The sequence below is a fragment of the Hyperolius riggenbachi genome, chromosome 2, assembly GCF_040937935.1.
Source record: "Hyperolius riggenbachi isolate aHypRig1 chromosome 2, aHypRig1.pri, whole genome shotgun sequence".
NCBI classification, from domain to species: Eukaryota; Metazoa; Chordata; class Amphibia; order Anura; family Hyperoliidae; genus Hyperolius; species Hyperolius riggenbachi.
Window position 1 is genome coordinate 106,481,007 of NC_090647.1, and position 288,358 is coordinate 106,769,364.

Sequence of the window (288,358 nt, forward strand, 5' to 3'; positions counted from 1 at the left end):
AAGTTAAAGTCACTATTACTTTTCTTGTTGATAAATTATTATTCCCCAGTTTACATGACTCTTATTTGGTACACAAAACAGAGGTTGCAGGGCATGCTGGGTTGTCTTTTTTTGCTTCTCTACTTCCCCTCAGACTTAACTAATGCAGCCTGATTGGCTGAAGCCTCTTTCCCTCCTGTTTTCCCTCCCACACCTCTGTTCCTCTCTGAATGGCCAAAATTTCTCAGGCTGAAACAATGCACTTTCTATAGTGAAGGGCGGGCAAATCAGGCGGAGGAGACTAAGGGCGGATATTACATCACAACTGGCTTCAAAATAGCCACAGTAAATATGGAAACTGTCTAGAATAGGATTCTCTACTTTTCCTTTATAGAATTCACAGGAATCATAACGCATTGTCCACGTTATGATTCCTGTGAATTTTATAAAGGAAAAGTAGAGAATCCTATTCTAGACAGTTTCCATATTTACTGTGGCTATTTTGAACAAATATATACGTAGATAAATACTTTCTCTACTTACATAACATATGTATTACACATACATGTTATGTAAGTAGTGCAAGTATTTATCTACGTACTGTATATATTTGTTTTTTTTTCCTGAGATAGTATGGCTGACAGGTCCTCTTTAAGGTTGTTTTGAATGCAAAAAAGGGGGTCCAACCTGCAAGTAGCAAGGTTTATCACTTCCATGTAGTATGAGGGCCAAGTGTTTAAAGTATTTAAAAGCTGTTGGCTTTTAGGCTACATGGAAGTGGTAAAAATTAGGTAATCAAGATTGGATGCTCACCTGAAGATTCATTTTGAGAACACATTAAACGTATACCGTTCACATGGGTTGGATTAAGGCATGTGTAGATGTGAATATAGTCCATCTGAGCAGCCTTACTACACCCAGATTGCCCCACCCTCTGCTGCTATAAATTGTGAGTAGGCTGCTCCATGTGCCCCCCCCCCCCCGTCCCTCAAGGTGCGTACACACGCACTACTATAGAGAACGACGGGTCCGTCAGGCCCTCCCACTGGGCGGGCGTTCTCCCAACAGTAGTGCGTGTGTACAGTCTGTCTGCAGACTGATAAGGCTGTTTCTCAAACGGTCGCTGAGCAGATCGTTCAGAAACAGCCTTATCAGTCTGTCTGACAGACTGTACACACCACGCACTACTGTCGGGAGAATGCGCGCCCAGCGGGAGGGTCTGCCGGACTCGTCGTTCTCTATAGTAGTGCATGTGTACAGTCTGTCTGCAGAATGATAAGGCTGTTTCTGAACGATCCGCTCAGCGGGAGGGTGTGACGGACCCGTCGTTCGCTATAGTAGTGCGCGTGTATGCACCTTAAAAAGAGCTATTTTCCAGGCTCGCTTATTTGATTTATGCAGTTTATCCAATTTATCCAATCAAGATTAGATGCCCACCTGAAGATAACTATTTTGAGAATACATTAAACTGATACCATTCACATGGGTTGGATTACCACATCCAGATTGCCACCCTCTGCTGCTCTAAGTTGTGAGTAGGCTGCTCCATGCCCCCCATACCCAGCTCGTCCCCTGTGTGTGCACCATCATGGCATAGCTAACCATTCAGGCTTGTTATCTGTTCATACCTAGAAGGGTGGAGAAGGGAGTAAAACAGGAAACCACCCATCACTGTTATTATATAGTGGTCTGTTGGGAAAAGCCAATACAATGCTAAAGCTGCATACTATACAGCCTCCCCCACTCACCAGTGCTCTCTGCTGTTACTATTCAAACTCCAAGGAGAATGTCTGGTGTCATTAAAGTGGAACTCCTGCACAGGACAGACGGAAAACATAGAGAAATGCACCCTGTATTTACTTTGAGAGTTTAGCCTGTTTAATTCCCCCTCATTTGTGTCTAATCACAAGTTGTTGTGCTAATCACAAGTTGTTGTGCTAATCACAAGTTGTTGTGCTAATCACAAGTTGTTGTGCTAATCACAAGTTGTTGTGCTAATCACAAGTTGATTGTGATTGTAATTTGACCTCTCCCCTGTGTCACATGACTGCCACGGCAAATAAGGCAGATAAGCTCATTTAAAAGTACAGGATGTTACCAATATGTCTGCGTCCATGAATCAGGAAGTAGAAACAGTGCAGATATATTTTAGGATTTGTATCAGCTGTCACAAAGAAATGTTTTTTGTTTAACGGTTATTATGCTGTTGTGTATCTTTAAAGGTGGCCATACACTGGTCGCCATCAGATTCGACCAACAGACAGATCCCTATCTGATCGAATCTGATCAGAGAGGGATCGTATGGCTGCCTTTACTGCAAACAGATTGTGAATCGATTTCAGCATGAAACCGATCATAATCTGTGGTGGTGTTGCCGCTCCGCCGGCGCGTGTCCCCCGGTCTCCGCTGTCTCTTCTCCGCTGGGTTCTGGACCGGCAGGCTTCACTTCTTTCTGTCCGGGGAAGTTTAAACAGTAGAGGGCGCTCTACTGTTTAAACTTCCTGCCAGGACAGGAAGTTCAGTGAAGCTGCAGCCCTGGAGCCCAGCGGAGAAGAGACAGCGGTGACCGGGAGGACTCGCACCGGCTGAAGCAGGTAATGTATTGCCGCTGTATTGCGTCGGCCGTCGGGCATTCGAACGCCGCTATTGACGCACTCTTGACCCGCCGGCGATCGAGCAAAATCTTCCGCAAGGACGGCTCGATGAGAATATATGGGAATTATTGATTTCGGATGGAAATCAATCGTTTCGTAACGAATTCACAGCAGATTCGATCACAGTGATCGAATCTGCTGTATATCGGCAAGAAAATCGTTAGGTGTATGGGCCTCTTGAGAGCAGAGAGGACACTCTGAATTAGGCTCACCTAATCCCACACCAACCAGCAGCAGAGTCATGAGTGCCCTAAGCTCACCGATGCATGATGAGCCTGACTGGGCTGATACCACTGAAAAGTTACTTACTGTAGCAACCCTTTCCAGACGTGTTGCATTGCAGCACACAGGAACACACAATGTACTGTAAATAGTAAAATGAAGGTTAAAGTGTACCTGAGACGGGGGTGGGGGGAAAATTCATACATACCTGGGGCTTTCTTCCACTCTCTTCAGACCTTTGGCTCCCTCGCCATCTTCCTGGGCCGCCTTGATGTGCTGCCAGGGTCCTCTGAAATTTCTCCAGTATGGGGTAAGTCGGCGCATGTGCAGTTTGGCTGCGTGTTTGCTGCCATCGCGCTCCTATCGCCAGGAGCATTCGGCAGAGGTGCAGTAGTACTGCACAGAAGCAGTACGCTCACAGTCACAGCGAGGGGAGAGTGATGAAGCACGGTGCAGTATGACCAAACCAAAGAAATTCCAGAGGACCCTAGCGGAGGATCGAGGTGGCCCGGGAGGACGGCGAGAGAGCAAAAGGTCTGAAGGGGGCTGAAGGAAGCCCCAGGTATGTATGAATTCCTCCCCCCCCCCACCCCGCCTCATGTTTCCTCTAAGGAACTTTCCTGTTTCTATCCATTTTGCACACTTTGGCCTCAATTCACTAAGATCATGCTGGAGATAATAAGGCAAGAGAAAACTTACCTCCACACAGTGAGAGAGTTATCTTAGCTCTTCTTCCTTACGTTACCTCTTCTGTAGTTAATTTACCTCCTCTGTAGTTAAGTTACCTCTTCTGTAGTTATTTTCACACGCAGTTAATGAACAGCCTGTCTTTAACTCTGGAGTTATTTTAAGGATTAAAGAGTTAACTTAAAGACAGAAGAGTTAACTTTAGGTTTGCCTGAGGTAAAATGTTTCCTGAATACTACATGCCTTATCACCATGGTAACAACTCTAGAAGAGTTATTAAAGACAGGAGATAAGCTTAGTGAATTGAGGCCTTTGTGGTGTATCAGAACTGTGCATGCACCATGCATGGTGTGAACGAGCCCTAAAAATGGAGTCAGAACACATAGGCTTCAATTCACAAAGCATTACCACATGCAGTAACGCAGAAAACAACTGATTTTACCACTTTGTGAAATGCCAATTCACTCCGGGTGTTACCGCGTGGAAAACTGAAATTACTGACTAGTGAGAGAAATTACCAGGTTGTGAAGTAAATACTTCATAAATGTCAATTCACAAAGAGATCACGTGGTAAAACAAAGTGAGATGATGGGTATTTATCTCCAGGCTGGGGCTGTCTGTAACTAACAGCCACTTGGAAGGTTATAGAAAAGGTAGTAAAGAATGAGATAGCAGAGAAAAGGTGAAAACGAATAAAACTATTTAGGAAAATAAAGTTAATATATGTTTTCCCTAATTTCACAATATTATGTAATAATTAAAAATGGTCAATGACATACTTATGACCAGACACCTATGCCAGAATCCTCTCTGTGGATTTCAGCTTTGCCTTCAACACCATTTGCATTTACATCCTGCACATCAACCTGACTAAACTCGATGTAGACCCCCCCCCCCCCCCCCTTCCCAAGGGTGTGTACTGTCTGTCCCTGAGCCTGTCCCTGTTTGCAAACTGTACCTTACCTGACAACTCTGTCACAGATTTTACCACCAATTACACAGATGATACCACCATCCTTGGCCTTATGTACAAAAAAATGGGGAGTATGGGTACTGCTACAAGGCAACAAGCTTGTCCTAAACGCAGCTAAAACTGTAGCATAAACTGTGGACTTCAAAAGAAACTGGCCCACACTCATCCCAGTCACCACTGACGGCACAGAAGTCAGTAGGATACCAAACATTTGGTTTGTAGGCACCACCATTATCAAGGATCTAAAGTGGGTTGAGAACACCACCAAAACACCGAAAAAGGTACAGTAAAAGTTGTTCTTCCTGGAACAACTGAAAAAGTTTGGAATGCCGCAGGAGCTACTGAACAGTTTCTACTTTGAATCAATCCTTTGCTCATGTGTCATCATCTGGTATGCTAAAGGTATAAACTCCAAAGGCTCATCAGTGCTGCAGAGAGGATCTTCGGGACACCCCTGCCACCACTGGACCTCTTCAACACAACTCGACTGAGATTCAGGGCCAACTGGATAACAAACGACAACTTCCACGTTGGCAGTCGCTACTTCAACCATCCAGGATTAAGATGAAATGGGGCCCTAGGCAAGTTAGCAGTTTTTGCCCACTGCTGATGATCACCTGGCATTTTTTTTGTAAGATTTGGTGGGGGGGAGCATCCACCAGGCCCCTAGACTCTCTCCAGGCCCTAGGCAACTGCCTAGGTTTGCCTTGTGGATGATCCAGCTCTGCCCATCAGGCCACCATCACTGCAAATCCATCCCCACTAAAACTTCCAGGCACAGGAACACCTTCTTTCCCCAAGCTGTCCTTCTGAATTTAAAGCAGGCCTGAACTCAGAATGTCCTCTCTGCTCTAAAAGATATGCAACAGCTTAATAACCTTTAAGCAAAAACATTTCTTTGGTACAGCTGATACAAATGCTAAAATAAATCTGCATTAGTTCTACTTCCTGATTCATGGAAGCAGACATATTGTTAACATCCTGTACTTTCAAATGGGCTTATCTGCTTATCTGACATAGGCAGTCAGGTGACACAGGGGAGAGATCAGATTACAACTTGTTATCAGACACAAATGAGGTCTGATAAATACATACAGGGTACATTACTCTATGTTTTCCTTCTGTCCGGTGCAAGAGTTCAGGTCCACTTTACGCCCTCCCCCCCCATCCAAACTCCCCCCCCCATCCAAATCCCCCCCCCCCCCCCAGCCTCCCAAATCCATGTTACCTGTATACCTTGCATCACTGTACTGATGCTCATGGCCTTGATCCAGCGCTTTGAGTCCCCAGGGAGAAAAGCGCTATATAAATATTATTGTTATTGTTATTGTCTGTGATAACTTTTCCAGTTCGTTAAATTACCGAATTCGAAGTTTATCGATTTCTAGTTGTATTCATCAAGGTTTTTCCGCATCCGGTGTGACTTCGATAAAATATCGATAACAATGCGGTTACCATTCGGTAACATGCCGATATTTCCATTTTACATTGGTAATTTAACACAAGGCCATAAAATTCCCATGGAATTATGGATAAAAAGGCAGTCCTTTGAACACCACGTAGCAACATTCCAAATAGGTCTTAAATGATACCACAAGACTATAGGACATACTGCACATGCGCAGCGCAGTATGTCCGGGTGAAGGGTCAGGAGAGTCGGCCTGGCAGCTGTAGGAGACAAGAGGGGACTGGCAGCAGGGAACGAGGGAAGCGGTAAGTATGCCCTTTTCTTTCCCTATGCATTGCAGCATGTATTTTACCACAGCCTTTGGGCTGTGGTATCCTTTAACACCTTGACCAGGATTCTGGAAGTTGCTTGGGACAATCCCACAATTTCGCCAGCTACAGCTTGATAGGAGCCTTTTCTGAAAAAATGTAGTGCAGCTAGCAATTTATTTTACCCTGGCACTGCCATTGGTTCTCTTACAAGATGATTCAAGAGAAATGCCCATGTCCTGGTATAGCAAATAAATCCATTCTCTTGGAAATTGATATAGTTCTAGACCTTATTCTTGCCCTTCTGCGCCTTTATATCACTTTCACTCTTCTCTGTCAGCAATGATCTGACAGGAATAACGACAGAGCAGTGAAGGAGATAACTAATCCTAAATGTAACGCTAAACCACGCCCACTTTCATTTTCATGAATTGCACTTTCTTCCGTTTTATCGCATCATTACCGAATGATTGCCGAATGCTCGCTAACAGCTGTAGATAACTTTTATGAATCCTGAAATCAACGTATCGAGTTCTATATTTTACCGAACTGTCGGTAATTGATTCGATAAGTCTTAAAGAATCGAGGCCTATGTCTGTTAACTCTCTTGCTATGTCTGTTAAATTGCACCACTGACTGTGTGTACGAAAAACAATTCCAGGTGCGACCCCTGTGGTACTTGGTGAATAAAGCTAATTCTGATTAATATTTATTTATTTATTGTATTTATAAAGAGCCAACATATTACGCAGCGCTGGACATTAGTTTAGGTGACAGACAATATTTAGGGGTGACATACAGCAAAATGACAACACAGGAATACAAGAAAACCAGATCATGCAGCACAGTATGAGTACAAGGTAATGCTTAGTCAGTCACTGGATGGAGCATGGAGATTAGGCAAGTTAGGTTCACTCAAATGCATAGCATGGGTTCACAGTAATGGAGGTGCATGATCAGGTAGGACATAAAAGGAGGAGGACCCTGCCCAAAGGCTTACAATCTAGAGGGAGAGGTAGGGACACGAAAGGTGTTCAGCTGTGGGTTTAGAGCACTTGTAAGGGGTGGAAGGCCAGAGTGAAAAGGTGAGTTTTGAGTGCCTTCTTGAAGATGTTGAAGGAGGGGGCTGCCCTAATAGGTGGAGGTAGGGAGTTCCATAGTGTTGGAGCAGCTCTTGAGAAGTCCTGGAGGCGTGCATGGGACTGGGTGATGCGGGGGGCAGTCAGGCGAAGTCCATTGGAGGAGCGGAGTGAGTGGCTAGGTGTGTACCTATGAGTAAGATCAGAAAAGTAGGTTGGACAGGTTTTGTGGACAGATTTGTAGGTCAGACACAGTATCTTGAATCTGATTCTGGACTGGATAGGAAGCCAGTGGAGGGATTCACGGAGGTGGAGCGATGGGAGCAGTGGATAATTCTGGCTGCTGCATTCATGATGGACTGCAGTGGGGCTATTCGGGTCATAGGGAGAGCAGACAGAAGGGCATTGCAGTAGTCAAGGTGGGAAATTATAAGGGCATGAATGTGGAGTTTGGTGGTGGCAGAGGTCAGGAAAGGGTGAATCTTACAGATGTTACGAAGGTAGAAGTTGCAGAACTTTGTGAGGTTTTGGATGTGGGGAGTGAAGGAGAGTGCGGAGTCCAGGGTGACACCCAGACAGCGGGCTTGAGAGGTAGGGGGAATGGTAGTGTGGTTAACAGTGACATGCACATCTGAGAGGATCAGGGATGGTCAGGGTGGGAAGATCATAAATTCCGTTTTGTCTAGATTTTGTTTCAGGAACCTAGCGGACATCCAAGAGGAGATGGCTGATAGGCAGGAGGAGACCTTGTCCATGGTAGTGGTGGATATGTCAGGGGTGTGGAGGTAGATCTGGGTGTCATCTGCATACAGATGATAGTTAAAACCCATGGAGGAGATAACCTTGCCAATGGAGGATTTGTATAGGGAGAACAGTAGGGGGCCAAGGACCGAGCCTTGGGGGATACCCAAGAAGTGGTTAGGGGTGGACGAGGACTCATTGAAGGAGGTTGTGAAGGAGCGGTTGGAGAGGTAGGATGAAAGCCAGGACAGGGCGAGATTGTGAATACCCATGGACTAGACAGGGCCGGCGCTACCATAGAGGCAGAGGAGGCAGCTGCCCCAGGGCCCCAGAGCTTGTAGGGGCCCCCAGTGGCTACAAGAGGAAAACATTTTTTTCAAATCGGCCTTATAGTTTTTGAGAAAATCAATTTTAAAGTTTCAAAGGAAAAAAAATACACATTTAAAAACCTGCCGACTTTAATGGTTGATAGCAAATCCACCTTAAATGCTAGAAACCCTAAATTTGCAGGATATGTTAAAGAGACACTGAAGCGAAAAAAAATATATGATATAATGAATTGGTTGTGTACTATGAATAATTACTAGAAGATTAGCAGCAAAGAAAATATTCTCATATTTTTATTTTCAGGTATATAGTGTTTTTTCTAACATTGCATCACTCTATAATATGTGCAGATTACACAACACTCAGCATTCAAAATGAGTCTTTCAGAGCAGTCTGTGAAGTAATGAACTCTCCTCTAGCAGAGGAAAAGTAAACAGTTCAATTACAGTTGAGATAATAAAAGTCAGATAACAGCCCTCTCCACGACTAAGTTAGTCGGAGAGCTTAATAGCTTTTTTGCATAGAGATAACAACTGGAGTTTCTCAACTCTACCTGTACTGGAAATAATTAGACTGATGTGTCTGATCTTAATGTTTTTTTTCTTAGCTGTACTACACATACAAATCATAATATCATCATTTTTTTTTCGCTTCAGTGTCTCTTTAAGGAGATCATTAGGAATAAGAGGAAAAAACAATTTTTCAAAAAGACCTTATAGTTTTTGAGAAAATCGATTTTAAAGTTTCGAAGGAAAAAAGTATACTTTTAAATGCGGTAAATGTCACTTTTGGTAGCAAACCTAATGGTAGTGTAATTTTACATGCATCAAACGAAAGCGCAATAAATTTCCTGACAGGGTTTCCAGGGGGTCCATACGCAGCCGCAGCACTTTGGCCAGGGATCACTATACAGCCGCAATATGGCTGTATGAAGATCCCTGGCATTTTTTTTCTATTTTCCCAAATTTGTTTTTATGTTTAGAGTGTGGGAATTTTTTTTTTTTTTTTTTTTTTTTTTTAAATTATGTGGGGTCCCCCCTCCTGAAACTTTTTAACCCCTTGTCCCCCATGCAGGTTGGGATAGCCAGAATGTGGAGCTACGACTGATTGGGACTTCACACCCTGACTATACCAGCTGCAAAAAAGGTCCCCTAATGCCGATTTTTGTTGCAGGGTATATGTTGGGTGGCCCCCCAGGTTTATTTTGCCCTGGGGCCCCATTGTTGCTTAAACCGGCCCTGGGACTAGAGGGACTGGAGGAGTAGGGGATGACCAACTGTGTCAAAAGCTGCTGAAAGGTCAAGGAGGAGAATGGAGTACTTACCTTCAGCTTTAGCTAAGGCAAGGTCATTGACCACTTTGGTGAGAGCTGTTTCGGTTGAGTGGGCAGGCCGAAATCCAGATTACCAAATGAAATGCCGTAGGAGGTAAACATCTTTGTGAATTGTCATGCAGTTTTTCACTAAATTGCCAAACTATTATTGCATGTGTGAAAATCTTACTGAATACTCAAAAAATGTTTTTACCGCATGAGGTAAATTACCGACCATTACATTTTATCCAAACAGGTCCTAGTGAGTTGAAGCCGTAGTGTGGCTGCTGCATATGAGGCTGTGTAGCTGCACACCAGAGTGCACATGCTGCCCCCTGTCCATGGCTGAAAGTAGTTCACAGGAAGAAGGGGGAATGGATTGAGAAATCATATTTTCTTTCTCTACAGGTTCCCCTGATCTCACTATGATTGGGCATCTGTGGCATGTGCTGAAAGAACAAGTCAGATTAATGGGGCCGTCTCAGACAAGAATCTAGCATGAGCACTGGTGTCCCTGAGGTGGAGATCCGACACACTGGATCGTTAACGGGATAGCGATGGCAAATCATGCTGTTTCTTCTTACCCTCTCCACCGGAAGCTGCTCCATTGTGTGCTGCAACTAGGGATGAGCGAAATTGCCATTGGCAGATTGGGAAGATTTGACTAAAACGTCTGATAAGTTTACGAGAATCTTTTGGGCAAATCAGTTTTTGGTTATTATCATCATAAAGGACATTCAATCAAACAAAATGTCTGATCAATTATAAATCAGAGTTTTTAAACACTGCGTTAGTTAATTCATGTCTTTTGATTGATACGAAGTGTTAAAATCGATCCATTTTTTTTTTTTGTCAACGGTAAAATAATCAGGCTAACATCGGTAAGCTGGCAGTTCACAATAGATATTATTTGGATTGACTACCTTACTATAGTTTACATGGAAGTTTACAAGGCGAATTTGACTGCTGGGTTTATGAGATGCTGATTTGCTGTAAGACTAAACTCGTTCACTCCTACCGGTAGCTGCAAACTCGGCCCTCCTCCTTGCCCATAGCAACAGTACATGTTGCTCTGGTATACCAAAATCAGCTTCATTCGCCAAGCGCGACAATTGTTACACCCAGAATTATTTACACACAGCACTGGTAATAATGAGGTTTACAAACAGTGATTAACGAACATTGAAATCAGACATATAGATTTTAAGGCATAAAGGGGCCCATACATTGGTCGAATTCAGCCATCTTTCGACCAATCGATTCCATAGACTCAATCGGTCGATTGCAAATCGATTCTTTTAAATCAGCCGATTGATCGCTTTGCAGCTGATTTCGATCGATTAGCTTGATCGGTCCGGGTGGAAAATCTGGGTCAATCGGCTACTGGCAGCCAATCGATAGCCCATAGGGTTGCATTGGATCAAATGGTGCAACACTGCATTTCGATCAAATTTCAATAGATTTCATTCTGAAATCTATTGAAATTCGATTCCTACTGTGTGGCACACATCAGATACATTCCTGTCAGATTCGACCTGATAGGCATCTGACAGAAATCTATCTGATGGTCGAATCTATAAGTGTATGGCCACCTTAAGTTCAGTAAAGCAAAAGATACCAGAGGTGGGAGTGTGGGTGGCTAGGAGCATTTGCTGGGGTGGGGACTTGAGTTCAGGAAGAGGTGGGGAGCACCTTGGCTACCTACTGGGGGTGGTTACCTATACTGGGGGGACACCTTGGCTCCCTAGAATTGGGGAGTGGGGGGGGGGGGGGTTTGGAGGAAACCACCTTGACTCCCTTTATTGGGGGGGACCTTGGCTACCTATACTGGGGGGAGGACCTTAGCTACCTAGACTGGGGCACATCTTTGGTTACCTACATATACTGGAGGTCTACCTTTTTTGAGGGGGAGACGACAACACACCATTGGCTACCTATTCTTTTGGGAGAAGGGGCCCCAACTGGGGATTTAGGGAGGGCCACATAATATATGCTTCCACAAACAACAGCACCCCTGATGAAGAATGAGTGTATATTGTAAAGGTCTGAACTAGATCCTTCTGAGATGTTACAATATAAAGCATACAAATCAGTAAAACATATTTTCTTCTATTAAATTGTGAGTGGACGAACCTCAAGGCAAATGTCAGAACCCAAATGCTAAACGGGAAGATGGAGGCCATTTCTCCTATACATGAACGCTGTAATTTCGTAGCTTGTGTAGTAGCACCACCTAGCGGTGGAAAAGTATATCACTTATAAAGCATGCCTGGCTTCTGAGCGCCTTCCACCAGGAATAGAAGATATCCCACAGGAGGTTCTTTTCAACCCATCGACCCATCGATCTCAACTTCCACACTTCAGAGATATTTATTATTATTTTCTGTTCATAACTACACATCACGTACATGACACGCGTTCTCTTGCATTTTAGCAGCGTGTTGTGGGTATCCAGAATGCATTGTAACTACATCAGACTGTGTATTGTAACAGACCCAGGTAAGCTGTATATCCTCCTGGGCTGGATGTGGAGGCAGAGTACATTGCCACTGCCAGGGCTCCAGGATCCACCCAGACCTCTCCACTCTCCTGCCCAGAATGCTTTTCCTGGCCCTTATACTGATATTAGCTGGTGAACATTGCAGCCATGTCATAGCTGCCTGGATATGTTACAGCACAAATCTAAGGATATTTACTTTTTTAACATTTGATAACGTGTAAAGGGTTTATAACCGCTGCTAGGTTTTTATTCCTGTCAATATCCACATCTGCTAGAATTCCCTTCAGTTCCTGTCCTGACAGGAAATAGGTCAGAAACAGACTTACAGCAGTCTCATTTGGAGAGGGAAAGAATTACAAACCCTATGAAGTTTTTATAACTGTCCCTCATTTCCAGTTCCCAGGACCACTTCAGTACATACCAAATCCATGGGACACAGACAGTATTAAAATCATGAAAAACACTTTTTTACACCATGCAAAACTAAAATAAGTAGTTTTTCTTTTTCTTCAGTGGGGCTTTGGAACCTCTCCCATAGCCTGCCCGTCATACTGAGAGCCTGGAAATCTTTGAAACGTTTTCTCAAAACACTACCCTCTAAATTGTAAGCTTGCAAGGGCAGAGACATCCTCCTAGTGTTTCTTGTTCTGCGGTAAGGCACCAGTATTGGCGAGGTCTCAAACCACTCATCAACAATGTCTGTATTTGTATTTCTGGATGTAATGTCCTAATTATCTATCTATCTATCTATCTATCTATCTATCTATCTATCTATCTATCTATCTATCTATCTGTCTGTCTGTCTGTCTGTCTGTCTGTCTGTCTGTCTGTCTGTCTGTCTGTCTGTGTCTGTCTGTGTCTGTCTGTGTCTGTCTATCTATCAATCATATAGTATACACTATGTATCTGCCATCTATCTATCTATCTATCTATCTATCTATCTATCTATCTATCTATCTATCTATCTATCTATCTATCCATGTAATTATACATGTATATATCATAATGGCTCCAGTAACATCCATTGTGACAATAGTTACATTACAGATACTCCCCTATTTACAAATGACTTGCGTAACAAATGTCTCATACATACAAATGTATCCTCATGTACAAAAATGTACTGTACTGGGATTTGCTATCACATATACATATTTATGTTGTTACATTACAGTGCTGTATACAATGTTTCAAGTTGCTAAGGGCTCTTTCACATTAGGGCAGATTTTCTGCGTTTCAACGCAAAGGGTAAAGTTTGCGTTACCCAAGGTGAAATGAAAGTCCATAGACTTTCATTTTAGCTTTCACATATAACACAGCCTTTTTGTGCGTTGCGTTACACTGCACCCAGGCGCAGTTTTTCAGCCAACGCTAGCTTTATGCGTTACAATGTTAGTCAATGTAAAACGCACACTATGCGCGTTTTCAATCCGTTAACGCAGGCAATCAGTCCCAGAATGCAACAGAGGAACAATGTAGAAAGTTGAAAACTAAAAGAAAAAAAAATTACCTGCGTTTTTCTATGTGCAGTAACGGATTGAAAACGGATTAAAAACGCACACTCACTGCAGTGCAACGCATATCAAAACGCAGTAAAAGGCATACAACAAAACGTATGCTTTGAGCGTTCTCCAACGCAAGCTCTGATGTGAAAGAGCCCTTATCCAGTGTTGTCTGAAAGTAAACCATTTATCCACATTTCCCAGCATGTATAATACATGACTTCCAAACAACCCCCTGAAACAGAGCCTGATGTTTGTAAGTAAAGAACAATATTAATTAGAAAGCAAGCTCTATTGGATACCTTTCCTCCAGTCATATTTTCTGATTGTTTAATGCAAGGTAGTAATCTACTTGCCTTATGTAATGCCTGAATAATATATTAGTTATTTTCTTGTATGTATGTGGCATACAGCTGTATGTATTGCAACTGCATAGTCATATTTATATATTTGTGTGTTGGGTAATACTCACGCTTATTTCATTCTCACACTTATATTGCACTTCTTTTGGCACATCTCCCTTAGTAAATCGCCACCACAGGGTGGGCAGGACCACTAGAACCTGGCACAGATTTATTATATTAAGTCCCCATAACAATTCAATTACACATATTCACTCTGTGGTCAGAAACCAAGTCAGCGTAGAGGACTCACTTGTATTCTTTACTACATTGTTATATCCCTATTTTGTGTATCATTGCCTAACTCTATAATGTCCCTATGTAACATTGTTTAATGCTGTGATGTCTCCCCTAGCGATGCCTAATATGTTAGCACTGCGTAATATGTTTGCATTTTATAAATAAAGTTTATTATTATTATTAATAATAATAATAATAATAGCAATACTAAACTAAGATACTAAGATAGATAGATAGATAGATAGATAGATAGAGAGAGAGAGAGAGAGAGAGAGAGAGAGAGAGAGATAGATAGATAGATAGATAGATAGATAGATAGATAGATAGATAGATAGATAGATAGAATATGTACAGTTACAATTGTTTTTATGGTCTGTTTATAGTTCATGTACATTTATTGACATTTTCTTTGAGGCTGCAAAAAAAAAAAAAAAGAAATAACAAATCTCTCTTCCCCTGTAGTGACACTGGGAATATGTCCACAGTACATCACTAATATGTAGAATTACTATTTATCATCCATAGTGCTGTGATAAGGAGGCATCATCCTTTTCTCATGGATTGATTACAGTCCATCTTCTGATTACAACCAGTCTGAGTCACAGCAACGAGCAAAAGCATTTTTCTGTATAAATTATCAACATAAATTATGTTTGTTTTTTGTGCATTACCGTAATTCTAAAAAAAGGAGAGGGAGAGAGAGAGTTCAGCATAAAATACAAGATTACCTTTATTTATTAGGAAACATGTTTGCAGTAAAAAATAATTTCCAAAAAGATAAGGGAACTACTTTAAGGGTATCTGTAAAGAGGAAAACAAAAAACTCAGATTAGCTGTTTATATTATAATTATTTATTTGGAAGAAAAAGAAGTGATCTATTAAAGGAAATATGTGTAAAATGCAAACATCCAATAAGGCATTTCTATTTTTTTCCCCTCCACTGCACATCCTCATTGATAAGTTACCCCAAAACCATACATCAGATATTAGTAAAATATTAAGCATAATTGTATCATTTTTGAATGCATTTGTTTGTGATTTAAAACTATATCTCTGCTAACGATACATATATTTTAAACATGGCTGGATGTGATTTACATTTTATTAAATTTCTTTCATTTAGGGATGTGCAGAAATTATAAATCACCTGTACAAGTATAAAAAAACAATTGTTAGGATTTGTTTGATTGAAAAAAGTGCTACATATACAATATATAGATTTATAGAAACCTGCATGACCTATTTTTTATAATTGACTTAATTTCTGGAAAATATTTATTCATTTATTTCTCTGATCACTAAATCATTTTATTTAAACATGTTCTATGTCTCAATGTCTATGTTGTTATCTCTTGACATTTGTAACTATTAAATCTATTTATTGTTACATGTTGGTACTTATTAGAGACATTAACAGATTTTATGATGTCTGATTTTATTACAAATATACAAAGGTGTGTGTTGCTTTAGAAATGTATTATTACTCCTACTGAAAATGTTTAGCATTTTATAGCCTCGTGGTCTGTCATTTAGTGGGCTATAAAGCAGTGTGGATGGCAAAAGGAACTGATTAAAATGGGTGAAATATTGATTAAATGCTATAATTAGGTTTTGGACAAAATAGGTAATCAATACCTTAGCTAATTAGGTAAGAATTATACAAAAAAATGCCAGTAATGGTTTTCAGCAGTCAAACCTTTCTTTCAGCTGAAAGGTTCCTATTTCGGCCACAAGGTGGAGCAGTGTTGAAGTGTTTTAGCAGCACACATTGCAGAGTATAAGGGCAGCTTTGTAGTTCTATATCCCCGGTGAGACGCAGCTCTGTAACTGGAAGAGCTGGGATCTAACCTGCTGTATACAGAGCAGTCTAGGGTTTCTGTTTATGGCAAGAGAGGTCTGCAGAAAACCGCCTGTTTATCCCTCACATGTTTATGTGGCATAGGTATAAAATAAATTGTCTTCCTGTACGACTCCCAGGTGTTCATTTTCATAACACCTGTCATCACCAATTCTGTATTTTGTATTCTGTATGTTGTATCATTTTTTTGTATTTTGTCACTAATTATGTATCTTGTATATTTGGTGTACACCATTGTCTGTATTATTATGTACTCCATGTTTGTTTCTTACTTTGTACAGTGCCACGGAATATGTTGGAGCTTTATAACTAAATAATAATAATAATAATAACATAAATATTTCTTGCTTTACCCTGTGTTCACAAGAATAAATGGACATTAAGGGTAACCTGAGGTAAGAAGGATGTGGAAGCTGCCATATTCATTTCCTTGTAAACATTCTGGCAAAAATAGTGTCTTGCTATGGCTAATCCAGTAAAACCTAATGGCTCATACACACGGGGCACAACTGTCGCCACAAACACGTGGCATGCGCATGTTGCGGCGACAGTTGCCCCGTGTGTATGAGGCGCACACCCCGAACTGTCGCCGGAGACAGCAGTTGCCGTGCAATTGAAAAGTTAAATCGCCGGCAACTTCTGTCTCCGCAACTGTTGCTAGTCCACCACGCATACTGCGTGTGTATGTGCGGACTAGTGACAGCTACCCACAGCCAGAAGGGAGCTTCCGGCGGGGGGAGGAAACTTTCGGCGACAGCTTCTGCCGCATCTCTGTCCCTCTGTACAACGTATGTACAGCTGCAGCACAGAGGGACCTGGCGACGAACTGTCGCTGCTTTTTTTTTTTTTGTCTCTTGTCTCCAGCATTTGTGCCTCGTGTGTGTGAGGCTTAAGTCAGCTGAGTCACAGTACCTTATCTGCTGCATATTTGTTCAGGGTCTATGGCCTAGGCCCATACACACAGGCTACAACTGTTGCTGGAAACACATGGCGCGCGCAGCAGAGACGCGGCGGAAGCTGTTTGTGAATGGAGCATCCCCCCGGCCGGATGCTCCATTCACTTGCGTAGGTCTCCTGTCGCTAGCCCGCGTACTCACGCGGGACTAGCGACAGTTCCGGCGAAGTCGCGGCGACAGCTGTAGCCGGCGATTGAACATGTCAATCGCCTGGTGACAGCTCCGACGGGCGACGGTTCGGGGCGCGTGCGTTATACACACGGGCGACCTGTCGCCGCAACATGCGCGTGCCACGTGGCTGCGGCGACGGCCCGTACCCCGTGTGTATGGGCCTTTAGAGACACGGGATCAGGAGGACAGCCAGGCAACAGGTATGTTTAAATGGAAATAAATATTGCAGCCTCCATATCACTCTCACCTCGGGTTCCCTTTCAGGGCCCCTTTCCACTAACTTTGATCTGTTGCAAAAATCAGATCGCTAGCGTTTTTGCGGATTGCAAAAGCACCGTTATTAACACGTAAGTGCTGGTTTTGCACTAGTGCGGTTATTTTTTTCCCCAATCGCAATCGATGGCATACTGCACTTTTTTTGGCATTAGCACGAAAGTTGCATAGTATCGCTGCACTATGCGATTTCCCTGCAAGGAGTTTTTTCCACCAATCCGCATCTGACAGATTGCGCCAAAATCACAGTAGTGGAATAAGCAAGAAATTCGGAGCGACTGCAACTGCAATCATGTTTCATATTGGAAAAGGATCCTTAGAGCCGCCAAACGCAATTTCCTGTACGTTGGAACACTTTTTTGTGTAATCATTTTTATGTATGGTGTGATTGTGATTTTTGGGAGATGAGAGAGCATAGCGGCACACCGCATAGGTGAAGCACACGAAAAATCGCATAGTACCTACTACATAGTACGTGATTTTTTGCAATCGCATAGACTACTACCTAAACGCAATAGCAGGAAAACAGCAGCAAGCAGTGTGATTGCGCTTAAGGAGGAGCTGTCAGCCATACTATCAGAGAGGAACAGAGGTGTGGGAGGGGAAAACAGGAGGGAAAGAGGCTTCAGCCAATCAGGCTGCATTAGTTAAGTCTGAGGGGAAGTAGAGAAGCAAAAAAAGACAACCCAGCATGCACTGCAACTTCTTTGTTGTAATAGTGATTTTAACTTTTGGATTGCCTGGTTAGCATCCATATTACTTGTTTACCAGATAAAAATAAAGAATTGATTTTTGATTTTATGCCCGACAGTTACTCTTTAAGTAAAAATTGTACTATGTCCCATTGCCACAGTGAGAAAGGAGCACTGCAATTAAAATTATATTCACAGTGCCCTGCCATTACCTGAACAACGCAAAATCGCCTACAATCTGATTTTTGGATCAGAACGCGCTCAGTGGATTTTTACTTGCGATTGCTCTTCAACGTTAAAAGATAAATGCATAATTGCAATTGCATAAACAACATTGATGAAAAATCGCAATAGCTTGGGTTTGTGCTTGCATTAAGTGATTGCTAGTGGAAAAGAGCCCTTTATGTGTTAAAATAATTAAAAAACAAACAAACTGATGTATACTAATTAGTAATTACCTTATTCTGGGGGTGGGGAGGAAAATCATTGGAAAACCGGTCACACACTCAGCTTAAGCTGCAGTCTTTCCAATATGAAACTGGGAGCCGGACCAAACCCAGAGATTCAGGTCCTGCGAGATACACAGAGGGAGAAGCATATTGTCATTTACATCTGCAAAGCCTAAAATGTCACATGTTTATTCAACAGCTCAGTCTGAGGCGAGGTGCACACATAGCAGAAACGCTAGGGTTGCGGAAAACGCTGCGTTTTTGCTGCTAATGGAAGTCTATGGGCCACAGGAAAAACGCATAAAAAACGCCCATAATGAAAGTCCATGGGAACTCAATGGTATGTTTTTGATGCATTTTTATATGCGTTTTTCCCCCAAAATTGTCTTCTGATGTATTTCCACTTCCTGTTGGTCTTCCTAGTGATTTGCATAAATGGAAATATAAAAACGCATGAAAAACGCATACAAAACGCATATGCGTTTTGTATATGAGAACCGAAAACACATTAAAATGTACGCAGAATGCTTAAAAAAACGGTTAAAAAAACACAAACGCACCAAAAACATGCACAACATTAACATAAAACATGACATAAAACGCAGCCTTTCACGCTATGTTATGTGTGCCGCTAGCCTAAAGCATTAAGGCAATGTTAAAGGAAACTTGAACTGAATGGAGTATGGAACAATCTATCATTAATCCCTTCTTAAAAAAGAATTGTGCAATGCCTGGCTGTCCTGCTGATCACTTGATTTTAGTAGCTTCAGAATCTCCCACCACCAACCAGCACGTGGAATCTAAAGCCTGGTACACACTTTCAATTATGATTGGCCAATAACTGACCAATTTTATCACTTCCATGCAGGGACGGATCTAGACCAAGTTGCGCCTGGGGCAAGGTCAGGTTTTGGCGCCTAAACTGCCATTCCCCATCCAGTTTTGGTGCTTAATGGTCAGGTTTTGGTGCCTAAAGATCAGGTTTTGGCGCTTAAACTGCCATTCCCCATCCAAATTTTGCCGCCTTTTTAAGAATTCAACAAACTGCGCCTGGGGCAAGAGACCCGTCTGCCCCCCCTAGATCCGTCCCTGCTTTCATGTAGTATGGGGGTTTAACTACTTAATCTGCTCATAATATATAATATCTGTTGCCCTCATACTAGATGGAGGTGGAAAAATTGGTCAGTGATTGGCCAATCATAATTAACACCAGCTATACCAGCTTACCAGTACCAGCTTTACCAGCTTACCAGTATCAGCTTCAAAGGAACACTTAAAGAGAGTCTGAAGCGAGAATAAATCTCGCTTCAGACCTCCTAGATAGCAGGGGCATGTGTGCCCCTGCTAAACCGCCGCTATCCCGCGGCTTAACGGGGGTCCCTTCACCCCCAAATCCCCTCCGTAAAGCGGGGGAGCGCTTCCGCATTGGGGCAGGGCTAACTGCCTCAGCCCTGCCCCACGCGCGTCTGTCAGACGCGTATCTCCGCCTCTCCCCCGCCCCTCTCAGTCTTCCTTCACTAAGAGGGGCGGGGGAGAGGCGGCGATGCGCGTCTGATAGACGCGACTGGAGGCAGGGCTGCAGCCGTTAGCCCTGCCGCCAGGAAGAAAAAATTTACGACCAAGACTATGACCAAGTCTTGCGGGGGTGGGTTTGGGGGTGAAGAGACCCCCGTTTAGCGGCGCGATAGTGGCGTTTTAGCAGGGGCACACATGCCCCTGCTAAGTATGAGCTCTGAAGCGAGATTTATTCTCGCTTCAGTCTCTTTAAGTAAAAAACAAACAAACTGATTTTAACTTAACTGGGGGGTTGCTACTGCTGGCCGGAGGTCGTGGTCACAGGACAAGTCCAGGGCACTGCAAGAAGTCCCAGGTAAGTTAAAATGTTTTTTTTTTACCTAAAGTTAACCTTAAGTCAAAAAAAAAAAAGAGTTTTACTCACTTGGGGCTTCCCTCAGCCCCCTGCAGCTGTCTGGTGCCCTCGCAGCCTCGCTCCGATCCTCCTGTCTCCGCCGGCGGCTACTTCTGGTTTCGGCAACAGGCGCCGACAGGCTGGGAACGTGAGTGATTCTTCGCGTTCCTGGCTGCAATAGCACCCTCTATACTGCTGTTGCGGCAAGGAAGGCCTTTTAAACCAAAGGGTCTAGGCTGGCCATACACTGGGCGATGTGGCCAGAACATAGATCCCTCTCAGATCATAATATGATCAGAGAGGGATCTATCTGTTTGAATCCCTCCACCATCTCAGTAATCTGTTTAAAATCTAACTGCAGCATTGAATTGTTCAATGTAGTGCAATGCTATGAGCCAACGATCTGCCACTGCTATCAACCAATCGATCAATTTCTTTGACCTATTTGATTGGCTGAACATCGGTCAATTAGTCGAATGGGCTGGCATGTTGGATCATTAATTTTTAGCAGATCAAATCGGCCAGAAATCAACTGTAAAACTGACTTGTGTATGACCAGCTTAACTCTATTTACCCACATATACAGACAATGTATTTCTTTTTGCTCCGAGTGGAATGCTACCATCTCTCCAGGAAGTGAGGTCAGATGTTCCTAGGAGGACAAAGACAACCATTCCTCAATACATATCTGAAACAAATGAAAACATTTTGGTTACAGATACACTTTAAAAATGTAACTGTACCTGTACTTTTCAAGTTAAATTAGCCATACACAGGTCAGTAAGGACTGGGACCAACTAGAAACTGTTGCAGCGCTTTTAAATCTTGCAAGCGATGTGTACTTCGATTACCAGGCTGATTGCAATCATGTTTCAGTCTGATTTGAAGCGCTATACAGTGCTTCCAATCTTTTTTTTTTTTTTTTAAATAAAACTTTATTATACTTGCTACCGTAGTTGTCCTGATGTCTGGCTTCTGTCTGTAGCACTGCCCCTTAATAGAAGAGGTCATAGGCGCTTCTCTAGGACCAATCAGAGAAGCTCCTGTGACCTCTTCTGCTAGAGGCAGGGCTATGGGCGGTAGACGGACATCGGGACATTTGATAAATATAAATAACGTTATTTAAAGGATACATCCGAGCAACCTAAAAATAAAAAAATCACTTACTTGGGGCTTCCTCCAGCTCCTACCAGCCATTCTGTGCCCTCGCCGCAGCTCAGCTCCATCCTGGTGGTCTGGGGTCCCCTCTGGCGCAAGATGTCCACTCTGCCTGCGCGAGCGGCTCTCACAGTTGCGCTGACGTCATCCGAACTGTAGTGCGCAGGCGCCTGTGTGGTACTGCCCGGATGACATCAGTGTGACTCAGTGAGCCGCACGCTGAAGCGCAGGGGAGCGTCAGGTCGGCATCTGCACCAGAGGGGACCAGGAGCCACCGGAGCTGAGGAGAGGGCACAGAACGGCTTCCAGGAGCTGGAGGATACCCGAGGTAAGTGGATTTTTTATCTTTAGGTTGTTTGGACCTTCCCTTAAATTTCCAAATGCTCAGCCCCCAAACGCTCTCAAAATGTGGTTCAAGGGGAGGCCAGACAGTAGGGCATTACAATAGTCAAGGCGGGAGATGATGAGGGCATGGATGGGAAGCTTAGTAATGTTCGGGATCAGGAAGGGGCGGATCTTGGAGATGTAGCAAAAGAGAAAATTGGAGGCTCTGGTAACATTTTGGATGTTGGGGCTGAAGGAGAAAGTCCAGGGTGATGCCTAGGCAGCAGGCCTGGAAGGTAAGGTGCATGGTCGTGCTGTTGATTATAACATGAATATCTAGATAAATAGATAAAACCCACACATTTAATTTGCCCATGTGTCATTACAACATTTAAAATATGTACCTAGTACAATGTATGGTGACAATATTTTATGTGAAAAAAAGGTGTGTTTCTTTATACTATATCAAAAATTACAAGCCCTTATTTGTAAAATAACAGTATTATACCCTCTTCTATATATATAAAATCGGATGTACTGTATGTGTGTGTGTGTGTATGTACGGATGTACTGTATGTGCCGCGATCACTCGAAAACAGCTTGACCGATTTGAACGAAACTTGGTATACAGATCTCTTACTACCTGGGATGATATGTCCTGGGGGTCTCGCGTCCCCCCTTTTTACCTGGGCGGAGCTACAAACAGCAAATCAGATTTAACCCATTCATTTCAATGGAAAAAAATGGAAAAGGCTGCCATTCTCACAGTAATCAATCCAGAATCCCCATACTTGGCACAGTTGGTCACTTGGTGTACGAAGTTACAAATCCAGGAAGAGTGCGTGGAGCATAAAACAGCCAATCAAATTTCAGCCATTCATTTTTAATGGGAAAATGTAAACTGCAGCCATTATTAGACTGTTAATCGCAGGGTTCTCAAACTTGGCACACTTGGTCACTGGGTGAATGAAATTAAGGTTCAGGAAAGTGGGTGGAGCCTACAACAGCAAATTAAATTTCACCTATTGATTTTTAAGGGGAATATTTAAACTGCTGCCATTCTTACACTGTTAATGGCAGAGCCACTTGGGCCATAGGGAATCATAGACATTACCTTGCATATTCAGTTGTAACTGACAGCAGCTGATAAATAACTGTCAGCAACTGGTGTATTTCAGTTCTGACAAAATATTGTCAGAACTGGACGGGATCACTGTAAGAAGAAAATGGTGAGCTTCTGAGAGGAACTGACAGTGAGGTAAGTATGTAATATTTATTTGCAGCCACATCATGCGTTTATTTTAAATAATTTTACTCAGTTCAGGTTCCCTTAAGTGTTTTATTTTGGTACCTATGGGGGAGGGGGTAGAAGGGTTTAATAACTATAAGAGATTTATTTTTGTATGTATTTTAATGTATTTTTGATTTAATTTTGCTTTTTGTCCACTAGATGTCCCCACACTTTATCCTGTGTACTTATAACAGTACACAGGAAGTGAGTGTGTGTTTCCACTTACAGTACTTGGACAGGTTCCCAGAGTGTTCCCATCCCTGTTTCCAAAACCCCATCCCAAATCAGTGTTATGCAGCCTTAGCAAAATTCAGGAAAAAACAACAATATGGGAGGGTCCTCAATCTAAATGGTCAATGAAATGCAAATAGATCTGACTTGCTGTATGGTGCTCCATTGTGCGCTGTCATCATTCTCTCCACTCCCCCATAACAACAGAGCATGTCACATGGTAGTAAGGTGGGGAGGGGGCTAATTTTGCTTACTGTAGATAAATATGACCCTATATTTAATAAAACAAACAAAAAAAAGCTCATCTCTAGTGAAAAAAATGGATGGAGGCCTCACCTCCCAATTCACAGAGGATTTATTGCTAACATTTAGGTGCCAAATACCACAGAACACCTTCAGAGGTCTTGTTGACTCTGTGCCTCATGCTGAGCATAATGTGAAGCCATACTTTATGGATTCCTTAGCTGGACGCCATTGCAGTTCAGAAACACTTTTTTTTGTTTGAAAAAGTGAAAGGGCAGAGATACTGATAGCCGCCAACTCATAGCAGCCTAGATAATGGAATCATGGAATATGGTTGCTGTATGTCACTGACTTCTGCACATTGCAGTCACCCCTGTTGTATGAGGCAGCCTGTATGCAGTGCAGTGCAGGGGATGTAGAGATTGGCACTGCATTCCAATACAGTCAATTGCAGCATAAAGCAGTCCCGGGGCAGAAAGGTTACATGGCAGTGATGCTTTTGCACTGGGGTCGCTCCAATAAAACGAACACTATTTTCCTTTAAGAAATGGATGAGAGCAGATGCTGGTAGTCTCTGAAGCATGCAAGGTTGGGTTTACAGCACACTCCGCAGATCATGGCTCATAAAATCCCTCTGCCTTTACAGATGTCTTCATAACATTTTATGGGGCCATGCTGTGTTTCCCATAATTCAGCTGGGGCAGACAGAGCACTGGCAACAGGGACTTTATAATGCCATTCCTAGTGATGCAGATTACAATGACATGCTATTCCCGCATCTCACCAGCAGAGGGCCTGAGCCGTGATCACATTCAATCTATCAGCAGGTTGTGAATCTCTCCCAGCCCTGTGACATTGATATGATTTTCTCAGAGGGCTGTGAAACTGATCCGGCTCATTTTCTCTGCCCCTCATCTTCAGGGGTCAGCGGCGCTGCTCCATCCAAGTGTTACAAGTGTGACTCACAGCTCTCTGCCAGGCGGCAGCAGCAGCAGCGGCACAGGGTGGCAGTTTCACTTCATTACTCAAGGATAGTTTTGTGATTTTTTTTTTTTAAACTTGGTGTGGGCTAGTTTATTACAGGAGGTGTTCTGCAATAAAACAGCTTTCACATTTTATCACTGGAGTGAATAAGTGGGCCTTCCGAATCAGAAGCATGATGTGGAACTCATTTCATGACTCCTAACTTTTCAAAACGGAAACCTGCCAGTCTTTAAAGAGGCCCTGTAGTGACGTACGGTAGAACGCAATCAATTATTCAGGATACTCACTCTTACAGTAATTTTCCTGGTTTCAGCATCAGAAACACTTCCTATACCTATATACAGTAGAGTCCTGGTTATCTGGAACCAATGATGGGCTCATGAGTAGTCATGCGTCCCTAAGGACTCAAGTCGAATTTGTGATTTAAATGAGGCTTAATTGCCTCAGCGGATAGGAAAGCGAAGAAGCAGACGCGTGGCCAGGCCTGTCTGGCCTGTTGTCGAAAACGAAAGTAGCTGCCGGCGGGAGACAGGAGGATTCGATCGAGACTACGAGGGCACAGGATGGCTGCAGGGGGCTGGTAGGAGCCCCAGGTAAGTAAAACTCATTTTTTTCTGCCTTAAAGAAACTCTGAAGTCTCCAAAAAAATCATGTTTTTACTTTAAAAACCTATTTAACATAATTGCCCCTCTAAAATGCAGCATCCCCGTGGCTTAAAACTCCATAAATCACCCCAAACTCCCTGGGGCACATCGTGGGGCTCCTGCCGCATAGAGGCAGAGCTTTGGGCTGCAGCTCTGCCTCTACCTGTGTCCATCAGTGCGGATCGCCGCCTCTCCTTGCAGTCTTCATTCACTGAGAGGGGCGGGTAGAGGCGGCGATCAGTGCTGATTGACGCGCATGGAGGCAGAGCTACAGCCCAAAGCTCTGCCACCTTAGGGCAGCAAAATCCACGACCAAGAAAGTTGTGGATTTTGCCTGGGGTGATTAACTGAGTTTTCAGCCAAAGGGGATGCAGCGTTTTAGGAGAGGCAATTATGTTAAAGAGGTTTTAAAGTAAAAACCTCATTTTTTGGAGTCTTCCGAGTCTCTTTAAGCATAGCCGGCCTTTGACCTGTGCGACCAGAGCGGTCGCTCAGGGCGCTGGCTTCCAAGGGGGGCCTATAGCTGGCTACCTTTACTGAGGGCACCAACACATGGCTACCTATACTGGAGGCACCAATACCTGGCTACCTATACTGGAGGCACCAACACATGGCTACCTATACTGGAGGCACCAATACCTGGCTACCTATGGGGGCGATGGAGACCTTCAACTGACTTCCTATACTGGGGGCACCTACGCTTGGCAACCTATATTGAGGGCACCTACACATGAGATCTTATACTGGGGGCACCAATACTGAGTCTGAGGGTGGTTTTTTTTTTGGGGGGGGGGGGGCGCACTGCGGCTATAACGCATGGTGCAAATTGTCATTGCTGTGCTATCATTCTAAATGGGGAGGGGGCTAACTGTCCCACTGATTGTTTTTATTAATATTCCTAAAAGGTCCTAGCCTTAATTTTTAAGTATATTCAGGATAATGCACTCTTTCTATCCATTCGTAGTTATTAAAAGTATCTTTTCTATTATACATATGTGACGTGTCACAGAGATCTGAGCGTTTGGTTTGATGTGTCACGACATCAAAAAGGTTGGGAACCACTGTCCTAGGAGATATCTCAGGAGAAAAGGTGAATTGCATATGGGCCTATGTGTATGTGTGTGCGCGCACGCCTGGAAGAGGATGAAATTGGGGGGGGGGGCACAAAAATCAGGTTTCGCTCAGGGCGCTGTGAAACCTAAGGCCGGCCTTGTCTTTAACCACTTGAGGACCGCCCCCAGCCGATGGGCGGCAGCAAAGTCCGGGCCCAAACGACCGCAATACGCCCATCGGCGGGGGCGGCTGCGGGAGTGGCTATGCGGCGATCGCGTCATTCGTGACGCGATCAGCCGCCGGGGACTGGCTCCGCCCACCGCTCGTAGTAACCCGCCGGCCGTTCGGAAGCGCCGGCGGGTTACTACCACCCGGATCGCCGCTGCACATATGTATAATAGGCTTTGTAATGTATACAAAGCCTATTATACTGGCTGCCTCCTGCCCTGGTGGTCCCAGTGTCCGAGGGACCACCAGGGCAGGCTGCAGCCACCCTAGTCTGCACCCAAGCACACTGATTTCCCCCCCCCCTGCCCCCTGATCGCCCACAGCACCCCTCAGACCCCCCCCTGCCCACCCCCCAGACCACTGTTTGCACCCAGTCACCCCCCTAATCACCCATCAATCACTCCCTGTCACTATCTGTCAACGCTATTTTTTTTTTATCCCCCCCCCCTGCCCACTGCCCCCTCCTGATCACCCCCCACCCCTCAGATTCTCCCCAGACCCCCCCCCAGACCCCCCCCCCGTGTACTATATGCATCTATCCCCCCTGATCACCTGTCAATCACCTGTCAATCACCTGTCAATCACCTGTCAATCACCCGTCAATCACCCCCTGTCACTGCCACCCATCAATCAGCCCCTAACCTGCCCCTTGCGGGCAATCTGATCACCCCCCCACACCAATAGATCGCCCGCAGATCCGACATCAGATCACCTCCCAAATCCATTGTTTACATCTATTCTCTCCTCTAAACACCCACTAATTACCCATCAATCACCCATCAATCACCCCCTATCACCACCTGTCACTGTTACCCATCAGATTAGACCCTAATCTACCCCTTGCGGGCACCCAATCACCCGCCCACACGCTCAGATTGCCCTCAGACCCCCCCTTATCAATTCGCCAGTGCAATATTTACATCTGTTATTCCCTGTAATAACCCACTGATCACCTGTCAATCACCTATCAATCACCCCCTGTCACTGCCACCCATCAATCACCCCCTGTCACTGCCACCCATCAATCAGCCCCTAACCTGCCCCTTGCGGGCAATCTGATCACCCACCCACACCAATAGATCGCCCGCAGATCCGACATCAGATCACCTCCCAAGTGCAGTGTATACATCTCTTCTCTCCTCTAAACACCCACTAATTACCCATCAATCACCCCCTATCACCACCTGTCACTGTTACCCATCAGATTAGACCCTAATCTGCCCCTTGCGGGCACCCAATCACCCGCCCACACGCTCAGATTGCCCTCAGACCCCCCCTTATCAATTCGCCAGTGCAATATTTACATCTGTTATTCCCTGTAATAACCCACTGATCACCTGTCAATCACCTATCAATCACCCCCTGTCACTGCCACCCATCAATCACCCCCTGTCACTGCCACCCATCAATCACCCCCTGTCACTGCCACCCATCAATCAGCCCCTAACCTGCCCCTTGCGGGCAATCTGATCACCCACCCACACCAATAGATCGCCCGCAGATCCGACATCAGATCACCTCCCAAGTGCAGTGTTTACATCTCTTCTCTCCTCTAAACACCCACTAATTACCCATCAATCACCCCCTATCACCACCTGTCACGGTTACCCATCAGATTAGACCCTAATCTGCCCCTTGCGGGCACCCAATCACCCGCCCACACCTCAGAACGTCCTCAGACCCCAGCCCTGATCACCTCGCTAGTGCATTGCTTGCATCTATTTCCCCCCTCTAATCACACCTTGAGAAACCCATCAATCACCTCCTGTCACCCCCTAGCACACCTACCCATCAGATCAGGCCCTAATTTGCCCTGTGTGGGCTCCTGATCACTCGGCCAAACCCTCAGATCCCCCTCAGACCCCCTTCCGATCACCTCCCCAGTGCATTGATTGCATCTATTTTCCCCTCTAACCGCCCCCTGAGACACCCATCAATCACCTCCTGTCACCCCCCTAGCACTCCTATCCATCAGATCAGGCCCAAAACATCCTGTCATCTAAGAGGCCACCCTGCTTATGAAAGGTTCCACAAAATTTGCCCCCTCATAGACCACCTGTCATCAAAATTTGCAGATGCTTATACCCCTGAACAGTCATTTTGAGAAATTTGGTTTCCAGACTACTCACAGTTTTGGGCCCGTAAAATGCCAGGGCAGTATAGGAACCCCACAAGTGACCCCATTTTAGAAAGAAGACACCCCAAGGTATTCTGTTAGGTGTATGATGAGTTCATAGAAGATTTTATTTTTTGTCAAAAGTTAGCGGAAATTGGATTTTTATTGTTTTTTTCACAAAGTGTCATTTTTCACTAACTTGTGACAAAAAATAAAATCTTCTATGAACTCACCATACCCCTAACGGAATACCTTGGGGTGTCTTCTTTCTAAAATGGGGTCACTTGTGGGGTTCCTATACTGCCCTGGCATTTTAGGGGCCCTAAACCGTGAGGAGTAGTCTAGAAAACAAATGCCTCAAAATGACCTGTGAATAGGACGTTGGGCCCCTTAGCGCACCTAGGCTGCAAAAAAGTGTCACACATGTGGTATCGCCATACTCAGGAGAAGTAGTATAATGTGTTTTGTGGTGTATTTTTACACATATCCATGCTGGGTGGGAGAAATCTCTCTGTAAATGGACAATTGTGTGTAAAAAAAATCAAAAATGTGTCATTTACAGAGATATTTCTCCCACCCAGCATGGTTATATGTAAAAATACACCACAAAACACATTATACTACTTCTTCTGAGTACGGCGATACCACATGTGTGACACTTTTTTGCAGCCTAACTGTGCTAAGGGGCCCAAAGTCCAATGAGTACCTTTAGGATTTCACAGGTCATTTTGAGACATTTGGGTTCAAGACTACTCCTCACGGTTTAGGGCCCCTAAAATGCCAGGGCAGTATAGGAACCCCACAAGTGACCCCATTTTAGAAAGAAGACACCCAAGGTATTCTGTTAGGTGTATGATAAGTTCATAGAAGATTTTATTTTTTGTCACAAGTTAGCGGAAATTGATATGTATTGTTTTTTTTTTTCACAAAGTGTCATTTTCCGCTAACTTGTGACAAAAAAAAAAATCTTCTATGAACTCACCATACTCCTAACAGAATACCTTGGGGTGTCTTCTTTCTAAAATGGGGTCACTTGTGGGGTTCCTATACTGCCCTGGCATTTTAGGGGCCCTAAACCGTGAGCAGTAGTCTAGAATCCAAATGCCTCAAAATGACCTGTGAATAGGACGTTAGGCCCCTTAGCGCACCTAGGTTGCAAAAAAGTGTCACACATGTGGTATCGCCGTACTCAGAAGAAGTAGTATATTGTGTTTTGGGGTGTATTTTTACACATACCCATGCTGGGTGGGAGAAATCTCTCTGTAAATGGACAATTGTGTGTAAAAAAAAATCAAACAATTGTCATTTACAGAGATATTTCTCCCACCCAGCATGGGTATGTGTAAAAATACACCCCAAAACACATTATACTACTTCTCCTGAGTACGGCGGTACCACATGTGTGGCACTTTTTTGCACCCTAAGTGCGCTAAGAGGCCCAAAGTCCAATGAGTACCTTTAGGATTTCACAGGTCATTTTGCGACATTTGGTTTCAAGACTACTCCTCACGGTTTAGGGCCCCTAAAATGCCAGGGCAGTATAGGAACCCCACAAATGACCCCATTTTAGAAAGAAGACACCCCAAGGTATTCCGTTAGGAGTATGGTGAGTTCATAGAAGATTTTATTTTTTGTCACAAGTTAGCGGAAAATGACACTTTGTGAAAAAAAACAATTAAAATCAATTTCCGCTAACTTGTGACAAAAAAAAAAAATCTTCTATGAACTCACCATCCTCCTAACGGAATACCTTGGGGTGTCTTCTTTCTAAAATGGGGTAATTTGTGGGGTTCCTATACTGTCCTGGCATTTTAGGGGCCCTAAACCGTGAGGAGTAGTCTTGAAACGAAATTTCTCAAAATGACCTGTGAAATCCTAAAGGTACTCATTGAACTTTGGGCCCCTTAGCGCAGTTAGGGTGCAAAAAAGTGCCACACATGTGGTATCGCCGTACTCAGGAGAAGTAGTATAATGTGTTTTGGGGTGTATTTTTACACATACCCATGCTGAGTGGGAGAAATATCTCTATAAATAGACAATTGTGTGTAAAAAAAATTAAACAATTGTCATTTACGGAGATATTTCTCCCACCCAGCATGGGTATGTGTAAAAATACACCCCAAAACACATTATACTACTTCTCCTGAGTATGGCAATACCACATGTGTGGCACTTTTTTACAGCCTAACTGCGCTAAGGGGCCAAAAGTCCAATGAGCATCTTTAGGCTTTACAGGGGTGCTTACAATTAGGCACCCCCCAAAATGCCAGGACAGTGAACACACCCCACAAATGACCCCATTTTGGAAAGTAGACACTTCAAGGTATTCAGAGAGGAGCATAGTGAGTCTGTGGCAGATTTCATTTTTTTTTGTCGCAAGTTAGAAGAAATGGAAACTTTTTTTTTTTCTTTTTTTTGTCAGAAAGTGTCATTTTCCGCTAACTTGTGACAAAAAATAAAATCTTCTATGAACTCACCATGCCTCTCACTGAATACTTTGGGATGTCTTCTTTCCAAAATGGGGTCATTTGGGGGGTATTTGTACTATCCTGGAATTTTAGCCCCTCATGAAACCTGACAGGTGCGCAGAAAAGTCAGAGATGCTTGAAAATGGGAAAATTCACTTTTGGCACCATAGTTTGTAAACGCTATAACTTTTACCCAATCCAATAAATATACACTGAATGGTTTTTTTTTTATCAAAGACATGTAGCAGAATAACTTTCGCGCTCAAATGTATAGGAAATTTTACTTTATTTGAAAAATGTCAGCACAGCAAGTTAAAAAAGTCATTTTTTTGCCAAAATTCATGTCTTTTTTGATGAATATAATAAAAACTAAAACTCGCAGCAGCAAACAAATAGCAGCAAAAGAAAGCTGTATTAGTGACAAGAAAAGGAGGTAAAATTCATTTAGGTGGTAGGTTGTATGACCGAGCAATAAACCGTGAAAGCTGCAGTGGTCTGAATGGAGAAAAAGGCTCTGGTCCTTAAGGGGCGAAAAGACTGTGGTCCTGAAGTGGTTAAGTATCCCTTTAAGGTAAGAAAAGTAATTTTAAATTGAAGTTAGTCAGGAACAACTTACTTTGAGTGGTTATTTTGCTTGTAAATGTGCTAAAAGGTTATTTTTATCAATCAGGTGATAAATAAATAATTTATGAAAAGCTTTTTGAATAAAGCCCAGTGTCAGAGGGTGGAGAAACACAAAAAAGTTAATGGTGAATACATTAAGTACCACCTGGGCCTACTCTCCTCCAGGGCGCCATAGCAACTCCTATGGCTATTGCTATGCCCCTGGCAGTGGCGTAGCTTTGGAGCTGGGGGCCCCGATGCAAGTTTTACATTGGGGCCCCCCAAGCACTCTATACATAACAATTAATACGACGCACCAAAACCTGCCAATGGCAACTACAGTGTCAGAGGTGCAAGAAGGGGATGGGGAACAGTGTGTTAATGATTACCACTATTCAAAGTATCTATAGAAGTGATTATTATGAGCACAGGACCAATAAAGAGCTAATACTGCATTTGAGGGAGGGCCCTTTGGGGCCCCTCTGGCCCAAGGGCCCCGATGCGGTCGCTACCGCTGCAACCCCTATTGCTAGGCCCCTGGCCCCTGGTTTGTGGTATGTATATAGGGTGGGGTACAGTGCTGTATTAACTAGGCCTATGTTTAACATTGAATACATAATAATCGAAATCCCTTATTTACTTATAAGCTTTAACAGTAATCTCTGTAATCCATTTCCTGTCTGTGCATAGATCAGTCCTGAAATTGAAATGCAGGTAGTAAATCATAAGTATGGAATTCAGATTACAGGTAGGAAAGGAATCTCTAGAATCCAGTACGGGGTCATTTGAATAAGGAAGTGGGAAGTAGTTACAGCATTACTTATTACACAGTGTACAGACTGCTGGTAATCAGGAAGTGTTTGTAAATATTTGGCAGCTAGTGGGCACTTATACCTCTGCATTTTGGGAATAAATAAAGAATTATAATTACAATATTGGTGAGAGGCAGTTTGGAGTTTAGCTAGCATCATTATTCAGACTAGCTCTGTTCTGTTGATCTATTCTAGTAGCAAGATGAATGGCTGTCACAGGATGATCCAATAGGGAATGCCATTTATGCAAGAAATATGTTACTATTATTGTTTTTATTATTTTGTGTGATCTGATTACCATATGTTTACGAGGAAAAGAGAATAAACGTTAAAATGCTCTCCATGGCAACCAATCCAAATTCTTGGTCTATTTTCTGTAAAGACAAAACCTGGTTGGTTGTTTTTTGGTTGCTAAGATAACTTCTTACCTTTTCTTGTCTCAGCTCTAAAATGGGAAAAGTTTGAATGAACTGGAAGATCTGTGTCTCCAGTACCGGGTTTTGTAGCTTCGGCCAGTCGACGCAAGCGCAGTGTGCTCCCTCCGTACTGCACAGGCGCATGTGTAAGGCAGGCGCTGGAGAGATGGAGGGAGTCACTGCGCATGCGTCAACTGGCCCTGACTGGCCGAAGCAACGAGACCCGGTACCGGCGATAGAGAAGGCTGAGGACGGCGGCGTGGGAGCAATCCATGCGGATGGGGCTGGAGGAAGCCCCAGGTATGTATAAATCTATTATATTTACTCGTCTCTGAGTCTCTTTAAGGCCTGAAACCCACTACAAATTGCAACTCTTTTAATTAGTGTTTTGTAAGCGATTTCATGAGAGTTTTCCGGTGATTTTGGTAGCGATTTTATGTAAGCTTTAAGTACACTTAAGTGTAAGCGATTGTGGTAGCGATTTGCGATTAGAGTTTATGTAAGCTTTAAGTACACTTAAGTATAAGCGATTGTGATAGCGATTTGCGATTAGAGTTTTCAATTCTGATTGGTCCTTTCTAATTATTTAAATTTTTGTTACAGTTTGCAGTAATTTAAAATCACACAATTCGCTATGTGTAGTGAATCGTGGGCGATTTGCCAGCGCCTGTGATGTCCTGCGATTGCGATTTCGCTAATCGCAATTGCTATTGTGGAATCTGTTACATCTATTTACATTGGCAGAGCGTTTAGGGGAATAACTAGTGATTTAAAGCGCTCCCTAAACGGTCAAAAAAGCGCTCTAGTGAGTTCCAGCCCTAAGGCCTCTTGCACATTGCAAGCAATTCAGATTCAGATTCCGCTTTTTAATCTGTTTTTACTTCCGATTCAGATTCAGATTTGCAGTTTGCTCCTTGCACACTGCAAATCTGAATCTGAATCGGAGGTAAAAACTGATTAAAAAGCGGAATCTGAATCGGACTCGCTTGCAGTGTGCAAGAAGCCTAACTGTGATCAGTTCGGGAGATTTACAATAGCCTCTCCCTACCTGCTTCTATGGCTGTGAGACCAGGATCTGCTGCTGCCACATCTCAATGGGAACTTCTCGTCACAGGCAAGAACTTTACAGCCGCATGTAATAAAAAGTATAGTTTCTTCTTTTCCTAGAGACAAATCATAAATAATAATTAATACCCAAACCTGTTATACGTTTAGCAGAAACTCACCAGAAACTCATGAACTAATGGCTTGCTGTCCATATCACACTGCAGTGCGATTTTGGACGTCATGCTGCAGTTTTCTGCAGCATGCACCCCAATCCCTATAGCCATGCATGCCATGGCTAAGGGATTTGGGCTTCGGTTTTGCAGCAGTACGGGAGCTGTGGCTGAATAGGAAACGGCTGTGACTCCTAACGGTAGTAGAGCTAGACCCTTAAAGTGAAAATAAACCTATGATATAATGAATTGTGTGTGTAGTACAGCTAAGAAATAGAACATCAGTAGCAAAGACAAGGGTCTTATATAATTTTCCAGTACAGGAAGAGTTAAGAAACTTCAGTTGTTACCTAGGCAAAAGAGCTTCTTTGAGCTCTTCCACCAAACCTGGGTAGGAGACCTATTTTCTGAAGCATTTATACATCAAAGAAACAGTGATAGGCAGCTTCAGATAACGTTTTACTGGGGAGTTCAAAGGGTCATTGGCCCTGCTCTGTTTCATAGTTTAAAATACAGTGTGTGGTTTGTAAACTGCAAATGTGACAGGATGATGTAATGTTAAAAAAAAATCTATATAACTGAAAGTAAAAATATGAGACTCTTTTCTTTGCTAATAATGTTCTATTAATTATCCGTCCTACACATACCATTCATGATATAAGGTTTTTTTCCCACTTCAGTGTCACTTTAAAACCAGTTTTTACTGCAGACTATATAATACGATTTGTGGATCGTGCGTGGTGAAAGAATTGCTATTGGCCTGTGTTGCTGTTCCCACTGGTGGGGTGAGATTCTTGTTGAATCTTAAAAACAGCTCACTGCCTTTTTTTTGTGGGACTGCTCTTCTGCCTCGTGTGATGCAACCATCCCTGTGCGCCTTGCCTTTTGTAGTGGAAACTCTCCCTTAAGCTGATTCCAGGCATGATGCACAATCTGACCACCCCATGGGGCTTTACATTTTAGCTACCGGTCCCCAGAGAGGTGAAATATTGCTGAGAGTTACACAGAACGCAATCAATTATTTCAAGGTGTGGGCATGAAGCCTTTGAACCTGACGTACCTCCACTCTGCCAGGGATTGTGTTTCTTCATACAAAGCACCAGCTTGGATTCATGATACAGTACAGAGCTTAACCTTTCCATGTGCCAAATCTCTCCAAGCAAATATTTCAAGTAGGGCTTCATTAGATTACTTATAATGTTACTACAATAATAGCCATGACTGATATGTGCTGCCACCATGGAGCTGCGGTGAGCTGAGTTCTTTCTTCTGTAGTTTATGCTGGCAATTGAAACCTTCCAAGGAACATTATTAATAAGTGATCCAACTGGGTTAGAAATATATGTGGTCCAAGGCTGTTATATTTGTTTCAGAACATACCAATCCAGATATCTAAAGCATACCTAGCCGACCTGCACAAAGCCATCACTAGTTTCTTGTGGGGAAGCTAAAGACCTAGGCTAAAATATGAAGTCTTGTCCTTGCCTAAAACTAAAGGAGGAATGGGTCTCCCAGACCTTTCCAGATATTATGCGGCTGCCCACCTGGCCAGGATCATAAACTGGTTAGACAGCACTACTTTCAGGGAATTGGTTAATATCGAAAATTACGACACTCTTCTCCAAAGCCTACCTCGGTGTACACCCGCCTAAGCACTTAAAGTTACCAAAGACCACCTTATCATCACTCCAACGATTAAAACTTCTATAAAAATACACGAAAAAGGAAAGTTTCAGAACATGGTAGTCTGCTAACCCCTCTGAAACACAAACCAAAACTTTGTACCAGGCCTTGAAAAAACATTCTAAAATGGTGGACAACAAACACAACTCTCAGGATAAGAGACCTTATACAAAAAGACACCATCCTCAATTACTCACAAAGTAAGATACTCTCTGGCCTATCTAAGCTACTAAAATGGCAATACTTACAAATCAGACACTATATCACATCACTCAAAACAAACCATAAGCTAAAAAGAGAAAGAACTGTCTGAGGACAAATTCATTTTCACACAACCCAAGAAACACCTCTTAGCGTGGACATACAAATTACTTTCAAAAAATCTAAGTATTACGCTAGTGTATGAAACCCATCTCTAACCGGCAGTGGGACAACATTTTCTTCAACACCCACAAATCCAAAAGAAACTCTTGGGCTCAGGAGCAAAACTTCAAGGTGCAAACACCGTGGTATAAAACACCAGAATCAATACACAAATTTGATAACAAAACATGTCAAATGCTGGAGATATAATATTGACGAGGGTTCACTTCTTCACTTGATGTGGTCCTGCCCATTAATTAGGCCATATTGGTCGGAGATCCACAACATAATACAAAAAGCCATGAACTTTAGGATCCCCCTCGAACTATATGCCTTCCTGCTACACATTGCGGCATACAGTCACAGAGAATATAAGAAAATGGCTCTACCTCTCTTGTTAAAGAGTAACTGTCAGGCTGCAAAAACTAATTTAAACCTATATTCTCCTGTGTTAAACAGTTTAGAAGGAAGCCAAAAAGGCAATACTGAAGTTAAAAATATCTCTTACTTTTGATGTGTGCTGAAAAGCAAGGCTGTTATTCCCAAGCTCTTAAAAGGACGAGAGGCCGCATAACATACTGCAAAGCATTCTGGGGCTGATTCTTCCCACCTTGGGTCCTCCCCTTGGCTGCTAGTGAGAAGTTACAGGCTCATGTTACAGCAGCTTGCAATGCAGTCCAGCTCACAGCACTGAAAAATCACAGGGCAGAGTACACTGCAGGAGTCCGCTATTGTTCCTAGCCACATGGCTAATTAATATTCACTGCACAGTAGTGTTGTCCATTACGATCTTTTTTGTGAGTGGAATCATCAGGAAGCAGGGAGGACATGACGACACAATTGGCTTCATAGGAGACAGACAAACATGGAACCTGCCATGAACTGTCAGGAGCATCATTCTCTGCAAATTCTATATAAAAATTCTGTGAAATCCAAACGTGGACAGTGAAATGCATATGTAAAGTGAGTACAGCCAATATTTACCTACTGATATATGTGTTTTTTTTCTCTGAGACCTTATACCTAACAGCTCCTCTTTAAATGTGGCAAGAGCCCAGATTTCTGTCCTCTGGAAAACTACCACTACCCCGACTATCAAAAGGTGGTTAGCTAAAGTAAAAAAAAAAAAAACAAGAAATGGAAGAATTAATCCAACACAGTACACAGCTTCCGACAGATATAGCAGACGTGGAAAATATACACAACGTCACCAGAATACCAATCTATCATGTCTTAGAGAGTAGAAAAGTTACCTTAAATGGAATATCAGAGGAAAAAAAAACAAGTTCTATTTAACAGGGAGTTCCTCCAGCCCCTGGCAGCCGATATGTCCCTCACGGCAGCTCTGGATGCCACTTGCAATCATGCTCACATGGCCTGGAGCATTCTGCGCGCGCTCATGCAGGTGCAGAAGATGCCAATCTGGTGAGGTTGGCATCTACAACAAAGGGGACCCTGGAGCTGCTGGGAGAGACAGATAGGCTGACAGGGGCTGGAGGAAGCCCCAGGTAAGTAGATCTTTTTTTAATCATCAGATGTTTCCTTTAAGCATACTACATGCACAACAAGGAGGAATAGCTGAGTCTTTATTGAAGGTCAACTGGACAAAGGTGGGTTCCTATAAATACATAACCTAGCTTGAGAAACCTCCCCTCTTTCTCTGCTGTACTTACAGCCGTTTATCCTGTTGTACTTTAAATATGAAAATGCCATTACAAGTACAACTAGACCAACTCACTGTGTCATGTTAATGTTAACCCTATAAAACTGTTATATTTTTGAAGACAAACATAATGTGTTAATACCTAGGAAAATGTCTAACTGCTCTGAATACCAAGCTTTCTGTTATGATTCATAGTAGAAAATAATCTTATTTCTCAGCATCAACATGGGTTTACTAAAGACAGGTCCTGTTTGACTAACATGCACAGCTTTTATGAGGTAGTGAATGCTAATATGGATATTGGGAATGCTGTAGATGTGATATACTTGGACTTTGCAAAGGCCTTCGACACTGTTCCCCACAAAAGTCTGGTGCAAAAGTTGAGGATGCAAGGACTGGGGAAGAGTCTGTGTTCATGGATAGGGAACTGGCTAATAGACAGAAAACAAAGAGTTGTGGTCAATGGATCGTACTCAAAATGGGAGACTGTTAGCAGTGGGGTCCCACAGGGGTCTGTTCTGGGTCCAGTGCTCTTCAATTTATTTGTTAATGACCTAGTAGATGCAGTAGTGAGCAATGTTGCTATTTTTGCAGATGATACAAAATTGTGCAGAATCATCAACTCTCAGGAAGATAGTGTCATATTGCAACAGGATCTGGATAGGATGGCTATATGGGCACATACATGGCAGATGAAATTCAATGTTGACAAATGTAAAGTCATGCATTTTGGACGTACTAATGGTCTAGCACCATACAAAATAAATGGGATACAGTTGGGGACATCAAACTTGGAGAAGGACTTAGGAGTACTCATTGACAACAAGTTAAATAATCATACTCAATGCCAAGCAGCTGCAGCTAAAGCTAACAAAATTTTGGGATGCATTAAAAGGGAAATAAAAACTCGAGATGCTAGCATAATATTGCCCCTGTTTAACTCTCTAGTAAGGCCACATCTGGAATATGGAATTCAGTTCTGGGCACCACATTACAAAAAAGATATTGCAGTTTTAGAGCAGGTGCAGAGACGACTCGAGCAACAAAATTGATACGTGGGATGGAAGGTCTCACTTATCAAGAAAGGTTAGATAAACTGGGTTTATTTAGTCTAGAGAAAAGACGCCTTAGAGGGGATCTAATTAACATGTATAAATATATCAGAGGGCAATATAATAGCTTGGCGGATGAGCTTTTTGTCCCTAGGCCTTCTCAAAGGACTAGAGGACATGATCTGCGCATGGAGGAAAAACTGTTTTAGCCATTTATTTAGGAAAGGGTTCTTTACAGTAAGAGTGATTAAGATGTGGAATGCATTGCCACAGGAAGTCGTTATGGCAAACTCTATACCTGCATTTAAAGCGGGCCTAGATGCTTTCCTTGCGTTGAAAGACATCCATGGCTACAATTACTAGGTAATGCCTAATGATGTTGATCCAGGGATTTTATCTGATTGCCATCTGGAGTCGGGAAGGAATTTTTCCCTTTAGGGGCTAATTGGACCATGCCTTGTAAGGGTTTTTTCGCCTTCCTCTGGATCAACAGGGATATGTGAGGGAGCAGGCTGGTGTTTTACTTTATACTGGTTGAACTCGATGGACGTATGTCTTTTTTCAACCAAAATAACTATGTAACTATATGTAACTATGTAACTATTGCTCTGAATACCAAGCTTTCTGGCAGTCTGTAGCTGTAATTTGTTGTGTACTGTCCTCTGAAGAAACAGGGAGACCCATGAAATGAATGTTAGCAATGATTGCTCTGAATACCAAGCTTTCTGGCAGTCTGTAGCTGTAATTTGTGTACTGTCCTCTGAAGAAGCAGGGAGACCCATGAAATGAATGTTAGCAATGATTGCTCTGAATACCAAGCTTTCTGGCAGTCTGTAGCTGTAATTTGTGTACTGTCCTCTGAAGAAGCAGGGAGACCCATGAAATGAATGTTAGCAATGATTGCTCTGAATACCAAGCTTTCTGGCAGTCTGTAGCTGTAATTTGTGTACTGTCCTCTGACGAAGCAGGGAGACTTATGAAAGGAATGCTGGCAATGATTGCTCTGAATACCAAGCTTTCTGGCACTTTGTAGCTGTAATTTGTGCATTGTCCTCTGAAGAAGCAGGGAGACCCATGAAATGGATGTTACCAATGATTGCTCTGAATACCAAACTTTCTGGCACTCTGTAGCTGTAATTTGTGTACTGTTCTCTGAAGAAGCACGGAGACCCATGAAACGGATGTCAGGCTGATCTTTCATCAATGCATGTTTCTGGTTTTGTGAAAATCTACAATAAAATCTTTGCAAATTTGGAACCAGTGCCCAGCTTTATCCCTCTGCTATTATTGTGTACGTCTGTACACAATAGCTGCTGTGCATCGTTCAGGATTGAATGGTCCTTTAAGTGTATGGTTGTCAGGAGTATAGAGTGCCAGCCAATTGGATCCTCTTTGCCTTATTGTAATTTGGTATTATATAAAAAGGAATTGCCATATACTGGAGTTCAGTTATTTTTAGTTTGAATTTTTTTTATTGAGAAAACAGTTATTTTTGAAAGTAAAAAATAAAACAATAAACATGTATTGAAAGGAAAAATAATCAGCAGAAACCCAAATGCAGAAGTCCAATGATAGAAGTTCTAATCAGGCCCTGAGAGCTACCCTGTGCACTTATCTTATTATACATATCGAAAACATCATAAGATGTTTTTAATATATACATTGTATATGTTTTTATATATAAATTATAATAATTTATAATATAATTATACATTATTTTATAATTCCATTATCAATATTGATTCATTGCTAAACAAAATAATGTTCAAAATAATTATTTTTTTGAAGTTACTGATATTAAAGCGAAACGTTAACCAAGGATTGCTCTTCGTCCCAATCAGTAGCTGATACCCCCTTTCCCATGAGAAATCTTTGCCTTTTCTCCAATAGATCATCAGATGGGTCTGTATGGCTGATATTGTAGTGAAACCCCTCCCACAGAGTTATGTCATGACCATGGTCCTGACAGTTTCCGTTCTGTGAACCTCGTTGCATTGTAGGAAATAACAGCTGTTTCCAACTGCCAAGCATGTAGTATTTTGCTCTGTGCATATGTATAGCTGTAAAAAAAAAAACTTTTAGCCTATCACATTTTTAGGGGGTGGGGTTATAGATAATGGTGCTGTCTGTTTTTTTTTCCATGTCTGCCAGGGGTAAATATGATTACATGCAGGCTGACTGTGGGTCACACAACATGAACAAATTATACAAGTATCGATCATTTCTTGATCTCCTGTCTGTTTTTTAACTTCTCACTTAGCAGTGTATTGATTTATATTTCTCCCCTTTCTGCTAAAGTTCCTCTTTAATTGTTTAGATAAAAACATATGAACCCTATTCCTTTATTCTATTCTTACATACCAACAAGGCAAGGAACAGCAGTCAGATAAATGACACGCTATGCCTGCCTACATCCAGCAGAGTGTGATCAGGGTGGTTGGCTGGACTGTGTATAGGTGATAAGTTCTGGCTCCCTATAGGACCAGTGTGAGCAGTCCCTGCTATGCACACAAGCTGCTCTGTGTAGCGGGGAGTGAGGGGGGAGGGAGGCATTGTCTTCCCACAGACAGGTGCACACAGCATGAGGCTTCAGTCTTTTGAATTTTTATTAGACTCCATCTCCTCGCTCACTCCCTCGGCCTCAGTCCGCTCCCTTCTCCTTGTTATTTTATAATGACCCTCTCCCACTCTGTCAATATCAGCGTATTTCCAATAATGATCTTTTCCTATACTGTACCTGTTTTTACTACTCTTTCTTCTTCTGGCTTTGTTCTCTCTCTCATTTTCTCGGTTATAATGTTCCCTTCGATTTGGCCTGCAAAGCACCAATGATTTTAATGTTATTTAATTCTCCATATCCTGAATGACTGCCAGAAGTTGTACTCACCTAGCGAGGGCGGGTGAGAAATACTGAGACGCTCGCAGCCTGCACTTCCTGCGCAAACGTTTCAAGACAAAAGGCTTTATTCTTTAATAGAAAAATGTGTAGGGGTGGGAAGGGTGTAATCCTCAGCCACATGGCCCAAATGGCCCAATTGGTAAAGAATCTCTAGGGCAGGAGAGCACTGGAGAACAGAGTTAATCCCAGGGCCGTTTCTAGGCATAGGCATGTATGTTCGTGTCGATTTTCTTTATGCCTTCTGGTATTCTCCCATATCCCAATAACACGTAGATTCATTCAAAAAAGGAAAAACGGGCGGCTGAGGCACCCTAGTAAGATGGGAACCGCCATGGGCGGTAATTATATAAACAGCGATTAGAGGCAATAGATGAAAATTTGCGTGCGCGGATTTTATTGGGTGACTCCGGGCGCCAAAATATCCATCTATTGCTGCTGTTTATCAGCCACCCCAGGCACCCAAATTTTTGTGTATTGCCACTAATCGTGGCTTTGCGGTGGGGGTCTTTAGTGTTAGGACTGGGGGGTCCTAAGGGTTTTTTTAGGCGTCACCAGGAGGGAATATTAGGGTTAGGCATCGGTAAAGCAAAGGTCCTATGTGAGAGGAGGGTTAGGTTAGGTCATAGTAAAATATCAGTAATAAATATGTGCGTGCTATGTACATACAAGATAATTATAAGCAACCTAGGCATTTACTTAGGGCACTATCTGCTGGAGGGGGTACCAAAAAACATGCTAAATATACTGTGCTTTATGGTATACACTAATGCTGGCTATATCATGAAAGAAATGTGATGGAACTTTGGAGTCAAAACCCTCCGGGTATCCTCAAGCCTGCGCAAATCTTGCCCTTCTCCGTTGCCTGATGTCACCACAAGCCCCTGTACCACATGACACCAATACATTTAGTGACATCGCTACATGTGCCGGTGTCATGTGTTAGGGCCGGTTCACACGGACGCTTGGCGGCGTCTACCGTCAAGCGTTCGGGACCCATCGGCTAAACTCTCCCATTCAAGTGAATAGGAGCGTTTAGCATTGCGCGGTTACCGTCGATTGCATAAACGCGGCGTTCTGATCCCGATTTAACGCATCGTTTCGGCCGTCCCTAGAAGCCGCATGCAACATCCAGGGACGGCTAGCCGGCGCGGCTTCATGTCCCCCTGCGAGGACGAGATACACCGATCGCGACGATCTCTGTACCGCCGCCACCGAACGGGACGTCACAGGATGACGCTACTTCCTGGCCGCCCCAACGCCGCCTGCCGTCCGCAAGCCTTACAGGTGCTTGCAGTGACGCCAGACACTGGAGGTTGCCAGGATTTGCCCCGCCGTGACAGGTGAGCTTTCACCACTGCATTTACCAGCATTCCTGATAGATACTATCAACTGTTTCTGGAGGGAAATCAATTGAAAGATTGATTGAGTGGCCACATATCGATTCTCCTAATCAGATAAAATTACCAGATCAAGGTTGATCCGCCTGCAAAATCGAGTGATGTATGGGCACCACCCTGACTGTGGCTAGTTTTCCTAGCTGTTTGGAACACGTTCCTACAAGACCTATGTCCAGGTGTATCTCGGAGAATTTATGCTGTTCTGAAGGAAAAGGGTGATCACACCAGATATAGATTTGATGTAAGGTGTTACTATTTTCTGTTTATGCACCGTGTAAGTTGTTATTGGCTATTCATTGCATTATTTTTGAAAGCATTTTTACATCATGGCATTTTTCACAAGTGGCTGTATAGCGCTGTATGTTTACATATCTATTTAGTGCTAAATAAACAACCCTATTTAAAGGGGCACATACAAACACATACAAATAAGAAGTACGTTTTTTTCCAGAGTAAAATGAGCCATAAATTACTTTTCTCCTATGTTGCTGTCACTTACAGTAGGTAGTAGAAATCTGACAGAAGCGACAGGTTTTGGACTAATCCATCTCTTCATGAGGGATTCTCAGGTATTTATTTTCAAAAGCCCTTAGTGAATGGCAGTTGCTCTGTCCAACAGCCAAAAAACTGTGTAGCGAGCAGGGAAAGCTGGGCAGCATCCTTGTTTAAATCTTTTTTAGGGTATATCTTTATAAAGCATTAAAGCCTTGCTGAGAATCCCCTATGAAGAGATGGACTAGTCCAAAACCTGTCGCTTCTGTTAGATTTCAACTACCTACTATAAGTTACAGCAACATTGGAGAAAAGTCATTTATGGCACATTTTACTCTGGAAAAAACGTACTTCTTATTTGTCTATGTTTGCACATATTTTACATTTTAAAATTTTTCGCCATAGTGCCCCTTTAAATAGGGCTGGTCTCTGCATCCAGGCATCATTATGTATCAACGTACTGCGCTTGCGCAGTCTGTAATGGTTAAGGGCTCTGCCTCTGACACAGGCGACCTGGGTTCAAATCTTGCCTCTTCCTGTTCAGTTAGCCAGCAGCACCTGTTCAGTAAGGATTCCTTGGGCAAGACTCCCTAACACCGCTTACTGCCTACCGAGTGCGCACTGGTGGCTGCAGCTTAAGCTTTGAGTCCGACAGAAAATGTTTTTTGTCTTGTCTAAAAAGGGAGTGAGCGGCAGGGAGGCACAACCTAGCACCCGTTAATTTGAAACAGGTCTAATGGCTAGTACAATAAATAATGAAAAATGTAAACTTTAAAATACATATACTTACCGAAATGGTTCCCGTAATGTTCTGTAACAATTATAGGTAATGTCTACAAACTTTATTAGCAGAAGTTGGCGCTAAGGAGACTAGAGCACCTAAGCTGCAAGTTCCAAAGAGGGAATCCCAAGACCCTCAAAAATCAACTATAAACAGTTTATAAATAAGGAACACGCGCTAATGATAATGATTTAATCTATAAAATTCTCATGTACATAGATAAAATGGTAAAAAAACCACACCTATAACAAAACACTCGTGCCTTTCATACTATTCACAATCATACCATGAATTCATCAGGTGTATCAAAAACCTCTTCCTAACAACCTGAGCTAATTAAGATCTACACCTAGACTCTTGATTGCTTATTGGCAGTCCTTAATAGCATAGGATTCCTGGAGCATAGAAAAAAGGCTTTTTTCTTTTCTTTCTTTCCAGCAACTATTCCAAAAATAATCGTATATTAAGATCCTATTCATGAGAAGAGTTGATCAATTTTGTGCAATAAACAGGTATCAGTTCCAACAGTGCATCACTCAGCCTCAGTGAATTCAGCCCGTTTGATATGTGCTGTCAGTTTTTCACACAGGCATCTTTTAAGACTTTATAAGTCACACTGCATAGATTAGCCTCAGTGGATTCAGCCCGTTTCATATGTGCTAACAGTCTCGTTTACAAGCGCTTTTTCAAGCGTGACTTTACAGCAAACGATGTTCAATCAGAGTACCTCTATGTCTTAGAAGCTCCTCTCCCCGATCTTCAGGTAATGATTGGTATTTGCTGCAAAGAATCAAAATTGCTCATAATGAAGCAAACACTTGGCAAGTTGCAGTTTCTTCTTTCTGGCTTTAGTTAATCAACTAATTCTTCAGCATGTAACGGCTTAATTACATTAATTACAGTAGTCCCAAAGCCCTGCATGATACAGAAAAACAGCCACGCAGTCTGCGCTAGGAACTTTGTATACTTTAATCACATTATTTCACAAATAGGAACAATACAATGTGTAATGTTATCTGGTACCTTTTTAGTTACAGGGAGGCAGGAGCTTCTGTGCAAACTAGAAAAGGCCCTGAAGTTGTCCTTTGCCTGTGATAGGGATTAGATTGTCAGTGACATGATGACTATATACACTGTGAAGTGCTGTGCAAGATGTCAATGCTAAATAATACAAAGTTACAGATTACCCAGCAAGCTAGGAGTGTGTAAGAGGCTAAAAGGTTAAGCAAAACAAAAGTTGAAGAGAAATCGAGAGCCCAATATGGTGTATATACTCGCATACAAGCCGAATTTTTGACCCCCAAAAAGGCAGCAGCCCGCCGCGCTGCTGTGATACACTGACACTCGGTGAGAAAGAAGAGGAACGCGGATTAGGAAGCGGCCGCTGTCTAAGAAGGTAAAATAGCAGCGGCGGCCGCGGGGGGAGCGGGGGGGGAGGGAGCACTACCCACTACCCACTACCCACCTATGCTGGGCACTATACTAGGTAAACTGGGCACTATACTAGCTAAACTGGGCACTATACTAGCTAAACTGGGCACTATACTGGCTAAACTGGGCACTATACTAGCTAAACTGGGCACTATACTAGCTAAACTGGGCACTATACTGGCTAAACTGGGCACTATACTAGCTAAACTGGGCACTATACTGGCTAAACTGGGCACTTTACTAGCCATACTGGGGCACTATACTGGCTAAACTGGGCACTATACTGGCTAAACTGGGCACTATACTGGCTAAACTGGGCACTTTACTAGCCATACTGGGGCACTATACTGGCTAAACTGGGCACTATACTGGCTAAACTGGGCACTATACTGGCTAAACTGGGCACTTTACTAGCCATACTGGGGCACTATACTAGCTAAACTGGGCACTATACTGGCTAAACTGGGCACTAAACTGGGCACTTTACTAGCTAAACTGGGGCACTATACTAGCTAAACTGGGCACTATACTGGCTAAACTGGGCACTATACTGGCTAAACTGGGCACTATACTAGCTAAACTGGGCACTATACTGGCTAAACTGGGCACTATACTAACTAAACTGGGCACTTTACTAGCCATACTGGGGCACTATACTAGCTAAACTGGGCACTATACTAGCTAAACTGAGGCACTACCTACCTATACTGGGCACTATACTGGCTATACTGGGCACTTTACTAGCTATACTGGGCACTTTACTAGCTATACTGGGCACTATACTAGCTATACTGGACACTACCTACCTATACTGGGCACTATACTAGCTATATTGGGACACACTGGGGGGCTGCACCAATCCAGCATTTCCTACCCCTGGCTTATATGGGGGTCAATCATTTTTCCCTGTTTTTTCAGGGAAAAGTTGGGGGGTCGGCTTATATGCGGGTCGGCTTATATGCGAGTATATACGGTATGTCAAAATTGATTGGATAAATGAAACAGTGAGATGGTAATACTCACAAACACGGGTTACCACCTAGGTAACCACTCATTAGGCAGGTGAGGAGATTAGACCTGTCCTCACTCAGGATTAAGAAGTCGCTCTCTGTAGATAGGAAGAAAGGGGGTAGATCACCCTTCCTCCTGGGGTGGACTCAAATATATTGGTAGGTGAACAGAGGCGCCAGAAGGATAAAAGTACATAAAATTTTAAAAAAATTGCTGGGAGGAAGTGGTGGACTCGCCTCCGTTAAAGCAGACACCAAGGACTGTAAATATATAGATATACACATTTATTGAAAATACCCCAAAGATGCAACACGTTTCGCGGGCACAGCCCACTTCTTTAGGCAATAAGCAGGGGATAAACAACAGCAATTCAGTTATAGCAAGCAGAGCACCAACAATCAATCACAGAGGTGCTCTGCTTGCTACAACTGAATTGCTGTTGTTTATCCCCTGCTTATTGCCTGAAGAAGTGGGCTGTGCCCGCGAAACGCGTTGCATCTTTGGGGTATTTTCAAGCAAAGCAAAAGTTTGCCTTTTTAAAGAGAACCCGAGGTGGATTTTTAAAATCTTAATAGGACATAGAGGCAAAATGACATGCCTCTGTGTCCTTCTATTGCCACTGCTAGTCCCACCCCGCCCCTCCCCCCGGGCTCTGCTGTCCCCCCTGATAAATAGCGCCAGGCTAGAAACAATCTGCTGGTTTACCTGAGGCTTGTCAATCAGTTTCTCTGCATTGCCTCCCCCGCCTCCTCCACTACAAGCCGCTCCCCGCCTCCGCTAGCTTCCTCCAATCGGAAGCTATGCCACGACCAGGGAGTACTTCCTGTTTAGCACTACAGGCCTGTACTGTATATCCCCAAACATTCAGGCAGGGTTCACACATAAGGAAATCCACAGCATTTTGGCACATATAAAAACAACGCATGCAGAATCGCATGTAATGATAGTCTATGGTGACGCATAGTGTTCAAAAAAGATACAACCTGCACTACTTTCCCGCATAACCCATGTGGTTTTTATTTTTATAGAGATTAATGTCTACTGAAAAAAGGCAAGTTAACGTGCTCTGCAAACCCACAATTGTATGACAATACTTGCGCCGATGCAGGTGTCATCCCCCTTCAGTGGATTTACTAAGAACATTGTGGGCCCAATTCTGACAATGCTTTCACCAAAAGTAGTACTCCAACAAGCTAAAGTAGAGTAGTGGCAAAATATATGTATTCCTACTACATGCATTTATTTATTTATTTTATAAATCAGTAATTGGGGAGCACATCTACAGGAGCACTGCGACTCCTGTCTAGTCCTCAATGCAGTAAACACATCTTGTGTTCATAAATATGTAATTTAAAAAAAAAACATGATTTCACTGTATTAAAAATGACCTTTCTTACTTCAGTCTGCATCCAGTGAAGAAAAAAATGTTTTTTTTTTTCCTCGTAGCTATGGTAACAACCTTCAGTGTGACTACCCAGCCAGAATCCTTGTGTCTCAGGTCCTGCAAATGAGAAAATATTACATGAAGCTTTCTTATTAGTATTTTTTTTAACAATTTCCATCACACAATGCTGACATTTATGCACGCCTCCCAACTTTTTGAGATAAGAAAGAGGGACACTTATGCCCCCGCCCCTGTCACACCCCTGATCATGTTATCACAATCGCCTTAGGAATCGATGCACAGAGTGCTGGTGGGACTTAAAAGCGCTACAGTGATTTCTAGTGAGTTCCAGCCCTTAACTGGTGAGTTCCAGCGCCTTAATTACAATCTGGATTCCCGAGCAATGTTACGTTTTTTGTACTGGACGTTTCATCCCAGTAATGAGATACTTATTAGAAGGTCTATGTTTGAAGAAAAGGTTTAGTAGTTTTTTTTATAATCATAATTGTTTGATTCATTTAATTGTATAATTATAAATGTGTTAACAAAGGTGTTTATTTTTTACTGGACTTGTATGAAATTTGATAAAATATTACTTTTGTTGAGAGCGCCACCTGCTGGATTGTATTATGACATTTTCTTGAGCATAAAATAGTCTCACTTTAATGCTGCAGCAAATAAATAGTCATCTTTACTGAACTAGCTGGCCATGTATGTATTTTTTCTCAACAACTTTTACCCACAACTTATCTGATTGATTCGTTTTTGATCGAGTTTTGGACAGTTTTTGGTCAGATATGCAAATCATCCCTTTTCGCCCTTGGTAAGCCAAGCAAGCATCCAGAACCGCTGGTGTATAGCAAGCTTATAGCTTTAAGTTTTACACAGACTTAAAGCTATAGGCTTGCTATACACCAGCGGTTCTGGATGCTTGCTTGGCTTACCAAGGGCGAAAAGGGATGATTTGCATATTCAGTAGAGCATTGTGGGTAACCACAAATGTTCACTTATAACTGAATTATTGCAAATTTCCTTCTGTTTTAACAAGGCAAATTACACCAAGCTTTGCTTTTTTAGTAGGAGGGCTTTTTGGTTCCTTTTATCCCCCTATACATTCCTAGTAGTTTGGATCACCCTAAGCTGCTTGGTTACTCTGTTGGTCAGATATGTTGGCTATTTTCTGTGAGAGGGGGAAGGGGAGTCGATGGCCACATAGTGTTGCACTGCATTGAGCAGTAAAATGCTTGTAGTTTAATCAAAGCACAAAAGGACCAATAAGCCCCATATCATCATACTTGTGCGGGTGAAGCAATGCCGCGCTTCTGCATGTACAGGAGCGTGGACCAAGTACTTCCAGAGGCTTCCGGGCAGCAGCCAGTAACTTCTCTCTTTTTTAGGTAAGTGTTTTTTATTCTACTCCACCTTGGGTTCTCTTTAAATTATACGGAGTAGTACTTATCTTTCAAGCTACACGTGAGGTCCAAGTTATCTTAAAGAGGAACTTTAACCAATCTTTATTCCAATTAGTAGCTGATACCCCCTTTCCCATCTGAAATCTTTACCTTCTTGAACAGATCATAAGAAAAGTATATATGGCTGATATTGTGGTGAAACTCCTCCCAAAGCGTGATGTCATGACCATGGTCCTGACTGTTTGCTGTCTGTGAATCTTGCTTCATTGTGGGAAATAAGGGCTATTTTGAACTGCCAAGCAAAAATATCTCCCTCTGTGCACAGTAACGAACATTCTGAACAGATCACCCGGCAGGACTAAAGATGTCACCACCAGTGATACATTTCATAATGTAAGTCAGGGAGAGGAGAGAATTTACAATGGGTAAATACTGACTAAATCTCACTAATATTATAAATGTGAGAGTTTGGATGTTTGTTACTCGATCACGCAACAACGGCTGAACGGATTTGAATGACATTTGGCACACAGATAGTACCTTACCTGGAATAACATATAGTATACTTTTTATCCCCATATCCAAAAAGTGGGTGGAGACAAATACAAATTTCACTGGGAAAATATAAACTGCAGTCATTCTTACACTGGTAATGGCAGGGTTCTCAAACTTTGCACAGTTGGTCACTGGGTGACTGGGATTAATATTCAGAAAAGTGGGTGGAGCCTACAAAAGCCAATCGAAATTCACCTATTGATTTTCAATAGGAATATTTAATTGGTGCCATTCTTGCACTGTTAATGGCACACGCCTCAAACCTGGTACAGTTGGTCATTGGGTGACGGAGTTTCAAATTCAGAAAAGGGGGTGGAGTCACAGCCAATTAGATTTGTCTCATTTCAATGCAAATTATTGATGCCGAAGACCGCAAAGCTCACACACTAGGTCATTGAGTAATTGTGTGGTGTTAGGCTTAGAAAAAGTGGGGGGAGCCAACACCAGCCAAATGGGCTGGGCCATCAGGTAGTACACTATAAATGAAAATTGTAAAAATAAGCAATTTTATTCATTATGTTATTTTCACTACAGTTCCTCTTTAAAGAGACTCCGTAACAAAAATTGCATTCCGGTTTTTTATCATCCTACAAGTTCCAAAAGCTATTCTAATGTGTTCTGGCTTACTGCAGCACGTTCTACTATCACCATCTCTGTAATAAATCAACTTATCTCTCTCTTGTCAGACTTGTCAGGCCTGTGTCTGGAAGGCTGCCAAGTTCTTCAGTGTTGTGGTTCTGTGATGCATCTCCCCCCTCCAGGACCCTCTCTGCACACTGCTGTGTGTTATTTAGATTAGTGCAGCTTCTCTCTGCTCTATTATCTTTTACAAGCTGGATAAATCCTCCTCTGTGCTGGCTGGGCTTTCACATACTGAGGAATTACATACAGGCAGAGCTGTCTGCACTCTGCAGGAAGAAACAGCCTGACACTTCAGTGGAAGATAGCTGCAGGGGGAAAGAAACACACAAATGATCTCTTGAGATTCAAAAGGAAGGGTGTATACAGCCTGCTTGTGTATGGATGTATTTTCTATGTGTGGACATACTGTTCATCAACCTACTTCCTGTTTTGGTGGCCATTTTGTTTGTTTATAAACAAACTTTTTAAAACGGGTTTTAACCACTTTTAATGCGGCAAGGAGCGGCGAAATTGTGACAGAGGGTAATAGGAGATGTCCCCTAACGCACTGGTATGTTTACTTTTGTGCGATTTTAACAATACAGATTCTCTTTAAGCTATGTATCCACGAGAAGACGGCAGAAGATGATCAGTGAACTACCGGCGACCTGCGATCTGCCGAACGATTGTACCCCTATCCATCTTCTGCAGTGGGTATGCACAATGGCACATGACGGGGGCGACGTGATTGTGGCATGGGTGCCATACGATCGGAATGATCATCAGCGATTGCGACAGTCCTGATGGTCGTGATCACCGCACGCAGCTAAACACTGTTTACTTAATTTAGGTTAACTGATGTTACAAGATGTTGCTTCATAAAGCGGAAAACGGTCCTTTGTCAGGAAACGTTGCCGGGAATATCACATGGTGGGTACCTGCCTGAACAGGTGCCCATCGCTGCTCTAAAGAGAGACACGAATCTGTTGTCAGTTGTCATTGCATCACGCTGCCATTATGGAGGTGTATGCTCTTGGGGCCAGTAATGAAGAGAGCTATCATGCTTGTAACATTCGCTGTAAAGTGCTGAATACTATATATTATTTCTATAGACTAATGGAGACTCAATGGCTTATAGGCAGAGATCACTCACCAACACACTAGAATCAAAAGGTAGCGATGGCTGAGTTATGGAAGTTCCTGACGTTGAAGTGGGAGTCACGGTGATTATTAACTGCTCCCAAGAAGCATAATGGGGAGCTATAATTCAGCCTCTTTCTGCTTTATCATTACATCTCAGCTGACATTCCCAATTAATTTCCATGACCTCATCCACGGTTATGGGATGCAATATGCATTTTCGGAATCAGAGTAGAGCTGCCAAGTTTCGTACGTAGCTGGATGCCTTGTCCAAAGTTCTGAGAATCCCTTTTAACTATGAAGACCCTGCGAGTATTCCGCCCCCTTACCTCCCTGGTCTACGGTCTATGGGCTAGAGGGGCTGAACACACGGGCAAGGGTGGTGTCACCGGATTTCAAGAAGATCGCCCTTCAAACAAGCCACTACATTAACAAGATGACTTCTCTGCTCACTAGGAACCCTTTTTTTTTTCTTGCAAAGCATTCTGTTCCTTCATTTATTGACACACTCACTCAAATCTGCTTCTCATCCCTTTGTCTCTGTCCTCTCCCCTGCTGCAGTCCGGGAAGTAGGAGATATATCTTCTCGGGGACAGTAACTGCTGGTGGTGTCACCCTTCTATAAATCTCCAGGTGATTGCTGGGAGTCTGGGATGGAAGGGAAACAGGAGACACAACAGCGCAGACAGTGGCCTTCTAACCATTATGTATAAATATATACATTACCTTCATTCAGAAACTGGAGAGCAGACCTGTCTGGTAATATACAGCCAACCTGAGTCATGCTAAGTTCCTGTCTGCAGCACATCTACTTCCATGGCTATTGCTGTGTCTCTCTGTCTCTGCAGGGTCAGCCCTACCTTTAAAGGGAACCTGAAGATAGTAAAAATAAAAAAAAATAGTGGCTTCTACCAGCCCCTGGCAGCCACCTTGTGCCTGTGCTTGTCCTCAACGCTCCACGTCGGTCCTCAACGATCAACGCTACCCCACCGTGGCGCAGTTTCGGTATCGCTGGCTCTGCCACTAATTCTATAAGTCACTGGCCCAGAATCAGCATGAAGATCAAATGCTTTGACTCTGGTCTGACTCCACTGGCTGCATGCTTGTTGTAGGTGTGTGACTAAAAAATAACTAAAGCCAAAAGCTCAGCATGACAGCCAGGTAACTGGCATTGTTTATAAGTGAATGAAGATGGCTCCCTCTGTATTCTTTTCACTCCAGGATGCCTTGAAAGAACCACTATCGCAAAAAGACAAAACAATTTCAGACTCATTTGTGCCAGAGTAGAATGCACTATACATTTCTTTTTTTTACAGACATTGTTGCTACTGGTAGGTAGTAAAAAATCTGAAATGTTTCGGACTAGTCCGTCTGCTCATGGAGATTCTCAGGGTTTTCTTTATTTTCAAAAATCACTTACTGACCCCTTCAGTTATTCAGTTCAACTACTAAAATAGCGTGGAGGTTGGCTGGTATATTTGTACAGATTATTTCCAGGAAGTGCCTATGTAGGGAGTCAAGGAAATAATATGAGGAGATGGACAAGTCCAAAACCTGACAGATCTGTCAGATTTGTATTACCTGCTGTAAGTGACAGCAACATAGGAATAAAATCATTCACAATACATTTTACTCTGGGAAAAATGTATGTCTTATATGTATGTGTATATATGTATCTTATTTTTTTTTTTTTCATGATTGTGCTCCTTTAACCACTTCACAACTGAGGGGTTTTACCCCCTGACCACCAGAGCAATTTTCTCCTTTCAGCGCTCCATCCATTCATTCGCCTATAACTTTATCATTACTTATCACAATGAAATGAACTATATCTTGTTTTTTTCACCACCAATTAGGCTTTCTTTAGGTGGGACATTATGCCATTTTTTATTTTATTCTAAATGTGTTTTAATGGGAAAATAGGAAAACATTTGGAAGAAAAAACATTATTTTTCAGTTTTCCGCCATTATAGTTTTTAAATAATGCATGCTACTATAATTAAAATCCATGTAACTTATATGCCCATTTGTCCCAGTTATTACACCATTTAAATTATGTCCCTATCACAATGTTTGGCGCCAATATTTTATTTGCAAATAAAGGTGCATTTTTTTCAGTTTTGCATCTATCCCTAATTACAAGCCCATAATTTATAAAGTAACAGTGTTATACCCTCTTGATATAAATATTTAAAGATTTCAATCCCTAAGGTAACTATTTAAGTTTTTTTTAATTGTAATTTTTTAAAATTTATTTCAAAAAATAAATAAATATTGATAACAATTGGGGAGTGTGGGAGTTAATTAGTTAAAATTAATAGTACAAATAATTTATTTGTATGTGAAAAAAATGTTTGGGTGTAGTATTACTTTTTTTTTTTTTAGGCGTCCTGCAAGCGTCGGAAGGACGCTTGCAGGAAGGGAGGCTGGGAAACTGAGTTTTTTTACAATGATCACGCTGCTTCTCGTAGAAGCATGCCGATCATTGCGGGGGCAGAGATCAACGAACGGGAATGGATTTTCCCGTTCATTGATCTCCGGGCTAGCGGGCAGCGGCGTGCACGATCCCGGGAGTGTGAGTGGGAGCGCGGACAGCGGCGGCAGCGGCGGGGGGTGCGTATATCTACGCTCCGGGCGGGGAAGTGAAGTCCAAAGGAGCGAAGATATACTGTACCCTGGCGGCGAAGTGGTTAAAGTGGTCTAAAATTCTGACATATCATTCAATAAAAATATGTCTTCCTACTTTTTTTTTACCATTACGGTTTTCATATTTGCTTTTGTGCACAAGTAATATTTTCTGTTTACAAATTACAAATTCTCAAAGTACAATTCATCTGCTCTGAAAGCTGCCATTGCATTTTATTGCATAGCTGCTGTATTTATATATTAAAATCTATCTACTGATCACTTCTCAGCTGCACACATACTAGAAGCAAAGAGAGCACAGTTTCAGCACTTTGCTAATGTTTACTAAATGTACCTGACAAAGGAATGTAAACAAAAGATAATGTTATCACCTCTTCAGATGCAGCCAGAAGCTTTCCACTGAAGCAAGGAGCTTTCCACTGAACAACAAAGTTCTGTGTTTATCTGTTTGAACGCTGTTCTGCTACAATTTTTTTTGTGGTAGTAGATTTTATGCTGTAAATACCCTTTCAGAACAAAGAGGAAATGCTGAGTTTTATATCAATTTAAACTGCATGCAGACATCAGATATCATTCCCCAGTTTGATAGATCACAATGTAATTGGGCAGCAAGTTGAAGTTTCTGTAGGCGTCCCCTGACCCCACTGTTCAGAAAGGAAAAGCAATTTACTGGATTGAATTGGAGGCCTGAAATCCACTAGAGCGCTTTTTTGAGCATTTAAGGAGCACTTTAAATTGCTAGCGATTTCCCTAAATGCTTTGCCAATGTAAATAAATGTAACCAATTCCACAGTAGCGATTGCGTTTAGCAAAATCGCAATCACAGGACATGCAGCATTTTGGGAGTGTTTGCGCTTCAATGTAAAGTAGTAAAGCGCTGGCAAATTGCTCATGAATCGCTACACATAGCGATTTGTGAAAACTGTAAAAAAAAATTTATAATAATTTAAGAGGACCAATCAGAATTAAAGCATGCTCAGTAGGCAGTAGCAATGTTAGGGAGTCTTGCCCAAGAACTCCTACTAAATAAGTGCTGGCTTACTGAACAGGAAGATGCAGAGACTTGAACCCAGGTCTCCTTCGTCAGAGGTACAGCCCTTGACCAGTACACTATCCAGCCACTAAATAATATAAATTCATGTCCAGCTGCTTATGGAAATCTGCAGGTAAATAACAGTTCTAAAGAAAAAAACTTTCTTACCATGGTTATCGGGATGTCCGAGGGGTCACCAGGATAGCACATGAGAGCTGCCAAACGAACACCAAAGATCTATATCTACGCTGGCCGCATCTTCTTCCTAAAGCCAGAGTTACATGTTAGAAACTAAAAATCACTGAAAATGTTACACAGTTTCACTAACAATCGGCATCAGTATTTTCCATTCCCGTACCCAGGGCCGGTGATACCATAGAGGGAAAGGGGGCAATTGCCCCAGGGCCCCAGAGCCTGTAGGGGCCCCCAAGTTGTCCCCCTCATACTTAATTGTTGTTCCCTGTGGGTCCCTGCAGAGTCTTCAGCAGAGTAGCATCTCACCTGGCCTGGCTCAGGGGCCCTGGGGGGAAATTTGGCTGCAACAAAGGGCCTCTACTGCGGCTTTTTGGTTGGGGGGTGTCTATTGAGGGGCCCTTGGGTTAATATTGCCTGGGGGCCCCATTGTTACTACAATTGGCCCTGCCCGTACCACCAATAGTGCAAGCCTTGCTTATATATGTGGTAACCAATGGTGATGCTAGGGCCTAGCATGTGGGGCATGTGCTCTATCCAGGTGCCCTGGGTCTCCAACTACCACATTTGTTATTACTGTTATAGCTTTGTGTGAGGCAGAAAGCAAGAATTGTTTTATGTGCAAGAGTATGCCCTGCGGTAGCAGCCTGGGAACTGAAGAAAGTGCCTACTGTGTCTACTAGTGCTATAGTCTGGTTAGATGAGGCTCTGAAAGTCACACCCTACCAGGTTTCTTCTCCTTCCCTTAAAAGCAGGGCTGGACTTCAGGAAAGGCCACAAAGGCCCAGGTCTTGCATGGCTGCTACCTGAAGGGGCAGCCGTGCAGGGTAAAGGGGCTGCTAATATGGAAAAGAAGCCTGCAAACGGGGAGCAACATATGGAAGAGGAGAGATGTTGGCTCAAGGGAGATGTAGATGACAGAGAGGGACTGCTGTACATGGATGATACACACAGAAGAGGCGGGGCTGAACATGGAATGGGAGGGGCACTGTTGTACATGGATAGGGAACAACTAGAAGGTTGGCTTAGGGGCCAAAAAGGTAGACATCTCACTACTATTTGTCTCCTTGCCAGAAAGTGGAAAGGTAGTTTTCCGTGTATTTGACAGGGTTAAATGATCTAAATACCTCCAGAATTTGGTTTCACCCTCGGATCCACTTTGTTGTAGATGCGTTAAATTTCTAATTGTATTTCAGACCAAAGAATCTCTGGGCAATCCCAAACTACATGGAAGAGTTCAGCTGCGTTCTTCCAATTGAGAGAATCGCACAGCTGTCAGGAGTGGTTGCTGGTGCAGGTCAGGATCCCAATGGCAACAATATCAAGGAAATCAAAGGAGGGGTCCGCACACAGGCTTGATCCAGGAACTATGAAAAACGTTATTGTTCTCACACACACGGTGTGACATCGGACCATCACAGCCTACTATAGTTTCGGAGCCACTAAGGTCCCCCTTGTCAAGGCCTAGGCCGACTAACATGTACATGTGTGCGGACCCCTCCATTTACTTCCTTCAGATGCGTTTTGGCTGCCCCTGTGGCATTTGTTGCTTAGTCTAATTTATGCATTTTAGCTGGAGTAACAGCTTCTAAATTGAAATGTAAAGGCCTTATCTTATCGTTTGCATCCAATCAGGTCCTAATGTAATAACCCAAAATAATATTCAATATTTCGGTATCCAGAGACGATTGTCAGCAAGCCAAGACATAAAAATTTGAGTCTGGTATCACCTTTCAATGGAAGCAGCTAATAAATCACAGATATAATCAATTTTGGCTAACTCTCTTTCAATGATAAGTAGCTGAAGTACACATGAATCCCCAGCAGAGAAGAACTAACTAAGGCCCGGTTCACATCTGCGTTTGTGAGCCAAACTGATCCGGTGAGCGGATCCAGTCTCCGCTTCACCGGATCCGGATGGCTCTGTGCACACTGCCAAATGGAAATTGAAAACGGATATGATCAACTATCGATCTGATCAGTTTTCACTCAGTTGGCCGGCAAATACTGTACATACCTAATGCTCTTTTGCAGCCGGCGTTAGAGGCTTCATCTTCTTCCGATGTGACTACACAGCGCGTCATGTTACTAGTCACATGACGCGTCATGTAGTCACATGACGCGGAAGAAGACGGAAGCCTCTACCGCCGGCTTCAAAAGAACATTAGGTGTGTATTTTACCCTCCCTCAACCACCAGCCCGGCTGCTGCACCCTCCCTCACCCTCTCGCTGCTCAGGTTCGCGTCACCACATCACCGGTGGGGACTAGTGTGAAGAAACGTTCCGTTTTCCATTGCCCCAATGCTGCAGCAATTTTTGTCTGGTTCCGTTCCGCTGGGCAGAACGGTCCGGAAAATTAGGGCCTGCAGCCCGGTTCACATTAGCGTTTTTTAAGAGTCTCAAGAGGAAATGTCCCAATGTCAGGAGGAAGTCAATTGTTTTTGACTTTAAAAAAACAAAACAAAACCCTTAATATTGGTCTTGTAATAGTCACTTCACTAGTCTAATGGAGATTTCCACTTTACTCTCCATTGCCCAAACTGTACAACTATTGTGGCTTTAGGGGTGTATATATATATTTCTGAGGAAATGATGCTATTTTTCATTTCACATTATTTATAAAAGTGGAGATAAACTTAAAATGATCGCCACTTTTATAAGGGATCATCATTGTGGCAATCGCCAAATAATAGTGATGATTGCCATATTTATCAAAAGGAGACCAGCTGATTGTCTGTTTATAGATTGGCAGATAGTGTTCATCACTTTCATAGCACCCATAGGCTACAATAGAGGATACTGATGTTTCACTCAGGGCCGGTGTACACCTAAAATTGCCGGCATAATCGCAAACGCTAAGCGCTTTTAAAAGTGATTTTTCTAAGTGTTTTTAGGCATGTGCCTAGCGATTTTTGGAGCGTTTTGGTTTAGCAAGTTTTTATTTTTTGTACAGCAGAGCTGGAAGTGTACAGCTTTTGTAAAAAAAAAAAGGCTTGTAAAATAACTCTGTTCTAACATTTTGTTTGAGCGATTTTCCTATACTTAACATTGAGGCTGAATCGCCTCAGAAATGCTACAGGACCCGCGTTTGCGTTTGGGGAAAAAATCACATCACTCTGATCAGGGCCGGGCCGAGGCATAGGCTGGAGAGGCTCCAGCCTTAGGGCGCAGTGTAGGAGGGGGCGCACAATTCAGTCAGCTGTCATTCCTAATTGTGTTTGAAGCAGAAAGAAGTAAGAAAGGGGATACATAGCAGTGACTGCAAGCCAGATAACTAGATATTAAGGTGTTGGGGAGGTTGTGGGCTCTGTGGCCCTCTTAGTCTAATAGCAACCAGTGTGTGACAGCTAGGGTGGCAGGGATGGAGGGGCGCACTTTGCTGTCTCAGCCTTGGGTGCTGGAGGACCTTGTCCCTTCTCTGACTCTGATGTGATCCATCCAATAGAGAAACATTAACCTGTTTGTCACTTTTGCTGCAGATCTGCACTTTAAAGCAAACCAGTAAATTTAACCTTTTGAGGACCGCCTCTCATATGACAGCTGACATGTCCCCTCAGTGATCAGAAGCCATCGCGTATGGCTTCTGATCACTGTGGCAGCTGTGGAGGTAGGGGGGGAAGAAGAGGATCCACTCACCTCCCTGACATTCCCACTACGATCGGCACTCCCCTCCGCTCTGGCCGGCATCCCCGCTCGATCTAACGTCAGTGCCGGGTCCCAGCTTGATGACATCATCAAGCCGCGACCCGGAACTGAGAGTCAGTACGAGCGGGGTTTCCGGCTGGAGGAGAGGGGTCTACTGTGGCTCATCGCTGGAGCCTGGGAGGTGAGTAAAGGCTGCCCGCTACAGGGAGGACACCTGGCCACACAGCCCAGCAAGCCCCAAGAGGGATGCAGCTGCCTGACCCCCCCCCCCCCCCCCCATGCAAAAACGCCTGGTCCTTAAGAGGGGTTAGGCGGCCAGTCCCCAAAGGGTTAAAAGGAGAGAAAATGAGATACTTACTTCGGTAGAAGCTTCCTACACCCTCCTCTAGACCAGGGCTTTTCAACCTGTGGTACGCGTACCACCAGTGGTACTTTGCTATTGGCCAGGTGGTACACACCAGGTTTGCCTGCCACTTGTCCTGGTCCCATCTTGCATCCACAAAGTTCAGCTCCCCTTCGCTCACTCCTCGCTGTGCTGCCCTATGGCATACTTTAGACCTCAGATCAGTGGTGAAAAGACAGCCAGGGAAACGGTGCACAGTGACATCACTGCTCACTTCCTGTATTTGAATCATACATGCTGTCACTGTGTATCTTTCGCCTGGCTGTCTCTTCACTGTGGTCAGGTTACCACTGATCTGAGGTCTGAACTGTTCTGCAGGGAAAAACAGCGAGGACCTCAGGGGGGATGTCTAAATGCTAAAGAGGCTTCCCCATTCCTCCTCAGTAGAGGGGATCCAGTGATAGGACCCCCTGAAGATCTCCTTGTCTGCATGCCTGCATGAGCAGTAGTGGCTCTCCGCACGGATTTCGGTGGAAACAGACGAGCCCGATCGGGTCCACTCTACTGCGCAGGTGCACGGGTGGTACTTGAACATTTTCAGGTGATTAAAGTGGTACAATTAGTGAAAAGATTGAAAAGCCCTGCTCTAGACCACCGCTGGGTCTCGGGAACCTCTGGAAGTTAACTGCTCCACCCTCATCCACGAAAGAGTGCAGCAGCATGCATTGTTGCCTTGTGTAGGTGCAGGATGCTTCGTGCCTCTGCAGTAGCATGGAGCTACTTGGGCCCGAGCAGCTCTGTGCTATTGTGCAGGTGCAAGATGCCTGCACAGTGCCGTCACACTCATTCACAGATGGGAGTGCAGACGCGCTCACTCTTCAACTAGCCCTTGTCCAGGAGGCAAAGGGGGTCCCAGCGCTGGATTGGTGGAGGCAAGGGGGACAGGAGAAGTCTGTGTATCATCCAAAGGCTTCTATTTTTTGGCATTTTTTCCCCCTTCAGGTTTCCTTTAAAGGACAGCAAATGAGAATATGGAGGCTGCCATATTTATTTCCTGTTGAACAATACCAGTTGCCTGGCAGTCCTGCTGATCTATTTGGCTGCAGTGGTGTCTGAATCACACACTTGAAACAAGCAAGCAGCTAATCTTGTCAGATCTGACAATAATGTCAGAAACACCTGATGCTTGTTCAGGGGCTGTGGCTAAAAGTATTAGAGGCAGAGGATCAGCAGGATAGCCAGGCAACTGGTATTGATTAAAAGGCAATAGATATGTAAGTATCCATATCACTCTCACTTCACTTATTCTAGTAATGGCATGCAGCTGCTATACAAGTCAATGTACTGCTCCCTCTTGTGGCGAAAAGTAGCAATAACGGTTGGCGATCCACTACTTAGTCCAGATGAATGGGGTTACAGACCACCACTTTTTAATCACTGTTCAGTGATTAAAAAGTGGCGTGCAGCATGTGTACAGATCAGGCGTTGCATGCTTGTTCCGGGGCAGTGGTTCCATACCTTAGCCAGGCCATCAGCCTGTGGCAGGAGGAAGTGATGACAGCCACCATAGCATCAGCGATAGATTAAAGGACAACCGAAGTAAGAGTTATATGGAGGCTAATATATTTATTTCCTTGTAAGCAATACCAGTTACCTGGCTATCCTACCGATCCTCTGCCTCTAATACTTTCAGCCACAGACCCTGAACAAGCATACAACAGATCAGGTGTTTCTGACATTATTATCAGATCTGACAAGATTAGACACATGCTTGTTTCTGGTGTTATTCAGACACTACTGCAGCCAAATAGATCAGCAGAGCTGCCAGGCAACTGGTATTGCTTAAAAGGAAATAAATATGGCAGCCTCTATATATATCTCACTTCAGTTGTCCTTTAAGATGTAATGCGGCCCTAGACAAGGTAGTATATTTCGGGGTCCGCTTGTGGTCCTTTTGGAAAGTTAAAGTGGTGAGAGGTCACAGAAGGTTGCAGGTGAGCCCCTTGATACTCACTAGGCCCCAAGCACCTGCCTAAGTTGCCTGGTGAATGATCCCGCTCTGCATAGCAGTCTAATGACAGGTGTATACTAAAGCAGATGGCTTCGCACAGCTTTACCTCCGCACGGCAATGCTTTAATTTTTCCATCGGAAATAAGTCTGCATTAAGAAACAAAGGGGCATGGATTTTCTGTGGGCATAAATTATGGCAGAAGCATTTATTATCACCATATGTCTGACAGCACGCCTGGCAAAACAATTAGTTTACACTCCTTTGTCAGATAACAAAAAATCCAATTAAATATTTATATCATAAAGTTCCTTTTTGCGCGCACAGACTTGTATATTTCTTTTTTTTTTCTTCTGTATTAGTGTGGATTTTAGAGCATGCGTAGCCCCCCTGAATTATGCCACTGTCACCGTGCTACTACATATCCAAACACAGCTGTTCCCTCCGCCTTCACTATTCATCGACAATATTTTATCCCGTTTAGGCGTAATAATGCGCAAAATACACAAACGACGCCAATAAAAATATTCCAATGTAAAGGAAAGTGAGTATTTTGTATTGCTATTGTCATTCTAAATGTTTACTGTTATTCTTTAGATGAATAATATACGTTCAGAAATACATAGGTAGATGGGCTAGGGGCCAAAGATATGGAGGACATAACAACAAGACAGATATAAATAAAAGTCAAAGTACATTTATAGAAGGTCTGACAAAAAAATGAACCAGTCTAAATAAGGTTGTAGGTATTGGTAGGTATATTTATCCATCACTATAATGCTTTGTATACATTCCTAAAACACACATTGCAAAGCTTATACTTGACTAAATCATTCATGCAACTATAACCTACAAATAGAATTTTTACTGTCAGGCAAAATGGCATTTATTCCTGAAACTTGCTCAGTTTTCCTTTTATAAAATGTGAATGCAAATATTACAGTATCTGCAGTACCAACTACAAACACCAGAGGGCACATAGCGTCTTCCTCAAACAGTTTGAAAATGACAAAGACGGTTTCTAATTGTTCTTTAGCTGTGATGCATACAAACAAAGGCCAAGCCTGCAAATGGCTAGCTAGACGGATGCTGCTACACCCTGTATTAAACATTGCACCAATCGGGCCATTGCTACCATTAAATTATATTCTACATTTTAGTTTTCTAGTTAGTAGCTAATTCTGTAAAAAGAGTCTTTTTTTTGTAAATGAATACAAAACCAGACATTTGTGGCTGTATAAATGTCAATATTCAATATTAAAGGGGCCCATACACTCAGCCGATTTTCTGGCCGACCGATCGATCCCGATCGATCGATCGATTGATCGTTTGCAAATCGGTTGGCCAATCGACCGATCGATGGCCGATTTCGAATCTCGATGGATTTCCGTCGACCAGGCAGGATGGAAAATTTAGGTCGATCTGATGAGATTGCTTATCAGTTTGCATTGGCCTTAATGGAAATCTGATGGCAAAAAAATGCCATCAGATCGAATTTCAATAGATTTCAAACTGAAATCTATTGGAATTCTATCCTGGTAAAAAATGTTCTAAAAACGCATCAGATAGATCATCAGATGCATTTCTTATCTATCTGCTGCCAATCTGACGAGTGTATGGGCACCTTAACAATGTGTTGCATGGAAGGCTGCTCCCAAAACCAAGCAAGCACGTTCCCGCTGATTTTCATCACGGTTGCGTTGCGATCCTACTATTTTCCTGGATGTGCAACCCAGTGCCTATTGTGCCTCGTGTGAGGGCTAGTGCACACCAAAATCGCTATGGCAATCGCTAGCGCTTAGAGATTTGCAAAAGCGATTTTGTGAAGCGATTTTCAGAGCGATTTTTGAATGAATGAGCGTTTTTTCTCATACCTTCAAGCTGGATCGCTCCAAAAAAATGCTACATGCAGCGCGTTTGCGATTTTAGAAAAATCACAACGCTGCTATGGGAACACCCTCACAGGGTAACATAAGGGCTGATACACACTGGGCGCTTGCCCGCCGCTTCCCAGCAATCGCATTCGGGTCCATGATCGCCATTTGGCAACAAAACATCGCAATCGCCCCAAAGACGCTGTTTGTGATCGCAAATACAATACAATACATTACATCATTGTTTGTGATCGTGATACATTAGTAGAAAAAGCTGGAGGCGCTGAAAAAGCACCCAGTGTGAACCATCCCTAAGCCAAGCACTTTTCAAAGTTTTTGAGATCTGAGGGCTGGAACCCACTAAAGTGATTTTTTGAGCGTTTATGGAGCAATTCAAAATGCCAGCGATTTCCCTAAATGCTCAGCTAATGTTAATGGATGGGCCAAATTCCACTGGAGCGATTGTGAATAGTAAAATCGCAAACGCAGGATATGCAGCATTTTGGTGGCGTTAGCGTTTCTGCAATGTAAAGTATATAACCGCTGGCGTAATCGCTCATAAATCGCTACACATAGCATTTTGAGTGCGATTTTAAATTAATGCAAGCTGTAAATAAAATTATGATACATTGAAAGGACCAATCAGAATTAAAATCGCTAATCGCAAATCGCTACACAATCACTGGCAAAAAAACTTACACTTTTAAAAAACGCTCAAGAAATCGCTTACAAAACGCTCATTAAAAACGCTAGCAATTGCAATAGCGATTTGCAAATTTTTAGTGGGTTCCAGGCCTGAAAAGCGCTCAGAAGTGCTCTTGGTGTGCACCAGCCCTGATTGAACAACAACAAAAAACCACTGAAGTTGCAGGATAATCAAGACAACCTGGCAAGTAGCATTCCTTACTAGGAGATCAGCAGTCACAGCTCCCTTGCTGTCATGCTTATCCACTTCTTAGAGCATCACTGATCCAGAACAAGCACACAGGCCAGGTGCACACCAAAACCCGCTAGCAGATCCGCAAAATGCTAGCAGATTTTGAAACGCTTTTTCTTATTTTTCTGTAGCGTTTCAGCTAGCGTTTTGCGGTTTTGTCTAGCGGTTTTGGTGTAGTAGATTTCATATATTGTTACAGTAAAGCTGTTACTGAACAGCTTCTGTAACAAAAACGCCGCAAAACCGCTCTGAACAGGCGTTTTTCAGAGCGGTTTGCGTTTTTCCTATACTTAACATTGAGGCAGAAACGCATCCGAAATCCAAAAAATGCCTCACCCCGGGAGGATTCGTTTCTGCAAAACGCCTCCCGCTCTGGTGTGCACCACCCCATTGAGATACATTGACCAAGCGGATCCGCAGCCGCAAGCGGCTGCAGAAACACTGAAAAAGCCGCTCGGTGTGCACCAGCCCACAGTCCATGAAGCTACATGCCCCAACCTTCACAACAGTGGTGTAGCTAAGGAGCTTGGGGCCCCCAGTGCAAGTTTTACATGGGGCTCCAAGCACTCTATTGATATGGAGCCTTAAAACCTACCAAGAACAGCTGCAGTGTCAGAGAGGTGTATTTAGAGTAAGGAAACAGTTGTTAAAGAGGAACTCCAGTGAAAATAATGTAATAAAAAAAGTGCTTCATTTTTACAATAATTATGTATACATGATTTAGTCAGTGTTTGCTCATTGTAAAATCTTTCCTCTCCCAGATTCACATTCTGACTTGTATTACATGGTGACATTGTTACTGTGGGCAGATTATGGAGCTGTTTCTAGCTGGTCTGGCTTTAACAGACAGCTATTTCCTGTCTGAACATTGTTACATTGTGACAGTTTGCCCAGAGTACCGTACGGTACCAGAGCCTCTTGTGGGAGGGGTTTCAGCACAAAATCAGTCATACAGCGCCCCCTGATGGTCTGTTTGTGAAAATCATTATTTTTCTCATGTAAAAGTGGGTATCAGCTACTGATTGGGATAAAGTTCAATTCTTGGTCGGAGTTTCTCTTTAAGGATTACCACTATTTAATGCACATGTAGAGGTGTTCATTCCCAGCATAACACCAATGAAAAGCTAATACGATGAATGAAGGCGGGCCCCTAGTGGGTGCCTTTGGATCAAGGGCCCCAGTGCGGTCGCAACCTCTGCATCCCCATTGCTACGCCACTGCTTTACACTTTTTTGGGGGGCGAAATACTAACTAGCAAATCCATTGGACGAGCTACATTAATAGCAATTATATTATATTTTGAGCTCAGGATTCATAGTAAAAAAAAACAAAAACCCAAAATAAAAAACACGTTGCTTACATGTTTTATAGAAAATAAACCAACCAGTCCTGCTTCATCTTGCCATAGCTCCTTTCCTTTATTATAAATGTATCCCTTTGCAGTGGGAGATTACTTGTCCCTGCAAAACTCAACATCAGGGCCAGATTTACCATAAGGCACTGTAGGCACGTGCCTTCAGGTGGCTGATGATGGAAAGGCGGCTGATGATGGAAAGGCGGCTCACTCCTCTCCCCGAGTGCCTCCGTCCCTTCTTCCCTATGTAGAGTCCTGATGAGAGTGTAAATGAGAGGTTAATCACTCGGGACTCCTCTCTGATGAGATCTCCCTTTTTTCGAAGGCACCTCTAGCAACTTAATACGTAAGGTACCTCTGGCTATCTAATACTAAGGGGCACCTATAGCTATCTGTGACGCACTTTTCCCCTCTATGATATGACTTTTCCCCTCAGTTGCGATCCTGTTTTTTCAGCACACAATGCAACTCTCCAGTGTGAAAGTAGCCTTCCCAACACTCACATCTCCTTTTCTTCGTGACCCCTATATATTCAGAGTGCTCTATTCTGGGGGTCACATAACAAGTGTGGCTACCATGCATCCCTCAGGCATTACACATGTTTCACTAATTGGTTCGCATGTGCTCCAAACTAATTCAATCACTAATATAGCCATAGAACATGAGGCCATTATGGTCCACTTTTCCAGTCCATCTGGGATCACTGAGAAAGTTCCAAACTAGGATTCAAATAATAGGCAATGGCCTCAATTCACTAAGATTATCTCCTGTCTTTAATAACTCTTCTAGAGTTGTTACCATGGTGATAAGGCATGTAGTATTCAGGAAACATTTTACCTCAGGCAAACCTAAAGTTAACTCTTCTGCCTTTAAGCTAACTCTTCAATCCTTAAAATAACTCCAGAGTTAAAGACAGGCTGTTAATTAACTGCATGTGAAAATAACTACAGAGGAGGTAAATTAACTACAGAGGAGGTAAATTAACTACAGAGGAGGTAAATTAACTACAGAGGAGGTAACTTAAAGAGACTCCGTAACAAAAATTGCATCCTGTTTTTTATCTTCCTACAAGTTCCAAAAGCTATTCTAATGTGTTCTGGCTCACTGCAACACTTTATACTATCATTGTCTCTGTAATAAATTAATGTATCTTTCCCCTGTCAGACTTGTCGGCCTGTGTCTGGAAGGCTGCCAAGTTCTTCAGTGTTGTGGTTCTGCTATGAACTCACCCTTCTAGGCCCCTCTCTGCACACTGCCTGTGTGTTATTTAGGATTAGAGCAGCTTCTCTCTTCTCTCTTATCTTTTACAAGCAGGATAAATCGTCCTCTGAGCTGGCTGGGCTTTCACATACTGAAGAATTACAAACAAGGGCAAAGCTGTTTGCAGGAAGAAAAGAGCAGCCTGAAACTTCAGTGCATGGGGGAAAGAAACACACAAATGATCTCTTGAGATTCAAAAGGAATGCTGTATACAGCCTGCTTGTGTATGGATGTATTTTCTATGTGTGGACATACTGTACATCAACCTACTTCCTGTTTTGGTGGCCATTTTGTTTGTTTACAAACAAACTTTGTAAAACTGTTTTTAACCACTTTTAATGCGGCGAGGAGCGGTGAAATTGTGACAGAGGGTAATAGGAGATGTCCCCTAACGCACTGGTATGTTTACTTTTGAGCGATTTTAACAATACAGATTCTCTTTAAGGAACTCTCTTGCCTTATTATCTCCAGCATGATCTTAGTGAATTGAGGCCAATGTCCTTCAGCGCTGCTCCAGTGGGTAACTAGAGATGCATCAAAAAGGAGGGTACCCAGAAATGGTAAGATTGGTTGAAAAAGATTGGATCATTAGTGGCCACCATTATATATTCATCTCTGTGTTGTTACCTCTCTCTCCGTCACTGTTGGACTGGTTTACTTTCAAATAAGGGTTGTCTCTCTTTTGGCACATACATACTTTCCACACACGTGCAGTGTGCTCATACATACTTTCCACACACATGCAGTGTGCTCATTTATATTTTCCACACATGTTCAGTGTGCTCATACATACTTTCCACACACACGTGCAGTGTGCTCATACATACTTTCCACACACGTGCAGTGTGCTCATACATACTTTCCACACACGTGCAGTGTGCTCATACATACTTTCCACACACGTGCAGTGTGCTCATACATACTTTCCACACACGTGCAGTGTGCTCATACATACTTTCCACACACGTGCAGTGTGCTCATACATACTTTCCACACACGTGCAGTGTGCTCATACATACTTTCCACACACGTGCAGTGTGCTCATACATACTTTCCACACATGTGCAGTGTGCTCATACATACTTTCCACACCTGTGCAGTGTGCACATACATACTTTCCACACACACGTGCAGTGTGCTCATACATACTTTCCACACACATGTGCAGTGTTCTCATACATACTTTCCACACCTGTGCAGTGTGCTCATACATACTTTCCACACACGTGCAGTGTGCTCATACATACTTTCCACACACGTGCAGTGTGCACATACATACTTTCCACACCTGTGCAGTGTGCTCATACATACTTTCCACACCTGTGCAGTGTGCTCATACATACTTTCCACACACATGTGCAGTGTGCTCATACATACTTTCCACACACACGTGCAGTGTGCTCATACATACTTTCCACACACATGTGCAGTGTGCTCATACAAGGTACCTATGCACATACATGCATGCACACTTCTGCTTAGGTTATTTTCTTTATTTTGGTTAGGGAAAGTGTTCCAATGAAATACCCAGATGTTGATTTACTATATAATTGCTAATTACAGTCCTCAATACACTCAGCAATTGCTATGAAATAATAGTATTGTAATATTTACTAAGTAATACGTTACAGAATGCTATCATTCATTAACTGTGAAGGAAATAAATAAAGTTATGAGAAAAGGACTATAAAGAGAACATCCAGCGCTGATGTATGACAAATAAGGGGTCTTTAGAGTTTGGTTACCCTGCAGAAGGGTCTCAGTGACATCACTTAATACCACTTCAAACCCTGGAGATCTCACTTGAAGCTGCTTGATTACACAGCACAGATGTTGGGGAAATGGTTTGATTTATGTGAGTTTGGCAGCAGTCACTGGGACGCTCTCCTGTATGTTGACATGACATGGGCTGTCGTCTTCCCTCCTGCCTCCTGCCAGAGTCTCGCTCCATCATGCTGCAGACTGAATAGAGACTCCCCTCCTCTCCAGCAACATGTGAGGGTTCTGCCCTGCCCCGGGCTCTGCAGAACAAATGGGTTTTGGAAGGAGAACATGAGCCTGGAGGGGAGAACACCAGCATTGCAGGTGTGTACATAATGGGAGAGGGCAGGTACAGGAGGAGCGGACGGAAACATGGGAAGATTACTGAGAACGGGATAACAAATGACTGTCTCTCTATAGATACTTGTATATGCATCGCACTAATGTTATCTAGCTGAATCTTGCCCCGCAGCAGTCACTAAATTACTGTCAGACCCACCACACAAGCATACAGTCTGTTGCTGCAAGATAAATCATAACCACCAACGTGATATCCTATCTGAACATTCGCCTGTTACCACTGAGCTGATGACCTGGTGTGATATAGAGTAGGTGGTGCAGAATGGGTAACTACTCCAGGGCCCACGGGGTCAGGTGACCCAACCATGGCCAGCACTTCCTGTCTGTAGCTTCTGTCTGCTCACCTGCTGATGTGTGTAGCTAGAATCAGATGAATGCGTATCACGGATCTGAGGTCTGCACCATCGGTTTGCTTTGACCCTCCTCTACTAAATGGCTCTTCCAAATAATAATTATTATTGTTATTCATTTCTATAATACCATCAATGTAAGTCGCACTGAACAAATTACAGAAGTAACCCTCGGAAGTCTGGTAAATAGAGCAGGATCATCCACCAGGCAACCTAGGCAGGTGCCTGAGACGCATACATGAAAAAAGGCGCCTGGAAAAAAGGGCACAGGGGATTGCCACTAGTAGAATATCGCTACAATTAGTGACATTCTACTGCTGAATTCTGATGCTATGGCTAAAACTAACCCGTTAATTTGCATATATTCAGCAGTGGTGCTCTGGGAGACATCTCGAGCTCACTCCAACCTGAATTATCGCAAATTCTTTCTGTTTTAGGAAAGCAATTTTTTTTGTTTTTCTTAACATCTTAGTAAGGGGGCTTTTAGGACCATTGTAGTCCCTTACACACTCCAATGAGTTCTGGGTCACCATGAGCTTGCTGGTTAGTCTGTACTCTCATAAAGAACCCTCCCCTGTGGTAGCTAATTCTAAGACGCCCCAGTGGTACCTAACCCTAAAAACCCCCCTGGTGGTGCCTAACCGTAAGACCTCCCTTCCTCCCATGCTTAACCTCTGTGGCGTCTAACTCTACCCCCTAAACCTTAATTAACCCTCTGCCGCAACAGCGGCAATATGAGGCTAGGGAGATACATTTCGTTGTCGGGAGACATAGTAAAGGAGCTTGCACAAATTCAAATTACGGCATGCACTGCGGGCGCTCTGCTCAGGAGATGGCTGAGGCCACCTTCACAGTCGTGCGGTAGAACAGCTGCTTTGTAACACGGCTTACAGAACTGCAATGCACCATGCAGTATGCTGCGGCACAACAGGCTGTGGTATGGGATTGCACTGCAGGCATGCAGTGCATTACTGCTAAACATGTGCATTAACAGAGAAAGTGGAGCATACTTGTCAGTGACTTAATGCTTCATTGCAGGGCCGAGGCAGAGGTGAGAGAGGCTCCAGCCTCAGGGCGCAGTGTAGAAGGGGGCGTACAACTTGCTGAGCTATCATTCCCCTATTGTGTTTGAAGCAGAGAGAAATATGAAAATACATACATGGCAGTGACTGCAAGCCAGATAACTAGAGATGAAGGTGTTGGGGGGTCCTAAGGCACCACTTACTGATAGCAATCAGTGTGTGACGGCTGGGGTGGGAGGGATGAAGGGGCGCACTTTGGTGTCTCAGCCTTGGGTGCTGGAGGACCTTGTTCCTGCTCTGCTTCATTGTACCTGAAGCAATGTGGGGGTAACGTGCGGCACCACTTTCCTGTTCCGTTGAATTGGATTCCTGCTGTCACAGGAAACACAATGGTCACTGTGAACATGGTGGTAGTAAATCACATCCCTATGCTTGCCTTGTGTGCACATCAGAAGTAATGGCATACCAGCCAAATACAGAGAAAGAAAGAGCGCCACCATGTGGCCTTAATTGAAGTGAGAGATTCTCTTAGCTTTAGTTGCTAGGATGATCTGAAGCACAAACTCCAGTAACCCATAGCAAGAAATATAGTTCCACTGATATGACAAAAGTACGCTGAAATCAATTTATTATCTGAAAATTGCTGCGCTGTGTGCCCCCAGAATCTTTTAACGCGGCTTGAATTTAGCAAACTTTAACCCCATCAGTAAGACCAGTCGAACCCCCTTCTCAGTTCTGAGCTAGGATCTGCATTTAGTGGCATGACTCCTTGTCATAGCAGTATATTGTTCACTTGCCATAGCTGACCTATCTATCAGGCAGGGATCACACTTGAGAAAATCTGCAGTGTTTTGTCGCGAAAACGCATGTAATGATTTTCTATGAGGCCGCTGCATATTCAGGAGGCATCTGCGATTCTGTATATAATAAAAATACTAATAAGGTGCTATGAGTGAGAAATGACAGCGTATCTCCCAACTGTCCCTCTTTTGAACGGACAGTCCCTTTTTGGGAACCCAGTCCCTCTTTCTCCCCTATTTGTCCCTCTTTCAAGACTGATGTACAGATCTTTGTAAATATATTTATTTTATCTACTGAAAAATGTGTTTGACTCTAAACTTTATTCCCACCCTTTACATTGATATATTTCTTATTTTTGTATGTTAATATGAAGGAAAATTATAGGATATCATAGGACCAGTGTTGTTTGAATTATAAAACAACATATTTTTTTAATGAAATCTTTATGGTACGTGTGACTAGGGGTGTGCTGGGGACGTGATTAGAGATGTGGCAGGGGCGTGGCTTAAAGGGGTTCTGTGGGGGGTTCTGAAAATAAAAACGGACACTTACCTGGGGCTTCTACCGGTCCCCTGCAGCTGTCATGTCCCACGCAGTCCTTCTACGATCCTCGGTTCCTGGTCTGATATTAGTCTGACAAGACGAATAGTGCTTGCCTACGCACACGTCATCGGGAGCTTACTGCGCAGGCGCAGTACGAAGCTTTATTGTACTGTGCCCGCGCAGTAAGCTCCCGATTACGCTCGCGGGAGCAAGCACACTCCCGCCGCACAGCCGCAGTCTAGTTAGACGCGCAATTAGACTGGGATTGGCGGCGGGGAACCGAGGAGCGTAAGAGGACAGCATGGGACATTACAGCTGCAGGGGGCCGGTAGAAGCCCCAGGTAAGTGTCCGTTTTTATTTTCAACCCCCCCCCCCCCCCCCCCCTTCAGAACCCCTTTAAGTGTCACTCTTCCAGATCTCAAAAAGTTGGGAGGTATGTGACAGTTCTCTACCATATTAAAACTATACTCATCCCTCTGCTGACATCAGCTACAAGGATTCAGAATTGTCAGAATAGTGGTAGAGACAGCCACTGCTAAGGGACATGGGAAGTGTAGTCACACAAACAGTTTGTACAGGAGGTAGCATCAATGACCATGTTGCTGGGCTTGGAATGATGATGTCATCAGGATGTGCAATATAATTTAAAGGAATAGAACGGCTACTTTTTTTTTCAATTTAACTTAATCATAGAAGGGTAAGAAATGAATAGTGGGATTTTCTGCAGCCCCATAATGCAATGCTATCCGAGAGTGTTTCCTACAAAACACAATTGAATTGCACTATAATGTATGTAAATGTATAGCAGTATATTCTTCAGGGATTTTGTGATAACTGGGATATATATCCTGGATTAAATCTTTTTATATTTTAGGACCATTTACATGACTATTGCCTGCTTCGTATTTACATTCTGCAGTATAATTAATATTAATTAGAAGGATCGATCCACCTAAAGGGAGGAATAGTTCTACCAATGCTTATAAAATATTTACTGGGTCGTTACTAATTTGGAATGTTTTACATACATTTCACAACTATCACTGAGGGTAGAATATTAATATTGTGTGTTTTAATTAATTTTAATGTGGTGGCCCCATGTAAATCTATGGTGTCAGATGTTGATTTGTAGTGTTTACATTAACTTGTAGTGATTAATATTACATGATAAAAGGGAGATCATTTTCTTTTCAATTAGCAACTTGGGATGTATAGAGCTTGCTTGTTCATATTAAACAAATGAATGAAACTTACCGGATCCCTTCGACCATCAGGATAATAATATTGTGATTTAATGCTTATCTCAAGAAACACATACGTGGCTTATCGCAAACACTCTATATGTAGCTTATTGCAAACACTTTATATGTGGATTATGCAAACACTACATACGTGGCTTATTGCAAACACTACATACGTGGCTTATTGCAAACGCTACATACGTGGCTTATTGCAAACACTACATACGTGGCTTATGCAAACACTACATACGTGGCTTATGCAAACACTACATACGTGGTTTATAGCAAAAACTTTTTTACGTGGCTTATGCAAACACTACATACGTGGCTTATGCAAACACTACATACATGGTTTATCGCAAACACTTTATACGTGGCTTATGCAAACACTACATACGTGGCTTATTGCAAACACTACATACATAGTTATTCGCAAACGCTACATATGTAGAGAGGATATGGAGGCTGACATATTTATTTGCTTACATAATACCAGTTGCCTGGCAGTCCACCTTTGGCTGCAGTAGTGTATGAATCACACCAGAAACAAGCATGCAGCTAATGTCAGAAACACCTGATCTGCTGCATGCTTGTTCTGGGTCTATGGATGAAATCATTAGAGGCTGAGGATCAGCAGGACAGCCAGGCAACTGGTATTTCTTAAAATGAAATACATTTGGCAGCCTCCATATCTCTCTCACTTCAATTCTCCTTTAGGCCTCTTTCACAGTGGGACGTTGCGTTTGATGCGACGTTAAAGTCGCACAACGTGCCCCAAATGCAGCGCATGTAGGTTATGAAATTGGACGTTATTTTGTACTACGTTATGTGTCTCTTGGTGCACCGTTTTCGTCGCATACTGATGAAAGGAAAACGGCGCATGCGTTACTTTAAAAAAAAAAAAAAACATTACTGAGCATGTGAGCATGTGCAACACACACAACGCAGCAAATGTATTGCTAAACGCACAGCATGCAGCACTTTCTAAGTATTGCTACACGTTACACACAACACACTGTGTGCACTGTGAATGTCACACAGACGCTGTATTGCTGTGTGTTAGTCTGCGTTATCATTTTTTATAACATGCGACTTTAACGTCCCACTGTGAAAGAGGCCTTAAAGCATAAAAATTAACTCATCAGCCATATAAATGCAAGAAATATGTGTGATAAATAATAATAATAGAGGGCAATAAACATAGAAACACAAAGCATTTTCAATAATATGTAAATATAGTTGAACAGAAAAGATTCAGTATAAAATAGTCTCCTCTCTTTATTAAGATACTTAAGTGTATCACAGTGAATATTGATTAAATTTTTTAGTGGCTTTCCATATCAGGATTGGATTTTACCCAAAATAGCAGCAGCTATTTATTGGGCAGCCTCCAGGCTATTTTATTAACGCATACCTGAAGTGACATGTGACATTATGAGATAAACAGATATACATATAGTACTAGCCCTAGTAAGAAATTATATGAAGTCCCTTTCTTCAGTCCGGTTTCCTGAAAAGTAAATAGCAGCTAAAGGGCTGAAAGCTGTCAGGAAGAAGGGAGAAATAGGTATGTATTTGTGCCACACACCATGCCTGTATATTACTCTGCATAATTGTTGTTGTCTTCATCTTAATAATCAGAGACAGTCAATTAGGTGTAAATATTTTCTGCTTGCATGCAAATTGTATGCAGCTTCAAATTGAATTAAATTAACTTCCTGTTAAATACTGATTGGTCTGATTTCAAGCTGAAAACAATTTGAATAAAATCTGCATGCAACTACAATATATTTCTATCTCATTGATCATCTGTATTCATCTTCACTGGAGCTGCTTGGCATTGGGGCAGCCTCCACCTTTGTATAGATCTTTTACTAGGAGTGCTTTTGCAAAAAATTAATGAAATACTGAGAATCCCCCACGAAGAGATAGACTAGTCCAAAACCTGTCATTTCTATCAGATTTCTACTAACTACAGTAAGTGACAGCAACATAGGAAAAAGTAATTTATAGCACATTTTACGCTGGAAAAAAACACACATATTTTTTGTATGTGTGTATGTGCATGTATTTTAAATTTTACAATTTTTAGTGATAGTAGTCCTTTAAAGCAGTAGGATTAGCCATACTATGCCAGGGAAAAAAATATAAGTATATAAACTTGATCTACTTATATTACACATGTATTGTATTGTCCATTTTTTGATTTCAGTGAATGTTATATAGTAAATGAAGATAATTCTGTTCCTGGTGCGGGCTGTGTCTTTTGCCCACAGTTTAGGCTAAATACTGATGTCATTCTGCCCTTTCCTTTTTTGCCCTTTCCTTTTTTCTTTTCTCCTCCAATCGCAGAGTCACCTCAGCCTTGCTTGTAAACAAGTGAGCAGGGGATCGTGTTTCAGATAAGCAGCTAGGCAGGGAAATAAATGGAAGAGGATGAATATATTATAAAAAGAACCCCCAGCATGCAACTGTTTAACACTGACTACTAAAGGGCCAGTGCTCCTTAAGTATGTGATAACTCCAAATCAAAACAGCTGAACATTTTTTGAACGTTTTGAATGCAGGATTAGCATCTTTATCACTTAATACACTCAGACCAGTTGCTGTTGAAATTTGATTTTTATGGTGACACTCCCGCTTTGAGTATTAGCACAGACACAGCAATTTTACTAGAGCACCCCCGTGAACCCATTAGTGCCCCACAAGTTGCTATAGCAATGCATGGAGCAATTTACTCCATGGGCAGTGCAACTCCTGCATTAGTACTGGTAAAATTGCAGTGCGCTGCCTGTGCACTGCAACTTTATCGCCATTTAGTGCTTCAGGGCGAGCGTTTCCCAATACATCGTGAAGGTTCTTAATGATTCAATCCACCATGACGGTCGTAATTATAGCGCATTGTAAAACGTTAGTTTAATCGGGCACCGGTATCCACGCTGCGAAATCGTGGAAACGATTGCACTAAAACGGTTGTGCTAAACATTGCCATTCGTGGGTACGTGCCTCAAGTCTACAAAGACAGAGTCACAGCTGCAGCGCGCACGGCTACACAAAGGGTTTTTCAAACTAAAAAGTTCATTTTTGAGGGCATCACTTTACACTTATCAATGTGATCGCCTTCAGAATTTGCTTAGTTAACTTTTGGGTTTTTCTGGATTTTAAGTGATCCTTTGAAAAGCGAAGGAAACAGTGTCTGGACCTGAATGGCAGTGACTGATATAACTTGGGGACACTTATTTAATGCTTCGAGGCATTCCTCTTTAAGGCAAGATGGAAGAGATTTCACTTACTGAAAGCGAAGCATCCCTTCAGTTCTGTGCTTATTTACCAGGAAGTAGAAAGCACATAAAATTTAATGATCTGAGGGATATGAATCCGCATTTTATAGACATCATTTTAAGGTGTATTTAAACGAAAATATTACACCTAATTTTAATGTTAGTGTGTGTAAAATGGGAAATCAATTCACCTAAGCACCCATCACTACTGATATGTGAACTTAACACATTTGATGAGGGAAGTATGAGGAGATCAATGTTAGAAGTAAATTATCACACTGGATCAATCATTTGCTTATTGAAGAGGCTTCATCCTAGAACTCTCTCGCTATTCCCTAGGAAGACCACAGCTGCACCCTCATGCGTTCCGCTCACATCTGCTACATCAGGGGACACCGCAGGACACGGACAAGAGTTCACCTTCCTGTCATACTGTATGGCTCTGTACACATTGCTCTGCTAGAGAGGCCGGTAGGGTGAACTTTTGTCTAGACACAGGTCATCCAGGTATGAGGCAACCCTGAGGGCTCCAATAGATCATAAAATGGACAAACTTCCACTGTAACTTCTTGAAAACCACCTGAAGCGTTGTACAGCTGTATCTAAAGGCTCGTACCCATGTCGCGAATTTGTGCATGATTCTTCCAACGACAGGCGATTTTTTTGAGGCATGAATAATCTTTTCCGCAATCTCACGGCATGGGTCTGAGTGCGCTAACGACTGTCACAGCAGAACAGATCTTTAAGTTCCCCAACGACTCCTGCGCAAAGTGCCGTGATTGGTTGAACTTTTGTTTGTGCCCATTGTGTGCCGTCTCATGCTCCTGCGGGCAGAAAGACGTCGCTGTGATCCATCTTCCTGCGTCGTTAAGGTGAGTATTCAGCTTAAGGGGCGGTTCACATGGGCGACTGCCGGTGGCGCATTTATGGCCCATACTCACGGGCTACAATTGTCGCCGCAACACGCGGCGCGCGCGTGTTGCGGCGACAGGTCGCCCGTTGCACGGGCGCGCACCCCGAACTGTCGCCCCGTTGCTGATGTCGCCAGGCGATTGAACTGCTCAATGACAGTCGCCGCCGCAACTCCGCCGCAACTGGCGCGGACTAGCTACAGCAACCTCCATTGAAGTATACGGAGGTTCCGGCGGGGGGAGGAGGAACGTCGGCGACAGCTTCCATCGCGCCGCTGGTCCCTCTTCCGCGTGTGTACGCGGAGGGACCTGGCGAGGAGCTGTCGCCGGCCTGTCGCCCACACGCTCACGTGTGCTGGCGACAGGCCCTAGAAGTTGCCCGTGAGAATGGGCCATTAGCCTAAAAGCTTTTCTGCAACCTAGGTATAGTTTCCCATCTTTCCATTGTCGTAAGCACTTAGGGCCTGGATGCTGCACGCAGTGTCTTGGGAATTTTGATCGACACAGTCACCAGTCCTTACTGGTGTTTTGTGTACAATGCTCCTAGGCCATGTCTCTAAGCATCAGATTCATTTTAGCCATACATATATAGGGACAAATTAGATTGGTAGTGATAAGATGATTACTAGAAAACTGTAGTTATTTCTGCAGACACTGCAGCAATTTTGAGGCAGTCAGCCAATTGCCTTATTTATTAGAGTAACGATAAGCTTTACCATTTCAGCCCGCTGCTTGTTTTCACCTTATGGATGAGAGAAATTTTCACATTTCAGCACTCCTCCCTTTCGTTCCCCAATAACTTTATCACTACTTATCACAACGAAATGATCTATACCTTGTTTTTTTTCGCCACCAATTAGGCTTTCTTTGGGTGGTACATTATGCTCAGTAATATTTTATTCTAAATGCATTTTAATGGGAATAATTTTCCCATTTTCCGGCATTATAGTTTTAAAATAATACACGTTACCATAATTAAAACCCACAAATTGTATATACCCATTTGTCCCAGTTATTAAAATGTCTAAAATATTTCCCTAGTTCAATTTCAATGTATGGTGACAATATTTTAATTGGAAATAAAGGTGAATTTTTTTAGGTTTACATCCATCACTCATTTTAAGCAAATTATTTAATAATAATATACCCTTTTTTTGACATGCATATTAAACATTTTTTTAGTTCCTAATGTATGTAGGTGTAATTTTACTATTTGGCCACAAGATGTCCTCGCGCATTATATCCTATTCGTGTACAATAAGTACACTAAATAGGAAGTAATGCCTGGTTGTTACACTTCGGAAGTGACGCAGGCATCTCATTGATGCCTGCAGTCACGTGGACCGGAGGGGAGATCAATAAATGGGAACAAAGTTCCCATTCATTAATCTAACAATCAGCGGCGGGAGCAGCAGAAACAAGTGAGCGGGAGGCAGCACGGCAGCACCATTTGAGAATGATCAGTGTTTTTGAACAAAAACAGTGATCATTCTCGACGGACATGCATGGATTGGCTCAAGGGATCTCGTTCCCCTGACACCAATCCCCCTTGTCACTGACACTGCCCGCACATTGCGCACAGCCCCGCAGACTGCACGGACGTGAGCTTTTTACAAGAAGAGAGCCCAGTGAGCTGTTGTGATGTGTAACCTGTCATCCTTAACAACCAATCAGAAGTCACTTCTTAGGCTAGTTTCTTCTTAGGCTAGGTGAAGGTGATGTCCAGGTGTCAACTGACGGCTGCCTGGGTCTTGCTGTTTGAATCACTGTTATGTGCTTTCATGTTTACATTGATTTAGGTTGATGCGGTGATGTCAGCAAAACTGAAAATAAATTGGCATGTTGTGTAACGTGAGTATGATCTGTTCAGTAAAATCAAATGACTTCAGATGATTGTAGTTCTGCAGGGCTTTATAGAGTACATTGTCCTGTCATTGACTGTCTCCCAGACGTGCTCACAATGTAATGCCAACTACAGTCATATGTCCATTACAGTGTTAAGGTGACCCACAAACAATTCAACCAAATCGATAGATATTCCCTTAAAAAAATAAAAAAAATATCGATTATATAGAAAAATTAAAAAAAAAAAATTAATTGAGAATAAATGTCTGATTTTTTAATTCTTTTTATAAATATCTGATGGGATTTGAAAATTCAGATAAAAAAAATACTAAATGTGAAAAATCAGATAGAAAAATACGAAACCTTTTTTTAACCTTTCTTTGATATCTTCAGAGTGATTGAATCAAGCAAAAAATTGATTGGACTTCTCTGGTCGAACCCCCACTCCCCCCCCCCCCCCAAAAAAAAAAAAAATTAGTGTGTGCGACCATCTTAAGGCTTAATTTGGGGAGAAGCCAACTAACTTATCTTTATGTTTTTGAAGAAAATAAAAATAAATTTTATATACCGGTATATATATATATATATATATATATATATATATATATATAGTGACTATATTGGGTTTATACCATTTATGTATCCCATGTTTGTTTCTTACTCTGCACAGCACCACGGAACATGCTGGCACTCCATAACGCAATAATAATAATAAATGTTTGATTACATTAATATATCCATTTGATTTGTTTTTTTTTTTTTGCAGTCCGCTTCCTTTATAACCAATGTGCAGCAAGATAAAAGAGCAGCCTGCCAGATCCCTGCACTAGAATCAGTTGCCAGGCCCAGAGCACTACTGTGTAGCAGGATGTCATATCCAGCTAAACCTCTACATGGAAAATGTTTGAATCGGTCTAATTTAGACTGACTGATATTACATGGCTATTTTATACCTCTGTTCCTATAAATATATGTACCGATATATCAGGATATATCAGTATGTACTTAGGTGTTGCATGCCTGTGCTTTTCCAGCATTTTCTGAATGTCTTATAACCTATGATAAATTCATGGGCATTCATGGACTCTACATGAAGAATGAATCCCTATGGATGAGAGCTTTTTGGAATTAGCAGCTAAAAAAGACAGAAAAATAGCGAAATATTCAACATGTTATTTATTTTTATTCTTTGCACCAGCAAAGCAATCTTCCCTCCAAAAGCCAGAAGGACAAATGAGCAATAAGATACTATTTGTTCCAACTTGAGACAAATTTTGCTACAATTTGGATGCAAAAAAATCATTCAAGAAAAAGGGAAGGTCTGATCAGTGTAAACTCCACCCCCACACTTAAACCCTAGAAAAACCAAAGATGAGGTTACAGGATTGTAATGTGAACATATGCTAAAGCTATGCTAAAGCTTTTGTAACTATAGCAATATATTATAAAGTATAACAAACAACATTCATCACAGCAGACATTTGAAAAGTATGAAAAATGACAACAATATCCTAAAAACAGAGAACAAATAACAGCTTGTAGTCACTGTATAGACATATTTGCCTGATACAGGTTTCACAGTTCACAAACCTCTTCATGTGTACAATGATCATCTGTTCAAGTACAATGATATAACATGCTGTGCTAATACAAACATCAACAATTCAATCCATAGGAAGCCATACATGATACAGTAAAATTGAACAATTTTCTAGTTTGTATGTTAAAAATGAACAATTGTATAAGAAATCGAAGATTTTTTTTTTCTAAGGAGAACAAATTACTGATTTTTCAATTAGTTTTTATAAAAATCTGATCTAATAAGTTGGAAAAATCAGATCGAAACATATAAAAACTACCGTAAATGTAACCTCTGGGTTCTTTTTTAATTTTTGGAAAAATGCATCATAAGTGTATGGTAAATTGGTGTGGTTTTTCAAATGATCAGAAAAAAAGATCCGATTTATCAGGTAAAAAAACCAAAACAAAAATTAATGTAGTCATTGCTTAATATACAGTATAGAATAATAATAATAATAATAATAATAATAATAATAATAATAATAATAATATCAATAACAATAATAATAATAATAATAATATGTTTTGAATGAATAAAAAATAATATGTTTTCATACTATATGAATTAATAAAATTATTTTTTTTATATTATAGCAAAATACCAAAACAATTCAAAAACCATATCTCGCAATAGAAACCATGTACAGTACATATTTCTACTAGTTATATTGGGGATGAACGCATAATTCATATCATTTTACTATAAAAACTACAAGCTAAGTTTTAGCATATGGTCACACTGCATTTTGTATACTGGAATCACGACAATCCAAATCAGTAAGATTCTACGTTGCATAAAAATTGCAACAAAATTTGTATGAAGTCAGAAAAAACTGTATACCTCTAGCCGTAAAAAAAATAAATAAAAAAGAATAGAAGTACAAAACAACCATCCCCCACCTGCTACATGGTATCTTTAGTCACACAGACACTGGGCATTCCTGTGTGGCAGATGGCTATGACAAGGAAACTTGTGTTTATACATGACCTCTGCAGAGCTGTACAGAGTGCAGTGCAGACAGTGAGCCTAAACTTAAGCCTTGTAGTGTCTGCAGTTACTGTAACTGCAGTATTATTACAGCTTTAGGGCCCATTTCCACTAGCGATAGGATGCGATCATCGGTTTACTTCCGGAAGTCGGATGCGGCCGTTACTACGGGAATCGGATGCGTGCTGCGAGAATCTGCAGCATGCATCTGAATCTTTTTCCCGGGTCGCACCACAAAACTCGCAAGCAATGGAAACGGCTCCAACGACTTGCATTGGTTCCTTTTGGAAGCGATGATCGCACCGCACCGCGGTTAGTGGCTTATACCCAGGTCGCGACTTTTGCACAATTGTTCCATCAACCGTTGGGTTTTTTTTGTTCGACAATCGTTTCTGTGATCTCGAAACTCAGGTACGTGCGCGGGATCAAGCGAACAACGTTTTTCGATGTGCTGCGATGACAATCATGGTGCATCGGCTCTTTAAGATCCCCAACTACTCCCGCGCGAAGTGCCATGATCGTTTGACCTCCCATTTGCGCCCGTCGCTTACTGTCGCATGTTTGCACAGATAGGAAGATGGATCAGGGAATGCTGGATTGTCGGGAGGCGTCGCTGTGAGGTTCCGCGATCCATCTTCAGGTGAGTATTCAGCTTACGTCTTGTATACAGACAAGATGGTTCTTGGTTGGCCAACTGGCGCCACTTCTGCTGATAATCTAGTGTGTTGATGAGAGATCCAGCCTGCCAGATCATCTCTTCTGAGCGTTGACTGAGTCCACTGTTCTCTCTCATTACCCTTCCCGTACTGCTCCGCTCCATTGTGTGCCACACATTGTCCCTAGCAATGCGTCTGTACAGAGCTTGGCCCTAGCTATTGCCCACAACTAAGTCCTGATCATTGTTGTAAAATGTGTGCATGTGTATGCCCCTTCAGGCAGGGAACACACTTGACTGTTTTCGTGTGCATTTTCTGCACAGAAAAACTGAGAACTCATGTTAATCAATGGGGTAGTTCACACATTTAAGGTAGCCATACACTGGTCGATTTGCCATTAGATTCGACCAACAGATAGATCCCTCTCTGATCGAATCTGATCAGAGAGAGATCATATGGCTGCCTTTACTGCAAACAGATTGTGTACCGATTTCAGCCTGAAACCGTTCACAATCTGTGGTGGTGGTGGTGGTGGTGCTGCCGCCGCCGCCCCCCCCCCCCCGCATACATTACCTGCTCCGCCGGGGCGAGTCCCCAGGTCTCCGCTGTCTTCTCCGCTCTGGTCTGGTCTCCGGGTCCGGCATGCTTCACTTCACCCTGTCTGGGGGAAGTTTAAACAGTAGAGCGCCCTCTACTGTTTAAACTTCCTGCCGGGACAGGAAGAAGTGAAGCCTGCTGGATCCGGAGCCCGGCGCGGAGACGGAGCAGCGGTGACCGGTGGATACGCTCCAGCGGGAAAAGGTAATGTATGCAGCTGTATTGCGTCGGTCGTCGGGCACTCGAATGCCGCTAGCAACGCGCTCCCTATCCGCGGGCGATGGACGGTAATTTCTCGCACGGAGCGATCGACGGGATCGATCTATTTCGGGACGAAATAGATCAAAATTTAGCGTGTAGCGTGAATGATGTGACAGCAGATTTGATCACAGTGATCGAATCTGCTGTTGATCGGCGGGGAATCAGCCTAGTGTATGGCCAGCTTTAAAGTTTTTTTTGTGTGCAGAAAAAAAACTGATATTCTGCAACATAATTCTGCACATTTTGTCAGTTTTCTCTATCGATTACATTAGCTGCTGTGAAAAAAAAACGCACACATTTTCCTGCATAGAAACACACTTGGTGTGAGGGCTCGTTCCCACTATCGCGAATCCGCATGCGTCCAATGCATGCGGATTCGCACATGTAATGCAAGTGGATGGGCCTGTTTCCACTGTAGCGTTGCTGAGGTGCGTTTTTTTCAGCGGTAAAAAAACGCACAAAAGAGCCAACGAATTCGCCTGCGAGTGGAATGCATGCGAATCGCCGCTAATGTATTTAATAGTAAAAACGCATGCGTTTGTTACATGCGTTTTTACCCGCGATTTCGCGTGCGATTTCGCACCTTTTTCAATTTTATTTTGCCCTGGCAGTGTCATGGTTAAATCGCGGGTAAAAACGCATGTGGAAACGCATCCGCATGCGTTTTTACAAGCGTCGGAATGCTGGCGAAATCGCGTCGCAACAGTGGAAACAAGCCCTGAAGAAAATGTATGCAGAAAAACACATGTGGAAAACTGAAAGACAAGTGTGTTCCCTGCCTCATACTGACAAAATAAATTTTCAAAGGAAAGTGAAAAATGTAGTGGCCAGTTACTGGTACTTAGCTGGGGCTTTTTCCAGCCCCCTGAAGTCCCTTGCCGTCATTCCACACTCCACCATACCCCCAGTATTTCCCTCCGGATGCTGGGCGACGCTGAAAATCGCTGGCCACTGTGCATGCGCGGCGGGTGCGGCCCTTCTTGATTGCTCTTCCGTAGCCGGGAGCATTCTGCTCATAGGCGGTACTAAGTTTTACTTACTGCGCAAACGCAGAATGCTCCTGGCTACAGGGGTGCAATGGAGGAAGCGCGCAGCACAAGGCTGCACATGCAGCATTCCAAGTGTGAAGCGCCAACAGACAAGTCTCATCACTGCCTTGTGATAGGGCAAACATCCCATAAGCTACACAAGCTTCCCCTAACACTGCAAGGCAAGGTTCACCATGGTGCTTTGTGGTGCAGTGTAACAGCTACTTTATAATGCGGCTTTCCGCACTGCACTTCACCACCTATGCGACATTCACAGTGGTAGGTGCAGTGTAACAAGTGCTGCATCCCAACGCACTGCATACAGTGCGCAACTGCAAAACAAGCGTGTTAACAGTCACAGTGAAGCATACTTTTCATTGACTGTAAGCATCACTGTATTATTATTGATTTATAAAGCTGTATGTGTTGCAACGCAAGGATAACACACGATGCAACTTTTCCATTCAGTTGCATTCCTGCTGTAAAGGCTCCCACCGACACGCTAATTCTTGTATAATGCCTGGAATACACGAGTCGATCCGGCGGGTCGATTAGCCGCCGGATCACCTCCCGCTGCATCCCCGCTCGTCCCTGCCGCCGTCCGGATCGATTCCCGCTCGTCCCCGCGGGCACTCCCTTATCTTCCGCTCGATTCCCCGCTATTGTCCGCCCACGGGGATCGAGCGGGGGAATCGATCCGGCGGGTCATCGGACCTGTCGGAAATTATCAATCGAGCCATCAGCGGCTCGATTGATAAGGGCGCATCGACCTGTGTATGCCCAGCATTAGTCTTCTGACAACTGGTCGATTTTTTGCGCAATGTGCGATCGTTTCCATGATCTGGTGACCTGGGTACACAAATGACATTTGGCGGTGCGCAGCGATTATGACTGTCATGATAGAACGGGTCTTTAAGATCCCCGACAACTCCAGCGCAAAGTACCGCGATCGTCCGTCGTGTGTTCCCGCAGGTCGGAAGATGGATCGTGGGAATGCTATTCGACGGATGGCGTCACTGTGAGGCTCCCCCATCCATCTTCAGGTGTGTATTGTGCTTTACAGGGAATGCAATGCGATGCCCGCTTTGAACCCAGCCAAAAAGGGTGAGCCCTGAGATAGCACGAGGACCCACAAAGCTAATAACTTTCCCCTTCTAAATTCAATTACACAAGCCACCAAAAGGGCCACAAGCAGGGAACAATGCCTGCAATAGCCAAGCATGCCAACAGATTTATAGGCAATATTTAAAAAAAATAATGTCATTTTTAAAGGTAGGGATTTAAACATTGTCACTACTATGACATTGTTATATGATGAGCTGTTTCTTTATATGACTTTACTTTTGATTTAATGCAAATCCCAAACTATTTTCATTTAATTAATTTTTACCTGAAGCATGTTGGCCCCAGCAGTAAATTAGGAAACTGAAGGACACCCACAGTTAAAAATATTAAGTATGGCATTGTTGCTAATTTGATCCTATTATGTGGCACTTGATGGACACACGCCATTATGTTTAACAAAGACAGCTAGGTGATTATGCTGTATATGTAGGGGCCGCTATAAGATACTGTAAAGACTTATACACACATTAGATTATTATTATTATTATTTATATAGCGCCAACATCTTCTGCAGCACTGTACAGAGAGTACATTTTCTTGTCACTTAACTGTCCCTCAGAGGGGCTCACAATCTAATCCCTACCATAGTCATGTATCTATCCATGTATCGTGTATGTATCATAGTCTAGGGCCACCTTTAGGGGGAAGCCAATTAAAGGGACCCCCAGCAGTAGGTACTTACCTGGGGCTTCCTCCAGCCCACCGTAAGCCGTGATGACGCCTAGCGGCCAGCGTGATGACGCGGAGCACCACCATCCGGGAAGTGTTGGGCTGACACTCTGCCCGGGTGTCGCCAGTAATGAAGTCACCAGCGGGACCGGGAGAGGAGCCAGGAGGACCCCAGGGGACCACGCGGCATATGGTGGGCTGGAGTTAGCCCCCCGTAAGTACCAATTTCATTTTTATCTACCGCTCAGGGTGACTTTAAATTATATGTATGTTTTTTGGATGTGGGAGGAAACTGGATTGCCCAGAGGAAACCCACACAGACATGGGTAGAACATGTAAACTCTGTGCAGATAGTGCCCTGGCTGGGATTCAGACCGGGGACCCAGCACTGCAAGGCAAGATAGCTAACAGCTACGCCACCGTGCTGCCCATCAATAAAAGTAATTTGCAACGTCTGACAAACAACAGATATCACTGCATCAGATGACAATAGTTGTAAAAAATTTAACCAAACGTCATTAAACATCTAAAATGTTGTTCAAACGACGTTGTTCTAGAGCATGCGTGCATGTTGTGTGAATTGTTGCTCCCACTTGTGCACACAGTATTTAAAGGGGCACTACAGCGAAAAACTAAAATTTAAAATATGTGCAAACATATACAAATAAGAAGTACATTTTTTCCACAGTAAAATGAGCCATATATTACTTTTCTCCTATGTTGCTGTCACTTACAGTAGGTAGTAGAAATCTGACAGAAGTGACAGGCTTTGGACTAGTCCATCTCTTTATAGGGGATTCTCAGGGATATATTTATTTTCAAAAGCACTTAGTGAATGGCATTGGCTCTGTCCAACTGCCAAAAAACAGTGTAGGAAGCAGGGAAGCTGGCCAGCATCATTGTTTAAATCCTTTTTAGGGACTATCTTTATAAAGAATAAAAGCCTTGCTGAGAATCCCCTATGAAGAGATGGACTAGTCCAAAACCTGTCACTTCTGTCAGATTTCTACTACCTACTGTGAGTGACAGCATTATAGGAAAAAAAGTAATTTATGGCTCATTTTACTCTGGAAAAAAATGTACTTCTTACTTGTACATGTTTGCAAATATTTAAAATTTTACAGTTTTTCGCTGTAGTGCCTCTTTAAACATCAAAGTCGTTTGGAATATTGGTGTGTGTGGACAACTTCATTTCTTTTTGCTGGGTAATGTTGTGTGAGTGACATTGCTTGTTTGTGTGCGCCAGCTTTTATCTACTGTGTGTACAGACCTTAAAGCTTTGTGCACGCGGGGAGGAAAAATCTTTGAAAATGAATGATGATCGATTTATCGCATATTATTATTATTATTGTTTTACAAAGCACCAACGAACATGGGGTTACAGAATAATCCAGACAATGTTGTACATTAAATATAGACACTGGTACAAAATACAGAATTACAGTGACGAATGTAACATAATGAATAAAACGTATGGCAAATTGCAAGATACAAAATAAATAACAAATTCCAAGAAACAAAAGGGTGAGAGAGCCCTGCCCTTGCGAGCTTACAATCGTAAGGATCGAACAGATGTCATAGGAAAATGTAAAGCGCAAATGACGGCTTAAATGAACGATAAATGAACAATCCACAATGGTGCTTGGACATTTTGAACGACCAACATTACTAATCACTTTGACAGATGATCGTTCATAGTCAGCAGTGTGTACAGAGCTACGAACGATTTTTAAACAATGGCACTTCGCCTAGATCCAGCATCATTTCACAATCCCATACAGCCATATCAATCCCTGCCATGTACTAATGAGGACCAAAAGCCTGAAACAGGCTGTCTACATGTGGGGTTGATGTGACTGTGTAATATTTAAAGCTATAGGCTTGCTATACACCAGCGGTTCTGGATGCTTGCCTGGCTTACAGGGGCATAAAGAGATAATTTGCATATTCAGTAGTGGTGCATTGTGGGTAACCACAAATGTTCACTTATAGTTGAATTATTGCAAGTTTCCTTCTGTTTTTAAATTTTACCAAACAATCCTACTGGTTAACTCATTGCGTACCATCAGACTCTGGCCCCTTAAGAACCGCCGCATACTGACGAATCGCCACACATACTCACCGCTCCCGCTGGTCACACCGCTCTCCCATCGCCGCAGGTCCCTCTCTGCTGTCAGCCGGTCAGGAGCTGCTTTCATTGGCTCCTGACCCTGTCCATCAATGTAAGCCAGTGGGATTGGCTTACGGTGGTCATGCGGTCAGGAGCGAATGAAAGCGGCTCCTGATCTGCTCACACAGCTCTGCCGTCATATAGATGGCAGGGCGAGCGAATTGCAGCGGGGAGAAAGCAACGCGATCGGCTTAGCGGCTGGGATCAAAACAATCAGTAAAATCTACAACCTGTCAAGAGCCGCAGCACCACCTGCAGGATGTAGATTCGTACTGCTTCGGCCCAGAAGCAGTTAAAAATTAAAAATACAAGATTTCAGAAATGAAATCTATTTTCTAAATTATAATAATAAATAGCAGCCTTTTTTCAGCTGCATGATTACAAATATAAAATATTTTACATTTATTGGAGGAACCCCTCCCTTCCTTTCAAATTGCCGGGACAAAATCCGGCAAACTTGTGGATTAGATGGTGTCCGGCAAAGGAGGAATTGCTAATGGCTGCCCCCAGTATAACCCTAGTTATGCAAAGAGGAGGGTGAAAAGCATGCACTGAAATGCTCATAGGCTTGAAGGAGTGTTTATTTATTTTTGTATGTGTCAGAGTGGTGCAACTAAATATTTTTAATTAAAAAAAATGTTTGGTTTGGGTGCGCTTTAGGGATCACTTGGCATTTTGATGGTAGTCTTCTGCGGTCATTTACATCACATTGCTTAATATCTTTTGTAATTGATCTTGGAATGATCACTCTTCTTCGGTCGTTTCCCATGATTTTGTCTGGCAGTGTGTACCGATCTTTAGCAACAATATGTTGTGCAAAAATAGACACGTCACACCTGATATGCACAGTACTCCTTTGCTAGGCTTACCAGTCAACCAACAATGGCTTTGATTACAGTATATTGTCTGGTCTCCTTTGTTATGTGATCCTGGATAGTGTTGGGCGAACAGTGTTCGCCACTGTTCGGGTTCTGCAGAACATCACCCTGTTCGGGTGATGTTCGAGTTCGGCCGAACACCTGACGGTGCTCGGCCAAACCGTTCGGCCATATGGCCGAACTAAGAGCGCATGGCCGAACGTTCCCCGAACGTTCGGCTAGCGCTGTGATTGGCCGAACGGGTCACGTGGTTCGGACCCGAACGCGCTCTGATTGGCCGAACGGTCACGTGGTTCGGGTAAATAAATACCCGAACCACGTCATATCTCCGCCATTTGTCTGTGGGTTTAGCTTTGGGTAGGCAGGCAGGGTAGTTCGCGCTCCAGCCACGCTAGCCAGGGTCCCCCCTGTCATTGTGTCACTGCTGGGAACAGTAGTACACCGCTTGCTCAGCCACACTATATAGCATTCTGTTTACTGCCACTCTGTGTACCTCGCTCAGCCACACTATATAGCATTCTGTTTACTGCCACTCTGTGTCTGCTGGGAATAGTAGTACACCGCTTGCTCAGCCACACTATATAGCATTCTGTTTACTGCCACTCTGTGTACCTCGCTCAGCCACACTATATAGCATTCTGTTTACTGCCACTCTGTGTCTGCTGGGAATAGTGGTACACCGCTCGCTCAGCCACACTATATAGCATTCTGTTCACTGTTCTGTGTCTGCTTGGAATAGTGGTACACCGCTCGCTCAGCCACACTATATAGCATTCTGTTTACTGTTCTGTGTCTGCTGGGAATAGTGGTACACCGCTCGCTCAGCCACACTATATAGCATTCTGTTTACTGTTCTGTGTCTGCTGGGAATAGTGGTACACCGCTCGCTCAGCCACACTATATAGCATTCTGTGCACTGTTCTGTGTCTGCTGGGAATAGTGGTACACCGCTCGCTCAGCCACACTATATAGCATTCTGTTCACTGTTCTGTGTCTGCTGGGAATAGTGGTACACCGCTCGCTCAGCCACACTATATAGCATTCTGTTTACTGTTCTGTGTCTGCTGGGAATAGTGGTACACCGCTCGCTCATCCACACTATATAGCATTCTGTTCACTGTTCTGTGTCTGCTGGGAATAGTGGTACACCGCCCGCTCAGCCACACTATATAGCATTCTGTTCACTGTTCTGTGTCTGCTGGGAATAGTGGTACACCGCTCGCTCAGCCACACTATATAGCATTCTGTTCACTGTTCTGTGTCTGCTGGGAACAGTAGTACACCGCTCGCTCAGCCAGAGTATATAGCATTGTGTTTACTGCCACTCTGTGTACACCGCTCAGCCAGACTATATACCATTGTTTACTGACACTCTGTGTACACCGCTCAGCCAGACTATATACCATTGTTTACTGACACTCTGTGTACACCGCTCAGCCAGACTATATACCATTGTTTACTGCCACTCTGATTCTGCTGGGAACAGTAGTACACCGCTCGCTCAGCCAGACTATATAGCATTGTGTTTACTGCCACTCTGTGTACACCGCTCAGCCACACTATATAGCATTGCGTACTCTGCCAGTCAGTGTGTATATTGCTGGGATCAGTAATACTCCACTCACCGTCAACCACTATATGAGCTCAACATGAGTTCCCCAGAGACCTCCGCTGTGAGCAGCACTCCCAACAACAGCAACAGCCAACGCCCCACGCAAGCTATAACATCCACCCCAGCAGCCAGTGGTCAGCAGCAGCCCTCCCCGGAGGAGAACGTTGTGTCCATCAGTCCGTCGCCAGAGCGATTAATGAGGGCTGCCATTGAGGAGATGATGGGGCCTGATGTGGAGGAGGAGGTCTGGCTCAGGCCAGCATCCCAAGTTAATGTTGAGGACGATGAGGGGTCTGTGTCTGGGGATGTTGGGGTGGCAGAGGTGGTGGGTGGGTCAGACTCAGGAGAAGAGTTGTATGATGAGGATGATGATCGGGACCATCTGTATGTGCCTCAGAGTCCGACCCCGGAAAACATGTTGTATCGTGTGTTTAGGTACTAAAATCTGCGTTCCCTCCCAGTAGTGTTGGGCGAACAGTGTTTGCCACTGTTCGGGTTCTGCAGAACATCACCCTGTTCGGGGTGACTATATAGCAGACTATATAGCATTGTGTTTAATGCCACTCTGTGTACACGGCTCAGCCACACTATATAGCATTGTGTTTACTTCCACTCTGTGTCTGCTGGGAACAGTAGTACACCGCTCACCCGCCACTGTATAGCATTGTGCTCTGTGTCACTGCTGACAATAGTGGTACACCGCTCACCCACCACTGTATAGCATTTCTGTACTGCCACTGTACTGCTGCCAGTCAGCGTGTACTTTAAGGATAAGTGAAATGAGGAAGAAATCCGGTGAAAGAGGGAGGGGCAAGGGAAGAGGTGTTTCCCCTGACGGTTCACGTACAGGCCACAGGGGAGCACCCAAGAAAACCCACTCAATACTGCCCATGTTGTCCAGGACAACAACCCTCACAGATCCAAAAGAACAGGACCAGATAATTACTTGGATGACCTCTCAAGCGTCCAGCAGTGGGTTAAGCAGCACCAGCACATCACGCACGAGGTCCGAGTCCTCAGCCAGTTAAAGTCTGGGCTTTCTTTGAAGACTGCACTGAGGATGTTACCATGGCGATTTGCAAGGTGTGCAAGACCCGCCTGAGCAGGGGGAAAAGTATTAACAACCTCTCCACCACCAGCATGAGCCGCCACATTCTATCCAAACATCCCACTCTGTGGGCAAACGCGGCAGGACAGGGTACCACCAGCAACACTGCCTCCCTTGGGTTCACCAGACTCACCACCAGACCCGCCTCAGCAGCAGCAGTAGCCCAGCCATTGCGTGGTTCACAACATTCACAAACATCAGACGATGCTGACACTGTCACTTTCCGGACTAGTGCTCTTGAGGTCTCCCAGTGTTCATCAAACACAACAACCAACAGCCCTTCGGTGTGCAGCGCTACGGTTGAGTTGTCTGTCTCTGAGATGTTTGAGCACAAGAGGAAATTGCCAGCAAATGACCCCCGGGCCGTGGCAGTAACAGCCAGCCAGCATAGCCAAGCTTCTGGCCTGCGAAATGCTGCCATATCGAGTGGTGGAGACAAACAGCTTCAAGGGCATGATGTCAGTGGCCATCCCACGTTACGTTGTTCCCAGCCGCTACCACTTTGCGCGCTCTGCAGTGCCTGAGTTGCATGAGCACGTGGTCAGCTAAATAACCCGAAGCTTGAAGAATGCCGTTGCCTGCAAGGTTCACCTCACCACTGACACCTGGACGAGTGCGTTCGGCCAGGGTCGATACATCTCCCTTACCGCGCACTGGGTGAACCTTGTGGAGCCTGGCAGCGATTCCTCACCTGCTACGGCGCGGGTGTTGCCCACGCCGCAAACAGCTGGATAACAACAGCAGCACCTACCTCTCTGACTCCTTCTCCTCCAACGCATCTCAAAGCTGTACCTCATCCGGAAATGCTAACCCAGCACCAGCAGCAGTAGGATCGTGGAAGCAGTGCAGCACAGCTGTTGGCATGCGTCAGCAAGCGTTGCTGAAGCTGATCTGCCTTGGGGATAAGCAGCACACAGGGGAGGAAATTTGGAGGGGAATAAAGGAACAGACGGATTTGTGGCTGGCACCGCTGGACCTGAAACCGGGCATGAAGCTAGACACCTGGCACGAACTGGCAATGTACGCAATAGAGGTGCTGGCTTGCCCGGCAGCCAGCGTTATGTCGGAACGCTGTTTCAGTGCTGCCGGAGGCATCATCACAGATCGGCGTATCCGCCTCTCCACAGAAAATGCAGACCGTCTGACTCAAATTAAAATGAATCAATCCTGGATTGGAAACGACTACGCAACACTCCTGGACCCCAACCAAGTAACATGACCGATGAACATCTGGGATGGTTTAGCGTTTCCGGTCCCTGTTTATTGAACCTCTCATCTGTATTACATTTATGACTGCATGGCGGCAAAAAGCATTGCTGCTATATCCGCACGCTTTTTGTCCTCATGCAAGGCCTGGGTTGTTGTGTCTCACAAAGCGTGGCCTTCTCCTCCTGCGCCTCCTCCTGTTCCATCACGTGTGCTGCTGCTGCTGCTGCTGCTGCTGCTGCTGGGTTACCGTTGCCGGTCCCTGTTTATGGAACCTCTTATCTTTATTACATTTATGACTACATGGCGGTACAAAGCATGCTATCCGCACGCTTTTTGTCCTCATGCAAGGCCTGGGTTGTTGTGTCTCACAAAGCGTGGCCTTCTCCTCCTGCGCCTCCTCCTGTTCCATCACGTGTGCTGCTGCTGCTGCTGCTGCTGGGTTAGCGTTGCCGCGTGGTCCCTGTTTATTGAACCTCTTATCTTTATTACATTTATGACTACATGGCGGTACAAAGCATGCTATCCGCACGCTTTTTGTCCTCATGCAAGGCCTGGGTTGTTGTGTCTCACAAAGCGTGGCCTTCTCCTCCTGCGCCTCCTCCTGTTCCATCACGTGTGCTGCTGCTGGGTTAGCGTTGCCGCGTGGTCCCTGTTTATTGAACCACTTATCTTTATTACATTTATGACTGCATGGTGGTACAAAGCATGCTATCCGCACGCTTCTTGTCCTCATGCAAGGCCTGGGTTGTTGTGTCTCAAAGCGTGGCCTTCTCCTCCTGCGCCACCCTCCTCCTGTTCCATCACGTGTGCTGCTGCTGGGTTAGCATTACCGGTCCCTTTTCCTGGAACCTCTTATATGTATTACATTTATGACTGCATGCCGACAAAAAGCATGTTACCTGTGCAAAGAAAACAGACATTTCCCGCATTTAAAAGACAGTTTTCCCTTTGAAACTTTAAAATCGATTTTCTCAAAAACTATAAGCTCTTTTTGCTAAATTTTTTTTTCCTCTTGTACCCACTCCCAAGGTGCACATACCCTGTAAATTTGGGGTATGTAGCATGTAAGGAGGCTTTACAAACCACAAAAGTTCGGGTCCCCATTGACTTCCATTATGTTCGGAGTTCGGGTCGAACACCCGAACATCGCGGCCATGTTCGGCCTGTTCGGCCCGAACCCGAACATCTAGATGTTCGCCCAACACTAATCCTGGAACATGGAACATAACATATCCTGTATGGGAGCGCAGTTGAATAGTTTGCTAATCCAATCTGTGCATGAAACAGCAGAGCACATTTCTCTGGGGGGGCTGCAGGACAAGGGAGGGACAGATCCCGGCTGGGGGAATACACTGGGGCCAGGATGGGGTTAACAGTGCTGGAATGTCTCTAATGCTGACCCTTGACTCCTGCAATTACACCTGCAAAACTAGCAGGATTTATGGCCGTCTGAGGACAAGGGCACTGCAGAAAACCCATGCACAAATAAACAGACCCATAGGGAGAGACACAGACATGCAGACACACAGACAGATACATATACAGACACACAAAGATCCATACATCACTTTCCCAGACTGCCCGCATCTGCAACACTAAAACAGTCAATAGGTTATTTTCTAAAGTTCCAATTTCCAGCGCAGTAAAACACGCGCTGATGACAGTCGCTAAAGAGTATTTCACTTATTAGGCCTGCGCCGCACTGTACAGCTAATGTGCAGCAGTGTAAAATTCACAGTTTGCTAATGCTGCTTCTCATAAAACACTGGCTGTGACACAGAGGAGGAACGCATCAAAGGCTCAGCAGTGTGGAAAGTAAAAGTGCCTCCTCATAAACACACGGCCCTATAAACCTACACATGTAAATAATGCATTAACTATATGGGATCATTCCTCAGCTGCCATTGCAGTTTATCACTTCTCATCCATATTTAGAGCGCTGGCATAAAGCATTATTACATTAAACTAATGTGGTGGGTTGACTAGACACAATTAGGCGGTTAACTGATTATCACTTTGCCTCGCAGCACTGAGTTCCTGGGGTTACATCCTGCAGGGGACACCATGTAGGAATTTTTAAAGGGTAAAACGCCCCTTTTCAGACAAACATGGTTTAAAGGGGACCTGAACTCAGAACTTCCTCTCTGCCCTAAAAATATAAGCAACATCATAATAACCTTGAGGCTAGGTGCACACTTAGCAGAAATGCTAACGTTGCGGAAAACACTGTGTTTTTGCCGCTAATGGAAGTCTATGGGCTGCAGGAAAAAACACATATAAAAAACGCATATGCGTTCTCTATGCATTTTCAAACATACTTTTTAATTATGCAGGTTTTATTGCATAATATTAAAAACCGCATAGAAAACGCACATAATGAAAGTCAATGGAAACGTATGCGTTTTTATATGCGTTTTTTTTATTTGTTTTGTGATGTATTTCCGTTTCCTGTTGTCTTCCTAGTTATTTGCATAAAACGCAATTGAAAAATGCATGAAAAATGCATACAAAAACGCATATGCATTTTGAATATGCGAAACGTAAACGCATTAAAACGCACGCAAAACGCTTGAAAAATGCATCTGCAGTAAAAAAAAACACTAACACGAACGCAGTAAAAACACAGCAAAAACGCACACCAAAAAAACCGCACATGACATAAAATGCGACCTTTCACGTTATGTTATGTGTGCACCCAGCCTTAAAGGAAAACATTTCTTTGTTACAATAACGCTTCCAAATACAGGCTGCACCCGAGTTGACCAGCTGTATAGATGTGCAGAGCCCAAAACATGACCAGTTTACACAACTTGCAGACTTGCACAGTTTGCTCGCAGATTGTTAAGTACTAGACTCTTCCACGATGATGACGAGCTCTCACTGAAGAAACCTAACCACTAGCTAACCGTTAAACCATAGTATGGACCTGAGGCTGCTAGTCATAAATGGTCTACACATTACCTAAATAACAGGAAAAAATTGCCAGCGCTCCTAATTAGGCTGCAACTGAAATGAAACCACAAATACACACCTTGAATATGAATCAGATGCAAAACCATGCACTAAACCCTAATCTAAATAAATTAAATGAAAACTGATACACATTGATGCAGCTAGCCATAAGTAGACCCACAACAGGAGATATTGGCAGCACTTCCAAATGCAAGCTGCATCCGTGTTGACCAGCTGCATAGATGTGCAGAGCCCAAAACCTGGGCAGATTACACAGCTTGCATTCAAAACAGGTGCAGCAAATAATAATAATTCTTTTTTTTGTATAGCGCTTTTCTCCTGTTGGACTCAAAGCGCCTGCGAGGCAGCCACTAGAGCGCACTCAGTAGGCAGTAGCAGTGCTATGGAGGACGTTAGCTTCCAAAACAATTTGCACGCGGATTGCTAAGTACTAGACTCTTCCACGATGATGACGTAGCCTCATGGAAGAGACCTAACCACTAACTAACAGTTAAAACTGATCATGAACCTGAGGCCGCTAGCCATAAATGGTCTACACATTTTCTAAAGAACAGGGAAAAATAGACAGCACTCCTAATCAGGCTGCAACTGATTTTTTCCTGTTTCCTATTTCTTTGTTACAGCTGATACAAATCCTGCAATAAACAGCAGTGTTCTTCCTGCTTTCATGGAAGCAGACATATTGTTAACATCCTGTGTTTACCAATTACCTCTCTGCCGAGGCAGCCAGATGACACAGCTGAGAGATTAGATTACAGTTGTGGTGATATTCACAGATGATGCGGAATTAGACAGGCTAAACTCCCTAAATACATACAAGGTGGATTTCTATATGTTTTCCTTCTGTCATGTGCAAAAGTTCAGGTCCACTTTAAGACCAATACTTCTTCCCCAAAGATAATACAAAAAGTAAAAGTGCAGCTGATGTGAAAAAAACAAAAACTTATGAGATAATTAATTCTATATTTAGTACAGATGATAAATAGAACATCAGTAATTAGTAATTTTTATTTTCAGTGTAAAGCAAACCCGAGGCAGAAAAAAACACCTTATGATATAATGAATAGTATGTGTAGTATGGATAATAAATAGAACAGTAGTAGCAAAGAAAAGAGTGTCATTTTTATTTTCAATTTTATAGCTTTTTTTTTTTATAGCATTGCATCACACCGTCACAGATGCAGTGTTAAAACCACACTCTGGCCCATATGCAATTAACTTTTTCACCCAAGTTTTCTCTGAAGAGATAACTTTTCCTCTTCTATTTAAAATAACTTTCCAGCACTTTTCAACTGAATACGCAGCAAAAACTAGGTGTAAAGGTACCATCAAAATTATTATGAGTATTTTCTTGCTTTCTGGTGGCTTAAAAGGCATCTTATTGACAAGTTTAAAAATATCACCGAGGGAGAAAACTCAGGCGAAAAAGTTAACTGCATGTGAGCTCCTGTCTTTTAAGCTATAAAACAAAGCAGAAATAATGACCCGTTGAACTTTCCTGCAGTAAAACCTTATCTCAAGCTGTCTCACTGTTTCTTGGCTGTTTAAGTTTTTTAGAAAATAGAACTGTATTCGACCCAGTGTCAAATAGCTCAGAAGATCTTTTACATAGATTGCAGTTGAAGTTTTTTAACTTAGTTTTTTTACTTTTTACATTTTTTTGTTTTAGTGAGGCAGCAATTGGTGGTGTGAAAAGGGTGTTGTGGTGCTTAAAGTGAACATCCGGACTAAAAATCTACTCAGCAGAACTGAAAAGGCCTGGTGTTTCTTTAACAGTTTGACAGCATCAGAACTTTGTTTTTCTTACCAAAGCATCATGTTTAGCTGCATTTTTAGCTAAGCTCCGCACCATCAAAGAAATCTGCCCAGGCGGGTTTTCCCTGATGATGGGATTTCCTATGTTGTTATTCACGTTGCCTAGCAACTGGGAGGGGTGATCAGCACACAGGACAGTTGGAACTGTGTCTCATGCTCCCTGTCCCCTCCTTTCAACCAAAAAGATGGCTGCCATCATGAAATCAAACAATTGCCTGTTCATTTAAAACAGGGTGGGTAAGAGATTATATTACCTATCTATTTTAATTATTATAACAAATGTAACTTAACGACAGTATGTTTGTTTAGGCTGGAGTTCCTCTTTAAAGAGACTCCGTAACAAAAATTGCATCCTGTTTTTTATCATCCTACAAGTTCCAAAAGCTATTCTAATGTGTTCTGGCTTACTGCAGCGCGTTCTACTATCACCATCTCTGTAATAAATCAACTTATCTCTCTCTTGTCAGACTTGTCAGCCTGTGTCTGGAAGGCTGCCAAGTTTTTCAGTGTTGTGGTTCTGTGATGCATCTCCCCCCTCCAGCCCCTCTCTGCACACTGCCTGTGTATTATTTAGATTAGGGCAGCTTCTCTCTTCTCTCTTATCTTTTACAAGCTGGATAAATCCTCCTCTGAGCTGGCTGGGCTTTCACATACTGAGGAATTACATACAGGCACAGCTGTCTGCACTCTGCAGGAAGAAACAGCCTGACACTTCAGTGGAAGATAGCTGCAGGGGGAAAGAAACACACAAATGATCTCTTGAGATTCAAAAGGAAGGGTGTATACAGCCTGCTTGTGTATGAATGTATTTTCTATGTGTGGACATACTGTACATCAACCTACTTCCTGTTTTGGTGGCCATTTTGTTTGTTTATAAACAAACTTTTTAAAACTGTTTTTAACCACTTTTAATGCGGCGAGGAGCGGCGAAATTGTGACAGAGGGTAATAGGAGATGTCCCCTAACGCACTGGTATGTTTACTTTTGTGCGATTTTAACAATACAGATTCTCTTTAAGGTTAGCCATCAGGTACGGTGGGGAAGCTTAGGGCTAGGTGTCAGGAAGGGTGTTTGTGCTGGGGTGGTTAGGATTAGGCGACAGGAAGGTTGTCTGTGTGGGGGGATGGACAGATTTAGGCCCCTTTTACACTTAATCAATTGGTATGCATTAGTGTGCGTTAGTATGCGTTAGTACGCGTTGGTATGCATTCTTTCCATAGCAGTGCATTGGGAAGAAGATTTCAGTTAAAACGCGTTAAGTGTGAAAGGTGCCATAGGAAAACATGGGACTTACTTTGAAAATCAGTTTTCTTTCCGTTTTAACTGAGAGCAACTGATTAAGTGTAAAAGAACCCTTAGGCTTCGGGGGGGGGGGGGGGGGGGGTGTTCTGTGTGAGAGAGTAGGGTTAGGTTTAGCAAAAGTAAAATATTGGTATTTCGGTAAATTTACCAATATTCTACTATCGGCTTTGCTGGGAACCCAAATTTCCAGGCGCTGTTTTATTACATACAGTTTTTTCCTCCCTACAGGTGAACTTTAAGTGAGACACTTTCCTGTTCACAAAAAAACTACAAATTACACCAACAACAGTTACTCCAAAAATTTAACTATTATGTTAAATGTGTCATATGTTTCTAATAAAAACAAACAATAATATCTAAAAGATTGATTTTAGTATTATAACAATAAATAAATAAAACAAATATGCCCCCCAAAAACCCTACAACCTACCATACATCGCTTTAAATGGTATTTTCCCTCAATTCCCACCTGACATGCATGTGATGGAAATATATCTTCCTGTGTGACTAGGCAGAAGATCACCTCACATGAGGAGCCAGTGGGACGAGTGCATTAGACATGCTGGTACCACAGAGTATGGAGTCTCCTGCTTTGCTCAGCTAGACTTTCTCTGGATGCAGTAAATGTGGCACTATCACAGAATCACAACAGAGTTAGCATAATTACAGGGCAAATATGGCTGTCCCCGTTTACATCCATAATTACAAATTATACTTAGATGCACCATTTTCCATTCTCTTATGAGCAACATGTACTGTCCTGTGGAGAGGCGCATTGCTGCTGCCAATACAATAGCAGTTGGCTGAGTAAATCCAGCATGGCTGATTGCAGAAGAGGCAGACGAGAGGGATGCCTGTATAGACATTAGACTATTACCAAACATTATCGCAAACTATCCTATTCAGTAACAGAAGTCTAATGTCTGTACAAGCTGCAGCCTTAAGCTGTAAACCAACAGTAAACTAATGTCACCCAGAATGTGAATGTGTGATCATTCTGAGTGACAGCCTGCTGGCTGTACAGGCATCCACTAACCAAGGCCATGGCCTCTTTAGCTGTAAGCCATTTTATGCATACTCACTGATTGATACTTTAGACCAAATTCACTAATCATCGTTAAGATTTCCGTGTGCTGGCAGAGCCAGGCAGTTACTTATGCCTACTATTGCACAATTAGCGCAAACTGTGTTACTTTTGCAATGCGAGTGTTACTGTAATGGATTGCGGAGATACCGCCACGCGGTCTGACAGTGAAGCGGCAGTTTCCGCGTTCAGACCGGCGGTTTCTCCGCAGCAGCATGCATCTGGTTTGTCTGATCCTAGTAGTGCACACAGATGGAGAGCCACGCGCGCGCGCGCGCGCGCTGCAAGACAGGCTCTTTATGCCAATAGGAGAGGGATCAGCTGATCCCAGCGTGGCAGGGGATTGGCTGAAGGGAACTGGGTGGCGCTGAGGAGCGCTTTGCTATATATACTCCTTGTCTGTCAGTTGCTAGTTGTCTGGCGTTGCGAATGCTTATGTGTTAGCACTCAGACCTTAGTCAGATCTTTCAGTGTGGTTGAACCAGGAGGACCTGGGAATCCACACTTAGCCAGATTACTGTGTTACTATTGTGTTATTCTTCATACTAGTTCCAGGGTGTTGAGACCACGGACCTCACACCCAAGACTAGGGATACTGTGTTACTATTGTGTTATTCTTCAGACTAGTTCCAGGGTGTTGAGACCACGGACCTCACACCGAAGACTAGGGATACTGTGTTACTATTGTGTTATACTTCAGACTAGTTCTAGGGTGTTGAGACCACGGACCTCACACCCAAGACTAGGCCTTGTTGATATCTGTTATGACCTATTGCTTTCCTGACCCTTCTTCTGCTTTCTGATTCGGTACCTACGCATATCTGATTACTTAGCTATACTTGTATTATCGGTGATTCTGCAGATCACCAATAATCAGGTATATATCTGTATTGTTGGTGATACTGCAGATCACCAATAATCAGATTCTCTCTGTGTGCTGACACCGATCGTTACAGAACGCCAGACCCAAAAAAACAAATGGACGCACTTAACAGTCGTCTTGATACACTCACCACCTCGGTGGAAAATCTCATCAGAGTGATGGACGGTCAGCAGACCCAGATCTCTGCTTTATCTGGGTCTCTACAGGTCCTTCAGACGACTGTAAATTCAGTGCGATCTCCTACAGTTACAGACCTGCGGATGTCTGTACCCGAAAGGTTTTCTGGTCATAGATCTGACTTTCAGAATTTTAAGAATCGTGTAATGTCATATTTTGAACTGAGGCCTAACTTGTCAGGAACAGAGGCACAGAGGATTACATTTATTAAGACCCTACTCTCAGGAGATGCTCAAACCTGGGCATATAGCCTGCAGACAGGGCACGAAGCACTAACATCAGTAGAGGAATTTTTTAAGTCCATGGCTATAATTTATGATGATCCGGACATTGCCTCTACTGCTGAGCGGAAGTTAACCACTTCCCGACCGCCCACTACACAGGGGCGGCGGGGAAGTGGAGCCCTTCAGGACGGCCTCACCCACAGAGGCGGCGGTCCATTTAAGGGCATGGGCGGAGCGATCGCGTCATCCGTGACGCGATCCTCCGCCGGCGCCTGTCACCGCTCGCTCGCCGCAACATCCCGCCGGCTATACGGAAGCGCCGGCGGGATGTTAACCCCGCGATCGCCGCATACAAAGTGTATAATACACTTTGTATTGTTTACAAAGTGTATTATACAGGCTGCCTCCTGCCCTGGTGGTCCCAGTGTCCGAGGGACCACCAGGGCAGGCTGCAGCCACCCTAGTCTGCACCCAAGCACACTGATTTCTCCCCCCCCTGCCCCAGATCGCCCACAGCACCCATCAGACCCCCCCCTGCCCACCCCCCAGACCCCTGTTTGCACCCAATCACCCCCCTAATCACCCATCAATCACTCCCTGTCACTATCTGTCAACGCTATTTTTTTTTTATCCCCCCCCCTGCTCCCTGCCCCCTCCTGATCACCCCCCACCCCTCAGATTCTCCCCAGACCCCCCCCCCCCAGACCACCCCCCCCCCCTGTTTACTGTATGCATCTATCCCCCTGATCACCTGTCAATCACCTGTCAATCAACCGTCAATCCCCATCAATCACCCGTCAATCACCCCCTGTCACTGCCACCCATCAATCAGCCCCTAACCTGCCCCTTGCGGGCAATCTGATCACCCCCCCACACCAATAGATCGCCCACAGATCCGACATCAGATCACCTCCCAAATCCATTGTTTACATCTATTCTCTCCTCTAAACACCCACTAATTACCCATCAATCACCCATCAATCACCCCCTATCACCACCTGTCACTTTTACCTATCAGATCAGACCCTAATCTGTCCCTTGCGGGCACCCAATCACCCGCCCACACGCTCAGATTGCCCTCTGACCCCCCCTTATCAATTCACCAGTGCATTAATTACATCTGTTCTTCCCTGTAATAACTCACTGATCACCTGTCAATCACCTGCCAATCACCTATCACCCATCAATCACCCCCTGTCACTGCCACCCATCAATCAGCCCCTAACCTGCCCCTTGCGGGCAATCTGATCACCCACCCACACCATTAGATTGCCCGCAAACCCGCCGTCAGATTACCTCCCAAATGTATCGTTTACATCTGTTATCTTCTCTAAACACCCACTAATTACCCATCATCACCCATCAATCACTCCCTATCACCACCTGTCACTGTTACCTATCAGATCAGACCCTAATCTTCCCCTTGCGGGCACCCAATCGCCCGCCTACACGCTCAGATTGCCCTCAGACCCCCCCTTATCAATTCGCCAGTGCAATATTTACATCTGTTCTCCCCTGTAATAACCCACTGATTACCTGTCAATCACCTATCAATCACCCATCAATCACCCCCTGTCACTGCCACCCATCAATCACCCCCTGTCACTGCCACCCATCAATCACCCGCTGTCACTGCCACCCATCAATCAGCCCCTAACCTGCCCCTTGCGGGCAAACTGATCACCCACCCACACCAATAGATCGCCCGCAGATCCGACATCAGATCACCACCCAAGCGCAGTGTTTCCATCTATTCTCTACCCTAAACACCCACTAATTACCCATCAATCACCCCCTGTCACTGCTACCTATCAGATTAGACCCCTATCTGCCCCTAGGGCACTCAATCACCCGCCCACACCCTCAGAATGCCCTCAGACCCCAGCCCTGATCACCTCGCCAGTGCATTGCTTGCATCTATTCCCCCCTCTAATCACACCTTGAGACACCCATCAATCACCTCCTGTCACCCCCTAGCACACCTACCCATCAGATCAGGCCCCAATTTGCCCCGTGTGGGCTCCTGATCACTCGGCCAAACCCTCAGACCCCCTTCCGATCACCTCCCCAGTGCATGGATTGCATCTATTTTCCCCTCTAACCACCCCCTGAGACACCCATCAATCACCTCCTGTCACCCCCCTAGCACTCCTATCCATCAGATCAGGCCCAATACAACCTGTCATCTAAAAGGCCACCCTGCTTATGACCGGTTCCACAAAATTCGCCCCCTCATAGACCACCTGTCATCAAAATTTGCAGATGCTTATACCCCTGAACAGTCATTTTGAGACATTTGGTTTCCAGACTACTCACGGTTTTGGGCCTGTAAAATGCCAGGGCGGTATAGGAACCCCACAAGTGACCCCATTTTAGAAAAAAAAGACACCCCAAGGTATTATGTTAGGTGTATGACGAGTTCATAGAAGATTTTATTTTTTGTCAAAAGTTAGCGGAAATTAATTTTTATTGTTTTTTTTTCACAAAGTGTCATTTTTCACTAACTTGTGACAAAAAATAAAATCTTCTATGAACTCGCCATATACCTAACGGAATACCTTGGGGTGTCTTCTTTCTAAAATGGGGTCACTTGTGGGGTTCCTATACTGCCCTGGCATTTTAGGGGCCCTAAACCGCGAGGAGTAGTCTAGAAAACAAATGCTTCAAAATGACCTGTGAATAGGACGTTGGGCCCCTTAGCGCACCTAGGCTGCAAAAAAGTGTCACACATGTGGTACCGCCGTACTCAGGAAAAGTAGTATAATGTGTTTTGGGGTGTATTTTTACACATACCCATGCTGGGTGGGAGAAATTTCTATGTAAATGGACAATTGTGTGTAAAAAAATCAAACAATTGTCATTTACAGAGATATTTCTCCCACTTAGCATGGGTATGTGTAAAAATACACCCCAAAACGCATTATACTACTTCTCCTGAGTACAGCGGTACCACATGTGTGGCACTTTTTTACACCCTAAGTACGCTAAGGGGCCCAAAGTCCAATGAGTACCTTTAGGATTTCACAGGTCATTTTGCGACATTTGGTTTCAAGACTACTCCTCACGGTTTAGGGCCCCTAAAATGCCAGGGCAGTATAGGAACCCCACAAATGACCCCATTCTAGAAAGAAGACACCCAAAGGTATTCCGTACGGAGTATGGTGAGTTCATAGAAGATTTTATTTTTTGTCACAAGTTAGCGGAAAATGACACTTTGTGAAAAAAAACTATTAAAATCAATTTCCGCTAACTTGTGACAAAAAAATAAAAACTTCTATGAACTCACCATACTCCTAACGGAATACCTTGGGGTGTCTTCTTTCTAAAATGGGGTCATTAGTGGGGTTCCTATACTGCCCTGGCATTTTAGGGGCCCTAAACCGTGAGGAGTAGTCTTGAAACAAAAATGACCTGTGAAATCCTAAAGGTACTCATTGGACTTTGGGCCCCTTAGTGCAGTTAGGGTGCAAAAAAGTGCCACACATGTGGTATCGCCGTACTCGGGAGAAGTAGTACAATGTGTTTTGGGGTGTATTTTTACACATACCCATGCTGGGTGGGAGAAATACCTCTGTAAATGACAATCTTTTGATTTTTTTTACACACAATTGTCCATTTACAGAGGTATTTCTCCCACCCAGCATGGGTATGTGTAAAAATACACCCCAAAACACATTGTACTACTTCTCCCGAGTATGGCGATACCACATGTGTGGCACTTTTTTGCACCCTAACTGCGCTAAAGGGCCCAAAGTCCAATGAGTACCTTTAGGATTTCACAGGTCATTTTGAGAAATTTCGTTTCAAGACTACTCCTCACGGTTTAGGGCCCCTAAAATGCCAGGGCAGTATAGGAACCCCACAAATGACCCCATTTTAGAAAGAAGACACCCCAAGGTATTCCGTTAGGAGTATGGTGAGTTCATAGAAGATTTTATTTTTTGTCAAAAGTTAGCGGAAATTGATTTTAATTGTGTTTTTTCACAAAGTGTCATTTTCCGCTAACTTGTGACAAAAAATAAAATCTTCTATGAACTCGCCATACTCCTAACGGAATACCTTGGGGTGTCTTCTTTCTAAAATGGGGTCATTTGTGGGGTTCCTATACTGCCCTGGCATTTTAGGGGCCCTAAACCGTGAGGAGTAGTCTTGAAACGAAATTTCTCAAAATGACCTGTGAAATCCTAAAGGTACTCATTGGACTTTGGGCCCTTTAGCGCAGTTAGGGTGCAAAAAAGTGCCACACATGTGGTATCGCCGTACTCAGGAGAAGTAGTATAATGTGTTTTGTGGTGTATTTTTACACATACCCATGCTGAGTGGGAGAAATATCTCTGTAAATGGACAATTGTGTGTAAAAAAAATTAACAAATTGTCATTTACAGAGATATTTCTCCCACCCAGCATGGGTATGTGTAAAAATACACCCCAAAACACATTACACTACTTCTCCTGAGTACGGCAATACCACATGTGTGGCACTTTTTTGCAGCCTAACTGCGCTAAGGGGTCCAAAGTCCAATGAGCACCTTTAGGCTTTACAGGGGTGCTTACAATTTAGCACCCCCCAAAATGTCAGGACAGTAAACACACCCCACAAATGACCCCATTTTGGAAAGTAGACCCTTCAAGGTATTCAGAGAGGGGTATGGTGAGTCTGTGGCAGATTTCATTTTTTTTTGGTGCAAGTTAGAAGAAATGGAAACTTTTTTTTTTTTTTTTTTTTCTCACAAAGTGTCATTTTCCGCTTACTTGTGACAAAAAATAATATCTTCTATGAACTCACTATGCCTCTCAGTGAATACTTTGGGATGTCTTCTTTCCAAAATGGGGTCATTTGGGGGGTATTTATACTATCCTGGAATTCTAGCCCCTCATGAAACATGACAGGGGGTCAGAAAAGTCATAGATGCTTGAAAATGGGAAAATTCACTTTTTGCACCATAGTTTGTAAACGCTATAACTTTTACCCAAACCAATAAATATACGCTGAATGGGTTTTTTTTTATCAAAAACATGTTTGTCCACATTTTTCGCGCTGCATGTATACAGAAATTTTACTTTATTTGAAAACTGTCAGCACAGAAAGTTAAAAAAATCATTTTTTTGCCAAAATTCATGTCTTTTTTGCTGAATATAATAAAAAGTAAAAATCGCAGGAGCAATTAAATAGCACCAAAAGAAAGCTTTATTAGTGACAAGAAAAGGAGCCAAAATTCATTTAGGTGGTAGGTTGTATGAGCGAGCAATAAACCGTGAAAGCTGCAGTGGTCTGAATGGAAAAAAAGTGGCCGGTCCTTAAGGGGTAGAAAGCCCTAGGTCCTCAAGTGGTTAAAGACCTTGCGTCAAGGCAAGGATCCAGTAGAAGTCTATGCAGCTGAATTCAGAAAGTGGTCAGTGTCAGCTAGGTGGGGGGCTTTTGCATTGCTAGATTGTTTTTTATCAGGGCTGTCAGACACAGTTTCAGAATTGATGTTGGGACACCCCGAACCAAAAACCATTGATGAGGCAATCTCTTTAGCAGTACGGGTTGATCGCCGGTTGCGGTATCAAAAGCAAACCCGTGGTAGGAACATGGTCAGATATGTCTCTTATACCTCTCCTCCACCCGCCTCGCCTCCGCCAGAACAAATGCAAATTGGTCAGTCCAAGTTGACGCGGTTAGAGAGGAATCGCAGGAAAACAGAACAGCTCTGTTTATACTGTGCAGAGGAGAGCCATAGAGTGCAGAATTGCCCCAAGAAGTCGGGAAACGCTGCCGCCTAGGTGTAGTCAGAGGTAATACCCTAGGCGCGCAGTCTTTACCTCTAGATAACAATTGTCTGCTCCTCCCCTGTTCTGTCACATGGGAGGGTCAGACTGTTACCACTGAAGCTTTCATTGACTCTGGTTCAGCGGCTAATTTTTATAGATTACGAGTTTGCAAAGAGATTGGGAATTCCCATACTCCCATTGGATCAACCGATTCTGGTCACTGCTGTAGATGACTCTCCTCTGCAGAGTAGACATCCCTTGTCCCGCACTCCAAATTTGAGATTCAGTGTTGGGGTACTGCATGGGGAGGATCTGCAATTTCTGGTCTTGCATATGGCAACCTCTACCATCATTTTTGGCATGCCCTGGTTACAACTCCACTCCCCTCAGATAGACTGGGTTTCAGGTCAGCTAACGAGCTGGTCATCCCATTGTTATCATCATTGTTTGGCGAGGGTAACCTTGGGTCATACCAACATTCAGGTTGAAGGGGTGCCAAGACAATACGCAGAATTTGCTGACGTTTTCTGTCCCAAGTCCCTTCGATTGTCCCATCGATTTGAGATCTGGTTGTATGCCACCCAGGGGTCACCTCTATAACCTGTCTGGGCCTGAGAAGCTAGCTATGCAGGAATACATCAGAGAAAACTTGGCTAAAGGGTTCATCCGTCCCTCCCGTTCACCAGCAGGGGCAGGATTCTTTTTTGTAAAGAAAAAAGACGGAGGCCTTCGTCCTTGCATTTATTATCGAGGCCTAAATAATATCACAGTGAAAAATCGTTACCCTTTACCCTTGATTGACGATTTGTTCACACAGGTGACCAACGCCAAGATTTTCTCAAAGCTAGATCTAAGAGGTGCATACAACCTAGTTCGTATTAGGGATGGTGACGAATGGAAGACGGCCTTCAACACGCCCGACGGGCATTACAAATACCTGGTGATGCCCTTCGGGTTGTGTAATGCTCCGGCTGTCTTCCAGGAGTTAATTAACGAGGTGTTCAGGGAAGTGTTGGGGAAGTTTGTCCTGGTCTATTTGGACGATATACTGATCTTTTCGTCCAATCTCACCGAACATCGCAGGCATGTCAGGTTTGTGCTAGAAAAGCTGAGACAGAATAAGCTTTATGCCAAACTAGAGAAATGCCTCTTCAAAGTAACCTCGGTTGCCTTCTTGGGGTACATCATCTCCACCTCTGGTCTTTCAATGGACCCAGGGAAAGTTTCTGCTGTCCTGGAGTGGCCTCAGCCTGTTGGACTGAAGGCACTCCAGAGATTTCTGGGGTTTGCCAATTATTACAGAAGGTTCATTAAGGGGTACTCTACCATCATCTCTCCCCTCACCAGTCTCACCAAAAAAGGGGCTGACACTCATCACTGGTCAGCAGAGGCTCATGCAGCCTTTTCCACCCTAAAGAAACTGTTTTGTTCCGCACCTATACTGAGACATGTTGACGTCACCTTTCCCTTCATTGTAGAAGTTGATGCTTCAGAGGTGGAGGTGGGAGCTGTATTGTCTCAGAGATCAGGCCTGCAGGGCAAGCTCCACCCATGTGCCTACTTTTCCCGTAGATTTTCACCCGCAGAGAAAAACTACGACATAGGCAATCGGGAGCTCTTAGCCATTAAGTTAGCTTTTGAGGAATGGCGACACTGGCTAGAGGGTGCAGAACACACTATCACAGTTTATACAGATCTTAAGAATTTGGAGTATATAGAGGGTGCTAAGAGACTTAGCCCTCGCCAGGCCTGGTGGTCCTTGTTCTTTGCAAGATTTAGATTTATAATTACATATACTCCTGGTAGTAAGAACATCAAGGCCCTTGTTCTTTGCAAGATTTAGATTTATAATTACATATACTCCTGGTAGTAAGAACATCAAGGCCGATGCCTTATCCAGGTGTTTCGAACCTGAGACAGTGCAGCCTGCAGCCCCTGAGACCATCCTACCTCAGAAGGTAGTTCTGGCAGCCACTGAGACCTGGAAGGATTGGACAGTCACTTTGAGTCCTTACCAACAAGATATCCCAGAGGGGAAGCCTGATGGGGTCATGTTTGTGCCACTACCTTTCCGTTTGCAACTCCTACAACTGTTCCATTCACACAAAAATGCTGGTCATCCTGGGGCCACCAGAACTCAGGATCTACTGGCTAGATGTGCCTGGTGGCCTACATTGGCAACAGATTGTAAGGAGTTTGTAAGAGAGTTTTCCGTGTGTGCAAGGAGTAAACCCTCTCGTCAGGCCCCTGTTGGCACTTTACAGTCCTTGCCAGTTCCCAGTGAACCATGGACCCATATCTCCATGGATTTCGTGGGTGAGCTCCCTCGGTCTGAGGGCAAGTCAGTCATTTGGGTGGTAGTGGACAGATTCAGTAAGATGGCTCATTTTGTCCCTCTGAAAGGACTCCCCTCGGCCCAGGAATTGGCTGACCTCTTCATCCAGCACATTTTCCGGCTGCATGGCATTCCGGAGAATGTAGTGTCAGATCGGGGAGTCCAATTTGTTTCAAAGTTTTGGAGGGCCTTCTGCCATCAATTAGACATGGATCTCACATTTTCATCAGGCTACCACCCACAGACCAACGGCCAGACCGAGAGAGTTAACCAATCCCTGGAACAGTTCCTCAGGTGTTATGTTGCAGATGCGCAATCCGAATGGGTAACATTTTTGCCGTTTGCAGAGTTTGCGCACAACAACCTAAAAAGCTCCTCTTCTGGGTTTTCCCCATTTCAGGTGGTGTCGGGAAGATCACCCAAGTTTGCTCCCTTGCCGGTCGCATCTACACCCTTTCCGGCTCTGGAGGATTGGCAAAGGGCCCTGAGGGAGATTTGGGGAATGGTTAAGAGGAACCTGGGGAAAGCCTTTCAACCCCAGAAAAGACAGGCAGATAAAAGACGGTCTGTAGAGTGGGAATTCTCTCCAGGAGATTAGGTGTGGGTGTCCACTCGTCATTTGGCCCTAAAGCAACTGTCACCCAAGCTGGGCCCCAGATTTATAGGACCTTTTCCAGTGGCCAAGAAAATCAATAATGTCACTTATGCGATTGATCTCCCAGCCAGTATGAGAGGTGTGAGAGCATTCCATGTGTCTCTTTTACAACCAGCAGTACACGTGGATTCCTCGCCCCCCCCACCCCCCACCCCTCTGGGTTGGTGGATGACCAACCAGAGTATGAGATTGAAAAGATCCCGGATTCTCGTCTGGTGCAGAATTCTGTGCAATACCTGGTCCACTGGAAGGGATATGGCATAGAGGAGAGATCTTGGGTGCCAGATTGTCGCATGCATGCGGAGGAATTAAAGAAGGAGTTTCATGACTTACATCCTGGGAAGCCTGGTGGAAAGTGTCCGGAGGCCACTTCTCGGGGGGGGGGGGGGGGGGGGGGGGTACTGTAATGGGTTGTGGAGATACCGCCGCGCGGTCTGACAGTGAGGCGGCGGTTTCCGCGTTCAGACCGGCGGTTTCTCCGCAGCAGCATGCGCCTGGTTTGTCTGAACCTAGTAGTGCACACAGGTGGAGAGCTACGCGCGCGCACGCTGCAAGACAGGCTCTTTATGCCAATAGGAGAGGGGTCAGGTGACCGGGACGATCAGCTGATCCCAGCGTGGCAGGGGATTGGCTGAAGGGAACTGGGCGGCGCTGAGGAGCGCTTTGCTATATATACTCCTTGTCTGTCAGTTGCTAGTTGTCTGGCGTTGCGAATGCTTATGTGTTAGCACTCAGACCTTAGTCAGATCTTTCAGTGTGGTTGAACCAGGAGGACCTGGGAATCCACACTTAGCCAGATTACTGTGTTACTATTGTGTTATTCTTCAGACTAGTTCCAGGGTGTTGAGACCACAGACCTCACACCCAAGACTAGGGATACTGTGTTACTATTGTGTTATTCTTCAGACTAGTTCCAGGGTGTTGAGACCACGGACCTCACACCCAAGACTAGGCCTTGTTGATATCTGTTATGACCTATTGCTTTCCTGACCCTTCTTCTGCTTTCTGATTCGGTACCTACGCATATCTGATTACCTGTTGCCAACCCTGCCTGTCCCTGGTTACCTTATCAGCCTTCTGTCTCTGTACCTTATCTGCTTGTGTGTTGCCAACCCGATCTGACCGACCCTTCTGGCTGTCACCCGCCCCCTGGGTGTTCAGTCCATCTGCAGGGACCCCCTGTCTCTCAGAGGGACCTCTCTGCAAACCAATCAGGGACTCATTCTCTAGGAGTCCTTTGACTACAGTAGAGTCTGACTCTCCTTGGTTAGAGTCACCTGCTCCTCAGGTGATTCTACTCATTACTGTTGCACCAAACACTTACACGTTTCTAGGTGTCCAGAGGTTAGCTATACTTGTATTATCAGTGATTCTGCAGATCACCAATAATCAGGTATATATCTGTATTGTTGGTGATACTGCAGATCACCAATAATAAGATTCTTTCTGTGTTCTGACACCGATCGTTAAGCTGGCCATACACTAGGCCAATTCACGCCAGATCGACAGCAGATTCGATCACTGGGATCGAATCTGCTGTCACATCGTTCCCACAACACGCCGAATTTCGATCCATTTCGTCCGATCCCGTCGATCGCTCCGTGCGGAAAATTACTGTCGATCGCCCGCGGGTAGGGAGCGCGTCGCTAGCGGCGTTCGAGTACCCGACGACCGACGCAATAGAGCCCACATACATTACCTGCTCCGCCGGCATGACTGCCCCCGGTCACCGCTGCTCCAGGCTGGCTCATGCACCATTGTTTTTAATTATTGTAGTATCCCATGCAGTTTAGTTAGGAGGGGGGCAGATGAGAGGGAATATCCTGCACGCTGGTGCCCCCTGCTGGTCATATAGCCATTGTCTATATGCAACTGAAGCCCTCTCCTACTAATTGGCTGACTTGCTCAGCTTTTGCTTGATTATCACTGCAGGCTAGGTGTATTATGTGTGCATTTCTCATTGGCTTATAAGCAGCCTGCAGGCTTTATAAAGCAGCAGAGAACTGTTTGGGAGTGAGGTTCTCCAATTGTGTGTTTGGTAGGTCACCGCTGCTCCGTCTCCGCTCTGGTCTCCAGGTCCGGCATGCTTCACTTCTTCTAGCCCGGCAGGAAGTTTAAACAGTAGAGGGCGCACGCCTGATTTATTCAAATGACGGGTCATCAGAATTCTAGCTACAGTTTCCCTGTGTGTACAGTCTGTCAGCAGGCTGATAAGGCTGGTTTTGACGGATCCGCTCAGCAGTGAATAAATCAGGTGTGTACGCGCCTTAGAAGTGAATGGAAATTGATAAGAAAAGATAAGTAAATCTATCAAAAATAAGATCGGACAGTAAATCGACTGAAAAATCTCATCATGTATTCCCAGCATTAGGTAGAGCGTAGGCTTGTCGAAAAAAAAAGTGAGTTTTGAGGATAAAGATATCAAAGGTTTTTAAAGATATCAAAGGGTGGAGAGACCACAAAGATAAATCTCTACTATCTTTTAAAGCATGTTAAGGTATTCTCCTAAGTTATTGCCACAATTTTATAGTTTACCTATAACTGTGCATACCTGCAGAAAATGCATTTATTTATGCATGCAGTTATGCATAGCCTATAAAAGGAATGTCATTAGACTGCTTGGCTGTTACAGTGTTCACATTGCTTCTATGGTCTTGTTCTGGTCATTTTCCTACCACAAGATGGCGATCTGTGTTAGGACTCTCTTTATTGACTGCAAGAAACTGCATTCTTGACTTCCTCTTGAATTGTATTTTTATTAATTTTACATGTATAATATTGCTTTTTATAGCAATGTTACATTTATCTTTTCAGATTACCATAATTATATTTGAAAATAAATAAATAAAGCCTTTAAAAACTGCAAAGGCAGACAGTCACATGGCAACCAGTTGAATATATTTTTGGCATGGTTGTGTTTTCTGTACATTGCCATGGAAGATGTCAGCGCTACATAAATATACAATAATTTTCACTTACATATTAGGCAAAGTTTTAAGGGTGCTAAGTGAAAACAATGAAAGGCAAGATCATTAAATCTTAAAGATGGTCTTTACTGAATGAATACAATTGCTTATTGTTTACAAAATTACTTAGTCAGTTTTTGCCCATTAGAAAATCTTTCCTCAGCCTGATTTACATTCGAATGCCTAGTACACACCATACAATTTTCTGTAAGATTTTCTGTTAGATTTAAGGTGCGTACACACGGACTACCGCCGGACCCTCCCGCTGGGCGGACGTTCAGCCGACAGTTGTGCGCGTGTACGCACTGTCGGCGGACTGATAGGGCTGTTTCTGAACGATCCGCTGAGCATACACACGCGCTACTGTTGGCTGAACGTCCACCCAGCGGGAGGGTCTGACGGACCGGTTGTTGCCAGATGTAGTGCGTGTGTACGCACCTTTACCTGCCAGATGAGATAGATAATTTCCAACATGCTGGAAATTATCTATCTAACCATCTATCTGCCTAGCAATTAGGCATTGTTCTACTCAGCAGGAGATAACCAGAAGACAATGCACCAGAGATAATGATCAGTCCCTACCAGTACTTTACAGAAAATAATCTAATTACAGAAAATCTTACAGAAAATCTAACAGAAAATTGTATGGTGTGTACTAGGCATAAAATTCATCACAGATGGCGACAGCTTAAAGGCTGCCATACACTTGTCGATTGCCACCAGATCGACCAGCAGATAGATCCCTCTGTGATCGAATCTGATCAAAGAGGGATCTATTGGCTGCCTACACTGCAAACAGATTTTGAATCGATTTCACTGTGAAACTGATTCACAATCTGTGGAGCTGCCGCTGCCGCCGCTCCCCCCTGCATACATTACCTGATCCGGCCTGCGCGAGTCCCCGGTCTCCGCTGTCTCTTCTCCACTCTGGGCTCCAGCTTCATTTTACTTCCTGTCGGGGGAAGTTTAAACAGTAGAGGGCACTCTACTGTTTAAACTTCCTGTCGGGACAGGAAGTAAGTGAAGCCAGCCGGAGCCCAGAGCGGAGAAGGGACAGCGGGGACACGCGCCAGCGGAACAGATAATGTATTGCTGCTAGCGTCGGTCGTCGGGCATTCGAACGCCGCTATCGATGCACTCCCGACCCGGCGGCGATCAAGTGAAATCTTCCGCGTGGACAAAACAACGGGAACAATCGATATCGGACGGAAATCGTCATTTGGTCAGCCTTTCCGCAACGATTTTACAGCAGATTCGATCACAGTGATCGAATCTGCTGTATATCGGTGGGAAATCGTGTAAGTGTATGGGCCCCTTTAGTGCTGGCAGGTGCATCACTGCGGAATTATTATTATTCATACAGCGCTGATATCTTCCACAGTGCCTTTACAGAGTATATATTCTGGTCAGTAACTGTCACCAAGAGGAGCTGACAATCCAATCCTACTATTGGAACTATAGTCATATGTCAATCACAGTCTAGGGACAATTTTAGAGGGAAGTCAATTTACTTATTTGTATATTTTTGTTAATGTAGGAGGAAGTCTAGAGTGCTATCAACTAAGCCAGCAATGTTTATTTATTGTGTGTTCCAAAGTCAGGAAAAATAACACCTGTGCCTATATGCAATTCAATTTTTTACCTGAGTTTTCTCCGAGGTGATATTTTCACAACTTTTAAATACAATGAGCTTGACTCACTAAGACAAATAGCATGCCTTATCAGAGATAACACGCCTTATCAAAGTTAACATGCCTTATCAAAGTAGCATAGCGAACTTATGCCTGCTAATTGGCAATAGCACTTGTCCTGCCCTGAGCCCCTGCAGGTTCGTAGTGCTCACTATTCTACTCTGATAAGGCTTGTTAACTTTGATAAGGCGTGCTATTCGTCTTAGTGAATCAGTATCTTTTAAATCACCAGCCAGCTAGAAAATACTCAAAATAATTTTGACAGGACTTTTTTTTACCTACTTTTTGGTACGTTTTCCATTGCAAAATGCTAAGAAGTTATATGAACCATTTCTGCCACCCGGACGTGATCCTCACATCCAGGCGGCTGCTCTGCTGCGTTGCTGCGCTTCGGTGTGCTCCCGCGTGCGTTCACGGGCGCGCCCCCGTGCTGTCCCCCGGTAGCCCTGGGATCAGTGAACGGGAACATGGTTCCCTATCATCAATCCGTGTCCCCAGCAGAAAAACCGAAGAACTCTTACTAGAGGCTTCAGTCTTTCTGCAAAAAAAAAAAAAAATGTCCCTGTCAAAATTACCCAATCAAAATGTTTAACCTCTTGACGACCAGCTAACGCCGATCGGCGTAAACTGGTCCATGTCAGCTCACGGAGGGTGTCTCCGTGAACAGCCGGAGAGCCGCCGATCGCGGCTCTCCGGCAAAATGTAAACACGCGGGGAAGAAATCCCCGCTGTTTACATCATACGGCGCTGCTGCGCAGCAGCGCCGTAAGGCAGATCGGCGATCCCCGGCCTCTGATTGGCCAGGGATCGGTTGCATCTGATAGGCGGAAGCCTATACTTCAATGCGCAGGACGGAACTCCGTCCTGCGCATTACGGAGAGAGGGAGGGAGGGAGGTAAGGAGGCAGAGGGTGGAAATGGCTGCGGAGGGGGGCTTTGAGGAGCCCCCCCCCCCCGCAAAACGCAGATGGCCGGCGGCGATCAGACCCCCCCGGCAGGACATCCCCGTAGTGGGGAAAAAAGAGGGGGAAGTCTGATCGCCCTGGCATAATACTGATCTGTGCTGCGGGCTGGAGAGCCCACGCAGCACAGATCAGCCAATACAGCCCTGGTCGGCAAGTGGTTAATGGGAAAGAAAAAATACAATAAAAAAAAAGCATAAATAGTTACCTAAGGGTCTGAACTTTTTAAATATGCATTTGAAGGGAGTATACTACGAACATTTTTAAAATTGTAAGCTTGTAATGCACCTTTAGTTCGAAAATAAAATATTGGCGTCATACATTGTGATAGGGACAATGCATTTAATGCTTTTAATGCATTTATAAAAAAAATTATTTCTTAGCAAAATGTACCACCCAAAGAAAGCCTAATTAGTGTCGGAAAAAACAAGATATAGATCAATAAATTGTGTTAAGTAGTGATAAAGTTATTAGCGAATGAATGGGAGGTGAAAATTGCTCTGATGCATAAGGTGAAAAATCCCCGCGGGCTGAAATGGTTAAATTGAAGATTAAAAATGATCTCCTAGGAGAAAACTCAGGGGAAAAAGTGAATTGCATATGGCCCCTGCACCTATATGCAATTCACTTTTTCTCCTGTGTTTTCTTGTGGGGGGATAATTTTTCATCCTCTGTTTACAACTTTTCAGCACTTTGTAAATGAAAAAAGTACCAGAAGGTAGGTGGAAAAGTGCCATCAAAACTATTTTTAGCTGGTGATTTAAAAGGCATTTTATTGACTAGTTTGAAAATATCACTTAGGAGAAAACCTGGGAGAAAAACTTTATTGCATGTGGGCCCTGGTCTCCCAGAGTGCACCGGGAGAATAATTCTACATAATAAACAGCCTAAACTGTGACATCACTGGGATTACAGGCTGGATTACATACCAGTATATAGATATAGGAAGTGTTGCTGATCCTGAAACTAGAATAATTAACATAAAAATAGGTATCCTGAGTAATGGACTACATTCTACTATATGTCACAGGAGTTTCTATGTGCTCTTTGGAAACGTGAAATGTGTCAGTCTGAATGCACAGTCTGCAAATAAATGCCAAAAAATATGTTAATACTGAACAATACCACTGTGCAGTACACTGGTGTGTGTATTAAAAGTGTACATACCGTGTACTCTTCCCATAACACAAGATATGTATTTTAACATATATAGTCAGATATTCCGGTAAGGAGCATATCTATAGCTCTAGGCCTATGTGTTATACATTCGAAGAAGTAAATACATTTTTTTTCGTGGATCACCACAGGAAGTTCACACCATCAGGGGAAACAATTGCTTGAAAATTATGATTTACAAACTATGACAAAGAGAATGGTTGTTATAATTTTCAATTAACCACCAGTTAAAGGGATACTGTAGGGAGGTCGGGGGAAAATGAGCTGAACTTACCCGGGGCTTCTAATGGTCCCCCGCAGACACTCACTGATGCTCTGCCCCCGCCTCCAGTTCACTTCTGGAATTTCAGACTTTAAAGTCTGAAAACCACTGCGCCTGCATTGCCGTGTCCTCGCTCCCGCTGATGTCACCAGGAGCGTACTGCGCAGGCCCAGTATGGTCTGCGACTGCGCAGTACTCTCTTGGTGACATCAGCGGGTAACTTCAACTCATTTTCCCTCGACCCCCCTACAGTATCCCTTTAAGGAGCTAAAATATTTTATGCTATATAAAACCTGTCTCCTAAGAAAACCTTCAGGCTAGGTGCACACTTAGCAGAAACACTAGTGTTGCGGAAAACGCATATGCGTTTTATATGCGTGCGTTTTCAAAAACGCTGGTTTTGTTGCATAATATGCAAAAACGTATCAAAAACACACATAATGAAAGTCAATGGAAATGCAATGGTATGCGTTTTCCATGCGTTTTTGTAAAAAATTTGTTTGTGATATATTTCCTCTTCCTGTTGTTTTCCTATTAATTAGCATAAAACGCAATTGTAAAACGCATGAAAAACGCATTTTGTATATGCGAACCACAAACACCTGCAAAACATTTGAAAAACGCACCTGCGGTAAAACAACGTAAACGCACCAAAAATGCAGTAAAAACGCACAAAAAACGTACACAAAAAATATGCAGATGACATAAAACGCAGTCTTTCATGTTATGTTATGTATGCACCCAGCCTGAGGGTCTCTGAGTAGTCATATTCCACTGATAAGCAAGCTTGATTTTCTTGTACCTGATAGCATTTTTCTAGCACTGTTTGTTAATAAAGTTTTTTGCGCCTTTAAAGAGATTCTGTAACAAATGTTTCAGCCTTAGTTCTTCTATCCTATAAGTTCCTATGCCTGTTCTAATCTGCTCTGGCTTACTGCAGTCTTTCCTAACTGCACTGTCTCTGTAATAAATCAATGTATCTTTCCTCTGTCCTGTTTGTCGGGCTAAGGCTTGATTGTGTGGAATGTGCAGGGCTGCTTGTGATTGGTAGAAGCGATACACACCCTCTGCAGGCCCCCTGCACACTCTGAATGACTCACACACTATGCTTAGCTGAGCCTATTAGAAGCTGGTTAGTTTGTTTGTAAACACTGCCTAAAACTGTTAATTACAAGCCAGGATTGCAGCAGAGAGTGGCAGAAACAGCACAGAGGGGCACAGGAGAAAATAATGAATAGAATGGTATGCTTTTTATTGTAAGAATATTAGAGTACAGATTCTCTTTAAGACTGTTTTGGCATACTATGCTAATTACACAGAATTCTTTTTAACATATTGAGAAAATAATAGTACTAGTCATTGGCGTTAAAATTGTGACCTGACTACATAAGCTTTAAAAAATCACCACCCAAAACATTGAAAATGTGCCGTTTCTTTGTATGTGGTTTTTAAGTGTAAATGCATGTTTTTCTGCATGGCAAGATGCACCTTTTTACGCACATCCTGCTTTGGTCATTTAGGGGAGCAATAACGCTGAGGAAAGTGTCCTAGCTAGAATTGTGCCATAGATGCTGCCTGTTGATAAATGGGTACGCTTCACTTGTCTACAAGCCAAACCAGTGTTCTTCCACTGGCAGCTGAAAACAAGCTGGTCACATACTATGGCACATGGGTGTTTCCCTGCTCAGTAACACGCACTTGACTTGCAAGGCTCCACCCACTTTTATGATGTGAAGCATTATTGGTGCTCCATTTTAGAGGTGGGAACTTAATTTCCTATGTGGCCTTAAATGGTACAGCTATATTTAAAAATTGATTGCAACTTTAAATGGAGCTTTGACACACCCCTCTGTTCCCTCCTGATCCAATGCCATGCCTCTCTATTGGTTGATGAGACACTTCATTGGTTAGTGGCATGGTGGGATGTGCTATCGGAAGTCTGATGTTAAAGTTGAGGTCAGCTGGGGTTTGTTCAGCCAAAACCTTTTATTGTAGTTTTTTTGATAGAGAGAGGAAGTCTTGAAGCCTCTGTCAAGTTTTTGTTGCTCCTCGCTTCCTGAACTGAGAAACATTTTAACCTCACAAATGTTCAAAACCCTTTCTCACATGGGTACATTGGATTCTGGCAGCTGGTTCTCTGCACACAGAGGCCCCAAAAGAATAAAAACAACTTAAACTAAAAATTGTAAAACAGAAGACACAGTTATGTCGGTTTCAGTTCAATAATAAAAAAAAACTTGAATTGACTACTCCACGAGAATGCGTTTCATAGGTGCAATCCTGCTTTATCAGGTAATTAATGAGCAAATAGATTTGGTCCTCAGTTAGCCAATCGCCTCTGTTCTAGTTTACAGTATTACTATCGTTCACCCTTGGTGGTGGGGTGTTTCTCCCCTCTCCTATCTACTGAGACTTACTTATTATACCTGAGAGGGGTCAGGTCATAGCTCCCCATCTGCTTTACCAGTGGTTGCCTTAGCGGTAACCCTTGTTTGTGAGTATAATAATTCAACCAATTACTGATTGAGAATTTATTTGTAACACATTACACCATCAGGGGCTCTCGTTTTCCCCTTTCTTTTTTTCAGTGCCCATAAGTGCAGTTGCAGTATACCCATGTCCTTGTGCCTACAGAGCCGCCAGAAGGCACATAGATATACTGTAGCTGAGGCAAAAAGTGGTTTTAGGCACAGGCACTATTCTATGTGGGTGCCAGATATTAGGTTCTGTGGCTAGAAAGAATTTTATGGCATGACAGAAGAATTTTTATGCTATGACGGGCTCCTTTCAAGGGCATGAAGAAAATTTGCCTTGACCTTCAGCCAGCTTTAAATGACTTGAAGCGATAAAACAGACAACGTGCAGCAGAGCAGAAACTATGTGGGACGGTTTGTTCACCCCGACTACAGGGGCTGATCCACAAAATGTGTTTCTTCTTATCTGTTTTATTCTAATTCTCACATTATAACTATGTAAAACCATTCAAGTGCCCAACAAGCACAATGCAAATAAAATAAGTCATGACAAGTAACATTGATGTTTGGTTAATTAGGATCTACTGTAATTATTTTGAGTGATTTTTGTTTGGACGGCGGTTGCGACGGGTATGTGCGGCGATTCGTCGTTATCCGTTGGGATTCTACCTTTTCTGTACCAGCAGTCTCTGTTCCTAAGGGGGCAGAAACCGCTGGTACTTAAAGGGACACTTAAGTCAAACAAAAAAAATGAGTTTTACTCACCTGGGGCTTCCAATAGCCCCCTGCAGCTGTCCAGTGCCCTCGCCGTCTCCCTCCGATCCTCCTGGCCCCGCTGGCAGCCACTTCCTGTTTCGGTGACAGGAGCTGACAGGCTGGGGACGCGAGTGATTCTTCGCGTTCCCAGACACATTAGCACCCTCTATGCTGCTATATGGTATATGATGTATGCTATAGCAGCATAGATGGCGCTATTGTGGCCAGGAACGCGAAGAATCACTCGCGTCCCCAGCCTGTCAGCTCCTGTCACCGAAACAGGAAGTGGCTGCCGGCGGGGTCAGGAGGATCGGAGGGAGACGGCGAGGGCATCGGACAGCTGCAGGGGGCTATTGGAAGCCCTAGGTGAGTAAAACTCATTTTTTTTTGTTTGACTGAAGTGTCCCTTTAAGTGGTTAATAGGTAATAAATATATCAGCCTCTATTTGCCTTTCACTTCAGATTCCCTATAATGCTGGGAACACACCATGGTTTTTGGGGCAGATAGATGGCTCGATAGATGATTTCCAACAGATCTGATCTGGTTTCGATTGTTTGATCAATTTTGTCATGAAAGTAAATGGAAATAAATCAGAAAATACGATCGGAAAATTGATCAGCCATTAAATCTGCCGAAAAACTCATTGTGTATTTCCAGCATTAGGGGTACATGGCCAGTGCCGTCATTTATAAAGAGGTACCTGCTATATTAATGTTGAGAAACAATGTCACCAATCTGGTCCAATGTCTGTAATTTGCAGTATGTCTCTTGGGAGTGGTAACAGCAGCAGTGGACACTGTTCTTGTAAGTGACAATAACATCCAGCATCTCAGCTTCATCACTTAGTGGCCACCTCATTGCTTTTTCATCAATTTGTTAAGAATAAGGCAAAGAATTATTCATTAATTGTAGTCGTCTTCCAATTTAATCAAACTGAATTATCTAATGGGGGAACCCATTATATATCATTGTTGATGTGATTGATTGATTTAGTCTTTTACTTTCATTTGTGGTTGTTTTTTAAATTAGCCACACATCAATGAGCACCCCCAGTCTTCCAGCTCTCCTCCTGCATTTCAACATAAATGGCTGGCAATTATGCTGAATCGGGTGGATATTGTTTAAAGAATTAGTATCATAGTAATCGTCAGATTCCTACCCCCTTTCCCCTTAAATTTGGTACTTGAGTCATCTGATTGGTTTCTTGGATTGAGGATACATTATAGCTGGTAAAAAAAAGTTCTGATGGTTTAAGTCTGGTGATTCAGTTCTTAAAGTGAACATGAACTGAGTAAAATGATTTAAAACACATGATGTCCCCTACTAACCCTAACCCTTAACCCTACCTAAATTAATGTCCAGCGCTGCGTAATATGTTGGCGCTTTATAAATACAATAAATAATAATAATAATACTTACCTCACATTTAGTTCCTCTCAGAAGCTCATCATATTTCCCTAACAACAATTCCTTCTAGTTCTGATAAGATCTAGTTAGAATTGTCTCTCAGGAAGCTTAGGCCTTAGGACCCTTTTTCACTATGTCAGTGTCTGTCAGTTATAACTGAAAGGACAACTGATGTGCAAGGTAATGTCCATGTTTATCTATGGCTTGAGCGATATTACTGGTTAACGGGGTGACAAGACAAGACAAATAACATTTATATTGTGCTTTTCTACTGGCGGACTCAAAGCGCCAGAGCTAGGGCGCGCTCTATAGGCAGTAGCAGTGTTAGGGAGACTTGCCCAAGGTCTCCTACTGAATAGGTGCTGGCTTACTGAACAGGCAGAGCCGAGATTCAAACCCTGGTCTCCTGTGTCAGAGGCAGAGCCCTTAACCATTAGACCATCCAGCCACCTGCTGACCTGGAAGCTGTTATGGGATCATCGCCATTTTTAAAGCGGAGGATGGAGAATTCCACCAATCACAGTGAACAAACAGGATGTGGGAGAAGTGAAAGAGTTTGATGAGCAGACTACACGAGAGGTGAGTATGACGTGTTTATTTTGACTTTTATTTTTCAGTTTAGGTTTGATTTAAATCACAATAAAGGGGTCTGGTCATTATTAATCCACTTAATTGGTGTTTGGCAATTTTATTTGTTATAGAGCATAAGTATGTTATATTTATATGCCTGCACGGGTAATGCATGGGTAATAGGGCAGTTCATTTCCATAGACTGACTGCAGTGCAGTGTCCAGTTGTGCCGCCAAACCAGGATAACAATAGCTGCTGATCGATGTCTGTAAATATATTAAGGGTGGAATTAAAAACCAGAACCAAAAGAGCTCCAGTAAAGCTAATTAAAGTGTGAGTTAATTACAAAGCTTTGTAATATATTCCCTGGAAGAATTATGAGCTTAGGGAGAAGACACTTAGAGAAATTCCTGCAGTATTATACAGTAGTTAAACTGTAAGCATAGTTATACTTAAAGACATCTCCAACACACTTAAAGAGACTCCGTAACAAAAATTGCATCCTGTTTTTTATTGTCCTACAAGTTCCAAAAGCTATTCTAATGTGTTATGGCTTACTGCAGCACGTTCTACTATCACCATCTCTGTAATAAATCAACTTATCTCTCTCTTGTCAGACTTGTCAGCCTGTGTCTGGAAGGCTGCCAAGTTCTTCAGTGTTGTGGTTCTGTGATGCATCTCCCCCCTCCAGGCCCCTCTCTGCACACTGCCTGTGTATTATTTAGATTAGGGCAGCTTCTCTCTTCTCTCTTATCTTTTACAAGCTGGATAAATCGTCCTCTGAGCTGGCTGGGCTTTCACATACTGAAGAATTACAGACAAGGGCAAAGCTGAAACGAGCAGCCTGAAACTTCAGTGCATGAGAACAGGGGGAAAGAAACACACAAATGATCTCTTGAGATTCAAAAGGAAGGGTGTATACAGCCTGCTTGTGTATAAATGTATTTTCTATGTGTGGACATACTGTACATCAACCTACTTCCTGTTTTGGTGGCCATTTTGTTTGTTTATAAACAAACTTTTTAAAACTGTTTTTAACCACTTTTAATGCGGCGAGGAGCGGCGAAATTGTGACAGAGGGTAATAGGAGATGTCCCCTAACGCACTGGTATGTTTACTTTTGTGCGATTTTAACAATACAGATTCTCTTTAAAGCCCTACTGAGCCCAAATGTAAAACACAGCAGGACTAGAGCTATGTTGCACTGAACTAGCCTGCATTGTTTGCTACTACAGGGCAGCACGGTGGCGTAGTGGTTAGCACTCTCGCCTTGTAGAGCTGGGTCCCCGGTTCGAATCCCAGACCGGTCAACATCTGCAAGGAGTTTGTATGTTCTCCCCGTGTCTGTGTGTTTCCTCTGGGCACTCTGGTTTCCTCCCACCCCTCCCCCCCCCAAAAAAAAACATACAGATAAGTTAATTGGCTTCCCCCCCCTAAAAACAATTGGCCCTACAATACATACACTACACAATATAGACATTTGACTATGGTAGGGACTAGATTGTGAGCGCCTTCGAGGGACAGTTAGTGACAAGACTATATATACTATGTACAGCGCTGTGGAAGATGTCAGCGCTATATAAATACTAAATAATAATAATACCCACTGCTGTTTTCCAATGCTCCCTCTGCCCAACACCCCTCGGAATTCTGCATTACGGTCTAGTTCTGGGGTTCTTTTCTCCATTCAGCACCACTGCCTAGTTCTGTGGATCCTTTCTCCTTAATAAGGGACAATGAGCTGTGAATAAAAATGAAATTTGGACTTACCTGGGGTTTCCTCCAGCCCACAAAGTCCCCCAGCGTCCTCCTGGTCCGTTCCTTGGTCCTAGTCCTGGCTCCGGTAATCCGACAACTTCGACTGCAGTCGCCCATGCATGCCCCGCCGCTTACTCTGTGCATCATCGGCGTAAGAGTCCTGCACATGCGCGGTTCTCTAAGACTGAACCAAGCATGTGCAGGACCCGCAGCATGCATGGCAGGGGTGCACACAGGCGACTTCAGCCGAAGTCACCGGATTACCGGAGTCGGGACCAGGACCACGGAAGGGATCGGGAGGAAGCCCCAGGTAAGTCCAAATTTTATTTTTATTTACAGCTCAGGGTCCCTTTAAATCTAGGCGGCATGTGTGCATTCGTGTGCCCCCTAGGATTACTCTATGGGGAGCTAGAAGTACTAAAACGTGATAGTGACACTGCAGTCGCCTATGCATGCCCCGCCACTTACTCTGTGCATCATCGGCGTAAGAGTCCTGCGCATGCGCCGTTCTCTAAGACTGAACCAAGCACGTGCAGGACTCTTACGCTGGCTGGCGTGATGACCCGCAGCATGCATGGCAGGGGTGCACACAGGCGACTTCAGCCGAAGTCACCGGATTACCGGAGTCGGGACCAGGACCACGGAAGGGATCGGGAGGAAGCCCCAGGTAAGTCCAAATTTTATTTTTATTTACAGCTCAGGGTCCCTTTAAATCTAGGCGGCATGTGTGCATTCGTGTGCCCCCTTGGAACACTCTACGGGGAGCTAGAAGTACTAAAACGTGATAGTGACACTGCAGTCCTAATTCTGAAACGCTGATAGGTGAGTAGGCTGGAAAATGGCGGAGTGGAGTGACAATCACTTTAACTTTTATAAAAATACTTTTAAAAATTGCAGCAAAATTTCAGCTATCACAATTTTTTTTAAAAATGGCGATCACTGTGATTTTGCAGTGATTTTTACCACGATTTAATGCAAGTCAATGGAAGTTTTTTTTTTTTTAATGCAGAGGTATCGCTGACTGTCCGCAAAGCCGTGTGTCTCAGGCCTTAGTCTTACAGGTCCATCGGTCTCCTCCTGGTCCACATCTGTGCTGCTGTGCTCACCAACTGCACAGAAGCCCATGACTGGCGATCCTTCAAAGGGGTGCAGCTGGTGCAGTGGAGCGAACTGAGGGACCTGTAAAGCCAGGGGGGGCTGGAAGAAGCCCCAGGTAAGTAAAATGGGACTTGTTCCTTTTCTCAGGAATACATTAAAGAGCAAATAGTTAAAGCACAGCAGCAGGGGCGTAACAAGGTCCCACCAGGCCCCCCTGCAGAAATACTAAGCGCCCCCCTCGGGGGGCCCGCTTGGGGCCGTTTTGGGGGGCTGGAGGGGTCACAGCATGAGGGGAAAACCATGCTGCATGCTGCACTTTGGCAGGGAGGGGGGACAGTCTCCCCCCCCGCCCTCGGGCTCTCCCCTCTGCGCTCCCCTCCAGCGTTGAATAGTTTGTGTATGCAGACGGCGGGCAGCGGCAGCTACATACCTTCCGTGTGCTCCAGCGAGGACGTTCCTCTCTCTATAGCCTCTGACGCGACTGCCTGTTTATACAGGAAATCGCATCAGACACTAGAGGGAGAAACATCCACGCTGGAGCGCACGGAAGGTATGTATCTGCCGCTGCCCGCCGCCTGCATACACAAACTATTCAATGCTGGAGGGGAGCGCAGAGGGGAGAGCCCGAGGTGAGGGAGGGGGGGGACTGTCCCCCCTCCCTGCCAAAGTGCAGCATGCAGCATGGCTTTCCCCTCATGCTGCGACCCCTCCAGCCCCCCAAAATGGCCCCAAGCGGGCCCCGAGGGGGGCCCGGCCCCCTGTGAGGGCAGGGTCTGCAGGCCCTATTGTTATGCCAGTGCACAGCAGTCATATACAAGCTCCCGTTGCAAGAACCAAGGTTATCACTGAAGGTACAAGACTGGATCATTTGTTGGACTGGGAGTGAATATGGACTCGTACTAAGCTGTAATCATGTTCCTTTGGTCTGCCTCTGTCAGAGTAGGTAACATAGCTGGAAATCATTCAGGCCACCGCTCTCAGCTGCTGTAAGTTCTCTTTCCAAAGCCGTTCCTCAATCCTGCAATAACTCTGCGGTTAACATCCTGTGTTTACAAATTAGCTGCTTTCCCGAGGCAGCTAGCTGGCATAGCTGAGAGCTCAAATTACAGTTGTGATTAGCCACAGATGAGGGGAAATTGCACAGGCTAAACTCTCTAAATACATACAGGGTGCATTTCTCTATGTTTTCCTTCTGGCCTTTGCAAGAGTTCAGGTCCACTTTAAAGAGAACCCGAGGTGGGATTTACTTATGCTAGTGGGGCACAGAGGCTGGTTGTGCACACTAACACCAGCCTCTGTTGCCCCATGGTGTGCCTCTAGGCCCCCCCTGCGCGCCGCTATACCCCCTGCAGTGCTAGCGACACACAGCGTGTCGCCAGCACAATGTTTACCTATGCGGTGTCTGTTAGCGCCGCTCCCCCGCCTTCTCCATATTGGCGCTACCTGCCCGCGTCCCTTCCCTCCAATCAGCGGGAGGGAAGGGACGCGGGCGGGTAGCGCCGATACAGAAGAGGCGGGGGAGCGGCGCTAACAGACAGCACATAGGTAAACATTGTGCTGGCGACACGCTGCGTGTCGCCAGCACTGCGGGGGGTATAGCGGCGCGCAGGGGGTCCTGGAGGCACACCATGGGGCAACAGAGGCTGGTGTTAGTGTGCACAACCAGCCTCTGTGCCCCACTAGCATAAGTAAATCCCACTTCAGGTTCTCTTTAACGTGCTTGGAGCAAACATCTTAGTTGTATTACCCCTTAAAGGAAATCTGAGGTGAAAATAGACTTATGATGTAATGATTTGTATGTGTAGTACAGCTAAGAAATAGAACATTAGGAGCCCAGATATAAGTCTCATATTGTTTCTAGTACAGGAAGAGTTAAAGTGGATCCGAGGTGAACTTTTACACATTGCATAATTGTGTTCCTTTCCTATTGTTTATAGGGAATTCCTCAAGCCAAACACTTTTTTGTTTTTGTTTTAATACTCTAATTCCCTATAAACTAAAAAAGCCACGCCCACAGAGTTTCAGAGAGCCTTGGCAGTAGCAAGGGCTCATGGGAGCTCAGTCTGGGCAGGAGGAGGGGGAGGTGTTACTAGCCATTGATTTCAGAGGCAGAGGGGAGGAGGAGAGGGGATTAGGCTGATGGCTCAAGATACAGATAAGCCTGCCTCTGTGTAATGTTTACAAACAACATGGCTGCTGTCATTGTATCACAAGAATAAATAATCATATTCTATTAAAACTGTTTGCAGCTAGATATGCTGTGCAAACCATCTAAACTTTAGATAAGATATATAGACAAGTTACTTGTTATAGTTTGTTTTTCATCTCGGATCCGCTTGTGACCCTTCCTGTAGCTATGAAGCTTGTTTCCTAGTGGAACCTATTGGATGGACAGCAGATCTAATCATTTTTTGATGTTTTCTAAGGCCACTTAGATTTATGCTAATTCCTGTTGCTCTACAAACAGGGGCTGCGCAGCCATTCACACTATCATGTGCACATGATCCAAGCACTTTGCTGGTTGTAGTTGGGTGGGTCTCGGGGTAGAACCGATTGGGTTGGTGGGGGCGGTGGGCTACCTGGTGGATCTTTTTACTGTTTCATGTTTTAATATTTTTTTTGATAAATATATAAATAAAGTTTTGCATATATTTTTGAATAAGGCTCATTTGTACTCAATCAGGTCACACCCCTCCTTTCTTTATCTCATAGTTTGTTTAGATACTTGTTATAGTTTGTTTTTCACCTCGGATCCGCTTTAAGAAACTTATGTTGTTATCTCTGCAAAAGAGCTTCTCTGAGCTATTGAACCAAACTTGGTTGGCTACAGTGCTATTTTCAGAAGCACCCATACACCAAAGAAACACTGAGAGACAGCTTAAGATATAAGATTTTACTGCAGGGAAGTTAAAAGGGTCATTAGCTCTGCTCTGTTTCATATTTTAAAATGCATAGTGTAGTTTGTAAACTGCAAATATTAGATGAATGATGCAATGTTCTAGAAGGAAAAGCTATATACAGTAACTGGAAATGAAAATATGAGACTCTTTCCTTTGCTACTAATGTTCTATTAGTTATCCATACTACACAGAATACAATTCATTATATCATAAGGTGTTTTTTCACTTCAGTGTCAGTTTAAGATGATTATCAACCAACAGTTCTGGGCTCCTGTGAGGACAGCCATGGTAGCTCCTGGAGGTTACAGGGTTAGGGGACTCTCCACCACTCATAGTAAATCCGCCAGTTATAAAGATTCCATTTTCTTGATAAAGGAGGAAACCCCATTAACATCCACTCCAGCTTTCTAGTTTATTGCTTCAGCTTTCTGTCATACGGGTGTGGACATAAACATCCCATTGAATTATTTCCAGTGACAAATGTCATGGTTGTCCTGAGGAAAGGGTGACGCCTGGGAACTGTAACCTTACTGTACAAGCAGCATATTGTACGTTCAATGATGTATCACTCCTCACTTTACTGCATGAGCTGCGCTGCATTGCCTGACTGGCACAATACAGAGGAGCACATGGCCAGTGATACATTATACGGCCGGGACATCTGACTTTATGAGGAGGGATCTCATACAGTGATGAGAATTTATGTCTGCTTTCCAGTACAGCTTTCCAGTATTTCTGCTAAGAAAAGCTCCAGGTAAAGGTCCACTAAACCTTTGGTTTTTATAATTGCTATTCCTAGAAATGCTATTTAAAGAAAATGGAAAAAAAACAAAAAAAAAAAACAGCAATAAAGATAAACTGACTATTGCATCGGATCATCTGTCCATCAAAAAGAAGCATTGGCTGTAATGTCACTCGGAGATGAAGCCCCGCCCACATAGGGAGAACAGCACAGCTGATGGCCAGGGAGAATACAGGTCATGTGACCACTATTTTCAAATCAGAATTCAGGTTTTAAAAATCCTTCTTTTAAAAGGTGAAATGGCCATAGCAGATCTGCTATCAGTGGGCGATGTAGCAGTGCCTTGAATTTTTTATACTGAAGTACTCCTCTAACCAGTTATTGTTGTTAAGGCACAGAGACATAATTATAAATAGGGCTGACTGGAACAGCTGAGTGCTGATTTAGCCAAAATTCGGTGTACCGCAGGCAAAAAACGAATTTCATGTTTCAAATTTTCGTGTTCCAAGTGCATTTCTATTGATTGATAATTAAATGGCACCGAATTTTGCGGTTAAAGGGGACCTTGGATGCCACCATGCACCCCCCAGGACATCAGCTGCCCCCACCTCCTCCTGGGGCAGTGGAGGTGAGGCAGAGCCCCTTGTCCATGGATTGGACAAGGGCTCTTGGGGAGAGGGGAAGGCTTGGCCGCTCTCTCCTCCAGAGCCCCCCCATACCATGGACCATGCGAGCTGGTATAGCTCAGGGTGCGAAGCCCCATGTGGCCGGGACTCCGCATTCTGGCTATCCCAGCCTGCATGGGGGGCAAGGGGTTAAGGAGGCTTGGGACCCCATGCTGTCTGTTTTCATAAAATGTATACAATATGTATACAGAACTCGGAATGCAGTAACCTGTACTGCAGCAGTGTCATTTTACACAGTTTAAAAACATTTTTCCTATGAAACCTTGAAATCGATTTTCTCAAAAACCATAAGGTCTTTTCACAATTTTTTTTACTATGTTCCTACTCATCTGCTGGACATACAGCACATGGCAAATGGTGATGATAGCATGTACGGGGGTTTTACAATCAAGCGCGGAAGTTGGCACTATTAACTTCAATGCAGAACCGAATTCGGTACTCGGAACTGCCGAATTTTTTAGTGCCAAACTGGAAACTCGGATTCCGAGAGCTCAGCCCTATACGTAAGCTGGATTTATGTGGCCCTAATGATCTGTCACTCAATCATTAGCGTACCATTATGGGAGGTCGAGCACTGAACAGCCCTCAGCGCTCATGCTAAATTGCCACCCACAAGATTATCTAGTGTATGTATGAAGCTTAAAGCGAACCCGAGGTAAGTAAGAGTGATATGGAGGCTGCCATTTTTATTTCCTTTTAAAGAATACTAGATGCCTGGCAGCCCTGCTGACCTATTTGGCTGTGGCAGTGTCTGAATTACACCAGAAACAAGCATGCAGCTAATCTTGTCAGATCTGACAATAATGTCAGAAACACCTGATCTGCTGCATGCTTGGTCTATGGCTGAAGGTATTATAGCCAGAGGATCAGCAGGATAGCCCAGGCAACTGGTATGGCTTACAAGGAAATAAATATGGCAGCCTCCATATCACTCATCTCGGGTACACTTTAACGAGACACGTTAGTGAAATATAGTAGAGTTCCTAGTTTCAGCATCAGAAACACCATATAGCCCCACCCACTCAGTGATACTTACCATAGGTTGTTTAACTGTGTGAAATGCTGCTCCCAGAGCATTCTTGGAGAAAAGGCATTATTTTCACTGGCTTCGGAAATCTCAGAAACAAACATTCCACTCCACAGAGCTGCACCTGACAGGACTAAAGATGTTGCCACCTGTAGTAAATTTCAGAATATAAATCAGGGTAAGGAAAGATTTTACAATAGGCAAACACTGACTAAATAATGTATAAATGCGGTCTTTGCAGTCAACGAGCATAGAGCACATGCTAGTATTATTACCCCAAGGAATCAGTAAAGGACTAATCAGGGAAGCCCTCCCCGATGCCCAGACAAGTGTCTCCCCTTCCTCCCCTGTGTGGTTGTTTGCTTGTGCGAGATGATGAAGTGTGCTATACTTCAGCCAGGGGGAATTTTAGAGGGGGTATTTTTAGATATGGGGGATAAGTGGCTATCATATACACAATGGGCTCTATTCACAAAGGGCGGTTTAGTAAAATCAATTTGGACGGTAAAATACCTCAATTGGTATTTTACACTTTGAGACAGAAGTTCAGTAATTTACCGAACAAACATGCCTCAATTCACTAAGCCCTGCTAGGTAACTGTCACTTACCAGCCGTGTAGCAGGTCAGCAGGCAAGCAGGGAGCTGCGTGTTTGACTCGGAAGTTTTCTCTGCAGTGAATCTCTGACATCCCTTTAGATGTGCTGCAGCCACCAGGGGGAGCTCTTCTGTATGCCAGAATACAGATTTCCACATCTGAAGGATTGCAGAAAAGTCTCCTAAAAAGTCACCTTCCTCTGCTTTGATACAGTGAAAGACCCACCGGAATCCCTGTCGCATCAAATCAGGGTGAGAAGCAGGGCTGTGTGGCTCTTCATAAAGGCTATTTATCAAAGTTACCGCAGAGATAGAGCATGGAAAGAGTGAGTTATCTGCTGCTATGAGCTGGAGAAAAATACCAAACACTTTTGCCTGGTAAACCAAATGCGGAAATCTTTGTGAATTGCAATTTCTTGAGGCAATTACCGCACAAGTCGTAATTTACCTCATTAGTTGGTAATATTAATGCTCTGTGCCAGGCTTTCTCAACCAGGGTTCCTTGAGCACTCTGCAGGGGTTCCCTGGCATTTTCCCCTATCGTGGGGGAAGTATAATAGAGCACATTATAATAGGTGGTACTGTAACAAAAATCACTAAATTGGGGGCTCAGGAGACAGTATAATGAGTGGCAGTGTAATAGGGAGTAGTGAAATAAACAGCTACACATACTTTACCATGCTTCCTTCAAAGTAAAAGCAGGGATTCCTCGAAATCAAAAAATTGTTTGCAGGGGTTCCTCGAGATCCAAAGTTATTTGCAGGGTTCCTCCAGGGTAAAAAGGTTGAGAAAGTCTGTGCGGTAATAGTTTTAGTGAATTGTAATTTGGGAAGGTGATCGGTAAAATCAGCTGTTTTCAGCATTACCAAATGCGGTAATGCTTTGTGAATAGAGCCCATTATATATTTTATATATTTGGCAAATTGGCAATTAAAGTTCAGTTATTGTTTCTGACAGAAGATGAGGTACTCCAACTATTGATTATTGCTAATCTACTAATTTAAAATGCTACTAGTTTTAAATTATTGCTGATCTACTAGTTGTATTGGCCTGGAAGTGTGCTTGGACCCACGAAATGTGCTGCCTCTATGTAAACCCTTTTGTCTCATGAGACTGTTGTTATTGAGGTAACCCACCTTATTCTTCCTTGTAGTGATTTTAAACTAGTTTTATCTATACCTGGGCGCCTCTTTACCCCTATATTCAAGAGTGATGCAACATGGGAAATCACAGTTGCTCACATAAAGCTGAATTTTTGCAAATACCATCTGTTTTTAGATGGCAGAATTGCAGTCCCCACAGTAAATGCTTCTTTCACAAGTCTGATAGGTTGCTTATTTTCCATCCATATTCTCCACTTTTCTCCATTCACATTATTATTATTTATTATAAATATAACACCAACATCTTCAGCAGAAGTATATATGGTCTTGTCACTAAGGGCTGGTTCACACTTCAAGAGCTTTTATGAGCGCTTTGTGATTTTCAAAGCTCTTGCTAATGTTATCCTATGTGTGTGTGTTCTCACTGGAGTGATGCGATTTTAAAAAAATCCCCCCTAGCATTGCACTACCAAGAGCTTTTCAAAATCACTAGCGCTTAAAAATCTCTTTAAGGCCTGAAACACACCAGAGGAGTTTTTCTTTTTCTGAGCGTTTTGAGTTTTTAAATCTGCTGCTAAGGTTATCCTATGTGTCTGTGCACACTGGAGCGATGAGGTTTTGTAAAAAACCCCATAGCATTACATTGGGAAGAGGTTTTGAAACCTCTAAAAGCTCTTCCCAATGTAATGCTATGGTTTTTTTTTTACAAAATCTCATTGCTCCAGTGTGCACAGACACATAGGATAACATTAGCAGCAGATTTAAAAACTCAAAACGCTCAGAAAAACTCCTCTGGTGTGTTTCAGGCCGTAGTGTGAACAGATTACCACACCATACCATAGTCATATGCACAGTATGTATGGTAATCTAGGGCCAATTTAAGGAGAAGCCAATTAACTTTGCTGTATGTTTTTGGGATGTGGGAAGAAATCAGAGAGCCCGGAGACAACCCATACAGACACAGGGAGAACATACTAACTCCTGGCAGATAGTGCCCTGACTGGGGTTTGAACCGGGGACACAGCGCTGCAAGGTGAGAGCACTAACCACTGTGCCGCCACCATGCTGCACCTCTGTTAAATTCCCTCTGCAGCCACCAGCTCCTAGTGACCTGTTTGCAACAAGTCACCAGCAATACCCCAATTTTCTATTGCATGGGTAAAAATATTTAATCGGAATGTGGCTATCCACAGCCTCCCACTGCACGGAAATCCCATTCCACACAGAAACATGAGCCGTAGTGCATTATAGAGCAGTATAGAATATAAATGACCCAATAAACAATCCAGTATTGCTCATCAGCTTTAAAGGGTAAAATAATAAAACAACATGGACGCCTCACAGCGACTTCAGAAGACTTGTTCTTCTATGAATATGATCAGCACATTTCATTATTCTGAACGGAGGAACTACTTGCGAATACTTTTATGGCCAAGAAAGCCCAAACTAAGACATTAATATGTTTCCTCGGACTGTTAAATTATATGAGCGGCGGCTTTATATTTTAATATTATATCTCTATTCTTCGGGATATCATCACCTACAATTCAATTCCAGCCACCGTAAAGCAGTGGAAGAATTGCAGGATTGGCCATTACTTCCTGAGTGCTGTGTAAAGTGATTACATTTCTGTCTGTGACACTGGCTGTCTGCAGCCCTCTGGAGAGGAGTTTACTGGCACGCCGACGCTCTGCCCCGTACCAGCTGGCAGTCTGATCTGATTTTATGTGCTACGGAGGAATCACTGACAGGAGAAATTGGGTTGGCAAGGGTACATCCATTTCAAAGGTAGCGATTATCATCCTATCAGGCCGGAGTGTCTGGGCAGCTCCCCCCCCTTGGGTGCTGTATCACTTGTTGATGTTCTTTGTCACATTGTTATAACCTAGCAGTGAGGCAGCATGGAGTAGATCTGTGATTAACGCATGGGCAAATGGGAGCGTTCTCCTCACACAACCCTGTTTTTTGTCCAAGAAAGTCCATGAAAAACCACAATTAGGGGTGATTTCCTAAAGGAGGAAATTTACATGCGCCCAGCAAATGTGATTGTAGGGGCATGAGGTTTCAGCAGGGACTTCCTATATTCTGCTAAAGTGTGGGTATCCACTGAGAATACAGAGATGTTCCAAATCAGTTACAAATAAACCCAAAGGGCCCTTTCACACTGGGGCAGTGCAGTATTTTTACCGCACCCCACCACAGGGCAATAAAAGTCTATGGGGCCTTTCATACCAATGCGATGCGGCGCGATACGACAGAAGTGATGTTTTCGCCAAATCCCCGATGCAAGGGCAAATCTCCATGTGTGTTAAAATGCCCGCCGCAGGTTTTACGCTGTGCGCATGCATGGAAGCGTATTTTAGCAATACACTTCCACTCACATCATTTCTTCAGCGACAGAAAGTGAGCGTCGCTTCCTGCTTGCCAGGCTGCCAGGCAGGGATTACCGCGTACGAACGCGTTAATCCCCGAAGGCCTGTTTTTGGTGGTGCAGCCCCTGCACCAATGCCGCCAATCCGCAGTGTGAAACCGGCCAAAGGCTCACATGCACCAATTTTAGCACCCAAGGCATCTCAATAGCACATAAAAAATGCATGCCAATAATGGGGCTCATTACTAAAAAAAGCCTTCAATTTTACCTCTTCTTTTTACATTTGAAAGTTTAGAAGAGGCTTTTTTACCCTACTTCCTGCCCAACCACAGAAATTTCAGGCAGATAAGGACTGATGTAATTATTTTATTGCACACATTAGCAGAGAGCAAACAAAAGCTTTCATCAGAGGGGGGGGGGGGGCATACCACACTGTGCTTCAAAGAGATTAGAGAAGTCATATATGCTATCTTCACACCTTCCCCTGGATAAATAATGTGCAGCAAGATGGGGAGGGGGGAACATGGCAGCTCCTATAGCTATTAGAAACCACTTAAGGACCACGTGATTTTCTTCTGATCGCTGCTGTGTGGACTCTCCAGCCCGCAGCACCGATTAGGAAATAGCCAGGGCGATCAGACTTCTCCCCTTTTTTCCCCACTAGGGGGATGTCCTGCTGGGGGGGTCTGATCCCCGCCGGCTGCCCGCACTTTCCGGGGGGGGGGGGGCTCTTCAAAGCCCCCCTCTGCAGCGCTTTCCGCCCTCCCCGGCTTTCCCTCCCTCTCCCTTACCCTGTGAGCGGCGCAGGACGGAGTTCCGTCCTGCGCCGGATAGGATAGGCTTCTGCCTATCAGATGCCGGCAATCCCCGGCCAATTAGAGGCCGGGGATCGCCGATCTACGTCACGGCACTGCTGCGCAGCAGCGCCGTGTGATGTAAACAGCGGGGATTTCTTCCCCGGATGTTTACATTATGCGTGCGAGCCGCGATCGGCGGCTCGCACACTGTTCACGGAGACAGTCTCCGTAAACTAGCATGGAAAGGCCGTGACCCGCCGACGCCTAATGGGCGTTAGGCGGGTCGTTAAGAGGTATGAAGAGGAACTTCATGAACTGTTAGTATATTGGTCATTGAATAGGAGCAACATTTGTAAAGCATGCTTCTATCCCACTCACCCTGCCTGCGGGATTTGTCAGTAGAGTTGGGGCCCGAACGGTTCGCCGAGCGAACGGTTTCCTGGCGAACTTCGGTGGTTCGCGTTCGCCTCCCGCAGGCGAACGTTTGCGGAAGTTCGCTTCGCCCAGTTCGCATCAAAAAACAAAATTTTTACCCTCCATTTCACTGTCAGCAGACATGTTATGGTCAAACACACTGCTTGAGGACCCGCCCACCCTCCCTTCAAGCTAGGTGCTTTATACCATTTGACTCAGTTGTCTGCCTACACTAATTAGTTATGGGACAGCTGCTACACTCTCTGCTAGTGAGATTTTAATTGGCCTCCCTCCTCCCTCCCTCCCTCCCTCCCTCCAACCCCTTCAACCCTTCAACCCTTCAACCTATTCCCTCCTCCCTCCGGGAGGAGGGTGTCTTCTGGCAGGGAATTATACTTTTTTAAAAGCCAGTATATATCATACCATAGCTGGGAATCGAACCCAGATCACACTGCATGGTGGACACGTCAGTGCATCACCCTAAGCACTGTACCACTACAGTAGTAAGTGAAGCTACCGTAAAATGTACCATTAATGCTCAATGCAATAGAACCATTAGGTTGCTTAAAGGAGAACTGTAGTGAGGAGGTATATGGAGGCTGCCATATTGATTTCCTTTTAAGCTATACCAGTTGCCTGGCAGCCCTGCTGATCTATTTGGCTGCCAGTAATAATAATAATTATAATCCAAACATTTGTATAGCGCTTTTCTCCTGTCAGACTCAAAGCGCTCAAGAGCTGCAGCCACAGGGACGCACTCAAGAGGCCACCCTGCAGTGTTAGGGAGTCTTGCTTTGAACTCCTTACTGAATAGGTACTTGACCTAGCCAGGATTCGAACCCTGGTCTCCCATGTCAAAGGCAGAACCCTTAACCAGTACACTATCCAGCCACTGTTGTGTGAATCCCACCAGAAACAAGCATGCAGCTAATCTTGTCAGATCTTACAAAAATGTCAAACACCAGATCTGCTGCATGCTTGTTCAGGGTCTAGGGGCTAAAAGTATTGGAGGCAGAGGATCTGCAGGATAGCCAGGTAACTGGTATTGCTTAAAAGGAAATCAATATGGTAGCCTCCATATACCTTTCACTACAGTTCTCCTTTAAAGGGAACCTTAACTGAGAGTGATATGCTGTTTCCTGTAAACAATACCAGTTGCCTGGCAGTCCAGCTGATCTTTGTGACTGCAATAGTGGCTGAATCACACCCTGAAACAAGCATGCAGCTAATCCAGTCTGACTTCAGTCAGAGCACCTGATCTGCATGCTTGTTCAAGGGGCTGTGGCTAAAAGTATTAGAGACACAGGATCAGCAGGCGATTCAGGCAACTGGTATTATTTTAAAAGGAAAAATCCATATCCTTCTCCGTTTAGGTTCCCTTTAAGGATTTGTAGCATAAAAGCCAACTCACATTGGCTGGGATTCGAACCTGGGTCTCACTGTATGGTGGACAAGCACACTATCCACTATACCAACTGAAGCTGGCCTGAAATTGCTGGCCTGAAATTGCTGGCGGGAGGTGGGAGGTGGGAGGTGGGAGGTGGGAGGTGGGAGGAGGGGAGGTGGGAGGAGGGAGGTGGGGAGGTGGGGAGGTGGGAGGTGGGAGGTGGGAGGTGGGAGGAGGGAGGTGGGAGGTGGGAGGTGGGAGGAGGGAGGAGGGAGGTGGAGGTGGAGGTGGGAGGAGGGAGGTGGGAGGAGGTGGGAGGTGGGAGGAGGGAGGTGGGAGGTGGGAGGTGGGAGGTGGGAGGTGGAGAGGGAGGTGAGGAGGGAGGAGGGAGGTGGGAGGAGGGAGGAGAGGAGGAGGGAGGTGGGAGGAGGGAGGAGGGAGGTGGGAGGAGGGAGGAGGGAGGTGGGAAGGAGGAGAGGAGGGAGGTGGGAGGAGGGAGGTGGGAGGTGGGAGGTGGGAGGAGGGAGGAGGGAGGAGGGAGGAGGGAGGAGGGAGGTGGGAGGTGGGAGGAGGGAGGAGGGAGGAGGGAGGAGGGAGGAGGGAGGTGGGAGGTGGGAGGAGGGAGGAGGGAGGTGGGAGGTGGGAGGAGGGAGGAGGAGGAGGGAGGTGGGAGGAGGGAGGTGGGAGGTGGGAGGAGGGAGGAGGGAGGAGGGAGGTGGAGGTGGGAGGAGGGAGGTGGGAGGAGGGAGGTGGGAGGTGGAGAGGAGGGGAGGTGGGAGGTGGGAAGGAGGGAGGTGGGAGGTGGGAGGTGGGAGGAGGGAGGAGGGAGGTGGGAGGAGGGAGGTGGGAGGAGGGAGGAGGGAGGTGGGAGGAGGGAGGAGGGAGGAGGGAGGTGGGAGGAGGGAGGAGGGAGGAGGGAGGAGGGAGGAGGGAGGAGGGAGGAGGGAGGTGGGAGGAGGGAGGAGGGAGGTGGGAGGAGGGAGGAGGGAGGTGGGAGGTGGGAGGAGGGAGGAGGGAGGAGGAGGAGGGAGGTGGGAGGAGGGAGGTGGGAGGTGGGAGGTGGGAGGTGGGAGGTGGGAGGAGGGAGGTGGGAGGAGGGAGGTGGGAGGTGGGAGGTGGGAGGAGGGAGGTGGGAGGAGGGAGAGTAAAAACTCCCTAGCAGAGTGTGGAGCAGCTGTTCCATAACTAATTAGTGTAGGTAGGCAAATGGTATAAAGGACCTTGCTTGAGGGAGGGAGGGAGGGTGGGTCCTCGAGCAGTGAAGTGTATTTCACTCAATTAGGTGTGACTCCAGGCATTAGAGCTTTTGAAACATGTTTTTTATCATTTTTGCAGTGTATAGAATTTTTTAAAACTTTGAAAGTTCGCCTCCCCATTGAAGTCTATTGCGGTTCGCGAACTTTTTCGCGAACCGAACCTTTCGCGGAGGTTCGCGAACAGGGTTCGCGAACCGAAAATCGGAGGTTCGGCCCAACTCTATTTGTCAGGCGCCACTCATCATCCCTCTGCTCCCTCCATAGTAATTAGTTGCTTTCAGGCACGATCAGCACAGAAGCCTGCAGCACACCATGATGTAGCAACATCCAGGAACGTTATTTAGCACATCCAAAAGACAGAAAGGCATCTGACGCATTGTAGACACAGGTGCTTAGTCATAGCTATGACTAAGGACCTGTGTGTCTGAAATGCGTCAGATGTCTTTCTGTCTTTTTGTTCTGCTAAATAAAGTTTCCTGGATTTTACTACATCATGGTGTGCTGCGGGCTTCTGTAGTGAACTTGTATGCATTGCCCTGTGGAGGGATTGCCAGGCACCACCAGTGAGTAAGGGATTTGAAAGCGTTCTGTCTCTCTGTTTCCTTCAGGCTAGAGGGAATAAGTCCCGATCCCTGCAGGGTGACAGTTGTCCTACATGTTCACATAGTTATTTAAGTGTGCTTATAATTTAAATGAGGTCCTGATTAATAATAATTAATAATTATTATTATTAATAATATAATGTATTTGCATGATTTATTTCACAGTGATTTTAAGAAAAAGGCATGTCACTGCAGTACATACAGTATAAGAGGTTGCAATGTAGATATACTCAGGGGCGTTGCTAGCCCCAAAGATCAGTGGCACGTGCCCTGGATCTATTCTGGGGTGCCCCGGATGTCCCCCAGGCAGAGTCAGGCAGCGGGCAACAATACTCCTCTCCGGTCGCTCGGTCTCTAGATTCTGCAGACACCTCTTCTGGGCTTCTCCCGTTAGTGTCTGAGAAGGAATCAGAAGCTAGAGCTCCTGGCATCTGATTCTTGAGAGTGGATGAAGTAGGTGAGTAGTTTCTCCCGCTGTGCTACTATGCTGGGGGAGGGGGGGGGGGGGAGGAACAGTGAGGACACACACAACGATGCACGCTCCCTATGCACCACAGCGCCCAGTATGCCCCACAGAGGCACCACAGCACCCAACATGCATTTTTTTTATTAATGGATAGTGGGGCTTCGTCCAACATTTTGCTAGGCAGACCTACTTAGACTGCTGTTAAAGAGGAACTCCAGCCTAAACAAACATACTGTCATTAAGTTACATTAATTAAAATAGATAGGTAATATAATCTCTTACCCACCCTGTTTTAAAAGAACAGGAAAATGTTTGATTTCATGATGGTAGACATCTTTTTGGTTGAAAGGAGGTGACAGGGAGCATGAGACACAGTTCCAACTGTCCTGTGTCCTGAGCACCTCTCCCAGTTGCTAGGCAACGTGAATAACAACATAGGAAATCCCATCATGCTCTGCTCAGCATCAGGGAAAAAAATCCTAAGCTTTTTTTCTTTGATGGGTGGAGCTTAGGTAAAAATGCAGGTAAAAATGATGCTTTGGTAAGAAAAACAACGTTCTGATGTTGTGAAACTGTTAAAGAAACACCAAGCCTTTTCAGTTCTGCTGAGTAGATTTTTAGTCCGGAGGTTCACTTTAAGTTCAGGTAAATGTCGCTCCACCCATGACCACCCCCACATTATAGTTCGTGGTCACACCCATTTTACAGCTGGAGTGCCCTGGTTCTCTTAGGATCCTAGCAACGCCCCTGGATATACTGATTGTAGAGTTGGGCCGAACGGTTCGCCTGCGAACGTTTCCATGCGAACTTTAGTGGTTCGCGTTCGCGTCCCGCAGGCGAACCTTTGCGGAAGTTCGGTTCGCCCCATAATGCACATGGAGGGTCAACTTTGACCCTCTACATCACAGTCAGCAGGCCCAGTGTAGCCAATTAGGCTACACTAGCCCCTGGAGCCCTACCCCCCCTTATATAAGGCAGGCAGCGGCGGCCATTACGGTCACTCGTGTGCTGCCTGCGTTAGTGAGAGTAGGGCGAGCTGCTGCAGACTGTCTCTCAGGGAAAGATTAGTTAGGCTTAACTTGTTCCTGTCTGGCTGCATACCTGTTCTGTGAACCCACCACTGCATACATGTGCTGTGAACCCACCACTGCATACCTGTGCTGTGAACCCACCACTGCATACCTGTGCTGTGAACCCACCACTGCATACCTGTTCTGTGAACCCACCACTGCATACCTGTGCTGTGAACCCACCACTGCATACCTGTTCAGTGAACCCACCACTGCGTACCTGTGCTGTGAACCTGCCACTGCATACCTGTTCTGTGAACCCACCACTGCATACCTATTCAGTGAACCCACCACTGCATACCTGTTCAGTGAACCCACCACTGCATACCTGTTCAGTGAACCTGCCACTGCATACCTGTTCTGTGAACCCACCACTGCATACCTGTTCAGTGAACCCACCACTGCATACCTGTGCTGTGAACCCACCACTGCATACCTGTGCTGTGAACCCACCACTGCATACCTGTGCTGTGAACCCACCACTGCATACCTGTTCAGTGAACCCACCACTGCATACCTGTGCTGTGAACCCACCACTGCATACCTGTTCTGTGAACCCACCACTGCATACCTGTTCTGTGAACCCGCCACTGCATACCTGTTGTGTTCAGTGGACCCGCCACTGTATACCTGTTCTGTGAACCCGCCACTGCATACCTGTTGTGTTCAGTGAACCCGCCACTGCATACCTGTTCTGTTCAGTGGACCCGCCACTGTATACCTGTTTAGTGAACCCGCCACTGCATACCTGTTGTGTTCAGTGAACCTGCCACTGCATACCTGTTCTGTGAACCCGCCACTGCATACCTGTTGTGTTCAGTGAACCCGCCACTGCATACCTGTTCTGTTCAGTGGACCCGCCACTGTATACCTGTTTAGTGAACCCGCCACTGCATACCTGTTGTGTTCAGTGAACCTGCCACTGTATACCTGTTCTGTGAACCCGCCACTGCATACCTGTTGTGTTCAGTGAACCCGCCACTGCATACCTGTTCTGTTCAGTGGACCTGCCACTGTATACCTGTTTAGTGAACCCGCCACTGCATACCTGTTGTGTTCAGTGAACCTGCCACTGTATACCTGTTCTGTGAACCCGCCACTGCATACCTGTTGTGTTCAGTGAACCTGCCACTGCATACCTGTTCTGTTCAGTGGACCCGCCACTGTATACCTGTTTAGTGAACCCGCCACTGCATACCTGTTGTGTTCAGTGAACCCGCCACTGCATACCTGTTCTGTTCAGTGGACCCGCCACTGTATACCTGTTCTGTGAACCCGCCACTGCATACCTGTTGTGTTCAGTGAACCCGCCACTGCATACCTGTTCTGTTCAGTGGACCTGCCACTGTATACCTGTTTAGTGACCCCGCCACTGCATACCTGTTGTGTTCAGTGAACCTGCCACTGCATACCTGTTCTGTGAACCCGCCACTGTATACCTGTTCTGTTCAGTGAACCCGCCACTGCATACCTGTTCTGTTCAGTGGACCCGCCACTGTATACCTGTTCAGTGAACCCACCACTGCATACCTGTTGTGTTCAGTGAACCTGCCACTGCATACCTGTTCTGTGAACCCGCCACTGTATACCTGTTCTGTTCAGTGAACCCGCCACTGCATACCTGTTCTGTTCAGTGGACCCGCCACTGTATACCTGTTCAGTGAACCCACCACTGCATACCTGTGCTGTGAACCCACCACTGCATACCTGTTCTGTGAACCCACCACTGCATACCTGTTCTGTTCAGTGGACCCGCCACTGTATACCTGTTTAGTGACCCCGCCACTGCATACCTGTTCTGTTCAGTGAACCCGCCACTGTATACCTGTTCAGTGAACCCGCCACTGCATACCTGTTGTGTTCAGTGAACCCGCCACTGTATACCTGTACTGTTAAGTGAACCCGCCACTGCATACCTGTTGTGTTCAGTGAACCCGCCACTGTATACCAGTACTGTTTAGTGAACCCGCCACTGCATACCTGTTGTGTTCAGTGAACCTGCCACTGCATACCTGTTCTGTGAACCCGCCACTGCATACCTGTTGTGTTCAGTGAACCCGCCACTGCATACCTGTTCTGTTCAGTGGACCCGCCACTGTATACCTGTTTAGTGAACCCGCCACTGCATACCTGTTGTGTTCAGTGAACCCGCCACTGTATACCTGTTCAGTGAACCCGCCACTGCATACCTGTTGTGTTCAGTGAACCCGCCACTGTATACCTGTACTGTTTAGTGAACCCGCCACTGCATACCTGTTGTGTTCAGTGAACCTACCACTGCATACCTGTTCTGTGAACCCGCCACTGCATACCTGTTGTGTTCAGTGAACCCGCCACTGCATACCTGTTCTGTTCAGTGGACCCGCCACTGTATACCTGTTTAGTGAACCCGCCACTGCATACCTGTTGTGTTCAGTGAACCTGCCACTGCATACCTGTTCTGTGAACCCGCCACTGCATACCTGTTGTGTTCAGTGAACCCGCCACTGCATACCTGTTCTGTTCAGTGGACCCGCCACTGTATACCTGTTTAGTGAACCCGCCACTGCATACCTGTTGTGTTCAGTGAACCTGCCACTGCATACCTGTTCTGTGAACCCGCCACTGTATACCTGTTCTGTTCAGTGAACCCACCGCATCAGTGCGCATACCTGTGCAGTTAAGTGAACCCACCTACCTACGTGAGTGCACGCAGTGTGATATACCACTCCGTGCATACCCGATATGGACAAAACAGGTAGAGGAAGAGGTAGTGCCAGAGCCAGAGGAAGGCCACCCGGCAGGTCTGCGCGAGGTCGTGTAAATGTAATTTCGTGTGGACCTGGCCCACAGTACAGTGCTCGGAAGAAGGCACGTCCCATCACGTCCCAAGATTGTCAGGACGTGGTTGAGTATTTAGCGACACAGAACACCTCATCTTGCTCAGCCACCAGCGCTACTACTAGCACCACTTCCGCTGCATTTGACACTTCGCAGGAATTATTTAGTGGTGAAATCACTGATGCACAGCCATTGTTGTTACAGCCAGATGACTTTTCACCAGCTCATATGTCTGCGTTACGCGGCAACACTATGGATGTAACGTGTAAGGAGGATGAAGGACCTACTGATGGTGCATGTTTGGATTTTTCTGAGTCAAGCGAAGCTGGGCAGGATGACTACGATGATGACGATGATAGGGATCCTCTGTATGTTCCCAATAGAGGAGATGAAGAGGGGGACAGTTCAGAGGGGGAGTCAGAGAGTAGTAGGAGGAGAGAAGTTGCTGAAAGAAGCTGGGGCAGCTCTTCGTCAGAAACAGCTGGTGGCAGAGTCCGGCACCATGTATCGCCACCTATGTACAGCCAGCCAACTTGCCCTTCAGCATCAGCTGCTGAGGTCCCCATAGTGCCCACATCCCAGGGTGGCTCAGCGGTGTGGAAATTTTTTAATGTGTGTGCCTCAGATCGGACCAAAGCCATCTGTTCGCTCTGCCAACAAAAATTGAGCTGTGGAAAGACCAACACTCACGTAGGGACAAGTGCCTTACGAAGGCACCTGGAGAAAAGGCACAAACAGCAATGGGATGGCCACCTGAGCAAAAGCAGCAGCAGCACACAAAAGCAAAGCCACCCTCCTTCTCCTCTTCCTCCTCCATCAGGTGCATTATCTGCTTCTGCCGCTTTCTCCCTTCCACCTTCACAGGCACCCTCCTCCACTCCGCCTCTGCCCTTGAGCGGTTCCTGCTCCTCTGCCCACAGCAGCAGTCAGGTGTCCGTGAAGGAAATGTTTGAGCGGAAGAAGCCAATTTCGGCCAGTCACCCCCTTGCCCGGCGTCTGACAGCTGGCGTGGCGGAACTGTTAGCTCGGCAGCTGTTACCATACCGGCTGGTGGACTCTGAGGCCTTCCGTAAATTTGTGGCCATCGGAACACCGCAGTGGAAGATGCCAGGCCGCACTTATTTTTCGAGAAAGGCCATACCCCAACTGCACCGTGAAGTTGAGAGGCAAGTGGTGTCATCTCTTGCGAAAAGCGTTGGGTCAAGGGTACACCTGACCACGGATGCCTGGTCTGCCAAGCACGGGCAGGGCCGCTACATTACGTACACAGCCCATTGGGTGAACCTGGTGGTGAACGATGGCAAGCAGGGCGCAGCGGACCAAATTGTGACACCTCCACGGCTTGCAGGCAGGCCTCCTGCCACCTCCTCTTCTCCTGCTACATGCTCTTCGCTGTCCTCCTCCTCCTTGGCTGAGTGGCAGTTCTCCTCTCCAGCTACACAGCCCCAGCTCCGCAGGGCCTATGCTGCATGCCAGGTAAGACGGTGTCACGCCATCTTAGACATGTCTTGTCTCAAAGCGGAGAGTCACACTGGAGCAGCTCTCCTGGCTGCTCTTAAGAAACAGGTGGATGAGTGGTTGACCCCGCACCACCTGGAGATAGGCAACGTGGTGTGCGACAACGGCAGCAATCTGCTTGCCGCTTTGCATATGGGGAAGCTGACACACATACCCTGCATGGCACATGTCATGAATCTAGTGGTTCAAAGATTTGTGGCAAAGTACCCTGACTTAGCGAATGTCCTGAAGCAGGCCAGGAAGTTCTGTGGGCATTTGAGGCGGTCTTACACAGCCATGGCACGCTTTGCGGAAATTCACCGCAAAAACAACATGCTGGTGAGACGCCTCATTTGCGATAGCCCGACTCGCTGGAACTCGACCCTGCTCATGTTCTCCCGCCTGCTAGAACAGAAGAAAGCCGTGGCCCACTACCTCTACAACTACAGTAGAATGAAACAGTCTGGGAAGATGGGGATGTTCTGGCCCGACAACTGGACACTGATGAAAAATGCATGCAGGCTCATGCGGCCGTTTGAGGAGGTGACCAACCTGGTGAGCCGCAGTGAGGGCACCATCAGCGACTTAATTCCCTACGCTTACTTCTTGGAGCGTGCTGTGCGTAGAGTGGCGGATGAAGCTGTGAATGAGCGTGACCAGGAACCGTTATGGCAGGAAGAGGCATGGGACCAATTTTCATCAGACCCAGCTGTTTCCTCAACACCTGCGGCAGCACAGAGGGAGGAGGAGGAGGAAGAAGAGAAGTCGTGTGCAGAAGACGAGTCAGACTCAGAGGATGATGAGCAAGGTGTTTCTTTGGGGGAGGAGGAGGAGGGGACAGCGGCAGGAGAACAACCGCAGCAGGCGTCGCAAGGGGCTTGTGCTGCTCAACCTTCCCGTGGTATTGTTCGCGGCTGGGGGGAGGAGGTTGACTTACCTGACGTCACTGAGGAAGAGCAAGAGGAGATGGAGGGTACTGGATCCGACTTTGTGCAGATGTCGTCTTTTATGCTGTCCTGCCTGTTGAGGGACCCCCGTATAAAAAACCTCAAGGGGAATGAGCTGTACTGGGTGGCCACACTACTAGACCCTCGGTACAGGCACAAAGTGGCGGACCTGTTACCAACTCACCGGAAGGTGGAAAGGATGCAGCACATGCAGAACCAGCTGTCAACTATGCTTTACAATGCCTTTAAGGGTGATGTGACAGCACAACGCCAGCAAGGTACCACTGCCACTAATCCTCCTCCCGTGTCCACGCAGTCAAAGACAGGACGCTCCAGCGATCTCATGGTGATGTCGGACATGCGGACGTTCTTTAGTCCAACGCCTCGCTGTAGCCCTTCCGGATCCACCCTCCACCAACGCCTGGAACGGCAGGTAGCCGACTACCTGGCCTTAAGTGTGGATGTAGACACTGCTGTGAACAGCGATGAGGAACCCTTGAACTACTGGGTGCGCAGGCTTGACCTGTGGCCAGAGCTGTCCCAATTTGCCATCCAACTTCTCTCCTGCCCTGCCGCAAGCGTCCTGTCAGAAAGGACCTTCAGCGCAGCTGGAGGCATTGTCACAGAGAAGAGAAGTCGCCTAAGTCACAAAAGTGTTAAGTACCTCACCTTTATCAAAATGAATGAGGCATGGATCCCGGAGGGCTGCTGCCCGCCCCAAGACTAAGTCAGTCCCCGCACACACAGCATCTCTGCCTGCACGCCGTGTGACTGGCTGCCTGGCCTGCCCCAAGAAGACTAAGTCGCTCCCAGTCCCTCCACACAGCATGTCTGCCTGCAGGCCGCTTGACTACCTTCTCCGCCACCACCAACAGGGTCCGGGACTCCAGGCGGATTGCTGAATTTTTTAGGCCGCTGCTAGCAGCGGCCGCTGTAATAATTTTTCTGGTGCGTGTACATGACTGCCTAATTTTTCTGGCTGCACTGCGGGCAGCTGCAACAACAAAAGAAAAGGCATGTACATGCGCCCATTCCCCTTCGTGATCATTACCTTGCCGTGGTGAAGGGGCTTGCGTATCACAATGAAGCAATGACCGGCGCCTAGATGAGTGTCTCGGGGGGCACACAAAAGATAATAAGGTCGTTGCATCATTGTGGTCAGACCAAATTTGATCAGCTGGACAGTCACTGTTCTGTCATTCAGCTACATCAGCCAGGCGACCATATGGGCTGTAAAGCCACCAAAACCTGCACTCTCGCCATGGTGCGCACCAGTCCAGCACGGCCGTCACTACACAAACAGCTGTTTGCGGTGCGTTACACGGTGAGTTTGGTGTGTCAGTGTCAAGCAGTACCTTAATTACACTACCTGATTGATGTATACACATGCAAGATGTTTTAAAGCACTTTAGGCCTGTCATTTAGCATTCAATGTGATTTCTGCCCTTAAAACGCTGCTTTGCGTCAAATCCAGATTTTTCCCGGGGACTTTTGGCATGTATCCCACTCCGCCATGCCCCCCTCCAGGTGTTAGACCCCTTGAAACATCTTTTCCATCACTTTTGTGGCCAGCATAATTATTTTTTTTTTCAAAGTTCGCATCCCCATTGATGTCTATTGCGGTTCGCGAACTTTAACGCGAACCGAACCTTCCGCGGAAGTTCGCGAACCAGGTTCGCGAACCTAAAATCGGAGGTTCGGCCCAACTCTAACTGATTGTAGACAAATTGCAGTCTGTGCTCATCTCTGCATGAATAATGTGCTATGGCACTATCCCTACTTACCCAGCAAGATTCAACTGAGGGTGTGAACACACATCATCCAATTTTGATTGGCCATTGATTTGCCAATTATTTTACCACTTCCACATAGAGCTTACCTAAACAGTTTGTTCAAAGTATCCCAAATCAGTTGGCCCTCATGCTACAATAATATTGGACAGTCATTGACCACTAAAAATTGAATGTGTGTACATACCCCGACTCTCTAAAACGTATTAGTATATATCTGTTGATAACGTTTGAAAACACTGATTGTAATGACATTTTTGTAATGTGAACTTCATCTCTCACATCAGTTCCTCTTTAAGAAAAAAAAAAATCCATGCCAGATGGAGTAGATTAAAATGGCCAACTAACCCTCGGCCCTCCCTAAAATTGTAATAACCCCCATACTTTATATAATAAATTGATAGCTAATAATGTGGGATACCAACCTTGACACAAACTTGAACAGAATGCTGCTGCCAGATTGCTAACAAACCAGCCTCGCCACTGTCACTTTACACCGATCCTTCGCTCACTGCACTGGCTACCAGTAGAATGGTGAATACTCTTCAAGATTGGACTGCTGACATTCAAATCCCTGCACAATCTGGGCCCTGGATACATGAAGGACTTGCTGAAGCTGCACCACACCCCTCACAACCTCAGATCAGCAAGTTCTATAAACTTGGTCACTCCCAGAGTGCACCTCAAAAAATAGGGAGACAGAGCCTTCTGTCATGCTGCCACTACTCTTTGGAACTCTCTGCCACACCCAGTAAAGACAGCACCATCCCTGGAGCTATTCAAATCAATTCCAGACTGAAAAGCCACCTGTTTAGCCTAGCATTTCCGGACTTATAAAATTCTTCCTCTGTACCACGATGGTCGGAGCCATGCTTATGCGCTTTGAGTCCCATGGGAGAAAAGCGCTTTACAAATGTTATTTGTTGTTGTTGTTGAACATATCCTCAAAATGGCCCTAACCATAGTGTGAGAGGTAAATCTGCGGAACAACTAATTAGAATTTAAAATGGCAGTGAACTGTTTGTGTGTTTGTCTGTTTATATGTTTGTATTTATACTGTTTTAGGTCTTATGGTTTATAGGACACTAGATAACAACACCAGACCAATGACCCTAGCATCACTCAGCAAGGTTAACAAATGCATAAGTGCAATCTATAAAGCCCCCATTATAGTAAATAGAAGCTTAGAGCTGTTAACCGGTCTCGGAACCTACTATAGTTGCCTCCCCCTGTACTCTGGTACAGACCAGGAGAGGTAAGCTCAGCGTTACACTTAAGCACTGCTATAATGACCCAATCAGCACAAGCCCTGGGTACCCACCTCAAGGTCACCTACCTAAATTGATGTGTCGCAATTTGGCAGATGTTTTGTAGATGTTTGTAGATGCTTTCTGTAGTAATATATTGTATGTATTGTATGTGCGGTATGCACTGGACGTTGTACTATACAAAAAATTTCAATAAAACAAGTTTATTAAAAAAAAATAAAAAAAAATCCAGCATCCTGTCTTGACATAATTTTTGAGAACATTGTAACCAAAAGTTCAGTTTTTGTCCTGTTTAGTAACATACATCTCCAAGGCAACTGTTTTTAACAGAATACAGATCTAATTGCGCATCAAGATGAGCATTTCTATCTAAATGTATTAAAGTTATGTAATACAAAGAGGAAAAAAAATATAGAGTTGTCAACACTTTTCAAAACCTTCAGGACAACTGAACTGTTGAGGATGCTTTGCAGAAGAATTACTTGGATTGGCTCATTACTGTTATGTTAGGAATGTGGGGGAAGACTGAGGAACTGGCACAGACACCACCAGTGCTATCTTGCAGTAGTGACTGGAGAAGGTTTTCCAATAACAGTTACCTATGTGGATCTTTAAAGGCCAGAACACATGCCAAAAGTGGGATTTAATTATGTTAGTGGGGCACAGAGGCTGGTTGTGCACACTATCACCAGCCTCCGTTGCCCTATGGTGTGCCTCCAGGACCCCCCTGCGCGCCGTTATCCCCTCCGCAGTGCTAGCGACACACTGCATGTCGCCAGCACAATGTTTACCTATGCCGTGTCTGTTAGCGCCGCTCCCCCGCCTCCTTCATATCGGCGCTACCCGCTTGCGTCACTTCCCTCCAATCAGCGGGAGGGAAGGGACGCGGGCGGGTAGCGCCGATACAGAGGAGGCGGGGGAGCGGCGCTGACTGACACCGCATAGGTAAACATTGTGCTGGCGACACGCAGTGTGGCGCTAGCACTGCGGAGGGGATAGCATCGCGCAGGGGGGTTCTGGAGGCACACCATGGGTCAACAGAGGCTGGAGTTAGTGTGCACAACCAGCCTCTGTGCTCCACTAACATAATTAAATCCCACCTCGGGTTCTCTTTAAACTTTTTTTTAGAAATAAAATACAATTTAAAATTAGTATGTATTATGGGAGTGTAAGAATCTTGGCCATAGCTGGGTCACATAGTCAGGGCAAGAGATGGGCAACTTTAAATAAAATGTGTGGCCATCTGGTGAGCTCAGGGATCACATTCTGTATCTAGCAGTTGACCACTGTTGATTTATAGAGGAACTGCAGTGAAAATAATGTAATAAAAAGTGCTTCATTTTTACAATAATTATGTATAAATGATTTAGTCAGTGTTTGCCCATTGTAAAATCTTCCCTCTCCCTGATTTTCATTCTGAGATTTATCACATGGTGACATTTTTACTGCTGGCAGGTGATGTCAGTGGAAGTAGCAGCTTCTTGCTTTTTTGGCGGTTGGAAACAGCTGTTAATTCCCACAATGCAATGAGGTTCACAGACAGGAAACTGTCAGCACCATGGTCCTGACATCAAACTATGGGAGGGGTTTCACCACAATATCAGCTATACAGAGCCCCCAAGATGATCAGTGAGAAAAGGTAACGATTTCTCATGGGCAAGGGGGTATCAGCTACTGATTGGGATGAAGTTCATTTCTTGTGTAATGATCGCTGCTGCAGCAGCTATTACTGGAAGTATTAGTGCTGCAGCTCAGGCAGTTCTGATCTATTTCCATGCAAGTTGCATAGCTTTGTCTGTCTTTCCCTGCTGTCAGCTTGTGACTGATTATCATTCACCTGTGTGGGAATCTGCATGTCTGCTCCCATTGGATGACCTCAGTATAAAGATCTGCTTCCTGCAGGGTTTCCTTGGGTTTTCATAGCTTCAGCTTAAGCCTGCCTTGCTGTCGCTTTAGCCCCCGATCGTGGTTCTTGTTAAAGATACTTTGCTGGTCTTTGCATCATATATTGGTTCATTGCCAATATATATGCATACCAGCACGTTTATTATTTTCCTTGTATTTGTGTTACGTTAATACATCAGTGTCGCTGATGTATACGTACACGAACTGTTTATATCCTGTGTGCAGTTAGTCAGTTTCCAGCACGTTTTGGTAGGTTGCGCGTACCGTGACCACCCGTGCTGAGGTAGTTACCCTGCTTCTGGTTCTGTTTGTGGATTGCGTTCATCTCTGCGAAGAGATAACGAATCCTTCTGAATCCTGTCCTGTTACCGTTTGTGGATTGCGTTCATCTCTGCGAAGAGATAACGAATCCTTCTGAATCCTGTTCTGTTACTGTTTGTGGATTGCGTTCATCTCTGCGAAGAGATAACGAATCCTTCTGAATCCTGTCCTGTTACCGTTTGTGGATTGCGTTCATCTCTGCGAAGAGATAGCGAATCCTTCTGAGCCCTGTTCCCTGTTTTGCTCCAGTGTTAGTCAGCGTTCCTGCTTATGTCATATATCGGTTCATTGCCGATATATACATATGTTAGTCAGACGTTACAAATAGTTTCATTGATAGCTGTAATTGTAATACGCTAGGAAAACATACTTATTGTATATTTATCTGTGTTACGTTCATCTATCTTAATCCTGCTATTTTCTGACTGTCCTGTCCTGTCTTTGTGAGGCACGCCATCGCCGCATCGCATTGGCTGCCTCATTCCAGTCTGTCTGGTTTTGGACGCTTGCTGTCGCTAAGTAGCCGCTAGCTGGCAAGCGTTCATTCTGTCTACCTGTCCTGATCTCCTCAGTTCTGGTTTGTGCGCTCAGCGCTACTTTGCGCTGAGACGTTATAACGTAAGCATTGTTTGTGGCTGTCAGATCTGCACCGGCTCTGTGCGCCACAATCTCCTATTGGAGTCAGTCCTCCCCTCCACTATACTAGGGATAGCCTGTTTCCTGGTGCTAGTGTGTGTACCTCCTCCACGCCAGCTCATGCGTTGCATGCTGACTGTGGAGAATACACCACCAAGCCTCACATTATGAAAACCCCATTACCAATCCCCATTGTGGGGGGGATTCCCAGAAAGTATGACACTGTTAATTATGGTTCCTGTTCCTTTAAGAAATTTGAAGAACTTAGCTCTGAAACAGAAAATGAGTTTTTCTCTGAATGTGCCAGGTTTCTGACCAATCCTGATCTCCAAGCGACTCCTGTTTCAACCTGGGCACTCCAACTAAGTTATATTTTGTTTAAAGGGGAATTATTCCAGTGGGCATTTGATGTTCTCAATCATTCCGATTTGAAAGATAGACCGCTGGAATTTCTAGCGTTTGTGATCCATAACTGGTTGCGCATAGATCCATTGCCTTTTCCTCTTAATGAACTCCTGGCAGCAGGCCAATCAGCTGCTCCTTCAATTGCTTGCAAGAATGAGCAGCAAGCAGAAAGTGTTACTGATAATTTTCCTGCAGCTTTGAATAAATCACCAAAAACCGCAAGGTCAAAGGCAAAACGCAAACGTTCTAAGAAACGTGTCCAATCTGCAGAATCGTTATCCTTAGCGACTGAGACCTATAATGAGATTCTGCCATTAACAGATAATGAAATGCAATTGTCTTTCAGGGGAGTTAAATGGACTTATGAAACTACTAATGAACTTTCCTCCCTGGCTAGGGAAAATAAAGATTTTTGTTTAAAAGAATTATCTGAGTATGATTATGATGAGATATTACAGAGTATTGAACAAATCAACTTATTTGTGAACCAAGGGAAGTTTGCATACACTACAGTTCAACACTTGCTACAGGTATTGGATATTCTTAAGAATAAGGAATCTGCCAATCACCTGCTAATTAACCCTATACATGTGCCTGCCACAATCATATCTGCAGACTGTGATCAGCCTAAATGTTTCGCTGTTAAGTATGCATGGGATCCTCCATTCGAGAGGGGAGAGATGGAAGCCCTGGTCTGTGAATGGAAGAATGATTCAAGTTCATTTTGTCAATTTTACAGTGCAAAAAGTGAAATGGTATTGAACGCATGCATTAAGTCAGCCTATAACCTAATAGAGGCTGGTGTGTGTAGGTATGACTGTGTGGCTCCCTTGATTGATGTGTGGGAACTGATTTTGGATGATTTTTATGTGACTCCGAATTCGCAAATTTGGCGTTCTGACCCGCCTGCTTCAGCACCTTTGGCTGATTCAGCAGGTGATTCGGAGCTCTTTTTGTGTGAAATTGAAGTTCCTGCAATTCCACCCTGTACCAGGGATAACTCAGTGTTACTTCCCAGTAAAACAGAAGCCACTGATACATTCTTAACCTTGCCCTGCGCAAATTTCTCAGCAGAGAATCCAGAGGTCCTGCTGACTTCCGAGTCCAGTCTAGCCAGTACTCATGACTCTTTGTTTAGTGAAACAGACACCAGAAAAATCTTGCCTGTCTCTGCAAACACTTCTGCAGAAATTACCTGTGTTAATAAAGTTCAACTCCTGTCTGATCCAGCAGATGCCAGTAGGTGCACTGCATCAGTTTCCGAGTCCCAGCAATCCTGTCTAGTAAACTCAGAACCCCAGCATCTGAATTTTCCAATTTTACAAATGAATGGTGATTCAGATGCGCAAACATTGTCTTGATCTTCCTGTTTCTACACCTCGCTCTAGTTTCGTGAATAGCTCAGAGCATCTGCTATGTGAACCTGAAATCGCAGAATTATTACCTTGTTCAGAAAATTTTCCAATAAATTTGCCCTGTACCATGAATTGTGCAGTAGATCTCTCCAATGAAACTCAGGTCACAGAATCATTATGCTGTCCAGCAGGTGCTTCCATGGTTTTGCCCTGCAATATGGACTGTTCAGTGATCCTGTCCAGTGAAGCTGTGGTCGCAGAGTCTTATGCTTCACCCAGTACTTTGGATACTTTAAACCCTCTAGCAGAGGAGGCTGAAGCACTGCTTACCTCAGTTGGTGTTGCAGTAATATTCACTTGTCTAGCAGCTGTTTTGGAATTAAAGTCTGCTCTAATAAAACTTGATGAATTTCTGCCCAGCAAAGCAGAAGCCATTGAAATATTGTCCTCGTCAGCAAGTGTGTCAGATACCTTGCCCTGTACACAGTCTGATTTAACCAATGTTGAGTCCCTCTCCAGTGTTGTAACAGCCGAGGAACTCCAGCCCTGTCCTCTGAATGTTTCAGAAGTCTTGCCCTGTAACATGGATAATTCTGATTCTCTGGTCAAAATAATAGAAATCTCAGAATTTCAGTCCGGTCTGATGAGTGTTCCTGAAACCCAGCCCTGTATCCTGAAAGATTCTGGTTCTCTGGCCGCTGTGGCAGAGGTTCCAGAGTTCCCTTCCTGTCCAGGGAATTCCTCAGTTTTGCCTAGTCCAGTGGGGGCTGCTGCAATACTGACTTGTTCTGCAGCGCCTCATGAGCTCCAATCCAGTGTATTAAATGAGTCTCTGTCCAGTCCAGAGGTAGTTGTGGAGTCCCTGTCTGGTTCAGTGCATACATCAGAAGATTTGTCCTGTCTTGTTAGTGCCCCTGAATCTGATTTGTTACTGACTTTGCTGGAATCAGCGACATCTAAGTCTGATCCAGCATTCTCGTGTAAAAGTCCAGTAGTTGCGAAGTTTAGTCATGATGATTTTTTTTTTGGCCAGTCCTGGTTTTGGTCCTGTCTTGGCTGACCCTGAGGCTCACAGTTCCTTGACATGCCCAGAGGTTTCTCTTGTGCCGGTGTGCCCAGATGTTTTGTGTGCCAGAATGCCCAAGTGTGTCTAAGGTGTTAGCGTGCTCTGATGCTTCCTTAGTGGGAACACGTTCTGATATTGCCAGTCTGCCTGCATGCCCAGAGATGGTTCTGGTCCCTGAAAGCCCTGATATTGATGTTTGTCCTTGTGGCCCTGACTCGGGAATTGCCCTAGGTTCCATAGGGGTTCTTGATAGTTCTCCATGTGAGCCTAAGGGGCATTCTGACCTATGGGGATCTCTTTGGAGCTTCAAGGTGTTCTGGGAGGTCTCTGAGAAAACTTGTCCTGGTGCCTTGGACTGGTTCAACAGTGGGTTTTGTGTTGGTAAAGACAGTACCGGTGGGCATTGCAAAGGCTTTGGCGTTTCTGAACTGTTCCTGGAAGGCGGTGGGTATCGCTCAGGGAGTTTCGGAGGGCTTTCTTCTGGAAATCATGGTTCTGATGGGTGTCACACTGGGGCTTGTAGTACTGATGGGCATGGTTCTGTAGGTTCTGGTTCTGATGGGTCCAGTCTTGTGGGGACTGATTCTGGAATTCGGTCTTGCCGGGCTGTCCCGGTCATCATGAATTATCAGTCAGACTGTTTTGTTGGAAATTTCAGTTTTGAAAAGCGTCTGGAATCCACTTTTAAAGGCGGGGGTACTGTAATGATCGCTGCTGCAGCAGCTATTACTGGAAGTATTAGTGCTGCAGCTCAGGCAGTTCTGATCTATTTCCATGCAAGTTGCATAGCTTTGTCTGTCTTTCCCTGCTGTCAGCTTGTGACTGATTATCATTCACCTGTGTGGGAATCTGCATGTCTGCTCCCATTGGATGACCTCAGTATAAAGATCTGCTTCCTGCAGGGTTTCCTTGGGTTTTCATAGCTTCAGCTTAAGCCTGCCTTGCTGTCGCTTTAGCCCCCGATCGTGTTTCTTGTTAAAGATACTTTGCTGGTCTTTGCATCATATATTGGTTCATTGCCAATATATATGCATACCAGCACGTTTATTATTTTCCTTGTATTTGTGTTACGTTAATACATCAGTGTCGCTGATGTATACGTACACGAACTGTTTATATCCTGTGTGCAGTTAGTCAGTTTCCAGCACGTTTTGGTAGGTTGCGCGTACCGTGACCACCCGTGCTGAGGTAGTTACCCTGCTTCTGGTTCTGTTTGTGGATTGCGTTCATCTCTGCGAAGAGATAACGAATCCTTCTGAATCCTGTCCTGTTACCGTTTGTGGATTGCGTTCATCTCTGCGAAGAGATAACGAATCCTTCTGAATCCTGTTCTGTTACTGTTTGTGGATTGCGTTCATCTCTGCGAAGAGATAACGAATCCTTCTGAATCCTGTCCTGTTACCGTTTGTGGATTGCGTTCATCTCTGCGAAGAGATAGCGAATCCTTCTGAGCCCTGTTCCCTGTTTTGCTCCAGTGTTAGTCAGCGTTCCTGCTTATGTCATATATCGGTTCATTGCCGATATATACATATGTTAGTCAGACGTTACAAATAGTTTCATTGATAGCTGTAATTGTAATACGCTAGGAAAACATACTTATTGTATATTTATCTGTGTTACGTTCATCTATCTTAATCCTGCTATTTTCTGACTGTCCTGTCCTGTCTTTGTGAGGCACGCCATCGCCGCATCGCATTGGCTGCCTCATTCCAGTCTGTCTGGTTTTGGACGCTTGCTGTCGCTAAGTAGCCGCTAGCTGGCAAGCGTTCATTCTGTCTACCTGTCCTGATCTCCTCAGTTCTGGTTTGTGCGCTCAGCGCTACTTTGCGCTGAGACGTTATAACGTAAGCATTGTTTGTGGCTGTCAGATCTGCACCGGCTCTGTGCGCCACAATCTCCTATTGGAGTCAGTCCTCCCCTCCACTATACTAGGGATAGCCTGTTTCCTGGTGCTAGTGTGTGTACCTCCTCCACGCCAGCTCATGCGTTGCATGCTGACTGTGGAGAATACACCACCAAGCCTCACATCTTGGTTACGGTTTCTCTTTAACCCATTAAGCTAGCCATACAAGAGTCAAGATCAGCCAAACATGGAAACCCTTCCTTAAAGCGGGTCCGAGATGAAAAACTAACTATAACAAGAAACTTGTCTATATACCTTATCTAAAGTTTAGATAGTTTACACAGCAAATCTAACTGCAAAAAGCTTTAATAGAATAAGAATATTTCTTTCTGTGGTACAATGACAGCAGCCATGTGGTTTTTAAACATTACACAGAGGCAGGCTTATCTGCATCTTGAGCAAAAAAACCTAATCCCCACTCCTCCTCCTCCCTCCTCCCCTCTGCCTCTGAAATCTCTGGCTAGTAATACCTCCCCCCTCCTCCTGCCCTGACTGAGCTCCCATGAGCCCTTGCTACTGTCTGAAAGTGCCTTGGCTCTCTGTAAACCTGTGGGCGTGGCTTATTTAGTTTATAGGGAATTAGAGCATTAAAACAAAAACAAAAAAGTATTTGGCTTGAGGAATGCCCTATAAACAATGGGAAAGGAACACAATTATGCTATGAGTAAAAGTTCATCTCGGATCCACTTTAATCAGAAATTGACTAGATAAAGATCTGCCCACATTTTATTGCCATCACTGGTCTGGTGCCGATCCTCCGCCCACCTGATCTACGGAGCTTTTCCAACATGCCCTATAAACCTTTTATGCTGGGAATACACCATACAATTTTCTGTTAGATTTTCTGTTAACCTTGCCTAATTGCTAGGCAAATTAATGGTTAGATAGATAATTTACAACATGTTGGAAATTATCTATCTGGCAGGTAAATCTAACAGAAAATTGTATGGTGCATTCCCAGCATTAGATGAGAAACTGCCCAAAATACCTAGATAGTTCATCGACTCGGCATGTTGAAGCCAATATATTTCTGCAAGATTCAAAGTAATTGCAGAATCAAGAGGTATACAGACAACCTTAAACTTAGCATGCAAAGTCCTAACATTATCACTTACACATAAATATACAGGTCTTTTTAAACTAAAAAAAAGTCTTCCAGTGCCACTAGATTTGCATATGTACCTCCATCTCTCCAAGCAAGAAGTACAGATTTTTTACTCTTAATGTTTTACATAACACCAACATCACCTGTGGCGCTGCAAGTTATAATTTAAAAAAAAAACCTCTATTCATAAATAAGTCATGTTGATCAACAGGTGCAGTACAAATAATATCTATATATATAATAGACTAAGGGTGCGTACAGACATGCGACTATAGTCGTTTAAAACGATCGTTACCAACGGCATTGCCCGACGATCGCTCGTAAAAAGTGCACGAACGATCGTTAAAACGACCGACCAACGAGATATGTCGTTGGTAAAGAACGATCCATTCTGCCAGATCTTTTCCAACGACCATCGTTCAAAAAGTAATGTCTGTACAACAATCGGTCGTTGATCGTTCGTTCTCAAAGCTTTGCACATGCTCAAACAGTTCTTTTTGACACTTGTGTTTGAAATCAGTTTATAAATCATGTTGCGCACGCAACGCTCGTTCCAAGATCGTTCGTACACGAACGATGTTCAAAGTAGCCTTTCTTCAAACGATCATCGGCCGATACCTCCTTTAACATCGTTCGTCGTTCAGAACGAACGATCGTTATCGTATGTCTGTACGTACCCTTAGTGCCTCAACCTTCAAACAAGAAGAAGTACTTTGCATGAGAAAATTTATGCGTGCTCAAACACCAAGTTTAAGGCCTCTTTTCCACGGACTGTTGAGCTGTGTGCTCAGCAAGCAGTTACCAGGCAGCAGTGAGCAGATACCAGGCAGCAACAAGCAGTTACCAGGCAGCAGCAAGCAGTTATCAGGCAGCAGTGAGCAGATACCAGGCAGCAACAAGCAGTTACCAGGCAGCAGCAAGCAGTTACCAGGCAGCAGTGAGCACATACCAGGCAGCAACAAGCAGTTACCAGGCAGCAGCAAGCAGTTACCAGGCAGCAGTGAGCACATACCAGGCAGCAACAAGCAGTTACCAGGCAGCAGCAAGCAGTTACCAGGCAGCAGTGAGCAGATACCAGGCAGCAACAAGCAGTTACCAGGCAGCAACAAGCAGTTACCAGGCATCAGTGAGCAGATACCAGGCAGCAGCGAGCAGTTACCAGGCAGTAGCAAGCAGTTACCAGGCAGCAGCAAGCAGTTACCAGGCAGCAGCAAGCAGTTACCAGGCAGCAGCAAGCAGTTACGAGGCAGCAGCAAGCAGTTACCAGGCAGCAGCAAGCAGTTACCAGGCAGCAGTGAGCAGTTGTGAGAGTTTGAGAGCCATTTCACTGCCTATTCACAGTCCACGGAAAAGAGGCCTTACCCAGCAAGTCTGACATTGCAAATCTGGCCTAATTGGCTATTCATGAGGCAATGCTCATGCAAATGCATGCACAAACCAATACCACAAAGCAGTCACCCTGCTACATGCTACATTAGCACTATCCGGCTTAGTGCACACCAGAGAGGTTCGGCAGCGTTTTGCGATCCACTTGCGGCTGCGGATACGCTTGGGTAATGTATTTCAATGGGCTGGTGCACACCAGAGCGGGAGGCGTTTTGCTGAAACACATACTCCCGAGGTGAGGCATTTTTTGGATTGCGGAGGCGTTTCTGCCTCCAATGTAAAGTATAGGAAAAACGCAAACCGCTCTGAAAAACGGCAGTTTAGAGCGGTTTTGCAGGCGTTTTTGTTACAGAAGCTGTTCAGTGACAGCTTTACTGTAACAATATATGAAATCTACTACACCAAAAACGCTTTACAAAACCGCAAAATGCTAGGTGAAATGCTACAGAAAAATAAGAAAAAGCGTTTCAAAATCTGCTAGCATTTTGCGGATCTGCTAGTAGTTTTTGGTGTGCTCCAGGCCTCCAGGAGCGCCACGGGGAGGATTCCCAATGCCCCCTTTTTATACAACTGGGGGGACCACAGCGGCAACAAGCAAACTGCAGCGAGTCAGGTCTATGTTGCCGGTGCACAATCCCTCTGTGGGTCACCACTCCACACACGGTTCAATGTAGTAAATACGAAGGAGGCACTCAATTGGCTTCAAACTTGCGTTTTATCAAATCCCAGTAATACACGACATGTTTCGGGGCATATCCCCTTCATCAGGTGTACATACATTGAATGGCACACAGTGAATAAATACATACTTCTAACCACCACACCCTAAATTGGACCACCTCCATCTTGTCAGCTGACAAGTCAGCTGATCACTGACATCACACAGTCCAAAGTCTTGTTAACCCCTTAGGGCACTGATCAGAGGCATTACTATATCCGTCTACCTCGGTAAACCTGATTAACAAATCAAATTACTGCATCTTAGGTAAACCTAATACAGACAATACTGCGAAAAACTTCTGTTGCAAATACTTGGACCACAGATCCATCTTACCACCCTCCAACCGACACCCCCAACCAATCACGATGGTGTGTGTCCCATTAATACCTGGGGATTGGAGAGAGAGAGAGAAATTAAGTCAGTAACACATAATACAGCATCATAAAAAACATTTCAAGCTGAACATTTCATTCATCCCCTTGGGGTTGATGGACTCCAACTTTCTCATCCACCGGGCCTCCTTCTGTAGGGACCACAGCGGCACCCCGGAGGGGGAGGCTGGGTGGCGTGGACGACCCCCCCCAAGTGTGGCCAGCGCCGGGGAGAGCCGTCTCCACCCACCTCCCAATATTAAAAACAGGCACTTACCTTAACGTCCATTGCGTTCTGCTACATGCGCATTAATTTGGGGGCACCGCATGAGAAAGGAGAGAAGCATGGGTCGCCCCGAGCTTTAGAGCTCAGGGCTGGCTCACATACAGCACTCCAGAGGGGGGGGGGGGGGGGGGGGAAGGACAGGCGCACTCACTCCAGGGTTCACACCACCGGAGCAAGCCATCCACCACCTGCCTCCAAAGGATACAAACTGCACAAAATGCTTTCCATGAGAAAATTAATCTGCATGTAGCAGAACCCAATGGACGTTAAGGTAAGTGGCTGTTTTTAATATTAGGAGGTGGGTGCGGACGGCTCTCCCCAGCGCTGGCCACGCTTGTGGGGGGGGGGGCGCGGCTGCGCCACCCAGCCTCCCACTCCGGGGTGCCGCTGTGGTTCCCAGGCAGCGAGAGAGCACTTTGCAGTATTGGTTTTTTGACCCTGCATAGTTTGGCATGCAAAAGCAAATGCATATTTGCATGAGCATTGCCTCATGAATAGCCAATTAGGCCGGATTTGCAAAGCCAGACTTGCTAGGGTTAAACTTGGTGTTTGAGCACGCGTACATTTTCTCATGTAAAGCCTACTTCTTCTTGCTTCAAGGTTGAGGCACGTACTCTATTAGATAGATAGATGCGGCGTATGCTACGGCGCGGGTTGGCTAGTACAGTTCTATTCTCATACAAGCTTACAGTCTACAAGGACAATAGGTAAGCATAAGAGTTAAGGGGAGTTGGCAAGGTGTATTTAAGATGGAATTATTGTTTTTATGCATAGCTTAGAAGGAAATAATGATAAGTAATCAACTAATACACAGAAAACCATAACAGGAAAGAACAGATTTCAGAATGGTATGTGTTTGTGAAGAGAATTCTGCTTTATTTAGTCATCGTTATATAGTTAGTTTGGTTGAGAAGACATCCATTTAATCAGAAAAAAAGAAAAGACCACTGTCCTGTTGATTCAGAGGATGGCGAAAAGCCTTTACAAAGCCTGGGCCAAATAGCCTTAGGGCCCATTCACACTTTGGTGATTACTGCTAATCCCCAAAGCGCTAGCGCAATTATAACCCTATGGCAGTGATCTCACTGAACTATTGCCGCCAATCGCGGGCGTTTTGAGATAAACGGCAATTGCAAAGCGTGTTACCTGCAGCATTTTGCCGCGATTCTCGAGCGATCGCAGTACAGTGCTTAAACAAGCGCTGATCACGATCATTGGGAATCGCATGAGTGTAAAGTGATTTTACCGCGCTAATCGCGGTAGCGCTATGTTTTGCGAATTTCTAGTGTGAAAGGGCCCTTAAAAGGGGAAAATTCCTTCCCAACTTCAGATGGCAGTCAGATAAATCCCTGGATCAACTCTGCCAAGAATTACCTAATTATTATAGCTGTGGATGTCCATCAATGCAAGTAAAGCATCCAAGCCCTATTTAAATGCAGATATAGAATTTTCCATACCTACTTCCTGTGGTAAGATATTCCAGATTTTAACCACTCTTACTGTAAAGACCCCCCTTGACGTGCTTTGGGAGAAAATGTTTTGTTGTTGTTCCTAAATAGATGGCAAAAGCTTTTTTCCTCCATACGCAGATCATGACCCCTTCTCCTTTGTACAAACCTAGGGAGCAAAAAGCTCACCTGCCAAGCTTTTGTACTGCCCTCTGATGTATTTATACATGTTAATCAGGTCATCTCTCATTCGTCTTTTTTCCAAGCTAAATGAGCCGAGTTTGTCCAATCTTCTTGGTAATTTAGACCTTCCATCCCACTGATTCATTTAGTTGCCCATCTTTTTGCCTGTTCTAGAAAGTCCCTTCATCAGGGCAAAACAGGTTTTTTCAATTTACATCAAAGGGTCTTTAGTCCTGGCAGTAGGTTTATGCAATCGCCAGAAAGTGATGTGTCCAGTGGCTGCTGCGAGTGCATAGGGTTGCTCCCCGGACTCAAGTCCCTTTGATGTAAATTGAGAGACTTGTTTTGCCCTGATGAAGGTACCAGTGTGTCCTGAAATGTTGGTTATGTATCTGCACCAATATATACGCAGCATTTGGAAGTGCCAGCATGTCTCATATCTTGTAAACTAAAACATCTAAGTATTTACAAGACCCTTTACAAGACACATTAAATAACATTCTATTACATTTTTGATCACTGGGAGGGAGGAGGCACCCCAAGATGTAATGTATGATAGTGGGAATGTACTCTGGTTAAAACATAAAAAACTGGCTTACCTCTAATAAGAAGGGGGTAGCCCAAATAAATAGATACATTTTTCAAAGAAACCAGACATTTGAATGATAACACATTTCGCAGATTGCAGTCCGCCTCCTCAGATCAAATAATAAAAAAGTGTCTTAAAGCCGAATGAAACGCAGCATTTTTTCTTTGCTCCAAAAAATTATTTACAGCATATTATATACAACCAGCATTTTTTTTTACTAGAACAGCATTCAAAGGGTTACACACAGGACTTGAATGTTCAGTGCAGAGAAATCTGGACCCATCCGAAGTGGAGATGATGTTATCTTGTGTTTGCTTAGAGGGGCACTACAGTGAAAAACTGTAAAATGTAAAATATCCAAACATATACAAATAAGAAGTACATTTTTTCAAGAGTAAAATGAGCCATAAATTACTTTTCTCCTATGTTGCTGTCACTTACAGTAGGCAATATAAATCTGACAAAAGTGACAGGTTTTGGATTAGTCCATCTCTTCATAGGGGATTCTCAGCAAGGCTTTTATTCTTTATAAAGATATTCCCAAAAAAGGATTTAAACAATGATGCTGGCCAGCTTCCCTGCTCCCTACACCGTTTTTTTGTCAGTTGGGCAGAGCAACTGACATTCACTAAGTGCTTTTGAAAATAAATATATCCCTGAGAATCCCCTATAAAGAGATGGACTAGTCCAAAACCTGTCACTTCTGTCAGATTTCTACTGCGTACTGTGACAGCAACATAGGAGAAAAGTAATTTATGGCTCATTTTACTCTGGCAAAAAAAACTTCTTATTCGTATATGTTTGTACATATTTAAAATTTTACAGTTTTTCGCTGTAGTGCCCCTTTTAATTGTATCAAGTGAGGAATGTGACACATTCTCTGACTGTGCAGAAGCTCCTGGACACAGACAGACACTCAAAACACTCAAAACATTTCTGCCTTCAATACATAATGATTAAAACCAGTTATGAATAAAATGCTAAGTCAACTCTCAAAGCTACATAGTTACATAGTTATTTCGGTTGTAAAAAGACATACGTCCATCGAGTTCAACCAGCAAAAAACTGTACTTTGGGAATGTGTAATATCTAAATGAATAATACGGATGCACAAAATCAAATATGCTAACAGTATGGCATATAAAAAGTATGAAAACATGGTTTCATTGAATATTATGTCAGGGTTTTATACTCTAGCATTTTGCAAGCATGGAGCGTGCTTTCCTCACCAGCTGTTACACTGTGGTTGCTGGTCTTGCAACCTACTCTTGTGAGTATTCTGCAAAAAACTTTGCTGAGTGTCTCATACCCTAGATCATACTACACAATCAGTGGCTCCCGCTGTCCCTGTCTAGTTTTTTGTCTCCTTTAGAATGTCCGTGGATTTCATTGGTACCACACTCTCTTTATTACATTTTTGGAACACCTATGCATAACCCTATAAGGATGCATTACCCTATAAGGATGATTTCAAGAGAGCCCTGGTACTTTTTTAGAATAGGTAGGCAAAATACATATTTTTGCCCATCTATATATTATATTCTTTATGCTATTTAATTGCTTTTTGATGTTCATTGCTACAGATCTTTTCAGCTTTTCAAAATTCAGCAATAGCAACAGTGCACATATATAATTACACTGGATATTAGCGCCTCTTGGGCATCACAAAATAGAAAAAAAACAAAAAAAAAACCTTTGTTTTATTCAACCGACAAGTGCATGCATGACTGGGGGGTTATATTATCTTTTTTGCTTCTGGTTAAAATAAACACCAGGAAAATGTTAATGGGTTTATAATATGGATGGTATAATTAATCCCTTTGCTGTAGGAGAAGGTGGATAATGGGAAGCACAAAGCCTTGCTTGGGTTTAGCACGTCATCCATTAAATTACACAGTGAAAAAAAAAAAAGAATAATATGCATGTAAAAAAAAAATACAGTTAAGAATCTTAAGCTGATGCAAGAAGACATTATATAGAAACTGTACAGTAATTAAAAGGACGTGTAAGCAATACAACCACTCCACTCTCCCCACCCTAACCTGTCTTAATCTTGCTGCAGCTCAGTATCGCCAAACTCTCTCAACAGCCCTAGAGAAAGCTACTCCACCAATATTCCGCCGCAAACCCACCCCATAACCCCCAGCCCTGGCGCACTACCCACACTCGCAACCTCCTGAGGGAAATATGTGCCACTGAATGGAAATGGAGGAAAACTAGACTTAACCAGGATTTCCTACAGTACAAGACCAATCTGCTGCAGTTCCATATTGCCCCTGCTCATGCGAAGCAGGAATACTTTACCAAGCTCATCAGACCACAAGCTTTCAACCCCGGCGTCTTTTTGCCACTTTCAACTCCCTGCTTAAACCCCCCCCCCCACCCTCAGTTTCCTCCCTCACTGCCACTGATTTAGCCACCCACTTCAGCAACAAAATTGTCTCCATCCGTCAGGAAATATCCAATCTTCAATCTTCACCTCCCACCCCCTCCCAACCAGATCCTCCTCCACCATATCCTTCCCTCACCTCCTTTACTCCTACTACCACTGAGGAAGTCAACCACCTACTGCAGACTTCCCATACCACTACTTCCCCCCTTGACCCCATCCCTTCTGATTTACTCCAGCCTAACTTCACGGAATTGGCCCCAGTCCTCACTACCCTGTTTAATCTCTCCCTATAAACAGGCACCTTCTCCTCAGACTCAAGCAGGCCACTGTACTACCCCTGCTCAAGAAACCCTCCCTCGACCCCTCGCTACCCTCCAACTACCGCCCTATCTCCCTCCTCCCCTTTGCCTCAAAACTCCTTGAGCATCTGGTTCACAAATGCCTGACCCAGTACCTCAATACCAACTCACTGCTAGACCCACTGCAATCTGGATTTCGGCCTGCCCACTCAACTGGAACTGCTCTCACCAAAGTGGTCCATGACCTTGCCTTAGCTAAAGCTGAAGATAAATACTCCATTCTACTTCTCCTTGACCTTTCAGCAGTTTTTGACACAGTAGATGATCCCTTACTCCTCCAGGCCTTCCAGTCCATGGGCATTCACGATCTCGCCCTGACCTGGCTTTCATCCTACCTCTCCAACCGCTACTTCACGACCGCCTTCAATGAGTCCTCGTCCATCCCCAACCACCTCTTGGTGGGAGTCCCCCAAGGCTCGGTCCTTGGCCCCCTACTGTTCACCCTATACACATCCTCCATTGGCAAGGTTATCTCCTCCATGGGTTTTAACTATCATCTGTATGCAGATGATACCCAGATCTACCTCCACACCCCTGACATATCCACCACTACCATGGACAAGGTCTCCTCCTGCCTATCAGCCATCTCCTCCTGGATGTTCGCTAGGATCCTGAAACTAAATCTAGACAAAACGGAATTTATGATCTTCCCACCCTGGCCATCCATGAACCTCCCAGATGTGCATGTCACTGTTAACCACACTACCATTCCCCCTACCTCTCAAGCCTGTTGTCTGAGTGTCACCCTGGACTCCGCACTCTCCTTCACTCCCCACCCACATCCAAAACCTCACAAAGTCCTGAAACTTCCACCTTCGTAACATCTGTAAGATTCGCCCTTTCCTGACCTCTGCCACCACCAAACTCCTCATCCATGCCCTCATAATTTCCCGCCTTGACAACTGCAATGTCCTTCTGTCTGGTCTCCCTATGACCTGAATAGCCCCACTGCAGTCCATCATGAATGCGGCAGCCAGAATAATCCACTGCTCCCATTGCTCCACCACGGCGGATCCCCTCCTTGAATCCCTCCACTGGCTTCCTATCCAGTCCAGGATCAGATTCAAGATACTGTGTCTGACCTACAAATCTGTCCACAAAACCTGTCTAACCTACATTTCTGATCTTACCCAGAGGTACACACCTAGCCGCTCACTCCGCTCTTCCAATGAACTTCGCCTGACTGCCATCACTCAGTCCCATGCACACCTCCAGTACTTCTCAAGAGCTGCTCCAACACTATGGAACTCCCTACCTCCACCCATTATGGCAGCCCCCTCCTTCAACATCTTCAAGAAGGCCCTCAAAACTCACCTTTTCACTCTGGCCTACCCCCCCCCCCCCCCCCCCCTCACAAGTGCTCTATACCCACAGCTGAACTCTGGTCTCCTACCTTTTGTGTCCTTACCTCTCCCTCTAGATTGTAAGCCTTTGGGCAGGGTCCTCCTCCTTTTGTGTCCTACCTGATCATGCACCTCCATTACTGTGCACACATGCTATGCATCTGAGTGAACCTAACTTGGCTAATCTCCATGCTCCCCTCCAGTGATTGACTAAGCATTACCTTGTACTCATACTGTGCTGTATGATCTGGTCTTTCTTGTATTCCTGTATTGTCATTTTGCTGTATGTCACCCCTAAATATTGTCTGTAACCTAAACTAATGTCCAGCGCTGCGTAGTATGTTTCCGCTTTATAAATACAATAAATAAGTAAATAAATATGTTGTATGGCTCATAGACAGATCGCTGTAGAAATCAGTGGTTTTGTTTCTGAAATGTCCAGAAGGTGGCAGCAGGTGATGGTTCAGTTCCATTCATCAAGCCATCAGCACAGCAGTCACAGCATACAGGACTGAGGGCGTTCTTCCATTGAAGTGTAGAAGTTCATGCTTTATCATGCAGGTCACAGAGACAGCACAGCATTGCTCCCTGTGTGGCCAGGTGGAAATCTAATAACCTACTATTTATTAATCCTTGCCTCGCACTGATGAGCAGCAACAAGTCTGAGGCCTGGAACCCACTAGAAAGCGTAAAACGCTATCGTAATTGCTAGTAAATAGTGATAGCGTTTTGGAAGCGATTTTGGGAGCGTATTCCCTGCTACTATACAATTCATTAGAATGGAAACCCTCCCAAAATGCTGCATGTCCTGCGACTGCGATTTCCTTAATCGCAATCGCTCTAGTGGAGTCTATCCCATCCACTTACACTGGCAGAGCGTGTAGGGAAATGGCTAGCGCTCTCCATAAATGCTCAAAAAATGCTCTAGTGGGTTCCAGGCCTGAAGCCGCTGTATGCATGTTAGATTTGTATGGCTCTAATGTATAGGCTATAGGTACGTTGCTCATTAGAGGATCTGGATGTGTGTCTGGCTTTCATGGAACATAAAGGGATGGCTTACATATTTAGTATTGATGCATCAGCCCCGCTTCTATGGGTGTGCAAAGCGTGCAATTGCCCCGGGGCGCCAGATTGATCGACAGGAGGGGGGGGGGGGGCAGCAGCAGGGGGAGTGGGCATAGTAGTTATAACTCACCTTCCTTCAGCCAATCCTGCGCAGCTTCAATCTCCTTCCTCTCCCGGCATTCGTCGCGTGGTAACAGCGCCCCCTGTGATGACGTGACCGCATGTCATCAAAGGGAGCGCTGTTACCAATAAGACAGATGCCGGGAAATGATGGAATCAGCGGAAGGAAGGTGAGTTATAGCTGCTATCTCCCCCCTCCGTTGCGGGGCACCTACCTATGTAACCTATATGGTGGACACCTACCTATCTAATCTATACTGCAGGCACCTACCTATCTAACCTATACTGCAAGCACCTACCTATCTAACCCATACTGGCACCTACCTATCTAACATATACTGGCACCTACCTATCTAACCTATACTGCAGACAGGCACCTACCTGTGTAACCTATACTGCAGGCACCTACCTATCTAACCTATACTGCAGGCACCTACATATCTAACCTATACTGGCACCTACCTATCTAACATATACTGCAGGCACCTCCCTATCTAACCTAAACTGCAGGCAGGCACCTACCTATCTAACCTGTACTGCAAATACCTACCTATCTAGCCTATACTGCAGGCACCTACCTATCTAACCTATACAGCGGACACCTACCTACCTATCATATACTGCAAGCACCTACCTACCTAACCTATAGTGCATGCACCAACCTATCTAATTTATACACCCTTGCCGTGGGTGATATTTAGCCTAGAAACTGCCCTGTGATGCATCATGGGAGATCTTACTTGCTCATATAAAGCTGAGTTATTATTATTATTATTATTATTATTGATTTATAGAGCACCAACATATTCCGTGGCGCTGTACAAAGTACGAAACAAACATGGGGTACATGATGATCCAGACAATGGTGTACACCAAATATTGACACTGGTACAATATACTGATTTGGTAATTACAGGAACAAATACAACATGATGAATACAATATAACAAATTGCAAGATACAAAATTAATAAATTCCAAGACACAAAAGGGTGAGAGAGCACTGCCCTTGTTAGCTTACTAGTTAAAGAAATGGGGGGGGGGGGAGAGGAGGGTCTAACAAGAGGTGGGGTAGTATACAGTATTCATAATTGTAAATGTTTTAATATTTTAACCACTTAAGCTCTCAGTCGTTTTCACTTTATGCATCCGAGCAATGTTCACCTCCCATTCATTAGCCTATAACTTTCTCACTACTTATCACAATGAACTGATCTATATCTTGTTTTTTTCCGCCACCAATTAGGCTTTCTTTGGGGGGTACATTTTGCTAAGAGCTACCTTACTGTAAATGCATTTTAACAGTAAACATAAGAAAAAAAAATGAAAAAATTCATTATTTCTCAGTTTTCGGCCATTATAGTTTAAAAATAATACATGCCTCCATAATTTAAAACCCACGTATTGTATTTGCCCATTTGTCACGGTTATTTCACCGTTTAAATTATGTCCCTATCACAATGTATGGCGACAATATTTTATTTGGAAATAAAAGAGCATTTTTTACATTTTGCATCCATCACTATTTACAAGCTTATAAAAAGAAAATATAGAGAAATATTTCATCTTTACATAGATATTTAAAAAGTTTAGACCCTTAGGTAAATATTTATGTTTTTGTTTTTTTTTATTAAACATTTTATGTGGGTATTTTTGGGAGGGTGGGATATAAATGTTTTATTTGGGGAAATATTTGTGTATAGCAATGTTTTTTTTACTTTTAGATGTAGTTTTACTTTTTGGCCACAAGATGGAAAATCTTGAATTTGTTTACATGACATCACTCTAATGTACGCTTAGAGAGACATAGAGTCAGAAAAAGCGTAGCTTCCGAGAGAAGCTGTCACTTTTTCGGGGGGGGGGGGGGGGGTGAGGAATCAGTGATCGGGCACCATAGCCCGATACATTTATTCCTGGGCTACCGAATCCGCGGCCGGGAGTGCGCGTGCACGCGCGCGATCAGCCGCGGGAGCGTGCGGGAGCACGCATGTCCTCCTTGACGTTTTTATACATCAAGGAGGACAAAGTGGTTAAAGAGACTCTGAAGTGTCCCGAAAATGAGGTTTTTACTTTAAATACAATCAGCCCGGATTGCCGCCTCTCCCCCGCCCCTCTCAGTCTTCCTTCACTGGGAGGGGCAGAGAGAGGCGGAGATACGCGCTGATTGACGCGCATAGAGGTGGCAACAAAATCCACAAACCAAGAAAGTCGTGGATTTTGCCTGTCGTGTACCCCCGTGAGTTTGGGGTGATCGAGGGGGTTTTCAGCTGCGGTTCTGCTGCGTTTTAAGAGGGACAATAATGTTAATGAGGTTTTTAAAGTAAAAACCTTATTTTCGGCACACTTCAGAGTCTCTTTAAGAAGGCTAATTTATAGTTAGCATAGTTTTTTGTATTATGTAGGGGTTTAGTTTCACTTTGGACCCTTACAAACTCCTAGTGGTTCCTCACATTTCCTGTCTCAGTGCAACAGAGATTATGCAAATTTCATATGTAAATTTGTGAATTGGACCTAATCATTTGCATCAAGTTGGAATTCGACTTGTCCATTTTCAAGCTTCATAAATTTACTACTAGTGACGCTGTCTTCCATAGATTTGAATTTATAAGACGCGTGGCAGAGGGGAGGGGAGGAAGAAGCCAGGAAGCCTGCGCTTGCGCAGAGAGGACCCGCAACTTTTGGCAGAGTCGCCGCTGTAATGTAATTTGGAACGCAAAAAATGGCAGGCAGAGAGGTTAACGCGGGGCAGGGTGGGTGAAGGGGCAGAACCAATTATACGTGGGAATGCTTAAATGCATACCCAGTGCTGCTGCTCAGGGTCTCTTCAATGAAATGCTAATAATTACAGCTGTCATCCAAATTTTGTCTGCACTTTGAGAAAGACTCCCTACTAGTCCAGGGCGTCCAACTCAGCGGGCCCTTGGTGGTTGCAGCTTTCAAGTTTTTTAAAGTACCCCTGAACCAGTTTTTATTGAATATACATTTAACACTGTTTTAATTGTGGTTCTGCACCATCCTCCCTCTCCAGCACCCAGTGTCTCCTGTTCTGCTCAGCCTTAACCTCAACTGAGCAGAACTCCATTAAGAGCGGGGAGGAAGTGGCAGTTGCCAGAGCTGCGACGTGTGCAGTCTTGTGGAGATTGAGCATGGGATGATACTGTACTGGGCTGGAGGACTTTGGAGATTGCAAATTATCCTGTAAACTTGGCCTGAATAACCCCCCTCCCATGGGGATTATTGGTAAAATTGGTTGGCTCAGCTATCGAGAGTATCATAAAAATTACCGTAAATCTATTGACCAGTAGGGGAGAGCAGGGAATACAAATTAAAAACAGCATTGGGCCATTCCCAGTCAGTCTACCGCCAACTTATGTCACTCTTCCAGCATTGGCCGCGGCCTCTGGTGGCCACCTTTGACACTGATTCACGAACATGTGTTTATTTTACTCTTCAGGGTAACGTCACAGCATTTTGGTAGTATCAGAGTAATCTGTTGCTCTGCAGCTGGTACTGCTGGCATTTACTTACTAGCAATGGACCAATCGGTTGCTAGGAATAGAGCGCTTGCTATTCAAAAGCATTCTGACAATTTCTTGTGAACTTTCATAGATGAAATCACTTGTGTGTCATGGGCCTTAAGTGACCAACGAAACCATCGCCACAAGTATCATCATTCTTTTGTGTGGTGTCCTTTACCAATGCAAACATTATTTGTCAGAACAGTACTAGTAAAGATGATGGCCCACTGTTTTATGGTCCCCTGTGACCTGAGCCTGCAACCCTCTGAGCCTCCACAGAACATGACAGGACTGATGTCCTTGGGATACTTGCTCTTCCACTCTGCTGTGCTTGCCTGATTCTGCTTTAATTACACAGCACAAAGGCCACCAGACACTTTCTCTTCCTATTGTAATTCTCTCTGTATCTCCTAGACTTCCACCCCCCACAAAAACCTCCAGACATGTCCAAGACAGCAGTAAAAACATTTAGTGTTCACAGATAGTGCCTGAGGCAGACGGACTGGTCAAAAGCAGAAGGGGTTGTATACAGCCAAAGGGAATTGAGGAAGCCATAAAAATACCTTCTGCTGAAAGCCCTGGGCCTGAAGAATGCTAAATGTTTCTTTGACTTGTTTTAGCCACAGGAAAAACAGGCCAGCCAACATGGAATATATTTTCACTCTCGCTGCAGATGGATATTTGCGTTACTTAAATGAATGTGGAAGCATATTCCTGTCAAAGGAGATTTGATTGTGGCATTGGGGATCGATCTCTGTATACGGTGTTATTGTGAGAGGACATTTCTTGACAGCATCATAAGACCAGATACCTCGTTGAATTACATCATGGCAGCCAGGGCACACCAATTTATAGCAACCCCCAAGGCCCACAGCGCCATCCTCTCAACGCATATAAGGTTGTTTTGTGGACACATTAATCTCACTATGAAAACAGTCATGCAGGAATTAGTGCAGCAAGGAAGGGTTAAAGAGGTCCAGACTTGTTCCTGTAGGAGTGAAAGAGGTAATTGGGGAAGGGGGCTACAGAGATGAAAGAAGGAGGAAGTGAAAGACAGGAGAAGGAAAGATAAAAGAGAAGGAGGGTAATATAGAGTCACTTAATCACTTTATGACTGCAGAAGAGACTACCCCCTCCTTATTCTGTATCCTAGGGGGGTAGAGAGGGGGCTGTGAACAACACACACACCTGCTTACACACACTCATAAATAAAACAAACATGCATCTACAGAATCCTAAACAAAATGATATTTAGCCTGTGGGGACAACAAGCAAAAGACACTGCCCTCTACTTTCTTAGCTGGGTCAGGGAGCAGTCTGACCTGTGCTAAAATGGTGAGCAAAGGTGTTAGATCCTATTATCGCAATAAGGTGAATGAGGGTCATCTGCACTAGTTAATCACCAAGAAAGTAGCATAAAAGTCGTACATCCCAATGGTTGCTACCGGCAAGTCCAGTCTGAGCTATTATTTTGGTAAAAAAAAAAGGAACGTGCACTGCGAGGAATATGGAAGGCAGTGGCAACAAATCACCTTTTTTTTTATCTATTGGTACTTATACTTTTTTAAAATGCTATTTTCTTGACTGTCATGATGATTCTAAGCCTTTAAAAGGAACCTGACGTGAGAGGGATATGGAAGCTGCCATATTTATTTTCTTGTAAGGGTGGCTTTACACTTGTGCGGTGCAATAGGCGAGTGGCCTAAGGACACTTTGATAGGCAGCCGCAGTAGAGATCATCAATCAGAATCAGAATCAATGATGTGCAAATTATGAGTTTATGCAAATGTATGTAAATTTTTATGCAAATATATGCAACTTGAAATTGGACCAATCAATTTAAACCTGGGTGGGACTTGATTGGTCCATTTTAAAGTTGCATATTTTTGCATAAAAAAATTTCATATATTTGCATAAATGCAAAAATATTTGAATACATTGATCATCCCTAATAGGCAGTGAAAATACTGTCGAACTCTCACAGCTGCTCGCTACTGCCTGGTGAATGGTTGATACTATTTGGTAACTGTTCAGTAAGTGCGCAGTTTAGCCCCTGCGGCCCTGCTCAGTGTCGTGCTTACTTTTAGCCATAGACCTGAACAAGCATGCAGAGCAGATGTCTCTGACAAAAATCTAACAAGATTAGCTGCACGCTTGTTCCAGGTGTGGTATTCAGACACTACTGCAGCCAAAGAGATCGACAGAACTGCCATGCAACTGGCATTGCTTAAAAGGAAATAAATAGGTCAGCCCCCATATACACAATGCAAATAATTCAGAGTTGATGCAGGATTATGCAAATTGTGTATGCAAATATATGTAGCTTCAGATTTCCGCTGAAAATGTAATGAAAACTGTTCAAATTGCAGGATCGCACTATTTTAAGGAGTGCAACACTATGGCCCACTGATCAACCACTGCACCTGCGATCGATTTAAATTTTCCTTCCTGTCCAATCGATACATCATATTGGATTTATGCAAATTTGATTGGAATTTGATTGATCGGCACGTTGGTGCAAAAGGTTTCCAGCAGATTTATTCATATTTATTGAATGTGCCTTGAATGGAATGGGTTAATCGATGTGTGTATGGCCTGCTTTAAGAAATTACAAACAACCAATCTTCGCAATTAAAGCCTCTTTCAGACGGGAGGCTGAACTGCACGCTTGACGACCTGTTCAGTCTCCCGTCTGCCGCCTGCCACTACAATTCAGGTGCAATTTAAATGCAGTGAAATTGCTGCGGCGGTAACACTACGCGTTTCAAGCTCGGACACCAGGTGGTGTTAAAGGGTGGGGGAGGATAGCGGCATGTCAAGTCTGAGCCTGGCTAAACTCTATGGGGGGGGGGGGGGCACCTGTCTTGTGCCAGTACCAAGCGCTAACATGCTCCAGCTGGTGGAGGAGAGCAGCTGACGGGCTGTTAATTCACTGTCTGTCTGTCAGTCGAACGCTGTTTTTTTGCCGACCTCTCAATGCCAATTCGTGAAGTCCTGGGGGCAGAGAGGGAGGGAGCGGGAGGGAAGGTGGGGGAGGGGGGAAATAAATAATACATAGGAAAATGTATTAAAAAAAAATATGTATAAACAAACAATAAATAAATAAAAAGTTAAACATGTTGGCAGCAATCAGAGCCCACCAACAGAAAGCTCTGTTGGTGGGCAGAAAAGGGGGGTAACTTGTGTGCTCAGTTGTACGGCCCTGCAGCGAGGCCTTAAAGCTGCAGTGGCCTAATTTGTAAAAAATAGCCTGGTCAGCGCAGGAGATTTGGGCGCAGCCGGCGCCACCATAGGCTGTAATAGGAATTACGGCAATAGCGGCGCTCAGTGAGTAATTTGGGCGCCATCAAAAGACAGAGCTCAAATTACTTGTAAAACACTGTAATACGGCCGCCAGCGATAGCTGGAAGCCTAATGACATCATTCCCCACTATCCACGGCAGCCTGGAGGGGGAATAGTAATTAACGTCGCCAGGGCTTGTGCAGGAGCAGGGTAAGCCATATATCGGCATTACCCTGCGCCCAAATCTCCTGGTGGCTTTTTCATAGGTATGCCTGTCAGTTGCCCTTGGCGAAGCAGGTCATATCGGCACACTCTTTTTCCCGCTACGACTCGACTCAGTAATTAACACCGATAGATTTTGTGTAGCCATCATTGCGCCAAAATAAAAGGCGGCGAAAAGCCATGTACGCCTAAAAAAAGCTTGTAGCATTGGGCAGCACGGTGGCGTAGTGGTTAGCGCTCTCGCCTTGCAGCGCTGGGTCCCCAGTTCAAATCCCAGCCAGGGCACTATCTGCCAGGAGTTTGTATGTTCTCCCCGTGTCTGTGTGAGTTTCCTCCGGGCACTCCGGTTTCCTCCCACATCCCAAAAACATACAGATAAGTTAATTGGCTTCCCCCTAAATTGGCCCTAGACTACAATAAATACACTACATGATACATACATAGACAAATGACTATGGTAGGGATTAGATTGTGAGCTCCTCTGAGGGACAGTTAGTGACAAGAATATATTCTCTGTACAGCGCTGCATAATATGTCGGCGCTATATAAATAATAATAATAATAATAATTGCAGGCATTGTTTCCAGTGTGCTGGAAGATTGGAAGATGTCTGTGACTGCAGGTTTGATCCTCCTGTGTAAACATTCTCTTCCTGTCTGCTCTCCTAGCAGAGCTATTTGGGTACCTACAGCTTATTAACAAGTTTGTCTCAGTAGAACCTGGGTGGGCAGCTACTATGCAAATAACTGTAAACTAGATTCCAAACCACAAACTGAGAATTATTTGGAACCCATCCAGCTTCAAAAGCAATATTTAGTGTTTTGTTTTGTTTTTCACCTTATTTGTTAGGTTTTGTGTTTCGTTTTTAATCGAGAAATATCGAATAAGCTTTCAAGGGCAGGGCTCTCTCACCCTTTTGTGTCTTGGAATTTGTTATACATTTTATTCATCATGTTGCTTTTGTCACTCTAATTATCATTTCTATATTTTGTACCAATTCTGTATTTTGTGCCAATTCTGTATTTTGTATATTGGTGTACACAATTGTCTGTATTATTATCTACCCAATGTTTGTTTCTTACTTTGTACAGCGGCATGGAATATGTTGGCGCTTTTTAAATCAGTAATAATAATATTAATAATAAAAAATATAAATGGAAATCAGTATTGTTCTGGAACACCAACTCTTGGTTTAACTGACAGGTTATTTAAAGGAAAGCTAAATTTACATTGAAAAATTGATATAGCATATCAGTGCTACTTGTTATCTGATTTTATAAAAAATTACAACCAGCCATTATGTTCCAGACATGGCAAATCATTAAAAAATATGCTTTCCTGGGCGGAGTGAGTTGAGACAGCTCACTGTGAACTTTGCTACCGCATAAGCTGTAGCCTTGTTAGGCCTTAGGGGTTTACCAAGCCCCCACAGTGTCCCGCCCCAACTCATTCTTCCCTAACCCTGAACCTTAAAATTCCTATATGTTGTGTTATGAGTGAATGTACCGTATTTTGCCCTGCTTTCACCGATACATTTTGTATTTTTTTGTTGACTGCCTTGCTTGTGGGCGCAATTCTTCTCTAGAGACACCCAGTTACCCCTTTCTATTCAGGTGCTCAGTCAGCTCAGCACCCTCAAACAGCTGTCATATCATCTCCATTACAGGCAAGGAAAAACACTTTGTTAAAATAATTACAATTTATATAGTTGGTGAGGAGGGAATGTTTTTTTTTTCCTATAATTGTTTATATTTCCCTCGCCCCCCCTCTGGATACCACAGTGCTCTAGTCCCCTAAGAACCAGATTCTTTTTTAATTATTATTATTTCTACTCTATGACTAGCATGATTGTCTCACAATGATCACCAGGGCTGGCACATCCATAAAGGCAAAGGGGATAATTGCCCCAGAACCCATGGGGGCCACCAAGGTGCCCCCCTCCAGCTAAGGTGACTCATGATAGCGGGATGCTGTGTGTACACTCCATAGAGGAAAAGGAGGAGGTGAATAATGGGAACCCCGAAAATTCTTTTTAGGGGACATATGATGGACACCTAATGATATTGGAATATGTTGGTGCTTTATAAATCAATAATAATAATAATAATAATAATAATAATAATAATAATAATATTGTGTGATGAGGGGGGAGGGAAGCTGGTTTGGGCCTTGCACACAGCTCACGGGCCCTGGGGTTGATTTGGTTGCAAGGGGAGACATCAGGATCCCCCCCCCCCCAGTTTATTTTGCCCCAGGGACCCATTGTAGCTAGAACCTGCCCTTGATGATCACAGGGAGTCATTAGACATTGAATTTAGCAGCAGTGCATGGGGGTGACAGCAGCAGGAGCGCATGGGGCTGGTGAAGGTACATTTACACTACTTCAGGATTAAACACAGCATAGATTTAACCATGTGTGGTCCTGAAGCGGTTGAGGAAAAAAGGTCTTCTTGCTGTTCCTTATGTTCAAGCTTCTAAGGCTGGATAGTGTACTGGTTAAAGAGACTCTGAAGCGAGTCTTAAATCATGTTATTACTGTAAAGCACTATAGATAGTGCTAAACCGCAGCATCCCCGCGGCAAAACGAGTGGTTTCTACCCCCCAAATCCCCTCTGCAAAATCCACGACTTTCTTGGTCGTGGATTTTGCTGCTCATGGAGGCAGAGCTTTGAGCTGCAGCTCTGCCTCCATGCGTGTCAATCGCCGCGCGGATCCCCACCTCTTCCCGCCCCTCTGTGAAAGCAAATTGAGAGGGGCGGGGAGAGGCAGCGATCAGCGGGGATTGACGCACTAAGAGGCAGAGCTACAGCACAAAGCTCTGCCTCATCAGGAAGTGCTCCCCCGAGTTTGCAGAGGGAATTTGGGGGGTATACACCCCTCGTTTTGCTGAGGGATGCGGTGCTTTAGCACTATCTATAGTGCTTTACAGTAATGCCATGCTTTCAGACTTGCTTCAGAGTCTGTTTAAGGGCTCTGCCTCTGATTACAAGAGACTAGGATTCGAATCTCGGCTCTTCCTGTTCAGTAAACCTGCACCTATCCAATAAGGAGACCATGGGCAAGACTCCCTAACAATGATACAGTCTATAGAGTGCATCCTGGTGGCTGCAGCTTTGGTGCTTTAAATCTGCCAAAAGTAAAGTATGTAGTTAAGGGCCGGTTTACACGAGTTAAAAAAAGTATACATTTGAACATTTTTTTAAGCTCCGCTTAGCTCAGGATACATATTCTAATGTTAAAATAGGATCCACATCCACTTGTTAAAAAAAATAACTGATTCGATAGGCAAAGGAAGCGTTGAATTCAAGTACAGTGTTCGTTCTCCCTAGGCTAGTCGTTGTGTCCGCTTAGCGTGCTTCGATCACCGCCGTAACATAAATACTTATGTGTCTCCCCGGTTCCTATGCCGCCTACTCCCCTTCTGCTTTCCCGTTTTGCATTTTTAATCAATATTCATATTGGACAAGTGCAAGGAAAGCCCCTAAGGCAGGCATGGGCAAACTTGACCCTCCAGCTGTTAAGAAACTACAAGTCCCACAATGCATTGCAGGAGTCTGACAGCCACAGTCATGACTCATAAAGGCAAATGCATTGTGGGACTTGTAGTTCCGTAACAGCTGGAGGGCCGAGTTTGCCCATGCCTGCCCTAAGGGCTCAAACCCACTAGCAGCCTTTCCTAAGTGCTAGTAATTTGAAAAGCTCTTGCTAATGCAATGTAATGGGGGATTTTTATAAAATCATATCGCTCAAGTGGGATTGCACCCGTAGCATTACATTAGCAAGAGTTTTTCAAATCACAAGCACTTAGTAATGGCTTAGTAATGTACTGCTAGTGGGTTCCAGGCCTAACAGTGTTTATAACATTTCCTAACACCATCTAAAACAGAAAACAAAATGGGTTTCTAAAATGTAGACTGTGAATATATGAACTGTGCTTCCACAGTCTTCAGAAGATCCACCATGAAAGCAATATACTGGAGCCTACATCTATAAACAGAGATGTCACGCCCACAGGTGCAAAACCCAAAACATGTCAGAAATCTGCTCATTTTCAGTTCTTCTGCAGCCATGAATCAGCGGTTCCATGCCGATGCTTTAGTGCTATGATAATCTCATAGACGGCAAATGGTTTAGAAAACTACAAAAGCACTTGGGGAGCTGACGCCCAACGTCTTTTTGCTCCTATAAATTCAGGCCCAGGGAGTGGAAAATACTTTACGCTCTGTGCCGGCCCCCTCACGTTCAGTCTACAGATAACTCCTGTGGACACTGAGCAGACCCAGAGCACAGCCTTCTCTCCTCCTGCCCATACACTGATCCCACTTGGCTGGATAATGGAAACCAGTTAAATTTTACAGAGCAATAAAGTGTTATGAAGACACTAAACATCAGTTTATGGTTAAAGATCAGAGCAGAAGAATAAATTGCAGCTTAACAAAAGTCAAGAGAGCGACAAAGACCTTAGGGGGGGGCAGAGGGGAATCCAGATGACCTATATAATGCACTTTGAGACAATCATGTTTTGCTATCCCGGACTCACACTGCATCGCTCGTAAGTTACAATGAGCGTTTATTTTTATTTTATATTTCTATAAATGTCCAGTAAAACATATGGTGTGTGGTATTCTGGACAGGGGACTGTATTTCATTATGTATTTGAATTTATTAACATAAGCGGATGCAGCCGGAGAGGAGTGACCCCCTCTGCGATTCTTCTTCAGCGTTCTTCTGTCACTTTTTAGCTCTGTTTTTATTTTTCCTCTAAGCTCATACTTATAACCCTACTGAACGGATTGTGGGATTCACAAGCGTTCTGCCTCATCTTTTATACCTTGTAGAGGAAGAAATATTGGCAACTTAGGATGGAAGTGGCAATAAATGTGTGACTCAGTCAGAGGTGTTTGCCTGTCCCTAGACATGGTGGAACCTGCCGTGTATCTTGCACTTCATGATAGCATTCTTGACACCAGACACTGCTATGAGGGAATCTCACTGCCAGTTGCAGAGATGAGCCATATGACCAGCTGAGCAGACACTGGAAATGGTATTATCTGAGTCATATGACCAGCTGAGTAGCAGGGGGGTATCTGGGTAGTATAGCGCCTATGGCAAACAATGACATTGCGCCCCCTCAGTCAGAGTCCCCCTTCCGCTCGAAGAACAGCATCTTTTCTTGTGTACATGTGTTATGGTTGCTTGTGTGGTTTGGCTCAGGATATTGCTGAGGTTACTTTTTTGGAAATATCTCATTCTTCACTCTCTGTCCTCTGTTCTAATACTAAGCAAAGTGCACCCTACATACATAATTTAAGTAGCCATGTACCCCAGATAACAGCATTAATCTGATCTGAGGTCTGAATGACAGGGAGGCATGGAGGCAGGCAGGCCGGTGCAGCACAGTGGCAAGCCATGCCTGCACCCCTCTAGATACGCCTCTGCTGAGCAGTCACTGGAAATGCTGTAGATGAAAGGGTCAGACCTTAACCTCAGAATATAGAATTTCGATGTGGCTGTGTAAAATTTAAAGCTATACGCTTGCTATACACCAGCGGTTCGAGCCTGGCTTACAGGGGCGAAAAGAGATCATTTGTATATTCAGTAGTGGTGCTTGGTGGGTAACCACAAATGTTCAATGAATTATTGCAAATAACCATTTATGCCGCCTGGACGTGATTGTCACGTCCAGGCGGCTGCTCTATCGCTGCTGTGTTCTCCTGCACGCACATGTTGCCCCCGTTAGCTTGGAGATCAATGAATGGGAACATGGTTCCCATTCATTGATCTAAGTCCCCGGTAGAAAGACAGATGGCTTCTTATCAGAACCACCATCTTTCTAATAAAACAAAAGTGTCCCGTCCTCTTTACGCTTCCTGGAAGCGATAGCGCTCGCTTCCAGGGTTAAAACAAATGTTTTTGACTGTGGCCATCTTGTGGCCAAATAGTAAAACTACATCTACATACATTTTTCATGAAATAAACAGACATTATTACATTTAAAATTAACTGTTTATGCCCCACACCAAAAATTACCTAAATAATTTTTTTATGAAATTAAAAAACAAAAACAAAACATAAAGTTACCTAAGGGTCTGAACTTTTCTAATATGCATTTGAAGAGTGTATATTATGAACATTTTTTAAATTAACAGCTTGTAAATAGTGATGGACGCAAAGTGCACCTTTATTTCCAAATAAAATATTGGCGCCATACATTGTGATAGGGATATAATTTAAATGGTGTAATAACCGGGACAAATGGGCAAATAAAATACATAGGTTTTAATTATGGTAGCATGTATGATTTTAAAGCTATAATAAAATAATACATTTTCCATTTTTTCTTAATATTCCTGTGAAAATGCATTTAGAAAAAAATAATTCTTAGCAAAATGTACCACCCAAAGAAAGCCTAATTGGTGGTGGAAAAAAACAAGATATAGATCAATTCATTGTGATAATTAGTGATAAAGTTATTGGCGAATGAATGGGAGGTGAAAATTGCTCTGATGCATAAGGTGAAAAATACCCGCAGGCTGAAATGGTTAAAGGAGTCATCAGGCAAAAAATAATAAAACAAGCGCTACTTACCCGGGGCTTCCTCCAGCCCCAAGCTCCCATCATGTCCCTCGCCGCAGCACTCCCCACAGCCGTTCGCCGCAGCTCCGGCCCGGTCCCGGCAATGACGTCAGGCTGACCTCCAGGTCGGCCTGTACTGCACCTGAGCAAGCAGTGCTGTCAATCACCGCCTCATGGACTGGAGCGGACTGTGCAGGCCCAATATGGACTGGAGCGGACTGTGCAGGCCCAATATGGTCTGTGCCTGCGCAGTACGCTCCTGGTGACATCAGCGGGAGCGAGGACACGGCGAGGACACGGCAATGCCGGTGCAGTGGTTTTCAGATTTTGAAGTCTGCAATTCCAGAAGTGAACTGGAGGCGGGGCCAGAGCATCGGTGAGTGGCTGCGCGGGCACAGGATGTCTGCAGGGGACCATTAGAAGCCCCAGGTAAGTTCAACTCATTTTCCCCCGACCCCGTACAGTATTCCTTTAAGAGGTCTCTCCTCTCTACTTTTATATACCTTTAGGTTACTCCCCATCTCATTACCCCCTTTATTCCTAAACACTCTGCAGTAGAAGGTAAACGACTTTATATGGGCTTAACAGTCGTTACTTGTTTCACTTGAGAATTTTGCTATTTTCAGAACAAGAAGAGCAGATTTTTTTCAGAACAAGAAGAGCAGATTTCTTAAAACCCATCCCCAGACACAGATCTGAAAATACCTTTTTGTGTGTGCAGTATTAGGGCCCATTTACACACGATTAGCGGTTTGCAATTTCTAGTTCAATAAGCTGTGTCTGTCTTTCATAAACAGGAAATGACATCTGCACAGGAAAAAGAGTTGTTTTGTGGGTAAACTGCAAGATTTGATGGGTAAAATCGCTGGAAAAACTCTGTTGACTGTGAACAGGCCAGCGCTTCCAGAGCGATTTACCAGCGCTCCTATACTTAACATTGAAACGCTAATCGCTCAGAATCACTTAGGGCCCTTTCACACCAGAGGGCTTTTTTGGCGTTTTAACGCCACAGCCGAAGTTGGCGTTTTCTAAGGTAAAATGAAAGTCCATAGACTTTCATTTTACCTTTCACATCTAACGCTGCGTTTTGGAGCGTTACGTTTCAACGCTCCCAGGAGCTTTTTTGGGGCTGACCGCTGCGTTTCTCTTTACAATTGATAGTAATGTGTTGGCATTAAATGCCTTGAAAACGCCTTAAAAACGCCTGCAGCCAAAACGCAGCATTTTAGCCTTTTTATCACTGCCTGTAGTGTGAAAGAGCCCTAAGAAAATGCTGCAGGCAACGAGTTTGCATTTCAGCAAATCGCTTAGATGAGAAGACTTCCATATACTTTTTATTGTACAAGCGTTTTTCAAAATGCTAGCGATTTTCAGTGATGCTGAAATCGCTTGGAAAGTGCACAAGTGTGAATGGGCCCTGAGTGTTCTGCAGCTAAAAATGTCTGTCCTCATTTTTTAATTTGATCAGATGCATCAAAATACAATCCATAAGTCTCAGACCCCAACCCCAAAGCGTGACTACTATTGCTACTTCAATAGCATGATTCCATTGTTTATTCTAGAAGGGGGCAGGAAAAGGCTGGATCTCTATGATAAGGTGGAAGCCTATAGCACAGACAGTCTGCAGGACAGTCATTAAAATCTAAATTTATCAGCATGCCAGGTAACTGGTATTGTTTTAAAGCAAATAAATATGGCCCCGCCACAAGCCTCACTTCAGGTTTCTTTTAAAAATGAATGTTTTCATTTAAGTTTAATATATACAGGGAACATGTTTATTATATTCATGGAAATCAGAATATGTTTGTCCTATGATATTTTTTTTCAGCAGCCACATGTATTGAGCAAATACAAGATACTCTTTGTCTGATTCCTAGGATACCAAACACGTGTGTGTAATCCTCCCATTTATTTATTGTAAGTTTATGTGTGCATACAATTATCTATTTATTTTGCTATCTATACTTTCTATACCTTTCGTTTTAAACAAATGTATTTATTGCCATTTTTAAACCTTAGCAATTAATAATAATGGTAGACAAAAAAGAGGCCAATGCCTAAGGGGTATGAAAAAACGCCACTCAAATGAACATGTAGCAAACACAATAACGCACTCCCAATCAATAAGACAGCGTGCTTGAGTAAGAATTGTCCCAGAAAGACAGCATACTTGAGTAAGAATTGCCCCCCCCCCCCAAAAAAAAAAAAAGGTCATTCTAGGAAGATAAAATGCTTGATCCTGGGGCATATTTATTAATGTATGAAGCATAACTGGGGGTTTTGGGTGGACCTGCTGAGATCAAGGAGAACACATTGTGGTTGTTTTACTATACTGTAGTTTAGGTACTAATCCTGTTGATACTTCCAACAGCTGGGATGTTGATGTGGGGATTCAAACTCGGGACTGGCTACTTAGTGACTGAGTTGCCCGGAAGATCCATATTACACACCTTATTTTAGGCCTCGTTCACATTGCGCTCCAATGGCGTTGGCTGTTTTTTGACGATTTTTTCTTCTTTCGATTTCTGTGTGTTGGACGTTTTTGTTAAGCGCTTTTCTAAGCGTTTTTGTAGAGTGATTGTGTTTTCTTAATTTCCTGATGTCAGTCAGGAAGTGAACTCTTCGATCCGGGAAAGAATAAATACAATGTATTTATTTTTTAAAACGCTCATGCAATCGCTGCATAAAGCAATTTTGTGAGCGTTTTGCGTTTCCCTATACCTTCCATTGAGGCGGAATCGCCTCAAAAATGGCCCATGCACTGCTTCTCTGAGTGGATCGGAAACGAACCGCTCAGATGTGAACTCTGTCATAGAGAATACTTGCACAACCACTTTCAGGCCGAGTTTAAAAATTGCCAGAGATTTAAAAAATTTTCAAAAACGCGCCTAGTGTGAACGAGCTCTTAAAGTGAAAATTCTCCTTTGTTAAAAAGAATTGCTATGATACTATTGGTACACAAGTCATTTTGTAATTTAATGCAATTAAAACTAATCTTTCTATTTCAGTTTGCCGCTCACTATGTATATCTTAAAAGCTCTAAAGGCATGAAATCAAAACATTTTAATGTTCTCTGCAAAGTTCTGAATGCCCAGTAATTCCCGTATCCTGCACAGAGCAGGTGCATTACAACTCTGGAGGAGTCATTACCTGCACTAAATCAGATAACTATGAGTCATCACAACACTGTGCTGAGAGGAAGAATAAGCAACGTAAATCTTAAATAAATAGTTAAAAAATTGCTTGTGATGTACAGAACTAAAGTGGGTCTGTAACCAAAATAACGTAATGAGTAAAATTGATCAAATGTTTTTATTACAATACTAGCTTATTAATTATTTAGTCAGTGTTTGCCCATTGTAAAATCTTTCCTCTCCCTGATTTACATTCTGAAATTTATTACATCATTATCAACAACATCTTTAGTACTTGAAGGTGATCTCTGCAGAATGTTTGTTTGCCAGCAGAAAAGATCTCTGATCTTGCAGAATGCACTGTGGAGGGAGAGTTCTGCACAAAAATGCTCTGAGGAGGGAGAATTCCTGTCATGGCAGCTTCTGTCTTAAAAGGAACCTGAGGTGTGAGACCAACGGAAGCTTCCATACTTATTTCCTTTTAAACAAATCCAGTTACCTGGCAGTGCTGCTGATCTTTCTGGTCAGTAGGATCTAAATCACACACCTGAAACCAGCATGCAGCTAATCTTGTTATAGACATCCGATCTGCATGCTTGTTCAGGGTCTATGGCTTAAACTATCAGAGAGGATCAGCAGGACAGCCAGGAGATGTGCATTATTTAAAAGGAAACAAACATGTCAGCCTCCATATTCCTCTCACCTCTGGTTCCCTTTAAGAAAGACGGATCGGAGGTGTCTCAGGCTTAAATATTTACCTGATCCAACGTCATCGGGTCACAGGTGATGTTCTGCCCCCCTCCTTGGCAATACATTCACAGCCATGTTTCTAAAGCTCTTCAGAAACTCCTGCCTGCGACGTCGTGGCCCGCCCCTAGCATGGCAGCCACCAATTAGGCCACAGCTGCTGACCTGCGGACAGGCTGCGTCACCGCAGGTGGGCGTGGCATTAAAAATTGACTTTTTTTTGCCATGGCTATCATATCAAGGGGGCAGAGCAATCACCTGCCTGGAGGGATGACATCTGAACAGTAAGTATTTATCCCTAACCCCCCCCCAAAAAACAAAACATTATTAAGTACCTCCTTTTTACCGGAGGTACTCTTTAAGTTCCAATATGAATTTCCGCAGAAATTATGCTGGTTGATTAAGGTCCTCATTAGAATTAACTTATAACTGAAAGGTCATGAACTTACGTCATAACAACTTCTAGCAACAGGGAGTGTACTCTTGTGGATAGCTTGCTACAACCTTTTTTTTCCTGTTTGCTTTTCTTAGTGTTTCAGCCTAGGTTCTGCTCTTTGTCACTCTACAGTTCCCCTTATTACTATTTTTTTTTATTTCACCTTTACTATATTATATTGTTTTCTTTTTTTTGTCTGTCTTGCCTTACTTTTCTATTATCTCCAGGAGTATATCAGGATGGTAGAACAGGTGTTGATTCATTTTGCCGTCTTTACCTTGCTAAGGAAAACCTTGTCCTGCTGCAGATGATAAGCCATAATTTACAGAGATGGATGGAGCTGGGACCGCCAGGATTTTGGAGTGCTTGAGTTGACAAACATGAGAACTCCTGATCTAAGCAGTGACAATTAGTTTCCCATAGACTCTGTCACTAAAGCTGATTTACACTAGGTCATATATACTACTAAATGAGAACATGACAACACCTTTGTGTAGGATGGATCCTATGTTCTTGACATCCTTGTTTTGTAACGGATACCAAATAGGTTTCTCCAAGGTTCAGTGTCTACCACAATTAGCTATTAGTCTGAAACTAAATATTATTGTTATTGTCACTCAGGTCAGGTGTCAGGATTTGGAAGCGAGGCTCGGATTAGCTTAGCAGCGCTGCTGTGCTGTGTCTTCCATGCTTAAGCCGTTGTGAGAATGCCATGCATTGCTTACATAGCAGTGATATTAAATCATATCTGCCTTCCCTGTGACATCTTACGCAGCAAGCTGCCTGAGGTCTGGGCTATGTTATGAATCTCAGATATTCTGCATATTTTTACATAAGCATGCATTTAGCAGATATTGCATTAAACATGCATTACTTTTTTTGTCACTAGCCGATCTTTAGTCTTTTGTAAAGTAAAGTCGACCCCATTTATAAGGAACTGTAGAGATATAAATGTGCCATAAGGAAACCAGTCGATCTCAATACGTTGTTCTTCAGGTAGAGATTAAAGAATGGAGGATGGGCAGCGCTACTGTTTCTCAGTCTCTCTGTTTTGTAACTTCATTGTGATGGATTTCTCAGAAGGTTCTATACCCCAAAGCGGAAACGTTGGGCAACCGCTATTGTTATGGCCCATACTCATGGGCAACTTTTTGGCCTGTCGCCAGCACACTTGAGCGTGTGCGCGACAGGCCGGCAACAGCTCGTCGCCAGGTCCCTCCGCATACACACGGCGGAGGGACCTGGCAACTGATGCGGCGGAAGCTGTCGCTGTTGCTCCTCCTCCCGCCGGAAGCCCAATGCATTTCTTCTCTTGTTGCTGTCGCTAGTCCGCGTACTCACGCGGACTAGCGACAGTTCCGGCGGAGTTGCGGCGGCGACTGTCGCCAGGCGATTGAGCGGTTCAATTGCCCGGCGACATCAGCGACGAGCGACGGTTCGGGGTGCGCGCCCATACTCACGGGCGACCTGTCACTGCAACACGCGCGCGCCGCGTGTTGCGGCGACATTTGTAGCCCGTGAGTATGGACCATAAGAAACTTGGGTGCCGCCATAAACGGCATTATAAATAGTGTGCAATTTGGGCGCCTGATAAATAGCAGATTTCACAATATGGGCGCCCAAAAAATAGCTAATTTCACACTATAGCTGCTATTCATAATAGCATCAATAGTAGAGCACCAAAATGGTTGTAAAAGCGGTGAATTAGTGGCAGGGGTAACGGTTAAGGTTAGGTACGGAGGGGGGTGTTTCTGAGGGTTAGGCATGGGGGGAGGTTAAAGGACATCCGAGGTGAAAATACACTGGTGAGAAAAATAAATTGTATCTATCCTCCTCCTAAAAATGACTTTTTTTTAAATATCCCACAGTTTTATTTTATATTTAAATCTACTTTTTAAATTTTTACTGTTTAATTGTCTCTGCTCAATCCATTGAAGTATGCCAGAGCTCAAATCTATACATTATTGACCCTTTTTATGTCTTTCCTGCTCTCAGAAGCCATTTACTGACAGGAAAGTGTTTTATGGCTGTAATTACTTATCAGTGAGGGTTATGCTTAGTCTGACCCAGTCTAACCCGGTCCTGACCTGGACAGAAACTGTCACTTGCATAATAATAATAATGTTTAGCTCTTACAAGCGGAGAAAGAAAAAAAGGAACACAGCCTAGTTATTTGTGTGCTTGGCATCGTACATACACATGTCCATGTCACCTCGGTTGTCCTTTGAGGTTAGGCCTGGAGGGGGGGGGGGGGGGTGTTAAGGTTAGGTATTAGTAGGAGAGGGTTCTGTGTGAGAGTAGTTTAAGGTTAAGCTCTAGTAAAATATCTGTATTATTTTTCTATATTTTACTACAATACACACGTTTAAAACATAAAATATCGGTAAATTATACCGACAGTCTAATAAAAGTGGCTGGATAGTGTAATGGTTTAGAGCTCTGCCTCTGACACAGGAGACCTGGGTTCAAATCTTGGCTCTTCCTATTCAGTAAGCCAGCACCTATTCAGTAAGGAGTTCTTGGGCGAGGCTCCTAAACACTGCTACTGCCTATAGAGCGTGTCCTAGTGGCTGACTTCAAAGTGCTTTGAGTCCGTCAGGAAAAAAGTGCTATACAGATATAGGAATCATTATTAAATTTGGGTGCCCAAATTTACTTGCACCCCTTATTCATGTAAGGCTATACTATCTGCACTGGGTTATAGCCACCCAAGACTATATATATATATATATATATATATATATATATATATATATATATATATATATATATATATATATATATATATATATATATATATATATATATATATATATATATATATTTATTTTTTTATTATTATTTTTGTGTGTATTACTCTGCAAAAGTGACAGGTGTGAAAAAATGCTGTAAACAAAGAATGCTTTCAGAAATATATTAATTGAGGATTGTCATCAATTAGGGAATGGGGGGGGGGGGGGGGGGTTTAATGCAGAGGGATATGATGCAGAAGCGTTGCAGTTGCCCTCATATCTCCAGCAGATCTTCCAACTCTAGTTCACGCCTTCATCACATCATGGTTGGACTACTGCAATGTTCTCTATAAAGGCCTTTCAAACAAAGACCTGCATTGCCTGCAATTAGTACAGAATGCTGTTGCAAGGCTGTTAACAAGTCAACCCCGCCACTGCCACATAACACCAACCTTTCACTCACTCCACTAGCTACCAGCAAAATGACAAAATTATTTTTCGGATTGGCTTATTGACATTCAAATCCTTGCACAATTTGGGCCCTGTATACCTGAAGGACTTGTTGCAACTGCACCACACCCTCCACAATCTTCGATCAAAAGGATCTAATAACTTGGTCACCCCCAGAGTCCACCTCAAAAAACCTTTGGAGACAGAGCCTTCCATCATGCTGCCCCTACACTCTGGAACTCCCTGCCACACACAATCAGGACATCCCTGGAAGCATTTAAGTCCAAACTGGAAAGCCACCTGTTTAGTCTGGCATTTATGAACACCTGACTATTACCTCTGTAACACAGTTCAGCCTGCAAACCTTGAGTTCTATAGGGGAAAACCGCTTTACTAAACTGAGACCCAGTAACAACACCATATGAGTAGCCTGGCTGGACTCACCTGCAGAAGGTAGTAGTTATAGCAGCAGGGACAGCCATACTATCCCAGGGGGAAAAAACACATATATAACATGATAAATACTTGTTCTACTTACATAACACATGTATTGTACTGTCCACTTTTGATTTCAGTGAATTTTATATAGTAAATAAAGAGAATTCTGTTCCTGGCATTTTCCATTTTGACAACTTCTGACTGAAGCCAATCCTGATGTAATTTCCTCCCTTACTCTTTTTTTTCCTCTTAGAAAATGCACTGTCATATCTAGCTTGTTTTGTAAACAAGTAAGAACACCATGGATTAGATTTCAGCAGCTTCACACTGGACTGCCCTCAGCCAATCAGTGAGCAGCAGGAATGTGGGAGGGGTGATGACAAGCTTCTTTCTTGTCGGCAATGTACCAGTCTTAACTGAGATAAGATTTATTACAGCAGAAACATTTCTGATTAGATGGGAATGCTTGCAGTACAGGGTTAGGTTACAGGCTAAATAATAAACACAGAACAGTGTGTAAATGGAATTTGATTTTGTGGCTGACAATCCCGCTTTAAGGGGGGAGGAGAAGAGATGAAGAAAAGAGGGGGAAAGGAAAGGAAGACAGAAAGAAAAGACTGTAAATGCAATTAGTTGCTATAGGAAGCAGCCCTATTTCTCCTTCGCTCGGATATGATAAAATAAGGCCGATTGTTTCAGTGCGATGTGCTTGGAAAGCCATGATTGTGGAGCATAATGAGATGCATCTGATCGCAGCTCCTGCCATTTCCCTTTCTAGCATTTGTCTGAATCAAAAAGCCTCTACCAGAACCAATCTAATGACATGCACTAAATGTCAGCAGACCCAATTAATATGCTTCCCAGAACTGACACGACCAGAGGCATAAAATAAAAGAAAATTATGTTAATAGGAAGACTCCACTGAACAATGTTCACTATCTTTTCCATTAGCGGATTGTAACAGCTAGTGGCACCTGGGGAATAATCACACGCCAGGTAATGTACAGTTAACAATCCACTGAATTTTGTTCAAGGGAACAACCATTATTTTATTGTTAAATTTACATCTTCTGTCTTCTCACAATATTGAAAGGAGGCCTTGAACTGAATTCCTGGCTGTGCTGCCTGGGAGAGCCGAGCGCATTCAGCTTCATGCAAATTGCGGCTTCGAAAAAAAATATTACGCATCGCCTGCCAGTGAATTTAAAGCTATAATGCTGAGTGAAAGCGATAACAATACCATCAACAACAGTCTAAATGTTATTTATGACTATTATTATGAGCCCATCGCAAAGGATGTATATAATAGCGAGTGCCAAAAATGGCATTGTGAATGTCACCGGCCAATAAGTTCTGATGCTTCAGTGATGTCACAAGCTCCTAAAAATGATAAGTTATCAGATGAGGAACGCTGGCTATGTCACTCGGACTTTCCTGAGATGTTGAAGAGTCAGGTCTATATAGAATCAAAATAGACCTCAAAGAAACCTTCACACTTCCTTCTCTGTCCTGGTTAAGGGCTCTGCCTCTGACACAGGAGACCAGCGTTCGAATCTCGGCTCTTCCTGCTCAGTAACCTGGCACCTATTCAGTAAGGAGACCTTGGGCATGGCTCCCTAACACTGCTACTGCCTATAGAGCGCGCCCTAGTGGCTGCAGCACTAGCGCTTTTGAGTCTGCCAAGAAAAACAAGATTCAATATAAATGTTATTTTTCTTATCTGTTATGCTTAACCACTTCAGGACCACAGGCTTACACCCCCCTAGTGACTAGGCCATTTTTCACAATAGAGGGCTGTGCAGCTTTATAAGCATGCTGCACAGCCCTACAACTCAGCACACAAATGAATTTTGCCTCCTTTTATTACACTCTTTTGGAGGACTCTGATCTCTGCTGCGATCTTTGGGGTTTTTTTTTAATTAAAAAAATAGAGGCTTTTTCCTCCCTCCTTCCTCCCTCTCCCCTATTCCGTCCTAAATTGCCATAGGACGGCGATTGGCACTCATCCCCGCCTCCCATAGGAATCAGCCTATGAGAGGGCTTCATTCTCCAGCCAATCCGTGGGACAGCCAAGTGTCCCCCGTACAGCGCTGCAGGAGATAGCAACGCTGTACAAACGTAAACAAAGGGGATTTCTTTCCCTTTTCGACGGAAAACAGTCTGCTAGCCGCAATCGCTACAAAAGATTACGCACAGCATGCTAACTTTTAGGGGGAAAATGACTTTATTACAGTTTATGGAAATCCTACAAACAACCTGATGTTTTACTTGGATTCACTTCACTAGAAGCACTGAAAGAGTTAAGCCTGTGTTTGCACAGGGCAGAGAGCTCACAGCTATGATTCACAGCTGCTGATAAGACACTTTGATCTAGCTAAACAAGCACAGAGCACAGTCCAGTGAATTTTTTTAGCAACGTTATGTGAAATGAAGATATTTCTCCACAAAAAATTGTACAAAAATCTATGTGAAATAACATGCACTATCATCATTGGTAATATTGCTGTGCGCAGGCAGCGTATGGAAATATGACCAGTGGTAATGCTAGAAGAACACCACATGTTGCCTAATTAGCTTGAACCGTGGTTTAAGGTAACGCAAGCATTGCTATGGTAATTCACATTAAGCAAGTAACATGCTATTATAGCAATGATCGCGATACCAATATACTGTGGGTTGTACAATGCGAGGAACTCTGCTGCTGTTAGTGGTGTTAATGTTGTTGGATCAAGAACATGCAAGCGCTCCAATAAAGCTCAAAGAAACAGTATTTCAATACAAGCAGCTGCCAAGGTAACCACTCCACAATGGAAAAAGTAGATTCTGTATAAATATCCTTCTAAGTAACTGGAAATAATCATAGTCAGACCATTCCTGGACAATCTGCAGCCACCCAGGGCTCAACAAGCAGTAGTCAGGAGGTGGCCATCACCAAAACAAACAAATCATATAGTTACATCACTACAAACAACTTTGGTCCTTGGTAGCCAAAGACATGACATGCCTTTTTTTGGGCTAGACCAGGCATCATAACCTTTCACTATAGCAGCCTCATAGTTAACTAGTCAGCACTCTCTCCTTTCACTAGCTGCATGGAGTTCATATGTTGTACCCTCTTCCAGGTGTGCTGGCTATTTCCCACAGACCATAAAAACATTGCCCCCCCCCCCCATTGGCATTCGACTGTAGAAGGAATATTACAGTAAGGACCCGTTAGACTGTAAGCTTCTGGGAGGGTCCTCCCTTCCCTAGTGTATTTTACTTCATCATACACCCTCATCTTTGAGCACCTTTTCCCCATGGACCACCTCGGACTTGAATTGCTGGATCTCTGTAACCAGCTCCTTAATCGCATGATCATGTATCTTGTACCTTGTATAACCTTGTGCTATGTTGTATAACCTTGTGCTATGTTATGTCTGCCATTCGTTGCTACCATTGTATGTATCACTATCGATTGTCCAGCACTGCGTAATATGTTGGCAATTTATAAATAATAAAGTAATATTAATAATGACTCCTCTGAGGAACAGGTAGTGATTGAACTCTTCACTCATCAAATCACTGTGGAAAATGCATGCGTAGTAATAATAATAAAGAGCATTTGACTTCAGTATAGATGTACAAACTGTATTTAACTGGAATCTGCGGTTGAGTCTGGGGATGTTCAGGCAGGGAACACACTTGACTGTTTTCTAGCGCGTTTTCTGCACTGAAAAACTGAGAACTCATGTTAATCAATGGGCTAGTACAGTGTTTCTCAACATTTTATTGGTATGCACCCCTTTTAAAACCCTGTACTCACCAAGTACCCCTTAGCATAGTAAACATTATCACAAGTACCCCTTGACAAATATATATTTAAAGCTAGTACATGATAATTGGTTCTAAACTATTTCCAAGCCTTTACTATTGCTTTTAAATAGCTAAAACACTAATTTGGTGTTGTTTAAATAGGATTTATCATTTTCTACAACTCTAAATTTGTTATTCTTGGTTAAGTATATAAAGCCTGAGTACCCCCTGGAACCATCAGAAGTACCCCCTGGGGTACGCGTACCGCATGTTGAGAACCTAGGGGCTAGTACACACATGATATGTTTTTCGCGCGGAGACAAAAAACTGACATTCTGCATCATGATTCTGCACATTTTGTCAGTTTTCTCTATCAATTACATTAGCCGCTGTGAAAAACCGAGCGTGTTTTCCTGCATAGAAACACACTTGCTGTGCAGAAAACGTATGCAGGAAATGCGTGCAGAAAACTGAAATATAAGTGTGTTCCTTGCCTAAAGGTAACTTAATAATACCAAGTTAATGCAAATATTATGCTAATTTTATGCATAGGTATACAGCTTGAAAAAGCTAAGGATAGTACTCCAACCTGCTCCTTATGGCCCATACTCACGGGCTACTTTTGCTGCCTGTCGCTAGCACACGGAGGCGTGTGCACGACAGTTCGGCGACAGCTCGTCACCAGGTCCCTCCGCATACACACGCGGAAGTGGGACTAGGGATGCGACGGAAGCTGTCGCCGACGTTCCTCCCCCCGCCGGAAACTCAATGCTCCGGCTATTAGGTTGCTGTCGCTAGTCCGCATACACCGCCGCCAATCACCTGGCGACAGCAGCGACGAGCGACGGTTCGGGGTGCGCGTGACATACTCACGGGCGACCTGTCGCCGCAACACGCGCGCGCCACGTGGTTGCGGCGACAATTGTAGCCCGTGAGTATGGGCCATTAGAGTCTCCAAAACCGCACGAAAATATGATGATAGCCGTGGACACCAGGAGTAAGAACTTTTTAATTAAATACTCTTCTTAACCACTTGAGGACCTAGGGCTTTCTACCCCTTAAGGACCGGCCACTTTTTTTCCATTCAGACCACTGCAGCTTTCACGGTTTATTGCTCGCTCATACAACCTACCACCTAAATGAATTTTGGCTCCTTTTCTTGTCACTAATAAAGCTTTCTTTTGGTGCTATTTGATTGCTCCTGCGATTTTTACTGTTTATTATATTCATCAAAAAAGACATGAATTTTGGCAAAAAAATGATTTTTTTAACTTTCTGTGCTGACATTTTTCAAATAAAGTAAAATTTCTGTATACATGCAGCGCGAAAAATGTGGACAAACATGTTTTTGATAAAAAAAAACCCCATTCAGTGTATATTTATTGGTTTGGGTAAAAGTTATAGCGTTTACAAACTATGGTGCAAAAAGTGAATTTTCCCATTTTCAAGCATCTCTGACTTTTCTGACCCCCTGTCATGTTTCATGAGGGGCTAGAATTCCAGGATAGTATAAATACCCCCCAAATGACCCCATTTTGGAAAGAAGACATCCCAAAGTATTCACTGAGAGGCATAGTGAGTTCATAGAAGATATTATTTTTTGTCACAAGTAAGCGGAAAATGACACTTTGTGAGGAAAAAAAAAAAAAAAAAAGTTTCCATTTCTTCTAACTTGCGACAAAAAAAAAATGAAATCTGCCACGGACTCACCATGCCCCTCTCTGAATACCTTGAAGGGTCTACTTTCCAAAATGGGGTCATTTGTGGGGTGTGTTTACTGTCCTGACATTTTGGGGGGTGCTAAATTGTAAGCACCCCTGTAAAGCCTAAAGGTGCTCATTGGACTTTGGACCCCTTAGCGCAGTTAGGCTGCAAAAAAGTGCCACACATGTGGTATTGCCGTACTCAGGAGAAGTAGTATAATGTGTTTTGGGGTGTATTTTTACACATACCCATGCTGGGTGGGAGAAATATCTCTGTAAATGACAATTTGTTAATTTTTTTTACACACAATTGTCCATTTACAGAGATCTTTCTCCCACTCAGCATGGGTATGTGTAAAAATACACCACAAAACACATTATACTACTTCTCCTGAGTACGGCGATACCATATGTGTGGCACTTTTTTGCACCCTAACTGCGCTAAAGGGCCCAAAGTCCAATGAGTACCTTTAGGATTTCACAGGTCATTTTGAGAAATTTCGTTTCAAGACTACTCCTCACGGTTTAGGGCCCCTAAAATGCCAGGGCAGGATAGGAACCCCACAAATGACCCCATTTTAGAAAGAAGACACCCCAAGGTATTCCGTTAGGAGTATGGTGAGTTCATAGAAGATTTTATTTTTTGTCAAAAGTTAGCGGAAAATGACACTTTGTGAAAAAACACAATTAAAATCAATTTCCGCTAACTTGTGACAAAAAATAAAATCTTCTATGAACTCGCCATACTACTAACGGAATACCTTGGGGTGTCTTCTTTCTAAAATGGGGTCATTTGTGGGGTTCCTATACTGCCCTGGCATTTAAGGGGCCCTAAACCGTGAGGAGTAGTCTTGAAACGAAATTTCTCAAAATGACCTGTGAAATCCTAAAGGTACTCATTGGACTTTGGGCCCTTTAGCGCAGTTAGGGTGCAAAAAAGTGCCACACATGTGGTATCGCCGTACTCGGGAGAAGTAGTACAATGTGTTTTGGGGTGTATTTTTACACATACCCATGCTGGGTGGGAGAAATAACTCTGTAAATGGACAATTGTGTGTAAAAAAATCAAAAGATTGTCATTTACAGAGGTATTTCTCCCACCCAGCATGGGTATGTGTAAAAATACACCCCAAAACACATTATACTACTTCTCCCGAGTACGGCAATACCACATGTGTGGCACTTTTTTGCACCCTAACTGCGCTAAAGGGCCCAAAGTCCAATGAGTACCTTTAGGATTTCATAGGTCATTTTTGTTTCAAGACTACTCCTCACGGTTTAGGGCCCCTAAAATGCCAGGGCAGTATAGGAACCCCACTAATGACCCCATTTTACAAAGAAGACACCCCAAGGTATTCCGTTAGGAGTATGGTGAGTTCATAGAAGATTTTATTTTTTGCCACAAGTTAGCGGAAATTGATTTGAATTGTTTTTCTTCACAAAGTGTCATATTCCGCTAACTTGTGACAAAAAATAAAATCTTCTATGAACTCACCATACTCCTAACGGAATACCTTTGGGTGTCTCCTTTCTAGAATGGGGTCATTTGTGGGGTTCCTATCCTGCCCTGGCATTTTAGGGGCCCTAAACCGCGAGGAGTAGTCTTGAAACTAAATGTCGCAAAATGACCTGTGAAATCCTAAAGGTACTCATTGGACTTTGGGCCCCTTAGCGCACTTAGGGTGTAAAAAAGTGCCACACATGTGGTACCGCCGTACTCAGGAGAAGTAGTATAATGTGTTTTGTGGTGTATTTTTACACATACCCATGCTGGGTGGTAGAAATATCTCTGTACATGACAATTGTTTGATTTTTTTTACACACAATTGTCCATTTACAGAGAGATTTCTCCCACCCAGCATGGGTATGTGTAAAAATACACCCCAAAACACATTATACTACTTCTCCTGAGTACGGCGATACCACATGTGTGACACTTTTTTTGCAGCCTAGGTGCGCTAAGGGGCCCAACGTCCTATTCACAGGTCATTTTGAGGCATTTGTTTTCTAGACTACTCCTCACGGTTTAGGGCCCCTAAAATGCCAGGGCAGTATAGGAACCCCACAAGTGACCCCATTTTAGAAAGAAGACACCCCAAGGTATTCCATTAGGTGTATGGCGAGGTCATCGAAGATTTTATTTTTAGTCACAAGTTAGTGAAAAATGACACTTTGTGAAAAAAACCCAATAAAAACCAATTTCCGCTAACTTTTGACAAAAAATAAAATCTTCTATGAACTCGTCATACACCTAACAGAATACCTTGGGGTGTCTTTTTTCTAAAATGGGGTCACTTGTGGGGTTCCTATACCGCCCTGGCATTTTACGGGCCCAAAACCGTGAGTAGTCTGGAAACCAAATGTCTCAAAATGACTGTTCAGGGGTATAAGCATCTGCAAATTTTGATGACAGGTGGTCTATGAGGGGCCAAATTTTGTGGAACCGGTCATAAGCAGGGTGGCCTTTTAGATGACAGGTTGTATTGGGCCTGATCTGATGGATAGGAGTGCTAGGGGGGTGACAGGAGGTGATTGATGGGTGTCTCAGGGGGTGATTAGAGGGGAAAATAGATGCACTCAATGCACTGGGGAGGTGATCAGAAGGGGGTCTGAGGGGGATCTGAGGGTTTGGCCGAGTGATCAGGAGCCCACACGGGGCAAATTAGGGCCTGATCTGATGGGTAGGTGTGCTAGGGGGTGACAGGTAGTGACAGGAGGTGATTCATGGGTGTCTCAAGGTGTGATTAGTGGGGGGAATAGATGCAAGTAATGCAATGGCGAGGTGATCAGGGCTGGGGTCTGAGGGTGTGGGCGGGTGATTGGGTGCCCTAGGGGCAGATGGGGGTCTAATCTGATGGGTAGCAGTGACATGGGGTGATTGATGGGTAATTAGTGGGTGTTTAGAGGAGAGAACAGATGCAATGCACTTGGGAGGTGATCTGACTGCGGGTCTGCAGGCGATCGGATGGTGTGGGTGGGTGATCAGATTGCCCGCAAGGGGCAGGTTAGGGGCTGATTGATGGGTGGCAATGACAGGGGGTGACAGGGGGTGATTGATGGGTGATAGGTGATTGGCAGGTGATTGACAGGTGATCAGTGGGTTATTACAGGGAAGAACAGATGTAATTAATGCACTGGCGAATTGATAAGGGGGGGTCAGAGGGCAATCTGAGCGTGTTGGCGGGTGATTGGGTGCCCGCAAGGGGCAGATTAGGGTCTGATCTGATAGGTAAAAGTGACAGGTGGTGATAGGGGGTGATTGATGGGTAATTAGTGGGTGTTTAGAGGAGAGAATAGATGTAAACAATGGATTTGGGAGGTGATCTGATGTCGGATCTGCGGGCGATCTATTGGTGTGGGTGGGTGATCAAATTGCCCGCAAGGGGCAGGTTAGGGGCTGATTGATGGGTGGCAGTGACAGGGGGTGATTGATGGGTGATAGGTGATTGGCAGGTGATTGACAGGTGATCAGTGGGTTATTACAGGGAAGAACAGATGTAATTAATGCACTGGCAAATTGATAAGGGGGGGTCAGAGGGCAATCTGAGCGTGTTGGCGGGTGATTGGGTGCCCGCAAGGGGCAGATTAGGGTCTGATCTGATAGGTAACAGTGACAGGTGGTGATAGGGGGTGATTGATGGGTAATTAGTGGGTGTTTAGAGGAGAGAATAGATGTAAACAATGGATTTGGGAGGTGATCTGATGTCGGATCTGCGGGCGATCTATTGGTGTGGGTGGGTGATCAGATTGCCCGCAAGGGGCAGGTTAGGGGCTGATTGATGGGTGGCAGTGACAGGGGGTGACAGGGGGTGATTGATGGGTGATAGGTGATTGGCAGGTGATTGACAGGTGATCAGTGGGTTATTACAGGGAAGAACAGATGTAATTAATGCACTGGCGAATTGATAAGGGGGGGTCAGAGGGCAATCTGAGCGTGTTGGCGGGTGATTGGGTGCCCGCAAGGGGCAGATTAGGGTCTGATCTGATAGGTAAAAGTGACAGGTGGTGATAGGGGGTGATTGATGGGTAATTAGTGGGTGTTTAGAGGAGAGAATAGATGTAAACAATGGATTTGGGAGGTGATCTGATGTCGGATCTGCGGGCGATCTATTGGTGTGGGTGGGTGATCAGATTGCCCGCAAGGGGCAGGTTAGGGGCTGATTGTTGGGTGGCAGTGACAGGGGGTGATTGATGGGTGATTGATGGGTGATTGATGGGTGATTGACAGGTTATCAGGGGGGATAGATGCATACAGTACACAGAGGGGGGGTCTGGGGGGGGGGGGGTCCTGGGGAGAATCTGAGGGGTGGGGGGTGATCAGGAGGGGGCAGGGGGCAGGGGGGGAGATAAAAAAAAAATAGCGTTGATAGATAGTGACAGGGAGTGATTGATGGGTTATTAGGGGGGTGATTGGGTGCAAACAGGGGTCTGGGGGGTGGGCAGGGGGGGGTCTGAGGGGTGCTGTGGGCGATCAGTGGGCGGGGGGGGGCAGATCAGTGTGTTTGGGTGCAGACTAGGGTGGCTGCAGCCTGCCCTGGTGGTCCCTCCGACACTGGGACCACCAGGGCAGGAGGCAGCCTGTATAATACACTTTGTATACATTACAAAGTGTATTATACACTTTGTAGCGGCGATCGCGGGGTTAACATCCCGCCGGCGCTTCCGTATGGCCGGCGGGATGTTACGGCGGGTGGGCGGAGCCAGTTGCCTGGGGAAGCGCGCGTCATCAATGACGCGATCGCTCCCCCGGCATAGGAAAAGGACGCAACGCCCTAAGGCGTATTGCGGTCCTTAAGGCATCCACTTTGCCGCCGCCCATGGGCTGTGGGCAGTCGGCAAGTGGTTAAACATACAGAGGCAACTGCTTATATAAAGGCTCATACACATGAGCCACAGCGGTGGCTCGAGCCATTAAAAAAAAAAAAAAAAAAAAAAAAAGCGGCGACAGCTCGACACCAGGTCCCTCTGTGCTACAGCCGTACACACGGCGCACAGAGGGACGGAGACTCAGCGGAAGCTGTCGCTGAAGGTTCCTCCCCCCCGCCGTCCCCCCGCCGTAAGCTCCATACATTGTGTATGGAGTTGCTGTCGCTAGTCCGCATATACATGGCGGACTAGCGTCAGTTGCATTGAAGTTGCGGCGACAGCTTTTGCCGGCAATTGACCAAGTCAATCACCCGGCGACAGCTCTAAGTAGTGACGGTTCGGGGGGCGCGCGTCATACACACGGGCGACCTGTCGCCGCAACAAGTGCGTGCCACGTGGTTGCGGCGACAGTTGTAGCCCGTGTGTATGGGCCATAACAATGTCAGTATATCCAGTAACTTAGCAACTTCCCGCTGATCTGGGCAGATAAGTTGTCTAGCAGCCAACAATGATGGGGTGTAATAATCTACACAAGTGCCAGGTACAGCGGTCACTTCCAGGTGCTGGCACCAATTACACATAGCCATATCAATATTATTTTTATTATTTGATTCAGGTCTCTTTATACTATACTACACACTTACTGTACATCTAATAAAGGAAAGATCCAGCAGTGGCTGGATAGTGTACTGGTTAAAGAGGAACTCCAGTAAAAATAACATAATGAACAAAAGTGCTTCATCTTTACAATAATTATGTATAAATGATTTAGTCAGTGTTTGGCCATTGTAAAATCTTTCCTCTCCCTGATGTACATTCTGATATTTATCACACTGTGACATTTTTACTGCTGGCAGGTGATGTCAGTGGAAGTTGCTTTTTTGGCAGTTGGAAACAGCTGTTATTTCCCACAATGCAACAAGGCTCCCACTGTGTGCACCATGGTCATACTGTGGGAGGGGTTTCACCACAATATCAGCCGGAGCCCTCTGATGATTCTTTTGAGAAAAGGTACTGATTCCTCATGGGAAAGGGGGTATGAGCTACTAATTGGGATGAAGTTAAATCCTTGGTTACGGTTTTTCTTTAAAGGCTCTGCTCGGGCACAGGAGGCCAGAGTTTCTATCTTGGCTCTTCCTGTTCAGTAAGCCAGCACTTTGGGCAAGACTCCCTAACACTGCTACTGCCTACAGAGTGCACCACAGTGGCTGCAGCTCTGGTGCTTTGAGACTGCCAGGAGAAAAGCACAATATAAATGTTCTGTGTCTTGTTTTGTCTACATATGCTATAGACTGCAGTGATGGCTAACCTTGGCACTCCAGCAGTGTTAGAACTACATGTCCCATGAGGCATTGCAATACTCTGACAGCTCTAAGCATAACTCGGGGAGGCAGAGGCATGATGGGATTTGTAGTTTTCTCACAGCTGGAGTGCCAAGGTTACCCATCACTACTATAGAGAGTGAGGGGGCAGTAGCAGAAGAATATAATAGTGATCAGTCTGGGAAATCGTACTTGACTTCTGTTTCTCATGGGCCATGTTCGCAGTGGAAGCTGCGTTGCATTCCCTGTAAAAACAGAATCGCAACGCAATGAAGCGAAAAAGTTGCACCACGTGTTATGCGACCTTTAGTATGCTTCACAGCCTCTGTTAAAGAAAACCTGTAATGAAAAAAAAACTCCCCAGGGGGGTACTCACCTTGGGTGGGGGAAGCCTCCTGATCCTTTTGAGGCTTCTCCGACCTCCGCGGTCCCACGGCGGCGGCGATAAAGCTCCCCGAAGAGCGGGGATGTAAATATTTACCTTCCCGGCTCCAGCGCAGGTGCAGTATCGGCTCTCCGCACGGAAATAGCCGATCGCTGTCGGGTCGCTCTAATGCGCAGGTGCAAGTCTCCTGCGTCTGCGCAGTAGAGCGGACCCGACAGAGATCGGCTATTTCTGCCTATTTCCGTGCAGAGAGCTGCAACAGCGCCCCCGCTGGAGCCAGGAAAGGTAAATAAATCAGCGCTTATAGGGGGGACACTGCGGGGGAGCCATCGCTGGACTGCCTGCAGCTACGGGGGTGGGGGAAGGCTCATTGGGACCCCAAGGCTTCCCCCTCCCGAGGTGAGTACCCCCCCAGGGAAACTTTTTTTTGTTACAGGTTCTCTTTAATGTACACATTATGCAGTAACGCATTGTATGCAGTGCGTTGGGATACTGAAGTGTGTTAGGTCTCAATGCACCGCATGCACTGTGAACATCATACAGACTTACTATTGCAGTGCGACTTTCTGCAATAAGATGCCCCCATAAAGTTGCACTGCTGTGAATGTATCCTAAGCAGGGTCAGCCTTACTTATTGGGAAGTGCGTGTGCAGACAAGATTTTTGTGCGATCCAATTCAGAATACCCTACTGCCTCTCCAATTCAGAATGATTGGATCGGTTGACAGTCATTGCATCCCATTTCTGGATGCAACACTTGACTTGACTTGACTTTGTGTCCAACTCATCCATATTATCCAATTGATCATTCTGTTGACTAGACTGACAGTATTGCTTGTAATCGCCACCTCAAGGCCCGGTTTACACTTAATCAGTTGGTATGCATTAGTATGCGTAAGTGCGCGTTGGTACGCGTTTTTTCCATAGCAGTGCATTGGGAAGAAGATTTCAGTTAAAACGCGTTAAGTGTAAGGCCTCTTGTACACTGCAAGTGATTCCGATTCAGATTCCGCTTTTTAATCGGTTTTTACATCCGATTCAGATTCCGATTTGCAGTGTGCAGGGAGCAAACTGCAAATCGGAATCGGATGTAAAAACTGATTAAAAAGCGGAATCTGAATCGGAATCACTTGCAGTGTGCAAGAGGCCTTATAGAGACACTGAAGTGAGAATAAATCTCACTTCTTGTCTCAAAGTCAGCAGGGGCATGTGTGCCCCTGCTAAAACGCCGCTATCCCGTGGCTAAACGAGGGTCCCTGACCCCCCAACCCCCCCCCCCCCCCCCCCCCCCCTGCAAAATCAACGACCAGCTTGGTCGTAGATTTTGCTGCTCTTGAGGCAGGCCTAACGGCTGCAGCCCTGCCTCTCAGCGCCGTCTATCAGCGGCGCATCGCCGCCTCTCCCTCGCCCCTCTCAGTGAAGGAAGACTGAGAGGGGCGGGGGAGAGGCGGAGATACGCGCTGACAGATGCGAGTGAGGCAGGGCTGCGGCGGTTAGCCCTGCCTTAATCCGGAAGAGGGGATGCGCTGCTCGGAGGGGATTTCGGGGGGTAAGGGACCCCCGTTTAGCCGCGGGATAGCGGCGTTTTAGCAGGGGCACACATGCCCCTGCTGACTATGAGGTCTGAAGCGAGATTTATTCTCGCTTCAGACTCTCTTTAAAGAGGTTATAGGAAAACATGGGCATTACTTTGAAAATCAGTTTTCTTTAAGTTATATCTGAGAGCAACTGATTAAGTGTAAAAGGACCCTTAGTTAAACTATCAGAAGACGCTTTTCCATAGGAGATCAAACTAACAATCGAATGCCTGGTACACACTATGCAAACTTCTCATCAGATAGACGGGTCAAATCTATTATTTATGACAGATCCAATCTGATTTCTAATCATTTTTGTAATCGATTTTCAGATCAGTTCTATACAAAATCAATCAGAAAAAAATACATAAAGCCTGGTACACATAATGCAATTTCCCATTAAATAGATGGGTTGAATAGATAATTTCCGACAGGTCCGATCTGATTTCCAATCGTTTTTCTGATCGATTTGCATAGAAGTGATCAGAAAATCGATCAGAAAAGCTATTGGAAATCTGGTTCTGTTGGAAATTATCTATCGACCCATCTATCTGATGGGAAATTGCATGGTTTGTACCAGGCTTAAAGAGGAACTCCAGTAAAAATAATGTAGTAAAAAAAGTGCTTCATTTTTACAATAATTATGTATAAATGATTTAGTCAGTGTTTGCTCATTGTAAAATCTTTCCTCTCCCCGATTTACATTCTGACATTTATTACATGATGACAGTTTTACTGTGGGCAGGTTATGTAGCTGCTCCTAGCTGTTTTGGCTGTTAGAGACAGCTGTAAACAGCTAATTCCTGTATGTGAACATTGTTACATTGTGGCAGTTTGCCCAGAGTACCGCGGTACTCAGAGCTTCTTGTGGGAGGGGTTTCAGCACAAAATCAGTCATACAGCGCCCCCTGATGGTCTGTTTGTGAAAAGCATCATATTTCTCATGTAAAAGGGGGTATCAGCTACTGATTGGGATAAAGTTCAATTCTAGGTTGGAGTTTCTCTTTAAGATCTGTTAGTGGAATGTTGCAAAATGGTGCTATTTAAATACATAATACCAATCATAATAATAATAATAATAATGTGCTTTTCTCCTATAGGGACCACAATTTTCAGTTGATTTTTCTGTCTATTTTTTTTTCTGAACAGTGTACATTTTTCATTTAATAATGAATTTAGAAATTAGGGAATTTTTAATACAATAATTACTATTTTATAAACAAATTCCAGATCTGCAGAATGAATCAGTAGTTGGTTTGGAAATATAAAAATGCTGCACACCTCTTGCAATCAAAATCTGCAGTAGATTTTTCCAAGATGGCCAGAAGGGGGAGCTAAACACCTAACGTGCCACTAGCAGGCTGTGATGTAAAGTCTCAATTTCATATAAATGCTAAGAGGTGTTTGGCTTGTGCAAATTCTTCCACTTACTGGGAGATGTGGAGATGGGAGAGCATATTTAATCCCTATAAAATAATCTTATGTGCTGCTGACAATTTAGTAAACACAGCAGTGATCTTTGGGAAATTGTTAAGGTTTGACTGTTGTTGGGAACTACAAGTGCTTACCCAGATTATAAAGGAACTCGGACCTCTTCAACAACACACACGGGCTAATTTTAACACCTATTATTATTATTTAGTATTTATATAGCGCCGACATATTACGCAGCGCTGTACAGAGTATACTGTCTTGTCTATTAAGACAAGACAAGACAAATAACATTTATATCGCGCTTTTCTCCTGGTGGACTCAAAGCGCCAGAGCTGCAGCCACTAGGACGCACTCTATAGGCAGTAGCAGTGTTGGGGAGACTTGCCTAAGGTCTCCTACTGAATAGGTGCTGGCTTACTGAACAGGCAGAGATGAGATTCGAACCCTGGTCTGCTGCGTCAGAGCCCTTAACCATTACACTATTCAGCCACTGCTGTCCCTCAGAGGGGCTCACAGTCTAATCCCTACCATAGTGATATGTCTATGTATGTATCATGTAGTGTATGTACCATAGTCTTGGGCCAATTTAGGGGGAAGCTAATTAACTTATCTGTATGTTTTGGGGATGTGGGAGAAAACTGGTGTGCCCGGAGGAAACCCACACAGTGAACACAATGAATCCAGCGCAGGAGACTTGGGCGCAGCTGGCGCCATCATAGGCCGTAATAGGAATTATGGCTATAGCAGCGCACAGGGAGTAACTTTGGCGCCGTCAGAAGACGGAGCTGAAGTTACTTTTAAGGCCTCTTGCACACTGCAAGTGATTACGATTCAGATTCCGCTTTTTAATCAGTTTTTACATCCGATTCAGATTCTGATTTGCAGTTTGCTCCCTGCACACTGCAAAGCGGAATCTGAATCGGATGTAAAAACTGATTAAAAAGCGGAATCTGAATCGGAATCACTTGCAGTGTGCAAGAGGTCTTAAACATAATTCGGCCTCCAGCAATTGCTGGAAGTCAACTTATTTCATTCCCCACTATTTATGGCAGCCTGGAGGGGGAATAAATAGTATTTAGCACAGCCGGGAACTTGTGCAGTAGCAGGATCAGCCATATACCGACTGTATCCTGCGCCCAAGTCTCCCGCGCCGATTCCTCTCGCAGCCCCCACAGACACGGGGAGAACATTTATATTATTTATCTATTGTATTTATAAAGCGTCAACATATTACGCAGTGCTGAACATATTACACAGCACATACAAACTCCTTGCAGATGTTGACCACTATGCCACCGTGCTGCCCACTACATCACCGTGCTGCCCACTAAACCACCGTGCTGCTCACTACACCACCGTGCTGCCCACTACACTACCGTGCTGCCCACTACACCACCGTGCTGCCCACTACACCACCGTGCTGCCCACTACACTACCGTGCTGCCCACTACACCACCGTGCTGCCCACTACACCACCGTGCTGCCCACTACACTACCGTGCTGCCCACTACACTACCGTGCTGCCCACTACACCACCGTGCTGCCCACTACACTACCGTGCTGCCCACTACACCACCGTGCTGCCCACTACACCACCGTGCTGCCCACTACACTACCGTGCTGCCCACTACACCACCGTGCTGCCCACTACACCACCGTGCTGCCCACTACACCACCGTGCTGCCCACCAAGCGCAAAAGATACATTGGTCGTATCCATTTTAGAAGCCGGTCATATTTAAGCTGTTATTTTTTAGGATTAAAAAAATGAATTTTTGCTGCATTATAAGCAAGTCCTGTTTATTTTTATTATTATAATATTGCATTCAAAAATCTGTTACTGGAATGCTTACTGGTTACAAGGAGCTAAGCAATAACCAGTAGGGATGCTCATTTGGATTTTGCGGAACACAAATTTGGCATTTCCGAACGGAACTAGGAAAACGGAACTCTGATTTCTGTGGAACTACCGCATTACCGCAACTCAGTAATTGTAGCCAATCACAGAACTCAGAAACATTGGGCCAATCAGAGAGTGCAGAGTCAACTCGGAAGTTTTTGGCCAATCAGAGAATGCAAAACATGACCAAAAAAAGACTACTTGGAAATGGAAAAACAGATTTCTGCAGAAATACTGTATCACCACAACTCGGTAATTTTAGGCCAATCGCAGAACTCGGAAGCATTGGACCAGTCAGAAAGTACAGAGTCAACTCAGAAGGATTTGGTCAATCTTGGAACACAAAAAATGACAAAATAAAAACAAAAAACACGGCTCGTAAATGGGAAAACTGAAATCGGAAATCCGCGGAATCAGTAATCGGCATTGGCGGAAGTCAGGATTTCCGCAGAATAGGAAAATCAGCATTTCTGACCATCCTTAATAAACAACTGTCCTTCGGTGGTGCTCGTAGTCTAGTTTCTTCCAAAGTTTTCCACGTATAGTCTAAGACCTTCTACACACACCAGAGGGAACTTAGCCAAAGTAGTCGTTTGAGCCCATCTCAGCACAATATCTAGTGTGTGTACAGTTACCTCTGAACGTAGTTTAAAGATCCAGCATGCCAGATGTTTAAATGATCACAATAAATGTTACCCCACCCACCATTGTGTGCTGCAACGTTGTTCCTTCTCTACTCGGCAAAGCAACAGTGCAAATCGCTCGGCTGTTGCCAAGTGACATGTCTGTTATGCATGTGCCCAAAAACGTCCTTCTAGGGATCCGCCCCAATCTCTGCAGGCGACCGCTATAGTGTGAGTGTATGCAACGTAAGGTCAATTTAAGTTTTTAGAATGTGATGGAAAGAGGAGTGTTGATTAGATTACCGGTACTTATTGATCACATAGATAACCTGTGCTGATTTAGTATCCCAATTTTACCTTCAGATGAATCCCCAGAAATAAAGCATCTTATCCCACTGCTTTGGTATTCAGGTAGGATGTTTAAGCAGCAGGAGCTAGAAAGTGAGGAAACATTGGTTAGTTGGTGTGGGAAGTATAGCTGGGGTTACTTTTCTGTTAAAGAACACCTGAACCAGCATTTTTTTTTTTTACGAACCTGGAGCTTCTTCAAGCCCCCCGGTCTTTGAGGCCCCTCAGTGTCCTCCAGGAGCCCCTCTGTTGTTCCGCTGTCACCCCAATTAAAGTCTCCGAACTGGCAGGGTCGCACGATATAGTGCATGCACTGTCCTGACTGCGGGCCTCTTTGGAAGCATACTGCGCATGCACGGTTACAAGTCTTTATAAACCTCGCATGTGCAGAATGCTCCTAGCTAGTGGAGCGCAATCAAGGTGACACACAGTCAGCACAGCACATGCGCCATCCGGGTCAGATAATATGCAAAACGTTGGCACTCTTAATTATTAGTATCTATCATGCATTATTCCAGCGTTTTGGGACAACTTAGTGTACCTTTGTAAAGGGATTACATAAACACTGTAAACAACCATAAACGTCATATAAGTTTAAGTGAACCGCTCTGAGAGAGGGACAAGACTATGTACTCTGTACAGTGTTGCAGAAGATGTCGCCGTACTATTATTATTATTTATTGTATTTATAAAGCGCCAACATATTACGCAGCGCTGCACAATAGATAAAAGGGTTAACATACAAGGTAGGACATACAGGAAACTCACAACAAAACAAGATCATGCAAATGATTTGATAATACAGTGTCATAGGTCAAAATAGAGATTGTTCTAGACCACAAAAGGGGTGATATAATAATATATAATAATATCATATAATAATATCACTAAAATCAAGAAACCACCACCACGGTTACCAAGACAGTATATGTAGAGACAAACACCTCAGTCACTAAATCACTCTAAACAATGTAAAACTTATTTTCCACTGCACATTCTCTGCACTTGCATCCACAAACCACGTCTCCCAGCATGCATTGTGGTGCATGCATGAGAGACACTGTTGGGAAGTTGAAAATGTGGCTCAGTGCGGTTGCTCTCTGAAGAAGTTGGTACATCCCTTGCGGTTCGAGCAAGATGAGCAGCACTCCCGTAGGTAAATAGTGAGGCTCCCCCCAACCCCTGCCCCCCAATGGCACACTCTCTTATGAACCTCCCTTATTTAAAAAAAAAATGTTTCTGGTGCTAAGGTCGCTTGGATGAGAATTTCTGGGCAGTCTGTACTCAAAACAGAGTAGTGTTGCCATGGTTGCAATTTGAGCTCACTGTCATTTTTGGAAACTCAGTGGCCACAAATCAAAATGGATGTTTTTTAGAACATTAACCCATTCGCGTTCCATCGTTTTCACGTGAGAAATGTTCACCTCCCATTCATTAGCCTATAACTTTATCACTACTTATCACAATGAACTGATCTATATCTTGTTTTTTCCACCACCAATTAGGCTTTCTTTGGGGGGTACATTTTGCTAAGAGCCACTTTACTGTAAATGCATTTTAACAGGAAGAATAAGAAAAAAACGGAAAAAATCATTATTCAGTTTTCAGCCATTATAGTTTTAAAATAATACATGCCTCCATAATTAAAACTCACGTATTGTATTTGCCCATATGTCCCGGTTATTACACCGTTAAAATTATGTCCCTATCACAATGTATGGCGACAATATTTTATTTGGAAATAAAGGTGCATTTTTTCCGTATTGCATTTATCACTATTTACAAGTTTAAAATAAAAAAAATATAGAAATATATCATCTTTACATTGATATTTAAAAAGTTTAGACCCTTAGGTAAATATTTACATGGTTTTTTTTTATTTACATGTTGTTGTTTTTTTTCTATATTAAACATTTTATTTGGGTAGTTTTGGGAGGGTGGGATGTAAACTATAGGTTTATAATGTAAATGTGTGTTGATTTTTATCTTTTTTTTACTTTTAGTTGTAGTTTTACTTTTTGGCCACAAGATGGCGGCCATGAGTTTGTTTACATGGCATCACTCTAAGCGTAACATACGCTTAGAGCGATGCATGGGGGAGGTAACAGCCAGAAAAGGCGCAGCTTCCGAGAGAAGCTGTCGCTTTTTCAGCGGGGAAGAGGAATCAGTGATCGGGCATCATAGCCCGATTCACTGATTGCCTGGCTAACGAACCGCGTAGTTTCTACGCCCAGGAATCAAAATAGGTTAACCACTTAAGTACCAGCAGTCTCTGCCCCTTTAAGGACCAGAGACCGCTGGTACAGAAACGGCAGAAATCTGGGCCACCCACTCTGCAGTCTCTATGACAGCAGAGTTCCTGTGAGCCAGTCAGGAGCTGCTTCCATTGGCTCCTGACCCTGTCTTTCAATGTAAGCCAATGGGAGTTGCTTACATTGAAAGACAGGACCAGGAGCCAATGAAATCAGCTCCTGACCGGCTCACAGGGCTCTGCCATCATAGGAACAGGCAGAGGGAGTGAGCTGCAGTGGGAGATGGCGGGAATCTACACCCTGGCAGCCAAATAGCCATCAAAACAGGGCATAGATTTCAACTACGGCGGTCCTTAAAGGAGTTGTCAGGGAAAATGTACAAAATGAGGTTTACTCACCTGGGGCTTTCTCCAGCCCCTTGCAGCCAACTGTCCCAAGCCGTCCGCTCCGCTCTCCGCCGCTGTCTCGGTCTCTTCGCATGGTGCAGAGGCCTACCGGGGGGTTGGTCTTACTTCGCCTGCGCTAAGCACCGCTGTCAATCACGGCCACATGGTCCGCGGCGCACTGCACCATGTGGCCGTGATTGACAGCGGTGCTTAGCGCAGGCGAAGTAAGGCCAACCCCCCGGTCGGCCTCTGCACCATGCGGAGAGCCCGGGACGGCGGCTGAGAGCGGAGCGGTCGGCGTGGGACAGTCGGCTGCAAAGGGCTGGAGAAAGCCCCAGGTGAGTAAACCTCATTTTGTACATTTTCCCTGATGATTCCTTTAAAGAGACTCTGAAGTCTCCCTAAAATTAGGTTTTTATTTTAAAAACCTCATTACATCAGTAGTAGCAGTAGGGTATTGTACCGTGTTAGCCATCAGTAAATGCAAGAAGTTTTGATGTTGCATGTATATAGCTGTCTGTACCACCAGCCTGCAAACTAACAGGATGTAAGCCCGACGAAGGCTGCAAGGCCGAAAGCTTGCTTATTCTTATTCATTTTTAGTTAGCCAATAAATGGTATCATCCTGATTTAAAACTTCTTGTCATTAACATTGTTGTCTCTCTTAAAACGCCACAGAACCGCGGCTGAAAACCCCCTCAATCACCCCAAACTCACGGGAGTACACTACAGGCAAAATCCACGACTTTCTTGGTTGTAGATTTTGCTGCCGCCTCTATGCAGCGTCAATCAGCGCATATCTCCGCCTCTCCCCCGCCCCTCTCAGTGAAGAAAGACTGAGAGGGGCGGGGGAGAGGCGGCGATCCGCGCTGATTGTAGCGCGTAGAGGCAGAGCTGCGCTGCCTCTATGCGGAAGTTGCCTGCCGTGTACCCCCGTGAGTTTGGGGTGATCGAGGGGGTTTTCAGCCTCGGTTCTGCTGCGTTTTAGGTAAGAAAATAATGGTAATGAGCTTTTTAAACTAAAATTTTAAGGAGACTTCAGAGTCTCTTTAAGTAGTTAAATGAATGAACAACACTGCACAGAAACATAGCAATGGTTATAGCAATCTTTAACCATGCTTTCCAGACCTGCAGAATACAACGCCCCAACTAAACCCAGAAGAATGAAGGCACATGGTAAAATGAGAACAAAAAAATGTTAATTACACACACACACAAACACGCACACATGCTGCACTGCAGTTTATTGTTCTGCTTGTTATTTAACCTTCCAGCAATTAACATGAAATTATGTGCAGATGTTAAGGCATAACCAGGAGAATTGCTAGCTGGCAAATACATTAGCACAATATTAGCTGAACTCAAAATAATATATTCACCTAAATAGCATTGGCAATTAGTCTAATTTGAAGGGAAATCCACCTCAGAAATGAAACCGCATTCCTCGTAACATGTAACTATTCTGAAAACAGTTGCACATAGCAGTTTCTGTAAATAAAATGGCTGTTCCTCTATCTATAAATAGCACACTCTTCACAAATCTGACAAAATAAAAAGAATACCGTTTGGAGTTATCTGAAAATGCACAAATCTGTACTTTAGAAACCTAGATTAGGGATGTCAAACTCAAATACACAGTGTGCTGAGATTGAAAACTAGGACCAAGTCACGGGCCAACCTTGATCTCTTGTTGCCTCATCCCTTCCTGACACATTTTCCTGGTGTCTAGTGCCCCCCCCCCCCCTAATGCAGTTCACTGGTGTCTAGTGGCCCCTCTCATGTGGCTTCATAGTTTCAGAGCTTAAAACCATATAGGCGTAGCGCTTAGGTGCTCGCGGGTAAAATACAATGCAAAGTGGGGTAACCACTTGCAGGCCAAATTTGATGGCACTGTGGGTCAAGTTTGACATGTATAGTATGTTCTAGATAGTGTTGTAGTAGGGTATATTATAAACCCTGTGTTATGGTAATGAGGTTTGCAGCAACTGTATCTCTCTCTCTCTTTCTATATATATATATATATATATATATTAAAATTATATAAAATAGTCTGTCCACCTCATTCTTTAGGTCACACCACTGGTAAATGGATAGGTGCTATGTCAATCAAACCTACCCCTGCCATTTACTAACATGCCTAGAAGGGGAGCGTGACTGGAAGCCATCTTGGAAGATAGAACTAAAAGCTTCTCTTTCCTGTAGCAATTGGTAAGAAAATCAAGGGGCCTGCTGAAGAAAGATGAGAAGGGCAATGGCCTGGAGGGGGAGTAAAGTTCTGCTTTAAAAGCTGATGATAAACATTCAGATGAAGGACATAGAAGTGTTCAGAGGTATTTTAATAAAAACCATCTCAACTAAAAGTAGACCTGAGGTGGGCTTACTAAAAGATTTGACGGCTGTTCACACTGGGCGCTGGCGATTAGCAAAGCGCTGCTGCTAATGTATCTCTATGGATACATTCTCACTGCAGCATTTGCAATTTGAATCAATCATAAACGCGCTGCATCTATTAAATGGGAATCACAAACACAAATCACTCTAAAAAAGCCAGATTTTGTTCTTCAAATGTGAAAGGAGCCTGATACTTACTTGGGCTCTTCTGCGCATGCGCAGAGGGGCTGTGCATATGCAGAAAAGCCGACTGGCACGACTGAGCCAGATTACCGGGACCGATACCAGGAAAACAGACGGACTCGGGAGGACAGCGTCATGGGGCTGGAGAAAGCCCCGGTTAAGTATCAAATCTTTTAGTAAGCCCATCTCAGGTACCCTTTAAATCGGACCTGAGCTCTTGCACAGGACACAAAGAAACATTTTTATTCCATATTTAGTTGCTAAAGAAATTCACTGCTCTTTGTTCTCCGTTTGTTTAGCCAGATCAAAGTGTCTAATTAGTTATCATCATCATCAGCTGTGAACAGATTGCTGGAGCTCTGCCTAGGCAGCTCTCCCTATACTGTAAACACTGAGGCTTAACCCTTTCAGTGCTCCCTGCAAATTAAAAATAGATTTTTTTTCTTTTTTGTTTTTTTAGGATTTCCATCAATTGTAATTAAGAAATGTTATTATGCCGTAGGTAATCTGTTAGAGCAGAGAGGAAGATGTGAGAGTTTAGTTCCACTTTAAGGTGGCCACTGATATCCTCAATACCAAGTCACAAGGCAAATGTATCTTCTCCTTCTCATGGCTCTTTCCTTTGATTGCCTCACTGTCAGTCACCCTCTTCTATTCCCGGTGTTGTGTCTGATTACGCTGCCTGTGGATTTGCGCTGCCCCGCATGCGCAGTAGGAGACTGTGCGGCCACAGTTCCCATTGAATGATGCTGCTGGAGGTAAAATACTAAATATCTCCGCTTCCACACCTCTTACACTCCCCAAATTTTTAGGGTAGGGAGGGAACCCCCAGAACGACCTCTATGCCAAATTGCAGCCCCCGAGACCTGCTGGTTCCCGAGATAGGTTACTGTAATCTATCTCCTGAACCAGCGGGGCTCGGGGGCTGCAATTTGGTATAAAGGTAGTTCGGGGGGTCCCCTCCCTACCCTGAAAATTTGGGGAGTGTAAGAGGTGTGGAAGCGGAGATATTTAGTATTTTACCTCCAGCAGCATCATTAACTTCACACTGAGCATGCGTGCTACTCAGTGTGGAGGGGAGCTTCCGGGCAGCGCAATCAGACATTACACCGGCCCTGCACTCAATCAGTATTGGTGATGCTGCTCACTCTTTATTATCTTATTTATGTAACCACTTATTCCAAAATCTCTTTAAACGGTAAGACTTCCTCTCCAAGCCTCAGTATCTTGAAATTGTGACTCCTCTCATTACAGCCTCTCCCTTTGCAAACTCATATCCTCCTTTGGCCTACAAAACTACTTGAATGACACCCAAATTTACCAGTCTGTCCCTGACTTGTATCCCTCTGTCCTGAAAAGATGTCACGCTGCCTGTCAGCCCTCTCATTGTAGACGGATGACAGGAACCTGAAAATCAACTTGAATGAAACCAAACTAATCACCTTCCCACCTCTGACATCTACTTAACTGTAAACAACATAGTAATTTCCCCCACCCTACAGGCACACAGCCCTGGTGACACCTTTGAATCTGCCTTCTTCTTCACTCATCACAACCAGAAGATTTCTGGGGTTGCCACTACCCCTGTGCACCATTTGCTGGCTGCACAATACCATTGTATCCTTGTCCTGATTGGAAGGGATGGTGGGCAAGGACATGGATTGGGAGCAATCAGGCCAAATGAGCCTGTAAAGCAGCCATGGTCAGGTGATAATCACTGCTTATCTTTAAACAAGGGAATTTAGGCAATTTTTTTAACATTTCTACTTCCCAAAGCTGGGGAGAGAGTAATGTTTGTAGAAAAAAAAATACATTCATAAACAGGCGCTTTAAAGGATACCTTAGCACATATCAAAATTTAAAAACAGGGGAGCAGGCATGCCCACCGTTCCCCATCCCCCTCTGTTATGATGTAATGTCGTCCCCCCCCCGAAGCTGCTTCCAGGTGGAGAGGTTCGGTGGGCACTGCACAGGCGCTGCTCGGTGGCGCACGTCCTCGATCATGCGCCCACGGCCGGGAGCGCTCTTGCATGTGCACTACGTAGTTGTGATGTACTGCACATGTGTAGAGCGCTTGCGTGCACACAATCAAGGACGGACGTCACTGGGCAGCGCCTGCGCAGCGCTAACTGACTAGCCTGACCTGGAAGTAGCTTCAGGGGGGACATTACACCGTAACAGAGGGGAACGTTGGAGAACGGGGGGCGCGATGGGCATGAGGAGAGCCTCATACACATGCCTGCTCCCTGTGTTTTTACATTTTGATATGGGCTAAGGTATGGGCTAAGGCAGGCATGGGCAAACTTGGCCCTCCAGCTGTTAAGGAACTACAAATCCCACAATGCATTTGCCTTTATGAGTCATGACTGTGGCTGTCAGACTCCTGCAATGCATTGTGGGACTTGTAATTCCTCAACAGCTGGAGGGCCAAGTTTAGGTAGGCTAAGGTGTGGCTGGATAGTGTACTGTTTAAGGGTACCGCCTGTGACATAGGAGGCCAGGGTCAGTACCTATTCAGTAAGGAGTTCAAGGCAAGACTCCCTAACACTGCAGGGTGGCCTCTTGAGCGCGTCCCATTGGCTGCAGCTTTTGAGCGCTTTGAGTCTGATAGGAGAAAAGCGTTATACAAATGTTCGGATTATTATTATTATCCTTTAAAGAACTCCTCTTCTATTATTAATTATACAAGCAGTCCCACTCAGGCAAAATGATCTGTGCACATTATTAACCAACACTTTCAAATGTATCTCTGTCAGAGAAAGCATTGCAATAATATGTCCCTACTTAAAGAAAAACAGGAATTGCTGAAGGCTATTAATTTAGTTTGCGATGACTGTCCCTATAGCGGGAGACATTTCTAAGCCTGCAGATTCAGGCCAAGCACAGCAATTTCTTGTGCACCCCAGATGGTCCATTTGCCCTTCTATCTCCAGAGAACCTTGTTGGATGCAGATGCTGCTGTAGGAGATCAAGCAGCACATTCGCCTCATCCATCTGGGCCAGCCGCCCCTGTAATGGCTCTAGTACATTTGTTTGATCAGTGTCTTTGTGGCCCATGATCACAGCAGTTATTACAGTCAGGCAGCACAGGAGGCATATCTCCAGCTGTGGGAGTCTGGGAGATTCTGAAGGCAGCACATGGTGAACGCTTTGCATGGCTTTCCTGGGCACTGAAAAATGACACTCAGACAGTCCAAATGAAGGGAAGGGATTGTGGGAGTCTTCCTGGCATTACCGAGCATCAGACTGTCCCATGCACTCTTTAACATTAGATCTATTACTGAGCTCATTGTCATTCTGCCAATTAAGTAAGCAAGATGTTTATCTCTGAAGAGGAAGGGAAACATTATCCACATGTGTACAGTTCAAGCAGACGTACTGTATGGAGCTAAACCTATATAGACTCATTGGCTGCTTGCAAACATTATTGTTACAGCAAAGCCCCGTTATCCGGAACCCAGGCAACCAGAAGTCTCAACTATCCAGTATGTCTGAGGGGGATAATGGGAACTTTGCTTTTTGGGTGTTTGCAGGCTTTTAAATACTCATCGAGCCTCCAGAAACATCTTGCAGCCTTCCTCATGCTCCTAGTGGCTTCTGGTGTCCGTGCACAGCTCTCGCTGTGTCATGTGACCCGATGCGGGTCAAGTGTCATGCCGACTCCCGTGCACAGGGGAAGCCGGAAAGCCAATAGGAAGGCTGCAAGGCATCGCTAGAGGCTCAGCGAGTATTGGGGGGGGGGGGGGGGCTGCTGGGAGATTATGCTTTTTAGGCTGGTTGCTTAGGCAACCAGCAAGCACATGTATCTGACATCAGGTGATCCCCGCTGGTGCCGAATACTGAGGACTATGCTGTATCATTTTCTGCAGTTAATCAGCTCACTAACCATCTCTCCAAACAGCTCACAATCTAATCCCTGCTTGTGAAATGCACTTAAAGCCAATTCTATCACACTCTGAGTTTGTTTACATTATGAATTATATAAACACATTTAACCACGTCACCTCCCCCAGTACAAGTATCTACGTCCCTGCTTTACCTTGCAGGGATGCAGATACTCCTCCCTTTCCGCCCTGCACTCCCACTTGAACATAGCCCCCCCCCCCCCCTGCTCGTTATTGCAGCCGTTTGGTAGATGGGGGATGAATGAATGGGAACACAGTTCCCATTCATTAATCCAAGTCCCAGTGTGAATGAGTGCCGGGGATCTTTTTTATTTCCACATAAAATATTGGCGCCATACATTGTACTAGGGAAACATTTTAAATGTTGCCATAACCGGGATGAATGGGCAAATAAAATGTGTCGGGTTTAATTACGTTAGCATGCATTATTTTAAAACTATAATGGCCGAAAACTGAGAAATAATAATTTTTTTCTTCATTCTTTTCTTATTATTCCCATTAAAATGCATTTAGAATAAAATAATTCTTAGCAAAAAGTACCACCCAAAGAAAGCCTAATTGGGGACGAAAAAAACAAGATATAGATTGCTTCATTGTGATTAGTAGTAATAAAGCTACAGGTGAATGAACAGAAGGGGAGCTATTGCTCTGGTGTTTAAAGCGGAATATAACCCTGCATTTCAACTTTGCTCTAAAACATTATTTACAGCATATTATATGCAACCAGCATTTTTTTTTACTAGACCAGCATTGAAAGGGTTAAACACAGAGGTTTAAAGTTCCATGGAGAGATATGCAGAAGTTCAGATAGATACATTTAACTAAATAGAATGTAACAAGTGATAAATGTTACACACTCTTTGGCTGTCCTCCAGCTCCTCAGTCAGAGAGAGTGAGTCACATTCCTCACTTAGATACATTTATGTAAACAAAATGTATCTATGTGAGCTTTGTATGCGTCTGCAGTTCTCTCCATGAACTTTAAAGCTCTGTGTAATCCTTCCAATGCTGGTCTAGTAAAAAAAATGCTGATTGCATATAATATACTGTAAATAATGTTTAGAGCAAAGTTGAAATGCAGGGTTATATTCCTCTTTAATTAAGGGAAAAAAACCTTGGAGGTGAAGTGGTTAAATTATATAAACACAGTTTTTGTATCACACATATGAATACCAGGGATGGACAATGACATTGCAAAAAAATGAAAACATAAAAAAGCAAGAAAAAAACAAAACAAAAAAAGTAAATCTACCATGTACAGGATTTCCTTTGTTTTTTCCTTTGTTTTTTGGGGACTGCAGCCCCTATGGTGTTGGAGTTTTGAGGAGAGTTACAATGGGTTTTATTGGGGTTTTTTAGAGTCCTATGGGACATTGTATTCATGTTACTTGTGTGATATGTGGGTTTGATATTAATAAAGTTTTTCATGCACCCAAGAGCCAATTCTCATTTATTTTTGGTCCAAAAAAAAGTAAATGGTATGCAAATAATTCCAGCTTGTTGGCGCTTTACAAATCAATAATAATAATAATAATACACATTTTATAAAATAACTTGCATCTTGAAATTGGGCCAGACAGAATAACAGGAACGTCAGTTGATCTCCCAGAGTGCACTGAGAGGAGAAGACTGTGACATCATAGCCTAGGTTAGACATCACTGAGAGGGTGGGGCTACAGCATCTATTTAAAGAGGCACAAGGAAAAATGGGTGTGATTCTACAATGCCCCTCTGTACCCTAACACTTTCACGAATCCTCCTATATCTATGCCTAACAATAATAACCCCTCACCTACTCCAATCTTTAATCATCCTCTACCTACCCCTAACATTAATCAACCCCCACGTGCTGCTATTTTGCACCGGAGTGTAGCTAGAGGGTAACCAAACACTGGCAAACGAGTGCTCTCAGCATGCCTATCGCCTTTCCTGCAGTTCTGCTACTCTAGAGCAGGACTCTACAGACACTGTTTTTTTTTGCAGGCACTTCGGCACCCTCTATTTTTTTCAGGCACCCCATGCCCAAATTTTGGCTATAGCAGGTATTTTCTTAATCTGGGTGCCTATGGTGGTGCTGAAATTTCCCCTTAATCGCTCGCACCAAAATTGTCCACTTTGGGGGCTACATACCATTATACAGCAATGTTTCTGACCCTGAAACCAAGATCATCAGCTTATCCACTGATCTAGAGTCATGTGACAATGTTTTAAATAAAGTTTACTCAGAGAGCAGAGAAAGTATAAAGAAGAAAAGAAAACAGCGTGTGTTCCTGAGAGAAACCAAAGTATGGTGTCTGTGTGCAGTTTATCCTCTGTCAGAGATCTGCTGTAATCAGGTAGGCTATCCCACCTCTTAAATCAAAATGGCAACATATCCTAAAGTGACTCGCAACCCCAGTTGCCTCACTAGGCCCACAGCATCTTTCTGCATTAATATAATAATAATTTTTCAAATATACAGTTACAATAACTGAGCATTTTATTGCACAACCTTCTTAACTCCTTGTCAGACATACAATACAATTAATTTATTTCCAGTTTACCCTATAAAGAGGAACTGTAGTGAAAATAAGGAAACAAATAAAATTGCTTATTTTTTTTTCAATATTTATTTATAAAATGTAGTCAGTATTTGCCCATTGTAAAATAACATGTGGCAACATCTTTAGTACTGGCAAGTGATGTCTGCGAGATGTTTGTTTACTGAGGGTTCTAGGCACACAGAAAGAAATGGCTTGTTTGGCAGTTGGAAAAAGCTGTTACTTCCCACAATGCAATGAGGTTCACAGACAGCAAACTGTCAGGGCCATGGTCATGACATCACACTGTGGGAGGAGATTCACCACAATATCAGTCAAACAAACCCCCCTGGTGATCTATTTGAGAAAAGGAAAATATTTCTCATGGGAAAGAGGGTATCAGCTACTGATTGGGATGAAGTTCAATCCTTGGTAAGTTCCTTTTTAAAGTCCTGCGGAAGGCTCTTTCTAATTATACATTGACTAATTATGAGATGTTGGAAAAAATAACAGCATTCAGTGTTAATTAATGATACATTTTTAGCACCCTAAAACAAGCAATACTTTTACATGCTATTATATGTAAACATAGTTGGCACTGATATAATTGTATAGTGACACGCAAGATGTTACGTAGATCTGCAATACATTATACCCAACCCATGACAACCAGTAACTCCTTCTAATCTGCAGCGCGAGCCTGCTGTGTGGATCTACAGAAGCATTGCACTGATAAGGTATAAATTACAAGGAGCCATTATTACACAATGAATAAGCCACTGACACTTGGTGGAAATCTTTACAGGATGAAAGTTAAAATATGATTATTTGCTATGGGTGACTTCATTTTCCATGTCTTTGCATGTGCTTATTCATTTCTCACTATTTTATTAAGAGATCTATAGATACTTGAAGCAGACTTAAAGAGGAACACCAGTAAAAATAATGTAATAAAAAAAGTGCTTAATTTTTATAATAATTATGTATAAATGATTTAGTCAGTGTTTGCACATTTTAAAATATTTTAAATCCCTGATTTATATTCTGACATTTATTACATGGTGACATTTTTACTGCTGGCAGGTGATGTAGCTGCTGCTTGCTGTTTTGGCAGTTGGAAACAGCTGTAAACAGCTATTTCCCACAACTGCCAAGAGTACGTACTCAGAATTTCTTTGTGGGAGGGGTTTCACCACAATATCAGCCATACAGCGCCCCCTGATGGTCTGTTTGTGAAAAGGAATAGATTTCTCATGTAAAAGGGGGTATCAGCTACTGATTGGGATAAAGTTCAATTCTTGGTCGGAGTTTCTCTTTTTAACCCATTCGCGTTCCGTCGTTTTCACTTGAGAAATGTTCACCTCCCATTCATTAGCCTATAACTTTATCACTACTTATCACAATGAACTGATCTATATCTTGTTTTTTTCCGCCACCAATTAGGCTTTCTTTGGGGGGTACATTTTGCTAAGAGCCACTTTACTGTAAATGCATTTTAACAGGAAGAATAAGAAAAAAACGGAAAAAATAATTATTTCTCAGTTTTCAGCCATTATAGTTTTAAAATAATACATGCCTCCATAATTAAAACTCACGTATTGTATTTGCCCATATGTCCCGGTTATTACACCGTTAAAATTATGTCCCTATCACAATGTATGGCGACAATATTTTATTTGGAAATAAAGGTGCATTTTTTCCGTATTGCATTTATCACTATTTACAAGTTTAAAATAAAAAAAATATAGAAATATATCATCTTTACATTGATATTTAAAAAGTTTAGACCCTTAGGTAAATATTTACATGTTTTTTTTTATTTACATGTTTTTTTTTTTATATTAAACATTTTATTTGGGTAGTTTTGGGAGGGTGGGATGTAAACTATAGGTTTATAATGTAAATGTGTGTTGATTTTTATCTTTTTTTTACTTTTAGTTGCTTAGAGCGACGCATGGGGGAGGTAACAGCCAGAAAAGGCGCAGCTTCCGAGAGAAGCTGTCGCTTTTTCAGCGGGGAAGAGGAATCAGTGATCGGGCACCATAAGAATAAGAAAAAAACAGAAAAAATTCATTATTTCTCAGTTTTCAGCCATTATAGTTTTAAAATAACGGTTATTACACCGTTAAAATTATGTCCCTATCACAATGTATGGCGACAATATTTTATTTGGAAATAAAGGTGCATTTTTTCCGTTTTGCATCTATCACTATTTACAAGTTTAAAATAAAAAAAATATAGAAATATTTCATCTTTACATTGATATTTAAAAAGTTTAGACCCTTAGGTAAATATTTACATTTTTTTTTATCTATTAAACATTTTATTTGGGTAGTTTTGGGAGGGTGGGATGTAAACTATAGGTTTATAATGTAAATGTGTGTTGATTTTTTTTTTTTTTTACCTTTTAGTTGTAGTATTACTTTTTGGCCACAAGATGGCGGACATGAGTTTGTTTACATGACGTCACTCTAAGCGTAACATACGCTTAGAGAGGTGCATGGGGGAGGTAACAGCCAGAAAAGGCGCAGCTTCCGAGAGAAGCTGTCCCTTTTTAGCGGGGGAGAGGAATCAGTGATCGGGCACCATAGCCCGATTCACTGATTGCCTGGCTAACGAACCGCGGGCCGATCGCGCGCGGTAGCGCGCATGGTTTTTGGACGTAGTTTCTACGTCCAGGAACCAAAATAGGTTAAGCTCTTCATACATTGTTTGATATTTTTCTCGATTTTAAGTTAGGTTCAACAAATATATGAGCTCAAATGAAAATCTATCGAAAACTAGGGCCCGGTCAATCCATTTTCAATCAGTTGTTCAATCGAACATTGATTGGGAAAGGCCCGAACCAGGTAAAATTATTTAAAATAAACACATGATGTACCTGCGAATGGATATTATGGTCTTACCTTGCCTTCAGTTCCTCTCAGAAGCTCACCATTTTCTTCTTACAATGATTCCTTCCAGTTCTGAAAAGATTTTGTCAGAACTGAAATATATCAGTTGCAGTCAGGTACTAAAAGGACAACTCATGAGCAAGGTAATGACCATAATATTACAGTTAAACAGTGTGCTGACCAGGAAGCTATTATGGGTTAATGGCCATTTTTAAAATGGAGGATGAAGAATTCCATTGATCACAGTGGACAAACAAGACACAGGAGAGGAGAAAGAGATTGATGAGTAGACTACGCGGGAGGTAAGTATGACGTGTGTATGTTTATTTTGATTTAAATTTTCAGTTCAGGTTTGCTTTAAGATGGCCACACACCATACAATAAAATAATCAGATTTTACAGCATAAAAACGATCCGTTGTACAGAAACAATCCGTTGTACATAAAAATCGAAAGCTTTTTTTTATTCATTTGATATCTAACCGAATTTCCCATTTTTTTTCTATTTTAGTCGATTGGGAGGGGTGGATATTTCTGATGTGTAGGGTAGATTATCATTTTCTTAATGTAGAGACACAATTGAATTTTTTCTGAGTTTTTAATTATTTTTTTTTCATAAATGGGAAAAAATTGATCACACGAGTGTAAAAATGTATGGTGTGTGACCACCTTTACAATGAAGTGGGCGGGATTAGGTGCAGGAGTGTGGCATGATTGACAGTCAAATAGTTACCGTAAGTATTGCATTAAGCTGTACGGACCACACAGTGGCAGGAGTGTGATCAATATGAAATCATATGTCTGCCGACATCTGCTCTGATATTAAGTGGTGCGAGGTGGTATACTAGGTAATTGATCTATGAGGGAGATATTGATAATTCTCCTGATATATTACTTATCTAATAAGGTAAGCATCACAGAGGCACTTAATTTGGAATTATAATTATTGATTTATACAGCACCATTATTACTGTAGCGCTTCCCAGAGTAAGAAACAAACATGGGTAGATAAAAATACAGACATTGCTACATAACACAGAGTTGGAATAAATGTCATAGTGACCAATACATTGCGACAAAATGTACAGCATCTTGCAAGAAACAAGAGGGGGAGAACCCTGCCCTTGCAAGATTACAATCTACAGGAAAAGTGAAAATAAAAGGTGGGGCAATGTTTGAGGTATGTGCAGTGCTTTTAAAATGACATTCTACAAAAAAGAAGAGCTTGATTAGAGTCTGACGGAGAATGGACTAGGTTTTATTGTATGCTTGTTAGAAAAGGTGAGTTTTAAGGGTGAGGTTAAAGGTTTCTGGGGTTGGGGAACGATGGATGTGTTTTGGAAGGTATTTCAAGAGATGGGGAGAGGCTTGTGAGAAGTCTTGTAAACACAAATGTGAAGAACATTTTCCCAAAAACAGTGCTTACTGAATTACTATGTGTCATGGGTGCTCTGCCGGCATTAAATGATGGCCATGGTGTCCATCGTTTAAAGGGGCACTATGGCGAAAAATTGTAAAATTTAAAATATGTGCAAACATATGCAAATAAGAAGTAAATTTCTTCCAGAGTAAAATGAGCCATAAATTACTTTTTTCCTATGTTGCTGTCACTTACAGTAGGTAGTAGAAATCTGACAGAAGCGACAGCTTTTGGACTAGTTCATCTCTTCATAGGGGATTCTCAGGGATTTATTTATTTTCAAAAGCACTTAGTGGATGGCAGTTGCTTTGTCCAACTGCCAAAAAGCTGTGTAGCGAGCAGGGAAGCTGGCCGGCATCATTGTTTAAATCCTTTTTAGGGAATATCTTTATAAAGAATTAAAGCCTTACTGAGGATCCCCTATGAAGAGATGGACTAGTCCAAAACCTGTCACTTCTGTCAGATTTCTACTGCCTACTGTAAGTGACAGCAACATAGAACAAAAGTAATTTATGGCTCATTTTACTTTGGAAAAAATGCACTTCTTATTTGTTTATGTTTGCACACATTTTACATTGTAAAATTTTTCGCAATAGTGCCCCTTTAAGTGCTAACTATTCAAATGAATTGACAGCGCCAGTACCATTGTTTTCTGTTGTTTGCACAAATGCCTCACTCAGTCCCAATTTTTCCCATTTTGTAGGTTAACCCTGAAAGCTTTGTGTCCCTCGGCAGGGTTCAAAAACGTCAGGAAGCGCCACCAAAGGTTACAAAATCCTTTTTGCTCGCGAGCCAAAAAGCATTTGAGTGAGACTCTGTGGGACGCCCATGTGAACTGACCCCAATAGTCTTCCACATATGCAAGAATTAAAAGAAAATAGTTCATCATAGTTGTCAGCAATGTAGAAAGGCACATATATGGCTACATGACATGGCTTGCACACTGACTTTACATCAAACATTGCAGGCCCAGTCAACCAATTTATAGGGTTTTCATAGCGGCAGACAAAAAAATTTCTTTTGCAAACATCAGCAATAATGGCAGACAATGATATCCATTTTGGGCTCTATAGGAAACAGAATTAGAGAGTAGTAATGGTCATGTCTAGGAGAACTCATGGAGAAGCATGTGATCAGTTTAGTCAGGTGATAGATGTGTAAGCCTCTGATTTGCTAGTAATGATTATGTGCTAAAGCTGGATATGATTATTAGAGAGGGCTTAACTAGAACTTTGCACAAGTAAATCAGGTTTGGGAAGATGATGATTACTCATCAACTGATATCTTGTAATTAAATTGTTTTCTATTAAATCTACAGCTCCCATATCTGGTTAGTCAAAAGTTCAAAAGTCAATAAGTCAATAAGTGGAGTTCAGCCCCCACTTATTCCATTTCTGGTAGATCTATCCCTTAGCCCCCAACTGTCCCTTTTTCTGAGGGACAGTCCCTCTTTGGGAAACAAGGGACGGATATACAGATCTATGTGAATATACGGTATGCATTTTTCTACTGAAAAAATGTGTTCAACTGACTCTAAACTTTATTCCCATCATTTACATTGATATATTTCTTATTTACAAATGTTAATATGAAGATAAACTACTGATGATAGAAAGGACCAGTGTGGTTTGAATGATAAAACTACATCTTTTGCATTCTTTGTGATTTGTCTGGTTGGGTGTGGTTAGAGGTGTGGTGGGGCGTTTCTTAAAGAGGAACTCCAGTGAAAATAATGTTATAAAAAAAGTGCTTCATTTTTACAATATTTATGTATAAATGATTTAGTCAGTGTTTGCCCATTGTAAAATCTTTTAAATCCCTGATTTACATTCTGACATTTATTACATGGTGACATTTTTACTGTTGGCAGGTGATGTAGCTGCTGCATGCTTTTTTTGACAGTTGGAAACAGCTGTAAACAGCTATTTCCCACAATGCAACAAGGTTCACAGACAGGAAACTGCCAGGAGTACCACGGTCCTCAGAGTTTCTTGTGGGAGGGGTTTTACCACAATATCAGTCATACAGCGCCCCCTGATGGTCTGTTTGTGAAAAGGAATAGATTTCTCATGTAAAAGGGGTATCAGCTACTGATTGGGATAAAGTTCAATTCTTTAACCCCCCCTGGGACCACCTAATGCCAATGGGCGTGGCCGCGGCGGCAGCCCCAGGACTGCCTAACTCCGATGGGCAGCAACTCCTGGGGCTGGGATTTGCAGGAGATCACGCGCAGGCTGCGCGCGCATCTCCTGCTCGGGGAGCGGAGCTCCGCCCCGCTTTCAGTCTCCGAGCGGCGATTGCCGCTTGGGAGACTGTAAAGACGGTGAAACCGCCATCTATTTACATGTACAGCGCTGCGATCAGCAGCAGCGCTGTACTGGGGACAGCTGTGTGACACGGCTGTCCCCCTGGGGGACAAGAGAGCGATCGGCTCTCATAGGCAGAAGTCTATGACAACCGATCGCCGTGATTGGCCGGCTGGGGGGAGAGAGGGATCTGAAAAAAAAAATCAATAAATAGTAAAAAAAATATTAACAAAATAAAGATATAAATAGCGGCCCTGCAGCTTGGCCTTAAAGTGGCAGTGGCCAATTTAGTAAATATGTGCCTGGTCTTTAGGGGGGGTTTACCACTGTGGTCCTCAAGTGGTTAAAGCATCCCTCTTTCTTATGTCAAAATGTTGAGATGTATGATATACCATTTTCAGTAGAATAGAAAGCTCACCTCTAAACAGGCATACTGCTGTAAAATACGAAAAAAAAAGCTGTTTAGAGCAGAATAGTGTAGTAATTAAAACATAGTAAAATATAATGTAAGAAAACTTTAAAACCTAACACAACCAATCTGATGCCAGCTGTCATTCTGATGTGCTGATCAGAGAATGAAAGCAAACATGTGATAGGTTGTTAGAAACAATCTCTTCTGAACAGCCTTTTATACATCAACTCAAATGCCTCGAAATTAGTGTTGTGAAAATGTCACCGCAGAGTAAAGAATCGCAGAATCTGATGAAAGAGAAGCACATATTGGCCTATCAATTTTGCCCATCTCTGCCTAGATTCTTTTATTTTGTAATTTTATTTATTATGAATACTACTGCTAGCTCTTGCATTTTTACATTTTTCTCACTGGAAGAATTCGACACCTTTCTTGGAAGACTTATGGGATTTATTTATCATTTGATGTGCTGTTTTACCATCTTTTTATGTGAGTGAATAAAATTATACTGTTTTAAAATGATTTGTTACGGGGTGTGTTATGCTTTCCGCCGCTCGGTTCTGGCACACTGCTATGCTATTAGTGTGCAGCAGGTGATGATCATCATCCAGTTCCCGAGGATTGCAGGAACCTGGGAGCTTCACGGTCCACAGCGCCATGGAAACTGGGCAACTAGAACAAGCTGAGCTGGTCAACACATCTTCTGTTTACTTCAGTTTTCAGCAACACATTGCTTGTGCATTGTGCTCTTCTCATATTTGGAATGGTTTTGTGGCCTGTAGTTTTAGCCACACAGTTCTACATGCAAGATTACCAAAGCAGCTCAGGGTTACCCAAAACCACCAGGAAAGTATAGGGGACTAAAACAGACCGAAAAGCCCTCCTACTAAAAAGCAATGCTTGGTGTGATTTGCCTTCTTAAAGTGGAAACTCCGACATAACATTCAATAAAAATGTGTTTTCCTACTTTTTATTACTCATACAGTTATCATATTTGCTTTTGTGCATAAGTAATATTATTTGTTTACAAATTACAAGTTTCCAAAGTGTAGTTTATCTTGCCTTGAAACCTGCCATTGCATTTTATTCAAACTGCTTTTTATTATATATTAACATCTTCTAATTAGCTTTTCTGAGCTGTTTGTGTGCTTGAAGCACAGAGAGCTCCTTTTCACTTGTTACACTGTGTTTACACATGTATCAACATTGGAATGCAAACAAAGATACTGTTATCTCCAGTTTGGATGCAGATTTGAAGCTGAATAGCAGGACAAAGTGCTTTGTTTATCACTTTCAGTGATGTTCTGCTTAAAAAAAAAATATGGCATAGTAGCTTTCAAGCTGTGAGGAATGTTTTAGAGCAAAGTAGAAATGCTGAGTTTCAGACCACTTTAAGAAGGTATTTGCGATAATTCAGCCTTAAGTGAACACCTGTGGTTACCCACAATGCACTGCTACTGAATATGCAAATTATTTCTTTATACCCCTGAAGCCAGGCTTACATCCAGAACTGCTGGCTTATAGCAAGCCTACAGCTTCGTGATATAACACCTTTTTATCTCTAGAAGATGACTTTTGGCTAGTCCTAACATTCCCCTTGACAGCACCAAACTGTACCCTTCTTCTACTGCTCCTCAACACTGACCATCCTGCTATCTCCCTGATACTTTTGGTCCTGCACTAGCACAAAATGCCATCACCTCTGACCAAATTAAAGGTTCCTGGAGCAAAATGTGCTGCTCCACATCTAGAATTCCAGATGGACACATTTTCAGGTTTGTGTTGCTTAACAAAAACAGCCTATTCCATATTTGTGTGGGCAGCTTATCGGCATAGTGGATAGCAGCGCTGGGTCCCCAGTTCGGATCTCCGCCTGGGCATATCTGCATGGAGTTTGCATGTTCTCCTCATGTTTGAGTCAGCTTTTTCCGGGCACTCACTTTTCCTCCGACATCCCAAACACATACAGATAAGTTAGTTGGCTTCCCCTTAAATTGGCTCTAGACTCACTCTCACATTCTGCTGACATGAAACTTGCCCCTAAATTGTAAATACAGCCTGCACCTAATTTTTTCTTTCAAGATGTTAAATACTTGAGTAGTACTGTAATGGGGAATCCATGCATTGCTGGAGCCGCAGGTTTGGTAGATGAGACTGTAGGATGCTGCCACAGCATCCTGATTGCATGGACTTCCAGAAAAACTATCACAGGTTCTAGCTTCATAAAGGAAGAGTTCATACCAGGGGACAGGAGGAGGCACTGATGGGCACAAGAGGCACACGAAGGTCAGGAGGTGACACAGAGGGGACAGTAGGGCGACACTGCAGAGGAACAGAGGGGGGGGGGGGGCACAGGAGGACAGTGGGGCACACTAGAGGCACAGGGGACAGAGATAGCATAGTGTTTCGACTTAAGGCCTAATCATTGAAACAAGCCTACAGTCCCTCAATCATTTACCAGGAATTCCCTGTAAATGTATAAATGTAATGTCATTTGAGATGTTACGGCAACTGCATATGTTTATTCAATAAAATTTAGTTGCACATAAATATCTGATTACTGATAAGGTAATTCTGAACATCAATCTACATATTTGTTCTTTAAGAAATAGTCACCTGAATTGCACTTTCTCTAACGCTGTTCAGCCATGGAAGACATTTTAGCAATTTGCTCTGCCTGGTGTGCCAGGGTGGTCAGTAGTAGTGATGGGCGAACACCTGGATGTTCGGGTTCGGGAAAGTTCGCCGAACATGACCGAGATGTTCGGCATGTTCGGGCCGAACCCCGAACTTTCCGAACATCCAGCTTTTGGGGGCCATATGGGGTCGCAGGCATAAGGGGGGAGCATGCCCCGATCGCGGGGGGGGGGGTCGGAAATTCCCCCCACCCCCTCCGCTAGCGCTCCCCCCTCTGCCTGCTTCCCCATTCAAAAGTTTAAGCAAAGTACCTGTAGTGGATGGCCTGGCAGTGGGCGGCACTGTGGAGTGAGGAGGAGGAGTCCGGAGAGTGACGAGTTGAGGGAGGCCGGGCAGCGGGCGGTTCAGCGGAAGTACCCTTGTGGTACTTCCGCCCTTTCTCTGACCTCACGCCCGCTGCCCGGCCTCCCTCAACTCGTCACTCTCCGGACTCCTCCTCCTCACTCCACAGTGCCGCCCACTGCCAGGCCATCCACTACAGGTACTTTGCTTAAACTTTTGAATGGGGAAGCGGGCAGAGGGGGGAGCGCTAGCGGAGGGGGTGGGGGGAATTTCCGACCCCCCCCCGCGATCGGGGCATGCTCCCCCCCTATGCCTGCGACCCCATAGGGGGGCAGTATTCGGCCGAACAGGGCCCTGTTCGGCCGAACAGGGGCCCTGTTCGGCGGCCATTAGAAGTTCGGGGCGAACCCGAACTTAAAAGGCCGAACACCATCAGGTGTTCGGCCGAACGCGAACATCACCCGAACAGGGTGATGTTCTGCAGAACCCGAACAGTGGCGAACACTGTTCGCCCAACACTAGTCAGTAGCCACGATGAGGCCACGTGGTTTGGATTCCAGGGCAGAGATAGCAGGATTATGGTAATGATTGGCAGCTCACCCAGGCCCAGAGAAAGGAAGCATAATGATTTTTCATAGAGCCAGAATAATTGCAGAGGTTTGAATTGTGGCAGCTTCTGCATGTGTCTGTGGCTTCCGGCACTAAATGTGTAGCAGCAAAGGGTGAAAGGAGGGTGAATAGCAGAAGGCTGTGGTCAGAGCGGGAAAGCAGAGTTAGCAGAATTGGGCAGGGAACAGAAGTAAGTAAACACAAGGTAAAGTGTATGTCCATCACTGTGAGTCTTGGCAGAGGATTCCTGTGAGAAACCAAATCAGGAAGTGGGTGAGAGAAGTTTAAAAGCAGTCAAGCTAGTAACATTGAAGTGGATTATATAGGTTCAAAAGATGACTGTATGAATGTCAGTACACAGGAAGTGGGGCAGCCAAGGAGAGATGTCTCCAGGAAGAGGGTGGATGTACTGAAGAATCCTTGCCTCTTTATGATGACAACACACAACATTTATATCACGTTTTTCTCCTGGAGGACTCAAAGTGCCAGAACTGCAGCCACTAGAGGGCGCTCTATAGGCAGTAGCAGTGTCAGGGAGTCTTGCTCAAGGTCTCCTACTGAATAGGTGCTGTTTACTGAGCAGGAAGAGCCGAGATTCAAACCCAGGTGGCACAGCCCGTAGACTATCCAGCCATATGTACCAAGAAACACCACAATTCTGGTGGAATTTAGAAAGTGCACAGATTACATAGTCAGCTAATTAGAAATGACTGTGTCTCTACATAAAACACAGCAATGACCGCGCCAGAAATCATGTCATTCACTCTTCCACTGTAGCTCAGACACCCATTAACAGAACAGCAGGGAGGCTATAGCTGTCCAGAAAGCAACGGTTTCAAATGGTTTTCCTTGTGAAACAGACACTATGACACTGATGGTATAAGGTGCCTTCTCTGCAGGCTGGGCTCTGACAGGACACTCATATATTAAGAGAGATGATATGAACATATGGCACATCCACAATTACATTTCCTTTGGTCTTCTGGTTCTCCTGAGTTTAGCCAATATGAAATGCAGATGATAAAACGGGATATAATCACACTAAGGGAAAACTCAGCAATGTAAAACAATCTTGCTAGTGTCCTGAAGGAAATCCATCATTGTCTCTGCAGTGGAATCCCTCTGTGACTGCTATATTTATGCTGATTTGTACACTATGCCATCGAGACAGACTTTTTAATTTCTTCCCTTACAAACTCCATTGAGGAAAAAAACAAATGGTGGTTGAGGAACCAATAACAGCAGGGGGAGATGGTTTCCCCCTGACTTCCTGCCAGTGTACTGGCTCTCTAATGAATTCACGGTATGGATATATGGAAGATGCACTCAGGGCAAGGGAAACAGGGAGTTCAGATCACAGCAGAGGCATGGCCACCTGAACAGGAAGTGAGTGGTGTCTCCTTGTTGACAGAACATCAGCATTTAGAACCTGATCGAGAGTTTAATTCTTCCCCGTCTTTCCACAACCTAAATATTTTAGGTCTCTAGCTATAAAAAGTGGCGATCTGAATTCACTTCTTCATTCTCCAGTTTTAAAAATATGATTGCCAATTTTGTAATGCCAAATAGGGCAAACAAATTTTGGTCATTGATGATCAGGGTTTGCTGGCCAGCCCCGTAATTCCCCTAATCTGGTAATGTATAGCTCCAATCATTTGAAGTAACGGACGAGGGATGCTCATTCCGATTCTGCAGAAAGTACATTTCCACATTGCCGATAGGAAACTGGCATTTCTGATTGGTAATCGGGTTTTTGCAGAAATCTTGCATTACCACAACTCGGTAATTTTAGCCCAATCACAGAATTCGGAAGCATTGGACCAACCAGAGGATGCAGAGTCAACTCGGAAATATTTGGCCAGTCAGAGAATGCCAAAAAACAACCATAAAAAGACTCCTCGGAAAACGAAAAACAGAACTGTATCTGTAATTTTAGCCCAATCACTGAACTTGGAAGCATTGGACCAATCAGAGAATGCAGAGTCAACTTGGAAGTATTTCGGCAATCAGAGAATCAAATAATGACCAAAAAAATGAATTGGTTATCTGCATTGGCGAAAATTGGAATTTACGCGGAATAAGAAATCAGCATTACCGACCAATCCTATAATGGACTACCGGATGTGACTGTTACTGTTCACTAGAAAAAGTAGATGCGTGCGGCTCACAGACTTTCATTGCGTCTGCTCACCCCTACTATTTAAAGTGGTGCTCTGTGGCAAACGGGGTGTATGTCTCAAACTTCACTCTTCTAGATTGTAGCCAAGGAAAGAGGGGACTGCTATCTGCCAATCAACATTTTATAAATACAGCAAAGGGCGTAAAAGTACTACTAAATAATGAATTTCTTGTGGTCCTTTAAGAAAATGGTGATCAGGTTGAGAAATGGCTTTTTTCAGTTCACCATCAATATTTACTTTATAAGTAGGTCCTTTTCGCTAGTGTCACTTGAATGCCGACATTGACTTTCTTACTCAATTACTTCCTATAGCTCTGCCCCAGAATGACTGTGTAGATCAGAAGCTTCCACTTCATAGACTATATGTCAGATTTGCTGAAAACAACCCTACAATTGCTGGTGAAAATCACACCCTAATTAAAAAAACGAAAAAAAGGAAGGAACAGGAAATGAGTTGAAATCTCTCCAGTGCAGACACAGATAGCAATAAAAAAAGACTCAAATGTTTCTAACCCATTTCCATACTATTAAAAAACTAAAAATGAAAATTTCTTCTAGAGTTGGGCTTTAACCTATTTTGGTTTCTGGACGTAGAAACTACGTCCAGAGACCATGTGCGCTACCGCGCGCCCCGGCGGCCGATCGCGCGCGTGCACGCGCACTCCCGGCCGCGGATTCGGTAGTCAGGGAATCAATGTATCGGACTATGAAGTCCGATCACTGATTCCTCTCCCCCGCTGAAAAAGCGACAGCTTCTCTCGGAAGCTGCGCCTTTTCTGGCCATTCACTGCCTGATGCGCCACTCTAAGCGTGTGTTAAGCTTAGAGTGACGTCATGTAAACAAACTCATGGCCGCCATCTTGTGGCCAAAAAGTAATACTACACCTGAAAATAAAAATGAATTAAAATCAACACACATTTACATTATAAATCTATTGTTTACCCCCCACCCTCCCAAAACTACCCAAATAAAATGTTTACTATAAATAAAAAAAAACATTACAATAAAAAAAAAAAAAAACATGTAAATATTTACCTAAGGGTCTAAACTTTTTAAATATCAATGTAAAGATGAAATATTTCTATATATTTTTTATTTTAAACTTGTTAATAGTGATGGATGCAAAATGGAAAAAATGCACCTTTATTTCCAAATAAAATATTGTCGCCATACATTGTGATAGGGACATAATTTTAATGGTGTAATAACCGGGACATATGGGCATATACAATACGTGAGTTTTAATTATGGAGGCATGTATTATTTTAAAACTATAATGGCTGAAAACTGAGAAATAATGAATTTTTCCATTTTTTTCTTATTCTTCCTGTTAAAATGCGTTTACAGTAAAGTAGCTCTTAGCAAAATGTACCCCCCAAAGAAAGCCTAATTGGTGGCGGAAAAAACAAGATATAGATCAGTTCATTGTGATAAGTAGTGATAAAGTTATAGGCTAATGAATGGGAGGTGAACATTTCTCTCGTGAAAAACACGGAACCTGAATGGGTTAAAGGACAACTGAAGGGAGAGCGATATGGAGGCTGCCATATTTATTTGCTTTGAAGCAATACCAGTTGCCTGCTGATCATTTGCCTCTAATACTTTTAGCTATAGACCCTGAACAAGCATGCAGCAGGCGTTTCTGACAATATTGTCAAATCTGACAAGATTAGCTGCATTCAGACACTACGGGCTCAGCCACACTATAAACGCTTTTCTGGGCACTTTGTGATTAATTAGCGCTTTCTGAGAGCTTTTTAAAAAACACTCCCATTCACTTTAATTAAAATCACGGTAAAAATCGCCACATTTGCGCGATTGCGTACGTGAAAAATCGTGGCGATTTTAAAGCAATTTTTACCGCTAATCAATCACAAGCGCTCAGAAAAGCTCTTATAGTGTGGCTGAGCCCTACTACAGCCAAATAGATCAGCAGGACTGCCAGGCAACTGGTATTGTTTTAAAGTAAATAAATAAAGCAGCCTCCATATTCTTTTAATTTCAGTTGCCCTTTAAGAAATGCTGTAGCCAATTCATATCTTGCCAGGAAACAGCGAACCTGCTTTAACATTTTGTACAGATTGTTAAATAAAATAATAAGATCTCTAATATAAATATAAAGCTGTGGAGAGCAAAAGTAAAATCCTCACTCCCATTTCTACCCCATCCCATGTGTCGCTATACTAACCAAAAACCAATATGCTTAACCACCAATGGGGATGTGAGAAGGAAAGCATTCAATCAGACTGAAGATTTGTGGAATATGTCCCACTGAGAGAAGTATGCTAAGATGCAGTTAACAGTGAATTAATATTGTAAGAAATGTGTAACAGTTCATTAAGTTTGATTTAGGTCTGCGGGCTACAAGTTGTAAGTGAAATAGCATTTCCTTTTTCACTTAGTTTGTGTTTTTTATGAATTAACATACCTGGGAACTTTAAGAACCAACTGAGTCAAAGAGCCAAGAAAATATTAACTCCTTCCTTAGCTAAGTCTAGATGTAATATTTCAGCCAGTTCATAACGTAATTGTATGATTATTTTTTTATATATCCAGAATGCACTTTAAAGAAGACCCTCAGTATAATTTGCATGCCATTTGTAAAAGTCTTGTGCCACTGAAGAATCAGACAAAGCTCAAGTGTGTTTTGGTCTTCTCTCTGCTCTGGGGCACAGAAATCTTGCTACGCACATAGTGTTACGCTGGCATCCTGGGTGAATGATGTAGCCCTCCTGTACTACGTGGGTATCAGTTGTGGGTGAAATAATGAGAAATGCTAAAAGAGACTAGCACCATTGCTGCACAGGTGTTCATTTCTCAGGCCATGCGCAAAGGTGTACAGAGGCGCCGGAAGGATAAAAATAACTAAAAAGTTTAAAATTGTTCTGTTTGCGGTGGTGGACCAGCCAACCATAAACAGACAAAAAGGCTGTCGATTTTCAAAACATATATACAGTTTATTCAATTACTCCCAGTAAAGAGTCGCAACGCGTTTCACGGGCAATAACCCGCTTCCTCAGGCAATAAAGGACAGGAGCAATACACAGCGTTTAGTCTCGATGATGCTTGGCACCTCTGTGAGACAGCGTTTAGTCTCGATGATGCTTGGCACCTCTGTGAGACAGCGTTTAGTCTCGATGATGCTTGGCACCTCTGTGAGACAGAGGTGCCAAGCATCATCGAGACTAAACGCTGTGTATTGCTCCTGTCCTTTATTGCCTGAGGAAGCGGGTTATTGCCCGTGAAACGCGTTGCGACTCTTTACTGGGAGTAATTGAATAAACTGTATATATGTTTTGAAAATCGACAGCCTTTTTGTCTGTTTATGGTTGGCTGGTCCACCACCGCAACCGGAACAATTTTAAACTTTTTAGTTATTTTTATCCTTCCGGCGCCTCTGTACACCTTTGCGCATTCAGAAGTCCACCCTTGGTGGAAGGGGGATCTACCCTACAATTTCCTTCTATCCACAGAGAGCGACGTTTTATTCCTGAGTGGGGACAGGCTTGTTCTCCCCACCTGCCTAAACAGTGGTTGCTTCGGAGGCAACCCTGGTTTGTGAGTATATTACTTACACTTCATAATACTTCCCATCCCCTACTAATACATACCACACTATATTGGGCTCTCGGTCTTCTCTCTTTTTTATTTCTCAGGCCATGTTCAGAGTGGGACATTATCGTGAGAGTGTTACCGTAGCAACTTGCATAAACAGTGTATGCACGAGAGTAATACGCTCTATATTACTCCGTACTGTGCGCAGGGCCGGCCTTAGGTTTCACAGCGCCCTGAGCGAAACCTGATTTTTGTGCCCCCCTTCATCCTCTTCACGCATGCGCGCACACGCACACACTCACACACACACACACACACACACAGGCCCATATGCAATTCACCTTTTCTCCTGAGATATCTCCTAGGACAGGGGTTCCCAACCTTTTCTCCTGAGATATCTCCTAGGACAGGGGTTCCCAACCTTTTCTCCTGTTGTGACACATCATGCCAAATGCTCAGATCTCTGTGACACGCCACATATGTATAATAGAAAAAATACTAATAATACCACAAATGGATAGAAAGTGTGCATTATCCTGAATACACTTAAAAATGAAGGCTAGAACCTTTCAGGAATATTAATAAAAACAATAAGTGGGACAGTTAGCCACCCCCCCCCCCCAATTTAGAATTATAGCACGGCACCGACCATTTGCACCACGAGTTATAGCCGCAGTGCGCCCCCCAAAAAAAACCGCCCCCCGATCTCACGTGTAGGTGCCCTCAATATGGGTTGCCAAGCATAGGTGCCCCCAGTATAGGAATTCAGTTGAAGGTCTCCATCGCCCCCATAGGTAGCCAGGCATAGGTGCCTCCAGTATAGGTAGCCAGGTGTTGGAGCCCTCAGTAAAGGTAGCCAGCTATAGGTGCCCTCAGTATAGGAAATCAGGTGTAGGTGCCCTCAGTATACTGTAGGTAACCAGCTATTAGGCGCCCCCTTGGAAGCCAGCGCCCTGAGCGACCGCTCTGGTCGCACAGGTCAAAGGCCGGCTATGACTGTGCGTTCACTGTTTACATACGTTGCTATGCTCTCTCGCAAACATTACTAGGTTTAGTACAGGCCAGTAACATTGCCGCGGAGTGTGCAATGTGTTACTGGCCTTTTCTGCACCAACCCCAAAGTGTAGTCAGATCCAGGCATTTTTTTCTGGTGTGGACAAAAATGTATGCATATATTTTTTATACTGAGTACTAACTAGAAGTACAATTTATGTATGTTCTAGAAAAGGTTGTCACCCCCCCCCCTTTATATTGCAGTGGTACAAGTGTCTGTGTGACCCCCCCCATCCGCTTTTTTCAGTTTTGCAGTGACAGCAGCAATTTTGTGAGCTGAGAGACCATGCTTATATTTAGGTAGGGCTCAGAGGATGACTACTACATCTTATTTGTGCATCTGACTGTCCTCGCTTTACACTACACACAATTGCTAGGAAGAAGGTCACTCTGTCATAACTCTCAACTTTCTGAAAGAATAAAGATAAAGACATTTACTAAAGGATGTCGTTTCATAAGTGCACAAAATGGTAGTATGCAATGGGTAAACTTGGGTAATGAAACAATCTTACCTCAGTTTGGAGGTTTAACCATTTAAGCCCAACTGGACGAACATTCTCGTCCAGTTGGGCTGCGCACATTCTTGGGGGCCACGCGCTCCCGCGTGTGCTCCAGCCACCGGCCGTTAGCCCAGCGATCAATTAAAGGGATTATAGATCCCTTTCATTGATCGAAGCTCCCCGCAGAAAAGCCAACAATGTCTCATCAGACGCTGCGGTTTTTCTGAGTTTCAAAAAGTTCTCCGTTTTCATTCATCTTCCTGGAAGTGTACGATCCCGCTTCCAGGACTTTTTCACTGTAAAACTACACACGCATACATTTTTTTTTATAAAGAAATACATTTTTTTACATTTATAATTAGCTGTTTAGATGTTTACCTCCCACACCAAAAACTACTCACATACAATTTATAATACAAAAAAAAAAAAAATTACAATAAAAAAAAAAAAAAAACCATAAATAGTTACCGAAGGGTCTAAACTTTTTTTAATGTGCACGTCAAAGAAGTATATTAATATAAATTTTTAAATTATGGGCTTGTAAATAGTGATGGACGCAAATTGAAAAAATGCACCTTTATTTCCAAATAAAATATCGGCGCCATACATTGTGATAGGGACATAATGTAAATGGTGTTATAAGCGGGACAAATGGGCAAATCAAATACATGGGTTTTAATTACAGTAGCATGTATTAATTTCAAACTATAATGGCCAAAAACTGAGAAATAATGATTTTTTTCCATTTCTTTCTTAATATTCCTGTTAAAATGGATTTAGAATAAAATAATTCTTAGCAAAATGTACTGTATCACCCAAAGAAAGATTAATTGGTGGCGGAAAAAACAAGATATAGACCAATTAATTGTGATGAGTAGTGGTAAAGTTATTGGAAAATGAATGGGAGGTGCAAGTTGCTCAGATGCAAAAAATAAACAACCCTTCGGGCTTGTGGTTAAAGATAGCCATTTAAATGATCAGCACATTAGTACATAGTATGGAATATATGCAAGTATCCCACTGAGATTATATTTTTGCCCAATATATACAGTTGTCCTTTTTCTGGAGCGTGACCCGAACTATCTTGAAGAAGATGCCCAATACACTTGGAGATTGAATCCTCTACCTGTCTAATACTGTGGTATATAGTAGGAAGTATTTGTTTCACACATTATTCCATTGCCTGGAAATACTACACTATCTGGGGCTCCTGGTGTTTTTTGTTTACTTTTTTCCTTTGCCGATTTCCTGTGGAGCATCACCGAATTTCATCGACTGGACACCCCTCATCAGTTTCATAAATGAGACTACACTGGTCCTTTCAACCATTACTTTTTTCCTTTATATTGGCACTTAAAAATAAGCAGCCAAGTATATCACTTTAGAAGATGGGAATAAAGATTAGAGTCACAAACACATATTTTAATAGATAAATACATAAGTTTACACAGATCCGTACATCACTCATGGAGAAGGACTCATAAGGAAGAAAGAGGCGCGGTGAGATTTTTTTTTCTTTTATGGAAGAAGGACTTTCCCTTCAAAAAATAGACAGTTGTGAGCCATGTTCTGGTATCTATGCAAAAAGAGTGTTGAGGAAAAAAGGGGGGCCCGGTGAAGCCAAAACAAGTTTTTTCAGCTTCACTAGCTGCAAATGACCCTATTCTCACACTGAACCCTCCCTCTACTGATGGCTAACCTTAACCACTTACCCACACCTAACCTTAACTCCCCATCCCCTATGCCAAACCTTAAATCCCTAACACCCACTCCTAATCTTAACCACCCTCCCTTGTTCCAATCCACCGAAAAATCTAAAAAACTGTAATTTCCATGCTACATGGGAGCCCAAACTTCCACTGACAGCGGGTGCCCAAATTCCCCAGATTAATGCTCTGCAAATGAAGGCACTTGTCAGAGTAGAGCACAGAAAAGTCTCATTTTGCCATTGGAAGGGAAAGTCGATACACTAATATAATTTATAGAACGTATAACTTTGCATTAAAGAAATGCGCATTCTTAGCTCTGAACAGCTGCATAATGTCTGTCACTGTTTAGTCCGATTATACCAATTTTGGATTCTTACAGTAAGAATTTCCACAAAGAAATTCCAAGTGACGCCACAGGAAAGTGAAATCTGGCGGTCATACAAAACATGGGTGTTGCAATCGAATGTAAGAAGGAGAATACAAACATTTCCATCACACCGAGGAGATTCTTTGGCTAGAGAGGATACATTTCCATGCCCTTCATATACCATATTGTGGTTTTGTATCTATGAAGGAAAATAATCATGCATGGACAAAGTGAAGCTTGATAAATGAACCTATAGCAGAACTTATAAAGTCAACCTTTAGAACTGTAGATAGTTTTTGATGCCTCATGTAAAAATGCGGCATGAGTCAGAATGTCACCGTCACCTTAAAAACTGCCATACACTATCAGGTGTTTTTTCTAGACTAGACATTCAATTAAAAAAATTATCAGGACATATAAATTGTATTAAAAATTAGGGCACTTTTGACCAAGTTTTGATGAAGGTATCAAACATTGACAGATTAATATGGCAGAGTGAGGGGGATGAGTGGGTAGAAGCAGTGCGCGATCAAGATTTACATAGAGATAGTCATGGTTTTGTTTTGATCAATATTGCAACAGTCTCTTCCCAAAATCTAATGGAATACCTGTGGTATCCAGGAAACAAGTCAATATCAGCCATACATTGGCCCATATGCAATTAACTTTTTCTCCGGGGTTTTCTCCAAAGTGATATTTTTTAACTTGTCAGTAAAATCCCTTTTAAATCACCAGCAAGCAAGAACATAGTTAACATAATTTTGATAGTACTTTTTCATTAACTTTTTGGTACTTTTTCAATTGCAGAGTGCTAAAAAGTTATTCTGAATAAAAGATGAAAAATGATCTCCTAGGAGAAAACTCAGTGCCTCTTGACTGTTAACTTGAACATAAAGCTATCTGATATTTGGGTTGATTCGCAAAGCTTTTCTCTTGAATAATCTCACCTTACATATTTTTCACCCTAAACATAAGGATAACAAATGCCGGAGAGGCACAGAGAGACGCAGGACACAGGAGGGCAGCTAGGACACAGGATGGCACGAGGCCAGTGAGGCACAGGGGACACCGGCCAGAGAGGAGACAGGAGGAGACCAGAGACATAGGGCATCAATGGAAGACAGAGGTGCACTTATGGGGGACATCTTCTCCTTTGGGGGAGAAAAAGTGAGTCTTATGGTCCAAAAAATGCAGTATTTAAAACTTTATTGTTTATTGTTATTGTAATAACACAAGGTGGAGGGAGCATTGGCAGATAAAACCTGAAACTGGGGAGAAGATTTAAACCTCCTTTCATGGTTCATTTCTCTGCCCTCCTCTACTCGCAAGTAATTTAACAGCAGAAAAAAACAATAGTACAAGGAATGCCCCTTGTCACTTTAAAAGGGTTATGCTGCTTGGAGGGTCTTTACTCTGGGGCTGATTTGTTTAGCATAACATTATGTGTAGGGATATAGGTCTACCTTAAGTTTAAAGGACATTTATAGTTGAATTTACTTTTTTAAAAACAGAATGTTGCTTGCCCCGCTAGCACACTTTCTGGAACATACTTGCAACCGGTGAAGTCATAACATCCGATGTGCATGTATGTTCCAGCCCCGTGTTTCATAAACTATTGATGACAGAGGATAAGCGCGACGGCAGATAACTACCATATTAAAAATACATATTTTGAAGTGTACTTCCATTGTAAAAGACAGAGTCTGTCATGTAAGGCTCTGCCTTAATGCCAGGATTGGTGGGTCTTAGGGTTAATAACACACCTGCTCAGCTGTAATTGTTTAAATAAGTGACGCTCTGCTACCCCCTCCCCCCTCGGAAAATCCGCCGTGACGCTTTTAAAAAAAATCTTCTGATGCTCTGGCCATTTCCACCTGTGTTGCTGCGGCCCGCCCCCAACCGCAACCTAATTGGTAACTGCTAAACTGAGGGCTAGCTGCAGCAACAAGGTGGGAGTTGCCACAGAGCTTCAGAAATATGGCCGTGGCTGTCTTGCCGCTGGATGGGGCGGAGCTCCACCTGTCTAATGAATTAGCGTTGAGCAGGTAAGTTATTAACTCTGAGACCCCCCCCCAAACCTGGCAGCATTAAGACAGTGCCTCACATGACAGGTTCTGTCTTTTGCACTGGAAGTACTCTTTAAAGTGATCCTGAAGCCAAATTAAAAAACAGATACTTACCTAAGGAGGGTGAAGGCTCTGGGTCCTATAGATCCTTCCTGTTCCTCTCCTGGTCCCCTAGTTCCAGTGTTGTCTCGCCCATAAGCAGTCTCTCACCGATGGGTCAGAGACTGCTCTCTTCTGCTGTGGGAGGCTCCATAAGTCTTCGGAAGCCCGAGTGCTCCTGTAGACGGGCGGTTCTGTAGTGTGCACGACTTGCTCATGCACAGTACGGAGCTGCCAGTCTTCGGGAGCACTCCGGCTCATGAATACTTCCGAAGCCTCCTGCGGGAGATTTGAATGGGGGAGACAGTGCTGGAACAAGGGGACGGTGAGAGGAATGGGAAGGCTCTATATAGGACTTAAGGTAGCCATACATCTAGCAATTCTGTTTCAATCAACAAAGCGCTCAACTTTATTGGGGAGTCAACTTCAGTATAGTTGATTGAAAGTCGATCGACTAGTGAACCGCACACTACAAGCGATTCCTTTGCGATTCACCTTCACTAATCGATCTGACCAATGTTGTGTCTCCATGCTCTGAATGCAAAAATCCATTGAATGATATTTGAACAGGAGCCGATTCCTGTGCGATCGACCGATATCTTGCATCCTGCTGGATCGACTAAGCTGGTCGATTCAACATGATATCAGCCACTTCTCATCGATGGGAATTTCTGGAACACACTCGATTCTCTCTCGATTCCTTTTCGATTCGATAAAATGATCGAATTGAATGGTCGATTGTATTGTAAAATAGCTAGATGTATGGGCACCATTAGAGCCTTCTCCCTCCTTAGGCAATGATCTGTTTTTTTCATTCTAATTTAGCTTCAGATTCCCTTTAAAACTTATTGATACTCCTAAGCTAAAAGTATCTCTGAAAGAAGAAACAATAAGAGCTATAAGTAGGAAAACCAGCAAAAAGAGAGAGAGTTGACATGAGATGGATGAGCGAAAAGACAAACAGACCGATAAAATGATAGAGAGGAAGAGCAAATAAATGTAGCAATACTGTGGTATCTGTTCTGTCATGTTGCATTTACTAAGGAAAAGCATAAATTAAGCTAACCATAACATGAAGTGCACCACAAGACCACTCTGCATCATCATCGTAATCATGAGCAATGGCTGCCACTTGTGCCTGTAAGCCTAAGCTTCATTCTATCTTTGCATGCATATTCTCCCTGGGCACCCTCTACACTTGCCGACGGCTCTCTGATGGAGCAGCACTTGTATCCACTTCAGCACTCAATATGCTGCTAATGAGGACATTTAATACATCTTTTGTCTGACCGGCAGAGCAGAAACAGCATGAGGAATGAGGCTCTTATACAAGCATCTCTCTTCTTCTCACTCTCTGCTTGTGTTCACTGCTCCTTTTCAATCTTGTGCTCACAAACTGTGTCACTTCCACCTAGACACCTCCAGCCTCCCTGCACCACTCACTGCTGGCTGTCAGCCTTCGCACATCCGTCCAGTCTTCTGACATGACCCAAGCCCTTTGCTTTTCGGTCATTATATTTGCTGGTCTGTCATAATCCATAATTCCTTTGCCTGATGCGTGAAGCAGGCTTTCATTTGACAGAAAGATTTGACTATGCTCAGAAAAATGGCAGATATGAAGGCTGGAAGGCTGAGTGCACACAGGCATTAAGAATAAGCACCAAGTCCACCATCTTCATGCCTATTGAGGCCTACCCCAAGGCTGGGGATGAAAGGGTCTATTAAGCATTTTTGGAGGAAATGTTTACCTCACTGCATGCTGCTTTCCACTGAAATGAATGGTGACTGCAATGTCCTGTAGACTTCAACGCTGCAACACTCGTTTATCTCGGGTACAAAGCATACATAGTGGTCATGAACAGAACCCCTAAACAGCTAAAAGAAGCCATGTATTGGAGACTCACATCCATAAGCAGGGATGGTACCTGTGAGACTTACAGGTAAGCCAGAAAGGACTTTGACATACAGTATCTCTTTCTGTTGGAGGTCAAATTACAATTGCTTAAAGGAGTTATCAGGCATTTATATGGAAAATAAGTGCTACTTACCTCGGGCTTCCTCCAGCCCCAAGCTCCCAGCATGTCCCTCGCCGCAGCTCCGGCATCAGCTGTTCGCAGCCGCTGCCTCCCAGTCCCCGGCGATACTGCGCCTGCCGAGCGGGGCTGTCAATCACCGCCACGTGACCCGGAGCAGACTGCGCAGGCGCAAAACTCCAGGTCGGCCTGACGTCATCGCCGGGGCCCGGGAGGCAGAAGCGGCGAACGGGCGGAGCTGCAGCGAGGGACATGCTGGGAGCTTGGGGCTGGACGAAGCCCCGGGTAAGTAGAACTTATTTTTCATATAAATGCCTGATAACTTCTTTAAGAATTCCCAAGCTGAAAACCATGGCCAGTTCTAGTAACAATGGGGCCCTCCAGGCAAAATTAAACCCGCCTCCCCCCTGACAAATATGGGACATTAGGGATCCTATGTTCACTCCCCGACTTCATCCCCTGCTGATCACATCTTCTCTGTGACCCGTGGCATGTTATTACATAATAATACAAATTATAAAAAAGAGGCACCCCTGCGAGGATGTAGATGGGGAGAGCATGGAGCCACGGACTAATGTGCGGGGACAGGTGAGATGCTACCCTACTATGCAGGTCCCCCAGAGTTGGGAAATTTGCCCCCTTTGCCTCTATGGAAGCACCCGCCCTGCTGAAAACACTTTTTACCAGATGATGTCCACCAATTTCCTGACGGTCATCTAAACCTGTTGTAATCGTAATCTACTGCCTACCAATATTTTTATTCAGAAACCTAAAGTGCCAATGGGGTGCATCCACACTTCTAAAAAATCCCATTTTTTGAGGCTCGCGCTCGTCACACAGTAATAGATGGTGACGGACTCTCCTTGCCCAGTCATGTATGGGTTGTCCCCTACAATTAAACACCACTGACAGGCCAGTCACCTATAACTGTTTTGTTTTATTAATATTAATAACTATAGGCAGCGCGCTCCTCCGCACAGACATGGAGTCTGTTGCTGATTGATGACTTTTAAAGTTCAAATTTTAATTGTTTCTAACAGTTTATTGTTGCAGAACGTGGTTTTTTTTTATATATAGAAAAAATAAAAAATTAGTATGTGCTAATAGGTCGGCGAACAGCCGATGATTCTTATTTCAAGCAGGGTAAATGTCCCCGTTTACTAGGAGTGACAGAAGCAGTCACTCCCCCTTTCCTCCCACATCGGGCAGTACAAAATAGAGCCGCACACGCCGTCACGTCACCTGACGAAGGCGTGGTTTAGCGCCGAAACGCGTCGTGACGTCAGACGGCTCTAGCGTGACCAAGCCCCGCCCACCGAATCCAGCTCCGCGTCGGGAGACACCGCACCTGCTGTTTTGGCCAAACACAGGGTAGGAGAGGACGGCTGGCAGGCCTGAGAAGCGCTTTTGTTTTTAACACATTGTAAGTGTAACCTGTATGCGTGAAATTTAAAGTCAAGAAAAGTATTACACCAAAGGAGCGCTCTTTTCTCTTCTACTACCTAAAGTGCCAATGCCTAGACAGATGAGTATAAAGCTGATTACTGCACTTAACCATGCAACCAAAAATATTCAGACTTCTTGGAATAAGGCTGACCATGAACGTTAGAGCCTAACATAATGCAGAATTGAACAAAGCAAATTTATTTGGACATCAGGTTGATGTGCATATATATAGTAGCTCGGTGGCATAGTGGTTAGCACACTCCCCTTGCAGCGCTGGGTGCCAAGTCTGAATCCCATCCAGGGGATTAGCTGCACGGAGTTTGTGTGTTCTCCCTGTGTCTGCATGCGTTTCCTCCAGACACTCCGGTTTTCTCCCATATCCCAAAAACATTCAGATAAGTTAATTGGCTTCCCCCTAAATTGCCCCTCGACTATGATCTATATACACAGCATGATACATAAATAGACATAAGACTATGGGCCTGAATCACAAAGCGGTGATAACTCAGTTATCACGCCTAAAAGACTTTAGGCGTGATAACCTTTGCACTAGCAAAGTTATCACCGCTTTGTGCTGTAACTCGCGCGCAAAGTCCCATAGGGCTTAATGGGCACTTCGCGCGAAGCACGGTGCGCTGCGCGCGTAAGTTTGCGCAAATTCCTTCAGATCACGCCTAAACTAAGTTTAGGCGTGATAAAGGGCTTTTCACAGGCGTGCAAAGTGTTTGCACCGCTTTGTGAATCAGGCCCTATGTCTATTTAACATTTAACATTTGGTGCTCGGGCCTTTTCCTATGCAGCCCCTACTCTATGGAACTCACTTCCACAATCAGTACGAGAGGCTCCCTCTCTGGACAGCTTTAAAAAAAGGCTAAAAACTCACCTCTTTTCCCTAGCCTTTGAGACTGCATAATGCAGGGTCACAGCGCTTTGAGTCCCCAGGGAGAAAAGCGCTATATAAATATTATTGTTATTGTTATGGTAGGGATTAGATTGTGAGCCCCTCTGTGGTACAGTTACAGTAAATGACAAGACAGTATACTCTGTACAGCGCTGTGGAAGTTGGCGGCGCTATATATATATATATATATACAGTATATATATATATATATATATATATATATATGTGTGTGTGTGTGTGTGTGTGTATATATATATATATATCTATATATATATATAGATATATATATATATATATACAGTACAGACCAAAAGTTTGGACACACCTTCTTATTCAAAGAGTTTTCTTTATTTTCACTGACTATGACAAACTATGAATTAACACATGTGGAAGTATAGTACATAACCAAAAAGTGTGAAACAACTGACAATGGCCTCAATTCACTAAGATCATGCTAGAGATAATAAGGCAAGAGAAAACTTACCTCCACACGTGAGAGAGCTATCTTACCTCTTCATTCCTTAAGTTACCTCTCCTGTAGTTAGTTTACCTCCTCTGTAGTTAATTTACCTCCTCTGTAGTTAATTTACCTCCTCTGTAGTTATTTTCACATGCAGCTAATTAACAGCCTGTCTTTAACTCTGGAGTTATTTTAAGGATTGGAGAGTTAATTTAAAGACAGAAGAGTTAACTTTAGGCTTGCCTGAGGTAAAATGTTTCCTGAATACTACATGCCTTATCACCATGGTAACAACTCTAGAAGAGTTATTAAAGACAGGAGATAAGTTTAGTGAATTGAGGCCAATATGTCATATTCTAGGTTCTTCAAAGTAGCCACCTTTTGCTTTGATTACTGCTTTGCACACTCTTGGCATTCTCTTGATGAGCTTCAAGAGGTAGTCTCCTGAAATGGTTTTCACTTCACAGGTGTGCCCTGTCAGGTTTAATAAGTGGGATTTCTTGCCTTATAAATGGGGTTGGGACAATCAGTTGCGTTGTGGAGAAGTCAGGTGGATACACAGCTCATAGTCCTACTGCATAGGCTGTTAGAATTTGTATTATGGCAAGAAAAAAGCAGCTAAGTAAAGAAAAATGAGTGGCCATCATTACTTTAAGAAATGAAGGTCAGTGAGTCCGAAAGATTGGGAAAACTTTGAAAGTGTCTCCAAGTGCAGTCTCAAAAACCATTAAACGCTACAAAGAAACTGGCGGACCGCCCCAGGAAAGGAAGACCAAGAGTCACCTCTGCTGCGGAGGATAAGTTCATCCGAGTTACCAGCCTCAGAAATCACAGGTTAACAGCAGCTCAGATTAGATACCAGGTCAATGCCACACTGAGTTCTAGCAGCAGACACATCTCTAGAACAACTGTTAAGAGGAGACTGTGTGAATCAGGGGGTCATGGTAGAATATCTGCTAGGAAACCACTGCTAAGGACAGGCAACAAGTAGAAAAGACTTGTTTGGGCTAAAGAACACAAGGAATGGACATTAGACCAGTGGAAATTTGTGCTTTGGTCTGATGAGTCCAAATTTGAGATTTTTGGTTCCACTGGTATGCCGTATTCCAGTGTCTCTAATGGTTAAGGGCTCTGACACAAGCAACCTGATTTTGAATCTCAGCTCTTCCTGTTCAGTAAGCCAGCACTGATTCAGTAAGGAGTCCTTGGGGTAGACTCCCTAACACTGTTACTGCCTACTGAGCGCGCTCTCGTGGCTGCAGCTCAAGCGCGTTGAGTCCACCAGGAGAAAAGTGCAGTATAAATGTTATTTGTTTTGTCTTGTCTATGCTGGGTCACTTGTGAAATTCCCATACACGATTCTGGGATATGCCTTGGGTCTAATGGGATGTTCAGTTTGAGAAGTTGAGTTCTCATAAGGGATATGAAGGCTGCTATTTATTTCATCTTAAACAATACCAGTTGCCTGGCATCCTGCTGATCTCTGTGGCTGAAGTAGAGCCTGAATCTCACACCTGAAACAAGCATGTGGCTAATCCAGTCAGAAACACCTGATCTGCATGCTTGTTAAGGGTCTATCACTAAAAGCATTAGAAGCAGAAGATCAGCAGGACAGCCAGGCTATTTGCATGGCAGTCTCCATATTCCTCTCACTTTTTAAAATTTTTTAGTGGGTATACGCAAAGAATATATTAATCACCCCTCCCCAATGCATGTATTTCTATGGAATTGCCCTGAGTGCCAGGCTTATGTTAGGACAGGTACAGCACTTGCCCATAAAAGTTTAACCTGAGCAGTCGATCCCCTCCTCCAAGAATGTTCAATAAAGGGGTCTGCCATAGGGCTCTTTCACATTGGCTGCGTTCAGTTTTGTTTTTGAAAAGGGTTTTTTCAAATGCAAGTACGTTAAAGAAACTCTGTACTGGAAAAAAAAAAAACCCTCTGGGGGATACTTACCTCGGGAAGGGGAAGTCTCAGGGTCCCAATGAGGCTTCCAAGCCCTCTGTAGCTTAAGGAATCCAGCGCTGGCTCCACCGAAAGTCCCTTGACAAAGGCTGACAAGGGTGCGCAGGAGCGAATAATATTTACCTACCGCAATCCTGTTCTTCGTTCAGGTAAGGCAGAAATAGCCGAATCCGATCGTATCCGCTCTACTGCACAGGCGCAAAGGACTCACGCCTGCACAGTACAGTGGATCCGATCAGGTTCAGCTATTTCCACCTTAACCCAAACAAAGAGCCGCTAGTTCCCTGCGCAGGATCGTGGTTGGTAAATATTTACCTCGCTACTGCTCGGGGGGGGGGGGGGGGGCACACCGCTGGATTTCCGGGACTTCGGAGGATGGGGGAAGCCTCGTTAGGATTTAGAGACTCCCTCCTCCCAAGGTAAGTATGCCCCAGAGGGTTTTTTTTTCAGTACAGATTTTCTGTAAAGTTACAATTGAAATTGTGGGAACCATCATACTAAATACATTTACGATTTTCTAAAAAGGCAATCTTAATTCTCCTGCATGTTTCCTGCATTTCGATTGAAGCCAACATAGTGAAAATCACAAAACGTGTTTTCTGATTTTTGGTGTAAAAGAGCCCGTTAAGTATAGGCGCCTCTGCAGGCACACTGGTCAGAGTGTAACCTGGAGAACGACACAGTGCAATGTCAGGTTTTGGATAGGCACACCTTGCCGTGTTTCTGTAGTCGGGTGCTCAGCCTTGATGCAGAAGCGGCATCAGTCCAATACAAGCAATTCAAGGTCGGCTGGCACACCAGTTCAAAGTTCCAAGCAGTTTTATTGTATGCACAACATGACAATTGTTTCGGGGCCACAGAGGGTCCCCTTCATCAGATAAAGTGCAGACATACAAGTGCAGACATAAAAGATATGTATGTATGTCTGCACTTTGCAACTGATCCGAATGCTTGTCCAGGGACTATGGCTAAAAGTATTAGAGGCAGAGGATCGGCAGGCTAGCCAGGCAATTGACATTGTTTGAAGGAAATAAATATATCAGCTTCCATATCCCTCTCTTTAGGTGTCCTTTAAAGGGGAACTGAAGAGAGAGGTATATGGAGGCTGTCATGTTTATTTCCTTTTAGACAATACCAGTTGCCTGGCAGCCCTGCTGATCCTCTGCCTCTAATACTATTAGCCATAGCCCCTGAACAAGCATGCAGCAGATCAGGTGTTTCAGTGGTTCAGACTTATAAGTCTGATCTGACAAGACTAGCTGCATGCTTGTTTCTGGTTTTAATCAGATACTACTGCAGAGAAATAGACCAGCAGGGCTGCCAGGCAACTGGTATTGATTAAAAGGAAATAAACATGACAGCCTCCATATACCTCTCTCTTCAGTTCCCCTTTAAGACCCATGCAGGAAGTAGATGTTAGCTGACTGAAATGATGATGAACTGTGACTGTCTGTCTGTCTGTCTGTGACAGGTCATCTACACTTGCATGTAGGACTTATGGGGAGTTGGAGGTGAAGCAGGAGGCTCCCCGCTGCATGCAGGGAAACCATAATCATCTAAGACATTTTACTGCGAGCATCTGTTAGTCTCCTATGATCTGACAGAGGATACATGTATAGCCTGTCTGGCGGGGTTCTGTGGGAGGGGTTTCTTTCGCCCATTTTTTTTTTTTATCATGTAGCCTGCCTAGCGCTAGCTACATGATTCCCCCCTCCCTGCTCTCTCCCTCCCACCCTTCCGATCGCCGCCGGTGTGAAGACCCATCCGGAAATCCCGGTCTGAACGGGATTTTCTTTAGGGCTTCCCCCGTCGCCACGGCAACAAACGGAGTGACGTCATCGACGGCGTGACGCCACATGGAGTCCTGATCCACCCCATAACGCAGCCTGGCGGCGATTGGCCAGGCTGCGCAAGGGGTCTGCAAGGGGGGGGGGCACTTTTGCGGCGGGTAGTGGCGCATAGGCGGCGAGCAGTGGCGATCAGGTAAGACACGCAGCTAGCAAAGTGCTAGCTGCGTGTTTTATTTTTTTTAATTATCCAAATCGGCCTGCCAGGGCCCGAGCAATGCACCACGGCGTTACTGGACGAGCTCAGCTCGTCTGTAACGCCCAGATGGATAGGCAGCAGACTGTCAGCTGAAATTATCACAAATAATTGCTTCATCTATCAATTGTCTGATGTCTATACAGGTCTTAAAGAGAATCTGAAGTGAAAATAAACTTATGAGATAATGATTTGTATGTGTAGTACATCTAAGAAATAGAACATAAGTAGCACAGATATGAGTCTAATAATGTTTCCAGAACAGGAAGAGTTAAGAAACCTCAGTTGTTATCTATGCAAAAGAGCTTATCTGAACTATCTGCCTAATTTAGTCAGAGAGCAATGCTATTTTCTGAAGCACTTATCACAACCTGTCTCCCTCTGTTTCTTGTTTGTTTAAGGTTTTTCTGCCAGGAAGTTCAAAGGATCATTAGCTCTGCTTTGTTTCATCATTTGAAATACAGAGTGTAATTTGTACACTGCAAATACTAGAGAATGATGCAATGCATTAGAAAAACAGCTAAATAACTGAAAATAAAAATGCAAGAATAATTTATTTGCTACTAATGTTCTATTAATTATCCGTACTACACATACAATTCATTATATCATAAGGGTTTTTTTTTGGCTTCAGTGTCACTTTAATGCTTGTGTTCTTGTATGTTAGCCATCTCCTCAGCCCATAGCCTGTGTGCATGGTTTACTCTGATATCTCTGGCTGGAGATCATTGGATATCCCAAATGATCCCGTGAAACTGGACTGGATTTGTTAAAGATCATTTGCTTTCAGGTGGCTGAGATCCCTTGTTGGGGATGTATTACTCTACGGGGTTCCTAAAAAGAGAATCACATTTTTATGTGATTGCAGCTACATTCACATACTTACAGAAATATTATTTTTTTAAATAAATACAGGTTGTACTAAAGATAAAAAAAATAATAGTGTGGGTGCATTCACTGGACTGTGCTGGCTCAACTGCTAGTTCATAATCCACTGACCTTTAAGTAATGCTCAGTATGGACCAGTAAGAAGCAGGCATAACAGGTGATTTAGTTTTATTAATCCAGGCTGGCTAAACAAGACAGATTAGGATATGAAGGCCTGTGATGCCTCAGGAAAACAAGCCCTATGCGTGAAAGAGGATAGTGCCTTGGAAACAATGCGGCCGATATAGCAATACCAAACACAACTAGAATACCCAGAATACTACAAGACCAATCTGACTATTTTAAACATATTGTATCTTCAATATCACATGCTTGAGAGTCCATAGATTATAATGATTACTATTATTATCCGTAAATATTTGTATAGTCATGACATCACAGTGCTATGCGGGAATCACTGTGTCTGTACCTATCACAGTCTACAGCCATTGGCATTATATATATATATATATATATATATATATATATATAGGAACCAGGAAAATAAGTTAATTATATAAGAATTGGTCATATATTGTATATTTAAACAGATGGACCTGAGGGCTGAGTTTACAATATCCAGAGGTTTATTATATCAGAGTTTACTATAACAAGAATCTAATATCTATCTATCTATCTATCTATCTATCTATCTATCTATCTATCTATCTATCTATCTATCTATCTATCTATCTATCTATCTATCTATCTACACACACACTCACACCCTCTTATAGATCCAATGCTATGTTATAACTTACCTTGTTTATGCTACCTATGTAACATTTTTTTCCGACTACACTATATCCAGTTTTTAACGTCCAAAGAAAAATACAGTAGCTTCAACCGGGCACCTCATTCTATTCTAGAGACATTTTATCACGCTTCCAAAGGGGTCCAGATGCAGCTACCTTATTTCTCTTGGGCTATACCATCTCATGGATAAATAAAAACCTTCACAGTTGTTAAATCATTGCATATCTATGGGTATGATGTCGGTGGACTTAATTGTGCTGGACAAGTGTCTCTATAAGTCTCGTGCAGTAAACGCCTATTGGTCTAACATATTAGATACTCTTATTTATTACTATAGTTTTGAAGTGACAAATCTCTTCCTATAAGTGTGTGATTACAATAATATCCACATACATAGCTCGAAGCGGAGAGATGGGCATAAGTAATGTCCAGTCTTGCCAAACTACGTAGGTAAGTTAATATTCGAAGGGCCTGGCTTCTTGGGTCTTTGGCGAAGCATCGTAGGTCTATGCGGTCTATAAAGTGAGGAAGAGTACTTGCCCATCTTACAAATGACCAATACAAAATATAAACAATTGCCAATCTAGTCAGCTGTACAGATGCAAGAAGCTGCATCTAATACATAATTCTGCACTATGTGTTTCTTGATCAGGCAATGCGTATTGTCCAAAATGAAAAAACAGATAATCATGAAATTGAAAAATGGCACGAAAAAGAAACAGTGGTAAAAGATTTTACGGATCCCACACCATCGTGTTTTGTAAAGGTTAAAAAAAAAAACCTCTTAGCAGGCTATACGCAATATAGTGTATTAACATCGAGCGGTTATGTGATCTTTCAATGGATGAATCTTTTGTTTAACGAAAAAACTCAAACTGCCGAGTATGGCCAGTTTAACCTTCCAGCTTGCTCCTTGCTTCACCCTTTCTTTTTACTTTGCTTTAATGACTACGGTCTTTTATATAGGTCTTTAAATTTTACCTTTCGGCTCGCCAAATATTGAGCGTCTTCGTCACGCTGGAATTTCCATTCATCGGCTTATTTTTATTATTAAAGCAACCACAAAATAGTTTTAAACCGCTGTTTATTGGCCAGTATAGAAATCTACATTCCGAAAACTTGCTTATGAACGTCATGTGCGTATATTTTATTCGTCATGTGTGCATTAGCACCTCTTATTCATCTTTTTAAAGAGGGGTCAAAGAAAAGCTGTAAATAAGATAAGATTACAGGAAACAGAAATGGGACCAGAAATGAAGAGATGTAAACCTTGGAAAAACACTTACTGCGCAATATAAACTAGCGGACTTGTCTAAAAACTGCATGTTAAAAACAGTTATCTGCCAAAAACAGATTAACAAATGTATTTTATTCCTCTTATTAGATCCTACGTAAAACACACAATCAAAGGGGAGATCATCTAGTTTTATAAAAAATCAGACATTTTCCTACTTAATAATGCAGACGCGCGGCTACATTCAACTACGCAGTATAAACATCAACAGGGAACAAAGACTATATCCTACTAAAGTTTAAGAAAGCAGACTACCGTACTTACACATTTACATCAGTTACATTGTTACACAGTCTATCATTATTATTATTATTGATTTATAAAGCGCCAACATATTCCGTGGCGCTGTACAAAGTAAAAAACAAACATGGGGTACATAATAATAATAATAATACAGACAATGGTATACACCAATATACAAAATCGATACAAAATACAACATTGGTAATTACAGTGGCAAAAGTAACATGATGAATAAAATGTATATTGAATTCCAAGACACAAAAAGGTAAGAGAGCCTTGCCCTTGTGAGCTTACAATCTACAGGAATAGGGGGAAGCAGGAGGAGGGGTAGCATATAATAAATGCCATATTCCTCTCTGTGTTAAAGAAACATAGGACTGATAAGGATATATATATATATATATATATATATATATATATATATATATATATATATATATATATATATATAAAACAGAGCCAGTTTTAGGGTACTGGGGAAGTATTTCCTTTAATTATTTTGCCTCTATTCTACTATTAAGTCTCGGTATCATTGTAGGCTAATTGGCCATAGCTTGTATACAGCGTGACATTGCTGGATAGCCGTTTACGATAAAAACAATTGAGCAAACACGCTGCGAAATTAATGCTGAAAAAACCCTGAAATAATTCATGATCTGATAACATAGGAGGACTTTGACTTTTATATTGATCGACGCTGATATAGTGCCCCTTTCACATATAATAATGAATATATATATTTTTTTAAATAATGTCAAATATTCAAACTCATCAGTTACCCCAATTCTTTATAAGCGGTGGCAATGTCAATGTTTTTTATAAAGGGAATATATGCGCCACACGTTATGCTTGGTTAAATGGTAGTGTCGTTTTTGGACAACCTGCAACTGTCCTGCTGTTGAGGAACTACTGGTCCTCGCATGCCCTCGCCAGCCAAGGGCCCGTGTGACCCTCCCGACCCTGCTGCATCACATCATTTACAAAGATCTTTTAAACCTGCAGCACTGAGAATAGGCACTACTTCATCTGCAAACATTAATTAAACGGAGTTCATTATAAAGAGCAAATTATGGATACAAGGGGCCCTGAACGGCAAAAACCATGTTCAGAATTTGACACGTCACTGCAGTGACTACTATGAAGCAATTTCTGGAACAGCCAGTAGAGGGAAGTATTTCAGCTGAAAAACAGACGTTAACTATTTAGGGATATTGGGTGTCCTATGTGAATGTCAAAGAGCTGAGCTTTATACCTACAAATACGTTTAATATCTTCTTAAAGGAAAAATATACACGTGCAACTTAACGTCTTTTAAGAAATATAGGTGATTTCTCCTTGCCATACCTATAAATTATTTTTGTCAAAAGCTTAAACTAAACACAGCGAAAAAAAAGGCATCTCTGTGGGTGATGCGGGAGCAGTCGCATAGAAAGAGAACTAGAAATGAGAAAAATGCCATTTATAAGGCACAGATAGTAGAACAGGATTTAAATACGCATATGATACTCTTTAACATACATAGCAATTTTTTTTTGCGCTACACAAATAAGGAATCCTCTGCATAACTTTTTGTTAAATGTATGCTTCAGGTTTATAATAGCTAATAAGCCCTACAATTAATATCGGGCCTTTCGATACAATAACAGTTGACCCTGTATAAAGGAAGGACTTCATGAAATCATACTAACATTTTAAAGCCTCCCATTTCCTATGTGAATACGCTGGATTTCGAGCTATAAGAGGCAGTTTGGCGATCATTTCACATTGCACAATGTAGTCTGACACACGGCCTTAAAACCTCCATTTGGAAACCAATGACAGTCTAAAGAACTCTCATTCCTCATCCTACTTGTTGGCTACTCCTTGACAGATCATATGTGCTTGTTAGTACATTATGGGAGATATTAACTACATGGTAATAGCCAAACTTTATCGTTTAAGACTGTTTACTTGATTGGCCATTTAAAAAATAAATCAGCCCCTCATAGCTACTATTTACAACGATAGCGCTATAAGCATCTCAGTTTATTTGTTCGTTCAATATCTCATTCACTCAGTAGCCTTATATATTTGTCTCTCTCTTCTATCTGTCTGCTTGTTTTCCACTTAGGCTATTGTGAACTCTTCCATCTCTTGTCTATTAGGTCTCGATCATTCTCTGTGACCTTCCCGTGAACCCATGCCTGGGTTCAAAGGTCACCACGAGAGGGAGGATCCATGAGAGATGTGCAGAGACATGACACGTGCACAACCAGTTACCATTTCTTTGCAGTGCAGGTCTCTGGCTGGATCGGGGGTTAATGAAGTGATACTGTGCACAAGTCAGAGCTTTTACATGAAGGTGTGATCAAAGAGTCATTATTGGCTTATTTTATTGCGAAGGTTACATGAAATTGCTGCTTAAAATACATTTCTGTTTTTTTTTTATTTATTTATTTAAGCAAATTTAAATAAAAGATAAAGCCAGCATTAGCTTTTGAAGATTGTGTTAAAAATTCTCCTCACTTTCTCTGACAAGACAACAGACACCAGGTACCTGCAAAGCATTCTGGGTAATTCTTATGCACCCTGAAACATATTCCACGCATGTCTTTTCACCGCCAAAATCAAATGACTGCCACATAAGTAACGTAATGGGTTTGAAATGACGACTGATGTAGAAATTCAAGGTGTTTTGGTAGCTTACATATGAATTCTATTCAGCCAGACTATAAAGGGTACGACTTTAATTCCAGAGTTCCTGCTATTTCTGATGGTTAATGTGGAACAACATTCCACTGTCCGATGTCTGTGCAACCATCTCCATTGTTTCTGTTCACATAAGAACTAGCTGAGCAAGCTAACGGAGTAAATTGATGTTTAACATCATTGTTTAGTAGCAATTTATACTAACTACACGACTAAATACATTTTTGGCACAATATGAAAGCGTTGATTTTATTGTATGCCATCAAACAGGGATTATATGGAGAGTTTCAAAGGATAAAAAAGGATAAATTGGTTTATTTCTCCTATTTTATAGAAATACAGGCGTCTACGACGATGTCTGCAGAGAATCGAAACGGTCTGTCTGCAGATGGAGTCCATCTCACAATCTGAGAAATTCAGTTGCAATATCTGTGTAGTTGAACTCCCCTCTCAGTGACACGTCTCGTCCACCAGCTTCAATAGAGTTCAAATTCTACAGGTCAAGAAGTGCAAAATCTCACTGGGAGCTTGACAGCTTGTAAGTGGCAAATCTCCTCACAACCCTAATTGGGCTGGTGTCTGTATCAAAGCAATTTTCAGTCTGAGACTGTTTTAAGTACAAGCAGCTCTTGAGATAACTAGAGATCTCAAACGTAATAAAATAAAAAACAGCGATGCAAGCGAATAAAACTCAGCATAATCATTTTTTATAGGAAAAAAAAACACTATTAAAAAAAAAACAGACAAACTAAGATACTTATAAAGTTACATTTGTAATTTTTTTTGCACAGTTCTGATTTGCGCGCATGCAGTATTGCGCAAGTATATTTTTATTGCTCATCGTAATAAAATAAAAGGTATGACAAGGAAACCTGAAGTATTTAATCTCGTATCATTCTCGCAAGAACTCGATAGAAAGTTGTTTAACCTTTGTAAGACCATTAAGATGCTAGGATCAGAATTTTGATCCATTGCAATGCGTACATATATTACCCAAAGCAGAGACGCTTCCTAATGTACACACGTATTTACTTAAAGTACTTGAAACACCACAATTTATTGATATTAATGCAGTTATTAACAATTTAAGTGTAGTTATTTAAGTAAGAGCTTTAGGGGAGCGAAAAAAAAAATTTTCACCGGACAGAATTTTACTTATCCGTTGTAAACTGCGTTTGAACGATTACGCCTAATGTGCATTGTTACAAATGGGAAGTCGAGCGACATGTACTTCAAATCCCTAATATGATTTTGGGTTTGAGAAATACGGCCAACCACAAACGTTATTAACCAAAACTGAAGGAGTACATGAAGAAGTCCTGTCATACGCAAACTAATACTGCTAAACCAAAAAAATATTAACATTAGCATTAAAACAACAAAAGATTATCTAAAGACTGTATTCGGTTAAGAATTAGGCATAAAAATGTAAAAGGCTGAAAAGTGTGTTTGGATGTTGAGATGCAACAAAAAACAATAAAATATCTACTGCAATGCTTTTTATATATATCGAACTATAAAACCTTCTCTTTTAAGTGAGAATAACCAAAAAGTGTTTGAATAGAACTGGACAGAACTATAAACCGAAAATACTGAGATTTGGAAGTCTTTTTGTGCCAAAGGTTGGTGACAAGAGGGGGTAAAAAAAACTTCCTAATGGTTACTGGAACAAAGCACTGGCCAGTTTTTCAGCTTTGAGCTTAAGTATCACTAAAAGGTCAGAATTGGAGGATATCCTTAATCATACACAGGTGGAGTAATCTGTTTGACTGGGTCAAAAATTATCCTATCTGTTCACACAGATGGAAACCCTCAAAACATGACTTGTTAGGGGTACTTGGGGACCAGAGTTAAGAAGCCCTGGTGAAGACAACTAAACAGAACATTTGTCTAAATCAGAAGCGAATGTTAACAATAAGAGGAATAGAGAAAAAAAAGTGTCACGATGTGACTGAGGGAGACAAAATATTTACATTAGGTGAAATCTACGATGAGGCATGTCTAAATACCAATTTCCCATACACCTGTTAGAAAGTGTAAACCCCACCGTTCACCAGCGAGATACACTCACTTCTGATCCGTGATGTCAAGCCACCAGCGGGTCAATCAGTGCTCACAGAAACAAAACTGACACTGTAACATTGACTTAATAGCATAAGACGAATCGTACACGTGCTATTAAAGGATTTCCAGATAACTCTTTACAACAAGGTGCTGGAATTAGTAGAAAAATTTTCCCTGTCCGTTTTCGTGATAAAAATATCTCCTAACAGAGCCATTATGCTGGTGGCCAGCGGGATTCTAAAAAAAATCTTTTAGTAGTTTGAACAATGGAGACGAAACCTCTGAAACATGTAATAAAGACCCACTAATGACCTCTTAAGTGAAATAGCCGCGATAGATCATATTTGTTCTCTAATTTCATGTAACACTGTCCACTAAACCCCATAGAGGTGAGGGATACATATAGCCAAAGAAGGGCTGTCTTGCAATTGATAGCCACTAGAAAAAGCTTTTGTTGTGTGTCCAGCAAACCTCAAGACTGTGACCTGGAAGTCAGTGTCACAGGACACCTATCAGTTAGCAGAGTGACAGCAGGGGCTTCTTTGGCGGTTACTCACCACTAGACACAAACCCTGCATGGAGTCAATGAGATGCTGTGTATGTTTAGCATTTGGACTGTCTGAGACTCACTGAAACTGGTTGAACTTGCCTTATTGCAATCTCGCTTTCCGATACGCACAATCTCGCCATCAATTCTGTACGATCTGCGGATCTGACAGCGGAACCAAAAGTATAGCGCCTATTCCCTCAGTTTATGTACGAAAGGTGTACTGTATAATGCTTACAAACTTTTTGTGTGTTTTTGTGAGCGTACAGAAGTGTAACTACGAGGGTAAAATAGCTTATATAAGCAATGTTTCTTGTCGATCTGATATAGTTTAACGGTAGAGTGCCATCTATGCTGTATACAAATAAACTCTATAATATAGGAGTCCCTCTGCGATTATAATTAATATTTCAGTGATTTATTGGTACTGGAAATGAAACAAAGAGCTGCTATATTTGACACTGTAAAATGTGTATACTTAACATTCATAAACAGTCGCAGGAATACGGCCAAGGCCTGCAACAGCCTAGACTGAAATCACGGACAGACGGAGAATTTCCTGCCAATACAGAACCTAGAAATTTGGAAGGTATTTGCTTTGGGGAAAGTAGGACAAAATGAAGACTTGAGGTAAAGACAAACAGCTGCAGCGATAAACAACAGACCTTTAACCCATCTGTAACTCAAATCGCATTACTGTACAGGGCACTTCCCACCAAAGGTGTCAATTTAGAGGTTAAAAATCACAGATTTTATAAAAAGAGAAACATTTAACACTGTACAGAAAAGGAAAAAAAGACTGTTGGTAGACTGGGTGCCGCAGGGCTCTGTTTAATGAATCCTAGGAAGAAGAGTAACTAACCCCTTAGCTACCAGTAGGTAAGTTACCAATTAACCCTTTTCCAGCCGAATTTCCCAGCTGATGTCCCTAGCAGCATTACACTTGTTCCCTGCTTCCCCTCCCATCTTTTTCTGCTGAAATAATCGCCTCCAGGGGCAAAGGGAGAGACAAATGAGCAGAAGAGAGAAGCAGGAGCGATGGTACCCTGTACCACTCACTTATCTTCCGCTGGTTCAAGAGTTCAATCATGGCCTCAGTGCAGAGACCCATTCCTCTCCGCTGGGCAAATACGCAGGCACTGACATCATGATAGCAGCCAGGGAAAGGGGGGAAAAGAGATACTAGACCCCAAGACTCTGGGGAGCGGAGAGCATAAGCAAAATAAATTCAATTACAGGACAAATGGCAGTAAAAACAGTAGCATCAGAAGCAAAACTCCAATAGTCAAAAAACATATAGCGTGGAATAAAAAGCCTCAAACTAAGGGGCAGAATAATTCAGAGACAATGAAAGCAGAAAGAGTTCCTTAAGAAATGCAGGGGAAGGAGTCAATAGAGAGTAATAACCTTATTTTATTGTTTATAGTGCAAAAGTTCACTTACATTACACTCAAGGGGTATTTATTTTTCAGCAAGAGCTTGCAGGTAACACCGTGCCACAACAACTAGCCTTTAAATATTATTTACATCGGGAGATCCGAGGATTAAAGCCGACTCATAAAGTTACATAAAGTCACCGGTTTCACACAGATCAAAGGCAATGACAGCAAACCTGAACTGCTGCTTGTTTATGAAACGAGGCAGCAGGAAAGGTGGAAAACAGGGCTGAACCTCCACAGAGGAGACACAAAGATCACTGGGGCCTGTCTGTAACATCCCAAATATCACTCTCTATAGAAGGAGACCTTCCAACAAACAGTCCATGTAATCACGTTGCTTGTTTTTACACTTCATGTTAAGCATGACGTCTATATGAACAAGACCATGAATGAAGGTTAATCCTAATCATCACACATCCATCTATTCAGTAGGAAGAACTGTGCTAGGCATGACATGGTTCCTGTGCTAGGCATGACATGGTTCCTGTGCTGAATAACTGCATCAGAGGAACCGTGTGATATTTCTGAAGGCTAGGCACGCTTAGCTAACATGTCTGAGACAAGGAGACACATGCCTGGCCATTATCAGTCTGCCTTCACCGGCATACATAGATCTGCTAATTAACACATACAGTCCAGCCACAGATGTATGGCACAAAAACACTTGCACACTATTTTTTTCCCTCCCTTTACGTTAAGACTTGGATAGGAAAGGGTAAGTTTTGAACGGTAAGAAACCTTGAAGAAATCACTTACGTCTGTCCTGAACCCCAGGGCTGTTGAGCAGATTTTAGGGAGGACACTCAACATTGCAGTGCCCCAGCTCTGTGTAGAGGCTTAGTCACAAATCTGCTTAACAGTGCCTTGACTCAGGGATTAAGTGGGTTAGTGCTTGATGGCCTTTAAACCTTTACAACCTAACAAAGCTTAAATAGTAAGAAAAAAAAAAGGGGGTAGCGTGCCCCAAATGCAAAAGGGTGTCCATGGGTAGACTGAGCAGTGGATCTGTTCCCTCCGCCCTCTGAGATATAAATGAGATTTGGAGGTAGGGGAGCAGCACCTCAGGGAAGCGCAGGGACGTGTGTTGACTGATGAATCCTTCATAACTTCCTCCGTGTTGCCGGGCGGGTTCATCTGCAGGACAAAGCTATCCATCTCCTTTCCGCTCTCCCTGCAGCGCTCGCCCCCTCCTCTCCTGCTTTCCTCCTCACTTCTCCTCTCCTGCTTTCCTCTTCGTTTTTTCATTACGCTCATCTCTCCCTCAACCAACTTAATTTTCTCACCTCTTCCTCAATTTTCTCTCCCTACCCTCCCTCACTTTTTTTTCCCTCTAATCAACTCAAATGAAGGTTCGTGCGTATGGCAATCAATGAGAAACAAAATGAGTAAAGACGAAGAGAGCGATGCTCTGTATTGTTACCGCTGCAAATGGGTTATCTGTGAAATGCTCTGCTGTCCCCCCCTTCAGAGGTTTGGATGAAATATGTAGAGTGCGTTATCCAATACATATGCATTTCATTTTTTATGAGGCACAAAACACATTTCCAGACTCTGGCCCATTCTCCGGATAAGTCATGGACACGTACTTCTCATTCCACCTCCTGAAGATGCAAGGACACAGACCCCGAATGCACCTGAAAAGCCCAAACTAATCACATCTTTCTGCGGGTCACACCTTTTGTAATTCCAGGTGTATATCACATGCGCACATCTAACAGACACACGAGGGACGCAGATCTCAATCTTCACCTCCTACATGTTCATTAGGCATAGCTTATCCCATCCCATTTTCTATCGCAGAGATTCATCAAGGACACATACCTTGCTGAGATTCACCAGGGGCGCATACTTCACACCCCATCAAGCAGTCAGGAATGTCACGTACCTCTGTTTCCTGATTCCCCCCAGAAACAGGTGCATACCTTCCGCCCTTGTCCTGCACTTGACATACACACACATACAAGACAACTGTCACTCCTTTCTCCAAAACAATCAGTGACTAGTCCTTGTCAGAGGACAAAATTATGTCACCTCAATGGCTTGACTAAAGTCACATAAGGTTTATATATTTTGCTATGATAAACAGGAGCCATTTTCTTTTTGGCAATTTTGAGATTACAGCCATAGAACATAACCCACATACATCAATTCATATTTTAATTGCCCAGCAGTACTCTATTGACTAAAGGCTCATACACACACTTGACTAAAGTCGTCTGAGGCGTATGATGACGACCGCCTCAGCCGATAATCAGGCGTGTTTACAGAGGCACCCGATCCCTTATGCAAAAGTGAGCTGCCTGGCGGACCAACTCACCCCCCAGCTACGACCGATTCTTTTGTGCACAACACTCAGCCACATGCCACATGACGTCCTACACGCCACTCTGGTGTCCCACAGCATAGCAACGGTAAGCGGCAGCTACACAGTTAACTAGCGTCTGTGCAGCCCGGCCCAGCTATGTCGCCCAATGGGATCGGGTCCCGATCACCGACGGGCCACATCCATCAAAGGGTACAGCCATAAGTCCATTAAGAGCATAGCCATAAGTAAATTCCCTGGTAGACACGGCGATGAACCTACGTCCAGCTAAACTTAGCATATTCACAAGACAATTAAAACCAGACCATTGTGCAGTGTGGATAACCTTTTAATCTTCAACAATCTACTTCGAAATAGAGATAACTAATAAGAAGTAATGCCTGGTACACACCATGCAATTTCCCATCAGGTTGAATCCATAATTTCCAACAGGTCTGATCAGGTGTCTGATCGATTTTGTACAGAAGTAATTGGAAGAAAAAAAAATGATCGGAAATCTGATTGAACCTGATGCATCAGCGAAGGATCCGGGTGCCCAATTATCTCTGTTGAACACATTAACACCCTCCTTACCTTGCCCACTGATAGCTGCTCCTACATGTGCAGCGTTGTCATCCCTTCTCCCCCTCCATAGCAACAGAACACATTGCTAGGCTGTAATCTAGCGACACATCAGTACAACACTTGAACCCGAACTGTCCCTATCGCTGTGGGCGGCATTGTGTCTATGCATCTTTAGCCAACACTATGTATTGTCTCTCACTGATCACCAGGGCACCTGTATTATGAACCTGGAACCTACTGGGAGTAATTTTGCAGTGCTTGCCAATCGGCAAACTGCTACACCAGTGGAACCTTTTGGAGGTGGTTGCGATCATGGAGCTATGGCAAATTGCTGCATGCAGTATATTGGGAGCGATCCCGGAGTAGTGGCTACAAACCCAAATTCCGCAATTAAGGGAATCGCGGGTGCTTTGCTATTTCTCACAAAGCGCTCATAGTGGGTCCCTAGCCTAAGTGATATTGTGTGGAAAGGGGGGTTAAAGTAGCAGTTTAGTATCACATGGTATCGTCGCTGATTACAGTTCCTTTTTGAACTTCAGATTGCGGTGGTACTTGTCATTGGCCCAACGGATGTTTGTATACGGTGTGCCTCTGAGGAAGCGGCTTTTGGCCGTGAAACACGTGTCAGGCAGTCTTTTTATGTGAATTGGAATTCTGGTGTTGTACCTACATGCCTTATCCGCAATTTAAAGATACTGTGAATGAAGAATAAATAAGAGAATATTGGTTCAAAGAAAACCCACCTTTCGTCTGTTTGAAATTGAATTGTTGCAATATTCAGGGGTGAAACTACACTATTTTTACTTGTCTATAGTGATTTTACTTTATGCAGAAAGTTGGGGAGGTTTAACCTCCCTGGCGGTTTATTTATTTTGCCAGGGAGGCTGCGGGAGGTTTTTTTTTAAATTAAAAAAAAAATATTTCATGCAGCCAACTGAAAGTTGGCTGCATGAAAGCCCACTAGAGGGCGCTCCTGAACCGTACTTTCGATCGCCTCCGGCGATCGAAAGTAACAAGATAGGCCGCAATGAGCGGCCTATCTTGTTTCGCTTTCCTCGTCGCCATGGCGACGAGCGGAGTGACGTCATGGACGTCAGTCGACGTCCTGACGTCAGAGCCGCCCGATCCAGCCCCTAGCGCCGGCCGGAACTGTTTGTTCCGGCTGCGCTGGGCTCGGGCGGCTGGGGGGATCGGGCAGCACACGCGGCTGGCAAAGTGCCGGCTGCGTGTGCTGCTTTTTGCAGAATGAAAATCGGCCCAGCAGGGCCTGAGCGGCGACCTCCCGCGGCATACCCCGAGCTCAGCTCGGGATTACCGCCAAGGAGGTTAAGCTGAGAACAAGCCCACTGTCACTAAACCTGCATAAAATCATCTATCTAATGGTGGCCATACATGGTGCAATCTTTTCATCCAATCTTACAATTTCTATGTAGTATAAAGGTAAATTAAGTGAATATACTGAAAGGATAATGTAGGCAGTTCCCTTATACTACATCGAATTGGTGAGATTGCATGAAAAAAATTGTACCATGTATGGCCACCATAAGGCAGATTGTGCCCTTATGTGCTATTCAAGACCTGTGCAGTCTGGAGAGAGCTTGGTCGCTTGTGACAGTTGACGCTTAGGAAGCCCTGGTCCATAAGCAACAGCATAGATGAGAAAGCTTCTGCAACTACTAAATATTTTAGAGAAATACTTAACACGTATGGCATGTCCACATGTTCATCTCCCGAGGTTCAGGCCAAGGAGAAGTTCTGTTATCATCGGGGGGTAGTTCAGCATCACAAATCAAAATCACCATAACATCATGCAGCTTTAGGAAAAACAATACATCATACATAAAAGACGTAAGTATTTCAGATATTGAGAACACATAAGGGATCGTTTAGAATACAGTTATACAAAATTAGGGTAGAGACACTGATAATAATGTGTACTTGACAAGGGAGCAGGAGATAAGAGGACAACAAACGCTGGCTTTTTATAATAGTATTTATTTGAAGGAAAAAAAAAAGGAAGGATGAAAGACTTTCAGGACTATTGTCAAACGTCATCTTATGCTTTGTGGTGCTTTTGAGAAAGCCGGGTCATTGTACTGAGGTATTCCCTGGCACTGAAGTACCAAAAATCATTAACTTGCTCTGATTTTGTCAGGCACAAGTGAACACCTCTTTGCAATCGCTCAGAAAATGACACAGCCTGCTTGGTTGCAGCCAGCACATAACAACTCTGCACTGTGAGTCAATAGATGGCGCTCTAAGTACAACACAGGGTCTGGCTTTAATAGCATCTGTCTGCTGTGTAGGGGGAGGGGTTAACCCTTCCTCTGTCCTACTGCATCTTAACCAATTGCGATGTACAACCGGAGTATAACCTGGATACTGTTCTGGCTTACAACGCGCTGAACTTTTATCCACGCTAGCAGCTTTCCCTTTCACTGCATTAAGTCTTCTTGTTATAAAACAACATGGAATAATCTGTACAGCACAAAATAACACTGCAATGATTACAGTTTCAGAAAGTCACTGAAATTGTAACATACTGTAAAGCAAGAACAGCACTGCCAAAAATGCACAGACCTAAAGATGGGTAAGCACTTTAAAGTGGACCTCTGCTGTAAGTTCCAAAGTGAAAAAAAAACCATAATGAAACTATGGGCCGTAGGCAATTCACCTTTTCATCTTAAGTTTTCTCCTAGGTGATATTTTCATACCTTACCAATAAAATGCCCGTTAAGCTACCAGCAAGCAAGAAAATACTCAAAATAATGCGGACAGTACTTTTTTAACTACTTTTTGGATTTTTTATTTTTTTTTGTAACACTATTTTTATTTCAGCTTAAAGAATATTGTTACAAGCAGTTGGTACAAAGTAGTATGCAGAATAACAAGTATTAAGTAGACTTGACAACTACAAATAGGGAGTGGATAGAAGGAGTTGAAGAAAGTTTGATCGGGAGCTAGGATATAAGTCCATGTCCTTAATTGAAGATTGACTCAAAAACAAGGAAGGAAGTTGGTAGTATCCAAGCCTACTAGAGGGGAAGAAGAAACAAAAGATCTAACATACCTTCTAATACACATTCATGTACACAAGGGGTATAATTGAGAGAAAAGACTACTATCTAAGGTAATAAACAATCCCTTAGGTTGGGCATATTAGTTAATTTTATTTTTTTTTTGAAGTTTTTTTAATTACAGAGTGATAAAAGTTATTTTGAACGGAAGATGAAAAATTCTCTCCCAGGAGAAAACTTAAGAGAACAGGGCCCATATGCAATTCACTTTTTCTCCAAAGTTTTCTTCTAGGTACAATAAATAAATAAATAGGTGATATTTTTAAACTTTTCAGTAAAATACCCTTTAACCACTCTGGCGTTCTATTAAGATCGCCAGGGCGGCTGCGGGAGGTTTTTTTTTTAATAAAAAAAAAACTATTTCATGCAGCCAACTGAAAGTTGGCTGCATGAAAGCCCACTAGTCCTGACGTCAGCCGCCTCCGATCCAGCCCTTAGCGCTGGCCAGAACTTTTTGTTCCGGCTACGCTGGGCTCAGGCGGCTGGGGGGACCCTCTTCCGCCGCTGCACGCGGCGGATCGCCGCTGCACGCGGCGGATCGCCGCGCTGCGGCGGCGATCAGGCAGCACACGCGGCTGGCAAAGTGCCGGCTGCGTGTGCTGCTTTTTATTTGATGAAAATCGGCCCAGCAGGGCCTGAGCGGCAGCCTCCGGCGGTGATGGACGAGCTGAGCTCGTCCATACCGCCCGGCTGGTTAAAGGAGTTATCCGGGCTGTATAAAGAAAATAAACGCTACTTACCGGAGGATTCCTCCAGCCCCAAGCTCCCAGGACCTCCCTCGCCGCACCTCTGCGCGCAGCCGTGGCCCACGTGGCGGTGATTGACAGCGCCGCTCGCGCAGACGCAGTACAGAGCGACCTGGAGGTCGCTCTGACGTCATCGCCGGGGACCGGGACGGAGCTCCGGCGAACGGCTGCGCGCAGAGGTGCGGCGAGGGAGGTCCTGGGAGCTGGGGGCTGGAGGAAGCCCCCGGTAAGTAGCGTTTATTTTCTTTATACAGCCCGGATAACTCCTTTAAGCCACCAGAAAGCAAGAAAATACTCAGAACAATTTTTATAGTACTTTTCACCTACTTTATGGTACTTTTTTTAAATTAAAAAGTGCTGGAAAGTTATTTTAAATCAAAGATGAAAAATTATCTCCTAGAAGAAAACTCGGGAGAAAAACTGAATTGCATATGGGCCCAAGTGAATTGAATAAGGGCCTATGGGTCTTATTCAATTCACAAGTTTCCCCTAAGCTTTCTTCTAGGAGATAGTTTTTCATCTTCTGTTAAGAATAAATTTTATCACTAACTTTTATCACTCTGCAATGAAAAAAATACCCCCAAAAAGTTGAAAAAGGGGGTACTTTAAATATATTCTGAGTATTTCCATGCTTGCTGGAGGCTTAACCACCTTGGCGGTAATGACGAGCTCAGCTCGTCCATTACCACCGCTGTGGATTTCTCAGGCCCTGCCGGGCCGGTTTTCACAATTGTTTTTTTAAACACGCAGCTAACACTTTGCTAGCTGCGTGTTGGATGCGATTGCCGCTGCTCGCTGCCGATCCGCCGCTACCCGACGCGTAATAGGCCGCCCCTCCCCCCAAGACCCTTGCGCAGCCTGGCCAATCAGTGCCAGGCAGCGCTGAGGGGTGGATCGGGCGTCCCTCTGACGTTAAGACGTCGGTGACATCATCACGGTCGTCGCCATGGCGACGGAGGAAGCCAAACAGGAAATCCCGTTCTGAACGGGATTTCCTGTTTGCTCTGATCGCTGATACGGTATGAAAATATCCTCTTGGAGAAAAAGTGAATTGAATAAGGCCCTATGACTGTTCCCACTATTTGTTTCTTTTAGTTTTTTTTACCCTAGCAATGGCTGACAATTGAATTAAGCAGCAGGCAAGTATTGTGGCAGTTCTGCAATATACTGTGGCTGGCACTGCACTACTTCTCTCTTCACCTCTCCTCCCTGCTATAGGTTAGCTCAGTGGTAGAGGTTAAAGCAATGTATGCCTCAGGTCACACCTCTCACCCAGGATCTCTAAGCAGTCTTTGCAAAGGCAGAAAACTGCCATGGCAATTTTTCAGGGAGTGGCTAACCAACAAAACCTGGATTTTATGAAACAAGTGGACAGTTCCCTCTACTCTTTGGTAATCTCTGCTGCATGTGCGGATTTTATTTTCACACCAGAGGTCCGCTTTAATTTCTTGTCACATTAAATTATATAACTTTGGGTGGTCGGTTAGTTATGAGCAGAAAAGGATTACGATGTTGTACTGGGGTCCCAGTGAAGATAGCAGTTTTGCTCACCGCTATTTGCTTTGTGTTTCAAGCCCTACCACATAGAGCCACATGAATCCATGCCATGCACTGATGAGGACCAACCAGTCTGGAACAATCTGTATGCATGTTGGATTATTGTGGCTCTGTACAATTAACAAGATGACACTTCATTGCAGTCTAGCGATCTGGAGGTGTGACAACAAAGGATGATTTGCATATTCAGCAGTGATGCATTGTTGGAGACATCATATTCTCACTCCAAAATGAATAATCACAATTACCTTCTGTTTTACAAATGCAAACTTTTGTTTTGCCGGGCTTGTTTAGTAAGATTTGGTGGGGGCTAGCACCCAGTAGGCCCTTAGACTTTTGGTAGAACAAGATTTCGTAACGTCTCCACTCTCTACACTCTCCTGGCTTTTTGAAAACCTTGACAAGATCATACTTGAGACAACCCACTAATTATGGCATCTCTCAGAGCTTTCAACAATGCAAGTAGGATGAACCATCTCCCAAGGACCCCTGTCCTATTCACTCTGCTTGGATTTAATCAAGCTTTTCTTCCAGGATCTGAGAGATTTTTTTCTTTCAAACTGGAACAAGAATAGATGTCCTAGAACAGGAAATATGATGGACATCACAGGCCTAAAACCTAAAACAGCTTTACAGGCTTTCATGACATTAACAACTCTCCTTAGTGGTTATATCTGCAGCTTCAGAGCTTTGTGACAGGTCTTACTCCTATGGGTTTAGTGCATAACCCCCTTATATCATTTCAAAGCACTTTTCTAGAAGGGTCACCTAAAAGACATATGAGGCCATATGCAATTCACTACTTCTCCTAAGTTTTCTCCAAGGAGATAATTTATCATTATCTATTTAAAATCACTTTCCAGAACTCTGCAATTGAAAAAGTACCAAAAAGTAAGTGAAAAGTATTTGTTTCCTTGCTGGTGGTTTAAAAGGCATTTTATTTACAAGTTGTGAAAATATCACCTAGGAGAAAACATGAATTGCATATGGGCCATGGGGCTTAATTCAATTCACTTTTTCTCCTAAGTTTTCTGCAAGGGGATCATTTTTCATCTTCAGTTTAAAATAACTTTACAGCACTCTGAAATGGAAAAAGTACCAATGAGTAAGTGAAAAAGTAAGTCAAAAATATTCTAAATAGAGGTAGTCTCCGACTTACGAACGCCCGACTTAAAAACGACCCGCCCATACAAACGGTATGGATTCTGTATTTCCATGGGAACAAGTAAAAAAAAAGTCAAATTGGACTGTACTTTTTGAGAAATCACTAACACCAGAACAATATTATTATTTTATTATCATTATTATTTAGTATTAGGAAACAATTTAAAGGTCTTTAACCTCCTGAAGACCATTGGCTTACAGCCCCTAGTTCGCTGCAGGGCTGTACAACTTAGCACACAAGTACCACCTGCCCCCCCTTTCTGCCAACCAACAGAGCTTTTTGTTGGTGGGCTCTAATTGCTGCTGGGTTGGTTGGTTGGTTGGTTGTTTGTTTGTTTTTTTTACTTTATTTGTTTTTTTTTATAATAAATTTCACTATTTATTTTTTCCCCAGCCCTCACTCCCTCCGCCCGCCAATCTCGCGATTGGCTTGTCATAGGCATTAGCCTATGACAGCCAATCGCTCCTGTGCCTCCATAGGGGACAGCTGAGTGACACACCTTAGAACGCAGCGCTGTACAGTGTAACAGTCTCCTAGCGGCAATCGCCGCTGGGAGACATTCGAGGGGAGATGCATGCGCATCGGCGCGCGCAATCTCCTGCAAAACACGCCCCCAGGACCTGACGCCAATCAGCGTTAGGGGGTCCTGGGGGAGCCACCGCGTTCACACCCATTGCCGTGACACGGTGGTACAGAAGTTAAATGTACAAACCCAGGAACTGGGATACAAGCTCTTGACACAGTGGTACAGAACGCCAACTTTACTACACAAGTTATATCGTAGTGTATTCTCCAAATGTTGGAGGTGTGGGACAAACAAAGGCAATTTATTGCATATCTTCTGGACCTGTCTGCTAGTCCATAAATTCTCGTAAAGAAATTACATAATTAAATATCATTTTCACTCCAAAATCTTACCTGCTTCATTGTAACTCCCTTCCTAGGAAAAAAAAACAAACATCGATCAGTCTGGATACATTTCATCAATGCGACAAAAGCAACAACCCGGTTCTGTGGAAATCATAATCAGTGCCATCACTAGCCCAGTAGTGGAAGAGAGTACATGACTGCTGATTTGGAGGAAATTGCATTGACCCACAGGATAAAACAGCGTAATATCTCCTGACCTAGTCACTTTGGGTTACGTTCAAAGATACTGAGATCTATAAAAAAAAAAAGACTAAGATCAGCTTGACCCAGTTGAAATCTTCAGAATATCTGGCTCTGACATACAGTATATCAAAAACAGTCCAAGGCATGGCACCCACTAGCCGCCTTTTTAAGGGCATGTGATTTGAAAAGCTATCACTAATGTAATGCTATGGGTGATTCCACTTAAAGGATGTGATTCTTTTTAAAAAACTGTGCAGTGACGGCATGAATAGACCTAGAGCCCGTTTTTAAACAGCCTTAGGTCAACTAGTTAGACAATATTTCATCAGAAATTCTGCCTAATGTAGAATGGACAGGTATCATAAGCTTTGTACTTGTCAATAAAGTACAAAACTACAGATCACATACCACTCCAGCCCATGGCCCCTGCCCTTCCTACGCTTCACTGGCATGGACTTTTGCATCAATATTGTAATGATATTTTAATCAACTATCAACCAGGTTTGCCTTAGTTTAAAAGAGTTTCATTAGAATCAATGTTTCCATCTAATCTAACATGTCATTTATAAATAATATGCGCAATGCATGGCCACCTTTCAATTTAAAGTATTTGCTTTAACCTGTTGCGGACCGCCTAACGCAGAATGGCGGCGGGTCTACAGCTCTCTTGTTCCTCTGTGACGCATATATGCGTCATTTCGCGAGGAGCAAAATTTGACAGGAGCTTGCGCTTGTGCAAGAGCAAGATCCTGTCAGTGTGCGCAGCGGACCCGAGTGATCAACCTGTCAGCCAATGATCAGCGCTGGCATGCTTTTTTTAGTAATTCTTTATATAAGTATTTATATAGCGCTGACATCTTATGCAGCGCTGTACAGAGTATAGTCTTGTCACTTAACCGTCCCTTGGAGGGGCTCACAATCTAATCCCTGCCATAGTCATACGTCTATGTATGTATCATGCAGTGTATGTAACATAGTCAAGGGCCAATTTAGGGGGAGACCAGTTAACTTATGTATATGTTTTTATTTTTATTTTTTTACAAAATTTTGGTCATTTTTGTTTAAAATTATAACAATTGAACATGGAAGCAGCAATCAAATACCACAAAAAGAAAGCTCTATTTGTGAGAACAAAAGAAGGTAAAATTAATCTGTGTGCTAAGTTGTATGACCAAGCAATAAACCGTTAAAGTTTTAAAGTGCAGAATTGTAAAAAATGGCCTGGTCACTAGGGGAGTATAAATCTATAGGGCTCAAAAGATTAACTGATGACCATCAGGGCACAATACACTGCTATTTTATAAGTGCTGCAGCTTTTAACAAAGCACCAAGGAAGGCCAGTTGGAGCATAAATATAACTAATCTGTCAAAGTACAGACATTTTGTGATGCCTTCAGGTAATTCAGGTAAACTGTAAACCAATGAAAATCTTACATACACATGACACAAGAGGACATCAACTATCCAGTACTAAAGCCCAAACGTTCTGACACTAAGGTCTATGCCACACAAATTACTAAGCTGTTACGGCTACTAGTGCAACTAGACTTAAAGAGAACCCGAGGCGGGGTTCTAACAACAAAATCCCCATACAGAGGCTGGGTCTGCCTATAGAGCCCAGCCTCTGTTGCTATTTAGATTCCCCCTAAGCCCCCCACTGCGCTCTGCGAGACCCCATAATTCAGAGATGCGCTGCCGACACAGAGCGTGTTGCAGCGGGCTGTATTTACCTCCATAATGCCAGTCTCGACGCTCCCCCGCCTCCTGCATCGCTCCGGTCCCCGCCCACGTCCCTTCCCTCCCCGCTGATTGGAGGGAAGGGACGCGGGCGGGACCAGAGCGATGCAGGAGGCGGGGGAGCAGCCGAGACTGACAGGAGGAGGTAAACACAGCCAGCACCTTGCGGCTGTGATTTATCGGGTCTCGCTGAGCGCAGGGGGGATTTAGGGAAAATCTAAATAGCAACAGAGGCTGGGCTCTATAGGCAGATCCAGCCTCTGTATGGGGATTTTGTTGTTAGAACCCCGCCTCAGGTTCTCTTTAAGAGGGGTTGTAACAGCCCCCCCCCTCCCCCCAAAAAGTAAAAAAAAAAAGTGTACCAAAAACATATATAACCCCATTTGTTTCCATAAAATAGGTCCTTTATTTCTATAAGTCCTCTATTTTTATTTTTTTTTTACTTTTTTTCTGGTCTGGGAGCCCATGCCTAACTGCAGGAACCGTGGGAGTGTTTTTTGTTTTTTTTAGCTACACTACCAAGCTTATCTCGGCATGCAAATAACAGAAAGCTTCTTATTTCAAATAAGATAAGGACACTATGACTATGACTCCCTTTTGAAGAAATTACACAGTGATGTTAGCCTGTTGTCTAGGTAATGTTTGGTGTAGGAGGGGCAGAAAGCTGTGGCAGGAAGTAGGGAAATGTAATACTGAGCAGGACAGGTAATCTAAACAAAGGCCCATACTCACAATGCAATCTTTGCAAACTATTTTTTGCCATGAACTTTTTTTCCACAATATAACACTACATTGTTTAACGAAAATTGGTTAGATGTACCAGAACGTTTGTTGTCTGGTGCCATATTCCTCAGCAATACCGGAAATACTGCTTAGCAGTTCATTTCCCCTAGCATACCCACAGCCCTCCTGCTAACGTGACACACTCCTCTGCAATGCTAAATACAGCAGCATTACAAAGCCCTTTTTAGCAGAACTAAGCCCTTAAATATTATTAGCAGCTCCTAAAGAGGAGCTGTCAACCATACTATGCCAGAATAAAAAAACACACATATAAGTAGATAAATACTAGCTCTACTTACATGACAGATGTATTGCACTGTCCACGATTAGATTTCAGTGAATTTTATAAAACAAACAAAAAAAAAAGAAATGCAGAGAATCCTGTTCCCTGGCAGGGGCCATCTTTAGTCCCTCCACCGAAGCCAATGCTGAGGTCATTTCCTCCCTTATCACCCCCTCCAGGGCCGGCGCTACCATAGAGGCAGAGGGGGCAGCTGCCCCAGGACCCCAGAGCTTGTAGGGGCCCCCAGTGGCTACAAGAGGAAAAAAAAATTTCAAATCGGCCTTATAGTTTTTGAGAAAATCGATTTTAAAGTTTCAAAGGAAAAAAAAATACACATTTAAAAACCTGCCGACTTTAATGGTTAATAGAAAATCCACCTTAAATGCTAGAAACCCTAAATTTGCAGTATATGTTAAGGAGATCATTAGGAATAAGAGGAAAAAACAATTTTTCAAAAAGACTCTATAGTTTTTGAGAAAATCGATTTTAAAGTTTCGAAGGAAAAAAGTATACTTTTAAATGCGGTAAATGTCACTTTTAGTAGCAAACCTAACGGTAGGGTAATTTTACATGCATCAAACGAAAGCGCAATAAATTTCCTGACGGGGTTTCCAGGGGTCTATACGCAGCCGCAGCGCTTTGGCCAGGGATCGCTATACAGCCGCAATATGGCTGTATGAAGATCCCTGGCATTTTTTCCTATTTTCCCAATTTTTTTTTTATGTTTAGAGTGTGGGAAATAATAAAAAAAAAATTATGTGGGGTCCCCCCTCCTGAAACTTTTTAACCCCTTGTCCCCCATGCAGGCTGCGATAGCCAGAATGTGGAGCTCCGACCGATTGGGACTTCACACCCTGACTATACCAGCTGCAAAAAAGGTCCCCTAATGCTGATTTTTGTTCCGTGGTATATGTTGGGGGGGGGGGGGGGGGGGCCCAGGTTTATTTTGCCCTGGGGCCCCATTGTTGCTTAAACCGGCCCTGCCCCCCTCCCCACAGCAATAGCCAGCGCTACATTAGCCGCACCCCCGCATCCATGAGAACCCCCCAGCCCTGCTACCATATCAATAGAGATTCCCCCTGCATTTACCCTCAACCTTGCAGCATCCATCTCATCTTGTAGCATAAAAGCGCTTAGCAAAGGAAGAATAAATGCAGCTCCATCGCCTGGACCATGTTGAGGCGAAGCTGTGTGCGCTGCATATTTTCCTCCCCGCTAAGCTCTATAATGCTGCGTGCCGAGCGGGGATGCTATAGGGATGAGGGTAAATGCAGGGGGAATCCCTTTGTAAATGGTAGCAGGGCCGGGGGTCCCCATGGATGCGGAGGTGCCCACTGCCCCCCGAATAAAGCAGCGGAGATGCCTGTCGGGCTGGAGTGCGGGGAGGGGGCGGACAGTGGCAGACGTGAGGCGGCCAATGAGAGAGGGATAGGCGTGAGTGACACAGGCTGCAGCCAATCAGGCTGAACCAGCTGTGTGTGGGGAGAAAAGTAAAGGAGAACTCCCCCCGCCCCAGCCTGCACTGCAACTTCCCTTTTGCGGCTAATTGCTGCATACCTTAGAGCTGGGGACATGAGGATTCATCAGCAATAAAAAAAAGTACGATTAGTTTTGAAGTTAGGCATTGCCTTTTTAGAATCCTTTTTATCAGTATTGCAGATAAAATAGAGAATTGATTTTGTTTTTCATCCGTAACAGTTACTCATGATTCCTACCTCCAGCAGCATGGATATGTCCCTCCCCCCACCAGGGGCATGACTATAAAACAGCCCCCCCCCCCACGTAAAACTTTGATAGGGCCCCTTAATGTTTACACACCTTCCCTTGCCTCCCCTCACAACCTTGGGGCCCATCTCACGAGGGTCATAAAGCAAGTGTGGCCGCCATGATCTTCACACTCATAACATGTGTAGCCACAGAAACACCTGATCCAAAGTATCAACGGAAGGGAAGGCTAGAAGTTGGGGCCCCTGTAGCTACGCTCCGCCCCTCACTACCAGAATTACCAACACCCAGAAATATAAGAATTGCTGATCCACCAGGATTACCCTAACAGATAGCAATATCTATTTTACACATGCAGTGTAAAGCTATATTAGCACTTGGAACAACACAACAGTTTTGAATGCTTACTGTTCAGACAAGTTTCTCAGCTTCTAGGGAGCAGTCTGTTCCATTCTATGGAGAGGGGAGGAGGGAGAACAAGCAGAAGGCTCACTGCTATAGGGACTACAATAAAAAGACAACATCAGCTGGGATAGAGGAACCCAACCTACACGATTGATAAATTGGAAGCCAATGATGTCCTAATCCTGCACTCACAGTGGTATTTGCTTATACACTGGTGTTTTGGGTGACAAAAATCTCGGGTGTGTACATAGCTTTAGCTATCACTCCAGAGAATTACAGATCAGAGTGGCAAGTTCTGTTCCGCTCAGTGATACAGTCGAGGGCTCTAGGCTACTAAATAGAAAGGCTGAAAAGCTAGCTGGTGGCTTATGTGCAGTAGAATTACACTGTACCTGGAAAAGCAGAGAGGGGAGTTAGCGCTCTCTCCCAAAGTTCTGGGATTGCTGTGCTTTCAGGCAGATGTGTCTGCAGATTCACTCTGCCCACCTGTTTCCTACACACAATGGGGCAGGGTTGTCTCTGGTGACCACCGGCAGTGAAGTCAGTGTAAAGCCGCAGAGCTTAAGTGGAAAGGCCAATCATTGCAATCAACGAGCTGTATGATATAGTATGATATAGCTATCCTTCCCAATGTCATTTTCTTACAAAACTGTGACTCATCACTGTAGGAGATAACCATTTTAAATTGGTGTTAGCATTTTAAATTACAGTAAGTCTATGCAGCTGCCGCCAAGTTCCAAGGGGGAAAAACACTATGTAAAATATAAATGAAACGGAATGCAATGATTTGAAGAAAAAAAATTAATCCATTATTTGAAAATAGTACAAAGAAAACACATCAGATGCTGAAACAGAGACATTTTACTTTTTTAAGTGGAACATATACAGTCATTTTGAAATGAATACCAGTAATAAGTTTCAATCAAATTGTGACATAGCATACAGTTAATAGAGAGAAAAAAAAACAGGTGGAATATTTCACAACAAACTTGGTGAATTGGCCACAGATTACATGCTTGGGTATTAAAAAATATGCGATACATATTAAAGCAAAGCAACGCATTAAGTGTAAAGGGCCTTTAGTCAGAATATGCAGCGTTTTCCTACACGTGAGCTGGACGGGAAATGCTGCCTCTTAGGACAATAGCTCGCTGTCCCAATCGCATGCCGGTACAATTTTGGATGGCATGCATTTTTTTGCAGCAGCACGGCTGCCGTGTCTGATTCAGAAACGGACACAACACCCAGTGGAAATAAGCCCTAATTATCATTTATTGGATTTATATAGCACCAACATATTATGCAGTGTTGTACAATAAATAAAGTTACAGCCAATTACAATTGGGGTGATAGACAACACAATACAGGTAATGAGAAATAAGACACTCGCTGCCATATCCTAGTGCTGAACTGCCCAGCTACATGGGGTGCTTCAGAGATGTGCGACGGACTGATGGGGACCTCTGGAGGTCTCCTTATTAAAGGAGACCCCCAGATGCAGCCGCAGAAGATGGTGGCGGATGTTCGCCGGGTGAACGTGATGTGGGGGGAGCGAGGCTGTGGTAATGAAGGGCAGAACCACAGGGTAAACGCCACTCCCCATCACCTGGTAAAAGGAAGCATCGCTCAGGTCTTTCGCCTGAGTAATGTTACCTAACGATCGTCCATCGCGTAAAGGAGATCGGCAATAGGATTTGCTGGTAATCCTCCCGCGATGGCAAGGTAATAAGTAGCTTGCATCTGCAAGCTACTTATCACCTGGAATAGGGTACAGCCCCCAATGTAAGATCATGCACTGGAGTAGTAGTCCCAATAATACAAGTTCACGTTAATCTGTGGGCTGGATGCACAATCAGGTTGGATACACAAGGATGGAGGGCCCTGCCAAAGGTTTATAATCTAAAGGGAGGGGATGGTGGTGACATGATAATAGGACATGATAACTGTTGTACAGGAAGAGATTAGGGATGGGATCCAGGGATCCATATTGTCGCAAAATGATTCAAGGCCCTATAGGTCAGAAGACATGGATATGTGATGTAATTGAAACATTGCTGTTTAGATAAAAAAAACAAAACAAATAAAACATTTGTGGGAAAAAAACACATCCTAGAAAAGTTAAGTCTACCAAAGTGAAAATGGGGTAGAGTACCACACTCTGTAAAACAATTGGCTGGCAAATAGTAAAAGAATAAGAACGTCTCCCAATGGAATGCTTGGTTACTATTCTGTTCTGTTACCTTGACATAGGGAAACCTCCATGGCCCCGAAACGGTTGTTGGTTTTGTGAATGGTCTGTTGTCACGATATGTGAATAAACAAGGCTTTAATCTACTGTTGAGCGTGCGGTCCCCCTGGATTGTTCTATATTGTCCAGCACCTTGGGATGGTGTGTGACTCTAACTCTATTCATCTATATGTAAAACTTCAAATAATATATAGTACATGATGTAATTAAAAGATTGAGAGGATATACAGAAACGTCTGTACCCAAGGGACCAGGCAGGCAGCCCTTATTGGATGGCCTTAACCTTCAAGCTTAATGCAGCAATGCATTAAAAACAGACACGACTGAGTAATGGAAATCCGGCATGTGCTGTACAACACTTCTGAAAACCACTGTCTGAACAGTTCATTGTTGCATACACAAATGCAAGTTAAAACTCTACCAAGCAAAGAAGAAACCATGTAGAAACATGGGCCTCTATTCATCAAGGGTTATCAAATCGTTTATAGAGAGTTCAGTAAAATACTACATTCGTTAAATTGCTGTTTGTATTCATCAAAGTTATTGAATGCAGTTACCGAGCATCCGGTATTCTTGCCGTTACTGTGCGGTTTTAGTGTGGTAAAAACGAGTGACAATTACAGAAAGTAGAATTCATTAAACAGAAGGCAGGCGCGGTTTAAAAAGGAACTTTTACAATAATTATGTATAAATGATTTAGTCAGTGTTTGCTCATTGTAAAATCTTTCCTCTCCCTGATTTACGTTCTGACATTTATCACATGGTGCAATTTTTACTGCTGGCAGGTGATGTCAGTGGAAGGAGATGCTGCTTGCTTTTTTGGCAGTTGGAAACAGCTGTTATTTCCCACAATGCAACAAGGCTCCCACAGTGTGATGTCAGAACCATGGTCCTAACATCACACTGTGGGAGGGGTTTCAACGCAATATCAGCCATACAGAGCCCTCTGATGATACGTTTGTGAAAAGGTAAAGATTTCTAATGGGAAACGGGGTATCAGCTACTGATTGGGATGAAGATCAATCCTTAGTCACGGTTTCTCTTTAACGTTAAATAACGATTGTGTTATCTCCTTGAGTTAACTGTTGGCATTTGTCACTTCATTACTGTCAGATAACACGGAGCCCTTTGATTTCGTAATGTACCAGTTTAGGGATCTTCAGAGGCACAGAAGGGAAAAAATGCGATCCAGAATGATTTTCATTTGCAAATTCAGACCCTGAATTTTATTGTAGGACTATTCTGATTTGGAAATTTTTAATAAATTTAAAGAGAACCCGAGGTGGGTTTGAAGAATGTGATCTGCATACAGAGGCAGGATCTGCCTATACAGCCCAGCCTCTGTTGCTATCCCAAACCCCCCTAAGGTCCGCCTGTACTCTGCAATCCCTCATAAATCACAGCCACGCTGCTGACAAACAGCTTGGCAGAGCTGGCTGTGTTTATCTCTATAGTGTCAGTCTGCTGCTCTCCCCGCCTCCTGCAGAACTCCGGTCCCCGCCTGCATCCCTTCCCTCCCTGCTAATTGGAGGGAAGGGACGGGGGCAGGGACCGGAGCTATGCAGGAGGCGGGGGAGCAGCTGAGACTGACACTACAGATGTAAACACAGCCTCACAGCACGGCTGTGATTTATGGGGGATTGCAGAGTGCAGGGGGACCTTAGGGGGGTTTGGGATAGCAACAGAGGCTGGGCTGTATTGGCAGATCCAGCCTCTGTATGCAGAAAACATTCTTTAAACACACCTCGGGTTCTCTTTAAAAACTTTCTAGAGAACTGATTTATTCTCTTTATCAGGACATTTGCACCTCTCTAGAAGCATCATGCAAGCGAAGCTATTTACGGAAACAGAGAACATTACCACAGTACCTGCAGGTGTTGTTATGTAGATTTAATTATTACAAATGTTGTGACTGGATTTCCCAGAGTGTGTCATGATGCTCATATCCTAATACAGTCAGGCGTAATGGAGTTATTCAGTTCTAGTATATTGTGTGGTGGTTGGTTTTTGGGTACTGTTTTTACCTATTAGATACATTTTTTTCATTTTGATAAGTAACATGTGTAAAATATGTCATGTTTATAAATTTTACAGGTGTGATTAATATATTTGACTGTTCTGCAAACCATGCTGCCCGGCCTTTTCAAGGTAGTGGTTATAAGTGCCCGTAGTGGAACAGGTCAAAGGTCTGATTTGTAGTGGCCTTTTTGCAGCCGAAAACTAGTCTGCTTGTGTAAAAAGACCGATGAAATCGAAAAATAACTATGGTTTACCGCATCAATATCGAATGATGATAATTTATCGAGATCAAACCGAATGTGAAAAAATATTGATGAATACAAAAGAAAATCAATAAACCTCAAATTCTGTAATTTAAGGAGCTCAAATTAATACCGCAACGTGGATGATAAATTAAGGCCATAGTCCAGAAATACTGCCAGCTTCTGTGGGCCCAATACTGATTAAAATGGACTGAGATGAAGCCCATTACTTTCCTGTAGTCTGGCCGATTAAAAATATTTCAAATTCTTTTTTTGGAAATCATGGACAGTTTATCCTCCAGACTAAACTTTTTGGCTTGTTATCAGCGCACAGTTCAAAAGCCAACATCAGTTATGGTATAAAGGTACATTAGTACACAAGGCATGGGTTGCTTGCCCATTAGGGAAGGCCCTGCACATGCTACCTTCCAACTACACCATTTTCATTTTTATTGATATAGTGCTGAGCTGCTGACATCTTCAGCAGTGCTTTACAGAACATATAGTCTTGTCACTGACTGTTCTTCAGAGGGGGTCAAAATCTAAGTTCTACCATAGCACTATGCCTATCATAGTCTAGCACCAATTCTGGGGGAAGCCAGTCAAGTTATCTGCATACCTCCCAATTTTTGAAAGCAGCAAAAACAGACATTAAGCCCTACCCCTGGCACACAATTAGCCATGCTCCAATTTTTTAAGAGGTGCCTCACCCCCCCCCCCCCTCCATACAGTTCCGCGGTGTCTAGTGGTTCTCCCTCCCCATTACAGATTCCCTGGTGGTCTAGGGCTAAAACCACCTCAACATTACAGGTTCCCTGGTGGTCTACTCTAGGCCTTAACCTACCTCCCCATTACAGCTTCCCTGGTGATCTAGAGCTAAACCCCCCTCCCTTCCCATTACAGCTTCCCAGGTGGTACAATTGGCCCCCGTTCCGTGCTCCCCCCACCTAGTATAAAAGCAGCATATAACAGTACAGATGGCAGCTGTGCTGCTCTCCCTGAACCGTGCTGGGACAATTAGGAGGTATGTTTTTGAGCGTTAACAGGAGAGCTGAGATGAAACCCATGCAAATATGGGGATACAAACTCTAAGCTGTGTATTGGCCCAGTTTGAGTGTGTTCATAGAGCATGGCTAAATCATTTTCACACTCCCATCGAATTTGCTGCCCTTATTCGCCATAAATACTTCAGGTTGTCTTCACCCACATCGTGTTAGGATACAGCTAAGTCCACACATACAAAAATTGTCGTCTCTGGGGATTTGGAGACGATTCATCTGGTGACAATTCAGGGCCCGTTGCTGTACAGACCTGAAGGCAAGCAATGCATTATGTTGCTATGGTGGGATGACTATCAGCACATATCGAAACAGTTTCCTGCGGCTGAAGGGAGAAAAAAATTACAATGCAATCAGGGCTGTTCAGGCATCATTAAGGCTCCAACAAACGATGTTGGGCGGATGCTGAACACACCCTAGATAGGCGAATAGTCGTCGGTTAAAATTAAATATCCTTTTCGGACAACTGTTCTCTAATGAGTGAACGTCAATTTGCAGTCAGTTTCTGGGGGTGTACCAAAGATGTACACACTCCGCAATAAACATGATGCGGACGCAGCGCACACGCATTATAATGCATTCTATATAAAGGAAGCGGTGTGAACCCAGCCTTAAAGTTTTATTTTAATTTTGCAAATCATATTAGTGCCTTCTTTTTATCAGCACCTTTCCTATATAATGGGCATTATATAAGGCATATAGAGCATGGGCAGATGTTTTTGTCGATTTTAGTTCTAAGTGAGCACTTGTCTCCCTAAAAACAACGTTTAGAAGACAGCATACATACTGTATGCGCAGCCTAATGTTCAGCAACAGCAGCGCCCCCCACCCACTTCCAGCAGGCACTCCCGCCTCCCAGCCGCCTCAGCACCCCCAACACGCTCTCCCCTCCCCACGTTTTTTAATTCTCGCGCCCCCCGGGGTCCGCGCAGCCTGTGGAATAAGCACCGGATTTTACACAGGCGGTCAGGTGACACGGTGACGTGAAGCGCGAGCCCGGTCACGTGAATCTGACGTCAGCAAGGCCCCTGTGCTCTCTGGGAAGTGGCCGCCGCCGAAGACCGAGGTAAACGGCTGAGGGGTTGAATTGACGGGCGGGCAGGCGCTGCGGGCGGGTGAAGCGGCGGAGGCCGGGGACTGGGCGCCGCTGTGTCATAGCGCTGTGGCGGCCGCGAGCAGCATTCTCTATCCGCGGTGCATTGTGGGAGTGTAGCTAGAAAGCAGCAGCATTGTTCACAAAGCAATCCTCCCCCACTGTCCTCCTGCTATGAGGCGCTGTGCTGGGGAGGCAGCTGCTGTGGCATGGCCGGGGGCTGCTGCTGCTGTCCCGGGGGTTCGGCTCATGCACTTGGGGAGGGGGTATTGCTGCAGGCTTTCTAATAGAGTGATGCATTCTTCACAGCAGCGGTGCAGGCCTGGCTGAATGCAGCAGAAATGTATTGTCATTTGGGTAGTGTGAGGAACTGGGATTATCTAAAAGATTTAATTGCTGTAGGTGATCCTATTAGAGGTGTGGGAACCTTCCTCTTTTTATTCATGGGACCACTGTATTATAGTGATTTTATTATGTATAAGTATTACACATTTATTTAAGTATTTTATGTAGCACCGACATATTATGCAGCGCTGTACAGAGTATATTGTCTTGTCACTAACTGTCCCTCAGAGGAGCTCACAATCTAGTCCCTACCATAGTCCTATGTCTATGTATGTATCGTCTAGGGCCAATTTAGGGGAAGCCAATTAACTTATCTGTATGTTTTTGTGATGTGGGAGGAAACTGGAGTGCCCAGAGGAAACCCACACAGGGACAACATACCAACTCCTTGCAGATGTTGCCCTGGGATTCAAACCGGGGACCCAGTGCTGCAAGGCGAGAGCACTAATCACTAAGCCACCGTGCTGCCCATTTCACCATGTCCCCCCTATATGTATGAAGTTTTTTGGTCTTTTCAATCAATTGCATCAAATCTGTTGCTCCTAACATAAGCAAGCAAATCCATTTTAATTCTGGGTAGTCTTATCAATCGAGTGATTGGATTTGTTGGTAAATCTCAATCAAGTAGACAGGGGAGGAGTGTTTGGGGATCGTTGGCAAAGTATAGTTTTTTTTCCAGCGTCAAGCGATACAGTTGTAGTGGTTCATTTGATTCATGATTAGATGTGTGCTGAAATCGGGTGGTAACAAATCCAATCATTTCTTGAAGGGAAGAATGATCACTTGCATATCAGCATTTATTGACCACTATATAGCCAGCCTTAGTAAAGACTACAGTATGTATCGCTGGAGCTAGTAGAGTGGAGGTGAGCCAGCGTGAAAGTCCATAGGGAACAGTTCTCCAATCGCAGCAATTTCTACAACTTGAAGCATTCCAATTGGCCAAATAGTGTGGGCGCTAATGCCTGAAACCCACTAGGAATTGCTGTAGTGCTTTAAAATAGCTTCAGCACTCTGTGCAGCGATTCCTAGGGCGTTTGGGATCGCAATTTTCCAACACTTGGATTATTTTTTTTCTAATAAAACTTTATTATACTTACCAGGTGTCCTTCTGTCTGTAGCCCTGCCCCCTAAAGGAAGAGGTCATAGGTGCTTCTCTATGACCAATCGGAGAAGCGCCTGTGACCTCTTCCTTTAGGGGGCAGGCCTACAGACGGAAGAAGGAAATACAGAAACCCTGTAAGTATAATAAAGTTTAAAAGGTAATCGCGCAGACCCCCAAAGTGCTGCATAATCGCTTTAATAAGTGATTTATGCAGCGCTTATATACTTTGCATAAAGAGCAAATGCGCTCAAAATGCTGCATTCCTGCGATTATGTCTAATCGCAATCGAACTAATGGGTCCCCCCCTTCCCCTACTCGTTTTCATTGGCAAACCTTTTTCCGGGAATTGCCAGTGATCCCAAAACGCCTTATTGGGTTCCTACTCTATCACTTATTTGAAGCTAGCAGTTAGAGAGGGGGATATCCACCCAGTCAGGTTAGTGGACTATCCAATGGCAAATGCATCATTTAATAGTACACATAATGGATTTCTGATTGTGAATGACATTCTGGTTTATTGTGGGAGGTACCAAATAACCAAAGGAGATGTGGTGACTTTGCTGAGGTATTTTATTTGTTTTGTACACTGTTGGTCATACATTTTTGTCTAGCCCTATACCTTGATAAAGGGGACCAGATTGGCCCCTAAACAATCACTGGCTATAACTATCAGATGTCTTCTTGTGTGTGATGGGATAATAAACTTGCACAGTTTTTGAAATACGGCCTGTGTGTAGTACCTACTTTTCCTTATCCATTTGCTTGTTTCTTGCCTGCCTTCTGTCTTGTCACCTCTGCCTCTAGGGCAGAGATCTGCAAACCTGGCTCTCCCGCTGTTAAGGAACTAAAAGTCCCACAATACATTTGCCTTTATGAATCGTGACTGTGGCTATCAGACTCCTGCAATGCATTGTGGGACTTGTAGTTCCTTAACCTCCCTGGCGGTTTATTAAAATCCGCCAGGGGGCAGCAAATACGTTTTTTAACCTCTTGACGACCAGCTAACGCCGATTGGCGTAAACTGCTCGTCTGCAAGTTTCCATGGAAACGGCCGCTCGTTCGAGCGGCCTTTCCATGTCCGTTCACGGAGGCTGTCTCCGTGAACAGCCGGAGAGCCGCCGATCGCGGCTCGCCGGCAAAATGTAAACACGCGGGGAAGAAATCCCCGCTGTGTACATCATACAGCGCTGCTGCGCAGCAGCGCCGCAAGGCAGATCGGCGATCCCCGGCCTCTGATTGGCCGGGGATCGCCGTCATTTGATAGGCTGAAGCCTATCCTACAATGCGCAGGACGGATATCCGTCCTGCGCAGCTCAGAGGGGAAGGGAGAGGGACGGAGCGCCGAAAGCGCTGCGGAGGGGGGCTTTGAAGAGCCCCCCCCCGCAAAGCGCAGAGAGCCGGCGGCGATCAGACCCCTCCAGCAGGACAACCCCCTAGTTGGGAAAAAAGGGGGTAAGTCTGATCGCCCTGGCTGCTTGCTGATCTGTGCTGTGGGCTGGAGAGCCTACGCAGCACAGATCAGCCAGAAAGCCACTGGTCGGCAAGTGGTTAAAAAAATTTTTTTTTTCATGTAGCGAGGCAATGTCTCACTACATGATAGCCGCTGCTCAGCGGCACCCCCCCAGCGCGATCGGAGATCAAGAGATCCCGTTCAAAGAACGGGATCTCTTGGAGGGCTTCCCCCAGCGCACGGGGGGGGGGGGGGGGGGGGCATGCACCGCGGCGATCAGGTGAGACACGCAGCAAGCAAAGTGCTTGCTGCGTATTTAAAAAAAATAATTATTCAAATCGGCCCAGCGGGGCCTGAGCGGCAACCTCCGGCGGTAATGGACGTAACAATGCGTCCATACCGCTAAGGAGGTTAACAGCTGGAGAGCCAAGTTTGCAGATCACTGCTCTAGGGCAAACATTGCATTACCAATGGGAGTTCCAACAGCTACCCATTGGATTGAGACTGACCAATAGGAATCCTCCTCCCTGAGGGAACATTTCCATTGGCCCACTGAGGAACAATCAATGAGTATCCTCTCTGGGGGAGGGATGATTCCCATTGGTCAGTTTCAATCCAATGGGTAGTTGCCAAAGCTCCTGTCAGTATTGCAGCACTTGTCACTGGCAGCAGATTGGACCAAATGCACAACGGTGAGTAGTTTGACTGACTGCGGCGGACAGTGTCTGCACAGGATCTGCTGTGACTGCATTGTTGTGCATCCGACCTGATGTGAACCTAGCGCAGGGCTTGGCAAACTTAGCATGGCCCAGGCCGTATGCAGCTGGCCTCATTTCTAAGATTATTTTCCTCCTCCCTCCCTGCAGAGTCACGAGGGGAAGAGAACGGAGGGTTAAAACTCACCTGATCGTCAATTCCAGTGACGCGTGGCTTAAGGCTCATACACACATCAGACTATAGTCTTTGGAAAATGAAAGATCACAGACCAATCTTACCACCCTTCATGTAGTATGAGAGCCATACCTACACAGTCTATTCTATGGAGCTGAACTCCACATCAGAAAAAAATCTTTGCAAGATGCTGCACACACAGATGCTGTACAGACACAAAAGATCAGTATCTGCAAAAGATCTGTTCCTGCCAAAAATCCATTCCTGCAAATTGCAATGATAGTCTATGAGATCTGCAGATCATCATACACACATGATTTAACTGACATTCATCTGCAGATCAGATCCAGGATTTTCAGATCTGCGGATGGTTGCTTGATCTGCAGATGAATGTCAGTTAAATCATGTGTGTATGATGATCTGCAGATCTCATAGACTATCATTGCAATTTGCAGGAATGGATTTTTGGCAGGAACAGATCTTTTGCAGATACTGATCTTTTGTGTCTGTACAGCATCTGTGTGCAGCATCTTGCAAAGATTTTTTTCTGATGTGGAGTTCAGCTCCATAGAATAGACTGTGTAGGTATGGCTCTCATACTACATGAAGGGTGGTAAGATTGGTCTGTGATCTTTCATTTTCCAAAGACTATAGTCTGATGTGTGTATGCACCTTTAAGCCCCGTCTACACCATAAGAGGTTGTAGCGATCCGGCGGCTCGATTAGCCGCCGGATCGCCTCCTGCGCGTACCCGCTCGCCGCGCGTGCGCCGCATTCGATTCCCCGCCGGCGCCGCTTATCTTCTGCTCGATTCCCTGCCATTGTCCCCTAGCGGGGAGCGAGCAGGGAATCGGCGGAAGCAAGATCCGTCCTGTCGGATCTTATCAATCGAGCCGCATCAGCGGCTCGATTGATAAGGATCATCGGAGCCTCATCTACCCGTGTAGATGAGGCTTTAGAGTGCAATCTATAGAAGGTCAATGAGATGCTAATAATTCTGGACTGCATTAAAATTTCATGTGCATAGTTTGCAGTGTGGGATTAGGGCAATTCAAATCAACAGGCAGTGAATTGGGCCACTTCTAATCTGCACACAATTTTCTTGAGGCCCCCTTTACACTTGAGTTGTAAACCTGCTTTGCGTTACCGGTTTACTGCAGGGTAAAGCTTTGGCACTGGGGCCTAGCACACCGCGTTGCGTCGTGCTGGAAGTACCCTAGCCGCCACAAAGTCAACAGCAGGTTACCAGCCAACTTCAGCAGTGGAAGCCATTGAAGTCAATGGGCAACACTTTTAAAATGTTGGCAGTGCAGCATGAATGTGCAGAACTGCGGATATACGATGGAAAACCTCAGTGGACCAGTAGGAATTACGTCGGGGACGACGACGACACATGCAGGGTCATGCGTTTGTGTTTTTGTCTGATGGTGTTGGGCATCGCATTGCAAAAGCACCCCATGAGTGTAAAACCGACCTAAAATAATTAATGGTGTTCCATTGACTATCCCAGGTGCAGACCACATGTAATTTTAGGAAATGGTTCACCAGTAAAACTTTTTAATTTGCAGAGTGTTGAAAGACATGCCTTGTTCTGTGAATTATTAAACTGAATTTAATTATGCAATCCTGTGTTTACGGAATCTGTCTGCAGTGTGTGCAGTTACATAACAAAAGCTTGGTCCACACCTAACTCATGCGTCCGCTGGATGTGATATCTCCAGGTTATATT

General features: G+C 43.8%; 1 protein-coding gene and 1 long non-coding RNA gene across 2 annotated transcripts in view; one reads left to right on the forward strand and one right to left on the reverse strand.

Annotated features, from left to right (window-relative positions):
• Window positions 1-15,081: 15,081 nt before the first annotated feature.
• Window positions 15,082-140,655, reverse strand: LOC137544006 (uncharacterized). Its single transcript, XR_011025696.1, has 9 exons — window positions 140,560-140,655; window positions 131,292-131,431; window positions 56,162-56,258; window positions 48,600-48,703; window positions 45,784-45,849; window positions 41,929-42,006; window positions 34,262-34,376; window positions 18,743-18,855; window positions 15,082-15,134 (listed from the first exon to the last, which is right to left on the reverse strand). It is a non-coding gene; the product is annotated as an uncharacterized lncRNA (long non-coding RNA).
• A 142,020-nt stretch (window positions 140,656-282,675) lies between these two features.
• SMUG1 (single-strand-selective monofunctional uracil-DNA glycosylase 1) overlaps window positions 282,676-288,358 on the forward strand; it is a 22,610-nt gene continuing 16,927 nt past the window's right edge. Inside the window, exon 1 of the mRNA XM_068267174.1 lies at window positions 282,676-282,811. The gene's annotated coding sequence lies outside the window, so the exon portion shown is untranslated. The remainder of the gene's footprint in view (window positions 282,812-288,358) is intronic.